This window comes from Leopardus geoffroyi, chromosome B1 (assembly GCF_018350155.1).
Source record: "Leopardus geoffroyi isolate Oge1 chromosome B1, O.geoffroyi_Oge1_pat1.0, whole genome shotgun sequence".
Lineage (NCBI taxonomy): Eukaryota > Metazoa > Chordata > Mammalia > Carnivora > Felidae > Leopardus > Leopardus geoffroyi.
This window is the reverse complement of record NC_059327.1, coordinates 73,950,544-74,238,901: the sequence shown is the minus strand read 5'-3', so window position 1 is coordinate 74,238,901 and position 288,358 is coordinate 73,950,544. Positions and strand designations below refer to the sequence as shown.

The 288,358-nt window shown below is 41.7% G+C and overlaps 2 protein-coding genes, 1 long non-coding RNA gene and 1 pseudogene across 18 annotated transcripts; 2 read left to right on the top strand and 2 right to left on the bottom strand.

The window, feature by feature from the left end:
• The first annotated feature begins 52,909 nt into the window (after positions 1–52,909).
• On the top strand, positions 52,910–213,845 carry TRIM2 (tripartite motif containing 2). 15 transcript variants are annotated; one of them, XM_045465342.1, is made up of 12 exons: positions 52,910–53,083; positions 156,959–157,140; positions 161,988–162,225; positions 173,454–173,605; positions 174,771–174,951; positions 175,814–176,537; positions 192,099–192,202; positions 192,439–192,606; positions 198,859–199,039; positions 200,083–200,153; positions 204,456–204,596; positions 209,361–213,845. In XM_045465342.1, the coding sequence occupies exons 1-12, from the start codon at positions 52,925–52,927 to the stop codon at positions 209,511–209,513; spliced, it is 2,454 nt and encodes an 817-aa protein (XP_045321298.1). In that variant the 5' UTR covers positions 52,910–52,924; the 3' UTR covers positions 209,514–213,845. The 15 variants fall into 15 exon arrangements, 14 of the variants coding, with proteins under 14 accessions (XP_045321298.1, XP_045321309.1, XP_045321287.1 ...); XM_045465353.1 differs by having other exon boundaries at positions 156,956–157,140; positions 198,859–199,027; XM_045465331.1 differs by having other exon boundaries at positions 156,956–157,140.
• Positions 153,979–154,077, bottom strand: LOC123596592 (annotated as a pseudogene).
• Positions 162,188–174,775, bottom strand: LOC123591318. The gene is made up of 3 exons (XR_006709231.1): positions 173,806–174,775; positions 163,296–163,424; positions 162,188–162,323 (listed from the first exon to the last, which is right to left on the bottom strand). It is a non-coding gene; the product is annotated as an uncharacterized LOC123591318 (long non-coding RNA).
• An 8,495-nt stretch (positions 213,846–222,340) lies between the features above and the next one.
• MND1 (meiotic nuclear divisions 1) lies at positions 222,341–288,034 on the top strand. 2 transcript variants are annotated; one of them, XM_045465307.1, is made up of 8 exons: positions 222,341–222,502; positions 229,278–229,343; positions 231,236–231,293; positions 234,505–234,653; positions 265,849–265,923; positions 269,210–269,324; positions 279,324–279,368; positions 287,783–288,034. In XM_045465307.1, exons 1-8 carry the CDS (start codon positions 222,500–222,502, stop codon positions 287,887–287,889), a joined length of 618 nt encoding a protein of 205 aa, XP_045321263.1. In that variant the 5' UTR covers positions 222,341–222,499; the 3' UTR covers positions 287,890–288,034. The 2 variants fall into 2 exon arrangements, with proteins under 2 accessions (XP_045321263.1, XP_045321271.1); XM_045465315.1 differs by lacking the exon at positions 222,341–222,502 and adding an exon at positions 222,885–222,905.
• Positions 288,035–288,358: the final 324 nt, after the last annotated feature.

Below are 288,358 nucleotides of genomic sequence, written 5' to 3'. Positions count from 1 at the left end.
CCAGTATTTGGAGAAAGAGGCACCTTCGAGAACCCATAGACCCACCAAAATGTTCCCCAGCTTGCTTACGTATGCCAACCTTGGTCTCCACCCTCACCACACCCACCGCTCCTGCACCTTCTGGTCCAACAAGCCCGCACCTGCAATCCAAACACACTTAGAGCTCACCCAGCACATACATATCTCCATGCACAACCCAACCAGATTGATGGTAGAGGCTGTGGGAAAGAGGCAGGAAGAGAGACTGTGGTTAGCGAGGTGGGTTCAAAGGCGTGGGCTTCTTCATTACTACCATCCAATAACAACACGTAAGAATACTGTGCTCTGAACTTCAAGACAAGCATGGCCAGAGGAAAATCAGGGCTTATGGGGAAGGGAGAAATACTCTTTAGCCTGTTTACCAACTTACTTTTTAAATGTGCTTCAAATTCCTGAGTATACATATAGTATTTAAAATAGTGCTTTAGAACCCAGCAACAATTTCCTGCCTCACCCCTATCTCTGGGCACAGCCGCTCTAGACAACTAATGTCTTTGGAACTGGGTGATTGAACGTGGTGCACAAAATCAGGGTCAGCCTATTAACCTCTTAGGGTGCTGAGTGGGACAGATGTCCCCCTTGTTCTTGTAGGCCCAGAGGCCAGAGAATCAGAGACTTGGGCTGGAAGGGATTCTGGAATGCATCCAGCCAAACTTCTAACTACCCAGACTGGTGGAGAAACCTCCCTTCACACATGGCCATCCAGAGAGGACCCAGGGATAGACCCTGTGTATTCACTTCCTAGGGCTGCAATAACAAAGTACCACAGACTAGGCGGCTTACACAACAGAAATTTACTGTGTCCCGGTTCTGGAGGCTGAAAGTCCGAAATCAAGGAGTCAGAAAGGTTGATTCCTTCTCGGGGCTCTGAGGGAGAATCTGTTCCAGGCCTCTCTCCTCGGTGTGGTATTCTCCCTGTATGTATCTGTATGTGCAAATCTCCCCTTGGTAGAAGGACATCAATCGTATAGGATTAGGACCCACCCTATTGACCTCATTTTAACTTGATTACCCCATCTCCAAACAAGGTCACCTTCTGGGGTACCATGGAATTAGGAAGTCCTATATATGTATATTTTGAGAGAGAACATCATTCAATTCACAACATGGTGGTCCCCTTGACCTCTCAACCAGTTGTGTCTCTGCTCTTAAAGTAGTGCCTCGGCAGTAACACCTTATGATTTTTCTGTCAAACTTTTTAGCGGCTGAGTACTTCTGACAAACTCTCACGTCCGTGGCTAATGAGGAGTTCTTGAAATCTGAGAAGTCATGAGATCAGAAGCCTAGGCTTTGTTTCCCCCAAGATCTCAGGGCCATTGGCTGCTGAAGGCTAGGAGGGGTTGTGAAAGGCCCCCTTGTAATGGTCTTCCCCTTCCCGTTCCCCTCCACTCAACTCTGAGCCTCTCTGTCTCTGGCATCTCTGCGTCCCAGCTGAGAGTGGGAGATGAGCAAGTGGCAGCGAGGACATCTGTACTTGGGCACTCAGTAGTTCAGGTAGGAGGAGCAAAATCACGTGTGGTACTCACCCCAGTTACCTGAAGTCCAGGTGCTTCCGGCATCTTGAGACGAGTGAACTGACAAGATTGTTCTGGCCTTTGGCCTTTGCAATTGGGGATGCGTTCGTGGCTACCTAAATGGCCCAGGAAAGTGATTGATGAAAGACTCGCCCTCATTTCAACCTTTTCTAGTCCCGGACAAGGAAAAACAAACCAATTTGTGCCAGAGAAAACTTCCACTCGCCTGATTGCACCCCCTTCCTTCCTCCACACCCTGGCCTCCTGCCCCCTCCCCCCAACTCGTTACTCCTGATCTGTGAGGTGAATGGCTCCTTCTGAGTTGGGTTCCTGTTTCATCTTCTTCCTGCTAATTAACGTGAAGTACCCGTTTCTGAGAAGTGCCCAGCTATTTATTTCAGAACAGGCAAGTCTGAACACAGTTCTACCAACCACAGCAGAAGAAAGAAGAGGTAAAGGTACTTGTCTCATCCAGGCGAGAGCCATGGGCACTGGGGTGCTGACATTGGGGAGAAGGATGTTCATTTTTACGACATAGAGTTCAGGGTCTTTGAGATCCTTTCTGGAAGGGCAGCCTTACCAGTAGGCAAAAAAGGGCCTTCCTATAGTTGGAGGGGCTTCAGGCAAGGTCTACTGTGCATAGCCATAACATAATCAACTACCCGCCCCCCCTGCCATTATACTATTAGAAATTCTATTCTTTGGCTCATTCATGTAGGTTTTGTGGAACCACCTTTAAAATGAAGATAACCTCAGAGAGTATTTTACTTTAGCAAGAAAGGCTTCTTATAATTGGGACACAAACTTCCCATGTTGGTCGGGATGGGCTATTGTGGAGTTAGGGAGAGAAGTGGTCAGAGAAAGGATGGGCCCCACCAGCTAAGTGGGAGTAAGGGAGCCTGATGAAGAATTTTGCTTGAGGATTTTCCTCAGGGATAGCTTTGTTCTGTGGTTACCAATCAGAAAGTGTCAAGTTGAGGTCACTTTAGTCATTGCCATCTACAAAAGAGGACAAAGGCCAGTTTGTGGTCAGGGATCCCAAGGCAGGAGGTTGGATATGGGGACGGTTAAGTTTGTAATGCATTAGTCTTGGAAAAATGGTCTTTAGTCAATGAAGGAAGTTTTAGATGAGAAGGCGAGCCTGATAGGCCTTTTTAATTTAATTTAATTTAATTTAATTTAATTTTCTATTTACTGCAGAGAATTCATAGGGAAAAAATCAGGATTTCTCAGGCAGTTTTTCCTTTCAAGAACCCTCACAACTAAAGGGTAAAATATCACAACTGAAATGACTTTTTCTCATGCTGTGAAAGACGCAAAGAGGAGCATCCCCTCTGGGCTGCACGGTTAGAATGTTGTTATAAAACTTGGGCCTGGGTACTTTAAAATGGGGGAAAAAGACTGAAAAGAGGTCTGTCAGGCTGTGGAAGTTTGGGTATTCCCAGGCTTTCACAGGTAATACAGACTGGTTCCCTGCAGCCTACAAATCAAAAGATCAGGCTCCTTTGTGCAAGGAATTTGCATCTGAGGCAAAGATTTATAGTGAATGGCCACCAGATGGTGTCTTAGTTCTCTTCAAGTTAATATCCTGGCTTCCTTTGTTCTCTTGATGAGAGCTGACATTTCATGGGAAGAATAGTCCATGCCAGGGAAGATGGTGAGACCAAAGGGGCCACAAATATGATTTCATTTGTTCAGGCTGACAAGACTCCAAGCTCATAAATGCGGGGAGCTACAATCACTGACCTAGAGCTAATATAAGTGCATGTTTCTTCACACAGTGGGATGCAACGATTAAAGTCATATCAGCTCCCAACATGTATTTGGAACTGACTCAGTGTTAATTGCTTCCACCAAGCGTGTTGATGCTGGATTCATAGCTGATTTTCTAGCTCTTGGGGTGTTTGTGTGACCTAGCTTTAGAGGGAGATGAACTCTTTTCTTATGAAGCCATCTTTACAAACCACACTGACATTCTAAATAAATCATGTCAATTTAATTAAAAAAATGATCTTTTAGAGACTGAAACAAGTTTTGTTTTTGTTTTTGTTTTCCACTAGGAGGAGAAAACAGGAATCCAGATTGGAAAATTTGGTTCTAAATGAGCATAGTGATCTTTACAAGTTTCTTCTCTTTAGCAGACATCTGTACTGCTCTTCCAAAAGGATTTCACAGTCAGCCAGGATAACTGGTCAGACGGCTCTGAGTTACAAGATCTCAGAATCTGGAGAGTGGGTGTAAGCTGATAATGCAGTAAGGGAAAAGGTTGATACTTCCCATGAAACAGCTCTGTTCACTTCCTGGGACTGTGTCTTCTCTCCTTGGGAATGTTTGACATCTGGCTGTCACTGCCAGTTTTATTATTTAGCGTGCACACACACACACACACACACACACACACACACAATGAACCTTAAGCAGAGCTTGAAGAAGGAAGTATCCTTGTCTCCCTCCTTCTTTTTCCCTTTCATTTTCCAAGTCCCTAGGCATCAATGCTTCATGTCTGTTCTCCATTGTTTATCTCAGAGCATGGAGACGAGCAGGCCACGGTTGAGCCAGCCAGGAGGTCGTTTTCTCCCCCATCAAGGAATAGTCAACATCCTGATGACAATTCCTGTAGTTCCTCAGCGCCTGAGGTTGTCAGAGAAGAACATGGTCAGACCGTCCGTACTTCTGTGACTCATTCTCCCTGAAGAGACCATTTGTGTGGATTTGAAATCTGTTTCCATGGCAGCAAGCCCCTGGCTGGGCTCCTGTCACAAACTGTCTCTCCATCTTTGCAAACCAAGTTCAGTTTATTCTGTTTTCACATATACAAATGTGTGCCACTGGTCAGAGGCCTCCCAGGGATTTCAGAGACTGGGTTTGGGTGTGCTATTGACAGTAACTTTCTCCTTCATTGATTAAGAACATCCACCTTAGTATGGCATGCATCTACTTCTTTACCAGTATTTACTTAAATGTTAATTCTAACACACTACTTGCAGAAAACATAAAGGTGCTGCAAAAGAGCTAATAGGAAATGATGGCTTGAGACCCCAGTTCTCACATCTTACTTGTCAACTAAGAACGGCGGCAGTGCAGCTGATGGAAATACACCATAGGAGTCAGACCAAAGGGTTAAACTCTTGGTTCTGCCACGCGGAGGCAGTGTGGCTTTGCACCAATCACAACTGGGAATAAGTTTCCACTCCATTCCCACACCGCGGCTGTAGGAAGGTGGAGGGGCCAGGTAGATCTTGGCAATCGGATCGCTGGGTTGGCTGTGCACCACCTGGTGGTTAATAGAAGTAAAGCAGCCTCCTGAGGAGAACACAGCTTTAGAACAAGAGGGACTTTTTTCAATGATTTAATCTTGCCCTCTTATTTTTCAGTGGAGAAAATTCAGGCATAGAGGGCATGACCAGCTTGTCTGAGTTCTCACAGTGGTAGAGTGTTGTCATTAAGAGCAAGCATTCTGGCGTCTCTGTGTCTGAATCCAGACTTGGCAGTTGGGAGCCAGTGTAACCTTGGGCAAGTTTTGTAACTTCTCAGCAATCAGTTTTCTTATCTATGAAACAGAGAATAATGCTCACTACCTCGAGGGCTTTAAAGAGTGAATTAAGCAATGCATGTGGAAGTGCTTAGCACTGTGTCTGACCTCAAGAAGAGATACATCTCTAGAACACTTTCTCTTACGGTAATATTCTGTATTTATATTTTCCCCCTACAATGGAAAACAGTCTCCAAATATCTCATTTTGACCTGGAAGTAGGAAAAGAAGAATCTCAAAGACCATTGGAGAAAGCAGAAGCAGATAATTTGGCTTTCAGGTAGACCATTTGACTTTGGTCACTGAGCAAAGGGAGAGTGGAAGTGACTTTTGGACGCCATCAGGGCTTAAGTTCATTATCACAGATTAAATGTCTTGGGTACTCTATCAATATTTGTTACATGAGTGAAGGTATAAGGGCCTGAGCACATGTGTGCAGGAGTGGCCCTTGTCTCAGAAGAGAGACACAGGAAGAGAAACTGTCCACTATGGCCCCAAACACTATGCAGCTAAAATGTCTCTGGCTTTCTCTGTTCTTGTGGCAATGGCATTTACAAAGCTCACTAACTTAATGCTACTGATACGATATTCTTTAAATAAGTGTGGATAACTTCATCCTGTCTGTGACTGGCTTAACAGTTCTGTTGAAAATAGGACGAGTGAACTTTGCCAGAAGCCAGGCAGATAGGAAGGGAGACAGGAAATGAATACCTCTGCCTCTTTCTATTCCTTCTTTCTGATCTACTAATGGTGCCTCCCATGGGTCTGTCCTAAGCCAGAGCCAGGGGGCAAGGAGCCTGGGTGATGCAACCCAGAGATGTCAGCTTCCCAGGTCAGGGATTCATGCAGAAAATGAATCTCCGCAGAACAATGGAGAAGAGTGTGCGCATCCAATGGTGTAAATGTGTGCGTGGAAGTTTACATTGTTGTGTTATTTATAAATTAACTGCATCTGTCTCAATTTGAAGAGGTTCTTTATAACTTCATCTTACGGGGCTGTCTTTTCACTAGCACTAGTGGTTTTCCCTCCCTTCCTTTCCAAGCCTTTTCCTTAGCCTCCAAATTTTTGTGGTGGCTCATAGCTAATATCCAATATGAATGGGAATATTAGGAGCTTATCTGGAAATAGGTAGAAAAACAAATGCACCATTCTAGAACATTCCTCACCTTCCCCCAACTTCACTGTGTTCTCAGGCACCTGCTCACAATGCTGGTGCCTAAGAGTCGAGAAAGAAAAGGTAGACACAGAGGGTGAAGTGGGAGACCCACTGAGAAGGAAAAGGGTAGGAAGGCTCCATTTTGTCTTGATTTGCAGTAGGCACCTTAGCTATGGTTCCTTCACTCTATTTCTATATGACCATGGATCCACTCATGTAATTAGTATTTATTGGGCATATAGTTTGTGCCAGACACTGTGCCAAGCACTGACGAATAACGCACAGCTGGTCTACAGGGATCTTACAGTCTACCTTACACTGGTGCTCATGACGTACAGCTGTTATGCCCAGAATGCGTGATCCCCAAAGACCACCAGGGAGCCGAGTCCGATGCAAAAGCAAAAGAGCCTTTATTCCAGCTAGCTCGAGCTCAATCCCCTACCTGCACCGACGCAGCGGTGAGATACCGGGGAGAGAGAGCGAGTTTCAAAAGGAGAAAGGTTTTATTGGGGCCTAGGAGCAGCTGGTGAGGTAATGGCTGTGGCCTCAGCCTATTGGCTGGGGAAGGGTCAGAGTCCTGTTACGCAGGTCGCTGGGCGTGTTTTGATCGGGAAGTTTGAACGGGTGAGCGGGAGGTTACTCAAGGGGAGGAGATGTGGTCGAGGTGATGGACCCAGAACAAGATGGAGTCGGCCAGCGTAGGCCCGCCCTTTCACAGCGGTCCACACGTGCCACACAACAAGATAGCCTCCCTGACAGAGATGTGCCCAGGACACAAAGGGGGCCAAGAGGAGGGCAATGAAAAGTTAGGGAAGGCTTCCTGAGTTGACTCTTAGGAAATGAGTATGGGACCAAGAGATTAACAGATGAAGAGAGAGATGGGACAGTCGACACACCCGGCAGACGGGAGGTCTTGTGCAAAGGCATAAAACAGCGAGATGAGTTTGGGGCCGACTCTGGAAGACTGGGGCAAAGAGTGTGTGGAAAGGCCTACAGATGTTTATTTATTTATTTTTGAGAGACAGAATGAGAGAGAGACAGAGGGGGAGACGGCACCACACTGTCCCCACTGTCTGTGTGGAGCCTGATGTCGGGCTCGAACTCACAAACTGGGAGATCATGACCTGAGCTGAAATCAAGAGTTGGACACTTAACCAACTGAGCCACCCAAGTTCCCCAAGGATTTAAATTTTATTCTGAAGGCAACAGGACTTCCTGTGAGAGTATGCCATTGGAAAAAAACAACCACGGTTGTATAGTGTGGAAGCTGAACGAAGGCTGAGAAATGGGTGTAGCAGGTTTTCACAGCAAACCGATTGATTGATGGCAAACCCTGACCTTAGTCAGTGGTAGTAAGAGATGAAGAATAAGGGGTGACAGTGTAGAAGGAGAGGACAAAGAGACATGGCATCCAAGAACATCGGCTTTGGTTTCTGCCTTACGTAATTCTGGTTTTCTGCTTACACGAGATTACTCTGTGGATTTTGATACCTGTTTCAGGTAAATTCAACATGGACAGGGCAGAAAACCCTTTTAGATAAATATCTATTCTTTACAGAACACGGGGTCTCAACTGTCTACTTTATACACAAATTTCTACTTGATATCAGAGAGATATGACATGACCTTGAAGGCTTGTTCTTGGCAAGAGTTAAGTCCCCTGGAAACTCTTGCTGGGCTGAAACTTAGAAGCAGCACTGAGAAGGGCCAGTGCCCTCAAGATCTCAGGTCAAGGGTATTATGTATGTCTCTGCTTGGACTCTTTTTAGGGTGGCCAGCAATGCAGATCACTGTCTTCAGTGAGGCAAAGGGGATCGTGGCTGTTTGGTTTTGATTACCTTCTTTCAAAATTCTTCCTGTTGGTGTGGAACAACTAAAATTAAAACGTGTTCCACAGACTGACTCCACAAGCTTTCCTGACTTACCATTGACTGGCTCTGTGTCAACTCCCTAGGTTTATACCTGTACTCTGGAGATTGGGTGTTGGTCCCATTTCTAGAAAGCAACCATTTTGGAATGAGTGTTGCTGGTAGGCATTTTCTCTGGGAGCTTCTTCCCAAATAGCACGAAAAGTCTCAGGTGGAGAGTTTTGGAGCTATCCACAGTCCATGTTCAGGAAGCTTCCCATATCTATGAACTATGAGATTAGTTTAACATTAGCTGATCTTTGAAGCTGAAAGGTTTGTTTTGAAAGCACCAATTTAATTTTCATTCCGGTTGTAAATAGTAAGATTAAAGCACAGTGCTGAGGATTCTGACAGGACATGTTTTTTAAAAACCTAACTGACAATGAAATAGCTTAATGCATTAGTAAATGTCCTTGCAGTAAATATAACAAAAATGTAAAATCATTGAAGCAACACTGTAAAATAGCATATAAGTACAAAACACATTTGTTAAACTGTGTTTATGTAAGTAGATTGCTATTTGAACACAATTCCAGCAAAAGTTGTTCACGATAATCATAATAAAAAAGCAATTACAATACTGGTGACTTCGAAATGAGAATTTCTTGCATTTTCAAAGAACGGAATTATTTTCCTGAAGGAGTCCACATAGAGAAAGGCAAAGGAACATGGGCACCTCTGCCTGAAGCATTCAGCTGCTGAGTTAGAATTTGCAAATCAATACTTATTTGCATCTAATTCTCAAACAAAGAAGAAAGCCATGGAATATTACTGCAAGGAGAAATGTTAAAGATTATGAGGAATTTCTTGGGGCGCCTCGGTGGCTCAGTCGGTTGAGCGACCGACTTCGGCTCACGTCATGATCTCACGGTTTGTGAGTTCGAGCCCCGCGTTGGGCTCTGCTGCCAGCCTGCTTCGGATTCTATGTCTCCCTCTCTCTCTGACCCTCCCCCATTCATGCTCTGTCTCTCTCTGCCTCAGAAATAAACATTAAAAAATTTTTTAAAGAAGAGATTATGAGGAATTTCTTTGAGTAAACTAGGAGAAGGCAAAAAATGCTAGGAAACCAACTGAGACATACATAAGTGTGCAGATGGTTGACCTATCTAAAGCAATTTTGACAAAGGCTTACCTGTGTAATCCCAGTAAGCCCGTTTGTAAGAAGCAGCCCATGTAACTGGCTCCAGAGAGAAGATAAACACGCATTAGATGTGCTCCTTGTACATTTGCCCTGTAGTTGGGAACATAAGACGCTGGGACACAAGACAAGTGCAGACGTGTAACTCATACCACAAAGCGGCCATCACATGTGATTTGAATACATCCTTTTCCTCTCTTGAAATTGAAACTGTGTACAGGCAGTTCAAGTAACTCAACAAGTGGGCGACAGAAGTATAACAGGCATGGCTTTAATGTTATTTAAGAATAGCTTTTGGGGTGCCTGGGTGGCTCGGTCGGTTAAGCATCTGACTCTTGGTTTCGGCTCAGGTCATGATCTCGCCGTTTCGTGAGTTTGAGCCCCGGGTCGAGCTCCGTCTTGACAGTGTGGAACCTGCTTGGGATTCTCTGTCTCCCTCTCTCTCTCTGCCTCTCACTCACTTGCTCTATCTCTCTTTCAAATAAATAAACTTAAAAAAAAGGAAAAGAAAGACTAGCTTTTGTATTTCAGCTTCACCGTCGTTTAAGGCAGATCCAGAACATTCCCCCCTATATATTCCCTCTCTTGGCTTTCTTTAACTCTACGTGGGAATAACAGAGCTGGCTGACTGAGCTGGGTTTGGAGGCAAAGACTGTCTTGTCACTTAAGGTCACTGTGGTGACTGACATTCAAATAAGGGTGATTACAGTTGTGGGAAAAGGGCCCATCAGTTTGGGCGAAAACCCAAGATAGCAGTGGTCTCACGTAAAGGAAGACCATGGTAGGCAGTCTGTGCCTAAGAGGGTGTCTCAGGGACCCAGACTTCTTTTCTCTTGCTTCTCCATGGCGCTCAGCATGAGGCTTCTATCCCATTGCCTCAAGATGGCCGGGCGAGGCCAACCATTGCATCTGGATTTTAGGCAGTCAGAAAGAGGCAAGGGGGAAGAAGGCCACGTTCTACCCTTTAAGGTTGCATCTTGAAGTCTCACACAGCATTTCTACCTGTATCCCATCAGCCAGAACTTGGTCACACACAACTAGTTGCAAAAGAGGTGAGAAATGTGATCTTTCTTTCTTCTGGGCAGCCATGTGTCCAGTCACAACCAGGACCTCTAGCGGGAGGCGTAAAGGGGGAAAAAGATATCGGGAGTCTCTGCCATAAGGAATTAGCCAAGGGGACGAATGCATGAAGGATTCTTCTGGACATCATTTTTTGAGTGGCACAATTTTCCCTGCTTATCTAGGGAAGAAGGTTGAGCCTGTGTTAGCAGAAGGCAAAGGCCTATGACTCTCAGCAGCTCCTACCAGTACAGGAAACTAGCCCCCACCCCATGCATTTGCTTCCTACCTGACCTTGATAGCTTTGTATTCATGTTTTTACTGAAGGAGAGACAATCGGTTTCCGGGTGGCTCAGTTAGTTAAGACTCTGACCCTGATTCAGCTCAGGTCACAATCTCTCAGTTTGTGAGATTGAGCCCTGCATCAGGCTCTGCGCTGACAGCGTGGAGCCTGCTTGGGATTCCCTGTCTCCCTCTCTCTGCCCCTCCCCCACTTGCTCTCTATCTCTCTCTCTCAAAATAAATAAACATTAAAACAAAAAAACAAAAAAACAAAAAAAAAAAAGGAAGAAAGAGCCGAATTCTGACATCTGTTATCGCTTTTTCTTTACAGGATCATGTATAAATCTGACTGTCTGTGGCATTTCAGCCCAGATCAGAACCCACCAGAAAGTTCCAGGTGCTTCAGCTAGGGAGCTGTAGCCCTCCTGAGGGCACCGTGCTGCAGCACTGGTCTGTTGGGGAAGGGAACCATCCAGGGAGTGACCAGCAAGCAGTCAACAGGGGGACGTTCTGCAGCTCACCTGTCCTGTACCAACTGCCGAGACACCGATGCGGGGGGATGGTGAGGAACTGCAGTGAACACAGAGCCAAGGTGGGCACTGAATGACTCTTCTGTCTCTGGGGCAAAGCTGCTCACATTGTGTGCAACAGTGGGGTCTTGGCCTCCAGTGGGTTACTGTGTCCTCTCAGCAGCAGACAGATGTATTCAGAGCCCAGAGACACCCCCATCTGGCTTCAAATGTGACTCTGCTATTTATCAGCTGGGAGACCCCAGCAGGTTACATAATCTCTTTATGCCTCAGTTTCCTCATCTGTAGAATGGAGGTATACTTACGGTTTCCTGTGGCTGCTGTAACAAATGTGCAACGTGTGTAACAAATTACCATACACTTGGTGGCTTAAAGCAACACTTCCACTATCCTGGACACCAAAGCCTGACATCAGTATCCCTCCAGAGGCTCTAGAGGAGAATCTGTCCTCGCCTCTTCCAGCTTTGGATGCCTGCCAGTATTCCTTGGCTTATGGCTACATCGCCCCAATCCTGGCTCTGCGGCCACCATGCATTCGCCTCTCTGTGTGTCTGTAGTCTCTCTCTGCCTTTCTCTTCTAAGGACATGTGATGGCATTTAGGACTCCCCCAGATAATTCAGGAAAATCTCCCTACCTTGAAATCCTTAACCACATCTCCAAAGACCCTCTTTTCCATATGAAGTAACATGTACAGATTGCCAGAATAGGATGCGATATCTTTGGAGAGTGTGATTCAGATACCCTTGGGTATCTTTGGGGACTGTCATTCAGTCTCCTACAAGGAGTATTGTAGTGTGACTTCAGAGCGTTGTTGTGAGCATCAAATGGTTCAGTGACATAAAGTGCTTAGAACAGGGTGGGGCACACTGAAATCACTATGAAAGTGTTGGATTTTGCTGTGCTTTTTATATAGGTAAAGTAACAGGTAAGACGGTAAAGGATGGATGGAGCCAGGGAACCCAGGTTTGAACTCGGTCCCAAGCCCTTTCCACTAAATCCCACATTCCCCCTACAAAACCCTTTTCTTCTTCCTCTTCTTTTTCTTCTCCCTCTTCTTCTCCTTCTCCTTCTCCCTCCTCCTCTTCTCCTTCTCCTTCTTAAGTAAGCTCTATGCCCAATGTGGGTCTTGAACTCCTGACTCCCGAGATCAAGAGTCACATGCTCTACGCAACGAGCCAGCAAGCGCCCCCCAAACCCATTTCTGAGCTGCAGGTTTCAGTGAACAGACTGTGGAATGGGAAGGGTGTAAACACTTGCAAATCAGTGCTCCCCAAATGCTCAAGCATCCTTTCAGAAGGTTGCTCTTTTGGGACACCTGGGTGGCTCAGTCGGTTAAGCGTCCAACTTCAGCTCAGGTCATGATCTCACGGTTTGCGAGTTCAAGCCCTGCAATGGGCTGTGTGCTGACAGCTCGGAGCCTGGACCCTGCTTCGGATTCTGTGTCTCCCCCTCTCTCTGCCCCTCCCCCACTCACACTCTGTCTCTCTCTCTCAAAAATAAACATTAAAAAAAAAAAAAAAAAGAAGGGTGCTCTTTGGCTCCAGGCTGCTCTCCCCTCATTTTTGCTTCTGTCTGTGCTGGCATTTCCTTTCTCCCTACAAAGAAAGCTGGTCCTGCCCATAGCAAATAGAGGTCATATTGTGAGAATGTGGTGGCTGCACCCAAAAGATGTACAACTTGTTTTAACCTGGGACATGTCATGTGTGTGTGTTCCCTACAAGCTTGTGTGTTTATCGACCAACACAAACTTGTGTATCAGAAAAGGCTAGGTATGCCTGTTTCTCCTTGTGTCCTTAGGTGGCAGAGAACAGAGACAGGAGGACTCTAAAGGCACTGATGGCATTCGTGAGGGTTCACCCTCATGACCTCAGTCAATCCTAATCACCTCCCAAACGCCCCACCTCCTACCCATCTGGGGAGTAGGGTTTCAACATATGGATTTGGGGGGAATACAAGCATTCAGTCCATAGCACATGAAGAATTAGAGTGTGCTCCTTTTTCTGTTCTAGAATGGCTTCACATGGGAGCCAGGGTCCAGGCCATCGGAAACAGGAACTCAGAACTGCAAAACTTGGCTGAACTGCTTTTGGTAATACTCGTGCCCATTCACCAAGTATAATGGACATCTCAGACCTGCATTGCCTTTTGTGTTTCTCCTTTAAGTATTTTTCTTCCACCTGTATTCTGACACATTAAAAATAAATCAAGAAAACACTTTTTCTCCTTTTTTTTTTTTCCTTGAAACGATTTCCTAGAATAGGCAGTGACTCATGCCGCAGGCTTTATCCTTACCTGGGCAAACGACAGGGGGGAAGTTAAAAGGCGTCCCCTCTTTGCCGCTCTCTGAGAAGGGGCAGGTGGTGAGAAACAGCCACTGCTTCCTCACTGTGCGTCTAACCCCGTCTCCCTGCTCACCTCAGCCCTGCTGTTCCTCTGCCTCCCCATCCCTGGCAGCCCATCAGTGAGCATTCAGTTCTGGGTAGAAATCTGATAACTGGGTTTGCAGTTCTGTCTTTGAAAGGAAGGTACAAAACCCTAAACCTGAAACTGGACAGTAAAAGAGACTTGAGTATGCCTGCCACCTCAAGCTGCTTGCAAATCATGTCCCAATATCCCCTTTTCCCTCCAATTCACAGAGTCCCAGTTAAAGCAATTCTCATCTGAACGTGAGGCCTTGGTAAAAAGGACTCCCAGAGGTGGTGGAGAGAGCTCTGGTTTGCATCTAATTTGGGCCAAAGGAGAAGAGCGTTGGCGACCCTGGCAGGTTTGGGGTGGGACCCTTGATTTCATGTGTGCCCCAAGAATAAATGACAGTACAGCCTTCGTGGGGGGAATCTATAAGATGTTTGGTATGTTGGTTAGAAACTGCCGACTTGAGAATAGCAGATTTCAATATCTGAGCTTCTAAAAAAAGAAACCAGTCAAGGAAAAAGGGAGCTTCTCAGAAATAAAATTCCAAGCAGAGAAATATGAAGGTGCTACTGCTGGAGAAAGAGGCAGTGTCTTCAGCAGCCAGCCGACCTCCTGCTGGGTCTGCCCCGAGGTCCTCCTCGGGGACCCTGCTTCTTCCTGCTGTCCCGGAGGCCTGGAGTTTGGCCCGGTTTCCCTTCCTTGTCAGAATTGTTCCCACCAGCCCTTTGGCTTTCCCGACTCCCTAAAGTCATCTGCCGAGGCGGGCAGCCTTTGAAGTTCATTTATTTTCTGTTGCTTCCACAAGTCTGCATTTAACTCCTTTGGCTTTTAAGGCTTTTTATTGGCAAATCACTGAGAAAAACAGATGAGGGTCAGACATATGCAATTGGGAAGACGTTCCAGAGGCTGCAAACATCTCAGGGGCCTTCAGTGTGGCCATCCTCAGAAGGTACAAGGAGGCACTGCCGTCCCGCCCCGCCCGCCCCCTGCTGCGAGGCCCCTCTGCACTACCCCCTGCCCTCCCATCCAGGCACCTGCCCTGAGAATGAATGGTAGTGGCTGTGCAGGTGCGGGAGGCGGGATTGGTGGCACAGGTGCCATAGAAGTGCCAACCTGTGCTCATCACGAATACTTTCTCCACAAACGAATCGTCTTCAGGTGTTTCCTCACAGGACCTTAAAGCATATATAGACTTTGCAGAGGCTCAAATTGCAAAGATGGGCAGAGAAACAAGACAGAATGGCGTTGTAAAGTAGGGACCACCCACCTAAATGGCAACTGCTAATTCAAATGCCCTGAGCAAATTAGGTGACAGAACAAGACCACCTCAAGCCTATACAGCATCTCTGTGTCATTTAAGAAATGGGGACCCTTCTCCTGGGAGGTGCATGCCTGCATCAGGGCCACGGCTTGATGAGCAGAGCCTGGCTGTTTCAGTGTTCCCTTGTGCCACTGCATGGGCACACCCGTCCTCTGTGGATGGCACCTCGTGTAAGGCAGTAGGGAGGGCCATGGGGCTCACTGGGACTGTCACTCAGCCGAAATCAAATGTTCCCACGTGGGGCCCAATGTTGCCAGATATTCTAATTTAAAAAAAAAAAAAAAGCTAAGCATCCAGACTTTAATGTGAGTGCTCCTGGTAAATGTATAAATGCAGGCAACTGTTCCAAATATTTTCAAATGCCATAGGGACCTAATAAACAACTAATGGCCTCTGAGGCAGAAGATCAGGAAGCCAGGCCCAGAATGGCCTGATGCTGGAGAAGGGCAGTAGAGGTAATAGCCATGGTTTCTGTTTTGTTTTGTTTTTAACTTTTTAAAAAATGTTTTATTTTGTTTTGGGGAGAGAGAGAGAGAGCGCATGCATGCACACGTGTGCAGGCGTGAGTGGGAGAGGGGCAGAGAGAGGGAGACAGAGGATCCAAGGCAGGCCAGATACAGGGTTAGAACCCATGAACCTGTGAGATCATGACCTGAGCCAAAGTCAGATGCTTTACCTTTACCAACTGAGCCACCCAGGCTCCCTGCCTTGGGGTAGAGTGAAGGGCAGACAAAGAAGGCAAAAGAAGGGGGCAGGCCTTGCCCTGGGATTGACCTTGAAGAAACCAGAATATGGGAATACTCCACCTTTCTTCTGCTCTGTGCCTTCTGCTATGCAGAGGCCTGGAAAGCGTGAGCGGTGATGCTGAGGGTAGAATGAAGGGGCACTCGGCTTCTCCCCAGTCCACACTTCTGGCTCAGCGAGTTCATCATAAGGACCCACACATACACTGCACGCCCTGTGTCAGACACAGCTCTGGGCATGCTTGCTCTGTCAGTTCTGTCAGCAACCCTGTTAGGTGGGTGTTGTTATCATCTCCATTTTCAGATGAGTAAACAGAGGCTCAGAGAGACTGCATCACTTGCCAAAGGTCACACAGCTAGCAAATGGCAAGGTGGGATTAGAGCCCAGGCAGTCTGGGTCCGGAGTTTTAACCACCACCTCCCCTCTGTGTGAGAAGAACATATAGACAGGAAGGACTCTCAGTCTCTGAGGTCATCTGTGAGAAGCCTGGGGAAAGGGAGGGAACCAGAAAACTGGAGAGAGACATGATCTGATTTTATGTAAAACATTTTAAATAGGACACTTCATGTGTACAAAAATATGAATAATAATGCAATGATATGCCTGTGTACCTACCACCCAGCTTGGGAAATAAAAGTTTACAGGTATGGTGTTGCATACGGTCCTCCTAAACTCATTCCTTGGCCTCTGCACACCCTGGGTGTTTGAATACTTTTGCCACGTCTGTGTGCATCCACAAACAATATATCCAATTGTTTGGCGGGGCGCCTGGGTGGCGCAGTCGGTTAAGCGTCCGACTTCAGCCAGGTCACGATCTCGCGGTCCGTGAGTTCGAGCCCCGCGTCGGGCTCTGGGCTGATGGCTCAGAGCCTGGAGCCTGTTTCCGATTCTGTGTCTCCCTCTCTCTCTGCCCCTCCCCCGTTCATGCTCTGTCTCTCTCTGTCCCAAAAATAAATAAACGTTGAAAAAAAAAAAAAAAAATTGTTTGGCAAATTTGTGGACTTTACATAAATGGCACTATACTTCATGTAGCCTTCAGCGACATCTTTTTTCTTAACCCTGGGTCTTTTAAAATTTTATTTATTTATTTATTTATTTATTTATTTATTTATTTTAATTTTTAATCTCTATTTGAAGAGAGAGAGAAAGAGAAAGAGAATGTGTGAGTGGGAGAGGGACAGAGGGAGATGGAGACAGAATCCGAAGCAGGCTCCAGGCTCTGAGCTGTCAGCACAGAGCCCAACGCGGGGCTCCAACTCACGAACCGTGAGATCATGACCTGAGCCGAAGTTGGATGCTCAACCGACTGAGTCACCCAGAGGCCCCAACCCTGGGTCTTTTAAATTGATCTATGATGATATAGAGATTCACATTCATTCATTTTTTTGTATACTTTTTTATTGGTGTGTAATATCCATTCGGTAAGATTCACAAATCTTAAAGGTACAGCTCAAGGAATTTTTTACAAAGTGATCTTATCTGTGTAATCATGACTTTGCTTAAAAAAGATACATAGACCATTAGTAGGACCTAGAAGCCCTCCTTATATGCCCTGTCATGATCATTCATTTTAATTATGGAATAGAATTCCATTGCATAAATAGACTATGATTTTAAAATCCATTTTTTCCTTCTTATTTTTTTAAAGTTTATTTATTTTTCAGAGAGAGAGAAGGAGAGAGTGCACAAGCATGGAGGGACAGAGAGGGAGAGAGACAGAGGCAGTGCACTGTCAGTGCAGAGCCCGATACGGGGCTCGAACCTATGAAACTAGGAGATCATGACTTGAGCCAAAGTCAAGAATTGGACTCTTAACCAACTACCCAGGCATCCCTAAAATCCATTTTCTTAATTGATGGAACATTTTAGTTGTTTACACTTTTTGTCCTAATAAACAATGCTGCTGTGAACATCTGGGTCCATGTGTCCTTGGGCACATGGCGAGAATTGGTCTCTGGTCTATACCTAGGCACCATCTTGCTGAGGGTGGGGCTGCATCCCTCTAGCTTACCTAGATGTTGCTCAGTTACTCTCCAGAGCTGCCCAATGCCCACTCCACCACAGTGTGTGAAGTTCCCTTCCTTCATGTCCTCACAGCACTTGGAATTGTATTTCCTAATCTAAAGGGTGAAGTGGTTTCTCATGATTTTGATATGCATTTCCCTGATTGCAAAAGAGGTAGATCATCTTTTGGTATTTGTATGGGCCATTCAGGTTTCCTCTTCTGTAAATTGCTTCTTCATATCCTTTGCCAGTTTTTTGTTGAGCTGTTTATCTTTTTCTTATTGATTTATACCAGTCCTATACATAATCTGGATCCTACTCCCATGTCAGTGACACATCAGGGTATGGTGGTTTGTTTTGATCTTCAAAAAAAGGGAGAGGATTGGTTTCATAAGCTCTAGACCACTGAGCAATATAAATTCCTAGCAAGATTCTAAAATGTCATTCAATGGATGGTTTGTAAATATTTAAAATGGGAAGTCTTGATCATTGGGAGGGGCACAGTTATCTGAAAACCAGTCACACCAGACTGTCAATCTTGTCTTGGTAGAATTTCAACTGTCAACCACTACCGTTTGGGTGACAGTCATAAATTATGAGCTGCAAAGTGTTTTCACATACATCATCTCATGACAAGCCAAGACCAATATTGCCACCGTCCTCATTTTACAGACCAGAAGAGGGAGGTTCTAAGTCCCTTAGCAGTAGTGATTCAGGAATGACCCTGGCCTGGCAGACCAGGGGAGTGCTGAGATTCTTGTGCTGGGATTTCAGCAAGGTCTTTGGCCTTGGCCTTGTCAACATGTGAAGAACTTGGGGCTGAATTATCCATATTAGATGGGTCATTGCCATGTCATGTGAGTGTCAGGGAATTTTCTGAAGACCTACACCTGGTCTCTGTTCTGAGCCTATTCAACAAGCTCATCGGTGTCTTTAAAAGGGCAAAGACAGCGTATGAATTATATTTGTAAATGGCTTGAAGCTGAATTAGGATGAACAATTCTTAACAGATGGGCCGATTTGAACCAAATGCAGATTAGTAGAGGCATCTAGAAAGAGGATTGTCTTCCTCCACCCCTCTCTGATTTCAAAGACCTCACTAGGGAAGAAGTGAGAGGGATAGTCCCAAGGGCTCCAAGAGGAGCATGGGCATCCTCTTGGGGTGGGATGGAGAAGTAGAGGTCAGAGGCTAGATCTAAACCCAAGAAGAGTTCATGCAGGCTGAGTCTCAAGGGCAGGAGCAGTGCCAGAAAGGGCTTCTGGGGCCTACAGCTAGGAGGGGATGGGGGCAGTTGGAGAAGGGTGGGAGCAGAGCTGGGAGGGAGGGCGGAGACTGGGTGGGTCACTGCCCCAACCTGGTAGCAACCAGTGTGAGTGGCAGAGGAGGAAAGGCCGAGGGCCCTGGGCTCTCTTACAGGTATAAGGCAAGGGTGGGCAGGTCTTAGAATAAAAAACAAACACATTGGCTGGGTGTCATATCCAAACAGGAATGAGCTCTATCCAGGAGGCCACTTGTCTGGGACACTGTGAGAAAGACCCACTAGTTGTTTCCCCTCCGGATACTCTGGTTCTGTGTTGGAGGGGTAGGTAAGAACACAGGGCAAAAAGGGAGGTGACATAAGGGGTGTAGCTGCAAGGGGAAGGCAAGCCAAAGGAAGCCACAGGAAGGTTCTACATTTTGTATTTTTTCTGACAATTTATTTTCTTACTTGCAACCATCAGTCCCTGAACATTTCAAAGTAATTTCAAAAGTTTCTTTAAATGTTCCTCTCGGAGAGAGGGAGAAGTTTTTTTTCTTGAGAAGTGTAACAGTCAGGACTAATTTTCTTTCACTTTTGTTCCTCACATCACCAAAGTGATACGCATTCATTGTCATTTTTGGAAAATACAGTGAATGTTTAGAAAATGCAGAAAACAAAATTTCCCATACTGCTATTTACAAAAGACTGCTATTCACAATATTGTAGTATAACATAGTCTATTTCCAGGCTTACATACGCCTGTAGAGAGACCTTTGTTTGTGTTGCCGAATTGGGATTGTATTGTATGTTTTGTAATCTGATTTTTGCACTTAACTATTTATCATGAACATTTCCCCGTCTTCTTCAACCACATAATTTGTAGTGGTCGTGTACATTCCATTGAATGAATGTCTCATAATTTATTGAACAGACCCCTTGTTAAGTCAGACATGCCTTACTATAAATCTTGAGAGGTAATCTGGACATTAATCTAGACAAACAGCTGAAACGCTTCAGCTCTGCCCTTAGGAAATGACTGTGAGAAGCTTAAAGCCACCTGCAGGTTGGAGCGGTCCCCTGAGGCAGTCCCACGCAGGTGTGCTTGGGACAATGTCCCAGTGACGGCCTTCAAGCTGTCAGAGGGAGCTGTCCCCCTGGGCCCCAAACAAGCAAGCTGAGTGTTGGGAAGCACAGGCCCTGATCCATAGCTGGCTGCCCTGTCAGGACTGCAAGCCTCCATGCAGGCCTCAGGAACCTGTCCACTCGGTCCCAGGAGAATCCCAAGCCTCCTGGCAATTGTCCCTGGACCCTTGTCCCTGTTCGGCCCTCCATGGCCCCTGAATGCGCCATTGTCTCCTCTAGCACGCACCTCCTGCTCTGCTGTGATTGGCAGATTCCACACCTTCTCTGCATGTTCCCTCCATCTCCGTGTTGACTGACACCAGACTATTCCCCCAGGACATCACTTCCCTGGGAGGCCTCCCCTATTGCCATTTCCAAATTATTTCTCTTTTCCTTTCTGTAAAAACCACAGCTCACTTGAAGCCTGTGCTATCCAGCGATCCCACAGGCTGCTTTTCCCCATTGTTCTTTACCAACCTCCCATCCTTCCCACTCTTCACTACAAACTCCAGCTCTGGCTCACTGATGTCCCCTCAAACTCTGCTCCTGCCCTGATTTGCAGTGACTTTCATATCCACATGGAGGAGCCCACAAAGCCACGGCTACTGGGTTCCTGTATTATTGCCTAGGGCTGCTATAAAACGTACCCCACCCTGGCTGGCTGAAAAGGACAGAAAATTATTCTCTCACGGTTCTGGAGAACTCCCAGTGACAGCCAGCTCCTGGTGGTGCCAGACATTCCTGGGCTTGTAGTTATCAACTCCAATCTCTTCACATGGCCTTTTCCTAGGTGTCTCTGTCTTGTCCTCTTCTTTGTTATAAGGACACTTAAATTGGATTCAGGACCACTCAGATAATCCAGGATCCTTAACTTAATTACATGTGCAAAGACCTTTTCCAAGCAAGGTCACATTCACAGTTTCTAGGGCCTGAAGATGTCTTTTGGGGGCTACCACTCAACCTTATCATGTTCCCACTTGAACTATTCTAGTATTACGGTCACATAATAGACCTTGTCATATAGAAGCATCTCTGCCACCTCTAAAATATCCATCTCAAACGTCCTCCTCTCCGACCACTATCTTCCAGCTCCCAGCTCTCCTACATGGTCTAGGACCCCACCCCAAGAGCTTGGATTCATTGATGACTTCCTTACCTTTGCCTCACCCATAACCCCTTCCCTCATCGCTGCCCCGCTTAGATCATAAGATCCATCGTTATAACCTCTCCCTGGCAGACTTCCTCGACTTCCATGCTCCTCTCCTCTCTAAGTCAAAACCTTTGTGACAAAACACCAACCTTAACTGATTCAAATGTTGACCCTCTACATGCTTGCCCTTGAGCAGCTGATGGGAAAAATAACTACATAATCAGGCTGGCTAGTTTTAGCTTAGTTTTTTGGGTTTTTTTTTTTTTTAATGTTTCTTTATTTATATTGAGAGAGAGACACACACAGAGACAGAGACAGACACAGAGAGAGGAATAGAGAGAATCCCAAGCAGGCTCCATGCTCAGCGTGGAGCCCAATGCGGGGCTTGGTCCCACAAACAATGAGATCATGACCTGAGCTGAAATCAAGAGTCAGATGCTTAACCGACTGAGCCACCCAGGCGCCCCCATGAGTTTAAACTCATGGCCCTACACTTCCATGGGCACTACTTAGCTACCCTATTGGTTTCCATCAAGAGTTTACTTTCTCCAGGGGGCAATGTCATCCTTTTCCTCTCTCCTCATGCCTCCCATATGATCTCATCCTCCTCTAATATTAGCTGATGCCCTGTTTCACACTTAGAGTTGCAGAGAAAGCAGACACCATCAGAGGGGAGCTCAATTCTCCTCCTATCCCAAACCTACAAATGTACCCACATCTACACCTGTATTGCTCTTATCAAAACCACCCTTTCACCTGAACTCACCCCAGAATGAAGGCTCGTGAGAGTGGCAACCTTTTTTGGATCATGCAGTGCTTTATGGCGGGTGCCTGACACGTGGTAAGCACTAATGTTTGTTGAATGGCAAAGAACTTCCTTTCTCCACTTATCTCTCCTTCTCTTACACCATTAATCTCTTCTCTATTGGTGACTCACATTAACATACAGATATGGGCTGGAACACCCATCATTTAAAAACATAGTCTTTCCTTGACCCCACAGTCCCTCAGCTTCTTCCCCCTTTCTCTCTTCTGTTGTGTAACAAAACTTCTCCACAGAGAACAGCACATTATTATCTCTACTTCGTCACCTACTGTTAATTCTTCAATTCCCTCCAGTCTGGCTTCTGGCCCCGTCACTCCTCTGAAACTCCTCTCATCAAGGTCATCAATGACTGCCATGTTGTCAAATCCAACTTCATCTATTGTAATGGTCCTTCAAGGTGCAACGCAACTATCCACTCCTTTTCCTTGAGTCACTCTCCTCTCTCATTTTCCCTGATCCAATACCCTCTAAATTTTCTTCCTATCCCACAAAACACTTCTAACTAGTCTCCTGCTTCACTGACGCATTTTACTCACTCTCTCCCTGATCTCTACATATGTCCTCTTATTCTTCTCTGTCAATCATTTCCCTATGAATTTTCATCCATGGCTTTAAACACCATCCATTTGCTGATGACTTCCAAATTTATTCTTTCATTGGAATATACCTGACCTCCAAACTCCCACACCCACCCAAGTACCAGCTTGGTACCTCCTTCAGATATTTCAGGAGCATCTCAAATAGAACATTTCCCAGATGTTACCCTTGATTCCTACCGCTTCTGCCCAACCTGTTTCCTCCATCAGGCCCTAGAAAATGGTACCACCATCTTGCTTGTAATTCAAGCCCAACAACTAATATCATCCTTGTGGGAGTGTTTCTGGAGATAAAGTTTTAGAACAGGAAATGCTGAGTCAAATGACTTGTGCCATTTCTTAAACATGTAGAGATCTTTGACATGCATTCATCATAAATAATAAATGAGGCTTTGAAGCTCCTGACTTTACCATCTCTGGAATGAATTACAGGGCTTTTTTTTTTTTTAGTAGGTAGTTTCCTTTACCCAGAAACCTTCCTCCTCTGAGGCATTAGTTGAATCAGCTAAGTTCTTAGATTCAAGCTATGGTCACCAACTCTGCCTGATTCAGGTAGAAACAATGTATTGAAAGAGTACTTGGTAGTTCACGGGGCCACTGGGAAGAATGAAAAACTGAGAATAAAGGGAGCCCCAAGTCCAGAACTCAACTAAAATCATGCCCTGGAAACTGGCTGTGAGGATTCTGCCCACACCAGACTCTGGACATGGTCACTGCTCTGTTGCCATCATTGTCATTGTCTGAAAGCCGGTCTCCTTATCTCTGACTCTTTGCTTCACAAACTCAAGTTTCAAAGCCCTGAGTAGATGGATCTGCTCGGCTGAGTCCCGGCTCCTATGTCCTGACTTCCCAGGAGCTGGAGAAGGGCATGTAGGCCATTGCAACAGCCTCCACCAAGACTCATCATGTGTCACCTTCTGGGAAGCCTCCAAGATGACCAATGCCCATGGCATTGGTGCTGAGGGCTTTCCCAGATCTCGTCACTTTCCAACAGAGATGCCACCAGCCACAGCAGCTATATTACAGACTCTGGGACTTTGCAAAGGGAATGTGGCTTGGAAGGTGGCAGGGCAACATATAGAATAAGGTTTAGTTTTTGTCATTCTAAAGTTATGGCCAATAGTCCATCTCCATCCCTCTGTCTGTCTGTCCTGCTAGCCAGCTCTGCATTTGGGGTGTCAGTGGCTCTTAATATTCATGCTGGGCCTCTCCTTCAATGTAGTAATAGTGAACATGTTGTTAATATTTTGTCTTTCTTTTTTATCAGAAGGCTGAGAGCTCTTTGCAAACATGAATATGTGACAAGACATCAGTGCACGGTTGTAAGTAAATCAGCAGGAACTTTCTCAGCTGGATTCTTCCTTGTTTTCTCCCTCTGCCCATCGAGAACGGGGGGGAAGGGACTGGACTCCCCTTTCTTTCAAGCATTACCTTACCACCTGACTGCCACCCCTGGCACTTACAGTGGAAACTTGCCTCTTCCATTCCTCACTAGATAAATAATCTACTTTCATTTTGGCGACTCGTCCAGTATTTTTTTTCCATGAGGCGGGGTGATGAGCCTTGCCCTGGTTTCTGAGGTCTCATGTTCACCAGCAGCAAGCCAGGCCTCCTGTTTGCCCCTGTTGTTTTGCCAAGGAGAGGAAACCAAGGCAACGAGTTAGCTAAGGTGGCCAAAATGCTGAAGTTGTTGCTCCCAAAGTGTCATCTACAAGCCACCAGCATCAGCAACGTCTTGAAGTATGTGTTCAGAATAACTCCATCCTCAACTCCTGACCAGTCCCCCCACTGAACCTCCCCACCCAATCGGTGTCTTTGGCAGAAGAGCCCAAGAAGCTGCATTTTTACCAGGTTCCCAGAGGACAGTTGTACATTCTAACCTGAAAACCACTGGCCCAGACTGTCCGTAGGAATCAGGCCACCAACAGGACTTGAAGTCACAGACCTCCATCCCTACCCCTCGTGGTAAGTAAGGATAATGAATCCGATGGGCAGCAGATGAACACTCTGGAACATTTCCTATCTATTTCAAAGTGTTTGCTATTTCAATCATCTATTACAAGCAAAATCCATGCTGGAAAATATTCAGAAAACTCTCAGCTTAAAAATTATATTAGCCCTATGATTTTTCCTGTCTTCTAAAATGAAGGAGCACATTGATGGAGTTAGAGGGTCTTCTGGCTCCAATTTCCTGCAGTATATCAAGTGAGTGAATTTGGCCATGATCATTTCCCGGGCATAGCTCAAAAAAAATTTTTTTTAATTGTTTTTAATGTTTATTCACTTTTAAGAGACAGAGAGAGACGGAGCATGAGCAGGGGAGGGGTAGAGAGAGAGGGGACACAGAATCTGAAGCAGGCTCCAGGCTCTGAGCTGTCAGCACAGAGCCCAGCAAGGGGCTCGAACCCACAAACCATGAGATCATGACCTGAGCCAAAGTTGGACGCTCACCGAACTGAGTCACCCAGGTGCCCCCCAAATTTTTAAACATACAAAAAATAAACTAACAGACACCCACATACCAAACACTAATACTGAATACATTTTAACATTTTGTAAAATTTCCTTCCTACATTTTTGTTAAAGAAAGTAATCTTTATAAATACAGCTGGAGTCCCCACTGCCATTTCATTTATCTCCTTCCCTTCCTTCCTTCCCTCCCAGAAGTAAGGATCCTGGAAGTGGTATGTGTCCTTCACCCATGGTTTTATAACTTAAAAATATCCATTTCTGTATAATGTGTATACATATACACAACATGACTATATATATATATATACTAGTTATAAAACTACAGCTCTCTATATATAGACAGAGAAAGAGAATAATAGAAATGCTATATATATATATAGCATATATATATATGGCATATATATATATATATATATATATATATATATATGCGCCATATATATATAGCATATATACACACATACACACCGTATGGTTTGCTATTCTTTTTTAGGTATGGAAAGCCTTTTGTACCTTTTTTGTTTCACATTAACATTTCCAAATACATCTCTATTAATACATGTATATCTACTTTGTCCATTCTCAAGTGATACATGGTATTCCAATGTGTGACTGTTGCCACAACTGATGTAGCCATCTATCCACTACTTGCTGAGGCTTCTCCAATTTCCATTTCCACAATTGAGATGATAGCAGATTGCTTCCCCACGTCGTGGCGCCACCTACAGGCCCACCAGTGCTCACAGAGGCTTCTCATCCCCCTTAGGCTTGCCAAGATTTTTTAGTCTTTAACATTTTTGCCAATCTGTAGGTACAAAAGGCTGTCTCACTGTTCATTTGTATTTTTTTGTCTATTTATTTTTGAGAGACAGAAGCAGCGTGAACAAGGGAGGGCAGAGAGCGAGAGAGGGAGACACAGAACCCGAAGCAGGCTCCAGGCTCTGAGCGGTCAGCACAGAGCCCCACGTGGGGCTCCAACTCACCAACCGTGAAATCATGACCTGAGCCGAAGTAGGCCTCTTAACCAACTGAGCCACCCAGGCGCCCCTACTGTTAATTTGTACTGACTTGGGTTTTTTTCCTTTTTTTTTTTTTAAGTTTATTTATTTATTTTGAAAGAAAGAAAAGCATGTTTGCAAGTGGGGAGGGGCAGAGAGAAAGGGAGACAGAGAATCCCAAACAAGCTCCATGCTGTCAGCTCAAAGCCTGACTTGGGGCTTGAACTCACAAACCCTGAGATCTTGACCTGAGCCGAAATCAAGAGTCGTATGCTTAACTAACTGAGCCACCCAGGCGTCCCTTATTTATGTATTTATTTATTTTTATGGCCATACCTATTTTCTCTTGTGCAGATTGCTAATTTCATACTCTGATCATTTTTCTATTGGATTGTTTTTGTCTTTTTTTTTTTTTTTAAAGATTTTATTTTTAAATAATCTCTACACCCAACATGGGGTTTGAGCTCAAAACCCTGAGATCAAGAATCTCATGTTCCATCCACTGAGCCAACCAGGCTACCTGTCTTTTCCTTATTGAATTGTAGAATTCTTTATTTTACTGGATTCAAATGCTTCATTGGTTATATGCATTGCAAATATCTTCCCCCAGTCTGTGACATGGAACACAGAAACTGTCAGAAAAAGAAAATGCTATCTTCTGCCCTGGGCTCTAGAATTTTGCTGATTCAGGAATAGTTTTTATATTAATTTCTTGACTTGTGATTCGCTCATTTTGCAGATAGCGTGAATTTCGACCTCACACCCACACTGGACACAAGCTTAGGATTTTTATTTCTCCGGAGACTTTTTGTTTTTTCATCTGCCTGGGCCAGAGACAGTTTCCTAGCCTTACCTGGGCTGCTGGTTACCTAGAGGGGCTGCCCTCCAGGGCCCCTGCTTAATGCCAGGTCTGTTGTCCTGTGCATGCCCAGACACCTGTCCTGTCCCAGTTTGGTATCCCAGCTTGGGAATTAGACCCTGCTATATCCTTAGTTGATATTTTGGCTCCAATATCCCTCCGCCCTTAGCCACACCTCCTGTTACTACCTCGTTCACTACTGTGTTCCCTTTTTGTTCCTAGCATCTGGGGATTTCCCTCGTACTCCATCTGAGCTCAGATATGAATGTAATAAATTCATCTTATAGTTTAACCAGCATTTCCATGGAGTTTCAGTTTAGAGGGTTGGCAGTGCTGTGTGGGGCTGACCTGTATCGGTTCACAAGAGCCGACTATTAAATTTTCAGGAGTTTTGAGCCAGTTGCTACACATTGCCATCGTTAATAATTAAGTTATAAAAACTCACAACTAAATACATTATAATAAAAACAAGGCAATAAAAACTCAAAACTGAACACCTGCAAAATACCAATCTCTGTCTTGAACCTAGTTTCTTTCCCTTACGGTGCATTCTGCATGAACTACACAGGATGTGCTTTTCTGAGCCACACATAGGAAAGAAAACAGAATGGAGATGGAAACTTCCTAGTAAATGTCCTCAGGGCAGGTCACCATATGGAATAGAACCAAATGCCAAGAAACACTCCCCTCTGATTCTCCTTCAGCACACGGCCAGCAAGAGAGGGAGGCCTTGGGGATGACTTTGCACAGACAGGCTTGTGAATACAAGACACAACTGAAGGTTATTTTGTACTTCGAGACGTAGTGAGTCTTATCAAGTATCACTCTGGACAAATTTCTTTTCCTAGTTGGTAATCTAAAATTCCACGTATTCCAATTTCATGATAATTACAAAGGACACCTTTCTTTATTTCCCCCTGGTTCTCCAAGTATTGGTCAGAGAGAAGAGGAAAGGCAGGATTTTTCTTCCCTTGCCTTTAGTGTTTCTAAGTTTGCAGTGGTGAAAGGGTCACCACTGACAGCCTGATATGGGGGGGGGGGGGCATTTTACATATCACATTCTGCTGCAGCAGAAGTGGCACAGCATTTGAAGTGGTCCACGGCTTACAATGTCCAAAGCCCTGCCTTTGTGTCAGATTAAAGATGAGGTCATGAAGAAGCATGACGATTTGACCTGAGAGTCACTACATTTCCTTATGGCAAAATACCAAGCAAATCTGGCATTGCTTTGCTAAAGATAAAAGCAAAATCTTAAGCCCTAGGCCATGACCTTTTCGAGGGGCTGGGACCATGCTCCTGACACATACTCAGCACCCAAGAAATGTTTTTAGGGTGAAGGAAGGAAAGAGCAACAGACAAGCTCAGAGGACTGAGTCTGGAACCCCATCCACATCAAGATGCTTAATTTGAACGCCCACTCCCAAGGAAGTGACTCATAGCTGCTGTCTGATGGTAAGTAAGAAAAATATGTGTTTCTATCAGCACATTATATAGAAGAGTAGTATTCATCACTGGGGCATGATGTGTGTTTTGATAAGTTTAATGTCGAACATAAATATACGGGCCATCTGTCATCTCGGACAGTCGGATGCTGGGCTCTCCTTGGCATCAAGGTTTGTCAGAGAACTTAGATTCCTTTCTTCATTGGTGTGGAGGCTCAGAAACGATTCCAAAAGCAGAAACTTCATCATTGAACCAACGTTTACTGAGTGCCTACTGTGTGCAGTATGTACAATGAAAATACGCCCTAGGGGTACAAGGATGAAAGACAGTCAGAAGAATAAACACAGGGTTACAACACAAAACTGCCAGAGTCATAGGGGCCTGTGGTGGCACTGGGTCACAGAGGAGGAGCACATACCTCATGGCACAGGGTAGGGAGCACCTTCACAGAGGAGCTGACAGGTGAACTGAGTGTTGAAAGAAAAGGTTCAGATTTGCTAGGGTTTCAAACTTAAAAGGCTCTCCTTCCTTCCTGACTTCATGTGGCCCCAGTCTTTGGCGAATGTTAGAGTCAGAGGGTGTGATGGTTAATTTTATGTGTCAATCTGGCTGGGCCTTGACACCAATGGTACCCAGTCGTTTGGTCAAACACCAGTCTAGGAGGTTGCAGTGAAGGTTTGGTCAAACACCAGTCTAGGAGGTTGCAGTGAAGGTTTTGTTTTGTTTTGTTTTAAGATGTGATTAACATTTAAATCAGCAGCCTTTTGGGGCGCCTGGGTGGCGCAGTCGGTTAAGCGTCCGACTTCAGCCAGGTCACGATCTCGTGGTCCGTGAGTTCGAGCCCCGCGTCAGGCTCTGGGCTGATGGCTCAGAGCCTGGAGCTTGTTTCCGATTCTGTGTCTCCCTCTCTCTCTGCCCCTCCCCCGTTCATGCTCTGTCTCTCTCTGTCCCAAAAATAAATAAATAAACGTTGAAAAAAATAAATAAATAAATAAATAAATCAGCAGCCTTTAAATAAAGTGGGTTAATTTCCATAATTTGGGTGGGCCTCAGCTGATCAGTTGAAGGCCTTAAGAGAAAAGACTGAGGTCCCCCAAAGAGGATGGAATTCTTCCTCCAAATGGCAGTATAGAAATTCCACTTGAGTTTCCAGCCTTCAGACTCAAGGCTGCAATAGCAACTCCTGTCTGAGTTTCCAGCCTGCCGGTCTGTCCTGCAAACTTCAGACTTGCAAACTCCCACAGTGGCATGTGCTAATTCCTTAAAATAAATCTCTTTAACTATATATACATCCTGGGGCATCTGGGTGGCTCAGTTGGTTAAGCATCCGACTTTGGCTCAGGTCATGATCTGGCAGTTCATGAGTTTGGGCCTCATGTTGGGCTCTGTGCTGATGGCTCGGAGCCTGGAGGCTGCTTTGGATTCTGTGTCTCCCTCTCTCTCTGCCCCTCCCCCGCTTATGCTCTGTCTCTGTGTCTCTCTCTCTCAAATAAAATAAACATTAAACAAATAAACAATATATATACATCCTATTCATTCTGTTTTTCTGGATAACCTCGACTAATACAGAGGACTATATATTTAAACCACAGGGTTAGTAGGCTGGGGCCCCAGCTGTATGCCTTCAGAAAGGGAACACAGAACACAGCCACCCTGGAAGAAATAAAACCCAGATTGCACACACCCTAATACCAGCTCTGCTTCTCTGTGCCTTTGCTCTTGTTAATTTATTAACTCTGGGGCATAACCAGATCCCAGCATATCCTGGCAGCTTTTGCTATATTTGGTCCTCAAGTGGCCCTTCCTCACCCATTGCCCTCACCACCCCCACCCCTCCTTTGGCTCAATCCCAACCCACTTTGTGGCAGCTCCCAGCAGCCCTGCCCCCAGTGTAGCCAGAGCAGCTGTTTGCATTTGCATATTGTATACCCTCAGTCTCTCCAGGATTTCTTGGCAGGTAGACCTAGAGAGCACCCTGTTGTTTTACTTGTGTAAGTTTGCATTTTTAGTCTCAGGGAAATCTTAAGACACTAGGTGAGTGCCCTCCCAGTGACCAAGGGCACAGGGCCAGCCACTATTGAGAGTCCTGTCACAAAATGTTTTCATTAACTGTGATTCCCCACATCCTACTCCTGACTGGAGGGAATAAATTGGGTCTTTTGTCTTTGTATCTTCGGTGGCTGGCACAATGCTTCGAATATAATAGGTGCTCAATGAATGCTTGTTAAAGTGTCAACAATAGGTGAGCATGAGTACTTAATATGCGTCAGAGACTAAGCATTATGTATCATACATAATACATATATTTGCTCATTTAATCCTCAGAGCAGAATCTTAAATGATATGTGTTGCTATTATTCCCACTTTACAGATAAGGAAACTGAGGCACATAGAGTGAGATCATTTTACTAAAGGTAGAGAAGCAGAATCCAGATTCAAACTCATCATGCTCCAGAGGCCACACTCGTAACAATACGCTACGCATATGAACCCTATAAAGTCTAGAACAACTCTGCTGATATTCGAGGTCATCTCTCTCCTGCCACATCTTCCCACAGTTTCCGAGATAAGAACGAGAAGAACTGGAACATCTGAGCACTGTTCTGGAAAGAGCTCTGACTGAGAGTGAGGAGACCCAGGCGCTAGCCCGACGCCTGACCTGTGACTCTGAGACTGGGCTTCCTTGTTTATAAAATAAAGGACTTGGACCAGCTGCCCTCTAGGTCCCTTATCGTCTGTACACTGTGGGAAGCTCTGCCAGCTCCTTTTGCCTCTTCTGTCTACCAAGTCTTGATAGCCCGGCTTATCGCTCAGTCCATGCTTGTTTCTCTGCCTTGAGTTCATTCACAATCCCTTTGGGGCAGTTTGCATGGCCCTTTGGGAGCAGTAAAGCCCTCTGAGAATCCAAGGAGAGCAAAGGCTCATCCTTTCAGGAAAAAAAAAAAATGTACATTTTTATAACCACACACCTCACACATGACTTCAGGACGTTACAGACCCTGAAGCTGTCCATCCTTTAGGCCCCAGGATAAAATCTCCTGCACCAGACAATGAGCAGGAAGTAGCCCAAGTTGAAAACAGCACTGACAGAGGATGTGATCAGGGGGAAGGGTGAGCTCTGGCTGAGTGGGTGCTGGGTCTGGGGTGGGGGTGGTGGCAGGGGTGCCTGGCCCCATCCTGGTTTCCTACTCCATCCGGACGGGAAACCAAGCAGAAACCCTCTGCAGGGCTCTCCCGCGGGGCTGCGCCTCACTCTTCTCCCTGGGCCCCTCCTGGGGGCGGGTGGCAGGGACACCTGAGCTCTCCTTCAAGCCTTCACAGGCCCTTCCTGACCAATCTGCCTCATGGGGAAAATGACTGTGAAAACAAACAGCTCTCGCGTCCGCCGCAGCGCTCCTACCTGACGCACCTGGCCTTTTCCAAATGCTGCTCAGCTTGCACCCTGCAAGTGTGGCTGCCTTCTCCATCTGTGGGCGCTCTCGCCTTTTCAGAGTCTCACTCAATTCGATACCTTAAGGTCCCTTAGGCCGAGAGATATCTGTAGAGATAAAACTCCAAGGAGCTCAAAGCTTTTAACCTAATTGCTTCTAAAAATACTTTTTGGAGAGCCATGCTGAAGTTCAATGTAATACTTTCAAAACAGACCCTAAGAAAAAGCTGTAGCCGAATCCTGCGAACACTGTAATCGGGCGATTGTGTGTCTCTTATGCTGGTTCTTCATCCGGGATTCTGTAACGCGTGGCTATAGCTCATGCTGCGGGGTTTATATGCTAACCAAGACTTCTTGCCCGTTGCTCCCAATAACGCAGCCTGTCAGCTCTTCAGCATTGTCCACTCTTTTGTCCTTGGGGGGACAGTTAGCCCATCCTTCTGGAGCTGCAAAGCCTGCCTCTTTCATAGATTAAAGTACTGTTGTTTGCTATAGAAAAGAAAATGCACAGGAGGCCTAAGAAACTAATGTCAATATTAGGAGCTTAAAGACCTGTAAGTAAACAAGGGGGCTGGGTTCCATTTGTGTGTTTGCTTTGAGTTGCTTGCTCTGAGATGTTTCTACCTGTATGTTTGCTGAGGAATATTTACTATTTTCTTCAAAACAGACCATGAAAGTGTCTCTAAGTTTTTAAAAGCATAAGTATCTGGGCAAAGTTGTTTGTGTGGATGAGATGTGTTTTCAGTGATATTCTAGCACCAACAAAGTGAGGGATAAGGACATGGGGCATGATTTGGGGGAGCACTGAGTGGCCACTCACTCTCTTACAAAACAGAGCATTTATACTTTTGTCCCACCAAACACAAGATTCAGGTGCAAACATACTGGTTTCGGATTCAGCAATGCCTGCATGCATCTCATTCTGGGAAAACACAATTCGGGCAAAATCGATTGTTGAATAAATAGGCTTTGCTAGGATGATGTTATTACACTAAACAATGTCTTTGAAAAAAAAACAGCTCCTTTCCCATTTATTTTTAATGCCGCAGTCAGCCTGTCTGCGACAAGTTGTGGCCGAGTTACAGGCTGTTTGTGGACATAAGTGTGGAGTTTCTTTTGCTTTTTAAAAATGTACCCTTCTTTTCTTAGTCCTCTGGGTAGAACGGATGCCTCTTTTGTTCTTTGCTGCTCAGCTTCAGCCAGTGGCTCCTTTGAGTAGCCTAGGGAATGAGTGCCCTCTTCTGGAAAATCCACTAATTACAAATTCAGGAAGCATTGGCCTGGTTACCCCACAGGCCCAGTAGAGAACACAAAAGAAATTACAATATGTTCCATGCATTAAAGGGCCTACATTTATCTTCATAGACACAGCAGCTTGCTTTGGAATTTTCAAAAGTGATTCGGAGAGCCAAGGAGATCAATTATTTTCATGGTTTCTGTTGTAAAGGTATGACCTCACTTTATAGCCAAAATTTCAGTTTTAAAGCCCAATGATTTATTTCTTGCTCTATCTAAATTACTTTAAAATGCGTGATTTAAAATTCCGTCCTTTTTAAAGATTAAAAACAAGATGCATAACGAACACATGCAGGATGTTTGTTTTCGGTAAAGATTGCTGGGTCTTTAAAATCACTATAAGAAGGTAATTTTTTTTTTTAATCCCAAATCAAATTACTGTCTTGTGTGTCAATAATTTATCACCAAGTATTTAGGACAATATCCTCTACTCCCCGAAAGTGCTGTTTACCAAAGATGAAGAGTGTCTTTCACCATCTCCATAATGAACGTTGAAGAGTGAATTCTCCAGATTTGTTTTTTTCACTCAGCAGAGGAGGGAGAATAGAATCCCCATGGCCTTGCTATTTCTTGCTTTCACCTTATTCATGGGAGTTTTCAGCTGTGGGTCGTCAGAAATCTCAGGTTTACCGATTGCTAACTGAAGGCCTTGACAGGTTATTTAGCTTTTGCAAACTTCAGGGTCCCCGTACGAGACACGGGGACACCAGTGGTGGTAATGGTGGGGATTAAATCAGATAATCCAGGCAAGGTGCTAAGCACCAAGCCTTGCCTTGAATAAGCGTTCAATAAGCATTAGCTACCACCACCGCCATCAAAATCACTCTCTGCTCCTTTCTTTTTTACCCTTTTGTGGTAAAATAAAACATATAGAAGACCCCCCCCCAAAACAAACGTAGGGCTTAATGAGTCATTATAAGGTGAACTCTCACATAGCCAGAAGTGAGGGTCACCCCAGCGCCCCTCGAAGCCCCCAACCCCGTTCCCCTGTTCCAACCTCATTTCTCTCCCTTCTGCAAGAAGTAACCATTCTGCTGACTTTTAGCAATAGTAACTTCCTTGTTTCTTAGTGGTTTTGTCACCTAAATGTGCATACCTCAACACTATAGTTTAGTCTGTGCACCTCCCTCCTCTTATTTTTACATTTTATATCTTTTAGGTTTATTTAAAAAAATTTAAACATTTTTTCAATGTGTATTTATTATATTGAGAGAGAGAGAAACAGACTGCAAGCAGGGAAGGAGCAGATAGAGAGGGAGACACAGAATCCGAAGCAGGCTCCAGGCTCCCAGCTGTCAGCACAGAGCCCGATGGGGGGCTCAAACCCACAAACCGTGAGATCATAACCTGAGCCGAAGTCGGACACTTAACCAATTGAGCCACCCAGTCAACCCTAGGTTTATTTTCATCCACAGACTCCCCTCCCTCCCTTTCTTTCCTTTCCAATTTATCTGTTGAAGAACCTGGGGGTACTTGACTTATATTTTGCCTGTATTTTGCCAACTGCATAACCATGGTGCGATCCAATATGTTTCCCTGTCTGCTGTAGATCCTGCAAATAGGTGGCTGGAGCCAGAGCTGGATTAGACTCAGGTTAAGTCCCTTCAGCAAGATTGAAGGCGGTGGAGTATTCTTTCATCGGGAGCAGATTATCACTGGTGGTCTTTTTGTGACGTTTTACCAGCTGTTGATGTTCAATGTTAAGATCCACTAATCCACTGAGGTCTGCAAAATGCTGATATTCTAATTTTGCCATTTATTTTCATTTATTACTTGGAATACTTTTATAAAAGGTTGCATCCCTTCATATTGTATTTGACGTCTCAGTGGCACAGTTCACTTGGAAAAAAACTTAATTTTCTTTGCTTTAATTACCACGTTTCAAAAAAATGAATTAGTTCCTGTGGTGGTTTTAAAATAAGGTTCCAAATTCTTTGGCACTTCTGCATTTAAGGGATGGGATCTCTGTTTCCTCCTGTTGAATCTGGGAGGGCATAGGACCGCTTCAAACAACACGGTGCACAAAAATGATAATTTGTGACTTCCCTGCCTGTGTCATAAAAGGTCATGCAGCTTCTGCCTTGTTTTCTAGAACGTGTGTTCTTGGAATCCTGAGCTGCCTTATAAGAAATCCTTCCACCCTGAGACCATCATGTCAGAAAGAGCAGAAAGGTCACATATCAGCACTCGGGTTGACAGCCTTGGCCAGCTGAGCACAGGGTTGGAGTTATTTCAACCACCGGGGCTTAGATATGCAAGTGAAGTATTCATATAACTCCTGGTAATTCCAGCCCCAGGCATCTGGTCCTCCCAGATGAGGTCTCAAACATTATGGAGCCACTCAGACTAGGTCCTGCTAAGATCCTTGAATATAGAATCCACTAACATAATAAAATGGTTATTTTCCACTACCTAGTCTTGGGGGCAGTCTGTTAGACACAACAGTTAATCAGAAGAGTTCCTTACCACCCTCTGAAGGTGACCAATGAGGTTTTTAAATATCATTATGAACTCATGGATTTAAAAATATTTTCTTGTTTTTTAATTTTATATTTTATTTTTTATTTTTTAAAATTTACATGCAAATTAGTTAGCATCTAGTGCAACAATGATTTCAGAAGTAGATTCCTTAGTGCCCCTTACCCATTTAGTCCATCCCCCCTCCCACAATCCCTCCAGCAACCCTCAGTTTGTTCTTCATATTTATGAGTCTCTTCTGTTTTGTCCCCCTCCCTGTTTTTATATTATTTTTGCTTCCCTTCCCTTATGCTCATCTGTTTTGTCTGTTAAAGTCCTCATGTGAGTGAAGTCATATGATTTTCAGACAAGGACTTTTTAAAACACCAAAAGCATAACCATCATAAAATCATCATACCTAACAACATTTTCAGTAATTTTTACAAAAAAATTTTTAATGTTTATTTTTGACAGAGAGAGAGAGAGAGAGAGACAGAGCATGAGCGGGGGAGGGGCAGAGAGAGAAGGAGACACAGAACCTGAAGCAGGCTCCAGGCTCTGAGCTGTCAGCACAGAGCCTCACGCGGGGCTCGAACTCACAAACCATGAAATCATGACCTGAGCTGAAGTCCGACGCTTGACCAACTGCACCACACAAGTTGCCCTTACAAGAGCTTTTTGAGATAAAATTCTCATGTCATTTATTTAAAGTATACAATTTAATGATTTTTTAGTATGTTCACATAATTGTGCAACAATCATCACAATGTTAGAACGATCTGCCATCCCAAAAAGAAACTCTATATCTAGTAGCAATTACTCTTCATTTCCCCTCAACTCCTAAGGCAACCAGAATGCTCTCTGTCTTCATAGATCTCTCTATTCTGGACATTTCATATAAATGAAATCATACAATACATTGTCTTTTGTGTATGGCTTTTTCACTCAGCACAGTGTTTCCAAGGTTCATCCGTGTTATAGCACATATCAAAGCTTCATTCCTCCTTCCGGCCAAATAAAAGTCCATGATATGGAGATACCATAATTTGTTTATCCTTTCATCAACTGATGGACATTTACATTGTTTCCACTTTTTGGCTGTTACCAATAACACTTTATGAATATTCACGTACAAGTTTTGTGTGGACTGATGGTTTCCGTTCTCTTGAGTTAATACCTAAAGTAGAAATGCTGAGTCATAGAGTAACTGTATGTTTTACTTTTTGAGGAAATGCCAAGCTGTTTTCCAAAGTGGCTGCACCATTTTACAATCCCACCAGCTGTGTGCGATGGTTGCAGTTTCTCCAATGGCTCCAGTCTTTGCCCGCACTGGTTATTACTTGTCTTTGTGACTATAGCCCTCCCAGGGGGTGTGGCTTTGATTTGCATTCCCTCAGTGGTCAATGATGTGGAGCCCTTTATATCGTGCCTGTCCATTTCTACATTTCCTCCCTTGAAGGAATAGCTAGTCGGTTGTGTCATTTTCTTAATATCTTTACTCCTTTTGAAAGAGAATGTTGTAGCTATGATCTTTCCGTGTGGACTTTTTTTTCCTGGTATGCTTACAATGTCCATAGTTTAGCAGTTCTGCATTTATTCTCCTTTTTTTCCTTAAGACCTTTATATGGAATTAGACTTTTTCTGTTGTTCATTTTCAAGCAAAATTAGTTTTCCTTAATTTTAAAGGAGGCAGGATAACTTTTCTATCTTCATAGAGCTCCTTCTTGGTTTTTGATTGTGTGTGTGTGTGTGTGTGTGTGTGTGTGTGTAACTTGCTTTCTGAGATTGTCTGGCTCTGTTCCCCTCTAACACTTTTATCTAGATCTTTCTTTTTACTTCTCTGTGTCGTCCATGTCTTACTCTATGTGATTTGCACAGTTTCTCTTCTTTGTAGCACTCCACACCTTGAAGGAGCCTCTAGCTGGGCTCTGGGGAGTTGCTGGGAGTTAGATTGAGCTTACGATGGACCTCTGTATTCACCTACCGTTGGAATGAACAAGCCCCTTCCGGTCTCAGCTGCTCCTCTCAGACTGTTCCAGTGAACACCTAATGGCTACTTTGGGGTTCTCCTGTTCAAAGTTCTGTCAGATGCCTCACCGCCTCCCTCTGCTTTCTTCTCCACAGGTAGTGATTGGCATGCATGTCTTGTGTCTACTGGTGGTTTGCTCTCATTTAGTTGTAGTTTGGGATTTGTGGGGTTAAATTCCAGTCTCATGGTAAAGGTTGTCCATGGGTTTTTGGTTTTGATACTTAGTTGCCCAGTCTGTTTTTATGAGGGAATTTGGTGTGATTTAAAAACTATGCTGTCAGGGTGCTTGGCTGGCTCAGTTGGTAGAGTGTGCGACTTTTGATCTGAGGGTCATGAGTTGAAATCCCATGTTGGGTGCCGAGCTTACCTAAAAATAAAAATTACAGGGGCGCCTGGGTGGCTCAGTCGGTTAAGCGGCTGACTCCGGCTCAGGTCATGATCTCGTGGTCCGTGAGTTCGAGCCCCACGTCAGGCTCTGTGCTGACAGCTCGGAGCCTGGAGCCTGTTTCAGATTCTGTGTATCCCTCTGTCTGACCCTCCCCCGTTCATGGTCTGTCTCTCTCTGTCTCAAAAATAAATAAACGTTAAAAAAAATTTTTTAAATAAAAATTACAAAATTAAAAAAATAAAACTATGCCGTTACTACTTCCATCCTTCCAGAATCCCTCTCGGACCATTTCACTGACAACAAAATTTAATTTGCCTTTCATTTTTGCTATTTGCATTGAACTTGATTTATCTGTATAGTGCAGACTCAGGTTAAGGTTATTAGTCATTTCAAATAGTGTATGTTTTTCATTACTAGAGCTGAATGCTATTGGCACTCTGGCTCATTCAAATCACATGCAGCAGTCAGCATTCTTCAAGGCCAGTGATTCAACAGATCCACCTAAGGCCTCTGACCAAGAGCTGAGGCACACCAGATCAGGCTGTGGCTCATTTTTTCTGGCCCTTTTGCATATCAACTATGCATCTTTCTGGTAGATTACATCTTACTAAGAACTTACTAGGGACATGCTTTTTGAAAATTTCAGGATTTCCCCTCCATTTCCATGTGCTAAATGTCTCGGATCCAAGGGACTCTGGACTCAATACAAACTTAGAGACCCCAGAACAAGGATAACCTCAGTCTAGACCAATCTCCTCTGATTGCAACGTGCTTGCATTGTGTAATCACTCGCTCAACGGGCATTTATCAAGTGCCAACTGTATACCAGACACATAGGGCTGGATGCTAAAAGCATAAAGATGAATACGATGTGCTCTTGCCCTTCCGGGGATAGAGGAGAGTGATACCCAAATATTAATGGTGATGCATGGAAATAATTGTTAGAATTGAAATACAGGTTATGCAATATGCTATAGGGGAGGTGCAAAGAAAGAAGCAACTAACTGTTAATAGGAATTCCTATGACAACAAATAAAACTGCATTCTATGTCCTATGTCTGTATTCTATGTCCTAACCTGAAAGTCTGTGTATTGGTGGAAGGCAGTAAAGATGGCAGAGCAGCATGGAGACCCTGAGCTTGTCTTGTCTCTGAAATGCAGCCAGATCAGCACCAAACCATTTTGAACACCTAGAAAATTTATCTGAGGGTTAACAAAACAACCTGCATAAATTGAGCCACAGAACTCGGCAGGTACACGGGGTGGCGAGGTGAGCGGGGTGGGGGAGAGAAAAACCGCAGAGGGTAGGGAGCTGTTTTTGCAGAGAGAGGGCAAAAAGAGAAAGGGGGAGAGTGTGGCACCTCAAGATCGTGCAAGAAAAGCACTCCCCCAAAAGTAGCTGGAGAGAAAGAGAGAGAAAGAGTGAAGACACTCGCAGGGGACTGAACAAGAAATCTGTTCCCCAAAACCTTTGATGGGAAGAAAGGAGAGGGCTTCAATACCACCAGGATTCTATAAACAGTGGAGCGCAGAGTCTGAAGGTCTGGAGCTCAGTGCCTGTCGGTGCTCTGGTGAGGAAGCAGGGCAAATACCCAGGAGCAGGCAGCGGGGTCTGAGGGGTCCATGTGACACATGGGGAGAAGCAGTTCCTCTGCTTGGAGAGCATTTGGTAGAGGCCATATGGCCTCCCCACAAGCAAAGATCCCAGCAGACCCCCGAGAGCAGCCACGTTTGCTGGTATTGGGACAAAGATGCCAGAGTGAGGTGAAACCTGGCACTGACTGTGCTGTGGTGGTTTGCCATAATCTCTGAACCTCTGCCATTGCACGATCGCAGGAATGTTTTCTGGGGCAAGCGTCACCTGGCCATAGCTCAGCAAGACCCTCCCCCAGAGAGTGGGCACAGGTCCAAATCGTAGGGGTCTCTGAAGCATGGGGCTTTGAAACACAACCCTATCTGAGATAAAACTCTGGAGGGAGGTGCTGCCTGCCAGGCGGACAGATTGGACACAGACAGGGTAGAGGCGGGAAGTGAGATGGAGGCCTGAGACAAAGAAGAGGTGCTTGAGGTGCTTGATTGTGGGTCAGTGAGAGCATGAAGTTCTGTGTCAGAGACTAGGAACCTCTCTAGGCAATGGCAACCTCTATCAAAATACCGCCAGCATTCTTCACAGAATTAGAACAAACAATCCTAAAATTTGTATGGAACCAGAAAAGACCCCAAATAGCCAAAGCAATCCTGAAAAAGAAAACCAAAGCTGGAGGCATCACAATCCCAGACTTCAAGCTGTATTACAAAGCTGCAACCATCCAGACAGTACGGTACTGGCGCAAGAACAGACACACAGATCATTGGAACAGAATAGAGAACCCAGAAATGGACCCACCAATGTAGGGCCAATGAATCTTTGACAAAGCAGGAAAGAATATCCAATGGAAAAAAGACAGTCTCTTTAGCAAGTGGTGCTGGGAAAACCAGACAGCGACATGCAGAAGAATGAACCTGGACCGCTTTCTTACACCATCCACAAAAATAAACTCAAAGTGGATGAAAGACCTGAATATAAGACAGGAAGCCATCAAAATCCTGGAGGAGAACACAGGCTCTTTGACCTCGGCCCCAGCAACCTCTTACTTGACATGTCTCCAGAGGCAAGGGAAACAAAAGCAAAAACAACTATTGGGACCTCATCAAAATAAAAAGCTTCTGCACAGCAAAGGAAACGATCAGCAAAACTAAAAGGCAACCCACAGAATGGGAGAAGATGTTTGCAAGTGACATATCAGCTAAAGGGTTAGTATCCAAAATCTATAAAGAACTTATCAAACTCAACACCCAAAAAACAAAGAATCCAGTGAAGAAAAGAGCAAAAGACATGAATAGACACTTCACCAAAGAAGACATCCAGATGGCCTACCGACACATGAAAAAATGCTCAACGTCACTCATCATCGGGGAAATACAAATCAAAACCACAACGAGATACCACCTCACACCTGTCAGAATGGCTAACATCAACAACTCAGGCAACAACAGATGTTAGCAAGGATGCAGAGAAAGAGGATCTCTTTTGCACTGTTGGTGGGAATGCAAACTGGTGCAGCCACCCTGCAAAATAGTATGGAGGTTCCTCAAAAAATTAAAAATAGAACTACCCTATGACCCAGCAATTGCACTACTAGGTTATTTATCCAAAGGATACAGCAGTGTTGTTTTGAAGGGGCACATGCACCCCAGTGTTTATTAGCAGCACTATCGACAATAGCCAAAGTATGGAAAAACCCAAATGTCCAGCAACTGGTGAATGGATAAAGATGTGGTGTATATATACAATGGAATATTACTTGGTGATCAAAAAGAATGAAATCTTGCAATTTGCAACAACATGGATGGAACTAGAGTTTATTATGCTAAGGGAAATAAGGCAGAGAGAGACAAATGTCATATGATTTCACTCATATGTGGAATTTAAGATACAAAACAGAGGAACATAAGGGAAGGGAAGCAAAAATAAGATAAAAACAGAAAGGGAGACAAACCATAAGAGAATCTCAAATACAGAGAACAAACTCAGGGTTGCTGGAGGGGTGTCGGGTGTGGAGTAGGGCTAAAGGGGCAAAGGGCAACAAGGAGGACACTTGCTTGGGAAGAGCACTGGGGGTTATATGTAAGGATTGTTTGTTCTAATTCTGTGAAGAATGCTGGTGGTATTTTGATAGGGATTGCAATACTGTGGGATTTTAAATGTGTCACCATCACTCTGGTTTTCAAACGAGAAAAGAAGTAGAAAAAACTGCCTAGGGAAAATGACGGTGGCATAAATCCAGACAGAATAGTTTGAAGCAGATACTAGAGAAGGCAAATGCCAAGCAGGTGTTTTCAGAGTCATAAGGAGACTTTGAGCGAGCATGGCAGGCGGCATCTTTGTGACTGAGAGACTCAAGAGACACCCGGGGATGGTCACGTGTGGAGCAGCAGGAACAGGGACTTCGCAGGCCCTTCACAGCAGGGGGAAAACAAATGGAGCTACCCCAGAAGTCCACCAAGGCCCCCTGTCTCCTCCAGGTTGGGGAGAGCAGGGAGATTTTAACACGGGTTTTGAGAAAATGACCCACTTGCACTCTTGATGCAGACAGAATAAGAGAGTCTGAGCTATGTTAGAAAGGGACAGACATTCAATCCATCTCGGACTTAATCCAGGAAGCTTGTCAGCCAGGGCTCCAGAAGCTATATTCTGGTCAGTAGCGCCACCAGAAGAGGTCTCCTAGAGCCTGGCTCCTACCTTCTAGCACCTGCTTCCATTTCCAGCTGTCAGGACATAGAAGCTGCCATCTCAGCAGTGTCAGGAATTGCAAAGTAATGAAGCAGGTACCTGCCTTCCCTACCCAGGTGGACTGCATCTCAGAACCATGAATGAAAAGTCTGGATGCCTCCTGAGGCCGACACTCTCTAAACACGGCTTCTCCTGGCTCATATCCCCCACCCTCCCCAAACACTTCAAACACTGAGGCCGCAAAATTGCACATGACTCCCAGGATGTTCAGCCGACTGCTAGACAGAGTGTGGTGTCGGCCCAGCATCAGACTTACTGAACTACTGATAAAGAATTGCCATGGGCCTGAAAAACTGAATTTTTCTAAATTAAATTCTATTTAATATGTGTCAGGGGAGATCTATACTATTTTAAAAACTGTCTCTGTAGGAGAAAGAAGGAAGGTAAGATTTCCTCCCATCATTGAACTTTTGAAGATGTTTGTTGTTGGTGGTTTTGTTTTTGGTTTTTGTTTTTGTTTTTGTTTTTGTTTTCTTTTCCCCCATGGATTCAGGGGCAGAGTGTGGACAGATGCATGGCAGGCGTTTAATGTCAGGGATTCTTCAGTCTGATGTACTGGGTGTGAGCATTTCAGGAATGAGAACCGGTGTGGGTGGCTAGGGGTGAGAACAAGCCCCGAGTGGACATCCAGCCAAAGCAGCCTAGAGGCTCCCGAGGGCAGAAACGGCTCCCCAGGTTATGGGAGTCTGGCCCCAGATTCCACAGCATCTGCCCTGGAACAACTTCCTATCCAGTTTTAGCCAAGAATCACTGACCACAAAGTGGGATCAAGTGTTCCTGGAAAACAACAAAGGCTGGTGTTGGTTGAAAGGGAGAAAGCACCACACAATCTCATTAGCATCAGCATCCCTATCATCAACCTCTGAACTCCCCTGCTGTGGTCATGTGTAGCCCTTATCTGAACAGAGAGACCCCCCCCCACCCCCCCGCCCCAGCCTGTGGGATCTGGTTGTGGCTGGTGGCTTATCTGCAATGACAGAAGCTTCTATGACTCAGAGGGCTAAGCGCCTCTTTTCTTCTTTTAAACAAAAGCCTTTGGTAGCAGAAACACTCATGTCTCTTATTTTCTACAAAGCATAAAATATACACACCTCTTCCAAATTCTAAGAATTACCATATCGTGATCGTTTGCTGTGACAATGAAGTGTTACATGTGCCAGAAAGTGTCTTGGGTGGGACTCTATGAAAGTGTGTTACACTTAGAATCTGACAAATAACTATTTGAACACACAAAATGGTACGATTATCTCCAGGACTGACTGAATCTTTCTCTTCTCCTGAAAAGGATTTATCAAAAACCTTTTACAGAACAGGGTCCATTGTTCTTTTATGATAAGAAAGAGCATGTAGAGGCTGAGATATTAGGCCACCTGAGCTCAAGTCTGGCTTTGCCATTTGTACGCACTGGGATCTGGGGTGAGCTGACTAATCACTTTGTGCCAAACCTTGTCATTTGTGCCATGAGCCTGCCGCACTGAGCTGCCATGATGATTCCCCGAGATAAAGCCTGGAAAAAAAGATTAGCCCAGTGCCTGGTACAGAGAAACACCCAGTAAATGTTAGCTGTTATTATTGTATTCAACAACTGATTTTCTCCCCTACCCTTTGGGAATATATCTATTACACGGAATAATATCCATACCACTTTAGTACTCTTCTTATCTCAAGTCAATTTCTGAATTTTACAAACCAGTAAATGCAAATATAGGCTATAAACAGGGAGGGATCTTTTTTTTTAAAGTTTATTTATTTTCAGAAAGAGCAAGCAGGGGAGGGGCAGACTGGGGGTGGGAGGGAGAGAGCAGCAGAGAGAGAGAGGGAGAGAGAGAATCCCAAGCAGGCTCTGCCCTGCAGCACAGAGCCTGACTGGACCAGGGGCTTGATTTCACAACAAACTGTGAGATCATGACCTGAGCTGAAACCAAGAGTCAGGTGCTTAACTAACTGAGCCACTCGCATGCTCCAGGGAGGGATCATTCTTACACCCAATGAATTAAAGAAAAAAACCCAGATGCCGTAAAACATACAGTCTGAAAGGAGGCCTGTGCCTCTACTCCCAGGGTTGTCTCCTATCATGCACCAAGAAAATGCAGAAAAGTCTTTGCTTTCAGTATCTGCAGGGGGAGTGATTTTATGTCCAGTATCTGCCCTAGAAATACCCAGGCCCCCGGCAGCTCAGCATACCCACTGTGCATTTGCAGACCAGTGAATGCTAAGCCTTGATTTACACTATGTCTAAAACTGCAGACATGGACAACAGGCTTCCCCAGGCACACAGGGAGCAGCAGCCACAGGACTGGCCCCAGCTTGTAGGAGTACAGAGAGTACAAAGCAGGCTCAGAGAGGGGAGGGGTGGGCAGAAAACATTGGAGATAGTGCACAATTAAAAGACTAGGCCCTCAATGTTTAGGTGTGGCCATAAAGTCACAGGGCCTCAATACAAGTCAGAGTTGTTTTTGTGTTTTGTTTAAGTAATTTCTACACCCCATGTGGGACTTGAACTCATGACCCTGAGATCAAGAGTTACATGCTCTCCTGACTGAGCCAGCCAGGCGCCCCAATTCAGTGACGAGTTTTGATAAGCACATTTTAAATCATATACTTAAAATAGACATAACATGAAATTTGTCACTTTAGCCATTTTTAAGTGTGCAGTCCTGTGGCACTAAGTACATTCACATTGTGCAACCATCACCACCATCCATCTCTAGAAAGGCACAGGTTTATTGTGGTTGTTGGAGACGGGAGATCAAGGATGAAATTTTGTTCAAGAAAATGTCATAAACCCATGTAACGTGTGTTCATATAGTCAGGAGAAACTGAGGTTTAACAGGGATTCAGGGCAAGGGACCCCGCGGTGGGAAGCAGCTGCCCAGCAGAGTTCTGTGAGCAGTGAGACTGGGATCCCTCTGGGATCCCTCTGGATCCCTCAGTTCTCACCAGATTCCTGCTGACTTAGTTCCCAGTGAGGACTATGGTCGTTTGGGGCAGGATGGAGGAAAAATGAGTTAGATTTTGATTCTGGACCTTTCTCATACCCTTTGTCCCCTACCTCCTTCCCTCTTGTTCCCGACTCGAAGGACAGGTTTCCCTTAGCCTTTTATTAAGTGTCCTGCGGAGCTTTGATTCCTGCTTCCATGTGCAACCCAGGAGCCTTTGGTACCTGCAGTCCTTCTCATTCTCAAATCATGCTCCCAGCCTCCTCCAGCCCACAGTTCTTGCTCTTGCCTCAGGTGGCACAGTGCAAGTTCCTGAGCTTGGGAGGCAGACAGGCCAGTTCAAAACCTCCCCCCATCACTGCTGTATGCCCTTGGCCAAGTCCCGTCTGTTCCTTCAACTATAAAATGGGAATTAGATCCCTGCCTCCCAGAGCGTGGGCTGGCTAAAATAAAAGACTTACGTAGAGTGCCTGGAGGAGGTGATCCAGACATGCCAGTTCCCCTCGCTGGGGCGGAACACATTGCAGGTTCTATTTTGTTTTTCTTTTCCTTTCTTTTTTCTATTTCAAGAAGAATAAATATTACTGACACTCAATATATTGGGCCCACGTTATGCACTTTTGGGGCTGTAGCAATGAGAAAAGGCTACACTGCAATGGAAAGAATGTGGCAAGGACACAAAGAAAGACAGCAGAGTGCTGTGCACACAGTAGGCGCACAGTCGCGGTGGTCAGAGACGGCGCAGACCAGGAGGTGACAGGGCTCTGAGCTTCTCCAGAAGGAGCTATTCCCTTTGGTCTGAGATGGGAGGTTTCAGGCAGAGGGTGCACAGGACTTGGACTGATGGGGTGGGAGAGCAAATGGAGAATCTCCCACGTGGACAACTTCCCCACCTCTGCAAGGTTTCTCCGCCCCTCCTTTGTGCCCCGCCCACCCTAAGAGACAACTGGTGGAGGATGGTTCACTTATAGACAAGAAAGAGTTTTGTGGGGCGCCTGGGTGGCTCAGTTGGTTAAGTATCCGACTCTTGATCTCAGTGTTGTGAGTTCCAGCATGGAATCTACTTAAAAAAAAAAAAAAAAAGTTTTGCGTTTGCAGGTTGTATCAGGGAAAAGTGATAATGAATGGCTGTGGTCTAGATGAAACTCTGATGTGATTTCAACTGCGGGGGACAGGCTTGACTTGAGAAGACTACGGAGAACTGGTTAAGTACACAGACTTTGGCTTCAGACCCAGATTTGGGTTCCAGCTCTGCCTCACACGTGCTGTGTGATCTCTTATTTAACCTCTCTGGACCTCAGTGTCCTCTATAAAATGGAATTGCAGCATCAGGAGGTTTATTCAAGGACTAAATGACCTAATGCACATCACAGTGCCTGACATATAGTAAGCACTCAAATGTCAACAATTATCATTGGAGAAGCATAAAATGGAAAAAATAAGCTTACATTTGTTCAAGAAATGATTTTTATTTTCTTTATATTCAAATTGCAATGAAAGTTTTAAGGCAAAGGTGGCAAATCAGATTCTGAGGATCTGTCTTTGGTCACAAGTGTGATGTATTTATTTTTTGTGCTACTGATGTTCTCCAGAATTGCTATATCCATTTTGAGGATTCTGTCTTCTCAAGTGGGTCAGATAATCAGCAACAGTTACCACTTTTCTTTTGTTTCTACAGTTTTTTCCCCCTTGGCCTTTTCTAGGGCATTTGCTTCAAGAATTTGCACATATATCCTATGCTGAATAGCAGGAGAAAAGCTTTATGAAGAGCAGGTCAGTGGGAATTACTGAGTGTCAGGATGTTGGGCAGCAGTCAACTTGGTATCTGGATGTCAGAAGTCTAAAATCTTGAAAAGTGGTTGTGAAACTTATGTGAAGGGTCTATGAAAGAGTAGGCAAAACGGAACTTTTAGGTGATGTCTAAATGGCACCCTAGTTTCAATCTGAAAATCTTTAAGCTAAACATCACATGTATTTTTTATTGCAAATGACAGGAAGCTGAAACAAGGCTGCCTTCTAAGACAAAGGGATTTTACCAAGTCAGTGGTAACTGACAATCTAGAGGCACTGATTTCAGATGAGGTTGAATCTAGCTGCTCAAAAGATGCCACCTCGGCCAGGGTTCTCTCCTCCCCATGTTGTCTTATATGGCACTGCCTTTATTTTCAGGCTTCACAAGGTGGCCCCCAAGGCAGCTCTGGGGTCTCCCTTACTGAAAAAATGGCTGTGGCAGGTCCAAAATTCACATCCTTTATACCACATCATCCAGAATGGCCTCTTCTCCCAAAACTGTTCTAAGGGTAAGAAAGCGTATTTTTCTCAAGAGCCCCAGCAAACATCTTGTTGGCTATGACTGTGTTAGTGCCAATCTCCAAGCCAATCCAGGTGACTTGTGGGCACAGGTAGGTGTGCTAGTTGGTTTAAGCCTACCAGGCTTAAACCCAAATCAAATTTCCTTTGGAAATTTGAGGTCCTGTTTCCAATAGAGGGAATAGGTGCTCAGTAGCTAGTAGTAAATGTGTGCTCTAGCATATTTTTAAGAGGGACCATCAAATTCACACAATTTGTGCTTAAGATTTGTATACTAAGAGCAAAGGCAAAACAAATGCCTATTTCTCATGTGATTTTTTTTTTTCCTGTTGGTAGGTCACAACTATCAGGAAGATTTTAGCACTTGGAAGTTTTGCACCTTAGTACTGACCTGGAAGGAGGGAGGGTGTGACATTTACAGACAAGTAACTGAAAGCCAAGGTCAAATGAATGGAGGACCTAATTAGTTCCCTGAACAAAGAAACGTCTGGTGCCTTCAGGGCCCGCTCCCTCCTGAGGGTGCTGCTGGCTCCAGTCCAAAGGGCTCTGCAGTATTTGGCTTCTGTTATTGTCTCACTTAATCCCAAAGGACATTGCTCTTTGACTAATACTAATATATGTTTTTAATGTTTAGACGAAGCAAGTGTGGCTTGAAAGGAAACCCGTGAATTTAGTGAAACAGGGTGCTCAGTTTGCAGTGACAAAGGAGACTGGAAACGGTGGCAGGAAGCCAGCAGGGCCAGCCAGACTAGCCCTCAGTGGCTGTGTTCCTCCTCTCTTGGCCCAGATGGTGACACTGAGTGCACCCCGGCTTCTAGCCCAGGCAGCGGCTATCAGGACACGTGGTTTCTATAACAATGGGGCTAAATAAAAGGTCTTAACTCCAACTTTTAATGACAGCTTAGAAAAGGTTTTAGTAATAGAATTGAAGCAGAGGAAAGATATATAATCAGATTTTCCATGCCTGGAATTGCTCGGGGCGGTGTGGGGGGGGGGGGGACTATTGATTTATTCGACAAATTTGTCAAAGACTCACTATGGGCCCAGGTACTGGGGTACAGTGGTGAACACATACACAACCCCCTGTCCACATGGAGTTTACAGGCAAGCACAGAGGAGACAGACAATGACCAAATGACTATGCAAGTCCACTGTGTACGGGCTATGGATGAAAACATATAGGCATATTTAGATACTATTAAGAAAGTCTTAAAGTCTGTGGATTAAATGTGTAGAGAAACTCCCAACGTGGAATACCTTAAGATGCTGGATAAAATATAAAAACCATAATCTTCAGGGGCACCTGGGTGGCTTAGTTGGTTAAGTGTCCAATTTTCATTTTGGCTCAGGCCGTGATCTCATGGTTCCTTGGTTCGGACCCAGGCTTGGGCTCTGCACTGATAGTGTGGAGCCTACTTGGGATTCTCTCTCTCCCTCTCTTTCTGCCCCTCCCCCACCTCTCTCTCTCAAAATAAATAAAAAGCCCACTATCTTCCTTTTTGTCAGTTAAGGTACAATTTACATATAATGAAATGCACTGATTTTCAAAAATATTTTTTTTAAACATCTATCTTTAAAATTTTTTTTTTTAACGTTTATTTATTTTTGAGACAGAGAGAGACAGAGCATGAACGGGGGAGGGGCAGAGAGAGAGGGAGACACAGAATCGGAAACAGGCTCCAGGCTCTGAGCCATCAGCCCAGAGCCCGACGCGGGGCTCGAACTCACGGACCGCGAGATCGTGACCTGGCTGAAGTCGGACGCTTAACCAACTGTGCCACCCAGGCGCCCCTAAAAAATTTTTTTAATGTTTGTTTATTTTTGAAAGACAGAGACAGAATGTGAGCGGGGGAGGGGCAGAGAGAGAGGGAGACACAGAATCTGAAGCAGGCTCCAGGCACCGAGCCGTCAGCACAGAGCCTGACGCGGGGTTCAAAGTCACAAGCCGTGAGATCACGACCTGAGCCCAAGTCAGACACTCAACCGACTGAGCCACTCAGGAGCCCCCCCCCCCCAAATTTTTTTTAATGTTTATTTATTTTGGAGGGAAAGATAGACAGAACCGAGTGGGGGAGGGGCAAAGAGAGGAAGATAGAATCTGAAGCTGGCTCCAGGCTCTGAGCTGTGAGTACAGAGCCTGATGTGGGGCTCAAACTCACAAACCATGAGATCGTGATCTGAGCCAAGGTCAGTCGTCTAACCAGCTGAGTCACCCAGGCACCCCCACCTATAAGTCTCTGGGCAGACATACATTTTCATTTCTTTTGGGTAAATACCTAGGAAAGAAATGGCTGTATCATATGGCATGGTAAGCAGGATTCTAGAAATGACCTCCAAGGACCCTCTCCCCTCTGAGTGTGAGTGGATCAGGAGAGTATAATGAGACACCACTCTCATGATTATGTTACCTTACATGACAAACAGAGATTATTCTGGGTGGGCCTAAGGTAATCACATGTACCCTACAAAAGTGGTAAACAAAAAAGGAAGTCAGAAAGATGTGAAGCACACAGTGTGTCAATGTGTCCTTACTGGCTTGATTATGGATGGGGCTCCTAGAAAGGAATGTAGACACTCTTAAGGAGCTGAGAGGAGTCTCCAGCTGACAGCTAGTAAGGAAATGGAGACCTCAGCTGTGCAACCACAAGGAACTGAATTCTGCCAACAGCCTGGATGAGCCTGGAAGCAGATTCCATCTTAGAGCTTCCAGAAAAGGACCCAGCCCAACTAACACCTTGACTTCAGTCTTGTGATGCCACGAGCAGACAACCCAGCCACATTGTTTCAGATTTCTGACCTTCAGAAATATGAGCTAAGAAAGGAATGTAGTTTTAAGCCACTAAATTTGTGGTAATTTATTACAGCAATAGAAGATAAATATATACGATATATGTATGTTTAGCTTCCTAATAAACTGCTCAATTGTTTCCAAAATTGGTTATACCATTTTATACTCCCACCTGCAATGTATGAGAATTCCAGTTGTTCCACGTTGTTGCCAATACTTGATATTGCCAGTCTTTTTCATTTTTTAGCCTTTCTTGTGAGTGATATTTCATTGTGGTTTTAATTTGCATTTCCCTAGTGACTGACAATATTAACCATCTTTTCACGTTTTATTTGCTATCCATATTTCTTCTTTAATGAAATGTCTGTCCAAATTTTTTGCCCATTTTAACTTAAAATTTTTTTAATGTTTATTTATTTTTGAAAGAGAGAGAGAGAGAGAGAGAGAGAGAGAGAGAGAGAGAATGAGTGGGGGAGGGGCAGAGAGGGAGACACAAAATCCAAAGCAGGCTCGAACCCACAAACTGTGACATCATAACCTGAGCCAAAGTGGGATGCTTAACTGACTGAGCCACCCAGGTGCCCCTCTTTTGCCCATTTTTTAAACGGTATTGTTTATCATATATTTTCAAAGCACTGCCGGGCTGGTGGCAAAGTAAAGGGAATAGAAGGCAAAACTGTGAGAAAGCTTGGTTGTAGGGGAAGCAAGGGTGGAGCAGGCCTTGGCTGAGAGGCAATGGAGGAAAGGAGGTGCCTGCCAACCCCAGAGTCTGAGTTTAAATGGGTCACGCTCAGAGGGCAGGAGATAAAAAACATGTGGCTTGAGCAGCATGGAAGGCCAGAACCCCTGAAAGGCCAAAACAATGGTCATACAAGAAAACAACTTGCCTGCATGAAGAGATGTTACCTGTCTCAGCCTTGGTGCTGGGCGAAGTACAGAAAAATCTCCCTGAAGTAGTCCCAGCTTTGGGCTTCCACTCACAAGTGTTTGAGCCTGAAATCTGTACCTCCTAGAGAATGTAATGTACAGGGACCTGACACTTTAAACCTAAAATTTATTTTAAAGCAGCTCCATGTTACAAGTGCCCCCATCTCCCCAGTTCACCTATCTGATCACTGCACTGTAATGCAGGACTCAGACAGGTCCCACTGGTAGAGTTCCAAGGACATGAATTCACCATAAATGAAAATCACTAAATAAATAAGGTGGCTATTCTATAGCTGGGTATACACATTTTTGTTTTAGAGATCTTCATTTGCAAATAACCATCTGTGTCACACGGTTACAAAATTATGTGCTTCAGAGCAGATTCAGGATACAAAATGTGGATTTTCAAAACATGCAAATTAGATGGTTCTTCTTGACAAAAGTCTTTGCTTTATGACAAAATTTCCTGTATCCGTTCTTTTACATAAACTGTTTCCTTAAAGTATGGAAATATCACTTCCTTTATGTAAATTGGATACATATGGAACTTCACATAAATGCATTTGTGACTATAAAAGAGATGCATTTGTATATATGTGTATATAGAGGTATATACATATATACAAATATATATCTTTCAGTCTCAAGCCAGAGATTAATATATTATTATAATGTGTATAGTAAAATCTCATTAATTCAAATATGCCACTAATTTTAAGCTTTTAATAACTCAGATATGAAATATAAGGTTTATGGTAAGGTGAAAGCAATATGGGGTATGTGTTTGTACGCAATCCTGTTACGGTTTGTATAAAGCTCATTAACTCGTTTCATTTTATTTTTTTAGTACTGACTTGTGGTTTGATGAGTGTAAAATGTCCATATCCAAAAGTAACACGATGGCATATGAACATTTAAATTTTTAACAAATTTGGATACAGATAGTCTCATCCACCCTTCCCCATTTTCCCCACCTGAAACTTCACTGAAACAATGAGTTTAATTTTGCAACCATGTGTTCATCATAACCTGATGGTGCAAGGTTATAATCAGAACAATTCCCGGGTTTCTGTGTAGGAGATCATCCACAGCCAAATATGATTCCCACGAAGTCTTCCCCTGTTCCACACATTTTTTATGGGCCTCTCCTCCCTTCTACCAGGAGCTAGCTAGTGCAAAATAACTTTTACATAGTATCTTAAGCAGAATAGAGAAAAGTAAATATGCAGAAGGGAATGATAGAATTCGTTCTAAAGCCAAGTATAAATTTGTTTGCTGGGGGGTGGGAGGGGTGAATGATGCGGTGCCCCGGGGTCTGCATTGTCCATTAACCCCATCCGCGTTCAGTCTTGCGCAGCTCGGTCTCCATTCCCAAGTATCACTGCCCTTCTATTTTTGCCCTATTACCGTTGTGAATCTGAATCTGTGATTTAAAACAGGCATCCTTTGATATCCTTCCTGGACTGCCTAGGTCGCAGTTGTCAGGGTAACAGCGAGTCTGAAGGGAGAACCGGCTTCCACGGAAGTTTCCACGGAAACCGCTCCCTAAAGAGACAGGTGCGGCCGGCTGGGCTGCGCAGAGAAGTACCCTCCGGGCAGGGCGGGACCCGGGGCGGGGGGTGGGGAGGCCGCGGGGCGTGGCTGGCAGGCTGCAGGGCGCTCAGTATGGGTTAGGTATACATGTATTTAGAAAGCACTGCTTACGGGGAGATATTTCATTTGCAAAACAGAACAACTACTTCCTTCCAGCTTGATAAAATCCAATCGCTCTCGAGGAGCTGTCAGCGCGTTGGAGATGGTCCAGGTCAAGGAGGATCTGCAAAGGAGCCCCCCCAGACAGTAAGGTTCTGTTGGCCAGAATTCTCCGGAGAGGCGGGAACGTTAGCGTGAGCCACTAAAACGTGAGGGAAAGAGTTTGGATGAGCTTCCTGCGTGCGTTTTGCAGGGTGCCAGGGTATCCTATCAATGCCCAGAAATCTGGTTTAATTAAGGCTGAGGTTTGCTGCGTTCTTTTACGTAAGTCCCCTTTACACTCGAGACGCAGGTTAGGTTAACTAGAAAGGCACCCGCCTCTTGTTTTGTTTCACAAATACTGTGGAGAGTATCAGATTTACGCTCCGAGCGATTAAGAAAGAGCTGAGGTTTCTGGAGAATTCCTGGGTCAAGCCTGGCACTCCTGGTCGGTCCCTGCACTGTCATGCCAGCTGCGGCATCGCTGGGACTGAGGCAGGGTGACTGCGGTTGAACAGGCGGACCTCAGTCCCCAGCCTGTCATCTTTGTGTCTCTTTATGGGGGGAGGGGCCGTCTGACATAGTTATTAAACCTGGCAGCTGCGTTGGCGGCACCGCGGAGCATTTTGAGTGAGCTTGCAGAAAATGAGGGGCTTTGAGCTGGTCGCCTGCTAGTCACTTCTGGCTGCCTGAAAGGCGGCTCTCGGCGCTTGCTCGTCTTAGCGGTGGCGCGGGGAGTGCGCGCACTATCCGAAGACAATTGGAAACGTGAGTATCTGTGGCTCCGCGCGGCTCGCGGGCGGTTCGGCTCAAAAGGAGGGCTTCCACCCCCGAGCGGCCGCGACACAGGAGAGGCGGATGCGCTGGGGCTGGGGCCGCCGGAGGGCCTCGCCACGCGCGTCGCCACGCCTTGTCTGGAGGTGGTGCGCGCTGGCGCCGCGAGGAGGCGACAGCCGGGCCGACTGCAGGAGGGGGCTGGAGCGCGCGGTTTCTAGCGCGTGGCTTGGGAACGGGTGCACAAAGAAGAGATCCTCGGGCTGGGCAGGCCGCGTGACCCTGTTAGCTCAGGTCCTTTTTGAGGAAGAGGAGACGACGCATTTTACGGTTGGGTCGAAACAATGAGATGAGACCAGGGTTCTCTCTCCCGGGGAGACCTTTGTGCGCCGCGCAGTGACCGACCTGGCGAGTCCCGCAGGGGCCTGGGCGTGGCGGCAGCGCCAGGAGGGCGGCGCGTAGGTGTTCCTTTGGGATCTCAGCGCATTTGGGCTTTCAGAGTGTCAGGGGCCTCCGGCTCCCGCCGAGCCCCGAGCTCAATCCTTCCTTTCCCCTGATCACACATTGGGTTCTAACTGGGCAGACATTTTATGGAGACCAGACATAAAACATTAATTCCCTTCTTTCTCTTCAAACTGTGAGTGTGTAAGGGTGTGGTGGTTTTTTCCTTATTATCGATTGCTGGAGGGAATCTTGTAGTTCAACTTGTTTTTCTGTTTTTTCTCTGGATAAGATTTCCAACCATACAGAGCTGTCATCTTGCAAGGGGCGCTCTGTGGTTTATATATTAATTAGAAAATGTTGGCTTTTCCCTAGGCGTTGCAGGGAGCGTTTGCCAGAGTCCGTTGGCTCCAGAATGGCAAGTTCAATGTTTGGTGTGCATTTTGATGTTGTGTGTGTGTGTGTGTGTGTGGTATCATGGAGACTCAGTCTCTGCTCTTGCTGGATGTAAAGCCTAAGTGCTGGTGTCTCTGAGGCTCCATTTTTTGATGTGGAATCTGGTACCCAGAATCAGGGGCTGATGGCCATGGAAGGATTTACCTTCCCAAAGGAGCCAGCCAAAACCAGGATTCCTCATATGTTGGGTGTGTGGGCAGTCAACTGTGGGCAACCTGCTTAAGCTTTCCAGGCCTCGGTTTCCTAATCTGTAAAATGGGTGCAACAAAATACTATCTCACTGAGATAGGCTAACATTTGTGTTGGTCTTCCAATTCCATCTTAACTAAGCAGCATTTCTGTTATAATTTGACAGTGAAGGATTCGCTAAGAAATTAGCTTAGAGGGGCACCTGGCTTGCTCATTTGGTACATCATGCAACGCTTGATCTTCAGGTTGTGAGTTCAAGCCCCACGTTGGGTATAGAAATTACTTGAAAAATAAGATCTTTAAAAAAAAAAAAAAAAGGAAGGAAATCGACTTAGAATTTGCCTAAAAACAGACTAAGCTGTTGATTGTAAATTAGTTTACAGGCAAAGAACTAAAACTACTATGGGCATGCTTATGTCCCCTTGAGTTTTACATATCAGGTTATGGCCCTGGGGAAAGGTTGATGTGTCTCTCACCCGAAAATGAGACTTGCTATTTGGTGCTTTAACTTGTTCTAAATCTTGTTTTTTTCCATCTTGGAGTGTGATTTCTCAGGTTTTTGCAGTAACAAAAATCAGATGATGATTAGGTGAAAATTTTAAAAAGTGTTGTGAAAAGAAATTAATGTGATTCTCAGATAGTAAGTATGACATTCAACCAGAAATAAATACCACTACTGAGCTACTCCAGTAAAATAATGGGTAGGGTATTGTTTCTAATTTTGTCCATTGTACTTTAAAAAGAATGTGGAGAGGGGCACCTGGCTGGCCCAGTTGGAGGAGCACATGACTGTTGATCTCGGGGTTGTGAGTTCAAGCCCAGGTTGGGTGTAGACATTACTTAAAAATAAAAAAAAAATAAAAAAACGTGGAGAAGCTGGAGGAGAGGTTGAGAATGGATGAACCAAAATAATGAAGCAAAAGAAGAGAAACTAACAAAACAAAAACCTAGGGCCATGTGAGGTGCTAGAAGAATAAGAGAAAACCAGATTTTGGTAGGATATCATGAAAAACTTTAAAAATGGTAAAAGAGTGAAATAAGCCACTGAGGTGTTTCAAGAAGAGAATAATTTATGACCTGCCTTTCAGGATCTAGCCTTAGCCATTTGTAAACCTGGCTGCACATAAAAATCACCTGGGGACTTTAAAACCCTTCTTTGGCTTGGGTCCGTCTCCAGGTCCAGATCCTGACTTAACTGGTCTGGGTGCAAGTGTGGATAATTTGTCAGAGCTCCCTAGGTGAAACACTAGATAGAGAAACATTTGTCTTGCCTAGGATGGCAAAGTCCATTGCTGCAGGGGGCCAAGCAGGGATCATAAATGCCTGAGAAGGTTCAGGGGCCTGGGGTGGGGCAGGGCGGGGTAGGCGGGGGGGGGGGGGGGGGGGGGGGGGGGTTGTTTAACTCCAGAGGACAGCTGTGATCCAGGGGTGGATGTCAGCCAGCTTTGCCCGATCTTCTGTTTTATCAAGGGAATCTGGAAATCTAGTTTATTTATTAATATGAATCCTTCAGATCCTTAAAGGTTAGTAACTAATTAAGAGTAAAGCACTTAAAAGTATGTTGTACTTGCCAAACAAAACACACCTGCTGAAGCTGGCCCACAGGCTAGATTAGGCAACCCCAGCCATAGACCTCTCCTTCTTTCTGAGGGAGGAGCAGGGGCTGACTAGCCGCTCTCCCAGGACCTCTTCTAGCTGCAGTTCTGGTTTTACTTAATACTTTCTTTTTAACTTAAAGAAACATTTCTTGGCCTCATTCTCTCTGAAGGCATGTGTCTTCTTGGCTAAGTGTCTACTCCTCAATAGATCTCTCTGGATTTTTTGAAAGAAGAAAAACAAAAATTCTCTAGTTCCCTAACCTTCTCCTAACTTCAAGTTAAGAGTCTGGTCCCTGGAGATTAGGGTAGTGACTGTGCACCCCTAAGGTAGGAGATAACCACTCCTATCCCTCCTGGATATTTACCACTCAGAGCTCTCTGGCTCCCTCTGCTGGTCATGAAGATGGGGTGAGTGGAGAGTGGGCACTTAATCCGTTGCATGGGAGGCCTGGGAACTGCCTGGAAGCTACCTTCTGGGGTCTGTTTGGTTGGGGAAAAACAAACCTGCATATAAGCAGAACCAGTGTTGATGCATGAGCCACATAAATGGACTTTAAAGGTTCCCCGTTCACACATCTCTTAAATTTTCCTCTACTTTTCCCTGAGCCGCACAAGCAATGGAAAAGAACATGTCTCAATGAGCAGGGAGGAGGCATTCACCACCACTTTCCATATATAAGAACTTGTTTACCAAAGGTATAAAAAATTCAGACCTAAAAATGTGATTCTACTGGATTCTTCCTGCCTCTTCCCATTGGGCTAGGGCTGCTGTTACTTTGTTTGGATGTGGAGGCGGGTGGTGAAGTAACAGGAAGGCAGGATATCCATCTCTCTGGCTAGTCCTTCCCTGTAGTGCTAAGAGCAGGGTGCTACCTCCCTCCCTTCCCAACGATGAGGCACTGAGAGCCTTCTAGGCTGACCACAGACCTGTGTGTGCAAGGTGGCAGGGACTCAGCATGGAGGAGATGAGCATTTACCCCAGAGCTGATGAGCAGAAGCCAGCTTTGTTCAAAATAGCTTTGTTAAGCAAGGTGGCGCTGTACCTAAATGAAACCAGCATTCTTTAGCAGCTGCCTATTTCCCAGAGAAAAGGAAAGGAAATAAGTGTTTCTGGGTGCCAGAACCAAGAAATGTGTTTCTTTGAGGGACAGAAGCCACATCAGCCCCGGCATTGAGCTGCCAAGGCTTTAGCTGGGACCCAGATGCTCCACTCTAGTATAATCTGCCTCTCTTCTAGTGAGTGCATGAAAAAAGGGGTTGATTCTTGTACTGGATTCCTAGATGAATGCATTTCACCTCATCAGCCCCTGCCTCCAGCTGGGAACCAGCTTCCGGGGACCAGGATGTGTGATGGGGTGTCACAAGGCTGTTTTGAGGATCTGACAGGGCTTCACTTCAAGCCACAGGACTATGCAGCCTCAGGACTATGGCCCCGGAAAGGGCTGTACATAAGATTCCTCCTACTCCGTGCTCCTTTTAGTCAAGGGATCAAGCTGTGGAGTGTAGTTTGGGATCAGCCTTACCTGATGTCTGTCTGTCTTCCTGCTGTGGCTGAGGCTGCTTGTTAAATACATCAATTGCCTTGCCCCAGAATCTGGAACAAGTTCTGCCCTTTTCTGGCCTGATAATGATAGGTTGCCTATGGAAAGTCCTGGGCAATGGATTTGTCTACCAGGCTTTACACAAGCAGCTGGTATTTTTCCTTGAGGTATTTTATCTGGTTGCCTCTCCATTCTAGAACTTTCCTGTTGTCTCTCCCTTTTTGGCAAGTTCATTCTTTTTTGTTTTAATTTTTTTAATGTTTACTTATTTTTGAGAGAGAGAGAGAGAGAGAGACAGAGTGCGAGCAGGGTTGGTGAAAGAGAGAGGGAGACACAGAATCTGAAGCAGGCTCCAGGCTCTGAGCTGTCAGCACAGAGCCTGATGCAAGCCTCGAACCCACGAACCGGGGGTCATGACCTGAGCTGAAGTCAGATGCTTAACCAACTGAGCCACCCAGGTGCCCCAGCAAGTTCACTTTTTTTTTTTTTTAACGAGTTTTAAAATTTTATTGAAATTCAATTTAGAATTTAACAATTTAATACAGCATTATTTTGAATATTTTCTAACCAGTATTTTCACCTGCTTTACATGATTTCTGGGAACAACTTTAAAGAACTGATACTTTCTGCTTAATTTTCCATAATATGTCAATTATACATTCATTAAAATCTCAGATAGTTCCCACAAGTTCACTCTTTTTTTTTTTTTTTTTTTTTGTTTTTTCAACGTTTATTTATTTCTGGGACAGAGAGAGACAGAGCATGAACGGGGGAGGGGCAGAGAGAGAGGGAGACACAGAATCGGAAACAGGCTCCAGGCTCTGAGCCATCAGCCCAGAGCCCGACGCGGGGCTCGAACTCACGGACCGCGAGATCGTGACCTGGCTGAAGTCGGACGCTTAACCGACTGCGCCACCCAGGCGCCCCTCACTCTTAACGTAAGATCTACTTAAGTCTGTCCAGGAACAAAAAGAAAAGTTAAAACACCAATCCATGTTTTTGAACTTCCTGTTGGTTGTACAAAAAATTAGTGAAGGGGAAATTTGATACTGTTGGCTAAAATGCAACTGTATATTCACATGACTATCCATCTCTGTCTTGCATGATCAAAGATTCTTATTATAGGAGATTGCTAGAAGGTAGACAAGTGTCAGTAAAGTATCCTGCAGACTGAGAAGTCACTTTAAGACCAAAAAACAAAGCAAGCCACTCCACACCCTTTATGCAAAGTTTTAGTCAGAGTAATTTACTGACCAGGGGATTGGGCAGATAATCCAGGCGGTAGGCAGCCATCCTTCATCTCTAGTCTCCACCAAGTCCAGACCTCAGTCCCCAGCTTTTATAGAGCAAGGGGCATGGTGGTGAGGTCCCAGGTTAGTGGCCCCATTTGTGCGCCAGAGGACTCTACTAGTTACCTAAAGTGATGCCTTGGCTGAGCCACGTTAGGGAAGATCAGAACGAGCCTTCCCGCATTCCAGTCAGGTCATACGTTAACCTCCTCCACAGGGCCTGGAACATGTAGCCCCAAGGGAAGTCATGGTGTGGGCATAAACAAAATGGAGGGTCAAAGATGGCGTCAGTGTTATCAGCACTCCTACAGAGATTAGTAAGAATATTACTGAAGCTCAATTATATAATACTATGAACTGTAATTGGTTAAAAAAAATAATTCCATTGAAAGTTTTATTTTAAGGTAGATTATCATCATCATATAATAGCAAACTGAAAAGTAAATTATCCTTTTAATGTATAATTATATATTATGGGTAACAAGATTCCCCCAAATTACAATGAAAATGTTAAATCTATTAAATAATTGCTTTTTTCCGCCCACTGAGTATAAAAATGAAGCATGTGGCAGTTTCTAAAATTAGCTCTTGCTATCATGTTTCGAAGAAAAGATTTATGCACAAAAAAAAAACAGGTAAAGAATATAACAACACATCAGGTAAAGTGGTGACCTGACTCATCAGATGATAGAACTAGTGACACAGATGGGCTGATCTACGCCAAGACCCAAAAGGGGGACACTGATGTTTGCAGGTGTAGTCAGGCTACTCTGTGCTGGCTCCTGAGCTTTGAGAGAGGGTCTGGAACTGGAAAGGTGAGCGGAGATAGAGGCACATGTCACCTAAAGACAAACAGCTTACACGGTGGCTTGAAGGGCTGCATGAGCATGGGTTTATTTGGCTCTCACTTTGGATAGTTAATGGGGAGAAAGAAGAGAGGCCTTCTTTCCGGAGTCAGATGATTGGGATTTGTATTCCAAAAGTGTGTGACCTTCAGCTATTTAGTATGACGTGCAGAATCTCAGTTTCCTCATATGTAAATGGGGGCAGCCATTGCATTATTTTAAAGAAAAAGAAGAATGGGGGCACCTGGGTGGCTCGTTCAGTTGAGGGCTGGACTCTTGATTTCCGCTCAGGTCATGATCTCTTGGTTCATGAGTTTGAGCCCCCGAGTCAGGCTCTGCACTGATAGCATGGAGCCTACTTGGGACTCTCTTTCTCCCTCTCTCTCTCTCTCTGCCCCTCCCCTGCTCGCTCTTTATGTCTCTCTCCCAAAATAAATAAAAATGTAAAAAAATAAGATAAAGATAAAGAAGAATGGATGTCAAGTGTCCAGCATGGCTCATGGTAAGTATTGTTATCAAGACAAAGACAAAAGATGGGACTTTACCTGACCTCAGTGTCAGAATGGGGACTTTAAACTTGCTTCCAGCACAATATAGAGCGACTGTAGAATCTTTAGGAACTGAAGGCTTTCTTCTGCCACTTCTACAAAAACTCATTGCATATTTACACATTCCTACATGACCATGTATCCCTCTGCTTGGATTTTATCTCCTGTCTTGCATCTGTGATTCAAACTTCAATACTGTAATTTGTTCAAATTAATCAGGATTTAAGTATACTCCCTAAAATCTGTAAGAAGACCATCTCCCAAGATGGTTTGCCAGGAAACCATGTGACCCATGGTCAGTGTTGCATTGATTTCCAGCCTTTCTGGAGAACTATTAGTAGCTCAGAGTTTAATACTGTAGTAAGCTGTGACAGCCAGGTAATACTGTACCAGATGGACCTTGTGGAAGGAACTTCAATGCTCAAAATTTTTTATTGTATAGCATTACCTCACTTCCACTAGTGTATTATTCTTCTCAGACATTTCCCCACAACTCATTATTTTGAGCTATTCTAAGTAAAAGTTACAACTTTACTATGCTTTTGGTTTGACAATGAGTAATATGTACCCACCGTTCTATCTCTATTTTACCACCTTCCAGAACTGTTCAGTGCAATTTTTAGAATATGAGTCAGTTGCAGTCTTCACACTGTGGTTTTGAAACATCTTTTTATGACCCTTCTGACTGAGATAATTCTCTGAAATTGTTCTGCCCCCTTCTTCCCCTCCCTCCTTTCCTTAATTCCTTTGAGGTTGCCTTTGTTGAGCATAATCATCTAGCAGAATAAGCTGTGTTACCTGACACTCACCCCCTCATCAAGGTTCTAGGAATAAGGATTTCTGAGACAGTCCAGGAAAACAATAGATCTCGTTAGTTTCCCCAGAGGAAAACAAAGTAGTCTTGTGAGTTAGTATTAGGAGTTTTAGAAGATGATTGTTTTTCAGGCTTCATTTTAGGGGTTGCAGGGGTTGGGACCTAGCTTTCTGCCTTACAAACAATGCCTTCAGTTTCTGTTCTTTCCTTTACATTGATGTTTCCCCAGGAAGGAGAGGGAGACTAGGTATGACCATTTTGCCTATGTGAATTAACTCTTCATTGGCCACATTTTTTGGACTTCCGTTTACCATCCATTCTCTAGTATTCTGAGTAACAAAGATTTTGTTGTACTTTGAACTAAAATAGGTCCTTTGTTCTAAAAGTGTGATACGAATTTTTGAAATGGGGACTGTGATCCTTGTTTTATACAAAAGCACTTTGCAAGCAAATGTTTACAACCAACTCCTACTGTTCTTACAAGCACAGAGATGGATCAAAGACACAGCCATGCTCTGTGTTAAAAAAGTAACCTCTGCTGATTAAATGTGTGTACTATATGACAGGCACCATCCTTGTCATTGTGCATGCACGATCCCATTCAGGATCCTGTGACCAGGTGGTGTCCTCATTTTAGAGGTGAGAAAACCGAAGCTCAGACAGGTTGGATACATTGTCCAAGGTCACTCACTACTAAGAAGCATGTGCAGAAGTTCGACTCAGACCTGTCTGACTTGAAAGCCATGGCTGTTTCCAATATACCCTGTATACCATATATGCACAGCAGAATCCCTTGGACTATCCTGTTCCCCCCCCTTTTTTTAAGCTTATTTATTTATTTTGAGAGACAGAGGGCAAGCAGAGGAGAGGAAGAGAGAGAGAGCGAGAGAATCCCAAGTAGGCTCTGCATGGTCAGTGCACAGAGCCTGATGCAGGGCTTGAACTCATGAAACTGTGAGATTGTGACCTGAGCCAAAATCAAGAGTCAGACACTTAACCGACTAAGCCACCCAGGTACCCCTCCCCCCATTTGGGGTTTTATTTGAGTTTCCTACCTACTGAATGTTTCATGCTCAAAGGACTCTCACAGACAAGATTAGTACACTTGTTAGTCTTATTGGTATCATCAAGTTCTCACAAAGCCAACCACTTACAAGGAGGTCCAACAAATTTCCCAGATGACTGAATATTGGGCAGTATTCCAAGGTCTGAACTATGTCTAAGACCCACACAAAAGTATAAGTAAGGGTTAATTAATTATTTTGGTGACTTAGCTCTTCTTAATATGGAAACTCATGCCTTTCATTTCTGGGAAAGTGCACTCTTTTCATTTTGCTAATTTCGTCCCCTTTATTTCCTTCTCTTTTCTGGAATTCTAGTTAGCTAAACATTATGCCACTTAAATTGATCTTCTAATTTTCTTATCTTTTATGCTATTGAGATCTTCTTTTTAATTTTATAATTTCTAAGTTGTCATTTATGTCCTTTTATTTCTCTTAAATATTCTGTGGTTTCATGGATGTAATATCTTTGGGGGAGGGGCTTTGAGGATATTAAATATAGTGGATTTTTAAAACATTTCTTCTACTCCCTGTATTGTTTCTGAGGCTTCTGAGTTCCTTTTTTCTGTTTGTTTGTTTCAGACTGTGTCTTTTCTCAAATGTCTAATGACCTTTGCCCACTTCCTTAAGAGTAAGGCTCCAAAATGTTGGGTTGCAGTCTTTGTGTGATTGGTGGACCTCCTTGGAAGAACCATCTAGTAATAAGCCAGGTTTTCTTTGGGAGACCCCAAAAGGCAGTGTTGGGAGAATTTTTCTTTCATGAGAACATTCAGTTTCTTTTAAAACTGGGAAGTCTCCTAAGTATACTTTTGCTTTGGGTAGATAAAATTGATTTCCACCATTCTGTGAGCATGAAAGGGAGCAGAGTCTGGAATGCCTACCATTCAGTATCCAGACTTCTCCTTAATCTCCGGCTTTCAGTTTGCTGTGCCTCTGCTTCCCAGGAGTCTGTGTGGTGACCTTAGGTTAAAATTCTCCTCTTGAGTAGAGGCTGTTAATTTTTAAAATCTTTTTACCTAACCACAGAGCTCTCTGTGTGTGTTGTGGAATCAGCCATAGTATAATATCAAGGATTTGGACTCTGCAGCCAGAATGTTTGGGTTTGAATCTTGGCTCCACTAATTACTAGCTGTGTGACCTCTGTCAAGTTTCCTAAACCTTGTAGTTGGTGACTCCGTGCTAAAGGTGAATGGTACAATGCCCAGGGAGGAAAAGAGCCCATAATTTAGATTTTATTTCTCTTTAGTCTGAGCTATTTTGTATTAAAATTTTAAATTATTTATTTATTTATTTATTTATTTATTTATTTATTTATTTAATGTTTACTTATCTTAGAGAGAGAGAGACAAAGCATGAGAGGCAGAAGGGCAGGGAGAGAGGGAGACACAGAATATGAAGCAGGCTCCAGGCTCTGAGCTGTCAGCACAGAGCCCGAAGCAGGGCTCGAACCCACGAACCGCGAGATCATGACCCGAGTTGAAGTCGGATGCTTAACTGACTGAGTCACCCAGGCGCCCTGAGCTATTTTGTATTTTTAAAAAAAAAAAAATTTTTTTAATTTTAAGGGTTTATTTATTTATTTTTGGGAGAGAGTGGGAGAGGGGTAGAGAGAGAGAGGAAGTGAGAGAATCCCAACCAGGCTCCACACTGTCATTGCAGAACCTGACACGAGACTCCATCTCGTGAACCATGAGATCATGATCTGAGCCAAAATCAAGAGTCAGATGCTAAACCGACTGAGCCACCCAGGCGCCCCGAAAGATTTTTTTTTTTTTTCAACGTTTATTTATTTTTGGGACAGAGAGAGACAGAGCATGAACGGGGGAGGGGCAGAGAGAGAGGGAGACACAGAATCCGAAACAGGCTCCAGGCTCTGAGCCATCAGCCCAGAGCCCGACGCGGGGCTCGAACTCACGGGCCGTGAGATCGTGGCCTGGCTGAAGTCGGACGCTTAACCGACTGCGCCACCCAGGCGCCCCAAGATTTTTTTTTTTTAAATAATCTCTACAACCAACACGGGGCTCAAACTTACAGCTCTGAGATCAAGAGTCGCATGTTCCCCCGGCTCAGCCAGCCAGTCATCCCTGGGCTATTTTGTATTTTTAAAACGCTTTCTTTTATCACACACAAACCAATGAAAGCACAAAGGAATACAGTTGCACACATGATCTTTCTGCAAAGATGGCATGGGGTTTTCCACTGAAGTAATTCATTGTTCACAGAGTTTGGCAATATGGAAAGGAAAAAGTCTCTAAACAAATAGCCCATTGAAAAACATACCATGACATGAAGATGATGCAATGGCAAATGGCAACGTGGAAAGAAATCCTGAATGAAAATGTTGTGTTACAAAAGGATCAAAAGCTGTCCAATAAAATGGCAAAGAAACAATGTTTATTTTGAAGCCTTACTCAGTTTTCATGTTTGACTTTACCCTTGGAGTTTTTAACAAGTTATTTGTTTTTCGTTCATCACCATACTTAGAATCAGCATGGTTTATTTCTCAGCTCTTGAATTCCCTTTGCCTCTGGGATAAGTATAAGACTATGGAGTACAGAGAACCCTACACCTCCCATAGCAAGGGTGGGAGAAGAGAAGCAGCTTCTGGGAGGGGAGAAGTGCAGGGGAGAAAAGATGGAGACAAACTTTGGTCAAACCTTCGTAAATAATACTATTTAGGGAGAAAGACGGGTCTACGGTTCTGTCCCCCAGTGAGCCTAGGCTTGCAGGGGTTGTTGAAAGTGGTCCTAAATCCCTACACCCAGAATTTCTCTTCTGCAGATTTTTTTGGCTTGGAAGTATAGAAAATGACAAAATACATAAGTGTTTGAATCACATGAAATATAAAAATATGTACTTTCCAAGGGTCATTTGCCAATTTCCGGGTTGTTTACTTAATTCTTGAATTATCTATGTGATTAGGAAAAACAAAACAGGGAAAATATAGCCAGCTACCTATATATATAAAGAAAACATTTTATTTATGTATTTATGTATTTATGTATTTATGTATTTATTTATTTATATGTTTATTTATTTTTGAGAGACAGAGCATGAGTAGGGGAGGGGCAGAGAGAGAGGGAGACACAGAATCTGAAGCAGGCTCCAGGCTCCTAGCCATGAGCACAGGGCCCGACACAGGGCTCGAACCCACAAACCGCGAGATCAGGACCTGAGCCAAAATCGGACGCTTAACCGACTGAGCTACCCAGGCACTCCTAAAGAAAACATTTTAACGGGAAAAATGTGCACAGGTGTATGTGCAAGGATTTTTGTTTGCATTTGTAATATTAATTTGTGCACATCAGGGGACTGGTTAAATAAATTGTGCTCTATTCATAAAATAGCATACTATGCAACTGCACACCAAGAAATGGGATTATAGAAGTAAACATTTCCATCAGGGAGTTATTCATGATATGTTATTGGTAGAAAGGTAAAAGAAGTTATCAATTACTATCAATTATTTTGTTTTAATAATATGTTTAGAAAATCATCTGGCACGATGCTAAAGTGTTAAGGAATCATTTCTGTGTGATAAGATAATAAATGTAATTGGATTAATGCAAAGATCATTAATTGCTTTTCAAACTAGAAAAAAAAATGTATATAGCTGTAAAAGTGACCAAAGGCAAGCAGTGGGAAGCACGCAGTTAGAAAAAAATGACCTTAATACACATGTTGGAAAATCATGATTGTATTGAGTTTAAAACTATAGAGACCTTCTTTAGCATAACTCAAGATGTTAATTTTTCATTTTCTCAAATGAAACCAGTTTAATAGGCTTAAAGGTATAAAATAATGTCTTAAATTAGAAAGCATAGTGGTACGTATACAGTAGTTGGTTTAATTACACTGTTAAAAGGTCTTTAAAATAGTGTTGACTTTCCAGCTATAATTGAGCACTTATTTAAAATTCTTTTTTTAATAATTTTTATTTTTTTAAGTTATTTTTTTACTTTGAGAGAGAGAGAGCACATGAACAGGAGAGGGGCAGAGAGATGTGGGACAGAGAGAATCCCAAGCAGACTGCACCCTACCAGTGCAGAGCCCAAGGCCGGGCTCGAACTCACCAACCATGAGATCATGACCTGAGCCAAAATCAAGATTTGGATGCTTAACCGATTGAGCCACCCAGGTGCCCTAAAATTCTTTAAAAGATTTTCATTTTATATAAATTCCATAGTAGTGGAAGCAACTTGTTCTCTTCAAGAAATCAATCTATATTGAAGAGCAGAGAAGTTGCTATTCAGGATGCCTTTGGGACCAAAATTCCAGGCAGATTCTTGAAATATATTGTTGTGATCGGCATGCTTTAGAAAATGCAGACTCACACACCATGCTTTAATGTGTAGATTGAACATATCTTGTTTGCTTTACTTAATTATCCTTACACTTGTTATCTGGGAGGCAAATCTTAGTTATTGGATTATATTAAAAAAAAAAAACCTGTGTAATATGCCCTATGTTTGCATATATCTACCTTGATATATGAATTTTGATTTAATTTTACTTGACTGTTTGAGGTAGCATTTTTTTTTTGCCTGTCATTTTTCTGGTGTGATTCAAGTTTTATGAGTGTATACAAATATATATGCCTATGTATAGAATATATAGGAGCATATATGTATTTATAGGATATTTTACTAAAAAAGATATCCCTAAACCACAGCATTGGTAAAGATTTTTATATTGATGATAGTTCCTTGTCATCCTTCATCATAACATTGACAAAAGCACCAACTTTGTGAAATGTTTTTCCAACCTTCCAGATAGTCTGTAATTGGAATGTATTTGAATTTTTGATTTCTGAATGTCTATGCCTGGCATCTATCCATGCCTAAGTATGGTACATGTAAGCATGTACATTTCCCTCTATAGCACCGTACTTAGCACGAGTGAGGGATGTGTCAGTCTATAATGGCATGCACATAGTCAGGCATATTCTAGCTTCATCTGCATCTACAAAACAGATGTGTCCTTGTGTGACTGCCCATGGAAGGATTAATGGCACCTGCAGCTGGGATATGTGGATGGTACATTTCAATCCACTGCATGGCAAAGAATATGCTGAAGTGAATGGCCTCATTGTTGGGGCTAACAGTGTTAGCCTTTTAATTAAAGGAGAAGAGGAAAGAGAAGAGGGAGCTGGAGGGGGGAGGGAGAGGGGTGGGTGAAGGGAGGGGGAGGGGCAAGGGGAGGAGGGGGAAGAGAAAGGGGAGGAGGAATTTAGTAAATAAGGAAAGGGAGGCTTAGGAAAGGTAAGTGGCTTGCCCATGATCTTCTGGTTAGTACGGGGTGTGGCCATCTTTAGAACAGAAGCTGTCAGATTACAGATCAGCATATCCACTATCTGAGAAGGGACAAGAATTTCCCCCATGCTCAAGTGGCCAAATATAAGTAAGCCACCATAAATATTTACCCTGTGCATATTTGATTTTGGATCGTGTCTTATATAGTCTGTACCTCTCACAGTTGCTGCCACATTGCTTTTAACATAGTGAAGTTTCCATAAATATGCGTTTAATTGACTAACAGAAAAAAGATGGTAATTCCTAGTTCAAGGTTTAAAGTCTGTGGATTCAGTGACTTTTAAAATATTTTTTTCTTTTGGGAGATTTCAAAATTGCACAAGAGTAGAAAGAAGGGTATAATTGCATTCCATGAATGCAAACCCAGTTATCAACCTTTTGCCAATCTTGTCCCTCCTCCTCAAAAATTATTGCTGTTTTGGTTTTTGCTAATATATTTTCAAGCAAATCCCAGATATGTCATTTCACCTGTAAATACTTCAGGATGGATAACTAACAGACAAGGACTTTTTTTTTTAATTTTAATTTTTTATTTTTTAAAATTTACATCCAAATTAGTTAGCATATTATGAAGCAATGATTTCAGGAGTAGATTCCTTAGTGCCCCTTACCTATTTAGTCCATCCCCCCCCTCACAACCCCTCCAGTAACCCTCAGTTTGTTCTCCATATTTATGAGTCTCTTCTGTTTTGTACCCCTCCCTGTTTTTACATTATTTTTGTTTCCCTTCCCTTATGTTCATCTGTTTTGTCTCTTAAAGTCCTCATGTGAGTGAAGTCATATGATTTTAAGACAAGGACTTTTTAAAACACCAAAAGCATAACCATCATAAAATCATCATACCTAACAACATTTTCAGTAATTTTTAAACATCATCTAATATCTCATCCATATTCAAATTGACTGTCTCAAAGCCATCTTTTGATAGTTTGTGGAATCAGAATGGAAATTATGGGCACATTGCATTTGGTTTTTATGTTTCTTGTATTTTTTTCTCTATAGTCCCACCAGCCCTGTTTTTTGAGTGAATATGGACTTCTCCTCCCCCTTCCCCTCCTCCTCTTTCTCACCCTCCTTCTCCTTCCTCTCCTCCTCTTCCTTTTTCTTCAAGAAACCAGGGCATTTATCCATTACAGTGGTTTTTAACTGGTTCTGGGAACACTTCCAGGAGGGGGTTGATGATGCCCAATTTTCAGATTTCTATTCCTGATATGCTCTGGAACGGTGTCCGTGCTGATAAGAAGATTCTGTGTTAGATCCTAACTGTTCCTTCAGTGCACAAATGTGTATTGACAGCCCGTGCTATGCCCACACTGCGTCCAACCTGGGGATATGGTGGTATCCCAGTGCCCGTAATGGGATGAGTGATGAGTGATGAGTGGCCGTGAAACAGGGTGAGAACCACCGGGCTCCAAAGAGGGAGACAGTGCCCTTGAGTTAGGATGGTTTGAGAAGCAATGCGGATGTGACGTTTCAAGGCCTCAGGGGCAAAGGACTGGAGTGGAGTGTTCCAGGAAGACAGGACTGCGGAAAGCCTAGAGGAGGAAGGAGCTCCAAGGCTCAGAGCAGGATTAACCAGTGCAGGGAGCTAATAACGGGAGAGAGGAGGGCAACTCCCCAGGGGCTTGGGAGGAGAATGGGTTCTAACCTGAGCACGAATGACTCTTGACATGTGGTGGCCTCTGATGAAAGCAAGTTTAAAAAATACCCTGACCAGATGAAGGCATGGGGATGTGCTAGAGTGGAGTGACGGCCTTCAGGTCTGGGTCTAGGGGCTGTAATCTCCCTCACATGGACCGAAACCCTCACCGTAGCCAGATTTAGGGGTTGAGGAGGGAGAGCTGGAAGGTCATGGAAAACAGAGCACTGATGTCTCTATTTGCAGATTCAAAGCCCTAAGAAATGCAGGTGACACGTTCTCATGGTGGCCAGAACCAGAGGAGGGACAGAACCAGGAGTCCTACCAGCAGCCCATCCTGTTCGGGCTGGTGCTCCCACCTCCTGCTTGCACTCTACCACACCTCTTCTCTTTACTTTCTGGCCCAAAGAAGCTTACCTGGGAATCTCTTCCCACTTGGAACCAGTCTGCCATTAATAATCGCAGTGCATGCATTCCTAAGGAGCCGGGCTGCAGAGGGTGAGAAGTTCAAAGAGTTTGTCTTAACAATGGCTCCATTCTCTTTCTTTCTCTTTCTCCTTGTACTTCTGGTGATTCTAAACCCATGCAACTGTAGTTTGGAGATGTGGCAACAATTACATGAAGACAGTGGCTTTCCCTGAAAGTGCAATCAACACATTTAACTTGACAGAAAACCTACCTTCCCACCCTGTCCCTTAGTCATTCCAGCTGGCTGTGAGACTCTGGGACCAGTCCTGAGACCCTAAGTGAATGGAGAGTTGAGGGATATAGGTATCTCCCAGGACAGATGGGATTATACTTAGGTCACCAGGCCCATCAAGAGTATCTGAAGGAACTGGTTCTTGCTAACCCTTGTTATCAGGCACACTCCCCTCCAGCAGGGTGATCGCCAGCTCCCCAACACTGGGATTCCTTAGTAACTATTTCCCGAGAACAAGATGATTATTTTAGTTATATGGTCACCTAGTCATCTTAATTTCATTAATAAAATAAATTGTTTCTTTTCATTATAAAATGCTTGTAATTGACTAATGCATATTGAATAAGCTCAGTGAAGTAGAGAGCTCTGCTGGACATCATAAATAGACTATAAGCAAACCTTGTTCTTGCCATAAAGGCAGATAAGATGCAAAGAAATTCTCGACAAACAAATTGCATGTTCTAAGTCACCTTTATCAAATGCATTGCCAGATACTGGTGCCTACTGTATCTGAACAAAACTCAACTGTTTTAATGGCTGTTAACATTCAGGGGGCCCTGAATGATCCACGTTCCCACCTCTTTGTCAAGAGCCTGTGCAATTTTTTCTAGTGTATCGATTCTATCAGACCAGGTATTGGAAATGATGTGCACAATGGGCTATTCTCCACTCTTGACTACTGTATATAGGCGAGGATTCCTAACCCAGCAGTAGCGATGGTCTCACTGTGGCTGGAAAGGGCGGGAGTCATGGAAGCAGGGTTGAGGAGTAACGGGGAAAGGATGTTGTCCTAGGAAAACACACTGGGGGAACCTGCTGCATTCCGGGGCCCAGCATCGAGCTTGACAGTAGGAGAATGGCGGATTCATGAATTTTAAAGAGAAAGGAGGAATAAGCGGCAATAAGCTAGAAATACCAACACTGTGACTTATCTCTAATTTGGACTTTTCCTTTTTTTTTTTTTTTAAGAGAAATTCTCTCTTAAAATTGATATCTGAGTCACGATAAATAAATGTATGATTCTGATTAGATCCTGGGCTGGAGAAGACATTATTGTGACAGTTGGCGAATTTGGAATATGAGCTATAGATGAGGGAGTAGTATTGTGTCAATGATAAGATTTCTGAATTAGGTAGCTATGGTTGTGTGTCAGCTTTTGTCCTTTCCCAGTTCACTTTGAAGTCTTTAAGAGTTAAGGGGCATGATGTGTGCAGTTCTCTCTGAAATTGTTAAAAATGGTGTAATAGGGGCTCCTGGGTGGCTCAGTCAGTTAAGTGTCCGACTTCGGCTCAGGTCATGATCTTGCGGTTGGTGAGTTTGAGCCCTGCATCGGGCTCTGTGCTGACAGCTCAGAACCTGGAGCCCACTTGGGATTCTGTGTCTCCCTCTGTCTCTGCCCCTCTCATGCTCATGCTCAGTCTCTGTCTCTCCATAATAAATAAACATTAAAAATTTTTTTAATTATTAAAAATGGTGTAATAAAATTAAGAGCAATAAAACAAATATGACAAAATACTGGCAGTTGCTAAACCTGGAAAAAGGGCATGCCAGAGTTCTCTGTACTATTCATGCAATGTCTCTGTAAGTTTAAATTATTTCCCAATAAGAAAAGTGTCCAGTACTATTGGTTGTATTGGTTAGGACTTAATTCAGCTGTGACAGAAAACCCACAATAGCTTATCAACAAGGAAATTTCTTACTCTCTTAGGTAGAAGGAATCCAGAGGTGAACAGTCCAGTTCATAAAGTTGTCAGGGTCTAGGGCTCCATTGCTTTTGTTATTTTCTGTATCCTTATAAGTGGCTTCCACCTCATGGTCTAAGAAGGCTGCTTGAGTACCAGCCATTTCCCACATTCTAGCCCAGCAGGAAGGGGAAAGGTTTGAAGAAAAGGGCGAGGGGGAGCCAAAGGGCCAGGTCAGCTGTGATAACACAAGGTTTCTCGGAAGTCCTTGCTCAGTTTTTCCACGTGCATCTCATTGGTCAGAGTGTAGTCTTACGGCCACAGCTAACTGCGAGAGAACCTAAGTAACAAAGCCTTTATTCTAGTGTTCCTGGGCCCACATACAAATCAGGGGATCCGGAGTATGGAAGAAAGGGAGGAGGATGGTAAGCAAATAATTAACAGTCTCTACCAAATGAAGTCACCTTAAAGAAGACAGCTTCTGCCCAGCCAGCCTCCATAAACTTGTGACCCAAGGGCCCTGCTGGACTTTGGGCTGGTCCTGTCGTGTGAATGCAGTTCAGTTAATGCAGCAGGTGGTATTTGTAGGCTGTAGTTTTTATAGTCCGCTACCATTTTGAGCAGCCAAACTCTGTGAACTTGTGGAAGACCCACTTGGTAACCACCAACTACTGGGCTTGTTGAGGATTAATCCCTCAAATGGCTTTGGTCTAAGAGAACAAACTTAAAGAAAAAAAAAAAAAAGGATATTGTGAGTCAGAATAAAGGCTCTACTGCCTTCTGGCTGCCTGCAGGCAGGAAGAAATAGGAAATAGGAGTAATATTTATTTTGCAGTTGATAGAGGGTGAAGAGGCCTATTTTGTGGGAAAGTTTGTTATGCTAACAAGCAGTTTTTCTAGTTCCTTGACATGTTGACTTTGAGGCAAGGGATAATACAAAATGATTCCTGGTCAAACAAACTTGAGAATCATGCATTCTTAGATATTCACAATGCATGTGAATACATTAAAGGCTCTGAGGAGTTCTGCAGTAAGGAGGTCTGTTTCATTCAGAATTGTCCAGTTTGTGTGTGTGTTTGTTTGTTTTGAGAGAGAGAGTGCAAGTGGGAGAGGGGCAGAGGGAGAGAGAGAGAGAGAGAGAGAGAGAGAGAGAGAGAGAATCTTCAGCAGGTTCCACGTCCAGTGGAGAATCAGGCACAGAGCTTGATCTAACTACTCTGAGAACATGACCTGAGCTGAAATCAAGAGTCGATCACTTAGCCAACTGAGCCAGCCAGGTGCCCCAGAATCCTCCAGTCTCAACTACAACTTTGCTTTTTCCTGGTGTCACTTATTTGCTTCTCTCTGTGTCAAGGTGTGCCTTTGAGTCATGAAGCTCATACTGATCTGCCTCTAGCTTCATTCTGAAATAGTGATTCTGGACTCTTCTCATTTATATTTCCCAGAAGGGGGACTTAAATCACCATTTAAGTGTAAGGACAAGGTTTTCTTCAGATAGCTGAATTTGGAAGCAAATGGAAGCCACTGTTCCATGGGGATAGGTGGGTTGACCTAAGAGGTTTTTAAGGGATCTTTAGAAAGCCAACACCTTATTTGTGAGGTATCACGGCAAGTCTGGACCGAGTCACTGTACGTGTGTGCCTGGGTGCATGAGCGCCCCACAGCGCTCCAAGCAGGGACCTGGGTGCAGACACCAGCTGCTCTGTGTTTAGGATACCAGTTAGGAGGAAGACAACCGTTAACTATAATAGGCTTCTGTTGCCAGATCTATATCGTTAACTGGGCAGACATCACAGCCCAAGACTTCTCTCCCAGACCACATCAAATTCTCCGAATACTAAAGTGAGTTTTATTTAAGCTGGTGAGATGAGGTCAGATATTGTCACTTTCCATTTGAAACCTGCTGTGGATAAAATGGATTTGCTTTGTCTTCAGAGGGCTGACCGATAAACATTATAATTTCGTCTCTGTGAAGCTAACTAAACAAGAAGAATACTTTGTCCTCAATAAATTAACAGCCCCATTAACTCAGTGCATTTTTGGTACATTTAAAAAGAATTTTGCTATATCGTAACATAAGGTTTTCTTTTGTGAAGCTCATGGCACATTTCACATGCCATCTCATTAATTTTTGCCATACCCCTAGGAGGTGGATATTATTATTCTTACCAGGAAAATGGAGGCTCTAGACAGCCTCGGGTCATGCGGCTAATTGGAAGATGGCCAGAAACAGAGGCAAGAGCTCTCTGGGTCCCAAGTCTTAGCTGTCAGAGCACATGGCCTTTGAAAGGCAAGTTTTGAGTGTTGCAATCTTGCCTAGGGGAAAAAAAAAATCATCCTTTGGGAAAAATACTAACCACTCCTGCTAGCTCCATTAGGCATTCATTCATTCTGCAAATATTCATTCCTTCTGCAAATATATATCAAATGCCCGCTTGTACGAGGCATCGTCCTGAGTACTGGAAATGCCCTTGCCCTCAAAGAGATATGCCTATATACTTGTCCCAAGTGTCACATAGAGCCCTCTGGTAAGGGCTAAGGAAGAGGACCTCAGGACGTTGAGCATGTACAATTGTAATAATAATGATAGTAAGAGCTAACTGTTACATGATGAGCCTTGCGCTGTTCTAAGTACTAGCTAACAGGGCACTTGGCTGACTCAGAAATGCACGCGACTGTTGATCTTGGGGTGTGAGTTCAAGCCCCATGTTGGGTGTATAGATTACTAAAAAAAGAAAATAAATAAATAAACTTTAAAAAATTTACTAACTTATGTATTCTCATAACAACTCTTTGAGGTGGCTACCATTATTAATCCATTTTACAGATGAGGAAATTGAGGCCCAGAGTGGTTCAGTGACATGCCCAGGTCAAACAGAATAGGTGGGATCCCTACCAGGCAGTTAGCACTAACCATTAAGAATAATGACTCTCTAGGGGCGCCTGGGTGGCGCAGTCGGTTAAGCGTCCGACTTCAGCCAGGTCACGGTCTCGCGGTGCGTGAGTTCGAGCCCCGCGTCGGGCTCTGGGCTGATGGCTCAGAGCCTGGAGCCTGTTTCCGATTCTGTGTTTCCCTCTCTCTCTCCCCCTCCCCCGTTCATGCTCTGTCTCTCTCTGTCCCGAAAATAAATAAACGTTGAAAAAAAAAAAATTAAAAAAAAAAAGAATAATGACTCTCTAGAAAACCTCTAAAAGGGAGGAGAAGGAAAAGAGATGGTTCTGGGGGCCCTACGGACTCTGATCACAAGTGTCTAGCTCAGGGAGTGACTCTAGCACACAAGGTACTGACTGTGTGATGGCCAGATTCTGAGCCAGGCTGAGACAGCCATTTGAACAGAACGAGGGCTCGTTGACCTCCTCACCCCTAGTGGACACATTAGGCAGACTTATCCCAAAGACTTTCCAGACTGTAAGAGGCTCGTGGCCCCACACCCTGCCCTGCCACTTCCCATTCTGAAGATAGCTCTGGCCTTCAACCTTCCCTCATCTGCCAAGGATAAAGATGTATGGAGTATAGGTCCAGGATGCGGAAGGTAGGGAGCAGCAGTGATGAGTCCTCATTTGGGCTCAATCCCAATATCGCCATATACAAGGGCTGGAGGTGGCAGATGGGATGTCCTGCTTACCTGAGGCCGTCTGATGCCCCTGCTGGCTCCCTGCCCTCCTCTTAGCGCAGCTCATGTCTCCCTTTCTCTCCCCAGGTGACGCTGGGCTCCCTGTGCCACAGAGAGTGCTGCACAGGAGTCAGAGGATGTGGGTTTCCGCTCTCCAGAAATTTGTCTGGCATCTCCTTCCTACCCTGAGGTCCTGGCAATGGAGAGCTTTTTTTTTTTTTTTTTTTTTTTTCAATGTTTTTATTTATTTTTGAGAGAGAGAGACAGAGCGACAGAGCGTGAGCTGGGGAGGCACAGAGAGAGAGGGAGACACAGAATCCAAAGCAGGCTCCAGGCTCCAAGCTGTCACTTCAGAGCCCGATGTGGGGCTCGAACCCATGAACCACGAGATTATGACCTGAACTGAAATCGGACACTCAACCGACTGAGCCACCCGGGAACCCCCCCACATTTTTTTTTTAACGTGGAGCGCTTTTCTTTTAGAAATTGATGTACTCTAGAAAATGGTGTGACCGAATCCTAATTAGCAGACCAGATCCTAATTAGCAGACTGAATCCTAATTAACAGCTTTGCTTCATCCTCACCGCTGACGTTTTCTGCATCCTTGAAGGGAAAGCAAGGAAAGGGCTGAGTGAGGCTCCCTTACCCACCTCAGTCCATTGGGGGCTCAGAGCATCCCATTTTACAGGTGGGGAGACTGAGGCTCTCGCAGAGAAATAAGTCACTGAAGAAGAGGAAGCAGCTCTTTGGTTCAGGATCCGAAGTGAAGCCAGAGGGGCGAAGCACTAAGAAGGTGTTCCTCCTGAGGTCATAGGCAGATGCCATTGGATCTGCAGACACCAGGTGTTTCTTGAGATCATAAAACTGAGAAAGAACAAGTGAAGAGATTGGAGTCCCTGAGTACTCAGGTTCAGGCCCCAGTCTGGCACTTCTCAGCTGTGTGACCAAGGGTAGTATGTGTCTGAGACCCGGTTTTCTTATCCATACATTGTATGCACCCCAGAGGACTGTTATGAGGATTAAACATGAAAATAAAAGCAGTGAGCCCAGCACCTGCCATGCAGCAGGCACCCACTCAGGGTTAGTGGTATGGAACAGGGGTTCATTTTCAGTATTTGAGGTTCAATAAAGAATGGTTCATTTTACGATTTTGTGGATTTCTCCCCAAATGCATTGGGTGTTTCACAGTAATTTAACTCCTGAGTTAAATTACAAACATTGTTATTGTCCTCCAGCCCTGTTGGCCTCTTTTTGCTCCTCATTCTCAAAAAGTGCTTCCCTACCTCAGGGCTGGTTCTTCCCTCTGCGTAGGGTGCTTCCCTCCCACCTCCTCCAGATGCCTTTCGTGTCCCCTGGTACCTTCTGTGGCATCACCCTGGTTCTTCCTTCGGAGCTGTTGTCCCAGCCCATGATCTTATTTATTGTCTTATTTGCCCAGGGAGCTTGTTCACTGCTATAACTCTAGCACTTAGCATAGTACCTGGAACATAATAAAGATTTGATGGATGAATGAATGAATGAATGATTGAATGAACAAACGAACAAATGACCAGGTAGATGACAAGGTTGGCTCTTGCTGTCTGCTCTTGAGCCCAAAGCCTGAGCCTCACCACATGGTGCTATCACAGATTACACTTGCTCTAGGGCCTTTTCTGCCCTTGCTGGTACAGAGCCACCTTGCTGTCCCCTGAACACACAGCCTTTGTGGTCTGTACCATCACTGGTACACAGCATAGGCTGCTTCTCACCCCTCAGACCTGCCTTTATGATTGAACGATTGCATTATTTCACATTCCATGACAAGACCCTGTTGCCCCAGCTGGATGATAAATGTTCATCGAGGGTGTGTGTTGGGTGAAGTGGAAGAAAGAGACATCTGCTGAGGGTGTGTATGAAGGGTGGCAGAGGGCTGTAGCAGAGGCTGGAACAGTGTCTGAGGCCACAGCTTTGCACATAGGGTTCTGTGGAACTGAGCTATACCCAAGCGGTGGGGCAGGACTGTCCAGAGGACTATGGAGGAAGGCAGAAGGAGGCTGTGGGATCAGGGCCAGATCTGAGTTTATGACAGTGTGGCAGACTCAGTCAGGAGAGAAGCCCTGGAGTGCAGGGGCTTTGCCTTTGGATAAGAAAGGGCCAAGGGCACCTGAAAAATAAAAGAAGGTCAGAGATTAGTGATAAGCAAAAACACATCAAGCAAAGATTAGGCTCCCTGGCAGGTGCTTATCAGATGATCGTAAGGAACTTTCTCGGATCTGTGCTGTAGTTCCAGCTCCACCTCTTGGATTGGTCTTCCCCTGGGCAAGCTTCTTAAGTCTTCTGAGTTTCACGTTCCTCATGCGTAAAATGGGGATAACAGTTGCCAAGCTTACAAAGATTAAATGGGAGAGTCAGGGTAAAGCATGGAGTGCTACCCAACAATGTAATGTCTGTGACAAGGGCAAGCCAAGTTGAATGGTGGTGAGCTTCTCGAACAGAATGGAGGAACCAAGGGCCTTTTACCTTGGCCAGGGATTCTCGCTCATGGAGGAGAGAGCGTGTGATTTAATCTGCTTAGGTTGCCTTAACAAAATACTACAGCCTAAGTGACTTAAACAACAGAAATTTATTTTCCCACAGCTCTAGAGGCTGGAAGTTTGAGATCAGGGTGCCAGTGTGGTCCTGTTGGATCAGGGCCCCACCTTTATGACCTCATTTAGCCTTAATTACTTCCTGTAGAGGCCCCATTTCCAAGTATAGTCACACTGGGCTTAGGATTTCAACACACGAATGGGGGGAGGCCCCAATATTCAGTCCATAGGAGAAGACAAGGAGTCACTTGAGTGACAAGAAGTCCTCTGCACACTTTGAGGAGAGCCTGTTGTCTCCAACTCTGGCCCGAGTGGGCTTTTGATCGCAGGTGTAAGGATGGATGAGTTCAGCCTTGCTCACCTGTGATTGGCCTTGTGGTGATATTCCACTGTGTGCACAGCAAAGATCGGCCCTTTGGAAGTCAGGACATGCTGCTTTTATCCTGTCCTCAGGAAGTGGAGTCGGGGCTCTCAGATAGGATAAACCTCATCAGTAGCACGGACTCGGCTGCCAGCCTTCATGCCTGGTGACGCATTTCCATCCAGAGCATCCATCTGCACCTGTCATTTTCTCTGTGGTGGGGAATGCCTTTCCTTCTTTTTGGAGTGCAGTAGTGTCCTCTTCCATCCAAATACCATTCCCCAACCAGGCATTCTTTTAATTGTTTTAATTAATTTTTTCCCAGTTTCATTGGGAAATAATTGACATACATCGCTGTATAAGTTGAAGGTATACAGCACGATCGTTTGATTTACATACACTGTGGAATGATACCACAGTAGGTTCAGCCAACATCCACCTTCTCAGATAGATACAATAAAAAGAAAAAAGTAAAGGGAAAAATTGTTTTCCCTTCGGATAAGAAGGATCTACTCTCTTCACTTTCCTACGTATCGTACAGCAGTGTAAGCTAACTCATCATGTTGTACATTACATCCCTAGTAGTTATTTACCTTATAAATGGAAGTTTGTACCTTTTGACCCCTTTCCTCCAATTCCTCCTCCCCCTGTCCCCACCTCTGGTAACCACAAATACGGTTCTTTTCTCTATGAGTTTGGTTGTTTTTTAGATTGTGTGAGGTCATATAGGATTAAGTGAGATCATATAGGATTTGCCTTTCTCTTTTCTACTTATTTCACTTAGCACCATGTCCTCCAGGTCCATCCATGTTAGCACAACTGTCAGGACTTCTTCGTCCTTTATGGGTGAATAATATTTCATTGTCCGTATGTACCATGACTTTTTTAGCTACTCATCCATTGATGGACACTTAGGTTGTTTCCATGTCTTAGCTATTGTAAAGAGTGTTGCTGTGAATATGGGGGTACAGGTACCTTTTCAACTTCGTGTTTTCCGTACCTTTGGATATATTCCCAAAATAGAATTGCTGGACCATATGGCAGTTCTATCTTTGAGGATCCTTCATACTTTTTCCATAGTGACTATACCCTAGCCAGGCATTCTTCTTATTCTTAATTAACTAATTAATTAATTTTTAGCCAGGCATTCTCGATGTTCCCTTGGCAGCATTGTTCCACAGTGATTTGCCCTCTGTGTCCATTTTTGATACCTACATTCTTCCTATGCATTTATCGAATGCATTTATGAATTATAAAACAAATGGGTGAACCCATGGGTCTTTTTTATTGAAGTGCAGTTGGCATATAACATCATATTATTTTCAGGTGTGCAACATAACGATCTGGTATTTGTAGACACTGTGAAGTGATCACCACAGCAAGCTGACTTACTATCTTTTGACTGTAATTACCTGAGAGCAGAATTTATTCTTTCTTCCCACAAAAACTTTCTGGCCAAAAGAGTATCCAGTATGGTTAGTTCCTTCCATGACAGGCTCCTCATCAAAACAGCCATTCACTTAGTATATAAATTCGGAAATCTCAGGAATATTTTTGTTTTCACCGCATTGGCTTTTTACTCCAAGTTTCCTCAGTTCCAACCTCACTTACAGAAAGCAGAAAAGAACATCAGTCTTAGAGGTTTTCACCTCCCCGGGTTGATAGTACTCCACCTCCTCAGTGTAACTCTGTAGATCTTGAGCCATCGAGGGTCCTGCCGGGCAGTCATTTTCTGGGGTCTGTCCCTTTCATGTTCGCTCCGACGTTCACACGTGTAAACATCTGAGAAGCTGTGCCTTTGTGTTTGAAAAGAGCCAGCCTCGCTGAAGAGTTGGTTAGCCAATTACATTTACTGTGCTTCTGCTTTGTCCCCAGCACCATATGCAGTGGGGACGATCCTGGGATGAGTTATGCCAGTCGCGGGGAATACGCTTCCACTCTCAGGGAGCTCAGAAAGGGGTCGGGACATAGGACATAGACACAGGAAATTACATAAGGAGAACCACAGAAGCAGAAGAGGATTTCATGGTTCCCGTGGGCCTGTTAACCTTGACCCGGGCTTATCCCTCACTGAGGAGGTGCTTGGTAAGAAAGATTGGGTTCAATTAGTAGCTAAGTGGGAGTAGTGAACGAAGCAGGCTGCACTTGTACAGACAGCTACTGTTATTAAAATGGACCATCCCCTAGCTTGCAGTGGTGGGGGGCTGAGGAAATTGATAGACAAGTGGTGCTCAAGCAGGGGTGACTTTGTCCCCCATGGGACACTTGGCAATGTCTGGAGACACTTTTGGCAGTCACAATGATGGACGGGGAAGAGGTGCTTCTGACTTCTCGTGGGTAGAGGCCAGGGATGCTGATAAGCATTCGGCAATGCACAGCATAACCCCTCACAAGAATTATCCGGCCCAAAATGTTAATGGTGCTGGGACTGAAAAAGCCAGTGAGAGCCTGAGGGTGAGTCCGGAGTCTGGTCTGGGTGGTGGGAACTGGGTCACTTCACTTCCTTGGGTCATGGTTTACTTATCTATGACGTAATAAGTTCTTAGGTTACATTTGGCTCTAACAATTCTGTGATTCAGTGAAGCTAACAAACTGGAGATTAAAGATGAGATGTGACTATCTTCAGAATTTTGTGCGTTTTTAAAAAACAGAAGAAATATGGAGAGTTTTAAGAGACTTTCTAGGAAATACTGCTTAAACCTCAGGTGAATCTTTAAAAATTGGAGCCATTTCGTCTTCATAAAACCTGTAAAAGAAACTGGAAGGGCCTTGTTCTCATGCTTTGTTGCTAAGGAAGGAATTCTTTTGGGGGCTCAAGGGACAGCCCAGAGCAGAATCTTCTAGAATTACACAGAACCTAAGATGCCAGCCGGGCTCACCTGAGGGCTGCTTTTCAAGTATTGTCTCAGCTGCCAAGTTCCTGAAAGGGGAGGAACAGCTTTCCCTGGCCTGGGCCATTCTTCCATGTCCTCTGACTGGATTAAAGCCACACTGTGTCTACTACTGGTCTTCTTCATATCAAAAGAGCCTGTTCTTCCAGACCTTGAGAATTGACCAGAAGGGAAAGAATGAGAAAACAACTTTTGCCTATTCAGGGAAGCTGGACTAAAGATAGCACAAATTGTCAAAGTTGCCTGTAGATTAGTAACATTACATTTATTGGTACTTTCCAGAAAAAGCAATAGATTCAAATAAGATCCCTTTGTCACAAAATAGCATAAAGGGTTTTTTTTGTACTTAAATTTTTTTTCCCATATCAAAAATTCAAATGGTGCTCGTAAAACATGCTGTTTGTGAAGAGAAAATTCTATATGAAGATAACTCTAATTGAGGATCTATTACCATGTCACAGATTTGATAAATTTGAATTTCAGAATGTTTGAGCAATATTTTCATGAAAGTATCAGAATGTATTTGTAGGTATTTACCCTCAAAAATCATAAAAATGTAATTAGAATTCTAAAACTGAATGCTTTCTGTACCAATGTAAACAGGGACCCCAAAAGTCAAGAAAAATTAGTAGATGTCGTCTACACTCAGGAGTCAAAGTGAGTTAAGTCCACTGTGAAGGACTTACTAAGGGGGCAGCCGGTGACTTTCGTGACCCTAGGCCCATCACCTAATTAAGGCTTTCTCTGGATCTTTGGAGGGGTTGTCAGTGTGTGAGCTTCCGGTCCCACCCCACCCCATGGTGGAGGGAGGGGGTGCTTCCTCCCCACCTGAAACCAAGTGACGAAGGATGAGCTTGACACTCATCCCAAAGGTCGTGAGAGCATAAGGACTGGTTTGAGAACAGAGAGAGGAAGGCTGCATTGCCGGTCACTGCTGCCCCCAGTGGTGGGCAAGAATGCAGTTTTCCTGTGCGCCAAGCCCACCTTTCCTGAGGGTCCACTGAGGAGTCATTTCTAGAGGGCCTTGCCAGGAGGGCTGTGTGGAAGAGTGACTGAGCCTTGACGAAGGTAGAGTCTGTGTGAGGTACACCCTGCATGATAAAGCCCTGAGGCTCAATGTCAGCTGGAGAAATGTCAGCCACATCTTGGGAATTTCATCTGAGGTTCGCCAGCCACAGAGCAATCTCCAAGACCCCATAAAAGCTCTCCAGGAGACTGAGCACCAGCTTCAGGCATCGGCCAAGTCCCAGGTGTACAAAGGCCCTATTATGTCTGTACCCAAAGACTGTGGCCATTTTTTCCTAGTTCTCCCTCCTTAGGCCAAACCTGGAAAGTCAGAAACATAAACTATGGGAGGAAGAAGTAGAGCTCAGAAGAAAGAACAAAATCCAACCTTCCCTCATGGCTCCACTTCGGGTTTCCAGGGTGAAAGCATAAAAGAACTTGGGGAAGGAGAAGCTCTAAATAAAAGTAGGAGGTTAGAGTTATTATTATAGTGGAAGGGGTATTTTTTTTTTTTTTTTAATTTTAGAGAGAGAATGAGAGAGACAGATGGCTTCATTCACTCAGTGTAAAGTTTCTGAGACCTGTCCGTGTTGTGTGTATCAGCAGTTTGCTCCTTTCTATTCCTGAATAGTGCTGTATTAAATGGGTATATTGTAGTTTATTGTCCATTCACCTGTTGATGGACATTTGGGTTTTCTTTTTTTTTCCAGTTGTGGACTATTTTTTTTTTTATTTTTATTTAAAAAAATTTTTTTAATGTTTATTTATTTTTGAGAGAGAGAGAGACCCAGAGTGTGAGTGAGGGAGGGTCAGAGAGACAGGGAGACACAGAATCCAAAGCAGGCTCCAAACTTTGAGCTGTCAGCATAGAGCCCAATGTGGGGCTCGAACCCACGAACCGTGAGTTCATGACCTGAGCCGAAGTCAGACACCTAACTGACTGAGCCACCCACGCACCCCATTTTTTAATGAGACATTCAAATTAATGAAATGAGATTGTTTCTAGTATTGAAAGTACTCAGAAGACTTGATTACCTAAGAGTAACTGAAAAAGTTACTGGGGAAGTGCCTGAGATTCCATCCAAAGGCAGAGAAAGACCAGCCCCTCTTGGGCCATTCCAGAAAAGGAGAAAACCCTGTGAATTGGAAAGCCATTAGGCAGAATTCTAGGAAGATGTTAGCTAAGCTTCTTATTTTTTGGATTTTTTTTTTATTAGAGAGAGAGTGAGTGGGTGAGAAGGGGAGACGGGCAGAGTAGGGGAGAGAGAGAGAAAGAGAATCTTAAACAGGCTCCACACTCATCGTGGAGCCCAATGCAAGGTTCTGTCCCATGACCTTAGAATCATAACCTGATCCGAAATCATGAGTGGGACACTCAAATGACTGAGCCACCCAGGTGCCCCAGTTTTTATTTTTTTTAACAACTGGTTTGCTTGATGATGACATAGTTTTAGAAACAAGTCAAAGGGACAACAAGGTTAAAAATTACAGGTGGGGAATTTTTCTTTCATATTCCTCTTCCTTTCAATAATTTCAGGGTCTAGGAGTCAAACAATCTACACTCTTTAACAGGGCTTCCTATAAGGAAGCTCTGGTTTTGTTTTGTTTTTTTAAGTTTATTTATTTATTTTGAGAGAGTGTGAACAGGGGAGGGGCAGAAAGAGAGGGAGAGAGAGGATCCCAAGAAACTCTACTCTGTCAGTGCAGAGCCCAACGTTGGGCTCGAACTCATGAACTATGAGATCATGACCTGAGCTGAAATCAAGAGTTGGATGCTTAACCAACTGAGCCACCCAGGTGCCCCTGGTTTTGTTTTTTACAAACATCTGTAAAGTCATCATGCTACAAGTTAAGCCTATTTTCTTCCAGTTTGTTCTCAGAGGAAAGGAACCTATAAGCATCTCTTCTTCAAAGTAAATAATTGCTTGCTCAGTTCCTAAAATATCTCCTCTGGGTGTATTTTCCGATTCTTTTACTATCTTGATTGCTCTCTGCTAAGCCTCTCAGCATTCTGCAAATCCCCTTTTGAAAGCTAAGCTTGGATCTAAGTGGCCAGTCTCTCAGTGAAGCCCTGAGGGCAACGAAGGTGATTCTTAGTGCCTGCTTCTCCCCAAGCATCCCAGCATCATGATGACTGTCTAAACAAAGTAGGACGAGGCCAACTCATTTCATTTGGATTCCACTATAACCAGCATTGTATATGTATTTTAAAAAGTGTTAAGGCTATAAATTCACAGCCAGAGTATCCATCTCTAGACATTTTGAGTGAAAAAAAACAACAACAACAAAACATGCATCAAGGTCAAGGGATTCTAACCGAAAATAGCATTAGTGAAATTAATGAAAGTTCAACATATTATGTCCATCCACAGTCAGCCAATCTACAATAGCCACTGAGCAGCAGGCAGCAGGGCCTCTGGGCCTTTGCACTCATTGTTTCTACCCCCAAGGAAGAAACTTGTTCTTTCCCCAGATGGGCCTATGGCACATTCCCTGAGAGTATTCAGGTCTGTTCTTAGAGGGTGCCTTCAGCAAGGCCTTTCCTGATCACCCTGACTGCAGCTCTTTAACTCAGCTCAGCCCACTTAGACCCATTCATGGAAATTCCCAATCCTGCTTTTATTTTTTTTTTTTTTTAATTTTTTTTTTAAGTTTATTTATTTTTCAGACAGAGAGAGACAGAGCATGAATGGGGGAGGGTCAGAGAGAGAGGGAGACACAGAATCGGAAGCACGCTCCAGGCTCCGAGCTGTCAGCACAGAGCCCAATGTGGGGCTCGAACTCACGGACCGCGAGAGCGTGACCTGAGCTGCAGTTGGCCGCTTAACCTACTGAGCCACCCAGGCGCCCCCCAATCCTGCTTTTAAACTACTCTGTATTTCCCCATGGCACTTAACAGACATGGTCTGTACTTGGAATTGTTAATTTCTGTATTACCTGTCTGCCCTAGTAGAATATAATTTGGGTATGTTACATTCACTGCTTTATTCCCCCATTTTGAGAAGAGTTCCTGGCACAGAGAAATCCTCAATAAATAATGTTCAAATGAATAAATCTATGAGTATGAGTAGAATTCTTTGTGGTGAGAAAGAGTACTTGAACATTTATGTGTATGTATTTTATGGAACATGTATATAATGCTTACTATGATATTTAATTTAATCCTCATGACAGTCCTATGAAGCAGGACTGTTGCCCTCAACTGTGGATGAAGAAATAGAGGGACAGTGCTAAATCACAGCTGGTATGTGTCAGCCTGTTCCAAAGTCTGTGCTCTCAAACACTACCATGCTGCCTCCCTTAATTAAATAACTGGAATATATTTGGCAGAAGCCCAGGATTGAACAGATTTGGGCTGGGGCCAACCATACAGTGATTTCTGGGCAAGGTGAATGGAGCACGGACAGTGGAGAAGACACAATGGGTCACCTCCAAGTATAGGAGAGTAGAAGGCAGAGACTCCAAAGAGACAAAGGAAAATGAGGGACATGGAAGTGAGATCAGAGATGTGGGGGACCCAGGAGAAGCGCAGGCACTGGGAGAGGCTGACAAGAAGCCTGAAGGAACTGACTTAGGCTTCAACTAGTGCCCCAAAGGGATTCCTCACTCCAGCTTGGGATTCAGGAGCAGAGGGCCAACACTAGGCCAATGGTTCCAGCAAATGAGGGCTGGGAAAAGAAGGATGGGTATGGGCCTAAGCCTAGGAGAGGACTTTGCAGGTGAGGTGGGGAGGCCATAAAGGAGGAAAGAAAGAGGAAAATCTAGATTCTGAGAAGTTATCATTCACGTTCTCTCACCTCTCCCCTAATCTTGGAATATCAAATCAATTTATTGATTAAAACTCCTTTAAGAAGTAAGTGGATGAACAAATTGTGGTATGTCCATGTAATGAAACACGGCTCACCAATAAAAAAGAATGAACTAGTGATATGCCCTAAACATGGATGAATCTTTTAAAAATATGGAATAGGGGCGCCTGGGTGGCTCAGTCGGTTAAGCGGCCGACTTCGGCTCAGGTCATGATCTCGCGGTCCGTGAGTTCAAGCCCGGCATCGGGCTCTGTGCTGACAGCTCAGAGCCTGGAACCTGTTTCGGATTCTGTGTCTCCCTCTCTCTGACCCTCCCCTGTTCATGCTCTGTCTCTCTCTGTCTCAAAAATAAATAAACGTTAAAAATATGGAATAAAAGAAGCTGCTATGGTCTGAATGTTTGTGTACCACACCCCTCCCCCCATATATATGTTCAAATCCTGATGCCCAAAGTGATGGTATTAGGAGGTGGGGCCTTTGTAGGTGATTAGGTCATGAGGATAGAGCCCTTATGAGTGAGATTAGTGCTCTTATAAAAGAGACCCAAGAGAGCTCCCTTGGCCCTTCCATGTAAGGACCCATTGAGAAGTCTACAACCTGGAAGAGTGCCCTCACTTATGCTAGCCCACTGATCTTGGACTTCCAGCCTCCAGAACTGTAAGAAATAAATTTCTGTTGTTTGTATGTTACTCAGTGTGGTATTTTGTTATAACATCATGAACAGACTAAGACAGAAGCCAAATAAAAAGTATATTCTGTATGATTCCACTTACATAAAATTCTAGACAAGCAAATTAAGAGAAAGGGTCCTAATCCAGGATGATCTCATTTTAAGACCCTTACCTTAATTACTTCTGCAAAGACCTTTATTCCAAATAAGGTCATGTTTTGAGGTTCTAGGTGGACATCTGTTCTGGGGGCCACAATTCAATCTACCGCAAGCCCCAAGAAACCTCCAGGGCCAGAGACTCTGGTTTCCTCATGCAGGAAGGGGAAACAGGAGTCCTGGGATCAATTCTGAACTAGGTTTTCAGCAAATCCCTTCACGGTCTTCACCAACTAATTGAAAACTTGTGGTGTTGAAGCCTGTCATGGTTTAGCTCCACAAGCTGGGTGATGGGCAAATGAGCCCAACACCATTGCTTGGGCCACTATATAAGTAAGTTTATTGCTCTTACAGCCTAACTTTGGGCATCATTTTGCAAATGTGGGCCATCCGTCATATAGGGGCAGAGCAAAAGACTATAGGAGGCTTGTAAAAATCCATAGGCATAGTCAGAAAAAGGGAAGAACATTTATGCTGATGTTTGGTTAGCAGAGTCTACTTCACGGCTCAAATTCTTATGACAGTTGACTTTAAGCCTTACCATCACTGCTTTTCTCAGGGAGGTACAAAGAAATCATGTAGAATAACAAACATGGAGCATCCATATAATTATTTATAAATTTCCTCATCTACAAAGAATGAATGCATTTGAAGATAATGGAAGTTTAATGGGATGTGTTTAGAACTTTTCATTTCTTTAACAGGTTGTGGGCAGACCTAAGAGTAAGTGATTTTTATCCATAATTTTTAATGCATTGAGGAACAGCTAAGCAGAGCAAAATCAAAAACCTTGTCAAAGTCAAGAAAGATTGTACTTTTCATTCTTTCTATCTACAAAGTCCTTCAGTGTCATTGATGGTTAAATTTTCGGTTTCCCGTCTTTGTGAAGCTATATTGCCCAGGCATCCCTGTCATTCCCTTAAAAAAGAAAGTAAAGGATGTTTAAAATATGTAATTTAGGTCTTGAAGTTAGTTATTTCTTTTTTTTTTTTTTAATTTTTTTTTTCAATGTTTATTTATTTTTGGGACAGAGAGAGACAGAGCATGAACAGGGGAGGGTCAGAGAGAGAGGGAGACACAGAATCGGAAACAGTCTCCAGGCTCTGAGCCATCAACCCAGAGCCTGACGCGGGGCTCGAACTCACGGACCGCGAGATCGTGACCTGGCTGAAGTCGGACGCTTAACCGACTGCGCCACCCAGGCGCCCCAAAGTTAGTTATTTCTAGAATCATCTGAGAAGCCTTCAGGGGTCTGACCATTCATCTACATACTATCCAAGCAGCTTCTGTTGTGATTTCACCCAATTCCATTAACCATATTATTACATGACCTCTTAGCATGAGAATCTAGTATTATGTGGATATCGCTTCTTAAAAAGTATCAGCAGACAATCAAGTATTTTTCCTTCAGTATAGTGTTTTGTATGTTGGCAAATCAGGGGCTTGATAATGAGTGCACTGTGGGATGTTGAAGTAGGTCAGTTAATTGGGGCTGCAGCTCTTTTGAAGGGTGGGTGAGCTCTGCTGATGGGAAATTGAAGCTTCAGGTTGCCAAGAGGTGGGTGACTAAGAGGTAGCTGTGGCAGATCAAGGGCAACATTTTAATTGGATGATGGGCATTCTCAAAGGGCATGTAGCAATTTTCTGAATTGCATAGTCTAATGGTTTGAAATTTAGAAAGTAGTGATGTCATCTCCCCAACTTTTAAAAGAATGTCCATCTCCCTCTGTAATTATTTTGGGTATTATTTTTAATAATAGCAATAGACCAATGCCAGAGAATGTGATGGTCAGAGATGTGTGGAACAGCTTTGTCAGAGTTTCAGTCCTATGTCTTGATGCATTTTCTTGATGATTCCTGGAAAAGTCTTTTATGTTTTCAAAGCCTCCTCATCCTCCTGTTTTCAGTTCATTTCCTGTTCCAACTTTCCAAGAGATTTACCTGTGTGTAAATGGACTGAGTTTAAATATAGTCCTTCCCCAATTACAACTTGTGAATCTCTCTCCTCCTTATTGGATTTTAACAAAATTTATGATGAAAGAAATAGTAAACTCACTAAGAATGTCAAACATATTCTGCAGGTCATCACACTCAGAGTTTATAGAGAATAGGAATTTTGTCTACTGATAATGTGGAGAGGTAGAGAATTTGAGATCTACTCAGAAGATTAATCTGGGATCGGTTTCTTTTTAATTAAAAAAATTTTTTTTTAATTTTATTTCTTATTTTTAAAATTTACATCCAAATTAGTTAGCATATAGTGAAACAATGATTTCAAGAGTAGATTCCTTAATGTCCCTTACCCATTTAGCTCATCCCCCCCTCCCACAACCCCTCCAGCAACCTTCAGTTTGTTCTCCATATTTATGATGGGATCGGTTTCTTAAGTTTTGTGTATGGCATAGTAGAAAGAACCCTGGATTAGGAGTTCAGACACCTGAATCCTGGCCCTGGTTTTGCTACTATTTTGCCACATAACTCTGGGAATGTCATTTAATTTTGCAGGGAATCAGATTTCCCTTCTGAAAAATGAGGGTGTCGGGTCAGGTTACTTAGAAAAATCTCTAAAGTTCCATGGTTGTTTTCTGAAAATGAAACTTTCTGAGTTAAGTCTGACAACTGGTTTTGTTTTTTTCCTCTGGTTTGTGTCTTTATCTCACTAGAAAAAGAGCCTAACTGCTCTTTTTGACATCAAAAATGCTTCTTAATAGGGGCGCCTGGGTGGCTCAGTCAGTTAAGCGTCTGACTCTTGATTTCGGCACTGGGAGGTCATGATCTCCCAGTTGGTGAGTTCAAGCCCCGCGCTGGGCTCTGTGCTGACAGTGTGGAGCCTGTTTGGGATTCTCTCTCTCCCTCTCTCTCTCTGCCCCTCCTCTACTCACACTTTCTGTCTCTCAAAATAAATAAAAATAAACGAAAAAAGTGCTTCTTAATAAGTTTTAGTCATTCATTCATTCATTCATTCATTCATTTGCATTGGAAAACATCTTTTTCCCAACAGATTCGGTCCTCCACACACCTCTGCTCATGGTGGAAGAGAAAGGACCTGACTTCATTGCTTACAGGCTGGGTGACTTTGGAAAGTTAGTTAAACTCTCTGCTTCTGTTTCTGTAACAATAAAATAGGAATAATAATTCCTGCCACGACCCCTCCAGGTGGTTTTGAATAGTAAATGGGATCAAGCAAGAGAGGAGCTGGCATGCAGCGGCCATTCACCAAACATGAATTTGCTCACTCTGCTTACCACCGTCCTTCCCCATCAGATGGTCCTGCTCTTTCACACCTTCGATAGAGAAGGTGCAAGTGGGTCTCCTGGCTCCCAGCTGCCCCACAGTATCTGGGGCTTCACAGATCCTGAACAATGCATAAATATTAAATGAATGAATGAATGGATTGAATAAATCGTAAAAAAAAAAAAAAAAAAAAGCCTTTAGTAAACTTATGGAATGCCTTTATCAGGAAGGATCCTGTTGAACCCAGAAGCTTAAAAAATGAAAAACGACAAAATTAACCATTTTAAAGTGAACAATTCAGTTGTACATAGTACATTCACAATGTTATACAAACACTACCTCTATTTAGTTCCAGAATAAAGCCTGCATCCATTAAGCAGTTTCTCCCTATTCCCACTGCTGCCCCTGCCCCTCCATCAATCCCCAGCAACCACCGCTCTGCCTTTTGGCTCTAAGGATTTATCTATTCTGGATTTTTCATATAAATGGAATCATATAATATGCGACCTTATACATCTGGTTTTTTTCACTAAGCAAAAATTTCTTGCAGTTCATCTGTGTTGTAGTAGATATCGGTGCTGTGCTCTTTTCTCTGGCTGAGTATTATTCCACTGCAAGTGTGTACCAAGGTTTGTTTATCTGTTAACCTGTTGATGAACATTTAGGTTGTTTCCGCCTTTTGGCTATTGTAAATAATGCCGCTATAAACATGAGCAGACGTGTCATTGTTTGAGTAATGTTAATCCTTTCCAATCTTTTTTTTTCAACCCTGTTTTGGGTCCTTTTGAGTATATTCCCAGGAGTGGAATTGCTGGGTCGTATGGTAATCCTACAGTTTACCTTTTGAACACCTGCGGTGCTCTCCATATCAGCTGAACCATTTTACATCCCCACTAGCAATATATGGGAGTTCTACTTTTGCCTTATCCTTTTTAACACTTTTTCTTTTTCCTTTTTTTTTTTCATACCTATCCCAGTGGTTGTGTTTTGACTTGCATTTCCCTAATGACTAATGATACTGAATATCTATCTTTTCACATGCTTGTTGGCCATTTTATATCATTTTTAGAGAAATGTCTATTCAAGACCTTTGTCTATTTAAAAAGTTTTTTTTATCTTTTTGTTTTGAGTCATAAGAGTTCTTTATATATTCTTGATACTAGACCCTTCTCAGATGTATGATTTGCAGATATGTCTTCCTACTCTATAGGTTGCCTTTTCACTTTCTTGATAATGTCTTTTGATATAAAAAAAGTTTTTAATTTCAATGAAGTCCAATTTATCTATTTTTTCTTTTGCTCTTCATGCTTTTAGTGAACAGAGCCTACAGGGTTTTGTTTTTATTTTTGTTTTTGTTTTTGTTTTTTATGCTTTTGTATCTTAATGCTTTAGAGGAAAACAAGACCTTTTCCAGAAGGTAACCTGTACTTTAAAGTCAAGAGCCATGTGAGTACAGATCCAACAGCTCCTTTGGAATCATTAGAAGAAAAGAATCAGAAGCAGCTTCGTACACTATTAGGAAGAACCATGAGAGGACTCTTACTTTAATATTAATTCAGTATCAGTGGCAGAATCATAAATATTTTTAAACTAACATAGACTAGAAAGGACAGTGCCTTTTGATTATTATTTTTATGGTTGAAATCAGAAGGGCTTAATACAGAGTTTGTGGAAAGTAAGTATATTTCAACATTTTTCTGTCTCTTTGCTAGTTCATTTTGATAGCTACTATGCTTCCCTATATAAATAATGAGACCATGGGGCGCCTGGGTGGCGCAGTCGGTTAAGCGTCCGACTTCAGCCAGGTCACGATCTCGCGGTCTGTGAGTTCGAGCCCCGCTTCAGGCTCTGGGCTGATGGCTCAGAGCCTGGAGCCTGTTTCCGATTCTGTGTCTCCCTCTCTCTCTGCCCCTCCCCCGTTCATGCTCTGTCTCTCTCTCTCTGTCCCAAAAATAAATAAACGTTGAAAAAAAAAATTTTAAATAATGAGACCGTTCCAAATGGTAATGACTGTACTTTTCTCAAAGTTTGTATGGCTATAATTTATGTAATGCCACAAATCAAGCAAATAGCTCTTAACTTTATTTTTACCTCAGTGTGTTATTTAGAAATCATATGAAGAAAAAAGCCACAGTTTATTTTCTTGTTCTTGGTTATTATCGTAGGGTATTGAAAGGTTCAGCAGGCATAGTATTGCTTTAAAAGCAGAATTTAGAGGGGCGCCTAGGTGGCTCAGTCAGTTAAGCGTCTAACAGCAGAATTTAGAGGGGTGCCTAGGTGGCTCAGTCAGTTAAGCATCTGACTTCAGCTCAGGTCAAGATCTCACAATTTATGGGTTCGAACCCTAAGTCGGGCTCTGTGCTGAGAGCTCAGAGCCTAGAGCCTGCTTCAGATTCTATGTCTCCCTCTCTCTGTCTCTGCCCCTTCCCCATTCATGCTGTCTTTCTCTCCCTCAAAAATAAACATTAAAAAAAAAAAAAAAAAAACAGAATTTAGTTAAGATCCAGAGAGAGAAAAAAGCCGTAGCTATCCTGCCTTCTTCCAAATACACTGAACTAACTTCTGCTTTGTTTGCATATGATTAAGTGAGCACTTAAGAAATGACTGTGAGCCGTTTATATTTGGGGATTAAAATGAGCCTATTTCTCTGGATTCTTGAAGACCTACCACTCAAATCCAACATTTTCTCAGTAGAGGTAACGAATGCTTCTTATCAGACACTTGATTCAACAAAATAAGTATGTCGTAAATTCACCTTCCTGGGACTTTGTTCTTTGGTTCGAAAACTCCTATCCACCTCAATAAACGGTACATTTATTAACACCAGAAGAAGGAAGACGGCTAATACAACACAATGTTTGTGACTTTTAAAATGTATATTATTACGTGTGAGGCATACAGACTCTTCCTTGAAATTGGTCTGCAGGCAGTAATTAAACTTTTCAACTCGGACTCCTTTCCTGTTGCTGGGCTATAAAGATGAGGACTTGGCCCTTTCTATTTGACTCTCTCTCAGATTCTCAGTTTCCCCGACTTCAGAATGAAACATAATATCTTAAGCTAACAGAGCCCAGAGAGGCTAACCATTGGCTCCCATTGTCCCCTGATACTGCAGCCCCGCCCCTTTGGCTTGTGCTGACAAGCTGTTTATATTTTTGTAAGGGCCACCCTTTAACTCAGCAGCCTGATGACTATAATGGGCCCAATTGTCTGTGGGCTGCAGAGAGCTGAGTCCCCACATCCGAGGAGGCTGGGGCCAGTCTCTGATGCACAGGAGTAGCCGTTATGGAACACGGGTAAGGATGATTCTGAGTGTATGATGCTGCTTTTTCTGGGCTTGCTGCTTATTAATCCTGGGCACTGTTTGAGAGAAACAAGTTGTGACTGAGTTGCTAGCTTTCTCTTGGTGTTCATTTTTGGCCTGCTAACAACGGAAGGAGAAGATCATTTCTCCGAGATTTGCTGACAAAGCTCATAGTGATCCTGGTCAACCCAGGCAAGAAGTGCGCAGAGAAGCCAAAAAGTGGGGAAGAGACGCAAATGGGTTTGACAGCAAAGCAACATGAAGAGGCAAAGCCCACGGCCGCTTCAGCGATGTTGTGAGACTCAGAGGCTGTTTTATTTCCTAACTGAAGAGTTCAGTTAGGAGCCTGGCCCTGCCACTGTGGGGTTTCTGTAAGCCAGCTGTTAGCCCATGTAACTCCGTCGACCCTGTTTGAAGGGGTCTAATATCTGCTGGTATTCTCAAAGGGCAAACCATAGTAGTCTTGTATGTCATAAATAGTTCTATTCAGAAATGTGGGAACAGTTGAGAGCTGGCAGGCTGTAAAGTTTTACTGCCCATAAAAGTATTCAAAGGGTACTATGGCCGTCTGCAGCGGGGCTCAGGAATGAAGGAATAGCCCCAGGCAATTAGAGCATTTGTCCTTGACAACCCAAGAGAGAAGTCAGTGGAGCCAGAAGACGCCATGTGAGGGGGGGGGGGGGAGCCTGAAATGGGCTTAGCCAGCCCATCTAGGGGTTCTTTCTGGTTTCTGGCTTGGAAGCAAATGAGTGAGGGTGGAAAACTGCTTGGACTCCAGTCTTTGTGCCGGGTTTCATCAGCCCAGATGCCCCTTTTAGTGCTAAGACCCCCTTCATGGCTCAGGGGGGCTCAGGAGGCCAGGGAGGGGGTGTGCTGTGTTTCGGCCCATGACGGGGAGGGGCCGGAACAGCTGGAGCCTTGGGAATTGCTTTGGGAATAACTGCCTGCTGCTGAATGGAAAATCACCTATGGAAGCTCTGATCGGGGAATTTTGTCCTGTCCTTTCTGTTGAACCTCACGCTGTGAAATCAGTGATCTCACCATCAGTGTTTGATACGAACAAGAGCCTGAAAAACTGAAGAAGTGGGGTTTAACTTTTAGAGAACATAAAGGTGAATCATGGGACTTTCAGACATCTAGTGCTTTGTAAATCTTCCCGCCTCTCTGCATCCCTAGAATTTGTATTTATTATTTAGATACACTGCATTAAAGACATGTTTTGGGGCTCCTGGAGGAATGAAGTCAGATGCAGAGGCTGTTTTTTAAGTGAATTTGACTCAAAGTAACCTGAATGTTTCAGCTCAGTGTATGAAAATACCAGGTGATATCTTTTTCTTTCTTTTTTCTTTCTTCTTCTTTTTTTTTTCATATTTATTTATTTTGAGAGACAGAGCAAGTGGGGAAGGGGCAGAGAGAGAGCGAAACAAAGGATGCGAAGTAGGCTCTGCACTGACAGCAGAGAGCCTGATGAGAGGCTGGAACTCACAAACAGTGAGATCATGACCTGAGCTGAAGTCTGACCCTTCACTGGACCGGCTGAGCCCCCCCAGGTGCCCCTACCAAGTGGTTTCTAAGTGAAACCATGGTGTCCTTCAGTGAACTGAGAGCCCAGGAAAGGGGGATGAGTTGTCCTGTGGGTGGTTTGTGAAGGGACAGAACTTCTGACTGCCAGCCCAGGGGAGTGGAGGCTCAGCAGGGAGAGGACAGGGCTGCCTCAAGCCACATAAACCCTGGCCTCCTTCACAGTGGAGTGTTCTCCATTCCCACTGGACAAGCACCCCCACATGGCAAGACGGCAAAATGAGGAAGAACAAAGAAGAGGCCTGGTGAGAGGGAAGATGGGGTGAATTCCAGGAGACCCCGCAAGGCACAAAGACAGCTCCTCTCTAGCTTCTATCAGCATGTGGGCAGGCCAGGCTCCTGGAATTTCAGGTGCAGAATTTACATAAACTAATGTTAACATAGGAGATTTACAATAACAAATAATGTTCTTCTAGAGCTTTTACATACTGAGGATGCTTCTCATGGGCCCAAGAAATAAAAACAAAACAAAACAAAACAAGCATATATGGATGAAATGCTATGACAATGGCAATATTAATGGTTATGACAGCTACCATTTATTGAACACTTACTATGTGCTAGGCCTTTATCTCACTCAGTCCTCACCAAATCCTTAAAGTCCTCACCAAGGACCTTAATGGTCCTCATTTTACAGAGAAGGGAACTGAGGCAGAGAGGGTAAGTAACTTGCATAAAGTCACACAGCCAGTAAGTGACCTGAATTGTGAGTCACTAGGAAGGTATACAGTATATAAGCTTGTGTTAGGAAGTGAGGATTTCCTGTGGAATATAGCTGGCACTTATATTCATAGCTTTTCAGGAATTCATCTAGTCATGGCCACCAAAATGTGGCCTCCCGTGAAGCTAATTGGCAATTGGGAGGGAAAGCCAAGAACAACTTCCTTTAAATGGGTAAGAGTGCTGAAGCATAACGGTCTAGCCCCGCTGAGTTAACAGCCAGGAAGGGCCAGCTTAGGGGAGGCATTTGGGGCCTGGCCCTGCCACACGGGTGGGTCCGTGCTGCATGGTGTGGTGCCCCAAGAAGGACAACACACAGAAGCAGACACTCAAGAAGACAGGGGTTGAAAGAAAAACCTTTGATTCAGACACACCTGGCTGAAGCCTCACCTTATTACTTGTATAATCTTGGGAAAGGTGCCTCTTTCCTCTAAGCGTCTGCTTCCCCAGCTAGGTGGTGGGGGCGACGATGTCTGCGTCACTGGACCATCATGACCATGTGACTTGAAAAATATGCTTCTTATTTTCTCAGGAGGTAACACATTCAAGTCTGTTATTTTATACAACAGGCAGGTACACATTTCTTAGGTGATCCTTTGGATGTTTGAAGATAATTAGAAAATGAGTTAAACAGACACTGTTTTCTAGAGGCAAACATTGGAGACAGCTAGAAAAGAATAGCTGTGGGGCGCCTGGGTGGCTCAGTCGGTGAATTTAGCTCAGATCATGATCTCACGGTTCATGAGTTCAAGCCCTGCATTGGGCTCTGCACTGGTGGTGCAGAGCCTGCTTGGGATTCTCTTGCTCTGCCTTTCTCTCTGCCCCTTCCTCACTTGCACTTTCTCTCTCTCTCTCTCCCAAAATAAATAAATAAACTTTTAAAAATTCTTAAAAAAAAAAAAAAAAAGAGAGAAAGGAAAAAACAAAACAAAACAAAACAGCTCTCAGTAGCCTGGGATCCACTGCTCCGGGTGCGTGGTCACAAGTGCTAGTCTCACGTTTTCTTATTCTCTGCCCACCCTCTGGCTGTTGTAAGACCCACACAGCATCTGTACCCTGGTGGCAGCTCTTGTTAGGCCAGATGCTCACAGAAGTGGTGCTGGGGGCTCCTCATATTCAGAGACATGCAGGGCTAGGAACACAGATGGCATCATGTTCATTCCTCTCTCTCCGTCTGCTTTCTTCCTCTTCCTCCCTTCCTCACTCAAACATTTACTGGTCACTAGTTACCATATGCTAGTCTCTGGGGATACAGAGCTCAAAACCATGGTGTTGGCCCTAGAGGAAGTCACAGTCTGTTGAAGAACTCCACTGGGGCAGAGTTACAACAGATATATATGGTGCTGGGGGAGAGAGCACTCTTAGCCAGACTTGGGACATCAGTGAGAGCTCTGTGGAGGAAAGGATGATACTAGAAGTGAGGGAACCTGGAAGACTGCGGAAGACTGGCCCAAATGGAGGTGGAGGCAAGGGCGACTGGTGTCAGCAGTTTCTGATTCAGCTGGTCAGTGGCGGTTCTTGTGGATAGCAGTGTGCCAGGGTTGGAAGCCATTGAGTCAAGGGGATCAGCATGTGCAAAGGTCCAGGTGCAGGGGACAGGATTCAGGGAACAACCAGTTGTTTGGTCTGGTTGAAACCCAGCATGTGAGCGAATGAGTGATCTTGGGTGAGATGGAACTGACAGGAAACGGAGCCAAAGAGAATTGTCTTACAAGGATGAAGCAGGTGTGGCAAGGTCTCGACAGTTGTTTAATCTTGAGCACGGAATATTCAGGGATCCATTGTGCTATCATGTCTACGTCTGTGTTTGTTAAAAATTTTCATGGTAAGTTCTATGAAAAGTAGAATATCCCAGGGGATATTCTGGGTGGCTCAGTCGGTTGGGCGTCCAACTTCAGCTCAGGTCATGATCTCACGGTCCGTGAGTTTGAGCCCCGCGTCAGGCTCTGTGCTGACAGCCCAGAGCCTGGAGCCTGCTTTGGATTCTGTGTCTCCCTCTCTCTCTGACCCTCCCCTGTTCATGCTCTGTCTCTCTCTGTCTCAAAAATAAATAAACATTAAAAAAAATTAAAAAAAAAAAAAAGAATATCCTGTACATGCATCAAGACCAGAACGTAGCTTGAGGTGCCTGGGTGCTTTGGATTCTCTCTCTCTCTCTCTCTCTCTCTCTCTCTCTCTCTCTCTCTCTCTGCCCCTTCCCTGCTCACACACACTCTCTCTCAGAATAAACAAACTAATTAATTAAAAAAAAAAAAAAAAGACCAGAACATAGCTTAAACAGAGCTGAACTTCAATCACAGGTCTACTGGTTTCCGGTGGCTAATGAAGACTTTGGGAAGTTCCTTAACCTCTCCAGGTCTCCTTTTCCTCACCTGAACATGGGAATAATAATCACATCTACCTTATTGGGCTTTTATGAGGATTGAAAGGATAGGGGCCCCTGGGTGGCTCAGTCAGTTAAGCAACTGTCTTTGGCTCAGGTCATGATCTCATGGTTCGTGAGTATGAGCACAGAGCCCGCTTTGGATCCTCTGTCCACCTCTTTCTCTGCCTCTCCCCTGCTCACACTCTCTCTCAAAAATAAATAAACATTAAAAAAAAAGAAGAAGAAGAAGAAGAAGAAGGGGCGCCTGGGTGGCTCAGTCAGTTGAGCGTCCAACTTCAGCTCAGTTCATGATCTCACAGTCCGTGAGTTCGAGCCCCACATCAGACTCTGTGCTGATAGCTTGGCGCCTGGAGCCTGTTTCAGATTCTGTGTCTCTCTCTCTCTCTCTCTGCCCCTCCCCTGCTCATGCTCTGTCTCTCTCTGTCTCAAAAATAAATAAAAACATTAGAAAAAAATTTTAAATAAAAAAAAGAAGAGGGGCGCTTGGGTGGCTCAGTCAATTGAGAGTCTGACTCTTGATTTCAGCTCAGGTTATGATCTTGCAGTTTGTGAGATCTTGCCCCACATCAGGCTCTGTGCTGACAGCACCAAGCCTGCTTGGGATTCTCTCCCTCCCCCTCCTTCTTTTCCCGCACTTGAGTTCGCACTCTCTTTCTCTCTCTCTCTCTCTCAATATAAATAAATAAACATTAAAAAGAAGAAGAAGAAGAAGAAGAAGAAGAAGAAGAAGAAGAAGAAGAAAGGCTAGAACATGGAGAATGCCCTCCATAGTATTTGTCATGGAGGCATCCCTTTTCCCTCACAGATAGATCATCTCATTCATTCTGATGGCAGTTTCTAGATGATGCTCTACAGGGTGCCAAGCAGAGAGCATTTAAATGTTCTGTAAGTTACAGAAGCGTGAACCTGCAAGGCAAGGTTTGGAGCTGGGAGCAAATCTGGGGCACTGGTGGAGAGTGAAGAATATATCCACACCGTAGGCTGGCGTGTGTAAGTTTAGAAGGCTTAGCCCCTGCAGATGGCTAAGGAATAGAGAGCATGGTGACTTCTGTAAGTGGAGTGGTGGAACACCAATTTCATTCATAATCCCTTATATTCCATGTATCTTTCTGTCTCCTTAAATTTTCAAATGCGGCACATTCACACCATCATGTACACTTAATAGGCGTGCTATTTTGTCATCTAGGATGTTAAAGGGACCCCTCAAAAAAGATGGAGGGTGAATCTGGGATTGCATGCTCTGGGGAACCCCGGGAGCCATTTAGACACACATATCTCACCTCAAGTGGCACCTGCTGGGAACCCTGTCCCTTGTCACACCTGCAGTCCTGTTCAGCTTTTCAAGGAGAACGGTTCCTGGTTTGTAGGTCTTTAACTACCAGGTGTGTTTACTCTTCTCAGTCTGCACTTTCTAGCCCCGTACCTGACAAGTTGACACTGAGGGAAAGGCACACTTCACATTTTGCAGCTGTTGTGCAAATAGAACTTCAGTGACATTACTCAAACAGTTGACTCTAGAAACCACAAGGGGCCAAAGGGCCAGCCCCTGACTTTACAAATATCAGCTATGCTCCTTGACACCAGTCTGGATCTAACTTGGAAAGTGCTGCATATTCCTTAAGGGGTATGTAGGAGGAAAACATTTAAATCTGCAGCACCCTTAAAGCCTCAGTGTAAACTCAGGGCTGGCAGTTTCCAATGTGTGTTCGTTGAAGTGTTAAAGAGCTAAATAAATATATCCTAACTGGGATCCCACGGGGGACCCTCCAAGGATGGAGTTCTCACTGCTTGGGAACTTCCTTCCCCCAACCTGTCTGCTCTTCCCAGAGGGTTAAAACACAATTTAAACTGAAGTTTAAAGCTGTAACCTGACCACAGAACTATATGCCACAAAGAGCACTGTGTGTTTTCCAAGATAGTTTCAAATCATAGTTTCTCAAGGTCTTCCCAGTTGCAACATTGGATGACTTAATTTTATTTTTTTACTTTTTATTCTTAAAGATACTGTTTTTAAGTAGTCTCTACGCCTAACATGGGACTCAAACTTACAACCCTGAGATCAAGAATCACATGTTCTACCAACTGAGCTAGCCAGACACCCCTGGATGACTTAATTTAATTTAATGTAATTTTTTAAAGTTTTATTTTATTTATTGAGGGGGGGAGGGGCAGAGAGAGAGGGAGAGAGAGAGAATCCCAAGCAGGTTCTGCACTGTCAGCACAGAGTCTAACTCAGGGCTTGAAGTCATGAACTGTGAGATCATGACCTGAACCGAAATCAAGAGCCAGATACTTAACCGGCTGAGCCATCCACGTGCCCCGGGATGAATTAATTTTAAATACAGGAGCTTTAAGCAAAAGGCACAAGTCCCATGAAATCTGCCACACTGGCTCCTTCTAGAACCCTCAGGTGCCTCACCAGCAACTGGCAATAATTGCATTTCCAGGGACACCCAGAAGAGCTAAATCTATTTAATATGTCACTGACATACAGGTTCTTCCACTGGGGACCAAGCAACAAGAACTAAGGTTCTCAAGACATTTGATCCCTGACCTGCACTCTTAACTGGATGATTCTATTTTAAGAGCATTTTTAACAACAAAAACACAGCGGTGATCAGTGTTTTTTGTTTTGTTTTGTTTTGTTTTGTTTTTACAAACGTGGCCCCTTTATCCCCTCAGCGAGGAGAACTATTGTGTCTTCTGGAGACTCTCTGTGGTCTGGGCATGCTAGGGGCACAGCATAAATATCAATGAATGCTGGTTCATTACAAAAAGAAAATGGAAAGACCCTATAAGGTAGCAGTGACTCTACAAGCCCCAGAAGCCTAGTTGGAACTGTGGCAAGGAAAGATAGTGACAAAGCCTGAACAAAGCAGCTCTCTTCCCACACTCAACGCATGTAAGGAACCAAGGGGTGTCATTGTCGGAGCTGTTACTGGAGGGCTGGATAGGGCAATGGCAGCGCCCAGTCTTCCCCATTGCTGTCCAGGGGTATTCAGGGAATACTGGCCTCCAGCGGGAAGCTTCCTTCTCGCTGATAGCAAGGGGACATGAAGTCAGGGTGGAATAAGGCTTGGTGACCTTTGTCCTATCCAGGAATCGGGATTACCGGGTCAGAGGAATGTCTCGATAACATGTGAACTTCCAAGGCTGGATGTAAAACTGCTCCTTTAGGACAAAAGCATGTCCGGCTTGTGTCCACACTCGCACTGAGAGCTTTAAAAGTGGGGTGAGGGTCACTTTTGAGCAGCCCCCAGTTATTTCTGTGGAATCTGTGCAGGCCTCCTCCCTGAGTGGCTGTAAATCTCTATTCCCTCTCCGTCAGTCCCTGGAAAGCCCAAAGCAAGTAGAGAAGAGGGGCAGGGAGAAGAAAAGTGGTGGGAGGGCTGGAGATTAGGAAAACCATATCGACTCCCCGCCCCCCGCAACTCATTTGTTGCTGTGGTGGTGGGAGTTTTTGTTTGGGGAACTTTTTTTTTTCCTTTTAGTCAAAGCAGTGCGTTCTGGTGCTGCCCGGGGAACAGCTCTTTCCAGTTCCTTCACATGGTAATTGTGCACGTAGCCTCCAGGCCTAGGCTTGTATCCGTAAGTCCCTCTATCAATTCCAGGAGGGATTTAGGTTTTGTTCCATTCACCTTCTCCTCCCAGAGCACGTACTTTCTCAGCGGGTGACTGGAAAGCTGTGTGCCTGTGATGTGTCACCAGGCAATCAGGCTACAACACTTCAACTTAAAATGGAGAGGACTAACACTGCTTAAGGCACTGACTGTATACCAGGGACTGTTCTAAGTGCTTTATGTTTATGAGCCAGTTAATGCTCCCAAGATAGGTACTCTTACTCTCTATTTTCACATGAGGAAACTGAGGCTCAGAGAGTTAAGAAAGTTCTCCAAGGTCCCACAGCTGGTTAGGGGGAGGCTGGCATTCGCTCTCCAGAGCCTGTGGTTTTAACCCCCTACACCGTACCCCCAGGGGTGCATTATATTTTTTTGGATGGATGCATAAGAGTGTATGCATTCATTCCCCTATTCCCGGTCATTTAACTTCTTTCAAAGTTCTTTCTATTATAGATAATGCTATGATGAATGGTTTTGTAATCATAACGAATAGTTCTTAACAAATGTTAACTTGCTGTGTGACAGGCACTGTTTCAAGCTCTTTATGCAACTCTTCGTAACAACCTACTATTACTACCATGCAACAGATGAGGAAAGCAAGGCACAGAGCAGTTGGTTCAATATTGTGTCCCAGATTGCATAGTTAGGAAGTAATAGAGCTATTCCAGAGCTACTGCCCTGGACAATGATGCTGTCTGGACAATTACTCTGATCACACCTCTGATACTGCTTCGAGGAAAACATTGTAAGCTGGGACGACTAGGGCCTTAACACATGAATATTTTTAAGGATCTGGAAACATACCCTTAAACTCATTTCCAGTAACACTGGGTGGCTATGCTAATTTGTGTTCCCATGAACACTGTGCAATTGATTAAGGAATCGAAGTTAGATAAGGCCCTGGTGAATGGAGATGGCCCTCTAGCCCCTGGACAATGTTTTCATAAACCTTTTAAGCTTTTGTGGGCTGATCTAGGCACTTACTATAGTTAATAATAGTTTTGTGAAAAAATGTATCTAGCTCAAAACTGCATCTGGAAAGGGGCATCTGATAATATTCTATTTCTTGATCTGGATGGTGCTCACCCTGTTGTGGTTCCTTTGTGATAATTCATTCAGCTGTTGCCTTAGGACTTGTGCACTTTCCTGTTTGTAATTTATACTTATTAAAAGTTTAATTTTAAAACAAGAATCTATGTATCAAATATGTATATTTTGGATGTTAGGCACAGAATGCTTTGAAATCTATTGTAAAGAATAAGAAAATGAATTGTCACCATATTTTCTCCTCATGTTGGATAAAAGGACATTTTTAAGGAAACATTTCCATGGTTTCTTTTTTCCTAATCACTAATGCAAATATTGAAAAGACACTGAATTACAATAGTCCTAAGAAGTATGGTTCTAAAAAAGCCCTTTGCTTCTTTTTGTTGTTTTTGTTTTGTCCAAGTAAGATTTTGTTTGAAGCTTCAAAAACATGACAGGTATTTAAAATATGCAGAATTTAGGATGAATGAGTTTTTGGCAAGGACCTGAGAACAATTATTAAGACCCCAGAGAGAATTATTCTCTTTCCGTCTCGGCTTTCTAATATGGTTTTCCTTAATACTTGGTTTTGAAGTCGTGCATGGTTCTGTGATGTGGCCTGATGCCCCTGCTGAGTAATGTCCCTGGAGACTCAGGAACATCTTTCCATGGCTAATGCATCAGCTCAAGAAGGTCAATATATCATCATGAAAACTTGGTAAGAGAGTATGCTTTTACTCTCATGGAAGCCAGTAGCAATTTCCTTGTCAGATTCCCAACTGTTTTGAAATATTATTTTAGTGCTTATTTCCCTCTGCTGATTTTATATTTGATCTAAAGTGAATTGTTTAGCCCCATTCAGTTTCTTAGTCCCTGGACACCAGTTGTAATTTTTATCAGTTTTCATTCGCCTGCCACAGGGGATTTAAGCAGATGCAGAATGAGAGGGTATCTTGTGCCTTTTATGACAAGACAAAAAGAGACATGCTTCCCAATTCTTCCTTTATTTACTACACCCCAAATGACCTCACCGTGAGATTCTGTGAGTTCTTTGATGAGGTTACGAATATTCCCTTGTTTAGGCTGTTTTTTAATGTTTATTTTTAAGAGAGGAGGGAGAGGAGACAGAGTGTGAGTGGGGAAGGAGCAGAGAGAGCAGGGGACACAGAATCCGAAGCAGGCTCCAGGCTCTGAGCTGTCAGCACACAGCCTGATGCGGGTCTCAAACTCACAAACCTGTGAGATCATGGTCTGAGCTGAAGTTGGACAGTTACCCGACTGACCCACCCAGGAGCTCCTCTTCCATTTCTACCTAACATGTTACCTAACATCTTAACATTACCTCTGTATTAGTCAGTTCAGCCTGCCGTAACAAAATGCCACAGACAGGGTGGTTTAAACAACAGAAATTTATTTTCTCAGAGTTCTGAAAGCTGGAAGTCTAAGATCTAGCTACCTGCATGGTCAGGTTCTGGTGAGGCATCTAGTCTAGGTTTGAAGACAGCACTTGTGTCCTCACATGGCCTTTTTACTGTGCACACGAGTGGAGAGAGCTCTGTGTCCCTTCCTCTTCCTGTAAAGACACTAATCCTATTGGATTAGAGTCCCATCCTTGTGACCTCATTTAACCTTAATTATTTCCCCGAGGGCCCTATCCCCAAATATCCCAATATGGAGGTTAGGGCTTCGATGTATGAATTTGGAGTAGGGAGGACACAATTGAGTCTGTAATATTACCACAGTCTATACAATTAAAATTAAGGTGTTTTCCCTTTTGAAGTAGCTCTCTTTCTCTTAGTGTTTCTGTTAAGTGACATTCAATTTTTAAGTTTGTAAAACATTTTTGGGTCTCTGCTAACTGTATATGAGAATCCAGACATAAACAAGACATAGACCCCACTCAAGTAGACTCTTCAAGGAGTTTATAAAGTAAGGAAGTAGATGAATTGCATGCACACATAACCAGAACATTTGGGATGTTAGAAATCCTGTAAGTGAAATTCAGTGTGCTATGGGATTCAGAGGAAGAGAAGACTTTCCTCCAAGGGCCACTATTTGAGCTTCATAATCAGTGACAGGCAGGATTTGGCCTAGGGAAAGTGTAAGAAAAGCCATGCCAGGCCCAGCAGGAACAGACAGCAGGAAGGCAGGAATATACGGTTCACTTGAAACTTAGGAAATCAATAGAGGAACGCTGTGGGGTTTAATCTTACATCAGAGAGGGAGGTTAGGTTCTAAAGTCAGTACTTAACAAGAGAGGCTCAGTGACTAAATGGCCCTTGACAATCTGGACGTATGGTCTCCATACCACCAGTTTGTCCTCTAGTGTTGCAACAGACCACGTTTTCTTTGAGCACCGGATGAAATAGTTGGCTATGTTTAGGGGCTGTCTTGGGGGAGTGGTATCAGGGAGGAGAGATGGGGCAGAGGGAGGGAGAGAGAGAGAGAGAGAGAGAGAGAGAGAGAGAGAGAGAGAGAGGAAAGTGAATGAATGAGATCACACTTACCATGGCAGATGCTTACACAGTGATAAGCATGGGAAAGCCGCGATTGTTGAGAGAATTGCAGATTCTCTCCAAGTTCCCCCCTAAAATAGGCAAAGAACATGAAGTGGAAACTTAAAGGAAATATTAATGAAATGATCATATTTAAAATGTTTCACATCACTAGTGATCAAATAAATATAACTTAAAATTTTTTATTTTTAATTGAAGTATAATTGACATATAATACTATATTAACAAATAAATACAAAATTAAAAACAATGACTTACTATTTTCTCTTTATTGGATTAGTAAATATTTTAAAGTAACACTGTTGGTGAAGGTGTGTATTTCGATTTCATACATTGCTAATGGGAATGTAAGTTGGTATAACTTTGCAAGAAAGTAATTGTGCAATGTTTTACTCTCTTGTGAGCACTAGAAATGTTAATACACCTTGACTTGATAATTCCACTTACAGGAGTCTATCCTGAAAATATAGAGATGTGGACAAAGGTTTGCATTTAGCAATTTCATTGAAGTTTTATTTATAATAGTTGTAAGTTTAGAAACAGTCTAAATGTGAACACTGTGGAAACTGATGGCATGAATGATATATCAATGGCATACTCTCAGTTGTTTAAAAATGTGTTTTCTAATAATTTTACTGATATAAAATGAATTTTATAGGATATGTTCTTTTTAAATTTTTATTTTTTTATTTTCTTTTTATTTTCTAAGATTTTATTTTGTTATTATTTTTAATGTTTATTTATTTTGAGAGAGAGAGAGAGAGAACGAGCAGAGGAGGGGCAGAGAGAGAGAGAGAGAGAGAGAATCCCAAGCAGGCTCCACACCTGTCAGCTCAGAGCCCTACATGGGGCTCTGTCTCACAAACTGTGAGATCATGACCTGAGCCAAAATTAAGAGTCTGTCACTTAATGGACTGAGCCACCCAAGTGCCCCTAGATATTTTATTTTTAAGTAATATCTACACCCAATGTGGGGCTAAAACCCACAACCCCAAGATCGAGAGTCACATGCTCCACTGACTGAGCCAGTCAGGCGCCCCTATAGGATGTGTTTTTTAAAAACAATTTCTCAGGGCACCTGGGTGGCTCAGTCGGCTAAGTGTCCAACTTCAGCTCAGGTCATGATCTTGCAGTTAGTGAGTTCAAGCCCGCATCAGGCTGTGTGCTGACAGCTCAGAGCCTGGCACGTGCTTCAGATTCTGTGTCTCCCTCTCTCTCTGCCCCTCCCCTGCTCATGCTCTTTCTCTCTCTCAAAAATAAAAATAACATTAAAAAATAAATACATAAGTAAATAAATAAATGAAAACAGTTTCTAAAATTTATATACATAGTAAAAAAAGCAAAAGGGAATAAAAGGGGGGGCAATAAATGGTAATGTCATTTACTAATTCTATTCATATTCAAATATATATTAAGTATATTGTATGTCTTGCAATGTATTTATCTGTATTTATCTACAGATAGATTTCTATTTTATTCTGAATGCTTTTCTGAGTTTTCCAAATTTTCTAGAGCATCTAATTGCTTTTTATCTGAAATATGCATTTTAATAAATCCATTTCATCTCTTAGAGCCCAAGCCTACCATTCCATAAGGTATGGTTACTCTAGTAGGAAATGATCTCTCACTTTTCTGTGACTTCCAAATCCATTTTATCACATATGGTCTTGAATTACAGCTGCTTGTACATGTGATTTTCTTCCCAACTAGTGTGGGAGCTACTGGGGAACAGAGATCAGGCTTAGAGGTCCTAAGTTTATAAGCAAAGCCTAGCTCTCCCTACCTTTTCCATAAAGCCACTCCTACTCCTGGAAAAAGTGGGTGAGTTCTTCTTCCCATGAATCCTCAAGACAGTTTTTTATGCTTTTTTTTTTTTAATACTTACTGATTTATTTTGGGAGAGAGAGACACAGAGAGCATGCACATGTGTGCTTGCACACATGTGAGTTGGGGAAGGAGCAGAGAGCGAGGGAGAGAGAGAATCCCAAGCTGACAGCACAGAACCCAAGCGGGGCTTGATCCCACAAGCTGTGAGATCATGACCTGAGCGGAAAGCAAGAGTTGGTTGCTTAACCGACTGAGCCACCCAGGCGCCCCAGTGCCTCTTTAATTCTGCTTTGGATTATAGTTAATTGTGTTTGTCTTGACCCCCTATTCACCATCCAACTTCTTATTACAGGAAATGAATCTCGTTTCTTTTTGTGTCCAGAGAGGTGCCTTGCATAAAGTGTGTGTGCTCAGTAAACATCAGTTGGATTTATGACTGAATGAACACAGGCCCTTTCCAGCTATTTCAAACAGGTGCCTTTTGGTTAGCCCCTACTCTGAATAGTTTTAGGTTGATGTACAGGTGCAGGAGCAAGGAGGTGGGATAAGAAAGCCTACAAAACGAAGGAGACTCAAAGAATTGAGCAGTGGCAGTCATGAAGCCTAATCTATCACAAAAATCTGCCAGGAAATGCGTTCACCTTAGACTTGTGATACCCCCAATAATAGTCTTTTGCTCCTCTCTGGGTCCTGAGAACTTTCTCTGTCAGCTTCACCTTTCATAAACTCCTGAAGATTAATTCCCAAAAGAATTCCATGCTTCCAGTCATAAATTGAACACCACCATAAATTTGTTCTGCACCCAATTTTAGGCCCTAATCCTCCAAATGTGGCCATTAAGAGAAGAGTTTAAAATCAAGGATTGCATAAATATTTTAGAATAAAAAATAAGGAAATAAGTCACAAGATGCAATTCAATTTAATACATTGTGCTCCAAGTTTTTGCAAAGCCTTGTCCCAGACACTGAGGATGATGTAAAGATTAAATAGGACACTGATCTCATTCATAAGATCCCACGTGGTGATGGCAGTGTAACAGAGAGGCAGGGGTAGAGTGGGAGAGGTCTGGAGACAAGGAGGACGTTGCCCAAGACTCCCAAGGTTCTGAGTCAGTACTGGAGAGAGGTGGGAATCATTGGGAGGGCTGCTAGTAGCTATACCTATGTTAGTGGTGGCCATTGATACTTTGGGTCTGTGCCTAGGAAATGTAAAATGTGGGTGGGTGGGATTCACATAGAATAAGAAAGGCTCTAGGAAAAACAAAAACACCCAAAATTTGAAGGCAATATTGGATACAAGATGTGAAATGAGAGAGATTGTTATAGAAAAAAAATAGTAAAGGACTGTATTTAATAGAACTCACTGCACCTGCCACTGTTCTTAGCTACTGACAACAGAAACTACTCTAGTTAGTTTGACCATAAAAGGAGCTTATTAAAAAACATTAGGATATTATCAAGAAAGTGAAAGGAGAACCTACAGAATAAAAAAAATATTTTCAAATCATATATCTGATTAGGGACTTGAATCCAGAATATTAAAGTTCGATAATAAAAGCTACATTTTAAAAAAGTGTTTAATGTTTATTTATTTTTGAGGGAGAGAGAGAGAGAGTGCGAGCGAGGGAGGGACAGAGAGAGGGAGACACAGAATCCGAAGCATGCTCCAGGCTCTGAACTGTCAGCACCAAGCACGACACAGGGCTCAAACCCATGAATTGCGAGATCATGATCTGAGCCAAAGTCGGATGCTTAACTGACTGAGCCACCCAGGTGCCCCAAAAAATAAATTTTAAAAGACAATTAAAAATGGGGAAAGAATGATGGTTATGCAACAATGTGAATTATGTAATGTCACTGCACACATAAAGATGGTTAAAATGGTAAATTCTATGTTATGTATATTTAACTAGAATTTAAAAAAAAAATTTTTTTTTTAATGTTTTATTTATTTTTGAGACAGAGACAGAGCATGAACAGGGGAGGGGCAGAGAGAGAGAGGGAGACACAGAATCCGAAACAGGCTCCAGGCTCTGAGCTGTCAGCACAGAGCCTGATGCGGGGCTTGAACTCACAGACCGCGAGATCATGACCTGAGCCGAAGTCGGACGCTCAACCGACTGAGCCACCCAGGCACCCCTAACTACAATTTTTAAAATTACTTTTTTTAAACGTGTGCAAAAGATTTTCATGGATATATCCTCAAAAAAGATACACAAATGGCCAATAAATACACGAAAAGATACGGGACACTATTAGTCATTAGGGAAATGCAATCTAAACCACAACGAATACCACTTCACACCCACTAGGAAATTGGAACCCTCGTAGATTACTAGTGGTAATGTGAAATGGTGTAACTTATTTGGAAAATAGTCTGGCAGTTCCTCAAAATATTAAACATAGAACTTCCAAATGACCCCATAATTCTACTCTTAGATATATATCCAAGAGAAAAGAAAATATATGTCCAAACAAAAAATTGTACGCAAATGTTCATAGCAGCCATAGTCGTACTAGCTGGAGAGTGGAAACAAACCACATGTCCATCAAATGATGAATGGATAAACAAAATGTGGTGTGGTTGTGCCGTGGAATATTATTTGGCCATAAAAAGGAATGAAGTACTGGTACATGGTGCAATATGGATAATCCTTGAAAATTTGCTAAGTGAAAGAAGTCAAACACAAAAGGCTACAAATTATAGGATTCCATTTATTTATTTATTTTAATTTTTTTTTTTTTTTGAGAGAGAGACACCAAGTTCAAGTGGGGGAGGGGCAGAGACAGAGGGAGACACAGAATCCAAAGCAGGCTTCAGACTCTGAGCTGTCAGCACAGAGCCCGACGTGGGACTCGAACTCATGAACTGTGAGAACATGACGTGAGTTGAAGTGGGCTGCTCAACCGACTGAGCCACCCAGGCGCCCCTAGGATTCCGTTTATATAAAATGTCAGAATAAGCAAATCCATAGAGATAGAAAGTGAATTAGTGGTCACCAGGGACCTAGAGGAGGGTGGAATGGGGAGTGACCACTTGTCTATATGAGATTACTTTCTGGGGTGATGAAAATGCTCTGGAACAGATGGTGGTGAAGGTTGCACAACTTTGTGAACAGACTAAAAACCACTGAATTGTACACTTAAATAGCTGAATTTTATAGTATGTAAATTCTATCTCAATAAAGCTATTCTACTAAAAAAGAAGAATATTAAGTGGCTCAGAGAATCTCCAAGAAATCTAGAGAATCAGGCTTGGAGGCTACTCAGCAAAGAATAATGCCTAAATTATACCACCAGAGGGTTCCAGAATGAGCCTTGGTTCTGCTGTGACCATGGCCACTGCAAACTGTCTAGTGGACCTTTGCCCCCTGCTGGCCCTGAGGGTCCATATGTCTCTACCAGGTTCTACCACTGAAAATGGCTTCTTTGGGGTCTGTTTTCTCCTACTGCCTCATCCCAACTGAAGTCTAATGTCTATCCATACAATTGCCAGAGCCTACATCACAGTTTCAAGCCCTATCTGCAAGGGAGGCTGAGAAAGTGGCTTGGGCATGGAAGGCATGACTCAAACAGATGTCCACTATACCAGGCTTCTCTCGATGGGTTTGCTCAGACAATGGTTTTACGGTCATAAGATGTTGGAGTTAAGTGGGTCCTTTGATGTTCGTCTACCAGTCTGACCATTTGGTCCAACGACTGCAATAATGCCAAAGGCAATGGGCAATTTCTAGCTTTATCTTTCCTGGCTTTTTAAGCATTTGGCGATGTTAATCAGTCCTTTTAAAAACACTTCTCTTCCATGTGTGTGGGCCATCCCTCACGTACCTTTCTAATCGGTTTTCTCTGTTTCCGTTCAGAGCTGTTCTCTTTGCACTGAAAGCTGATATTTCTCCTCATCAACATGTTCAGCCCTCTTTTTTTTTTTTTAATGTTTGTTTATTTTTGAAAGAGAGAGAGAGAGCACAAGTCAGGGAGGGGCAGAGAGAGAGACACACACACGGAATCCGAAGCAGGCTCCAGGCTCCCAGCAGTCAGCCCAGAGCCCGACGTGGGGCTTGAAGTCAAGAGCCGTGAGATCAATACCTGAGCCGAAGTCGGGCACTTAACTGACTGAGCCACCCAGGTGCCCCCCAATCCTGCTCTTAATAACTCAATCCAAATAGTGTGAATGTGATAGATTAAATTATCCCCCTGAAATTCATACATCGAAGTTCTAACCATCACTGATCTCAGAATGTTAGGGTGGGTCCTGACAGACTGATGTCCTGACAGAATGATGTCATATGACTGATGTCCTTACAGAAAGGGGGAAACTTAGATACCCTCACGCAGGGACAATGCTATGTGAAGACTGGAGTTATGCAGCCACAAGCCAAGGAACTACCAGAAGTGAAGTAGAGTCCCGGAACAGATCCTTGCTTCACACTGTCTGAGGGAGCATCGTCCTGTTGGATATCTAGCCCCCAGAAGCCTGAGACAGTAAATTTCAGTTGTTGAAGCCACTCAGTCTGTGGTACTTTGTTATGGCAGTCCTAGAAAATGAGGTGAATTTTATTCCTCTATTTACCTTTTACTTATAGGTGGACAACTGTCTCGTCTGTATTGCTAGCCCATAACACCCCAAATACCTTACAGATCCCTGGGGCTGAATGCCTGCTCGGATATTCGCATTTGGATATCCTACAGAAACCACAGAGTCAGCTTGTCTAAACTCAACTCATCAGTCTCCCACTTGTTCCTCCTCCCTCATTTCTCTGACCTGGCAGATGGTACTCTCCATCCACCCTGGTGGGCATGTCAGAACCTGGGTGATAGCCCACAGCTGCACTCCCCTGCCTGTTTCCAGGCATGATATCCTAAAGGTTTCACCTCTCTCCCATCTTTGGAGTCCTTCCCATCCATCCCAGCCCAACTCCACCCTCTTCCTATCCCTTCCTGGGCTCTCTTCCTTCCATATGTCTTTCTCAGCAATCTTTCTGAAACATAAGGGTTCCCATAGCTTTCAAAGGTCAAATCCCAGAGCTTAGCAGATGAGACCTTTGTGGTCTGACCCCTTGTGAGCCTCCATAACCACAGCTCTCACCTCTGTTCCTCTCACCTGCTTTCTGCAGCCATACAGAAGTTCCTATCTTCCCCCTGCCTCTCTTCATCCTGCCGGATCCCTGCTCAGTCTTCAAAACCCAAATGCAGGGGAGCCTGGGTGGCGCAGTCGGTTAAGCGTCCGACTTCAGCCAGGTCACGATCTCACGGTCCGGGAGTTCGAGCCCCGCGTCAGGCTCTGGGCTGATGGCTCAGAGCCTGGAGCCTGTTTCCGATTCTGTGTCTCCCTCTCTCTCTCTGCCCCTCCCCCGTTCATGCTCTGTCTCTCTCTGTCCCAAAAAAAGTAAATAAACGTTGGAAAAAAAAAAAAAACCCAAATGCAGCCTCCTGTGGGAAGCCTTCCTTGATTTCCAGCATGATTGAAAACATGCTTCTATGTTCCTGTAACCTTCAGGGCATACATTCTATCATAGCAATTTCTCCATGCCGGGAAATTGATGGTCTCTTCCTCTCCCCACCCCCCCTCCGCTTCCTTCTCCCCTCCCTCTATAGTAAGGTACTTTAGAGACTGCAGGCTTTTTCCAGCTTTCTATTCTCAGCCTAGCACCTGGCATATGGGAAGCATTCAAATGTTTCTAGAAGGAAGCAAAGGAAATTGGGGGGGGGGGAGGGAGGGGGAGACTTCTTACTGTTGCAGGGTTTTTACCTCAATACACTGCTTGGAAGAATGAAGAGATGAACACAAAATGAGCAGCAGGAAAAGTTTATTAGGGTATAAGATTAGAAAGTAAGAATAGTATGAAACCTCTCTTTACAGAGAGGGGACATTCAAAAGTGAATGCCTGCGACTATAGGCAAGGGTCCTTGTTTTATAAGGTCCCGGTGACACACACACACACACACACACACACACACGCGCCCTTCCCCCTCATTCCTTCTCAGGTTCTACCCTTACTGGCTGGATAACTCTAAGTGCTGGGTTGTCTGTCCATTCCTGATTGGCTCATTTCCATTGTATGAGAGGTGATCTATGGCCGTATCATTCCTTGTGGGTTGTACGTTTTATGGTTTACTGCTTATTTTTAGTTAGGTCTTTTGTCAAATTCCTGAGGGAAACCTGAGGAGGAGTAGGTGGGGTCTGTTACATTCTTAAGAGGAACCTTACGCCTGAGGAGGTTTGCTACGGGCAGAGGTGTTCCAAAATACGTGTTTTTCCCTAACCTGGGACCTCAGGTCCTATCTTTTCCCTCTCTGCCTATTTTATCCTATCTTTTCCTTATCATACCACCCCAACCTATTTTACAGAATACACGATAAGACCCCAAGAAGCAATAATTTCTCATTATTGTCAGTGCGATTGTGTAGTAGTCGACTCATTGTCAGAATTTACCAAAGTAAACGCAGAGATTTCTTCCTCTCTCACATTCGGGAGTTGTGATCGCTTGTAATAGTATAAACTGTCCTGTAATGGAGGCGGGCCCTTTTCGGTTCTTCGGCCTCATCAAACTAAAGCCATTTCCCCGGGAGGGACAGAGTTTGCATGTGTGTTTACAGGACTGGCAAGGAGGACGTGCTTGCCGGAGTAGACCCACAAACCCAGCCAACCCCCCCCCCCCCTTTTCTGCCCTCCTGGGCTGCGATTGGCCCTTCCCCGGAGGCTGGGCGCGAGAGCCTTTAGTCATCGCACTGGGAAATCTTTCTGGAACCGGGCACCAACTTGCGTGTTGTTTTCTTGCTCTTTGTGCGGGGATTAGCTGCCGCGCGTGGTCTGGGAATGTTGCGAGGGCTGGGCAACACGTAATCCAGGATTTGCCTCTGCCTCGGAGCTTATGGAAAACAGATGTCTCTCTGCTCTGCGCCTGAGCACAGAATGGAAATGACCAACCAGAGAGCGTCTTGGAACCGGGGACACCGAGTTGAGGGCCTCCAGAACCCAGCGGGGAGGCAGCTTTCCCCACGCTTGTCTGTCTCTGACACTTCAGCCCAGCGCTCGCGCAACATCGGCGGGTGAAGCAGCCCCACCTTCAGATACCGCCCCGAGGCAGGACCGCGGCTGCGAACAGCGCGAGCGAGCGCGGGGGTGCGCGCCCGCCTGGGTCGCTCGCGCCGCCGCCGCCGCCGCCGCCGCCGCCGGGGCGTTGCGCGAGCAAACCCCGGCCCTGGCGGGGGCCGCAGCCCGGCCGGAGGCGAAGCCGCCGCCCGCCGCCTCCCGCCAGCGCACCACTTCTCCGCCGAGCGAGTCGCCGACTGGCAGTAAGTGAGCGCGGGGGCTGGGGCAGCCCGATTCGGCCCACCTGGAACCTTCCGACCCGGGCCAGGTCCGAGCGGACGGCGGTGTGGGCAGCTTACAGCGGATCCGCTTCCGGATCCTGGCAGCGGTGCTCAGATACCCGCCGGGAGCCGGCGCTGGTGGGAACGCGAGGCGGCAGGCGCTGTCTGCGCGGGCTGCGGAAGTGCTAAGCCTGGACGCGGCGTCGCACCCAGGCTGGGCTGGCCGAGGTCCCCCGCGGGATCGGGCCCCTCTGCCGTGCCTGCGGTACTTGCGCAAAGCTTCGGAAGTAAAGTCGTTTTGCACCGAAGGGAAAAGTGGATATTTTAAAAGGAGTAGCTTTGATAAATGTAAAAAGATGGGTTTCCTCTCTTCAATTTTGGTCGTTTCATAAAACCATCTGCTCAAACAGATTTCCTTCTAATTAGTTTCCATGCTGCCCAAGTTCATACTACAGTTCTAGCTTATTAGAGGAGGCAGGTGTTGATTTTTGAGGGTTTGCGGGGCTCTTTTTGACGGATATTATTTATTTTGAAAACACCTGCCCCATGTTGAAAATTGCATACTGCTGACAAATCTGGGTGGGGAGAAAGGTTTGTCGCATGAAACGCCTGTCAGATCCAAAGCATTCTGTGAACCCCAAATTTGTCCCACCTGTAATCCAACCCCAGAGAGCAACTGGTAGCATCTTTACTTCTCCAGTTCCCCACACCCACCCACCCCCAACCCCGCCGAAATCGCCAGCTTTAAATTAGGAAACAGAGACAGCTTTAGATCCAAATCCCTTTTACATAGTTAATTTTAAAGCCCTTTGAATTCCAGACATCCAAAGATTAGGTTAGCCGCCAGGGCAAGAGGCATTGTTCTTGTGAACTATGAACACCAATGCTTTTTTCCATGAGACAATTTTTGGCCCATAAAAACGGAGGTTAGCTTTTTCATCAATATTTTAGAATGTGGTTATGCGATTGATGCGTGACAACTTGTATTTCCGGGTTCCTTTACCAAGGGATGGGAGGAAGGACTGTGCTCGGTTCACTACCTCCCGGCTCTACTTGACCTCTAGTTTCAGACTTCCACCTGATTTCATCCTTGGCAGATGTAGTACCTGCCCTTCAGCTGAAAGAGACAAAAGAGCAGGAATGATTCAGAACACTTTGACTACCACAACCTTAACCAAGGAAGCAAAGTATTTGATTGAATTCTTTGAGACGCACATTATGTTTCCTTCCTCTGCTGATTTAGGTACATTTAGCAATGAAGGATCAATTAAAGCAAAACCGAGAAAACCTCTGCTGCTCTCCTCCCTTAAGGTAAATACGGATTTGGCTGAGTTGGGCGAGGCCACCTATACCAATGAAGTGTCTTCATGGTGAGGTTATTCAGTCCTATTCAGGACTAGGAGCAGGGTTAACCACCAGATCTCACTCACCCTCATAGGTGCACTGTCTTTTCCCTGTACTCTCGCTTTTCTTTCTCCCTTTTTTACACTGTTCCTTTTAGGGACATACCATGACTCTATTTTGGATCATGGAATCTAGGATATCATTACCTTTCAGTGTCAAAAGTTTGTTTAGATTACAGCGTTCCTTATCAGTATTTTCTAATTTCCCCAAATCCTGTCTTTATTGTCCTGGAAAATTCTGCCTACCAGAGCCTCCATTGGAAATTCCATTGTGTCTTTCAAAAGTAAACATGGCATCTACAACTTGAATTTTTTTTCTTGCATTATCATTTTAATGTTGACTTGCATAGTTTCCTGATTGTCTGGTCAGCTTGTTATTTCTGCTTCATACTGGAATGCAAGTGGAAGGAACTTCTCATAAGACACTGAATATAAATGGGATAGGGAGTCTTTTTGAGATTTAACAACATAGACTCTGCCCTTCGGTTGAATTCTGTCCTTTGAATTTCTGTCCACTAATTACTCTAGAAGGAGCTGGATATTCACCTTGGGGCTCAGGAGTGATCTGTTTACTTGGCCTTTTCAGAGCAGCTTTAATTCACTACTCTCCAAGTGCTGCTTGGTGAGAAATTTGCCTGGTCAGTGGAGATAAACCAATTGGGTAATACAGTCATGCCCAAGGAACCTTTGAAACTGCTCTCCTGCAATCCCGAGGAGATAACAGTATCAGAACTTTCCCGTCTCACCACTCCACTAACCATGACACTGCTTGGTTTATACCAAATCCATCTTGGATTATAAATTACCCCAAGACAATTTTAGCTTGATTTGTTCAGGCTCTAAAAGTTTATGCTGGGAGGTACTGGCGAAACACTTTTGATGCTGCTGCTAATGATGCGGGTAGGAACAATGACAGTTTTCTTTTGAGTTTTATGAGAAAATATATTCCTGGATGTCTGTTGGAGAAGCCTGAGAGTGTTATCTTAAAAGCCTTGAGTCAAGGCTGAGGTATTATCGTACTCCATTATCAATATTATTTTTTGTACCCTTGTATATTTTAGACCTTAAGACTGATCTGCCAGTTGCAAGATCTAAATAAGCCCCTGCAAGTCTGTGGGTTTATTAATTCATTATTTTCTCTGGAAGACAATAGGAGGTCTTTGATATGGATAGAATTTGGTCTTAGGAGAACGGACAAGTGCAACCTTTGAGATAAGCAAGTCGAGGGGAAATTAAGGGGAGTAAATCTAGTGACACTGAGCCACTGTTATCTAGCCGCTCAGCTTTTATGTGTTTTTTCAGAGTTTAGTGGAAATTCAACCTCAGAAACGGAGCTTTCATTGGCAGATATTTTGTCACACAAATGCTGGCCCTTTCCTGTGTAAAATGACTATTTTTGCATATCCTGTCTGTGTATCTCATCTTAATCCTTGAACAGAAATACCTTCTCCCTGGAATTTTCACTACATTCTTCTTTTTCTTAACATACTGGATGTCTGGGTGAAATTTATTTAGGCAGAGGGGCTGGCCAGGAAGATGAGGATGTATCCTTGAGTCAAACAAAAACACTGTGTCTGTCAGCATCTTTATTAACTTATGAAAGTTTAGAAGTACTCCGATACAAGCTATAGATATGAGTTTACTTCTCCCTTAACTGCAGTAAAAGGAAGCAACCTAAGACTGCAGAGTTCTGGAAGTGGTGCAGTTTGTAGAAATATGCTGGAGGCAGGTGGAATTTTGGAGGATGATTAGCCTTTAAATCACTATCTCTTTATTGCATATGTTTTCCAAGGTTCAGAATGTCTGCTGTTTGAGAGCTATCTTGTTTAGTTTAAGTATAGTGACTGATTTAAACCAAAATATCAAGAGACGCATGAAGTCTTGCTGACCTGCTTATCTCCCATTAGGGTAAGGGCCAGCATTTTAGGACTCTCATTCCTGACCTTCAAGGATGATGATTTTGAGGACCAGGATGTAAACTAAATGGAAAATCTTTCAGATTAAGACTCCTGAAAAGAGAGAAATGGCATATGACCAAAAATGTGAAGGACAAGACCCATTTTTGTTTCAGATTATTCTGTTCAAGCAGGTAGAAGAAAGGAAAGATGTTTTCAAGCACGGTCTGTCAGCCTGTGGGATTATTGAACAAGTATTATGTTACAAACCCCCTGCTTTTTGATCTGAAAGGTACAATCTAGTAAAAGGCAGAGCATACGCCTTGGAAAAAATTTCAAGCCTTGGTGATAACTTTAGACATTAGTGTGCATTCTCCTCCCGCCTGTTCACTTATTTCCTCACCTGGAAAAGCAGGATTTGGTTTAAATCAGTGACTATAGTTAAGGCTGTGGGAGAACCCTTTTCCGTCGTTCAACTTCCTGAGAGACTCACGATGGCCCCTCACCATGACATGAGATTTGTTTCCTTAAGCAGAGAAAGTTGTGTTCTTACCTCTTTCAACCTGGGCAAAGTCACACTTGTTACGTAATTCCAAGACTCCTATTTGACGCATAGCTCTGTTCCTATAGCATTTCTTCCCTAAATACCGAGCAGTTTAGTAGGGACCAGGCTAGCACCAAAATGACCCACAAGGGGGGCATTCCTGGAGGGTAAGTGACAGATATCTTTGAGCTTCGCTTAAGAACATGAGATCAGGCCTCTTTAATCATGAACATGGCCTCTCAGACTAAACAAAGACAGAACTGTCTCTTTGCTAACCACATGCGATTTATTTAAATTAGGGTTACACATTCAACAGTGGTGTCAAAGCTATATTATAAAACTGCCTAAAAGAATGAGTTCTCTGGGTCTTTGCTAAGGGATAAAAAAAAAAAAAAAGGCATTAGCCACATTGAATGGGATTTGCATCTTGTTAGCTTGCCTGTGTGTCCTGAACTGCTGGACACAATGGGAGGGTACAGGTCTATCTTTGTAGCTGGGCAGTCTGCCTTAGTTGCGATTCTTCTGGGAATTCATATAGTGAACTAGAAGCATGAGGAGTGGGGCGGAGGGGGAAAAAAGGCAGGAACTTGCAGGATACTCAAAAGAAGGGGAGCTTGGGGTCAGCCAGATACTTTTTTGCTGTATTTTTCATCTCTGTGACTTAATTATTTTATAACTGGAAGTTTTTTTGTAATTCAAAATCAGGGGTACAGTTTGCCTTAGCAACAGCACAGGCTACCACTGTGCATAGTCATCTTGTCAGTGTTGGTGAGTGAATTGTTTCCTTGCAAATTTGGGCCAGCTTTCTCCCCTTTCCTGGTCAGCATCCATCCAGGGTTTCCTTCACTTACTCCATGCATTGGACTCTGCTTATGAAAGGCAAAATAATTGCCATTGTAGTCAAAGGAGAAGATTATAAAAGTGAATCTCTAATGAAATGCTAGCATTTCTTGGCTACCCCCCTTATTTAGCGTGGCCAATCAGAGGTCACCCAGGGAAAAGCGGATAAAAAGGCACTCAAGTGGGCTGAATGTTTGTGTCTCAATAGCTGCAGAAAACAGATGGCAAAAATTAGGGGCCTTTGTCCTCTCTCAGCCAATAATGAAGACACTGATCAAAACCAAATTTAGTTGTTATAGAATGTGGTCTCCAGATTCCCAGTACCATTAAGAAGAATTCTGTTTTTACAACGCTCTTTCCATTTGGAGAAGCAATACTTCATCAGTCTGTTGTGCCACACACTCTACAGCAAATGAGCCTTAAATAGGAAGTCCTGTCTTTTGCCCCCGGTCACACGGAGGCCACACGGTCATGTTGCATGATGAAGTGTGGTGGGTGCTATTTGCTTAGAGGAAGGATGAGCAGAGGCTAACGGCACTACTGTTTTCGCCATTAAGTAGCAATTACCCTTTGAGTCTCCTTCATCCCTTTCCTCCACAAACATCTCAATCAAGAAACCTAGAAGTACAAAGTAATTGATGCCTGAAGGCTAAAACCCACACAAAGCTGCCAAACCACCCACGAAAACAACATGAGACATTTAGAAGCCTGGAAAGGGAAGAGGGGGGAGTGAAGGGAATGGAGGCCCTGCCCAAAGTGCCCCTTTTTCTTGTGACATTTACTCTAATATCTCCACTTCAGCTACAGATCCCACAGAGGAATGTATGTTTTATTCACTTTTTTAAAGTTTATTTATTTAGAGCAAGTCAGAGAGCATGAATGGGGGAGGGACAGAGGGAGAGGAAGAGAGAATCCCAAGCAGGCTCCGCACTGTAAGTGCAGAGCCTGACGTGAGGCTCGAACTCAGGAACCCTGAGATCATGACCTGGGCCAAAACCAATAGTCAGATACTTAACTGGCTGAGCCACCCAGGTGCCCCGTTTTATTCATTTTTAACACAGTCTCATTTAAAGAAAAAAACAGATTTCTCAAGGATTTCTTCTGAAGTTTTTTTTTTTTATGTTTATTTTTGAGAGGGCAGGGGAGGGGCAGAGAGAGAGGGAGATAAAGTATCTGAAGCAGGCTCCAGGCTCTGAGCTGTCAGCACAGAGCCCAACACGGAGCTTGAACCCCCGTACAGTGAGATCATGACCTGAGCTGAAGTCGGACACCTAACCGGACTGAGCCACCCAGGCGCCCCACCCTGACTCAAGGATTTCTTCTACAAAGATTTTACTTCTAGTCCACATACATTGTTTTGCTTAAACAAAAGTTCTGATTTTTTTTTTTAATTTTATTTATTTTGGGAGAGCACAAGCAGAGGAGAGGCAGAGAGAGAGGGAGAGAGAGAATCCCGAGTAGGCTCCGTACTGTCAGTACAGAGCCTGACCTGGGGCTTAAATTCACAAACCATGAAATCATGACCTGAGCCGAAATTGAGAGTCAGACGCTTAACCAACTGAGCCACCCAGGTGCCCCAAAGGTTCTGAATTTTTAATAAGCATTTATTGCAGATCAAATTCACTATACTTTCTAAAAAGGCTTTATATATCAATAATGGGAAATCATTAAGAATTCTTTGAATAGTTAATGCAGTTTCTGTACTAGGAGGAAGGCAGATTTATTGGGTTATGGAATTCTTAATTCCATCTGCATGGGGGCTGGTTTTCATTTGTAATGCAGTACAAACTATTCTTGGCATGTTTGGAGCTTATTCCACACAGGATGCTCCAGGCCAGAACTAAAACTAGATAGAACTAAATTTCTTTTCCTAGATTTTTTTTTTTTTCCTAAGCCATTTTCTCTTCAAGTCCCTTGGATAAATGCATTCACCAAAGTGCTGCCAGATCTAGTTTAGTGTTTACTGTTTAGCGTTCAATCTTCATTATTCAGCCATTCAACTAGTATCTGTGGATGGGTGGTCAAGAGTTCACCAGCAGACCAGTGGGGGGAGTCATGCCAAGTGGAGACACTCAGACCTCCAGCTTGTGTTCTAGATCTATTTTCTACTCCCTAGAGGCCCAGGGCCCAGCTTTCTGGATTTTGTACATAATGACCTGCTGTCATACTTACACTTTTCACATGCGTGCTATATTTGGTATCTGCAACTTAAGAATGACCACTCGATTCACTTGAAATCATTGGCCAGTGTATACAGTGTGTGGGATAAATACCAAAGGTAAAGGAAAAGGAAAAAGTTAATGTGACCCTTTTAACATAGAAGCATTTAAATTTAAAAACAGTAACAACAAATCTAAATTCATAAGCTGGTTTTGTAGAAAAGCCTTGGTGGTTTTAGGATGTGAATACTTACCAAATATATGGAGTCTGCATGCTACTAAAGCTCATCTTCACTGGAAATTGGAGTGAGGGCCTGGCTCTTCCCTGATTCGATATGCTCAGGGGATGAACCATATTGGAATTCTAAATTGACAGCGATTGATTTGCTTCTTGTATTGCAGGCATATTTAGCAATTCTTGGTTAACTTACAGTCTTAAAACGGATAGAATACAATTACCAAGGCAAAACGAAACATTAAACTCTTGAGTTAGACGTACTGTATTATCTTGTGGATTTATTGCACCGGAGCCGATTAGGTCGGGTCTGTGATATTTCTTGCAAGGGTCTGGGAGCCTGCATGCCTTCGGTAAATTGAGGTGACTGTCTGCTATTTATCTTTTATTTGTGATGAGAACCCTGCTGCCCCACCTGGATGTGCTTGGCAGTTTTCTCCATCCTCCTCTCACTCAGTATTTATTGTGAAAATTATTGGTTCCTGTGGCATGAATCTAGAAGAGCCAGCTCGCTTGGTTCAAGTGCATAATTTCATCAGCAGAGCAGCTAACTAGCTGAGCTAAGTTGGCACTGAGATGATAATAATGATTTAATCTCTTATTTGAACACATCTTTACCTTTAAAAATTTTTTTAACTTTTATTCATTTTTGAGAGACAGAGAGTGGGTGGGGGTGGGGACAGAGAGAGAGGAAGACATAGAATCTGAAGCAGGCTCCAGGCTCTGAGCTGTCAGCACAGAGCCCAACATGGGGCTCGAACCCATGAACCTCGAGATCATGACCTGAGCTGAAGTCGATGCTTAACCGACTAAGCCATCCAGGCGCCCCCAGGTCTTTACCTTTTAAAAATCACTTTCATGAGGCACCTGGGTGGCTCATTTGGTTAAGCATTCAACTCTTGGTTTCAGCTCAGGTCATGGTCTCATGGTTCGTGGGACCAAGTCCCACGTCAGGCTCTGTGCTCTCTCTCCTGTCACTCTCTCTCTCAAAAATAAATAAATACACTTTATTTTTTTTTTTTAATTTTTTTTTCAACGTTTATTTATTTTTGGGACAGAGAGAGACAGAGCATGAACAGGGGAGGGGCAGAGAGAGAGAGGGAGACACAGAATCGGAAACAGGCTCCAGGCTCTGAGCCATCAGCCCAGAGCCTGATGCGGGGCTCGAACTCACGGACCGCGAGATCGTGACCTGGCTGAAGTCGGACGCTTAACCGACTGCGCCACCCAGGCGCCCCAAATAAATACACTTTAAAGAAAATCACTTTCACATAAATTATTCCATCTTACCTTTACAGTAACTCTGAGAGGTAACATTTTAAAGATGAGGAAACTAAGGTTTTAAGAAGTCCAGTGACTTTTCCAGTGAAGGAAGAGTTAGAAATCACACCTAGGACATCCTTCTCACTAAATCAAAATGCTCAGTAAAACCTGACTGAATGACATATGATAAAATAATACAAGAATTGTGGGAAACTCTAGATGAAAGGACGTTTTATTGAGGGAGCAAATCCAGGAAGGTGTTTGGAAAAGTGGTTTCCAATAGAGAATAGTCACTTAAAATTTAAATCTAAACCCGAGAACACCACACAAAAAAACCATTAGGGAACATGTAAACAAGACCAATTTGTCAATCATATGGTATAGACAATTCATATGGTCAATTGTCAGTTCATATGGTATAGACAAGAAGTACATGACAATTCAGAGAAAAGAGAGAAAAGCATAGGCCAGAAAATCAGAGACAGTATAAATGAGGAAGTTCGAGCTTAAAGAATGTCCAGATTTAGATGGAAGAGAGGAGAGTGTAGGGCATGATAGGCTATTGGGAACATCCCAAGCAAGGCTAGAGAGCCATAGTCCAGCTGGGGAACAGCTGGGAGACACATCTGATTGGAGGAGGGAATGACCAGAAGGTCTAGGTAGGGGAGCCTTGGGAATTAAGGTTGAATAGAGAGGATGGGGCCACACCAAAGAGGATCTTTAGTGCCACACAGCGAAATGTGAACTGAGATATGGGTGCTGTGGTGCGTGGACAGGGTTGATTCCCTCTGAGGGCTGGGAGGGAGAGTCTGTTCTGTGTCTCTCTCCTAACTTCTGGTGATCTCAGGCATTCCTTGGCTTGGAGGTGGTGTTCCCCTTGTGTCTTCACATTGACTTCCTTGTGTGTAGGTCTCTGTGTCCATAGGCCACCAGTCATACTGCATTAGGACCCACCCTAATGACCTCATTTCCAAATAAGGTAACATTCTAAGATACTGAAGGCTTCAACCTATCTTTTTTTTTTGGGGGGGGGGGGGACACATTCAGCCCATCCCAGGAGCCTTTAATGAGTACTGAGCTGCAGACTAAGGGAGAAAGGTTCTTTTAGTAAAGATGCACTAACAGAACGCAGAGCATCCTGCAGGCAAGGGAGGGAGCCATGGTCTGGGAGTGGAGGATGGAGAGAAAATAGGTAAAAATCTGCAGACATGTTTTTCTTCTTTTTTTAGAGAGAGAGAAAGAGACAGAGTGTAGGGAAGGGGCAGAGACAGAAGGGAGAGAGAATCCCAAGCAGGCTCTGCACTGTCAGCCCAGAGCCCGACCTGGGGTTTGAACTCATGGACCATGAGATCGTCACCCGAGCTGAAACCAAGAGTTGGATGCTTAACCGATTGAGCCACCCAGGTGCCCCAAAATCTGCACACAATTTTAAAGGAAGAGTTGAAAAGATTTAAGGAGCAGCAGTGCTAATAGAAGTCTAGAACGTGACTGTTTACAGAGCACTCTACCTCCTTTGATCTTGATGACACAGAAGGCTGAGTGGTGCCTCCAGGGTTTCTGGTCTGGGAGAAGGACCAGCGGTGAGGTCATCCACACTGGGGAGGGGACCTGGCAGACGTAGCTGCACCTGCTGCATGTGAGCTGGTGACGCGGCTGAGCAGAGATGTCCATGGGGTCACTGGCGGTCTGAACCATGTGTCCTCTCTCTAGACATCGATGTGGGGATTTAGACACATTCAAACCATCCTTTGGGCCTTGGGAGTGGGGGAGATCTCTGAGGGAGCGAATTTAGGAGAAAGTGGGCTTGGTATTTTGGCAAATTCCCAGGGTGAGAGGATTACTAATGAGTCAAAGCAGCATCTAAAGAGGCAGAGGAGAAGCTGTGAAGTTCTCTAGCTCCAAAGCTGAAGAAAAACGGAGTTTCATGTAGAAGTTTCAGTGCCAGGACCACAGGAAGGTGGGCGGAGAACAGGAAGGGAACTGGCTCAGGACCAGCGTGGGGAAGACTTTGGGTTTAGCTCAGGTGGGCAGCGGGAGGAGACAGTGTGAGGGAAAGGAAGGGAGGGAGAGGGTGGCCATCACAGGCTGGCAGGATCAAGGAAAGGGCCAGGGGGCTTTAATTTTGCAGTTGTATTTTTGAGATACAGTTTAGGTACAGTAGCATCACCCCTTCTGGTGTTCAGTTCTGGGAGCTTTGACAGTGCACACGGCTGCGTAACCACCACCACTATCAAGATGGAGAATGGTTAGATCCCCCACCCCCCATGATTCCTTTGTGCTGAGGGGCCTTTTTAGAGGAAACCCGTGTGTGTTTGCAGTCAGAAGGGAGAGGAGCCATGCCAAAGGAGAAAATGATGGTGCGAGAGAGGGAAGGAAGGGGTTAACTGAGGGATGAGACCCTGGAGGTGGTGAGGGGGCAGGCGGGCCACCCTGAAGCAGTGAATTCTCGTGAAAAGGAACACTTCCCCTCTTCCTAGGAGGTGGAAGGAAGGATGAATGCGTACATTCAGGGTCTATGATATATTTGGGGGGTGAATTCGTTAAGTCCTGCCAACAAAACCATTTCCTGCTGAGCAAGATGTTAAATGTCATATTCCATAACTTCCGGCTTGGCGGAATTATTTCCTATTGCAATTTCTGTCTGCAGGAATTACATCAAAGCAGAGGGCAGGCGCATGGCTGGTTTTCTTCGGGCTGTGCGCCCCAACCCTGCTGCCGTGTAATACCGCAGCAGCTTTAGAACCAACACTTCAGAATTCTCCGAAGTTGAGGCTATCTGCATCTTGTCCTGTACCACATACAGTGGGAAAACTTGGCAGCAAAAATGGCCTCAATCCTCATAAATGCGTGTGGCAGCCGTATAAATGACTCACTGCTGAAGAGCTAGCTTCCACAGACGTGTCCTCCGGGCATGATTTAGTGAAAGAGAATCGCTTCTCATCTTGTTATGTTTTTAACGTAAAATCACCCTGGAGTGATTTTCCCTCCTAACATCTGTGATGTCACTTACTTCGCCTCATCTTTGCTGTCCCACAGCCGTCACCCGACTCAGGGGTGGGAGTCAGGAGAGTGTTAGACAGCAATTCTCAGACTGTGGGTTGGGAATCAAGTTGTGGGCTGTAACCGGCCTGTGTAAAAAGTGAAATAGAATGAGAAACAGCAGAGGGCTAAGTGTGATCTCACGCAACTTTTGTTTCAGGGAAGTATATATATCTGCACGGCACCGCAATATAAAATATGCCTCTACTGTGGATCATAGGCACAGACATTTGGGAAATTCAGGTGTAGAAGTGTGTGGATCCTCTACCAATAGTGTGGCCCTACGCAGGTTACCGAACGTCCTTGTGGCTTAGTGAGAGCCACAGTCTGTCAAATGGGGACAATAACAGTATCTATTCCATATGGTTGTTGGAAGGATTAAAGAGGAAATGCGTGAAAAGCATTATGGACTGCGCCTGGTTAGTGGTCAATGCTTATTATTACGATCTCTTTTCCTGCCTAAATCTGCAACTCAGATCTTTGTTCCCTACCCAGACCTTTCTTCTCAGCCTCGAACTGTGAACCCAGCTGCTCGTTTGACACCTCCATTTGGTGGTCCCACAGTCCTCTCCAGCTCAACTTATCCAAACTTGAACTCAACTCATACCCACCTTCTCTCTCCAGTCCTTCCCCCCTCTTCCCTCTCCTGCCCCCAAGCATGCAGCCCCCTCTGCCGCTCCTCCTGAATTCACTGTTCTCTGAGGGGTGCCACCACTCACCCCCCTACCTGGGTTGCCTAAGCATCATCTTACTAATGCTTCTAGTAAGAGAATTCTAAGCCTGCGTCACCATCATCGTATGGCAGGCAGATGAATGCAGTTCTGCCTCCAGTCTTGCCCCGTGTCCGTCCCTTCCAACCTTTCATCTTTATAAGTCTTTAGTGGGTCTCATAGCTTTCAGCCTACAGGGCAAGGTCCATCATGGCCTGTTCTCTTCCTGCCTCTCCACCCTCATCTCTTGCCCCCAGCCTTGTACTGCACACTCTCGTAATCCCATACGGCTTGTCGTTGGTCTTCCCCTGCTGATTCACACTTACCTTCAGGTTTCCTCTGCCTAAAAGACTTGTTCCATATTTTGCCGTGTGGCTGACTCTTACGTGGCCTTCATGACTCAAGGTTGATGTTCAAGTCAGAGAGACTTAGGTTTGAATCCCCTAATCGATAGTTAATAGCCACGCGACTCTGAGAGGTGAATTTCTGAGGCAGCTGAAATCAGTCTGTGGCTCTGTAAAATGGGAATAACAATCCCTAGCTCACAGAGTTGTAAGAATTAGTTGAGTGATCGTGTATAAAGAACAGTATCTGGCACATACTGAGTAATTACTTAATAAATAAATGGTTGTGACTGTTATTTTACATATAGTAATTATTTTTCATTTGATTGTGTTTATTTTTGAGAGAGACAGACAGAGAGAGAGAGAGAGAGAGAGAGAGAGAGAGAGAGAGAATGGGGGAGGGGCAGAGAGAGGGAGCCAGAGAATCCAAAGCTGGCTTCATGCTGTCAGCAGAGAGCTCGATGTGGGATTTGAACTCACCAAACTGTGAGATTATGACCGGAGCCAAAGTCAGACACTTAACTGACTGAGCCACCCAGGTGCCCCTATTTTTAATTAAAAAAAAAAAAAAAAAAAAAAAAAGCCTCAGTTCACTTCCTTCCAGGCCAGAGCTTCTTGCAGACCTGAATGTGTCAGGTTGTTAAAGATCTGAGTTGTTTCTCCTGACTGACTACCCTTCCCCTCTCTTCTTCCCTTGACTAACCCCTCCCCCAAGATTCAACCCCAAAGTCACCTCGCTGGGGACTCTTCCCAAGCTCCTGGGCTCCCAGGGTTGTTTTAGCTCCATCAGAGTTCTCGGCTGCCTGAACACTGATACACCCTTTCCCCCCTGGATTCCAAGACTCCTGAGGGCTCTATGCCCCGTTCATTGTTGCATACCAAGCCCTCTCAGCGCATGCAGGTGCCCGACATGTAGTACCTGATGAGTAATTGTTTCATTGATGAATGAATGGATGAATGAGAAGACTGTTGTAATTACTTCCTTACTGGTGTCCCTGCCTTCTCTCTTTCAAGAAATTCATCCTGTTAATTGCAATCAGATTAGTTCTCTTAAAGTAGAGTTCTGTCGCTCACCTGTGCTCAAATTTTGTTCTGGCCAGTGCACTCTACTAACACTGGCAGTTAGGGCCATCCCCAAGATGGCTTCTATTTAGTGTTCCAGACTTTCCTTCTGTTTTCCCTATATCTTGTACCTTATGCAAAATTAGGCTGTTTTCACTCCCTTTGTGCCTATCTATCTGTGCTGGCTCTTTCTGCTTGGAAACACCTAATACCTTAACTGCCTACTGTTCACCTGCTCATCTTTACTTGTCACAGCCCCACAACTTTGGAGACCCTCTCAAATGCTACCACATGACAATTCCAGAACCCTTTTTGATCCATTTTCTTTGTTGTTGTTCTTTTTTTTTTTTTTTTCAACGTTTATTTATTTTTGGGACAGAGAGAGACAGAGCATGAACGGGGGAGGGGCAGAGAGAGAGGGAGACACAGAATCGGAAACAGGCTCCAGGCTCTGAGCCATCAGCCCAGAGCCTGACGCGGGGCTCGAACCCACGGACTGCGAGATCGTGACCTGGCTGAAGTCGGACGCTTAACCGACTGTGCCACCCAGGCGCCCCTGTTGTTGTTTTTTAAGATTTTATTTTTAAGTAATTTCTCCACCAAACGTGAGGCTCGAACTTACAACCCTGAGATCAAGAGTCACAAGCTCCACCAACTGAGCCAGCCGGACACCCCCTTGATCCATTTTCTAAACAAATAAAAATAGGTTTCCTCAATTCTCCTTTGCATCTGATACAGCCTGCCATAGACTTCCGTCCTGGAGAAAGATTGCCCTTTATCTACCAGCTTATTTACAAACTTTTTTTTTTTAATGTTTGTTTATTTTTTTGAGAGAGAGAGGGAAAGAGGGAGAGAGACAGCACAAGTGGGGGAGGGGCAGGGAGGGAGGGAGACACAGATTCTGAAGCAGGCTCCAGGCTCTGAGCACAGAGCCTGACACAGGGCTCAAACTCAAAAGCCATGAGATCGTGACCTGAGCTGAAGTTGGCCACTTAACCGACCGGGCCACCCAGGCGCCGCTTACATGCTTGTTTTTGATGGCAAGTTCTTTGAGTCTGGGGATTGTGTCTTCAATGTCTTTGTAAACCTAACAGCATCTAGAATATTATATTGCTTATTGTTTCTCATAAGTGTTTGAGGAGGTGAATAGAACTGAAAATCAGCTGGATCTGGTTCTCCTTTCTGCTTCCTGATTTAATTTAGGGGCGAGAGTAGGAGGAATTAGGGTTTGACTCTGGCTTTTTGACTCTTAAATATATTTCATTAACTGTATATTGACGTCATGTTATAACTGCATTGTACTAGGTATTCAATAAGCATGTTTGATGAATTGAAGATTAATTAGTAGTTTGTTTTCTTTTAGAACTAACCTACCTTCAAGTCTGGTGTTTATGGTTCTTACTTTGTATGCATACTAATAAAACAAAATGAGTTAAGAGTCAAAGTATATGAAATGTGAAGATGTAAATACACAAACATGTCAGTAGGTGGAGGTTGTGTGTGTCACACACGCAAACACACATGTATACATATATACACACACACTTTCTACATTATCAAGTTATTAAGCAAAACCCTGGAGGATGAGGACAGTCTATGTTTGGTCTCATAAATATGTTTTCTAAATTTTTAAAAAATTCATTCATTTATTTTGAAAAAGATAGAGACAGCACAAGTAGGGGAGGGGCAGAGAGAGAGGTAGAGAGACAGAATCCCAGGTAGGCCTCGTGCTGCCAGCCCAGAGCCCCATATAGGGCCCGAACTCATGAAACCGCGAGATCACGACCTGAGCTGAAACCGAGAGTAGGACGCTCAACCGACTGAGCCACCTGGGTGACCCTGGTCTCACAAATGTTGAAACCTAATTTTATATCTTTTTCAAGGAATAGAAGGTCCATTGGTAGTCTGCTCTCCAACTCTGTCCCTTTGTGACCTACAACCTCCCCAGCCACGTAAAGTTTGAGGTGTGTGTTCGGTGATCTGCCACGGTGCTGAGTGGCAGTGGAATGATCTTAAGAGCTGGTCCTGCGTTCAGGTGGACCAAAGCTCACCGTCTTTCGTCCACATGAAATTGATCCTCCTTCCTGCAAGTGAAAGGGCCCAGGCAGTAGTCCTTCTCATTTATTTGTTCTTCTGCTCGTCTCCCCATGTAACCCTGGGTAAGGGTGAGCCTTAAGGTGGTGGCAGCCGTACCTTTTACGTGTCCGAGTCTACTCTCCAAGCAACTCTTGGCAACAAGCCAACAAACTAAACTAACACTAGTTTTTCAGAAAAGTTTTCCAATTTTCAGTTGTTTACAAGCTTTGATGGGGACTAACTTCCAAAATTAATAAGGCCTGACACATGGCATAACACATTTCACAGTTTGTACCCAACCAGATTTCATGGAGGTAAAGGTAATGAATTGGCTGTTGTGAAATATCACCTCTGCCCTTAACTGAAGACAGGAGTGATGCGTGCAGGATATGGTAGTAACAATAAAGTAATTTCCATGTCCTTTTGATGTTGATCCTGGGAGACCACAAAATCAGAACAATAAAAGATCATTTATCTGGGCTTCTAAACACCAGAAGCATTCAAACAATGAAATTATTTTTAAAGAATATTTTTCACCCAATTAAAAAAAATCATGCCAGTGTAATAACTGAAGAACATTTGCTCTAAGGAACAGTGTGAGTCGTAGTGCTGTGATCTGTGTTGCTGGTTGTAACAGCACAACCCCCTGATTACAGGGTAAAGTGGATCTTGGTGGACTGCTCCACTAGCATAATGGCAGTCTTACTGTTAATGCTGAGTTGGGTTGCTCTTGGTCCTTGACATGTTTTGGTAGGCACAGGCTGTGCTAAGATGTTGAATTTCTTTTTATTTATTTTTTTTATTTTAGAAAGAGAGAACATGCACACGAGAGTGGAAGAGGGGCAGAGGGAGAGAGAGAGAGAAAGAGAGAGAGAGAGGGAGAGAGAGAACCTCAAGCAGGCTCCACGCTCAGTGTGGAGCTGGACTCGGGGCTTAATCCCACGTTCCTGGGACCATGATCTCAGATGAAATCAAGAGTCGGACGCTCAATGGACTGAGCCACCCAAGCATCCCAAGCTGTTATATGTGTTCAATTATACATATAACATGTTACCTGCTAAAGCACCATTTTCAACCACGATGCTATTATTTTATTTTATTTTATTTTATTTTATTTTATTTTATTTTATTTTATTTATTTTTTCACGATGCTATTTTAGAGTTAAGATAACTAACTAAGCTCCAAAAAAGTTCTCTTGTTTCTAATAAGATTCTTCTTCAATCTCTGTTTTAGTCGAACTAGTAAGTCGTACTTGCAAAGTTGTCTTGAGAATAAAATGGGGTATTTAACATAGAGTCCGGTACTAAATAAATGTGCATTCCCTCCCTCTTCAGGTGCCTTGAACCAAAATGTGTATGGGGGGAAAGTAATATTCATAGAATAAATGACTGGTATTTACTGAGCACTTAGTTATATATAGACCCTGCTGTATCTAGAGATAAAAAGATGGGTAACGTATAGGCCAACAGCTCACTCTCTTGTAGGAGAGGCAGTCATTTAAACCAGTAATTACTGCAGAGAGTGGTAAGTACAGCCATGGACGTATATACAAGGATTGACGATAACTCACAGGAGTGATGAATACCTTGTCTGAGTAAAACGACTATCAGGAGAGTTTTCAAAACACAGGTGATGCATCAATTGAATCTCTAGCAGCAGAAGAAAGGATTGGATTCCAGGCAGAGGCAAAGCATGTATAAAGGCATGAAGGTTTAAAAAACGGAAGAAGGGGAATAACCCAGGACTCTCTGGAGGCCTCGAATGAGTGCATTTTAAATTCTTTAAGGATGGCTCGTTGAAGGACAAGTGTGGGACCAGCAAGGGTAGCAGTTCCAGCTCCGATTGTATGTGTTGGAACTGCTGGGCTTACGTGTCCCATGGTTGTCATGGAGTCTCAACATGTCTGGTGATCTAAAGTGGCTTGAGTGCTCTAGAGATGGCATAGAGGTCCAGAAGATGGGCTCACAGAGGCAGAAGAGGGCCAGCACCTCTTGTACAAAACCCTAAAGGCTCCTTGTAATGGACTGAATGTTTGAGCCCCATCCCAAATTTATATGCTGAAACCCTAAATCCAATGTGATGGTATTTGGAGACAAGGCTTTGGGGAGATAATTAGGGTTTGATGAAGTCATGAAGGGGGGGGTGGTGCTCATGATGGGATTAGTGCTGAGTCTCCCTAGTTAGAAAATAACATTGGTTTTGGGGCACCTGGGTGGCTCAGTCAGTAATGTGTCTGACTCTTGGTTTCCACTCAGGTCATGATTCCACAGTGTGTGAGTTTGAGCCCCACATTGGGCTCTGCACTGACAGCATGGAGCCTGCTTGAGATTCCCTCCCTCCCCCTCTCTCTGCCCCTCCCCCACCCTCAAAAATAAATAACTAGAAATATTTTAGAAAATAACTTGATAGAATTGTGTTGCAGATCTTATATAAAGATAGCTCTCTTTTTCCTTTCTTTCTGTTTTTCCTTTCCTTTTCCTTTCCTTTCCTTTCCTTTCCTTTCCTTTCCTTTCCTTTCTTTCTGTTCCTTCTGATCGAGAGAAAAAGTTATCCCCCTATTTGTAATTATCAAAGAATGCAGTCATCATAAAACTGCTTTGAATTCCCTTGAGTGCAAAGCCACTTTGAGCCAAGTTAGCGTTCACATTATTGTTGTATGAGCATGGAAGGGATGAATGTCACAAAAAGGGGCCTGCACCTCATCCTGTCTCTTCTCTCTTACCTTCCTCTTTTCTCTTCAGCAAACACCATGACCTTTATCAGGGAATAGCTCCCTTGTTCATCTTGGGCTTAATTAGAAGCAAAATTTTAGAGCAGCATAAAATGTCCATGCATGGTAGCAACTAAACTTTCTACAGTGGTAGGTCGAATCACTAACTAAAAGCTGAATATCACACCCATAATTCCTCATTTGGCTTACGTGCAAAAGATTATTACTGCCAAACTGCACATCAGGATCGCTAGGCTATTTTTGAAAATGTTTTCCTTTAATAATACTGCAAATACTTACGGCCAAGCAATAAAAATAATGAGACACAACATCTTATTTGGTAGTGTTTTCTTTCCAATACGTTTTTTTTTTTTTTAGATTCCCTGTTTGAAGGAAGAGGTTGTACATTGTCATTTGAACTAGTCTTTCAAAATTACATATTTGTATAAGTATTTTTCTCTTACGTAGAAAAAAGAATATCAGATAACTTTTACTAATTGGATTACTTTTACCCACCGTGAAAGGACTCAGTCTAAGAATAAATAGTGTCCTTTTCTGTGTTGCTTCTATCATCAGTGGGAGGCTCCTACCCATACTGCTAGGACTCTACATATTGTTAGGAGCTCACTGATTCAGAAATCATGAAAAAAGCAAGAGTGAATTACAGAATATCTAAACAGCTGTTTATTTTTAATACTCCCAGTATTTACACTAACCCAATAGCCATGTAAATATGTTATAAAGCGTACCTTAAGAACTGGATAAAAAACATTTTCAGTAAGTAGTATGAAAATCTTTTCCTGTGGAGTACATCTAACCCTTAGACAGGTTACGCTGTCCTGATAATCTTGCTTACCTGTCAGTCTAAATAAAGAGGTAAACCAAGGGAAGCTCAAATGACCAGAAATTTGGGAAACACAGGCTGTAGAAACTACAGGTCAGTCTGTTGAGGGTTTGGAGTGGGTTGTATTTATGGACCCACTTTATGGGTCTGTTTATGGAGCACAGGGTGGGGGCAGGGGGTTGCAGAATCCATCCAGAGTCCAAGCAGTAAATTCAGTGGCTTGAGGATGGGGAGAGACTCTGGGCAGATGTTCATTGGTCCGGAGATGAGACTTGGTCTTCTGTAAAGCAAGCATTAGCAGGAAATCCGTCCCTCTGTTCCTAAGTTCTTTTCTTCTGAGGGCACAAGCATGAGATTCTCCGTTTCATATCCTCCACTTCCATTTTAGATTGAAATGGTTTTGCACACCATTTTCCTAACAGATTCCCTCTGCAAATACAGCTCAAAGGTATCTTGAGCTGAAGTGTTGAAGGTGTGTTGCATGAGGACCTGGCCAGTGTGTTCTCCGGAGGAGTGTTGGCTACTCAGCCCCCGGGGAATGTCCGGGCAGTCTTGACACTCAGTCATTCTTCATCACACACTGCAGGAAGCCGTGTGCCAAGACTGCATACGTGTTGCGCCATCACTGGGGTATGACCCTGTCCCTGTGGAGTTTACAGGTTGGTGGGGAAGGAGCTCCAACCAAGCAAGCAGATAGATATGTCATTACAAACTTTAACAATTGTCATGAAGGATTCGAATACCCTGCAATGCTAAGTACAAAGAGGAAAACCCATGTAGGATGGGAGGGACAGGGAAGGTCTCAGAGAGGAAGCGGCATTTGGGCAGAGAGCTAAGGGAACAGGAGCAGCCTTGCAGCGGGACCCGCCGGGGGAGGGGGAGGCACGGAGTACCCTGAAAGTTGGACCTTTCTCATGAAGACCCAGGAATTTTGCCATTTACTAACAAGAGGCAACTTCTCTTTCTGGAGGTGAGATCTCAGAATTTACACTTAAGGTAATGGGCTGATTGATTCTTGAAAAGCCAGAAATAGTGGAGAGAGAAGGATGGAGGCAAGAGCAGGATCCAGAGGGCACAGGAAGGCTAGAGAAAGGTCCCAGAACGCTGCAAGAAAGCCCTATTAGAACAAATAAACAAAAAGAAATAAAACCTGATTTTATAATGAATAAGCTTTACGGGCAAGTCTAAATTAAGACCGGGTTCTTCCTTTCCATTTCTGGGAGCAAACAAATGTGTGTTAATAGCTTTTTAAAAATAGAATGGAAATTCTACCAAGGCCCATCAGGGAACAGGAAAGAGAAGGGCCTGAAGGCACTGGCCATCTGATGTCAGCATCGCTGGTCTATGCTTTTATCACTTTACCCCACTCTCAGATTTGACTGGATTGATGTGCTTCATATGCAGTTGGTGCAAATGCTAATGACCTCCAGTCTTCTGTTTATTTTGGTGTCAGAGTTTTATCATCAAGGTCATTCTGAAGATATGCAGCTTCTTAACCATGCGAAGTTGGTAAATACTCTTGGTCTATTATGTCTTGAATCTTTCTTTTTCTTTCTATTCCCTGGAGTCTGCCTTCTCTGTGAATCCCCCTCTAACAGGATGTCGTGGTTTATTTTTTCCCTGCCCTTTGCCGTGAGGATGACGGGGAGTCTTAACCTTTTAGTAGTCGCCTGCTTTGTGGTGGGTTCCTGTTTCTCTGCTATCTTGGGAATTTCTGCCGTTTGACTGCCGGGTTTTGCGAATTCATATACTCTAACCTATTAACTCTTCAAGCAGACCAGCTGTGGTATGAGGGCTGTTTGTTATTTCTCGTATAGTGTTCTATTCTCATCTAGCAAGACCTGTGCTCGAATTTCCAGTCCTTTCTATAGAACAGTCTCACAGAACTAATGTAGTCATAATGAACCCCACACCGCCTGCAAAGACCTCCAGCTCACCACGCCTGCTTGTGAAGAGAGGGCAGTGGGGCAGATGGAGAGAGGGGCTCACTCACAGTCAGGCCTGAGTCTGCATCAGCCTTTGCCACCTGCTGGTTGTATGGCTTTGAGGGGAGTCACACGTCACCTCCACAGACTTGTTTCTTTGTAAGCTGGTGATCAGACTGGGTATGACCACAGAGTTCCAGGGGTTCTGAAGAGATGCATGGGGGGATGGTGGAGGGGGGTGGGGAGGGCAGCAGAGTGAGAGGTGAGCATGTTGGCAGGGCCCCCAGGACCAGGACCAAGACCGGTTTTTTAGAGAAAGTATTTTGTGGCTTTAAAACCACGAGACTGTATCATCTGTATGGTTCTTTACAACTTTAAATACCTCAGATTGTATGAAGGATGAGAGTCTTGTGCCTTCCTCTTCCAGTCACAGCTGGAAAGGCTCTGCCAGAGCAAGAACGGAAGTAGATTAGGAGCCAGGGTCTGGGGTAGTGAACTAAGCCGCCCATGGGGTTAGAAAGTGATGGCCTTTATGCTCTTTAAAGATATATACATATATATATTTTTTTTTTCGTTTATTTATTTATTTTTGAGAGAGAGGCAGAGAGAGGAGAGAGAGAATCCCAAGCAGACTCCACACTGTCAGCATAGAGCCCAACATGGGGCTCGAACTCACCACCTGAGCCGAAATCAAGAATTAGACGCTTAACCGACTGAGCCAGCCAGGTGCTCCGATGGCCTTTATGCTCTTGATTCAAATTGTTGCTCTGAGACTGAAGATCTATATGACAGAGGGGTAGCTTCTATCCCTTTAGGGAGTACCAGTGCCACTCCAGGGTACAGATGAAAGACAGTATCAGGTTCTTTGAACTTAGGCTTGTGCTTCTTGATGGGTAGGAAAGGAACATTGGGTGCAGTTGGGTATATCCAAGGTCCCTTGCCAGATCCCAGCTCCTCATTTTTTCTTTTCTAAAAAAGTTCTGCTTTCTTTCTACAGCAGATAGCAATTAAAACAGAGACAATCCTGTAGGAAGCCAGCAGATTCTCTAGGACTCAAACTAGACATACATCTGTGCCTGGACTATATTCTTTCCAGAGGAGAATCCCCACCCAGTTAGAGGGCATTCTTAGGACTTCTGGCCTTGTGGACTGCTCAACACTGCAATCAGTTTGCATTAGCGGATTCTTTATCTGGTAATGATAGCAAGACAGGTATAACGCATAGTTTTTAAAAAGATGTACAAGAGCAGGTTTCATTCTTGGAATAGCTTTGTAAGAAAGCCTGTGCATTTCCTTTGAGTCAAGGGAAATAAGTTTAATTATTAATCGCAATGTATCTGGAATATGGCCTTTTTATAGCATTAGAGAAAGAACTTCTGGCCTGGGAGGAATTTGATACGAACTGGAGAGTAATGATCTTCCTGGCTCGCGTGGAAAGTAAAGCAAACCTATTTCCATTCGTGGATAGTTAGAAGGTGGGAGAGGAGGCAAGGAAAGAAGACATTGGGAATTACATGGCATTATTTGGGGTATTTGTTTTACAACTAAATCATTTGCAGTGTGATTTCCACAGTGGTTGGACTTGGCCTGTTTTCCTGCAGTTTCCTCCTGCCCTCCTAAAATTTCCCTGGCCTTCACTCACTATACATTGTGTCTTTTCTCTTCCTCTGGGTGTAAAATGCAGGCATGTTGTGACCTTCCAGGATGTTTCTGACACCTGGATTTCTTCGTGCATGGCATTGACAAGTGAGGTACGCACACAACCAATTCTTGCCCCTGTGGGAACAGCTTGCCTCCATCTATAGAACACAGGGTGATCGAACATCTATGGAAATGATTGTCTTTTCCATTTCTTGTGCACAAATAAATTGTAGATATTGTAGGTATCAGATAATTATCTTTGTTCATGCACAAATAAATCGCAGTTATTATTTTTCTTTTATGAGATTTTTGCTGTCCTTGGGTTAGTTTGTAAACTTCTTAAAGTTAGTTGGGCTTGTGTCTTCATGTTCAGAATCTGAATTAGGGTATTATCGACCCATTTCCTTTGAAACAAAGTCCATAAAAGGAAGTGCCAGCCATTTCATTAGGTTTGATCAGGGTGGGCAAACTGTGGCCTGCGTCTCAAATCCAGCCCACTGCCTGCTTTTGTACAGCCTGTTAATTGAGAACAGTTTCTGCATTTTTAAATGCTTGAGGGGGGAATCAAAAGAAAAATAACATTCTATTACATGTGAAATTTATGTAAAATTTATGTTATTTCTTTTTTTTAATTTTTTGTTTATTTTATTTTTGAGAGAGAGACAGAGCGTGAGTCGGGGAGGGGCAGAGAGAGAGGGAGACACAGAATCTGAAGCAGGCTCCAGGCTCTGAGCTGTCAGCAGAGAGCCTGATGTGGGGCTTGAACCCACAAACCGCGAAATCATAACCTGAGCCAAAGTCAGTCGCCCAACCGACTGAGCCACCCAGGCGCCCCAATATGTATTTCCAAATGCAGTTTTATTGGATTACAGCTACATTCCTTCATATAGTGTCTGTGGCTGCTTTCATATAATGATATTGTTGAGCAATTGTGACAGATGCTGTATGGCCCACAAATCTAAAATGTTTACTATTGGGCCATGTACAGAGAAAGTTTGCTGACCACTGGGCTTGAATAATTAGAACAACAATAGTTGACTCTTAGGAGCTAGGCACGGTGATAAGCAGCTTCCAGGCATTGTCTGATTTAATCCTCATAACAACTCTACGATGTGTAACTCTCACTGCTGTTTGACAGATGAGGAAAAAGTTGTGTAATTTACCCCAGATCACACTGCTGGTCAGTGTCAGAGCTGGGATTTTTACCCACATTTGTCTGATTCTAGAGCCCAAATATCACCCACCACAGAACGCCATCCCAGTTGGGAGCAACACCCATGAGCATCCTTGGCGGGTCTGAGGTGGAGGCCACAGATCAAAATTGTTTGAGATCAATTTTTTTTGTTGTCCTTAATTTATTATTTGAGATTTATGTTTATGTCTTTCTTATGAGAGTGCACAAGTTCCTTAAAGATAGTGACCTAATGCCATGCAGTGCCCAGCACATAGTAGAAGCTAAATTAAAAGCTTGTTGAACAAAGTAGGTAGGGAATCGAGAGAGGGCAGGAGAAATGGGGGGTGGGGGGGGGAGAGAGACAGGAAGAGGAAAGACATTATCTAGGAAGAGTCAGGATGCTCCCAGCATTAGCCCCCTGCCCATGGATGGCTCCACTTGGCACCAAGGTGGCTTGCTGCATACCAGGGCTCACAGGTGTGGGTAGGACACCCTGGGTCTGGCAGACCCGACCTGCCCCATGTACATACCCCCTCTGCTGCCTGGGGCCTGGTTGCTAGTCTTCTGCCCCTGTTCCCCTTGCCTCTGGTGGCATGGTGGCTTCTGGCACCCAGCCTGGACATACTGCCAACCCTTGAGGTAGAGAGCTAGGTAAGTCAGTATTTGCTTTAGAGCATGTCCATTCAGGGGAGGACATGAAAGCAAGGCTTCCCAGTCTGGGGTCCAGAAATGACAATTTTCCTCAAAGGGGAAAACTTTGAATCTGGAAAGGTGCCATAAGGAATCGTTTCTTGTCCTGTCTTTCCAAGAAGGCTGCTGACTCTAAAGGCAAGATGGCCAGTGAGAAGTCACTTCCACTGGCAGATAAGCAGCACACAATAGCAGACCTTGTTTCTCATAAGAATGAGGAACAGGGGGGTTTGAGCAGAGACCCTCTACCTTCCCTGCAGGCCTGGGATTAGGAGTTGGAGTGAGGACTCACCAAGAGCAACAAAGTAGCGCTCCAGCCTCTTACTCAACTGTGTCAACCCAGCTAGGACTCAACTGGCACTAAGTGGGTAAGAAGGCCTAGGCAGGCTGTGTCCAGCCAAGTGTGATAACAGTGTATAGATACATCTTTTCTGACTTTGCATGACTCTGCCCACTCTCATGTGTTGATTTTATTTTATTTGGCAGAGGAAAAGAATTAATGGGGAGTAGGATATTAGTTTATTCATTCATCCAAAAAATAAATGTTTACTGAACCCCTACATGAGCCAGGCTCTAGGAAGACAAAAGTAAATCATTAGTGATTCCTAAAAGAACCTATAACTCTAGTAGTGGCAAATCTACTAGTGCTACAACCATAGTAATACATGTATTGACTGTTACTATGTATTGGGCACTGTGGTAGGTTCTCTTAATAGACTAAATCATTTAATCATCATGATTACACTCTGAAGTAGGTTACTGTGCCCATTATATGGTGAAGAAATGGAGGCACAGAGATGTTAAGTTACTTACTCAGAGTCGTAAGTCAGAGCCAGGATTCACACCCACCTCGACACTAGGGTCCATACTCTGCACCACACAGCTTCTGATTATAGTACTTGAGACTGCTGCGTGTTAAGCACAGTGCTAAGACACTTGGATACTATACCATTTAACCACCAGGACAGCCTTCTGAGATGATACTTTACAAATAAGCTTACGGAGGCAGTGAGCAACCCGAACATAGAGCAAATACAGATGCCTCTCCAGGGCCTGTGTGCCTTAATTACAGCATCGTGGTAGTTGGATTCTAATATCCGGATATGTGACCGGTGTGGCGTCGTGCCACGCACACTGCTTAGAAAAATACTCTCTCCTGATTACATGAGTGGGGGAGGCAGCCTTCTGCCGGTGATGTCAAGCTCCTCTATCCTCAGATTACCTGTCTCCGCCAGGGCGCCCAGGCTCCTACTTTAGTATCACCCTCCAAGTTAAAGCACTGAGCTCTAGAAGTCCTCATAAAGGCAGGTGTGTCAACAGGAGAAAGTCCCATCTAACTCCGTAGCACCAAGGTCACATTAGCGCAGGAGGGCTGGAAGGCCGGAGAGCCACAGTCCCAGGAAATGGGAACGGCCACAGTTGGAGCACCCACACTGCTGGGGGGAGGAGTCAGGCCAGGGCGATCCCCGCAGCTCCCAGCTTTTATTGCAGGCTCGACTCCCCTCCCTCGGCTCTCCCATCGGCAGCACTTGAAATCAGTTGTTTTTACAGAGTGGTCCTGTTCCCCGGTGAGAAGTAAGGTTAGAAAAGGAAACCTACAGAGAAGGGAAAAAAGAGAGATTCATAATGCAAGCAGAGCTGCGGACTCCTGGGTGGGGAAGGCCGACGGCCTTTCTTCGGCGGGGGCGGGGCTCGGCGCCCTGGGGGTGGAGCCTGTTGCCGTAGAGACCACAGCGGGCGGCGGCGAGGGTGCGGAGAATGCTCGCGGGGCTCCGCCTGGCCTGGGAAGCCCGGGCCGTCTGAGATAGGCCGGTGTCTGCGATTGTTACCTTGAAATAGAGGCCTAGACGTGGCATCATCTGTTCAACAGAGAGAAGCATATCTCAGGTTCCCTGGGCACTACATGCTGGTTTGCACACAATCCATTTTAAGGGACAGAGAGGAAGCGATGGAAGAAGGGAGAAAGCGCCTACCGGGGCATGAGTAGCGGCGCCCCCACGTCAGCCACCGGCGGGCGCCCCGCGCGGTCATCTGGGCTCTGCCCCGCGCGGCTCAGGTCCCGGCCGGCCGGGCCTCAGCCGGCTCAGTCACCGAGGGACGTTTGCAGTACAGAATCCCCGACTCTAACTCAATCCCAACCTGCCAGTCCGAGCCACTGCACTGATTAATTAAACATGGTAAACCACCGAAGCACGCAGGAACTTGGCACCGCCTTGAATTTAATTGTCAAAATGAAAAGTGTGATCATGAAACTCCGCTGGAGGGAAAAACAACACTTGATACTGATGTGCTCATCAGTGTGGACATTAATGTAATTAGGAATCCAGTGAAGACTGGGAGGTTATCTTCCAGGCATGCTCAGGACAGCTAGAGGCAACTTTGAATTATCCAGGACGGACAATGGCAGAGCAAGTGTTTTGTTTGCTTCTTTTTGCTTTTAGTTTTTGCTAGAGTCAGAGCAAGACAAAGAATAAGGGGTAGTGTGGCGCTGAGAAGTTTGTTGTATCAGTGCATGGCAGGGCCTTGTGTTTCGCTTCAGGCTTCCCCATAAAGGACATCTTCGGGCTGTGAAGGGGCTTGGGAAGATCAATGACAAGGAACTCAGACTGGGTAGGCCAGCAGCACAGCTGTGGTTGTGGGTTCCAGCTGCCAGTCAGACTCACAAGGCACAAATAGTTTTAATCTGAATTTATGGTTAGGAAACATTGACACAAAATATACAGCAGGAGATTTGGCACCTTTATCCCACTGGCGACCCAGCAGCGTCCTCTGCCCCCTTACCCACTTAAGGTATGTACCAGGGAGGAGACCCAAGGTGTGTGGGGGTTACGACACACAGCAGTCAGAGCCCCTTTTCCCTACCAATCTTTTCTGCCATCCTACTTATGTAGCCACCCCACAGTCTTACTGGTACACACCACAGATGAAGCACACATAACATTCCCCATTTTTCTTAACTGTAGTGTTTTCAGAGGAACACTGCTGTGGGCAAATCAGGTCATTCTCAGGCAGGCCTGCCTCAGCCCAGGCCTCATGTTAACTTTTTACCCATGGTAGGTGTTGTGGGTTGAATTCTGTCTCTCAGAAAGATAGGCCGAAGTCCCTAACCCTGTACCTGTGACCATGACCTTGGAAATAGAGACTTTGCAGATGTAGTCAAGTTAAGATGAGGTCATACTTTACGTGGGTGGGGGTCCTTTAAGAAGAAAAAAGAGAGACACAGAGAGGGAAACTCCATGTAAAGACCCAGAGATGCACAGGGAGAAGACAGACATGTGACAATGGCAGTAGAGGCTGGAGTGATGCCCCTACAAGCCAAGGAACACCTGGGACTACTAGAAACTGGGAGACACAAGGAAGGATCTTCCCTGAGAGTCTTCGGAGGGAGCTTGAGTCTGCCGAAGTCCAGGTCACCTCTACGACACAATTGCTGCAACACCCTGGCCTGGTCACGTAACCTTTCTGAATCTCAGTTTCCACTCTAATAATGATGCCTGCCCTGTTTCTAGATTTCACTGCAGACCGAAGAGAAAATGTACTATGAAGGTGCTTTCTAAACTATAAACCATCAATCAGATATGAAGAATTGTCTCTCCCTAATGCTCCAACTATTTTTCAATTCAGAGATGAACATTTACCTTTATATCATGTTATGTCATTCATTTCTGGAAGGACTTTTGTCATTCTACATCTACTCATTGGGCACCTACTGTGTGATAGGCACTGCACTAGGGGCTGGGGAGTTGGAGGTAAAATACGGAGCCATCAATAGTTTTCAGCAAAGAATGCTATGGAGCACATAGGGGTGACACCCAATCTAGACCAGGGGTGGGGGTGGGGAGGGGTTGGGATTGGAGGAGGAGTCAGAGAATCCTTAAAATAGGTAGTGTCTTTACTGAGTTATGAAGAATTCGAAGGAGTTAAACAGAGGAAGGAGTCAGGAGAGGATAATAACATTCCCAGAAGAACAAATGGAATGTGAGCCTAGAGATTAGTGTTTCTATAACGAGTGCTATTGGTAATGTTAGAGGATAAATATAAATGTACTCGTATGAAATTTTCCCAGGTATTGGAAAATGTTTGGCATCCCTGCCCCCAGGCACTAACTGTCAGTAGTACCTGCCTACTCCCCAAGCACACAATCAATATGACAGCCAAAAATGCCTCTTCACATTTCCAAATGCATACCCCACCACTTCATGGCGGGGGTGGAGGGGGGGAGGCGGGTACCATTTCCTAGTTGAGAGCCACTGGTAAAAAATGCATGGTGGCATGTCTTAAGAATTAGAGTATGACTCGGGAGGATAGGTGGAGAAAAACGAGGAAGGCAGAGGCCATATCATAAATGGCCTTATATGTCATCCTAAGGAGTTTACTTTCTAGGAAAATTTCCTTGATCAGAGATAGGTAGACCATATATGAAGGGCTTTGGATTGAGCTTGGCACGTAATACATGGCCAGTACATTTTGGATCTCTGTCTCCCAGAATCTTGCCAAACCCAAGTTTAGTTAGCACGTATCTTTCCTTTTTATAGGCACTGTCTGTATACTTCCTTAGTGTACATCCCAAGTTGGCTGATGACAGTTAACTCACTAATGTCTATTCAACTGGAGGAAAACAGTGAGGAGGGGCAAGATGCCTCTAAGAAGTCAGTGAGGTGTGCAGCCGTCTCCATCCCAAAGAGTTGAGGTGCTTCTCTGCTCTCGAAGCCTTATGGTGTAGTTGTGTGACGCCTCAATATAACTCGGAAAGGAGCTGAGCCACTATATACCAACAGCCACTACCACCACCATCTATCTACCTGTTGCTTGCCAGGCAGTGCCAAGGAGGAGCTGCTGTGGCCTGCTAACCCATCCCGTGGTAACGCAAGGCCCAGCTTGTAAAGGGTTGTATTCATTTGCCAAGACATGCACTAAAAATGAGGCTGTGTTTTCCTATAATAAACAACATTATAGTCTGTTAGGCTGCAGACTGGGTCCTCCGAACCCATTCACCCATACAGTACTTAAATCATGGTGATGAAGCTATTCAGAAACCCACCTGTCCTAAGGAATGCTGTTTCCAAGAAAGAGATATTCCCAATTCCAAGTAAAACATCAAAAACATAAATGACCCTCATTTATTCTACCTTCACCCGAGGCTCTAGCCACACTAAACTACCACTCTCAATTCCTGTGAGCCATCTCTTGCCTCCAAGCCTTTGCCTGTGCTGTGCTCTATGCCTGTAATGTAACCCATGCCTCCCTGCCCCAGCCTGTCCCTCCTGTGGGCTCCCAGAGCCCTCCACTCCCTCTGCTGTCAAAGCACCTATCACTCCGTGTTGCAATTGCTTGCTTATTAATCAGTCTTCCACACTAGATTTCAACCTTCCTGAGGGCTGAGAAACAGTTACATTTTTCTCTGTATCCTCATGCCTACTCAGTGCCTGGCGCACACTAGACATTTCGTAAGTATTTATTGGAATGAATGATCGAATGAGTAAGTGAACCTTCAGTGACTGCAACCCCAGCCAGAAGACTAAGGATCTCTCCCACTTTCCCACTATCTTCTGAGAAGAGAGACTCCCTCCAGTTGTATGCCCCAGAGTTTGGGTTGAGTGGAGGAAAAGGAGAGAGGCCAGGAGGATGTGCTGCAAGAGAAGTCAGCATTCAATGCATTTGGCTTCAGACAGGCCAGCAGCAGCACCAAGTCGGGCTCCTTTGTGAGGGACTGTCTTAGGAAGAGGACATGGTAAAATGGAGTGGGGGTAGCCTGCCTGTAGTTTTAGGGGTTGGTTCTAATTAAATTAAACTTCTAAACCAGAACATAGGTCCACCCAAACACCTGTACGGGAATGTTTATAGCAGCATTATTCATAACAGCCAAAAAGTGGAAACAACCCAAGTGACCATCAGCTGACAGATGGATAAATAAAACATGCTATATCCATATGATGAAATGTTTTTCTACCATAAGAAGGAACAGAATAGTGTCACATGCTATAGTATGGATAAACACTGAAAACATTATGCTGAGTGAAAAAGGCCAGATACCTAAGGCCACATATTATATGATTCCATTCATGACCAGAATCTATAGAGGGAAATCTATAGAGACAGAGAGTATATTAATGGTTGCTTAAGACTGTGGGGGGTGGGAAGGTAGAGGGTGATAGCTAAAGGGCACAGGGTTTCTTTTGGAGATGATGAAAATGTTCTAAAACTGGCTGTGCTGTTGGTTGCCCACATCTGTGAATATACTAAAAGCCATTGACTTGTACAGTTTAAATGGATGAATTATATGGTATGTGAATATCTCAATAAAGCCATTAAAAAAAAAAAAAGCTTCTAAAGTAGGGTGTTAACCTGGGCTTTTGAGAATTGTGTACCACCTGAAATAGCATGGCAAAATTGGCATGTCTGGGGTCTATTTCACTGGATACTGACACTCACTCACCCACACCTTTGATGGTAATCATCACTGCTCTGTAGAGCTGAGTGCCCCATGACAGGGCTCAATGCAATGCCTGACTGCATGGAAAGGATGTGATGAATATTAATGTAATCAAATGTGTGAATTAACAACTTTATTTAAATAACAGGTTTCATGTCCAATTTAAAATTTTTTTAATGTTTATTTCTTAGAGAGAGAGAGAGAGAAAGAGAGAGAGCTATAGAGCGTGAGCAAGGAAAGGGCAGAGAGAGGGAGACACAGAATCCAAAGCAGGCTCCAGGCTTTGAGCTGTCTGTACAGAGCCCCACGCGGGGCTCTAACTCATGAACCACAATCATGACTTGAGCTGAAGTCAGACGCTTAACCAACTGAGCCACCCAGGCACCCCTCATGTCCACTTTTAAACTAGTAACTAAGCAAAGAATATAATGCAGTATGGTTCCCTGCCTCCCCTGCTGTAGAAAAGGGAATGATTGTAAATTCCGTTATGATATGTAATTTTTTTTAATTCTAAAGTATTATTTGTCATAGGATCTAATTGTTTTTCTATGGCTACTTGATCATTTTTATGTTATGAAAACTAAAAAAAAGTTTAGTCGCGTAATAGGAAATCAAGGTATATAGGTGTACAAGGTTTGCCAAGTTTCTCAACCCTTAACTGAAACGTTCCCATCATCAGAAAAACAGCAGGCTCTGTTCACCCCTGAAGCAAATAAATATACTACATGATTTTTGTCTGAATGATTAGGACCACAAAAAACAGAGGAATGGCATTTGCATTATTTGACTTGGAGGGACTGTGTTTTATAGACCCTTTTCTGGGTAGATACCAAGAGGGGAAAAGTTCGTTGATGCTTGTTGAACTCGGCTGTTTTGCATATTTATAAGTCTACCTTTGTGTTTCAAGCTACTTAAAATCTAAGGAAACAGTATGTTTTCCCTAACGAAAGGAAGTGACTGTATGCTCTCACACCCACCAAAAACACCCCTCTAAATTTGAACTGAGGCATCGTATACCTAGTTTTCCTTCTAGGATCTATTCTCACCGCATCCCCCTTTTGCTTATCAGCACACCCCCTTTCCGATTTGTAACTCGGTGCCTGTCCGGGCTGCGTGGCGCCGGGAGACGTGCGCCGGGGGCTCTCCCCGGGCTAGCCGCGCGGCCACATTCCGGCGAGGGACCTCCGCGGCCCTGCACGAGAGCGTGGAAACAGCTGACTGCTGACTCAGAGGGGAAAGCAAGCCACCCGCGAATCTCATTGCAGCTCGCTGCTGCATCCCTATCCCATAATCCCTTGCTTGGTTTGCTGCAGTCTTTTCAACAGACGCTGAGTGAGAAAAAGATGTCCTGTAAGATAAAGATTGATTGGTTTGAATACCGAAAGGGGTCTCCCACTTGTTAATGACCCAGAAACATTCCTGCCGACTTTCCTGAGCCTTCTCTCTTTTCCTCCATTTTTCTTCTCTGTTCTGTTCATGAACTGGCACATCACTACATAGAGCAGAAGATATGCTGGGCTTCTGATGATGGCTGCACTGCATGGTAGGGAATTTTAACCAGTTTCTTTGCATGGTGCTTCCAAACTTGGGAGGTTAGCAGAATGTGCATTGTTCTTTTGGATTGCCGCGGAGCTGCAGCGACAGGCTTGGGAGGATTTAATTCTTTGCCTCGTTGATTAGCCTGTCTGCAGAAATGGGTAGGTCCTAAATGTTCTGATTGCTGAGTATTATGCCAGGTGGATAGCTGGTTTCTCCTGCTCTCTCTCTGCTCTGGCTTTTTCTTTTTTTCTTTTTCTTTTTTTCTCCCTTCTCTCTCTTGGTGATGCTGCATGCTCTGTAACTATCAGATAGAGAGAGACCCATTCTTTGCTTAAACAAAGGCACCAAATTAACCAGAATAGGGAGAGAGGCATGCAAGATTTTCTTTCTTATCAAGTTCCTAATGTGATCTGACTAGATTTTTATCTTTACTAGTCCTCAATTTTAATGTGTATTCAGCTTATTTTAAATAAAATATTTCCCTCCCAGCATTTCTCTGTTGGGTGCGAAGATGGGGATGAAGTATTTAAGTTGCTGGATTCCTTCCTCCATACCCCAGGGTGGAGGAGAATGAACCATTCAACCCTTCCCCCACTCGGTCCTCTGTTGGAGAACCCTGGGGTTGAGTTCCCAGTTACCATTGGAAACCCATTCATTCATAATGCATGATTCGACCCTCTGAATTCTAAATGCCATTGATAATCAGCAAATATGCAGAAAATGATTTGGGCTTTTTTTCTTTTTTAACATTTTTTTTTTTTTTTTTTTTTTTTTTGGCCTGCCTTTGAAGTAGACTCAAATCTGGGTGGAGTTCAATGGTAGCTTTACACAGGGGGGGAAAAATCCTTGGGTTGGACCTTAGATTTGCTTCCTGAAACAGTGGCTACGATTATTCTGACAGCTTTCTCTACTAGTGTGCCCCACCCTTTCATTATTCCTTATTTTGGGAGGATAGGAAAGCAAGTAGGAAGGCTATTTATTTTAAGCTAAATATTAAATATTAATAAGTGGATTTCTGAACCAAAAGGTAAAATGGTATCTGTCTTAAGATAGATTCAATATCATTGCTTTAAGGAGCAGATCTGGATTCAGAATGAAGCATTTTAAAAATTATTAGTTTGTTTCTTTGGCTTAGATCGTATTACTGCAGTTTTATTCTTCGTGAATAATTGTTAGAGGTTTTGTTATTTTTTTAGATTAGAATATGTAAGGAGAGCCATTTGTTTGTCCAGATTCTTCAATTGATTTCTTAAGTATTAGGATTCAGTTCTGCTTAGCGTGAACCTATTTTCTGGTGTCTTTCATTATTTTCAGGCAGACGCTTCAGCAGCCCCGGTCCTAACCGTCTGTTAATGTTAAATAATGCACGCCCCTCCCTAGCGAGCAAGCACACAATGAGAAGTTTCATGTGTGCTGTGGTATGAGAAAGCAGCTTTTTGTTACAGAGACGTTGAGTCGTGGCCTATCCTAAACCTCTAAGTGTTTCTTTCCAGTTTTCTCCTAGAAAGACCCAAGTGATTTGCATTGGAAAGGTTAAAATAGGACTGAATGTACAAATGTTCCCTGATACAATGTGCCTGTTTGAAGAAATAGGAATCCAGGATATATTCCATATATTTTAAAAATGGAGAATAAAATCTATACATATTTTTCACCAGAGTTAATGTTATAATCCTGAGATGACTTTTTTTTTTTTTTACTTACATGAAAAAAGCTTCGTGGATTTTTTTGCTTGTGAAATAAGCAAAAACACTCATTCTTTGTCTTACTAAAAATTGAAAACGTCCTTCATTTGGATATTTGGAGACATTAATTACTCCAAAGTTATGACTTTCTTGTATCTATCTTTAAGTCGAAGAAATTCTAAATGTGTAGCAATTTTTAAAAATTTAACCTAAGCTTAATTTTTAAGACTCCCTTGTGCTTTTTTTCATCATCTCTCTGATAAAACTAAGACTTTAACAAAACATTTGTATGTATTATTGAAATGTATGGAGGAGAAATACTTTTACACTTTAAAAAATTTGCTGCCAAATTATTTACTCTCATAGGTTTTTTTTCTTTAAAAAATGTGACCGAATTACTTCTAATTACGGCATAATTATAATTTGCACACACCTGTAATTGTTTTTTTGAAAATGTCTGATGCCATCTGTGCCCTTTATTACTTATGTAAGGATTTGAGTGTCAGAATAGAATTTGTCCTATAATGGGGTTGGCTATTAGAGTTCTCTGAATATTTTTGTTGTGCAGGTTGTCTGAAATGAACAGATCAGGTTTCCTCCTAGAATTTGAAGGTTTAGGTTAAACCAGATACTGAGGGAAAAAATGAGCCCAGTGTAATTATTCAAACAGCACCTTGGAAGGAACCTTCATTACTGCTTTCTGCGTGCTAGTCTTTCTACCCTCTTTTACTTTACTCTCTTCTGCCTTCATGTTCTCAGTCACCTCCGTTCCTCCATTAAGTGCTTTTCATTATTCTTCTTGAAAACTTATTAAGGTAAACATTTATTCTAATCAGCAACAGAATTAAATAACACACTTCCTATCCACCAGGGACAAAAGGGGATTTGCTGTTGCACAGGCCAATGTCTTTTGAAGTTCTGATGTAGAATAAATTTCTCCTCCCCCTTCTTGCTAACCTTGCCCAATTTCCAGAGCTTAGGGCCTTGGCCTTCCTCTGTCTTTTTTGTGGTCCCAGAATATGCAACCTCCTTGTAGTCCCAAAGGAAAGCAAGGAAAGAGTCTTGGCAAGGTGATGGATGTGGGGAGAGGAAACCCCACTCATCCTGACTGTCCCAGGGCACTGTGGATGAATGTTAATCAGCCTGACCACTTAACACTCAATCACACAGACCCAGCTTTCTGTACCTTAGAAAACCCAAAGCAAATCTTAAGAACTGACTTAATTACATCGTAAAAGGTGAGGATGTCTATGAAGAAGGCAAAGACAAATAGTTATCTATACTAAGAGGTAGAGGAAATAGGCATAAATATTCTAAAGATGAATTGGGGGCTTGACATAAATCAATTTCCGTGTGGTAAAACCCAGCAACCTTGGGAAGCTGTCATACATTGGACCCTGGAAATGATAAGAACCTTTGGAAAGCTTGGGCACATCCTTGCCTGCAGAGAGAAGTTAAAGTGAATGGCTTCTGGAATACACACCTACTCACCCCCAAACACACGCGCTTATACATGTACTATCAGAAAAGATATTGCATCTTGCCTTCTAATTTACAAAATGGCCCATTTGGGAGGCTTGATTTATCTGGAAATAGGTCACCCTGTTTTAATTTCACTGAAGATTGTCCTCTTTTCTTTCTTCTAGTTAAGTCCTCTGTAACAATGCAAATTCAGTTGCAGGTGAATAAAAATATGCTCATAAATTTTAAAAACTAAAAATACTTTGTTTCTTTAGTCATGTTTTAACCTGTGCCTTGAGCTCTAGGTACCATCTGTCCTGGCAGGTAAAAGATAGAACATTGTGAGTTATAGATAATCCTAATAGTTCGAGATTTTCTTTCTGTAAACACGCCAGAAAAAATTTTAACTTCTTGGGAAGCTGATTTTATTTTTTATTTTTATTTTTTAATAATTCAGAATTTACTGCTTTCTGTTTTTAAAATGTTATTTATTTTTGAGAGAGGGAGAGGGAGGGGCAGGGAGAGAGAGGGAGACAGAGGATCTGAAGCAGGCTCTACCAGGCTGAAGCAGAGAGCCGGATGTGGGGCTCGAACTCCCAAACCGTGAGATCACCTGAGCTGATGTCAACCACTTAACCGACTGAGCCACGCAGGCACCCTGGGAAGCTGATTTTAGCCTGTCTGCGTCGTTGTCATTGGCAGTAAAAATGTAACCATACTAATAAATTAATCCAGCTAAGTGGCAACAAAGAGAAGCAGTAACCCAGGAATGCCATAAAATTAAACAGAAGTGGAATCTAGTGCCTTTAGGATGGTATATAATCAAATATGCTGACTCTTACCCACAAATCACATGTTAAAATTTTATTTTCCAAAGGAATCTTGACCTGTTTCCCAACCGTGTTTCCTAGCCTAGCCAACAAGTTTTCCCCCAACTCTCTCCCCTTCTCAAGCAGAGTGCTTTCAATTTGTCTTTTGTCTTCTACCCTCCCTTCCTGCTCTTCCCCCTCTGGTGTCAGCAATAAAAAGTTTGGATCATTATCTGATCTAAATGGTATACTCTGGGGTGGGAATTGTGGTCCCAACCCTAGAATTGTGGACCCAGGCATTTTCCTTTTGTTTCTTCTCCTCTCAAGTTCTTCTTTTCCATTTGGTTGTCATTTCCACCAAGTTCTAGGGGATTTGAGGACGTGAGCCAGGAAAAATACCAGAGGTGACGTGAGAGAAGAAATGCTAGGATGGGGGGGTTTTTCTATGCGCAAGGATTTTGTTACATGCGTATTGCATTGTTGTTACAAAAGCTGTTTAGTGGGCACACCCCACTAATGAGGAATTTTTGTGTCAACTTTCTTACACTTTGTATTTCCGCGCACATGTGTCCTCAGTGGTTCTCAATTCCTGTTCCGCCTTTGTGAGTGTGTTTAAGTATGTCACTGAATATTTACCCTCTGGCTGACGGCTTGTGTTGCTAAAGATTAGACGATCACATGGGAAGGCAGGTAATGTCTGATGTCAAATGAAAACATTCACATGACTGATGACAACCATGCTGTTTTTGTGTACTAAGTCAGCCAGTGCCGCTTTTTTCTGCTACTGGGACTGAGTCCATTCCCATGTTATACTTTATTTGCTCAGTTCATTCAAAGAAATAATGAGTGTCTATCATGTACGAGGCACAGTTCTAGCTGCTGCAGTCCTTGCTTTCGTGAATCTTACATCCTAGAGAGGTGGGGAGGAGACAATATGCAAGATAAACACATTACATACTATATCAGAAAGTGACCATTGCTACAGAGACAGAGAGCAAGGACGGGAGATAGCAAATGCTGGGGGCTGAGGGGCAAGTTTCAATTTTAACCAGAATGGTCAGATTGAGAAGGTGCTATTGAACAGAGAGGTAGAGAGGAGGACCAAACCCCTCTTGTAAGCAGCATTGCTGTTGGTTTTCCACTGACAAGGAGCCTCAGCCAGTCTCCCCACATAGCGAGAGCTCTCATAGCTAGTTAATGTCAACAGCACCCTAATGTTGGCTATTTATGTAGTTTTAAAATGGCCCTTCTTAGAGCGCCTGGGTGGCTCGGTCAGTTAAGAGCCCAACTCTTGATTTTGGCTCAGGTCATGATCTCATGGTTCATGAGATCGAGCCCCAAGTTGGGCCCTGTACTGACAACGTGGAGCCTGTTTGGGATTCTCTCTCTTTCTCTCTCTCTGCCCCTCCCCCACTTGCTCTCTCAAAATAAATAAATAAGCTGAAAAAATTTTTTTTTAAAATGGCTCTTCTTGCCATCCCTTCTCTGTCATTTCCTCTGTGTTGGCCTTTTGTCGGTATGTAGAGTGCTAGTTCCTGCATCCAAGAGGATTCGGGTTCCTTCAGAGACAAAGCCCATTCCATGCATGCGTGTAGGTGCTCCTGTCCAGAAATTGGTTTTGCAGATCTCCAGGAGAAGAGTAGTTCTATATGCTGATCTCTTTCACTATCATGTGCTTATTTCTGCTGGTCATGTGAGTAAGAAGGATCTCTGACACTTCAGAAACCAAGATGGAGAGAGGAGAACAGCCGAGAATCTAAATAAGTATTTATTGCTCTTCTAATCAAAGCAACCAGAAACTGTGGTAGTGCCCGGACACTTTAAAGGCTGTATACATTTTATGTATGTTCCTCGCGGCGTATTCAGACTGATGGAAAGCTTCCTGTGGTGCTTGTTAGCACATTCTGTGCCTCCGTTTTTCTCGGTACTTTATCCCTTTAGGAGTAGTCAAATTGTCTTTCTATTGTGGGTATCCAGTTATATTCAGGGAATGATCATTACCCTGGCAAAGTCTCGGTTTGGGATCTTTGGGGCTTGGAAGCCTTTTTGTTGATTCTGAGAGTCCTAAAAACCCAGATGTCTTCAACAGGTCACTTGTGACAGATCTGTAATATTGTCATGCTTTTATTTTTTTTATTTTTTATTTTTAAAAAAATTTTTTTTTTCAACGTTTATTTATTTTTGGGACAGAGAGAGACAGAGCATGAACGGGGGAGGGGCAGAGAGAGAGGGAGACACAGAATCGGAAACAGGCTCCAGGCTCTGAGCCATCAGCCCAGAGCCTGACGCGGGGCTCGAACTCACGGACCGCGAGATCGTGACCTGGCTGAAGTCGGACGCTTAACCGACTGCGCCACCCAGGCGCCCCTTGTCATGCTTTTAAATTAGTGTTAATGAGTCAACTTAATTTACCATATAAATTAACAATACTAACAAAGACTTACTCCCACCCACTTCAATAATTATCATAAAATTAGAGTGAAATATTTTTATTTCAGCATCAGAACATAATGATGTGAGCTCAAGAAATTTCATTTACTCAAATCATACCATTTGATTAAAACAAATGGTTTCTCCTTGCCCAAACCCTAAAATTCTAAGGTTAAAAAAAAAGAGTGAAATCAATGCGATGTTTTCTCTGTACTTTTTTCAATACTCAGCATGACTGATTATTTCAAAGGGGGATATGAAATTTTTCAAAAGCTATTCAAATTAAAATTATTTTTAACTTATTTTAACTGAAAAGTTCAATATAATTTTTTAAAAAGTTATTTATCTGTTTTAGAGATAGAGAAAGAGTGTGAGCAGGGGAGAGTGGCAGAGGGGGAGGGAGGGAGGGAGGGAGAGAGAGAGAGAGAGAGAGAGAGAGAATCTTAAGCAGGCTCTGTACTCAACTTGGAGCCCTGATGCGGGACTGGATCCCACGACCCTGAGATCAGGGGTCTCAGCCAAAATGACCTGAGCCAAAATCAAGAGTCATATGCTCATCAACTGAGCCACCCAGGTGCCCCTTAGATATAATTGAAAATATATATATATGGAACACATTATGAATTTTTGTGTCATCCTTGCTCAGGGGCTGGGCCAATCTTCTGTATCATTTCAATTTTAGTGCTGCTGAAGTGAGCACTCCATAATTTTTATCACACACACACAAAGTGTTAATCTTGTTTAAGATTAAGTATCAGATAAAGCAGAAGACTTGAAATCTGAGCTTTCTGATTCACTGATTTTACTGGGTGACCTTGAGCAAGTCATTTAAACCCTCGGCTTTGGTTTCCTTATCTTAAAGACAGACAAATCCATTCCTTCCCTTTTCTGATGTCATGGGGATGTGGTTAAGAAAAGCAGATGATGTGCCAATACTTTGAGCTCCTGAGAGATGAGCCACATTTAATCCAATCAATGAATATCATTCTCTACTCTCGTTCTTTAGGGAGACATTCTAGGAAAGAGAGAGCAGATAGTGCTGGCTAATTAGATATGTCGCACTCACGCTGTTTTAACTAATGCAGCGAGTTCTGTTCAGATGTGACACTCTTGTATAGCAGGTTCACAATGTTCTGTCTGTTTATGAATCATGCTCTTTAATGAGCTTATCTAGAAAGTATAGAGTTGGGATATGGGTGTGTCCTATATGTAACTATACTCAATTATGTATAACTAGTAGAATTTTTTAAATGTTTATGTATTTATTTTGAGAGACAGCACACACATGCAGGTGAGGGGTAGAGAGAGAGAGAGAGAGAGAGAGAGAGAGAGATGGAGAGAGCGCAGAACCCGACTTGGGGCTCAATCTCACAAACTGTGAGGTCATGATCTGAGTTGAGTTCAAGAGTCAGATGCTCCATCTACTGAACCACCCAGGTTCCCCGATAGAATTTTCTTATTACAAGTTGACATACTTTTTAAAAATGTGGTGAACTGGTGGGGAGAGAGAAGAAGTATCATTCATGTTTGAAAAGAATTTCCATTAAAAAGTGTAGAATTGTTGGTTCTGTAAATATGGTATTTCCCAGCTTCAAACACAGGTCCCAGGCCAAGTTAAAATATTATATATAAACCAAGCTTTTATAGTACATACAGCCTTCTTAAAGTACACGGTCAAGGGAGGTGTGGTGGTTTAAGGAGTGAACAGGCTGTGGGTTTTGCATTCTGGCAAACTTCTTAACTGAGCCAAGGTTTTCAAAAATCTGTGGAATGAGAATAATATTACTTCCTGCCTAGGGTCATATTGAAAATTAACAATTTTTTTTTGTAAAGAGTGTTTCTGTTGGGAATTGGGGGGCTGTAGACACCTTACCAAATATTTAGAAACTTAAGAAGTGAATTTTAGCTTAACCTTGGTTTACCCGTTTGGAATAGAAGCCAGATGTTCTTCAAAGTGGTAAATGAAGCTGTGTTTTATGTTGTAATTTTACCCTCCCTTGGAGGCCCTCTGCATTTTTCTCTCTTGCCCTCTTCTAATTCTCTTTTTCTGGCACGATTCCTGACATTTTGAAACCTTCTCTGAATTAATTAATTTCACCAGGTCCCTCAGATTCCCACACATGAATACCAACAGACATTTCTTAAAATGTTAGGAATTATCTGCCTTTGTCCCTGCTCTGTGGCAAATACATTTTAGCATAGAATCTATAAACCTTTAGTTCTGAAGAGAACACTCTGAACCACATACAAAGGTCTTAATAAAAAGTTCTAATTATTCTGGAGCACCTGGGTGGCTCAGTCGGTTAAACGTCTGACTTCAGCTCAGGTCGTGATCTCATAGGCGGTGAGTTCGAGCTCCACGTTGGGCTCTGTGCTGACAGCTTGGAGCCTAACTCGGATTTTGTGTCTCCCTCTTTCTCTGCCCCTTTTCCCACTCATGTTCTTTCTCTGTCTCTCTCTCAAAAATAAATAAATATTAAAAAAATTTTAAACAAGTTCTAATTATTCCATCCTTGCATGTTAACAGTATGTAGGGGAGGGAAAACTTTTTCTCAACACACTTCAATTCTGTTCCTGAAGACTGCAAATTAAACTGACAAAAGACAGATTATCAAGAGAAAAGGATGTACACATTTTACTGGTAGTTTATTTTTCCAACATAATATATAATATTCTAAGTTTATTAATTTAATATTTTTAATTTTACATGCATGGGAGCTTCACAGAAAAGAAATGAAAACCCAGAGAGGCAGTTGGACCTGGGGGCTTATATACTGTTTTAACAAATGGTGGAGAAATGGCTAGATAAAGGAAAAGGAGGTTTAGGGACAGTAAATTGTAGGAAAGTGACCAGGAAATGTATGGTCCATAGGGTTGTTGAGTAAGATTTGTTATGTAGGCTCCTCTCCCATGCTATCTCTGGTGATAATTAAGAGTCTCCTCTTTTTGGTATGGGAGAGTGGGGCACCTTTACAAATGAAAATTTCCTTTGAAAATGGGAAATCGATGCCCTGCTTTTAAGCAGGGGGGAGAGGACAGAATGCCCCTCGCCAACCACCAGCTGCCTTACCGTGTCTGCTGTTTCTCAAGTGCCTCCAGCTCAAAATAATCCTTATGCCAAGATGGCACATTTTGGAGTGACATTTTGATCCCCTTCAAGTACAATAGTTGGGAAACCATTTTATCTTAGTAAGACTGTTCTATTTGATATAGATTATACTTTTATAAGACTGTAGGTATAGAATCAAATAGAGTCATAAATGAAGGCATGAACAGGCAGAGCTGTATAAGTATTTGGCCCCTCGGTTACCCCTGCTTGCAAAGCCAGCAGGCATGCCTCTTTGTGCAACATACGTCTTCTAATTTGTTTTGTTTGCATGGTGAACATGTGATCATTTTATTGATTTACAAAATAAACAGGCATTTCACTGTATGCCTCATCCAGCATTGAGGGTTGGTTATGGTCATTTTGAGGTCACTGGCATGGAATTCTACCTGTATTCATAACACGGTGTCTGTAGTGAATGAACCAATGATTGATTTGCACTTACAAGTTATATATTTTTCCTGTCTGACAGCAGCAGCGTGCAGGGTCAAAGACAGCCGGCCTCCCATGTCAGTGGTCTAGGATGGCCAGTGAAGCCACCAACATCCCAAGTCCTGTGGTACGCCAGATTGACAAGCAGTTTCTGATTTGCAGTATATGCCTGGAACGGTACAAGAATCCCAAGGTTCTCCCCTGTCTGCACACTTTCTGCGAGAGGTAAGCCTCCTTTGTGCTCAGAGAAGAGAGTTTCACAGACTGATCTCCTCCAGCTTACCAAGGGGTTCTTTCCAGAATTGTCCAGTTACCTATGGGAGACAATAACTCTTTTGTGCTTATGATAGATATCTAGAAACATAATCATGAGTTGCCAATAATTTACTCTATTTTATTATTTTTTTTTAAATTTTTTAATGTTTTTATTTATTTTTGAGACAGAGAGACAGAGCATGAGCAGGGGAGGAGCAGACAGAGAGGGAGACACAGAATCCGAAGCAGGCTCCAGGCTTGAGCTGTCAGCACAGAGACCAACGTGGGGCTCGAACTCACGAACGGTGAGATCATGACCTGAGCCGAAGTCGGACGCCCAACCGACTGAGCCACCCAGGCGCCCCTAATTTACTCTATTTTAAATAACTACAAGTGAGAGAAAGCAATCTAGTAGATACTGATTCATTCCCACAGGACATAGAACATTAAATATTTTAAGATTTAAAAAATGTTTTAATTTCTCCCTTGTTTTTCGTCAATTTTTGCCAACCACAGTTCCCTCATACAGTATCTTTGGTGAGGGCCAATTAAAAATCTACTATGGGGCACCTGGGTGGCTCAGTTGGTTGAGTGTCTGACTTTGGCTCAGGTCACGATCTCATGGTTTGTGGGTTCGAGCCCCATATCGGGCTCTGTGCTGACAGCTCAGAGCCTGGAGCCTGCTTCGGGTTCCGTGTCTCCCTCTCTCTCTCTGCCCCTCTCCCGCCCACATTCTGCCTTTCTCTCTCTCAAAAATAAATAAACATTAAAAAAAATTTTTTTAAATCTATTATCTTCTCCCATACAACACATGAGGTAAAATACCTTAGTTAAAAGGGAGAGCTTCCTCTCAAAGATACTTCAGAAGTGGGGCACCTGGGTGGCTTAGTTTGTTGAGCGTCCAACTTCGGCTCAGGTCATGATCTCACATTCTGTGAGTTCGAACACCGCGTCAGGCTCTGTGCTGACAGCTCAGAGCTTGGAGCCTGCTTCAGATTCTGTGTCTCCCTCTCTCTCTGCCCCTTCCCTGCTCACGCTGTGTCTCTCTTGCTCTTAAAAATAAATAAACATGAAAAAATTTTTAAAAAAAGATACTTCAGAAGACATATACTAATGGCACATTTGAACATAAAGATGTTGCAGATGAAGAAAAAAACTATGTGTATGAAATAATTATAAATTACCTGAACATGTAATTTGCTATATATGAAAACACATTTCTTTATCCTTCTTAGTTTTTTCCATTGAGTTAATCAGTTATCAAAATACATCTTTACTTTCTCGTTTAACTTAGCGCATAAGCAATTAAGCAGATAAAGTTTGTTAGTAATTAGTTTGTGTCCTAATTTAAGTATTTCCCTAGTAAGGTTATATTTTTTTTTCTTAAAAATAAATATAATAATTATGTTTATAGCATTGTGTTAAATATATTTTCTATTATTATTAAATATACATAATTAAAATGCTTTAATTCTTTTTATAGAATAGGAAGTGGTGTTTCCAATGGCTTCAAATCAGTGCTAATTATATTTACCATCCATTTAATATACATTTGTTAAAGTTGATTTACTTTGTAAGATCTCAGGTGCAACAGGATAACCATATACATGCTGGTAATGGATAGACGGAGACGGTGGATTTGTTACTGGCCGTTGTGGTTTTTTTGTTTGCTTTTTAGGGGGTTCTTTTGGGGTGTGTGTGTGTGTGTGTGTGTGTGTGTGTGTGTGTGTAGAGTTTTTGTTTGTTTTAGTAGTGGTATGTAGGGCACTAGCACTTTTCACTTTATTTATTTTACACTTTGGTGCATTTTGTAATTTATAGTCCAAAATGACTATATGGAGAGTGACTTCCCCCCCCTCACTCAATGAATCTAGCTAAAACATGAATACCAGCTAATTGTCCCTGTGTCCCTGGGCTCACATGGTAAGATCATTATTTGATTTGCAGCAGTTGGCCTCTTCATATATAACACTGAGAGGCACTCAGTTCTGAGCCTGGCAGAGCCTCCTATTCCCCGTGTTCAGTTCCCAGGCAGTCCGTTGTTTGGCTCCCATTTACGTGCTCTGACAGGTGAGAAGCAACAGTTTTGGGCTGTCCTGGGTCCGCCTCACGCCCTCTCAGTTGGGTCTCACCCAGTCTACTTCTGTTCCTCCGTCTAATGGCCGGTGGTAGAGATTTTCCAGAGCCTACCACAGCAAGTCCCTGTGGAATGCATGGAATGGGTTTTGAGAAGGTCACAGTGGTCTCAATATGAAGAATATTAGAGGATAGAGGATATAAGGGTGGGTGACAGTGCATAGAGCCACTGCAGAAACCCAAGAAAGGCTGGTGTAAAGCAGATGATGAGAACTGGAAATGTTGGAAGGTATTTAGGAATTTCCAGCCTTTGGTAATGGGTTGGATGTGGAATATGAAGGACAGTTACTGTTTTCAGCATGGCTCCATCATTCCTAGATGAATGGATGGAGGTGCTGTTTGTTGAGATGGAAAGAGGACCCAGTTTGGGGAAAGAACATAGCTTTGGTTTTGGACATGTTGAGTCTTAGAGCTTGTGCGACGTCTAAGAGGAGATGCCAAGAAAGCAGTTGGTGTAGAGATTAGGGGCTCAGAGGAGACGTTTGTGGAAGGAATAGAAATGTGGGAGTGTTGTGTTTATAGTCCTGCACATGGATATGATGTCCCAGGGAGAGAGGGGTGCTAATGACCGAGCCTGGACTGGCCAGTAGAAAACCAAGAGCAGACAGAAGGAGAAGGAGGACCAAGTGAGTGTGCTGTCACAAGCAAGAGAAGATAAAGTTTCAAAAAAGGAGAGGTGGGAGGCAGTGGTCACGTTTAATGAGTGGTACTGGGAAGGATAGGAGTGAAAAATGTCTATCGTCTGGATTTGGATGCCCTCAGTGACCTTAGCAAAAGCTATTCTGTTTCTGGTATTGATTCAGTGCTAGGTACTTCTGTGACATAGGAAAGTCCATTAACCTCCTTGATGGCATTTTTCTTATCTACTTAATATGGGGAATGAGACGAAATCAGAAGTTTTCGAATTTCGTTTGGCAGAGCAACAGGGAAACATTATGTAGAGTAGTTATATAGAGCTTAGGTTCTGGTGCCTAAGAACCTGAGTCGCCTGGGTTTGAACTCCTGCTCTGCTCTTGACCACTGGAGTTCTGAGAGCAAGCAACTTTGCTTCTCTCAGCCTGTGTTTCCTCGGGTGTCTAAAGTACATACTTCAGGCGCACCTGGGTGGCTCAGTTGGTTAAGTGTCTGACTCTTTGTTTCAACTCAGGTCATGATCGCACGGTTTGTGAGTTTGAGCCCTACATCAGGCACTGCACTGAGAGTGGGAAGACTGCTTGGGATTCTCTGTCTCCCTGTCTCTCTGCCCCTCCCCACCCCCCTCTCTTTCTCAGAATAAATAAACATTAAAACATAAGTAAATAAAGTACCTACTTCATACGGTTTTTTCAAGTACTGTGAATCTAGTGAGCAGGATCTATATGTCATTACTAGCAATGCGTTTTGCTAATTAAATGAATTAAGTTGATGCCTTTTGAGGAGAGGCAAGAAGAGATCATGTTGGTATGACTCTGGGTGTCCTATCCCTGCTTCAAACAAAACATTTCCACTGGGGGGTGTTTTGTTTTGTTTTTTTAAGGTTTACTCATTTTTCAGAGACAGAGACAGAACATGAGGTGGGGAGGGGCAGAGAGAGAGGGAGACACAGAATCTGAAGCAGGCTCCAGGCTCTGAGTGTCAGCACAGAGCCCAACATGGGGCTTGAACCCACAGACCGTGAGATTGTGACCTGAGCTGAAGTCAGATAGATGCCTAACCAACTGAGCCCCCCAGGCGCCCCTCCACTGGGAGGTGTTTTTAACATGGGAGATCTGCTTATGCTTTTGTATGCAACTATGTGTATGAAATAATTAAAAATTAACTGAATATGCAATTTGCTATATATGAAAACACATTTCTTTATCCTTCTTGAGTAGTTGTTCCATTGAGTTAATCAGTTATCAAAATACATCTTTACCTTCTTATTTAACTTAGCACATGAGCAATTTCACATATGAAGTTTGTTAGTAATTACTTTACCCGTGGCTTAATTTAAGTATTTCAACAGTAAGAGAAAACTTCAACCTGTTTCTCCCCATTGTAAAAATCCACAAATCTATGGACATGACACTGGATATTGTAGAGCAATTCTTTGCAACCTTTTTAAAAATTTTTTTAATGTTTATTTATTTTTAAGAGAGAGAGAGACAAAGTGTGAGCGGGGAGGGGCAGAGAGAGAGGGAGACGCAGAATCCGAAGCAGGCTCCAGGCTCTGAGCTGTCAGCGCAGAGCCCAACACAGGGCTTGAACTCACAAACTGTGAGATCATGACCTGAGCCAAAGACGCTTAACTGACTGAGCCACCCAGGTGCCCCCTGCAACCTTTAATGGGCATATAAATCACCTGATTCAGACTCACCAGGCCTGGAGGAAGACCTAAGATTCTGCACTTCTTCCAAGTTCCCCGGAGAGGCCAATGCTGCTCACTTGGGGCAAGGTTCCCCAGAACACTACCAAAGTCAGTGATGTTACTCTTTTCCTTGAGGGTTATCCTTTGCCTGATCAGTCGATAGGGGCATGGGAGTACACATTACCTCTTGGTTGCTGAAATCTTATTTTCCTAGAAAAGGAAACTACACAGGGAGTTTCTGCAAAGTAGCCCATGTAGGTGCAGAGAATGTAAGGTACCTGTGAGAAGAGGTGGTCCTGCTCTTGCTCGAGAGCCCACTATGCTGACAGTCCACCTGCTTCTGCTCCCGCAACAGGTGCCTGCAGAACTACATTCCCGCCCACAGTCTAACCCTCTCCTGCCCAGTGTGCCGCCAGACCTCCATCCTGCCCGAGAAGGGGGTGGCCGCGCTCCAGAACAACTTCTTCATCACGAACCTGATGGACGTGCTGCAGCGAACTCCCGGCAGCAACGTTGAGGAGTCCTCCATCCTGGAGACGGTCACCGCTGTGGCTGCCGGAAAGCCTCTCTCTTGCCCAAACCACGATGGAAATGTAAGTGAGCGGATTGCAGACGCGGCCTGGGGGCATGACTGCTTTGATTTGGGTAGGCTTCGGGCAATCAGAGGTTATACGCTAAAGCAGAACTCCACCTGGAAAATGAGTAATTAGAAGGCATTTTTAGCAGCGCTCAGGCTATTTTGCCTGCTCACTTGCTCTGATCACATTCATTTAAATGATCAGATCAATCTTCATTGTGTCTATTAGCATGTATTATTAGTTTCCCCAGGAGAGCAAACCCATAACTATTTGCACAGTGGGTATTCTTTTTTTTTTTTAATTTTTTTTTTTTAACGATTTATTTTTGAGACAGAGAGAGACAGAGCATGAACGGGGGAGGGGCAGAGAGAGAGGGAAACACAGAATCGGAAGCAGGCTCCAGGCTCTGAGCCACCAGCCCAGAGCCCGACGCGGGGCTCGAACTCACGACCGTGAGATCGTGACCTGAGCCGAAGTCGGCCGCTTAACCGACTGAGCCACCCAGGCGCCCCTGCACAGTGGGTATTCTTGACCCACATAAATATCTATAGAGTAAATTCTGGATAAAGATTAAAAATAGATACGTGCTGCAAATTGAGAATGATTATTAAAATATTAATTAGTTACAGCTCTTTGTTTTTCTTTTGAGGGAAATTTTTCTCCTGCTCCATTAGGCCCTAATCCTTAATAATAAATAGAATTTGAAGATGTGTGAATCCTTGACAATAGATTCTAGATTTTGAATTCAAGCGTATTTTCTGCTACTAGCAAGCATAATAGGTGATATAAACTTAGGAGAGGGGCGCCTGGGTGGCGCAGTCGGTTAAGCGTCCGACTTCAGCCAGGTCACGATCTCGCGGTCCGTGAGTTCGAGCCCCGCGTCGGGCTCTGGGCTGATGGCTCAGAGCCTGGAGCCTGTTTCCGATTCTGTGTCTCCCTCTCTCTCTGCCCCTCCCCCGTTCATGCTCTGTCTCTCTCTGTCCCAAAAATAAATAAACGTTGAAAAAAAAAAAAAAAAAAAAAAAAAAAAACTTAGGAGAACCTGTGTGTACCATTAAATAACTGATTCACAATAGCTATGTCACCTGAAGAGGCCGCATTGTACAAGAGCACTCGCTTTGGATTTCAACTGCCTGGTTCAAACTCCGCTCTTCAACTTATTCCTGTGTCAGCTTTGGCACGTTTATTAAGCTCTCTGTGTCTCACTTTCTCATCTGTAAAGAAGAAGTAATAATTGTATTTACTAGGGACCCCTGAGTGGCCCAATCGGTTAAGCATCCAACTTTGGCTCAGGTCATGATCTCGCGGTTTGTGAGTTCCAGCCCCGCGTCGGGCCCTGTGCTGACAGCTCGGAGCCTGGAGCCTGCTTCGGATTCTGTGTCTCCCTCTCTCTCTCTGCCCCTCCCCTGCTTAGACTCTTTTTCTCTCTCTCTCAAAAATAAATAAACATTAAAAAAATTAAATAATAGTATTTACTATATGGAATTACTTGGAGAAGTAAATGTTTAAGTCATATAAAGCATTATAGTTAGCTCTTGATAAATGTTAGCTATGAAGATTATTTCTCATCAGTGACTATTCGCTTTTTTCTTCGTAATGGCCACTTCAAAAGTATTAGAAGCTGCTTATAATAGAAGGCATGGGTCTAGTAAAACCACTATCAAGCAAGCTATTAATTGTTAGAGCAAAGGAATAATTATTAGCCATAACTATTGTTTGTTGACCTCATTTCATGCCACTCTCTCTGCCCACCACACGGCAGCCTCACTGGCCTAGAACTTGCCAAGTGGCTTCCCACCTTGGGGCTTGATTATTCTCTGTGCCTTCTGCCTGGAATGCTCCCTGGCTAGCTCACCCTCATCCTTCATGTCTCTGCTCAACTTGCTCCCACACAGAGCAGTCTTCTGTAACTGAGGCAAACCACGTCTGACATCCACTTATTAGCCATTACATCACTTCCTGGATTTCCTTCCTGGCATCCACCATGCTCTGCTTGCCTTCATCTGTGTATTTGTTGATCTTCTGGCCTTACTTTTAGAAAGTGAGCTCCAGAAGGTCAGGGACCATGTTCACCATTATATTGCTAGCACTGAGCACAGTATCTTCTACATGGAAATGTAGAAACAGAGACTGTCTATCCTGAGCTTGCTATAACAAGGAATCAGCCACCGTCACTTCTGTTTTGGCAGAGACTCAAAGGCAGGCAGAAGAGTGGGAAAGCTCTACCGCAGACAAAAGGGAAAGCTTTAGGGATGCGCTGTTTGGAGGCTGTTGGCATGCGGAAGCTGGAGACAGAGAGACAGAGCGTGAATGGGAGAGGAGCAGAGAGAGAGGGAGACACAGAATCTGAAGCAGGCTCCAGGCTCTGAGCTGTCAGCACAGAGCCCCACGTGGGGCTCGAACTCACGAACCGTGAGACCATGACCCAAGCCAAAGTTGGACGCTCAGCTGACTGAGCCACCCAGGCGCCCCTACATATCTTTAATTAATTATTTCATTGAAAGCACACCAGGCTGTCAATAGCCACGGTTTCCCATGCAGTGTACTCCAAGGGAGAATTACCATGTAAGTTTTGTAAAGGAAACTTTAAATGGTGCCTTCAATTAGTTGAGCATTCTTCTTATGACCATTTCTCACACTGGCTCTCCCTGAGGCTGTCTTCTCCTAGAGGAGCTCTAGCTCAGCTCAGGTCATGATCTCAGGGTTTGTGGGATCAAGCCCTGCGTCGGGCTCTGTGTTGACAGTGCAGAGCCTGCTTGAGATTCTCTCTCCCTCTCTCTCTGCCCCTCCCCCTGCTCTCTCTCCAATGCTCTCTCTCTCGCTGTCTCACAAGATAAATAAATAAACGTTTATTAAAAAATGAAAGGAGTTCAATTCAAAAAGCTAGGGAAAACAACAAAGTAAATATATGGAACACGAAATAATAGAGATAAACTTGGTTTGAAAGTAATAAAACAATTGAGTTAATAAACCTAAGAGCTGGTTTTTTTAATTAGTGAAATAATTTGATATCTGGTAAAACAAAAAAGGGAAAATATATCAAATTAGGACTCTAACAAAGAGATACCAGTACAGGTAAAAGGAATATTTTAGAACAAATATATCAATGCTAGGTGCTAAAGGCTAATATACTTGAAAGTTTGAACGAAATGGATGATTATCTAGGAAACTGGAAGTGATCGAGAAAACCCGAGTAGGCTGCTAATTTTGCAAGAAACTGGTAAAACTTTATTTGAAACCTAATTCCTTCAAAACAAATATGTGGAAAACAAATATGATTCATAGTGTGGTCTGCATCTTAAGAAAAGATAGAAAACTCCCTAATTCACTCGTGATATACTCATAACTTTAATACCAAAATCTAGTGAAGACAGAAAAAGAAAACTATTAATCATTCGGTTCATGAAAATCACTGTAAAATTCTTAATTAAAATACCCCAACAAATCCTTACTATGTAAGAATTAAGAATCAGGAAAAACATGAACATCACAAAAGAATTAAGAGTTAGGAAAATATGAACATCACAAAAGAAAATGGGCAGAGAACTCAGAAAATTCACAGAGGACATATAAATGGCTAATAATAGTATGAGAAATGTCAAGCTTCACAAATAATCACATCTTTTCAAATTGATTTTTAAAGATAATAAGCAGTGCTGATGAGGATATGGGGAGATGTTTTCATTTGCTGTGGGTGGGAGGGTAAATTGCTCTTCAGAAAGTTTATGTCAGTTTGTCGAACTATAATGAGTGTTTTACACAACTTCCTGTCCTTTAATTCAGTAATTACACTAGTAGAAATATTTCTAAGGAAATAGCTGGAGAAAAGAATGAAGATATAAGAATGGTCATTGAAAATTTTAGATTAGAGTAAAAATTAGAAATAATCTGAATGTGCAGTATTAGGGAAATGGCTAAATTATGGTAAGTCCGTATACCTGACTCTTGGGTAGCCATTAAAATTGATGGTTTGGTAACATGACAATTATGCTAATATGTGGGTATGCTTGTATGTTTATATAGACTTTCATTTTTTAATTAGTCATTCCACACTGTATATTCAGTATAGAAAGGAGAAGGGTATAGAAGCAATAGAGACCCTTGGATGCCACCAGCTGCTAAGCAGAATCTGTCTTAGAGATGCTGATTCCAGCAAAGTTAAAGAATCCTTTAGGTTAAAACTTCCCTTTGTCTCTCTCCAAATGCATCACATCAAATCCACTAAAATTTAGATCTATCTAGAATTTGAACCTCCTTAAGGTAGATGAAGCTATTTAAAGTATGTTTTGGCTGATTTCTCTTTGCTGGGTCATTATGATTCTTTGGAATCATAAAATTTATAAACCAGCAAGAGGTCTTGGAAATTAACAGCGTGTGCCTTGAATCGTTCTATTGTTTTATCATAGATTGTAGTTCACTGCTGCTGCTTTGAAACAGGGGTCCTCATTGCATATTCAAGCCAAATGCATGCAATATTGCAGATAAATTGCTGCAGTTAATTGCCATGGGTAAATCTTTAAAAACAATTCAAGCATCTGAAGGTTAATAAAATTGGGTAATTAACAATAAAGCAGGATGTTGTCCTCATAAACTGCCTGGTGCTGATTAGCACATGTGGATGAAAGCCTGTCATTTACTTTAAGTGCTGTGACACTCTCTGTCTTCTAATTAAACTGCCATGGCTGCATTGTCCAAATACAAAGAAAAATGGGAATAATGGTCAGTGATTTAAGAGGTTCTTTGCACGTAAAGCAGACATTTGAGCTCATGCCTCACGGTCCCAGAACCGCAAATGATCATTAAACCCTGTTATGGCTTGCTTAGGCACCTTACTAACAAGGATGTTAAGAGGTACAAAGAAGAGATCCTCATTAAGAATGCCCTACCACTAATAAGTCCCCACTTCCACAATCCTCAGGGCTGTTCCAAGGCCCTGACCACCCTTTCTAGCATGTTAGTAGTGCATATGGTCTTGCCTTGTCATCTTCACAAGTAGTGTCTACCTGTCAACAAAAATAAGCTAGTCCTGGCCTCTGGCCCAGCTGCCCCCAAGAACAAACACCAGTATTATCTCACTCAAGATGGATGAGCTCAGCTGAGTCTCACGCTTGACGCAATTAACTCTCAGCTTGAGTCAAAGCTGCCAGATCCTGAGCACAAACATTTGGGAATGACTAGTTGTTCACACTTTAGAATGATTTTAGGGCCTTTGTTTCCAAGAAACACTTAGGATTCCAAACCAGGGACAATCACCTATGTGTGTAGCTCTCTCTTCAAAGATGCATTTTTTTAAACTAATTAATGCGATTTTTTAAAATTAATTTTTTAATTAAGGGAAAATTCACATAACATAAAATTAAACAGTTTAACCATTTAAAAGTATACAATTCAAGGGCACCTAGGTGGCTCAGTCAGTTAAGCACCTGACTTTGGCTCAGGTCATGATTGAGGTTCACGAGTTCGAGCCCCACATCAGACTCTGTGCTGACAGCTCAGAGCCCGGAGCCTGCTTCGGATTCTGTGTCTCCCTCTCTCTCTGCCCCTCCCCCACTCACACTCTGTCTCTGTCTCTCAAAAATAAATAAAAACATGTAAAACATTTTTTTAAAGTATACAATTCAGTCTTTTTTAGTGTATTCAAGAGGTTGTGTAAATATCACCACTAGTTCCAGAACTTTTTCATCATGCCACTCCCCATTCCCCCCTACCCCTAACCCCTGGCAATCACCAGTATGCATGTTATCTCTGCAAGATTTGGCCGTTATAGACATTTAATACAAATCAGTCGTAAATTATGTGGCCTCTTGAGTCTGGCTTCTATTACTCAGGATAATGTTTTCAAGTTCATCTATATTGTACCATATGGCCAAACTTCATGTCTTTTTATGACTAAAATAATATTCCATTGTCTGGATATACCACAATTTATTTGTCCATTCATTAGTTGATGGATATTCATGTTGTTTCCACTTTGGGGCTATTATGAATAGTGCTATGAACATTTGTGTACAAATTTTTGTGTGGATGTATGTTTATAGTTCTCTTGGGTGTATACCTAGGAATTGAATTCCTGAGTCCCATGCTAATTCTGTATTTTACTTTTGAGGAGCCACCAAACTGTTTTCACAGTGATTGTGCCAGTTTACATTCCCACTAGCAAAGTATGAAAGTTCTGATTTTTCCACATTTCCACCAACACTTGTTATTATCTGACTTTTTGAGTCTAGCCACCCGAATCAGTATAAAGTATCTCATAGTGGTTTTGATTTGGATTTCCTTAGTGACTAATAATATTGAGCATATTTTTTTGTGTGTGCAAATTGGCCATTTGTATATTTTCTTTGGAGAAATGTCTATTCAAGTCCTTTGCCAGTTTTTTGAATTGGGTTCTTGAGTTGTAGGTTTCTTTATATGTTCTGGATACTACATCCTTATCAGATATATGAATCGCAAATATTTCTCCTATTCTTTTCACTTTCTTTTCTTTAAAGATTTTATTTTTAAGTAACCTCAACACCCAACATGGGAGTCGAACTCACAACCCCGAGATCAAGAGTTGCATGCTCTACTGACTGAGCCAGACAGGTGCCCCTCTTTTCACTTTCTTGATAGTATCTTGATAGTACCCTTCATCCACAAGATTTTATTTTGATGAAGTCCAATTTATCTATTTTTTCTTGTTGCTTGTGCTTTTGGTGTCATATCTAAAAGACCATTACCTAATCAAAGGTCATAAAGGTTTACTCCTATGTTTTCTTTTCTAGGAGTTTTATAGTTTTAGCTCTTACATTTAGGTTGTTAATCTATTTTGAGATAATCTTTGTATGTAGAGTGAGGTAAGCATTCCACTTCATTCTTTTACATGTGGATATCCAGTTGTCTTGGCATCATTTGTTGAAAAGACTGCTTTTCTCCATTGAGTGATCTTGGCACCCTTGTCAAGAATCAGTTGACCATAAATGTATGGTTTAATTTCTGGACTGTCAATTCTATTCCATCTATCTATATGTCTGTCCTTATGCCAGTAACACAGTATTCTGATTACTCTATCTTGGTACTGCCTTTTGAAATTATAAGTCGAAGTCTTCCAGTTTTGTTTTGTTTTTTTTCAAGATTGTTTTGGCTGTTCAGAGTCCCATGCAATTTCATCTGAATTTTGAGAATAGTTTGTTCACTTTTGTGAAAAAAGGATGCTTGAATTTTGATAGGTATTTCACTGAATCAGTAGATCGATTTTGGGAATGTTGCCCTCTTAACAGTGTTAAGTCTTCCTATTCATGAGCATGGGATATCTTTACATTCATTTCCATTATTTAGGTATTCTTTAGTATCTTTCAACAATGTTTTGTAGAAGTCAGTGTACAAGTCTTACTCCTTATTGGTTAAATGTATTCTTAAGTATTTTATATTCTTTTTGATGCTACTATAAATGGAATTATCTTGATTTCATTTTTGGATTGTTCATTGCTAGCGTATATAAATACAACTGATTTTTGTTTGGTGATCTTGTATCCTACAACTTTGCTGAATTCATTTGTTAGGCCTAATATTTTTGCGGGGGTGGGGGTTGGTGTATTCTTTAGAGTTTTCTGTATATAAGTTCATATCATCTCTGAATAGAGAAATTCTAACTTCTTCCTTTCCAATTTGGATGCATTTTATTGCTTTTTCTGCCTAAATGCCCTGGTTAGAATTTCTAGTACATTGCTGAATATAAATGGCAAGAGTGAACATCTTTGTCTCATTCTGTATCTTAGGGGGTTAACATTAGGTATGATGTTAGGTATAGGATTTTTGTAGATACCTTTTATCAAGTTGAGGAACTTTTCTTCTATTTCTAGATTGATAAGTGTTTTTATCACGAAATGGTGTTGGAAATTGTCAAATGTTTTTTTCTGCCTCAATTGAGATGACCATGTGGAGTTTTTTTCCCCTTTATTCTATTGGTGTGGTGTATTACATATGTTGATTTTTGTATGTGAACTACCTTTGCGGTCTTGGGATAAACTCCACCTGACCGTATTGTATAACCCGTTTTATATGTAGCTTGATTCAGTTTACTAGTATTTTGTTAAGGATTTTTGCATCTATATTCATAAGGGATATGAACTTTACTGGTGATGTTTTTTGGCTTTTGTGTTAGGGTATTGCTGGCCTAATAGAATAAGTTAGGATATGTTTCCTCCTCTTCTATTTTTTGAAGAATTTGGAAGGATTGATGTTAATACTTCTTTAAATATTTGGCAGAATTCATCAGTGAAGCCATCTGGTCATGGGCTTTCTATATTGGACATTTTTGGAATACTGGTTCGATATCCTATTATAGGTATATTTGCATTTTCTATTTCTTCTTTGGGTCGGTTTTATTAGTTTGTGTGTTTTTAAGAATTTGTCCATTTTATCTATGTTATTCAATTTGTTGGCATACAACTGTCCTTAGTATCCTGTTTGTCAATTTTTTTGATCTTTACAAAGAACCGACTTTTGGTTTCATTGATTTTCTCTACTATGTTTCTGTTTTCTATCTTATTTGTCTCCACTTTCATCTTTATTATTTTCTTTCTTTTTGTTTTGGTTTTGATTTGTTCCTCTTTTTTGGTTCTTTAAGGTTGAACCTTAGGCTATATTGATTTAAGATTTTTCTTCTTTTTAAACTAGGCATTTACATCTAAAATTTTGCTCTGAGAACTCTAAGTTTCGGTATATTGTGTTTTCATTTTTGCTCACCTCAAAGTATATTCTAATTTCCCTTGTGATTTCTTCTTTGACTCAATGTGTAAGAGTAAGTTATTTAATGTTCATATATTTGTTAATTTTCCAGATTTCCTTCTATTATTGATTTCTAATTTGATTTCATTGTGGCTAGAGAAAATATTTGTATTACTTTAATCTTTTTAAAACTTATTGAGAGTTTTTTACCCAATATATGGTCTACTCTAGAGAACGTCCTATGTGCTCTTGACAAAAATGTGTATTCTGTTAGTGAATAGAGTGTTCTATATGTCTGTTAGGCCTAGTTGGTTTATAATTCTCAAACTTTCTATTTCTTTATGGATCTTCCATCTAATTGTTCTATCATTAATGAAAGTGGGGTACTGAGATCTCCAACTATTATTGCTGAACTATTCATTTCTCCCTTCAATTCTGTCAGTTTTTGTTTCATATATTTGGGGGCTCTGTTGTTGGGTACATATTTGTTTATAATTATTATATCTTCTCAATGAATTTATCATCTTATAGTTACATAATGTCCTCTTTTGTCTGTTGTAACAACTTTTGTCTTAAAATCTATTTTGTCTCAGAATAGCCACTCCAGTTCTCTTCTGACTACTATTTGCATGGAATATCTTTTTCTACCCTTTTAATTTTAATGTATTTGTGTCCTTGACTCTAAAATGCATCTTTTATAGACAGCATTCAATTCATTCATTGAGTAGTTTTTGAATACTTACTTTGTGTAAGGAATTAGGCTTTTTGTAAGAGAGTTCCTGTGCTCCAGGAACTTAAAATCTTATAAATATTTCATAAACTGGGGTATAAATAAAAGTGATTTGGTAGGAGGATTCACTTTATGAAAATCCACTAACCTTTAATAAGACTTATGCCATTTAAAAAATTGTTTTAATGTTTAATTTTGAGAGAGAGAGAGAGCGAGCGAGCGCCGGGGAGGGCAAAGGGAGAAAGGGAGACACAGAATCTGCAGCAGCCTCCAGGCTCTGAGCCGTCAGCACAAAGCCAGATGCAGGGCTCAGACTCACGGGTGGTGAGATCATGACCCGAGCCGAAGTTAGACGCTTAACCGACTGAACCACTCAGGTGCCCTGACTGATGCCATTTTCTGTACATGTGTTATACTTCAAGAAAAAGATCCCTCCAAGAGTATCTTGGGAATTCAAAATTATTTTCAGCCGAGAGAATAGGGAAATGCCTTCCCAAGGAAACTGACTTAATAGGCTTTGTGTTATATTGTTACTGAGAGTTCATCATAATCAGGATAAGGTACCTTTATTTTCCTATAAGCTGATGATATCACCACCACCATCATCTCATCATCATTGCTGCTGCTACATCATGCCAGTGCCACATCTGAGTTCTTTGTGCAGTTCTGAGTTCTAGGTTACTATTATCGTCTCCATTTGACAAAGGAAAATTTGAGGTTACATAAGTGGTAACCTTTACATAAGTGGTAGAGCCAGGATACAAATTGTTCAGTACAGCTTATATCTCTTTTTTCTTTAATGTTTATTTATTTTTCAGAGAGAGACAGAGTGTAAGCGGGGGAGGGCAGAGAAAGAGAGAGAGAGAGAGAGGAAGACACAGAATCTGAAACAGGCTCCAGGCGCTGAGCTGTCAGCACAGAGCCCGATGCGGGGCTTGAACTCATGAACCGTGAGATCATGACCTGAGCTGAAGTTGGACACTTAGCCAACTGAGCCACCCAGGCACCCCGGCTTGTCTCATATAGAAAGAGTATCAGTTCTCAAAGTATGGTCCAGGAACCCTCATGGGTCCCCCAACTCTTTGTGGGGGTGGGTTGGCAGTCCATAAGATCAAAACTGTATTTAAAATAATACTAAGACACTATGTGCCTTTTTCACTCTTGTTCTCTCAAGTGTGTACAGTGGAATTTTCCAGAGACAACATGATGTGTGCAATCACAACAGATATAATGCAGAAGCGGATATGAAAATCCAGCTGTCTACTATTAACCCAGACGCTGAAGAAAAATTTTTAAGTGGGAAACAATGCCATTATTGTCACAAAATTTCTTGTTTTTCAAAATACAGTTATTTTTCATGTTTTATATTATTCATGTTAACATCGAGTGGGCTTATTATTGCTTTTAGTTACTTTTTAAAATTTTTGTTTCAGTTTTTAATATATCTGTAGATACAATGCACATAAATAAAAGCACTTTGGAGTCCTCAATAGTTTATGAAGAGTGGCAGAGGGTCCTAAGATCAAGAAGTTGGAGCATCGCAGCCCTACACTGTTCTGCTCTAGGGGAGTAACCACAGAAAATCTGGCTTTGTGGCCACCGCTGCAGCTTGGCCCACCTCTGTTTGAGACCTGGCACTTAAAAATGTATCCTTCCTTTTCTTCTGTGAAACTGGACATACCGCCTACATCCTGGGAAAGCTGTGAGAGAGAATGAAATGAGAGGATGCCTACTACAGGCCTAGTGCCCAGTAAGCCCTCAGTTAGTGGCCTTGAACCTGGAATTGTTTTTGTGTTACCTGCAGGTGATGGACTTTTACTGCCAGTCTTGTGAGACCGCCATGTGTCGAGAGTGCACTGAGGGGGAGCACGCAGAACATCCCACAGTCCCCCTCAAGGATGTGGTAGAGCAACACAAGGCCTCACTCCAGGTCCAGTTGGATGCCGTCAACAAAAGGTGCACACACCTCCCCCTGGCTGTCGTGTGTGAGGCTTGGCCTCCCGATCTCTTGCCTCCGTGGGTTCATGCCCCCTAAATAAATTCTCCTTTGTGTGTCTGTAGTCATGAACCCCAGTGAGTGATTAGGATCACCCCCTACCCCTTGGTCAAATTCCAACGCCCTTATGTTAAGAGGGGTGGCATTTTTGTTTCAGTACCTTAGGATGATTAAGTGAATAAAATACATTCCAGGAAAATGCTCTCGGCAGATCTTCTGAAATTCATGCCTGAAACCAGGCTCTCTGAGGAGCCTTTCTTAGCTGCTCTTCTTGACATACACAGGACCATTATGTTTACTGTCATTGGCTCCTCTCTGTTTGAGCCCAGCAAATGGTACTGATCAGTGATTGCTCGATTTTCCTTATGTTTTCCTGCTTCCAGGCTTTCTCTTTGGCATGGAAATGAGGGAACAGAGTAGCTGTGTGATACAAAAGAAAGACCAAAGAGAGGAAATAAACAACCAGCTGAAAGTAAATCTTGTCACCAATAGTTGTAATGAGAAAAGTGTGGTTATTCTATAATAATTAAAGGAACTTGGAAACTTGAAAAATGTTCTCAGGAAACTGAATTTGGATAAGTTTTTCATATGATTAGGATAAAACTAATTAGGATTAGCTATACATTTAGAACCTGGTTCTCAATTGTGGGTAATTACACATACCCCCAGGAGACATTTGACAATGCCTGGAGACAGTTTGGTGTCATAACTGAGGGGAGGGGGGGCTGCTGTTGGCATCTGGTAGAAGACAGGATGCTGTTAAACATCCTATAACACACAGGCTAGTCCCCTGTAACAAAGAAGTATGTGACCTACAATATTCTAGTGTTAAATTTGAGAAGGCTTGATTCAGAGTGAGGAGAAGCCATGGGGTTCAGAGAGCCTCAAGGCTTTGTACCATCAATTAAAATTAGACGACTGAACACTTGAAGTACACATGGACCCTCAGAGTCTCTTCTCTCAAAGGCAGTAATTATGTCATGTCTTATTCATTCTGTTCTTCAGTTATTACTTTTTAAAGATAATGAAAGGCAAAATATTTTTTGACAAAACATAGTGTTTAGGTAGATGTTTTGCTATTTCTGGGTTGATGCTAAATAATGATCTTTAATGACTGTCCTCTAGGCTCCCAGAAATAGATTCTGCCCTTCAGTTCATCTCAGAAATCATTCATCAGTTAACCAACCAAAAGGCCAGCATTGTGGATGACATCCATTCTACCTTTGATGAGCTCCAGAAGACTTTAAACGTGCGCAAGAGCGTGCTGCTTATGGAACTGGAAGTCAACTATGGCCTCAAACATAAAGTAAGATTCCAGCCATTCTTGTAGATAATCCTGTAAGAGACATGATACCCCTGGTATTTCACTGCACCAGCTTACTGTGTTCTAAGAACAGCAAAGGGGACTTAGATGGGTCCTTAAGTGTCACTGTTTTATGGTAAACAGTAGTTTTCATTTCATGGCACACCCAGCTATTTTTTCCTTCCTCTTTCCGGCAAACTTCTATGATTCTGTAACCTTAAGTACCAATTTATGATTTGACACAAGGCAAGAATGAATACAAAGTAATGCTTTCAGGATTTCGGGTTAAACTGGATTATTTTCCTTCCTTAAGTTATAATGTCTAATAGTCTCTTAATTGCTCTCTCATCCACACCAACCTGTTAGTCAACTTCAAAGTGAACCCTGACTGCAGCCTTTAACATGTCCAGTCACAAAACCAGGGATCAAAAGCTTCTGCTATTCGGGTGTGGAGAGTTTTGTTTGGTTTCTGTTCCTTTGGGTGGTAACAGGGGAATTTAGGACATTACAGAGAGATACTGAATAATTAATAGTTCAGATGCCAGGCATAGCAATTTGTTTTCCCGGCTCCTGGTGGTGACGTTTCTGCTTGTCCCTAGCAAAAACACATGACCCAAGAAATATGTGTGTGGGAGAGTCTGGGCGAGGCGGAAGGGAACGAGAAGGTACTGCGAATGCAATTCAGAATCATGCATTAGAAGCTGGTTCAGTGGGCCAAATTAAATACCACTTGCGGAGAACCACCGGCGGGGGGCAGGTGCAGGACGCGGTAGGCGCCCGCGGAGGGCGCTGCCCCGGCGCGCCAAGCGCGCACCATGCAGTGCGCTGAGAAGCGCTCACCCGGCCTCGCTTTTTGACCCCGCAGGTCCTTCAGTCGCAGCTGGATACTCTGCTCGAGGGGCAGGAGAATATAAAGAGCTGCAGCAACTTCACCGCGCAGGCCCTGAACCATGGCACGGAGACGGAGGTGCTGCTCGTGAAGAAGCAGATGAGCGAGAAGCTGAACGAACTGGCTGATCAGGATTTCCCGCTGCACCCGCGTGAAAATGATCAGCTGGATTTCATCGTGGAGACCGAAGGGCTCAAGAAGTCCATCCACAACCTCGGGACGATCTTAACCACCAACGCCGTCGCCTCCGAGACGGTGGCCACGGGCGAGGGGCTGCGGCAGACCATCATCGGGCAGCCCATGTCCGTTACCATAACGACCAAGGACAAAGACGGGGAGCTGTGCAAGACCGGCAACGCCTACATCACGGCGGAGCTGAGCACGCCCGACGGCAGCGTGGCGGACGGAGAAATACTCGACAACAAAAACGGCACGTACGAGTTTTTGTACACTGTCCAGAAGGAAGGGGACTTTACCCTCTCTCTGCGACTCTACGACCAGCACATCCGAGGCAGCCCGTTCAAGCTGAAGGTGATCCGGTCGGCCGACGTGTCTCCCACCACCGAGGGCGTGAAGAGGCGCGTTAAGTCCCCAGGGAGCGGCCATGTCAAGCAGAAAGCGGTGAAGAGACCCGCGAGCATGTACAGCACTGGGAAACGAAAAGAGAATCCCATCGAAGACGATCTGATCTTCCGAGTGGGTAAGGAGAAAGCATCGCCGCGCCGGTGCCTGAGCGTTGCTTTGGTTACGGGGCAGCTGGGAAAGTGTTGTTGCAAACGGGAACGTTGCAGGTCAGGGCTTGTACCTGACCGTGTTGGGAGACACCGGTGTATGTTACCGGGTGAGCTTATTCAGCCTTCTTCTTCGGAGATTTTATGATTGATTTTCCCCTTCTCCTCCCTCCTTCTCCTGCCCTTTTTTCTTTGTCTTCTGCCTCCCTCTTCCCCTCCTTTCCTTCCCCCTTGCCCATTAGCCTCTCTCCCTTCCTCCTTCTCCCCCCCAAGTCTTCCCCACCCAGTCTTTTTCTCCTCCCTTGTTTAGCTCTTTTCCCCCTCTCTCTCCAACTCCCCCTCCTTCCCCCTCTCCCCCCACCCCTCTCTCCCCATTTTCTTCGCTCCTCCTACCTCCTCCTCCTTTGTAACACAAGTGCTACAAATTAATTGTCGAGAATTAGAAGCCGAAAATAAGCGAAAAGAGAAATAGAAAAATCACAGTACTCACAATCCGGAAGTTTTAAAGCAAATGTTGGCAATCTCACCCCCACCCCCACCCCTCCATAGGAATGTCTTGAGAGTGCTCCTCCCTAACCCCAAGGCAGAGGGATCGTTGATTGTTACATCCGATAACTTCATTGCTTCTCTGACAATTGCCAGCTCTGGCTGCGCTGTGTGCAGAAGGTCTGATGCCTCCCTATCACTGTTTCTGCAATGTAAGGGCTGGGGGTGCGGGGCTGGATGCATTGCAAGATGTGGTCACTTTCAGCTGGGTGTAGCTGGAGAGCAGCCCCAAAGAGGGGAGGGTGGGTGGAAATCTGGAGAATGGAATGGGGTTGGGGCAGAAGCATGAGGTTTTAGGATAAGCCAATAGATTTTGAGAATGCAAATCTCAAATTCCCTTGTTTGGTTTATTGCCTCTGATTTTTTTTTTAACTGTTTATTTTCTCAGTAGAAAGCAGACTAAATGTAAATATCAATGGCCTTTGTAATTCTTAAGAAAAAAGCCTGCATTTTAGTTAATGTTTCCAAAAGTAGCTCCATCCTGTTTATCTATCTGCTTCTTAAGTCCTGCGTTGCAACACCTCTTAAGAGGTGCTGCCCAGTATATTAACTGACACACCTTGCCTCTGGGTCAAGTAGATTGGGGAGACCTTGGCCTCATTGAAGGAAAGAGCCGTTTTGTTTTGTTTTGTTTTGTTTTGTTTTGTTTTGTTTTGTTTTGTTTTGTTTTAAACTGCAGAACCTTTAGAATCTACCAGTGTTCACTGTTAGTCTCCAAGGCAAGGGAGAGATAACAGGCAGCACTTCCACCAGACTTTTCCAAGCAGAAAACTTTTTCCATGGAACATCTTGGGAAACCCAGGCTCCTTGGAACATTCTTGGGCAGAGCGGCTCTGTGCTAATACTTTTGGAGTCTTGTAAAGACCATGACAGGATATGTAACTTGTCTGGTCCGAGCATGGAGGCCCTCCTACATGCACTGGCCATACGTACAGTGTGGGTGCAGAATCTGTAGCTACACCTGCAAAGCAGAATGGATGAGCTGGGGCGGGGGTGGGGTTAGGAGCCTCCCAGGTCCGCCACTCCAGTTCTGCCACTTACTTGAACTCGGGGCAGGTCTCTCACCTTGTCTGCGTTCCAGTTTCCATGTCCATAAAATTAAAATACACAAATATCTGCTTCTCAGAACTGTTCTGAGTTTCAAGCTTAATGCCTGGTATGTTGGAAGAGCTAAATAAACGAGAACTATTGGATTTGCGCCTGGCAAATGAAGGTCATTAGATTTTCCCTACCACCTTTTCTTAAAAAACAAAAAACTTACCTCCCTGCTGCCCACTGATCTCCTCCACTGAGAACACGCTCAGTCACCTGTTCAACCTTTACCCCATTGCCCCGCCCCAGCCAGTGACCTCAGTCTGCTTACCCCAGCAGTGTGCCAAGTAGAAAAAGGCAAAGATCTGGGTTCTGAACTCTAATTCTCTTCAACAGTTGAGCCAAGTAGCTTACCCTTTCTGAACTCAGTGCTCAATTACTGGTAGCTATTATTTTCCTATTGTTATTAATTTTAATCTCCATCATCTCCACCTGTGGTTTTCACTCGATGTACCTCTGAGGGTGTTGTTTCCCCCCAATAATACTGATTTTGAATTCCCAGCTCCTGCCCCAGGGAGAAGGAGGTATACTCTTCTTGCCTCCTACCCGTTGAGAATTCACTGGTGATTCACTGGGCCTGGTGGGAAAGTGTTTTAATTGTTTAAACATCTGTAAAGAGCTTAGAACAATGCCTGACATACACCGCTATGTCTGAGTTTATTCACAAAGTAAAGATGCTGTCTTAGTTTGCTAGGGTTGCCATAACAAAATGCCATAGCCTGGGTGCCTTAAACAAAGGGAATTTATTTTCTCACAGTTCTGGAGGCTGAAAGTCCAAGATCAAGGTGGTGCCAGAGTTGGTTACCTGTGAGACCACTCTCCCTGTCTTCTAGACGGCCGCCTTCTTGCTGCTTCGTCTTTATATAGTTGTGCCTCTATGCATGCATATGGTGTTTCCTTCTCTTCCTGTGAGGACACCAGTTATATTGGATTAGGGCCTCACCCTCATGGTCTCCTTTGGGAGATGTTAAGCATCTATTATGTAGGGGCAGAAAGAAAGGCAGGTCTTATGGCCTATTTCTCCTTAACTTTATGCTCTTATCCAGAGTCTAGCCAAAAGGCACCACTCACTGTGCAATAATATAGCTCCAAAAGCATATCTAGAGCACCTGGTACCTGCTAGGCACTACGCCAGGTGATGGGAGTATATAGATGAAAGAAATGAGAGCTCCTCCCTCAAGGAGCTTTCAGTCTGGGGTGACAGATGTATGACCACCTAACTCTCATACCATGCGTTAGGTGATGGAAAGCTACGAAAACGAGAAAGAATTTAAAGGAGGACCTGAACAAAGAGGAGGAGTTGTCGAGGTTGACAGGTGGAAGTGGCATTCCGGGTAGGAGGATCAGCGTGGGGAGGAAAGGCAAGGTGAAGAGGAGCGAACGTGACTGACGTTTCCGAGGGACACGTCCTGTGAGCAGATGCAGGGGGGCAGAGAGGGAGGGATGGAAGTGGTGAGGGCACTTGCCTTAGGTGAGGCTGGACAAATCAGTGTTGAGCCCACCACACCGGGCACCTTATCTACGAATTCTTTCCCCAATTTTATCCTTCCCTCAAGTACCACCTTCTCCTTTAGAGTCCATTGTGATTATTATTATTTATGAGTGGGTCTTACTTCTCGATAAGATTGTAAATCACTTGATGTCAAGGATGATGTCTTTAATCATTTATAACCCCAACAGTACCCAGACGACTACTTTGCATAAGTACTTTGCCCATCTGAATAGGATCCAGTTGTGACCTATGTGCATGATTTAACTTCCTTCTCACCACTGTCAGGTCCCAGTGTTGAGGTCCAGGGACACACAGATAGGCAGCAACACACTAAGCTCGAGGGCGGTCATTCACATGTATTCTCGTGCCAGGAGCTGTGCTAGGCAATGTCAGACAAACACTGCTGGCCTTCTAAGAACTTGTCTTCTCAACTTCTGTGCTGTTGGCTACAACAGGTAGAGTTTATATTAATAGTTAGGAGAGTTCAACTTATCACAGGAATCTACTCCCAAAGCCAAGAGCACACTGTATACTCTCTATGTTAGCTAACTTGACAATAAATTGTATTCAAACAAACAAAAAAGAAGAGTTCAATTTTTTTTTTTACAGTTTCAGCTTTGTTTTATTTTCTTATTTTTTTTTAATTTTTTTTTTATGTTTATTTATTCCTGAGACAGAGAGACAGAGCATGATTGGGGGAGGGGCAGAGAGAGAGAGGGAGACACAGAATCAGAAGCAGGCTCCAGGCTCTGAGCTGTCAGCACAGAGCCCGACGCGGGGCTCGAACTCACAAACCGTGAGATCATGACCTGACCCAAAGTCGGTTGCTCAACCGACTGAGCTACCCAGGCGCCCTGGCTTCACCTTTGTTTTAGAACTTTAAGTCTCTCTGTACGATTAGGCTGTTGGGCGTGTGATAATAGAACATGCACAATTTGAGCAGTCCCTCTATGCATGTGTCGAAGGCTGCCACATGTAATCCAGAACTCACTGGAATTCAGCTGCACACCTGGGCCAGGAGGAGCAACCATGACTCTGCTGTTCCCTCAACTGGTCTTACACATACAGAGCTTCTCATGGCACTGATTTTGTGCTTGAAGATACATGGTTTTCTCTTCTTCTTTTTCTGTTAATTTTTTGGATGCTTATTTATTTATTTTTGAGAGAGAGAGAGAAGAGAGAATGAGCATGGGAGGAACAGAGAGAGACACACAGAATCCAAAGCAGGCTTCAGACTCCAAGCTGTCAGCACAGAGCCCAACACAGAGCTCGAACTCACAAACCATGAGAACATGACCTGAGCCGAAGTCGGACAGTTAACTGACTAAACCACCCAGGAGCCGCAAGATACATAGTTTTCATAATAACATGTATTAGGGTTCATTCGACAACCGTAAATAATGTGTTGGTTTTGTGTATTCGTGAAAGTGAATCATCACTTTCTGGGTGACATAAGAGATTTTCAGGGGTAAATTTGACTTAAATTTTTGCCTTCTTCACCAATTATCCAACCCCCAAGTTAGATGGAATTCTACTGTCTCAGCACTTCCTATGTTCCAGACACTTGGCTAGATTGTGGTATAAAGAGGGATGAGATTCTGAGTCTGACCTAGAGGAGGCCACAGTCCGAAGGAGAAAGATAATGTAAAAAAATGTACCTTCAGTTTGAATCAAGATACAGAAATTGGGGTGGCAGGGAGGAGGCTGGCAGGTGGTGGGGAGTCACAGACGCATCCCAGAGATGATATCTAAACCTAAGCTGGCTTTGAAAGAGAAAGAGTGTCAGATGGAAGGAAACAAGGGGGTTTTAGACGAAGGGAGAGCAGGTGCAAAGTCATGAAGGTGAGAAACTGAATAGCTCAAGGAACCATAAATGATTCCATCTTCCTGGAGCCTCAAAGGAAGGAGAAGCAGAGAAAAGGTTGTTTCCTTGATAAGGAGCTTGGACTTTGTTCTCTATACTTGTGTTTCTCAGTCTCTGGGGAGGGCCAGGAATCTGCATTCTACAAGCTGAGGTGATGCTTCTGCACACTGAGGTTTGAGACCCGTAGCTGTGTGGGCAATGGGGAGGCACTGCACCGTGTAAAGTGGTACAGTGGGTTACTACAGCTGCTTGTTTCCATAGAGCCTTGGGGGGCTTTCTAGGAGGTCGACTCCTCCGAAGTCTCTCCCAGGAAGCAGGGAGCTGCCCCCTTCCTGCAGTAGTCCACACGAGCTATTACGTGTGGCAGATTAAGAGTGTTGTGATGGAGTGGAGAGGAAATGGGAGATTTAGAAATGCTCAGGAGGGAGAGGGCAGGGCTCGGTGACCAAATCAAACTTCTTGATGTCTGGCTTGAATGCTGTAGGGATGTGGAGCAGTAGAGTGAATGAACAGTGGTTCAGGCTGTGCACTCTGAAGCTGAACTGCCCTGGGTCCCGGCCCCATCATGGCCACTTTCTCATCTGTGCAGTCCTGGGGAAGTTACTTACCCTCTCAGTGCCTCACTTTCCTCCATAAAATGGGTATGATAAGAATAATGTACCTCATAAGGGGTTGTGAAGATTAAATGAACTGATACACCAAAGAGCTTAGAGTAGTCCCTGGCACTGAATGATGTTCAATGCACTTTAGAGAGGCAAAGTAGGTAATACTAGGTAACCTATTATTCATAGCTGTAGTGTAGAAGTAATAGTTAACCTAAGCAGTGAAGAACATAGTAAAGAACTGAAAAGCCTGAGTGCTTAATTCAAATCCCATCCTGTTATGTATTAGCTGTATGATTTAGGGGAAATTATTTAACTGTCTGTGCCTCACTTTCTATATCTGTAAAATGGGGATGGTATTAACACATACTTCATATGGTGAGGATCAAAATAATATATGTAAAATGTATTCAGACAGTACAGGCACGTAGTAAGGAGGCAATAAATGTTGGCTGTTGTTATTCTTATCCTTATCAACCAAGGTAAGGATAGTCAGGGGAAGGGAGGTGTATTTCAGTTTTGATCAACCAGGTTGAAGTGTACCATAGGCAGTTTGGAGTGTAGGTTTGGAGCTTAGTAAAGAAGTCAGTGATAAAGATCAATTTGGGAGTGAAAAGTAGAGAGAAGTTATTTAAGAATTTTTTTTAACATTTTTATTTAATTTTGAGAGAGAGAAAGAGCATGAGCAGGGGAGGGGCAGAGAGAGAGGGAGGCACAGAATCCAAAACAGACTCCAGGCTCTGTGTTGTCAGCACAGAGCCGGACGCGGGGCCCGAATTCACGAACCACGAGATCATGACCTGAGCTGAAGTCAGACACTTAACCAACTGAGCCACCCAGGTGCCCTGAGAGAAGTTACTTTAAATCATGAGCTTCAGTGTGGTTCAGGGAGAAAGGATGGGGAACAGACTCAGGAAGAAAGACTAAACATTCTCTGAGCCAGGCTCTGTGCAGTCTATTTCCATATGTCATCTTACTTAAACTCTGTAGTAGGGATAATAAGCTTTCAGTTGCTAATGCCCCCACGGTGTAATATACCTACCACAACATAATATGTGGTGCATGCCAGCGTGCCCTCTGCCTCCCCATCACTGTTCAGTGACGCCCTGTCAGTAGCTGGAAATCAGCCGGGATGGGAGCATTTACACTACAGGAGTGGGCAGAGGCTACAAATCAGAGCTCCTCCCGCAGCTCCTGCCCCTCAAGAGCCAATTATCAGGACAGCATATAATTATCCCTACCACTGAAGGGATGGGGGCTCAGATTGCTGGCCTAGGACCCAAGCTGCCTGTGCCTTTGACGCCCGTGCCTTTTTAATTGCACAACGATTCCTCTTCATCTAAAATGTCCTTTAACTACTGTGGTTTTCCAAAGTTGAGAAATTTGATACCTCCCACGCCTGAAAACTTAATTATATGCCCACTGTGAATGAGTTATTGTGTTAATTCTGATATTGTACTTGAAAACCATCTTGAATGAGTTTAGGGAGGTAGCTTAGAGCATCTGTTGATGAAACATGGGGATTATTTTTGCCTGCACTGTCAAGAGTTTGCTGACTACCGTGAGCTGGTTTTGTCAGCTACCAAAGAAAGTCTTTGAACAAAGGGAAAGCCAGAAGATGTGGGAGGGAGTGAAAGCATTGCAGTTGAATTGTTCCAAATGATGTAATTCATACACCATACCTTAATGTGTCGGGGAGAAGTATTGAGTGAAGTACTCTTTTGTACTCGAGAACAGTGTGCTTTCTTATAGTGTAAAATGGATGTGTAAAATCACTTAACGTAAGTTTGGAGTCTTTATAGGAAGATGTGATATTTTATGCCTCTTCTCCCTTGCCTCACCTCTCCAAACCACCACCTCTCCACCCTAAAATCCCTGAGGAGAGAGATCATGCTAATTTGGCATCTGAAGTCTTTACAGGGACCCTGGCACACCCCTTCGAGAATCTCATGCTTGAGAACTCTTCTTGCATTTCAAGTGGGAAAAGATGTCGTTAATATTTCCTGAGTGCTCGGCACTGTGCTGTGTTATGGGGTACGACAACAAACAGGACAGATGTTGCCCTTGCCCTGGGGAACTCAACAGTTTAGTGAGAGACAGTTAAACAGTTAAAATACCATGTGATAAGGAATGGAACTCCTAAGGGTTTAATGGAGAAAGCATGATCCATATGAGCTCAGAGGTCATTATCTTCACCCCAAAGACCCGGTATTCTAAAGTCCAGTTAGAAAGAAGCAGGAGCACCTGGCTGGCTCAGTCAGTAAAACCTAAGACTCTTCTTTAAAAAAATTTTTTTTAATGTTTATTTATTTTTGACAGAGAGAGAGAGAGAGAGAGACAGAGCATGAACGGGGGAGGGGCAGAGAGAGAGGGAGACACAGAATCCGAAGCAGGCTCCAGGCTCTGAGTTGTCAGAACAGAGCCCAACGCGGGGCTCGAACTCACAGCCCGCAAGATCATGACCTCAACCAAAGTCAGACACTCAACCAACTGAGCCACCCAGGTACCCCAGTAAAGCCTAAGACTCTTGATCTTGGTGGCATGAGTTTGAGTCCCACGTTGGGTGTAGAGGTTATTTGAAATTAAACAAAAAAAACAACAATGTGCATATTAGAAAAAGTATTGTGTAAAAGAGTGGGAAAACTGAGTTTTATTCTTTTCTCTGTGTCTTTACTACCTTTGTGATGTGTCTAGCTTCGTTTTCTCACCTATAAAATGAACAATAATATTTATCTTGCTTCATGGGGTTGTTACAGGGAGTACACGAGAGAACATATTATGAAAGTGCTATAAATATTACCGAATGTTTCGTTTTTCCATGATGTAATGTGGGGTGTAATTTACTCAGTCATTAATAATGTATCTGAGCACTCACTCATTCAGCAAAGATTTGTTAAGCACCTGCTAATTTGAAAATCCTATTTTAGACCCCATATTTTGATCAGTGTCATCCTCTTGCATTATCCCATTCAAAGTACCTAGATTTACTTTGCATTCATTTTCATAGTAAGTTGGAATGGAGGTGGGATTCGGAAGTGTGCAGTTTCGATCACCTCTTCCAATCCAGGAGCTTCCCTTCTGTAATCTTCTGGAGGCATGGGGGGAGTGTCTGGGGGGTGGTGCACAGGCTGTTGGCTTAAAAATTCATTTCATGCTTCATCAGCTAGCTTAACATCTGGGAAAAACGAGTTTCATTATCTTATGGAATTGTTGCCAAATTATTTATAATTACTTTTAAAACTGGTGTTACTCATTTTACTAGCCAAAATGTAACCACCAAATGAAGTCTTGTACATCAAAGTAGTCAGGAAAAGATGTTGTAAGTACTATGTATGTTTGTGTTATACATTTATATTCATTATTAAAGAACTAGTTTTCATCATATAGTAGAATACTTTGGAATGGGAGTACTTTTCTATAGTCTAAATAGAATATACTAAAAGTCTTGAAGAGTAAAGCATGATCCCAAATTATTTCTGAGTTCTGGAATTTCTATTTATTTTATTTTGATCCCAAGACACTTTATAAACACCTGGATTGTACGCATTTCAGCATAATGATAATATACTATAGTTCCACATTATTGCTCATCATCAAGATTTTTGTAGTTTATCTGCTAGTAAAGATAGCGTTAGCTGTTCCTCAAGAATATGCTGGTGGTTTCTTTTGATCTTCAGGAGTAACACTGTGACCCTGCTGTGCTTAAGACTCAAGTAGAATTTTTTTAAATGGTGATGAATAATTTCTGACAAGATCAAAGATGCTCATAAGAATCAGAGGGTATTACCAATCATGCCAACCCCAGCTATTTGGATACCAATCCATGTGGCTTAAAAATATATATTTTTTAAATTTTTAAATGTTTTTATTTTTGAGAGAGAGAGAGAGCGGGGGAGGAGCAGAGAGAGAGAGGGAGACACAGAATCCGAAGCAGGCTTTAGCCACTGAGCTGTCAGTACAGAACCCAATGCAGGGCTCAAACTCACGAACCACAAGATCATGACCTGAGCCGAAGTCGGATACTTAACCGACTGAACCACCCAGATGCCCCGCTGAAGAAAAAGATTTTTAAAAACAAATGTTATAAAATTAAAATGGGAGTGCCTGCTCCATCTAGCTCTTTCAGAAATATATAAGCAAACTGGGACTAACAGATGTTCTTTCAACCCTGTGATCTTATTTATATGCGGGGCAACAGGATCAAGCTCTTGTTAACTTGAGACCGAGAATAAGAGCTGGGCCAACACCCGGAGCTCAGTAGAGGCTGTAGAACCTCTTTCCAACAGTGTGGTCTTTTGTGACAAGGTTCCGTTGCTCTTATGACCCAGTATTGGTAGGCGCTGAACATCTCAGTTCATTTCAAACTCAGCATAGACCCTTCCTTCGCCTTGTTCCAAATGGTATTGATATGGGGTCCAACAGAATGTCCTCCCGAGTGTTACCTGCACTTGGAAATGTGTCTTTATTTCTGCAAAGAAAAAAAGTGTCAGTAATTTGTGCACATGTATTTTCCCTCCTTCAACATCACCTCTTATATTTTCGGAAGGAAAATTAAATCTTTTTGACTAAAGTACCCCTTAACTTCTACTAAAGTACCATTCTCTCCATAATTTTTTCCTTCCTTTCAAACACCAGCCTGCTGCCTGCAGAGCCTTTTTGGAGTAGAATCGGCTTTGTCTTTAGCAGGATAGACAAATGGTTAGATAAAAGAGGGCTGCAGGCAGGTTTCTGTCCCTATGTGGACCAGAAGCACAGCACCAGTGTCCATCTACTCTGTTTAGGTGGCTTTTATTACCCTCCCTATTTTAAGTATTTCTTTCCACTACCCGTGTGTCCTCTAAGCCATGGTTACACTTCCAGTTTTATGTAAGCAAGGACCTAGAATAGCCTGGGGTTTCTTTACGGAGTCACTTCTTTAGTTCATGTTCCAATCTCAGTTGGAGGACTCTTGCTGTGTTACTATGTTTCGTTACTTGGTCCTTAGTAACTTATCTTGCTAATAACTTCCATGTTTTTATCAAATGTTTTTGACAAGCTAAGTTTTGCCTGGCCTTGCCCCCACTACCTTTAAAAAAGTATTTATAGACTGTGCGTTTTAGAAGAAGTATTTTTTTTCCTGGTCCTTCAGTTTTGCTGTACCTCTTCACCCGCCGCTATTCAGACATCAGAGGGAATGACCAAAAGCTAATACCATGTTGGCACATCCTCCCTCAAGGGCTAAACACCCCTTCCCCTTCGACCAACAGATACCAACACATCATTTTAAAAGAGTGTTAGCTGATATCATGTACATGCACATTATAGGGAATCTATGCAGATCAAGTATAAAACATCATCTCTTCTGACAACATTTGAAATAAAATAGAACCTTTCTTCTGCAACATGGAAGATGTTCTTTTGAGAATCTTTATCTCAAAGTTTTCTTTTGTGTTAGTGAGAGTAGATGAGATACAGAGGTGATGAGTAAACTTGATGGAGCAGAATCCAGGATTTCCGTAAAACGACTACCATGTATGTCTAGTTGAAGCTGGTAACCAAAGGGTTAACGGGACTGGGACTAATCCACAGCCGCAGACTAAGAACCATAGCTGCAGGTTTTTACCCAGACCTTTTTGTTTGCCTTTTAAAATTCCTGGACTCTCCTCCTGCAGGGAGGCAGACCTGAGGCTTGTCCTCCCATGTCCTCCTTTGGTGGCCTCTGGAATAAACCCTTTCCTTGCAGCATACTCCATGCCTCCAAGTGATTGACTTTGCTGGGCGTTGGGCAGTTGGACTTGGGTTCGGTTACATGGTGAGAACCAGGTGGTCTAAGTAAGATGTTTCTGTTCAGCAGTTCTGTTCAGTTTATTCTGAGTTTAATTCCATTTCCAATTTCATTTCCTAAACCCCAAAATCTGTTTCAGGAGACTGTATTTCTTTTTTTACCATTTAATTTAATTTATTTTTTTAATTTACATCCAAGTTAGTTAGCATATAGTGCAACGATGCTTTCAGGAGTATATTTCTTAATGCCTTTACGCATTTAGCCCATCACCCCTCCCACAACCCCTCCAGTAACCCTCTGTTTCTTTTCCATATTGAAGAATCTCCTGTGTTTTGTCCCTCTCCTGTTTTTGTATTATTTTTGCTTCCCTTCCCTTATGTTCATCTGTTTTGTATCTTCAAGTCCTCATATGAGTGAAGTCATATGATACTTGGTCTTTCTCGGACTAATTTCGCTTAGCATAATACCCTTTGGTTCCATCCACATAGTTGCAAATGGCAAGATTTCATTCTGATTGCTGAGTAATACTCCATTGTATATATATATACCACATCTTCTTTATCCATTCATCCATGGATGGACATTTATTTGGGCTCTTTCCATACTTTGGCTATTGTCGATAGTGCTGCTATAAACATGGGGGTGCATGTGTCCCTTCAAAACAGCGCACCTGTATCCCTTGGATAAATGCCTAATAGTGCAATTGCTGGGTCGTAGGGTAGTTCTATTTTTAATTTTTTGAGGAACCTCCATACTGTTTTCCAGGGTGGCTGCACCAGTTTGCATTCCCACCGACAATGCAAAAGAGATCCTCTTTCTCTGCATCCTCGTCAACATCTATTGTTGCCTGAGTTAGCCATTCTGACAGGTGTAAGGTGGTATCTCATGGTGGTTTTGATTTGTGTTTCCCTGATGATGAGTGATGTTGAGCATTTTTTCATGTGTCGGTTGGCCATCTGGATGTCTTCTTTGGAGAAGTGGACTCATGTCTTTTGCCCATTTCTTGACTGGATTATTTGTTTTTGGGTGTTGAGTTTGAGAAGTTCTTTATAGATTTTGGATACTAACCCTTTATCTGATGTCGTTTGCAAATATCTTCTCCCATTCCGTCGGTTGCCCTTTAGTTTTGCTGATTATGTCCATCACTGTGCAGAAGCTTTTTATTTTGATGAGGTCCCAATAGTTCATTTTTGCTTTTGTTTCCCTTGCCTCCAGACAGAGACGTGTTGAGTAAGAAGTTGCTGCAGCCAAGGTCAAAGAGGTTTTTGCCTGCTTTCTCCTCAAGGATTTTGATGGCTTCCTATCTTACGTTGAGGTCTTTCATCCATTTTGAGTTTATTTTTGTGTATGGTGTAAGAAAGTGGTCCAGGTTCATTCTTCTGTATGTCACTGTCCAGTTTTCCCAGCACCATTTGCTGAGGAGACTGTCTTTATTCCATTGGATATTCTTTCCTGCTTTGTCAAAGATTAGTTGGCCATATGTTTGTGGGTCCATTTCTGGGTTCTCTATTATGTTCCATTGATCTGAGTTTCTGTTTTTTGTGCCAGTACCATACTGTCTTGATGATTACAGCTTTGTAATACAGCTTGAAGTCTGGGATTGTGATGCCTCCGGCTTTGGTTTTCTTTTTCAAGATTGCTTTGGCTATTCAGGGACTTCTCTGGTTCCATACAGATTTTAGGATTATTTGTTCTAGCTTTGTGAAGAATGCTGGTGTTACTTTGATAGGTATTGCATTGCATATGTAGATTGCTTTGGGTAATATTGACATTTTAACAATATTTGTTCTTCCTATCCAGGAGCATGGAATATTTTTCCATTTTTTTGTGTCTTCTTCAATTTCTTTCATAAGCTTTCTATTGTTTTCAGTGTATAGATTTTTCACCTCTTTGGTTAGATTTATTCCTAGGTATTTTATGGTTTTTGGTGCTACGGTAAATGGGATCGGTTCCTTGATTTCTCTTTCTGTTCCTTCATTTGTTGGTGTGTATAAGAATGCAACCGATTTCTGTGCATTGGTTTTATATCCTGCAACTTTGCTGAATTCATTGATCAGTTCTAGCACTTTTTTGGTGGAATATTTTGGGTTTTCCATATAAAGTATCATGTCATCTGCGAGAAGTGAAAGTTTGACCTCCTTCTGGCCGATTTGGATGCCTTTTATTTCTTCGTGTTGTCTGATTGCAGAGGCTAAGACTTCCAATACTATGTTGAATAACAGTGGTGAGAGTGGACATCCCTGTCTTGCGCCTGGCCTTAGGGGGAAAGCTCTCAGTTTTTCCCCATTGAGGATGATAGTAGCGTTGGGTCTTTTCATATATGGCTTTTATGATCATGAAGTATGATCCTTCTATTCCTACTTTCTTGAGGGTTTTTATCAAGAAAGGATGCTGTATTTTGTCAAATGCTTTCTCTGCATCTGTTGAGAGGATCATATGGTTCTTGTCCTTTCTTTTATTGATGTGATGAATCATGTTGATTGTTTTGCGGATATTGAATCAGCCCCACATCCCAGGTATAAATCCCACTTGGTCATGGTGAATAATTTTTTTAATGTATTGTTGGATCCAGTTGGCTAATATTTTGTTGAAGATTTTTACATCCATGTTCATCGGGGAAATTGGTCTATAGTTCTCCTTTTTAGTGGACGCTGGCGAGTCTAACTATTTCTAAGCAGTGCTTACGCATGTGTTTGACGTCAGCCACTATCAGTATGCCATTGTCTAAGTGTGCCTAAGGCACGGCATTGATGTCTAAAACCAAAATATCAAATTCCTCTTGTGAATCTGATTTAAAAAATGAAATGATATGATGAAATGAAATGATAGAAGTGCCAAAAAACTGAAGGCATAGCTTTCTCTCTCTCCATGAAAACTTAAATGTCCTTCCTGGTCATTTCTGAGCACAATTCAGTCCATTTCCATTCATTAATATTTACATGGTCCTGTTGAAATAAGTTGTAAACATTTGTTTTGAAACAAAAACAGAAATCTGTTAATCCATAGACACCTTGGCTTTTTTTTTCTCCTGCCTCACCTTTCATTAAAAAGTCTAGTATAGATGAAAATATTATTGGATTGATTAACTTTCCTTTGCTTTTTGTATTTATTTAATCCAGAAAGTGCTCTGTCAGGATATCTTGTATGTTTTCAGGAAGAATATACTACATATGAGGTACTGAGGCTTTGAAAATACTGCATGAGTAAATCAGTACATGGAAATCAGCCTGGGACACCCAGGTGGCTCAGTCGGTTAAGCATCTTGATTTTAGCTCGGGTCATGATCTCATGGTTTGTGAGTTAGAGCCCTGCATTGGGCTTGCACTGACAGTGCAGAGCCTGCTTGGGATTCTGTCTCTGCCCTTCCCCTGTGCTTTCTCTCTTTCTCTCTCAAAAATAAATAAACTTAAAAAAAGAAATCAGCCTGATAGTTTTATAACATCTGAGACTTCGTGGTTTGTTAAATGTACTGAAAGCTTCTTCTTAGAAGTTTCTTCAAGTTGGGATTCTTCCAAGAACTGCTGAGTGAGAGGGTGGGATTTTGGCAAAACTCTAAAATAAGGCCCTCTCTTGTTGCATATCCTTGATTGTAGTATTAGTTTTTATTATTGTTTCTTTGTGAAATCTAATATATTTTAATATGGTTATTAATGCAATATTAAAGTAACATGCAGTTATGACTTAAGGTTGCATTTGCCTAAAAAAGTGATTTTGCAAAGACTTTATTGATCTGGAAGAGAAGTTAAGGAGCATATAGATTAGGTAATGGTGGGGGAGGTTTTTGTTTTTAAAGTATAATTTAAAAAAAAAATACATTCTCAGTTTACCTATGGAAGCCTGACTAATTCTCTTCAAGAAACTGAGAGATCTAATTTTCTCTTGCTGGGGTGCCTGGGTCATTCAGTCATTTAAGCATTGAACTCTTGATTTCAGCTCAGGTCATGATCTCCCTGTTCGGTTCACGGGGTCAAGCTCTGAGTTGCGCTTTGCACTGAGAGCGTGGAGCCTGCTTGGGATTCTCTTTCTCTCCTTCTCCCCTGCCCCTCCCCCACTCATGCACACATGCGCGCGCTCTCTCTCTCTCTCACTAAAAATAAATAAACATTAAAAAACATTAAAAATAACAATTCTCTTTTGCTTAATTTCTGTGCTTTTATACTTTGTTTCTAGGTACCAAAGGGAGAAATAAAGGAGAATTTACAAATCTTCAAGGGGTAGCTGCGTCTACAAGTGGAAAGATATTAATTGCAGACAGCAACAACCAATGTGTACAGGTATGGCCCCTAATTATGTACCTTTGTTTACACAATAAAACATAATTGCATACTTTCCTATGTAAGAGTTTAAGATCCACAGTACGAGGAAAGAAAGGGAAGCTTTTAGTAGACTTTTCTTCAGCTAGAGTTTGCATGGTCTGACCTCTAGTACATATGACAAATGTTCTTGACTCCTTTTTCCTCACTAATTCCTGTGCTAGTGCACATTCCAAGGGATGTCATTTGTTTTGCAGATATTTTCCAATGATGGCCAGTTCAAAAGTCGGTTTGGCATACGAGGACGCTCTCCCGGGCAGCTGCAGCGGCCCACAGGAGTAGCCGTGCATCCCAGTGGGGACATAATCATTGCAGACTATGATAATAAGTGGGTTAGCATTTTCTCTTCTGATGGCAAGTTTAAGGTAAGATTAAACTAGCAGTTGGCTTCTAAGCAGTAGAGAGAAGGGATAGGAAATACAAGATGAAGTTCAACAAGTTTTCATACACAAAAGACACGCTGACTTTGTTGCATCTAAGTTTTATGGAGCGTAACAATGATATTATCATAAATTTTATACATCTGAAACAGTGGCTTCATTTTGTAAAGCAGCTAGGTTCAGTGGCTTTTTTTACATATCATCAGATTTACCTAAATTCAATGAAGAACAACTGAGAGAAAAAGGTACTGAAGAGGCAATTGAAATTTCCTAAATTAACCTACAGATGGTCAGGTATGAAGTGCCTTCTACTTTCTCAGGCCTTTGATAGATGATACGGGAGAAATGGAATTATAAAACATGGTTTCTACCTTTGAAAAAACCTACAAGCCCCTTGAGGAAAAAAAAAAAAAAGACACCAGAAAGGATATAAAACAATTTGTGTCAGCCTTGAATCAGTCATGCATTGTTAGGTACAATCTGAGAACCTAGTGTTAAAGTGTATAATACGGGAATCTGAAGGACAAGAAAATGGCAGCTGCACAGAGGAAAGGTGAGTCGAGCTGCACTGGGGGGGAGGGGGATGGGGGGGGCATCATTTGACAGCTTTGCTGGTGTCCCTAGCATCATCTGTTTCTGCATCAAGAAAGAGTAGAGAGCCCTCTAGTGACAGCAGAAATCTCTTCTGAAGTGTTATCAAAGAGTATTATTATGCAGCCCATTTTCTGCATTTGTTCACAAGATTAGGAGGTACTTTGTCAAAGGTGTTTTTTGAAGGCCATATGCACTGTGCCTTCTGCATTGCCCTGTCCAGCCTGCTGGAGGCTTCTCTTTCAGGTGACAACGTGAACTTTTACTCAGACCAGACCAACCCTTCGGAATGCCAACTCTGCAGCTTTTAACTAATGATACAACTTTCCTTGAGTTTCGATAGTCTCGTATGTCCCATTTGGATTAAAAAAAAATCTATTTTGTAGGATTTGGGTAAGGATTAAATGAGATTTATTTCTGGATTTTATACGTGGCTCATATGAAATAGGCATCTAAAAAATGTTCTTTTCCATTGCTTCCAGTAACCCTGTCCAAAAAATGAAGTCTATTTGATCAGCTGTGATTTGGACTTCATGACCTCATGCCAGCACCTGGTCATCACTTCCTTGTCTAAATGTTCAGAAATGATGCTCTTCATAATTATTTTGGAATCCTGAAGATTACGCAAAGTTCACTCATTTGTGTCTTATTGGAGGAATTTATATTTTTCTTTTTAAAGTTATTGGATCCCTACAGTCACCTCAGCATTTTTATTAAAACACATTATTTTCATAATTATCAACCCTCAGATTGGAGCTTTTGTTTTGTGTGGGGCAGGATCTTTTCAATCTAGGAGAATAAAAAGCCACAGTTTTTAATTCTACCATAGTATACACAATTGTTCGATTGTCTTTGAGGTTTTTTTGTTCCCCTAGAAATCTGATGACTCGGTATGATAGCCACATACACAGAAAGGCCTCTTGCCTTTGTGTATCTCTAACTCCCTCATCTTCTTTTGTATTTTCATAATTGCGTTTGTAGTAAGACATACCCAAATATAACAACTTTAACATGAATAGAAGGAAGGCTGTTCAGTGACCTTTTGAAAATATCCATCTAGTTTGGAGACAACCCATTTCTTGTTACGTACTCTAGCAAAATCATGACTTGTCTCTCTAAATGCATAAGTGAATGCTAAAATAAGTATTGAAGCAAGAGTTTTAAATCTAATATACTGAAACATTTTATATCTAACATAGTAAAATAGGTTGAAACAGGAGTTTTACATCTAAGAGAGGAGGGCTTCCTGAATTATGCATTTTTTATTCAATGGTTCAATATTTTATACGTAATAGACACTCTTCCTGGAAGATTGGATTCTCATAGTTGGAATACTATTGGTAGTAATTGGAATAAACAAGGACACTCATGCCCTCTAGAGGATTGGGGGAATGGATATGGTATAGTTTCACCTTACCCTTTTTTTTTTCAATAGGCATTGATCAGGGGATAAAGGGATAGCAAGTGAAAATGGTTTAGTAGTGTAATGGGAGCTCATCCAACTGACCATACATATGACCATTTACTCAGAGATACTTATTTTCTTTTTCAGTGGGATTCAGTAAAATTAAACAGGTGCTCAGAAAGACCAATCTTTGACACAAAAGTGGATTCTTTGTATTTGTTCCTAATAGTTCTAGAGATGCAAAAGCTTATCCCATTTTCTTTCTTTCACTCACCAAATTCTTAGCCCTAATTTTCATTCTTCTCTGCCTCTAATTTTTTCCTTTCCATCTTTTCTGCTGATTTATATCTTCCAGCCCATCTAGGAACCTTTTGTGACCCCAGAACAGATACAGAGGCCTCTGGCCACCATGTTCTAAAATCATCCCTTCCTCAACTTATCGACCTTCTTGTTGAGTTAAATACTTTTATTTAACTGTTCCAAAGCTAGGGTCTAAAATATCTCTGTTTACTATCGTATTTAAGACAGGGGACACATTGTCAGGCCAAATTCAGTAACTCTTATTTCACATGGTAGAATCTTGTGCAGCTAAACTGGGAGTGATGAAGGGAAAGGAAAAGGAAAAGAGGTTTTGACTCAACATTTAAGGTTTTTGTTTTATTTTAAGACCTAGCTCTTACTACATGGCCATAATCCTTTATTTTCTGTTTTTATTCTACATAATTATCATCTGCTTGGTATTATATGGCTGAGTCATTCTAAGTAACAACTAGTGTTAATAATGTCAGCTAGTAATAATATTCTTGCTGTAAAAATCAGAGCGTTCTCTCTTCCGTTTGATCTCTACTGACATATCTTCCATTACAACATGAAAGAAAGTATACAGTTTCGTTAATAAAAGCCATTATGGTATAGCCTCTGATCTCTGAGCTAGATTGCAAAATGAGAATCAAATTTATTACAACAAATTCCCTTGCAAGAATATCATTGTTTCCTTCCTAAGTGAATGTGTCTCTTTGTATCAAAGAGATCAAATGTGAATCTCATTTATAAGCTTACAAGAATAAAAGATCACACAGGGTCTGAACCCCCACTATGAACAGTCCCTATTGCCTCTCTCCATACTCTCTGCACATACCTGCATGTCTGTTAGGAAGGAAGATAATTCTGAGGGTCAGGTATGAAACCAACTGAAGAATGGAGAGAAGGAGAATGGATGCCATATGCGGTGCTTGGCACTCTATCCTTCAGAATCTACATGACCCAGGAGGTAAATATAGTAGCTGCCATTTATTTTACAGACAAGAAAACTGAGGTTCAAACTTGGAAAGGGAAGAGTGAATTTTGCTCTGAAATTTGGATCCTGGGTTTGAATGAACTGTGGTATCTAGGAGGAAAAGGAACTAGGAGGGGCACCTGGGTGTCTCCGTTGGTTAAGCATCCGATTCTTGATTTTGACTCAGGTCACGATCTCACAGTTCATGGGTTCAAGTCCTGCATTGGGTTCTGCACTGACAGCCTGGAACCTGCTTGGGATTCTTTCTCTCTCTGTCACTCTGCCCCTCCCCCCACTCGCCTGTGTGTGCTCTCTCTCAAAAGAAATAAATAAAATAAGGAACTAGGAAATCGGGAGGTGTTAATTTGGGTTTCCTTTTTTTTAAATGGTGGAAATGAAGAGGTAAATTTGGTTTAATACTGGTTGAGTTTAAGATGATAACTTGTAAAATAGGCTGGGACTAAAGATATGGATTTGAGACTTTTATGTACAGAGGTGAAAGTTGATGCCATAACAAAATGAGATCTTAGAAGAAGTATATAGAATTGCTCTATCCAATTTGGTAGCCACTAGGACAGGGATACTGAGGTCTTGAAATGGGATGAGTCTAAATTGAGATGTGCTATGCATGTGAAAAACACACTGGATTTCAAAGGCTTAGTAAAAAAAAATGTAAAATATTTCATCAGTAATTTTAATATTGATTATATGTTAAAATGATAACTTTTAGATACGTTAGGTCAAATATAATATATGATTTAAATAATTTTCCTTTTTTCTCTTTGGTTTTTTTTTTTTTTGATGTTGTAATTAAGAAAAATCTTTTTTTTATTTTTTTTTTTAATTTTTTTTTTTTTCAACGTTTATTTATTTTTGGGACAGAGAGAGACAGAGCATGAACGGGGGAGGGGCAGAGAGAGAGGGAGACACAGAATCGGAAACAGGCTCCAGGCTCCGAGCCATCAGCCCAGAGCCTGACGCGGGGCTCGAACTCCCGGACCGCGAGATCGTGACCTGGCTGAAGTCGGACGCTTAACCGACTGCGCCACCCAGGCGCCCCAAGAAAAATCTTAATTACATACATGGCTCATGTTATATTTCTATCAGGCAGCACTAATATATAGAGAGAAAATAAGGGGACTAAAACAGAACCTAGGGTAATGAAATTATTTTGGAATTAAAAATTTTAATTTAAAAAGTAATACATGCAAATAGGTATTTGATGCTAAGGGCACCTGGGTGGCTTAGTTGGTTAAGCATCTGACTTCAGCTCAGGTAATAACCTCGCAGTTCATGAGTTCAAGCCCCGCATTGGTCTCTCACTGACAGTGCAGAGCCTGCTTGGGATTCTCTCTCTCCCCCCCCCACCACTTGCGCACACACACACACACACACTCTCTCTCTCTCTCTCTCTCTCTAGCAACAAACAAACCTTAAAAAAAGTATTTAAAATAACCTACAGATGAGCATAAAATGAAAAATAAGAGTTTGTCCTACCACCACTAATATCAATGGTTTCTTACTGGTCTCTTCCAGGAATATGTATGTATACATACATAAACACATTTCATTCAGGTAGGCTCAGACTATACTCACTGTTCAGTACCTTGCTTTGTTTAATAATATATCTGAGAAAGCATTTATAAAGACACATAGAGATCTACTTGACTCTCTAAGTCTCTGTGGTTCGTGCATCCCCCTCACCAGGCACTCTTTCTGGCTGCTTCCTCACCTTGGGTGCTCCTTCTCCTTCCTTGTCTATAGTGACCTGTTGCATTAAGTTTTTGTTCTCTATGGCTTCTAGGATAGCCTATTTGAATTCTCTCAGATTTACCAAACACTCAATACCAGGCACATTAAACAGGACCCAGTGAACGTGTTTGTCTCTGCAGTATGACTGAGACATCCTCCAGGAGAGGGGCTGGTCTTACTTGTCTGTGTCTACTCAGTGCCTGGAGTCATTAGCCATACAGTGGGTGCTCTATCACCCACCAAATGTTTGCAGAATTAGTAAATAAATGGGTGAATGAGTAAAGTACTTTATAATGGAGCTATAAATGGAAGGATATAAGATTAAGCATCTCCTAGCAAACAGGTATTTATATAGTCTACTCAGAAAACTGAGTAAGACTTCAAATGCATATGGTATGTGCTTGATAGAAATCTAATGCTTTTCTCCCATTTTAAAATACTGAAAACTGGAACCATTCAATCATCAGGGTTACCCGAAATAATGCTAGACTTTTAAAATTAATGTATTCGGCTAATAACTTGTTGACTACCTGGTTAGGCACCAAGAAGTATGCTGGTTCTGAGTACACAGTAGTAGACAAAACAGACATAACTCCTGCCTCCATGGAACTTAACACTGGTAAAGTTCAATGACAGATTCTTGGCAGTTTTGATACTATGATCTACAATAACGATGATAATGGCTTCCCTTTAATGACTACTTAATATGTGCTATACTCTACACTAAGCATTTTATCTACATTGTTTTACTTAGTACCTATCCCAAAAATGCCTTTGGAGGTTACTAAAGGTTTTTTTTTGTTTTTTTTTTTGTTTTTTTACATTTTTAAATATATAAGGAATCTGAAGCTTAAGGAAATCAAATCGATTTGTGCTATACCAGATGTGTCTAAAACAAGCGACAGGCATAGAACAGCCTTCCTACTCCTGACCCAGTGATCTTTTGCCACACCGCACTGCATCTTTACAAGGGAACTGTGACCCCAGTTAAGGGGATTCTAGAACATTCTTGGTGGTGATCCTCTTAAAAAGTAAGGATTTCACATAAATCTTAGTAGCAGATAATGGATGTGACAAAAACAGGACATCATTGTGACATATGAGTAGCTGTGCACCCTCATTTGAAGGTTCAAGTAAGTGTTCACTAAAACAGGTGTCTGTCTTCATGTTCTGTAGTGTTTTAAACTTCATTTTCTGTACTTGTTTCTAACAGACAAAAATCGGATCAGGAAAGTTGATGGGGCCCAAAGGAGTCTCTGTGGACCGCAACGGGCACATCATTGTGGTGGACAACAAGGCGTGCTGCGTGTTTATTTTCCAGCCAAATGGGAAAATAGTCACCAGGTTTGGTAGCCGAGGAAATGGGGACAGGCAGTTTGCAGGTACACTCGATGGTAATATGTAAACCCCCTTTTTTACGCTTCTTCTGCTCACATTTGCATGATGTTGGAGCATGTGGAAGATGCCTCAATCCCCAGTGTGTTTTCCGGCTTTAGGAAAGATACTGGGGATAAAATCTAAGCAAAAGCATGATGAGATGCTTCTCAATTACTCCGCCAGCAGTAAGTCGAACTGCGGTCCGTGTGTGGTTTTTATTGACAGCAGTTTACAGCTCAGAAGTCGAATCTTTGAACATTAAGTAAAACATAAAATTTAAAATAAAAATGTTTGAGGAACAGTGGAGTAACTCCAATTTCTACCTAGCTGTAGCTTTGTATAAGAGCGAGCTTCAGAATGAGAATTTTTTCCACCTTTCTAGATGATGGTAAGAGAGCAGGACTTTAGAAAATTTGCTGAGTACAGGAAGGGCAGTTCTGTTACTTCTCTTTCTGGTGTACCACTTTGCAAGCACAGGCTGACTTAGTTTTTAACATCTGCAAGAAGAGGCTGAAAACGGTATATTAAATTTTCTTTTTAAAAGGATGCTTTCGGCATTTGACAATAATTTGCATAATCATTTTTGTGCTTTGTCTCCAGTTCTGCCAGGTTCTGAACGTCACCCCAAATTACAAAATATGGGTTTCTGCTCTACTTTTTAAAAAAATATGACATATGGGCGTCTTTTTTCCCAGTACTAAGACTCCCCACATCCTCCCTAAAGGGACTAACATGTACTCAGAGAAGCTGGCAGATGTGACTTTCAGATGGTGCTGCAGAGAATGAATTCTGATGCTTATTGCTCGTTCCGCTTCGTTAAGGCTGCTGGCACTCTTAGCTTGATGTAAAAGAAGCCAGAGTAGACAGTCCCGAGTGTAGAATGATAGAGGACCTATGCCATCTAGAGCCAGAGTTCTAGCCGAATGATCTTTCAAGAACCGAGTCGATAATTCTTTGTTCTTTCTTAAATAACTAATATGTTGAATTTTGTAACTGCTGCGTTGTTGTAATCATTTTTATTGTTAACAGTAGTCACATATGTTTTTCATCTTTATTGCAGGTCCCCATTTTGCAGCTGTAAATAGCAATAATGAGATTATTGTTACAGATTTCCATAATCATTCTGTCAAGGTACTATAAACACACCAATTATTGTTCACTTTTAACTGCTGTTATTGAGAAATCAGCCTGAGAGAAAATAATGTAATACTCCCATATATGCACAGGAACTAAAGGAATGAGCCTGAAAGAGTACATTTTGCTTCTCCCTAAAGATGCAGGTTTTAATTTGGACCCACAGAGTTGGGAGAGTCAGAAAATCAAACAAAATGTGGTGGCGACAAGTTTTTTAATTTGAAATAGCTATAAATGGAGATGGCTTAAAAATTAAATTTGAAAAAGCAGTTGCTTGAACTTAGGCAGAACTTTCCAAAACTTAATATTTTGCCTCTATTCAATACATTAAAACAAGATCACTTTTTCAATTATCTGCATCATAAGGCCTTTCAAACAAAATTAGATATCTGAACTCCGCTAATATCTAAAATCTGTGCAGATTTTGTGAGGGAAATAGCCCTAGTACACATTCCTATAGATGTTTCATACTTTAGAGAATGCTTTCGCACACTTGGTGTTCCCCAGAATACAGTGCCCCTTCCCCTCCGCCCAGCAGTGTAGTACATCTTTCTTACTAGGTGTAGGGGGAAGAAAGATTTGAGATTTATTATGAGCAAATCAGGACATCCAGAAATGAAAACAAATTTGTGACTTACTGAAACGAGAAAATGTTTAATTACATTCTAGACCGCGGTTCCTAAGGTGGGGTGCATGTTCCACTGAAGGCACGCCAGGTGGCCATTGGCAGTGCACTGGCAGACATTTTCTTTTTGTTTTTTTTTTAACGTTTTATTTATTTTTGAGACAGGGAGAGACAGAGCATGAACGGGGGAGGGTCAGAGAAAGAGGGAGACACAGAATCTGAAACAGGCTCCAGGCTCTGAGCTGTCAGCACAGAGCCCGACGCGGGGCTCGAACTCACGGACTGCGAGATCGTGACCTGAGCCGAAGTCGGCCGCTTAACCGACTGAGCCACCCAGGCGCCCCAGACATTTTCATTTTAAGAGTCATGTGTTTATTTTTAGGGTTACCCTCTGTTTACATCAAGTGGTACTGGTTTGCACTTACAGAAGTGATACAAAGTTTTCCTTGTAAGTAAATTCGTTAAAATTTTTTAAGGTGAGGCCTTTTTAAAGGAAGGGTAAGAGGGAAATAGCATAGGTGGCGTATGCCAGTGACTAAAGTTTGCACTTAGAGACAACCATCGGGCAACCAAAGTTGTCAGTGTTGGTGACTGGAATAGCTATGTAGGGATAGGATTTCAACACCCAAAGGCACTCTCTCTTCTGAGTCCCTCACCGCTTCATCTCCCCCAGGTTGTCCCAAAAGATACATTTAACCCAAGTAAATGGAATGGTTTTGAGCTTTTTTTGGTGGATGCAAAGTGTAGGGCACAGTGGGCCTGCCCCTGATGGGGCAGGAAGAGGGGAAAGGATGCCCACCATTGCTTGCTTCTCAGGCTGCTTCCTGCCACATTGTGTCTCTGGAGTTGCTGCCATAGTGGGGGAGCTCTTTCCCCACTCCCCTACCTCCCTCAGTGTCTGTAAGCTGCAAATCCTCTCTCTCTACAGGAGGTGTCTTGGTAAACGGAAGAGGACATTGGGAAGAGTAGTGCTGGGAGGAGGGAAACAGCAGAGGCAGAAGGGACTGGGCTCTGGACTGCCCCCCCCCCCCCCCCCCCGCCGGGGGTGCTGTAACAGTCCTGTGTGATGAGCTTAACGATAACATAGGCTGTCCTCAGACTTCCTATCCTTCACTCACTTAATAGGGGAATCATTTAACTACAGGGCATTTAACCAGAAGATAACTCCTATGGATCAGCAAAGGCCAGCAAACGCCTGGTATAGATGCTGCCCACCCCCACCGGAAGACAGTCCTGTTAATCAAGTTGCTCTTTTCTACTAAGCGCAACTGTGGCCTCAGAGCCTTTCCGTCCCAGTGCTCCAGGCAGCCTCTATGAATCAACTGGCATTGGTATGTGGGAGGACTCCTAGTTACCAGCCCTGGCTGACAATGTAGAAGGAAATAAGACATATGTAAGTAATCAAAATGCAAGGCAGATAGCGATAAATTATTATTTTAATATAGGTACATATAAAGTTCTATAAGTATCCAGAAGAAAACAAAGAGCAGATTTCTGTAACTAAGACCATCAGGGAAGACTTCCAAGTGGAGGTGGTATTTGAGGTGAGCAGAATTTTGAAATCCGGAAAGGATTATCATCCAAGTGATAAAAACTTGCTATAAAAACTTGGATGAAAAGCAAAGCTGTAAAAACTATTTCAGCTCATGCATCTGCCTCTTAATATGTTTTCATCTGAATAATTTATAAGCAATTAAATGACATTTTAGGTGGGAAAAATAGAAGCTACAAGAAATTTGTAATTATTAAGATTCTGAAAACTCTTCAAGTTTTCAGTACAGCAGAGGTAGATTATTTTACTAATTTGAACTCAGTTTCCCTCTTATTTAAGAAAACCAGTGTTTTTTCTCTTCTGTTTGGCAGCTGTTGCCATATAGCTTTTATGGAATAGTTGGGCTTTTGTTTCCCCTGTGACACGTGGCGGTTAGCAGTGGTTCTGGATTCAATTCATTTCTCTATTGGTAAATGTAAAAACTGTGCCTATAGGTCGGGGCTAACAAATGGTCTAGTTCTTTAGCCATTTTCAGTGTGTATTTTGTTTTCATTGCAAAACAACTAAATTTGGCATTCTGCATTATTACAAAATGGGGCAGAAGCGTTTGTGTTTTTTGCAGTAGGCCAAGGAAAACACACCTCTTCAGAGAAATAAATACAAACAAACAAAAAGATTATTGGTAGGACTTATTAAGGGAAAAGATCAGAGAGTAAGAAATTATGTCTTCACCAGCATACAAACAATTTCATTGGCCTTTAAAACAAGAACGTTCTGTGTGAAAGGAGATAAAAGGAGTCAGGAAAGATTTTTAAAAAATAATCTTAGCCAAAGCTAGTTCTTGTCTTGTCCTTTCCAAAGAACCAAAGAGGTAGCTTGCTTAGCTGGCAAGTTATGTAATTAGTTCAAGAAGCAGTCATGATTCTTTTTCTTTATCTTAAAGGGAGTTTAGCCTTTAGAGATGGTTTGTCTCCCTTTGCTTCTCCAATGTACATAACTAAAAGAAAGAGAGTCATTTTAATCTTTCATGATCACAGAGATGGCAGTAGGAGAATCTGTAAAAGGCCCTGAGATCATTCTCAAATTAGGTCTGCACTCGGGTATGGTGAACTCCCTCTGTTCCACGTTTCAGGAACCCTTACTCTCATGGCTTTGCATGTGATACGTTTTGATTTGTTAATGGGTCCTTCAACATATGTTGGCTGCATCATAATGGAAGCTTAAAATAATATCCTGGAGATACTTCACAGCCATTAAATACCATCTGAATCAAGATAAAATTATGCTTACTGTAGCTTACAAATAACCACATAATAACAATTTATTTCTCTCCAAATCAATAATCTGTATTTGATACACGTATTTTAACACTCCATTAATAAGAATATTTAATTAACCACAACAAGCTATTGCTTGTCTAGATCATATATTAGAGAATTTGCTGAAGAGTTCTGTGTACCTCCCCAACTTCTCTCAGCCCGCTCCCCTCAGTATGCTCCATCCATCAAAGCCTTAGGGTCATATAACCTATCTATTTTAACTAAATATATATTCTGAAAAAAATATATTAAAAAGCCCTTCTCTTGTTCCTCACCTGTGCCATACACACACACACACACACACACACACACACACACACACTTTTCCCTTATATTCCTTTAGAAGTGTGAAGTCCAACTTGCTCTTTCTCACGTTGACTTTGTAAAATGGTAATAAATTCTGAGCACCCAGCCTAACAAAAAGCTCCACGGTCCTGATCCAACTTTGATCATCCCTCCTGTTAGAAATAGTAATATTTCTGTTCTTGAAATTTAGCTATTTATTCAAAGGCAGGAAGAATAATACTGTTGAAAATTATAGCTCCACTTTCTTATCCTGCCTTATATTCCTATATATTTTATAATTTATAACAAAAGTATTTTTCATGTAAGTATTCAATAACCAGATAGGGGCTAGAAATAAGAACTGATTTAACCAATGATAAATCAAATTTATATAGTAAATTGGGGAACCATAAGTAATATAGGGGTCTACTTTGTAGATTTTTTTGTTTTTTTTTTTTTTTTAGAATGTCTTAACTCATAATAAAAAATCTGCTGAGATACATATTTTTTTTAAACCCGTAATGTTGGCTCAACTATTTTTGGTTTAAAATAAAATCATTTAAAAATATCTCATACAGGTGTTTAATCAGGAGGGAGAATTCATGTTGAAGTTTGGCTCAAATGGAGAAGGAAATGGGCAGTTTAATGCTCCAACAGGTGTAGCAGTGGATTCAAATGGAAACATCATTGTAGCAGATTGGGGAAACAGCAGGATCCAGGTAAACTCACGTAATGCTAATGTATTTGTTTAGAGTGACGGGTGTTTGTTGAAAGTGAAGAATTGGCTGTCTCCCAACTGGGATGTTTTCCATTGTTCATTGGTTAGGTTTTCATAGACCGTCTCAGGAGAAGTGCTAAACTAAGGTGGAGGAGAAGTGGAGTAGAGGTGGAGGAGAAAAACATCAACAGGTTACCAGAGTGAAAACCTCCGAATTGGGAATTTTTAACACAAAAGTGTTTGTGGATAGAAATCGAGAGGTCCATCCATTGAACAAAAATATTATATTACTGTTTTTACTAGCTTCCAACTAAAAGCTCATTTTCTTTAATTATGAATATAGGCAACAATCACCATAGTTTTAGGAACACCTATAACTTTGTCACCAAGAGGAATCATGGTTGCAGAGGTCTTGAATTGTCATATATGCTCATCACTCTTTCAGAACCAGTCAGTGTTACATGACAATTTAGATGAGATGGATCCATCACCATTTCTTGTTATTTAATGTGTTGGTTTAAAAAGCACACATATTGGGGCGCCTGGGTGGCTCAGTCGGTTGAGTGTCCGACTTCAGCTCAGGTCACGATCTCGCAGCTCGTGAGTTCGAGCCCCGCGTCAGGCTCTGTGCTGACAGCTCAGAGCCTGGAGCCTGTTTCAGATTCCATGTCTCCCTCTCTGTCTGTCCCGACCCGCTCGCATTCTGTCTCTGTCTCTCTCAAAAATAAGTAAACATTAAGAAAATTAAAAAAAAATAAAAATAAAAAAATAAAAAGCACACATATTACTATATCGCAGTTTTGTACAATTTTGATAACTATGTTTTAATAATGATTGTTTTCCTTTATAATCCCATGTATTTTGTTTTATGCATTTAAAAACATTATTCTGCTGAATAACCTGAGTCAAAGAGGAAGTCCCAAGGAAAAATTTAAAATATACTGGCCTGAATGAAAGTACAAATATAGCGTATCAAAGTTTGTGGTGTGCAGCTAAGAGGGTCCTTAAAGGAAGATTTTTCCCCCAGCTTTATTGCGATATAATTGGCATATATATTGTGTAAGTTTAAGGTGTGTAATATGATTCGATACACTCATATATTGCAAAATGATTACCACCATAGCTTTAGCCAATACCTCTGTCACCGTCACGTTACTACCATTTGTTTTTTGTGGTGAGAACATTTAGATCCCCTCTCTTAGCAAAACTTTCAAGTATATAAAATTGTTTTATTAACTATAATCACCATACAATGCATTAGATCCCCAGAACTTATTCATCTTCTAACTGGAAGTTTATACCCTTTGACCAACTTCTCCCCATTTCCCCCACTCTCCAGCCCTGGCAGCCACCATTCTACATGAGAGGGAACTTACTGGCACTAAGTGCTTACATTAGAAAGTCAGAGATCACGAATCCCAGCTCCTACCTCAAAACCAGAAGTAGAGGAGCAGAACAGCCTGAAAGCAAACAGGCGGGAGGAAATAGTGCAGATAGGATCAGAAATCAGTGTAGTGCAAGGCAAACAATAGAGAAGAGCAGTGAAACAGAAAGGTGGTTCCTTGGAATGCTCAGTAAGATGACAGACCTCTAACGAGACCGCTAAAGGAAAAGACACAAAGTGCTAATATCATCACAGACTCCGCAGGCATACGGAAGTTCTGTGAACTCTACATGCGCATTTTTGACAATTTAGATGAGATGGACCAATTTCTCAAAAAGTACAAATTCCACAACTCACTCAATATAAAATAAATAACCTGACTACCCCAACAACTGTTAAGGAAATGTAGTTAATAATTTTAAAACTCCCCAAAAATAAATCTCTAGACTCGAATGGTGTTACGGGAGTATTCTGCCAAACTAGGTGAAAGGTACACAGAATTTCTCTGTACTATCGTTGGAACTTCCTATGAATCTATAATTATTTCAAAATTAAAAGTGAACAAAAACATTTTAAATATAATAATGAATTTAAATATATTTTCATGGTTTAGGATTAATGGTGTCATGATGGCATTTGCCATTTTAATTGGGTATAAAAAATAATAAAAGTGGGGCGCCTGGGTGGCGCAGTCGGTTAAGCGTCCGACTTCAGCCAGGTCACGATCTCACGGTCCGTGAGTTCGAGCCCCGCGTCAGGCTCTGGGCTGATGGCTCAGAGCCTGGAGCCTGTTTCTGATTCTGTGTCTCCCTCTCTCTCTGCCCCTCCCCCGTTCATGCTCTGTCTCTCTCTGTCCCAAAAATAAATAAAATGTTGAAAAAAAAATTAAAAAAAAAAAAAAAAATAATAATAATAAAAGTGGTTACATTCTGGAAAAAAAGAATTAAAACATTATTTTGAGGTCTGTAGTTGTTTCCAGACAAAAAAAGTAGATTTTTCTCTAAATTAAGAACAAAGGTTTTGAATCCCCAGACTAAGAAAGACTATTCTTTTCTCAATTTCTCTTCCCAGAAGAATCTAAACATACATGTGCAGGCAGGGTTATTCATCCTTGCCAATATGGCCCTGTGCCGAATTTCTGAGACCTCAGAATGCACGGGTTAAATCAGGTAGCATCCAGGTGTCTTTGTGAAGACAGTAGTGTTTAGCCGTTTGAATGTGATACTGGTATTACTTCCCAGAAAAAGGACTGAGACTATAAATGCTTTTATTTCTCCTTATATTTATCTTGCTTAATTATGCTAATGTACATCTACATTTGAAAGAGCTATTCTATTGTGTTGGAAAGCTAGAAGCCAGACTGGGAACCAAGTTCACAAAGCAGTTCTATAGACTACAGGTGCTTAGCTGTTTGTATTGTGGCCCTCCTAGCACCTGCCTAGTCACACTGCCTTGTGAAACACCTATGGGCCAAACAGAATGGTCAAAAGAAACCAGCCTGGGCCTTGTGAAAGAAAAATGTTCCTTGTATTTCATCATGGCAGAAGCTTCTAGCCCAAAAGAAGACTACTTCATATCCAGATGTACATGTTGTGGGGCGCCTGGCTGGCTGAGATGGTAGAGTGTATGAATCTTGATCTCAGGGTTGTGAGTTTGAGCCCCACACTGGGTGTAGAGATTACTTAAAAACAAAATATTCTAGAAAACCCACAAATGTACATGTTGAGTTATTGACTTCTTTTTTTTTTTAATTTTTTTTTAATGTTTGTTTATTTTTGAGACAGAGAGAGACAGAGTGTGAGCAGGGGAGGGGCAGAGAGAGAGGGAGACACAGACTCTGAAACAGGCTCCAGGCTCTGAGCTGTCAGCACAGAGCCCAACACGGGGCTTGAACTCACAAACTGTGAGATCATGACCTGAGCCGAAGTCGGACGCTTAACCCACAGAGCCACCCAGGAGCCCCAAGTTATTGACTTCTTATAACTCCTTCTTTTCTGAAAAGGAAGTGCCTGGGTGACTCAGTCGGTTAAGCATCTGACTTGGGCTTAGGTCATGATCTCAGGGTTCATGGGTTCAAGCCCTACATCAGGCTCTGTGCTGACAGCTCGGAGCCTGGAGCCTGCTTCGGATTCTGTGTCTCCGTCTCTCTCTGCCCCTTCCCACTCGCGCGTGCTCTCTTTCTCTCAAAAATAAATAAACATTTTTAAAAAAATGAAAAGGGGGCGCCTGGGTGGCTCAGTCGGTTGAGCGTCTGACTTCGGCTCAGGTCATGATCTCGAGGTCTGTGAGTTTGAGCCCCGCGTCAGGCTTTGTGCTGACAGCTCAGAGCCTGGAGCCTGCTTTGGATTCTGTGTCTCCCTCTCTCTCTGCCCCTCCACCCACTCATGCACTGTCTCTCTCTCTCTCTCTCTCTCTCTCTCTCTGTCAAAAATAAATAAACATTAAAAATTTTTTCTAATAAATAAAAGAGGTTAGAGTGGGAGAGAGAGCCAAAGCATAAGAGGCTCTTTTTTTTTTTTTTTTTTTTTTTTTACATTTATTTATTTTTGAGAGACAGAGAGCACAAATTGGGGAGGGGCAGAGATGAAAGGAGACACAGAATCCGAAGCAGGCTCCAGGCTCCGAGCTGTCAGCACAGAGCCCGATGTGGGGCTCGAACTCACCAACCGTGAGATCATGACCTGAGCCGAGGTCGGACGCCTAACCGACTGAGCCACCCAGGCGCCCCTAGACTCTTAAAAACTGAGAACAAACTGAGGGTTGATGGCAGGTGGGAGGGAGGGGAGGGTAGGTGATGGGCATTGAAGAAGGCATCTTTTGGGATGAGCACTGGGTGTTGTATGGAAACTAATTTGACAATCAATTTCATATAATAAAAAATAAAAAAATTTTTTTCTAATAAATTAATTTTTAAAAAATGAAAAGGTAAAAAAGATCTTTATTTTCTCATTGTATATTATGACTCAGAACCATTCCTTTGTGGTCTAGTGGCTGATTTTTCTGTCTTATGATTGGGGATAAAAGAGAGATGTGAGGCTGGAAGTGTGGAAAATGAAGGCTAAGAGTAGGAGACAAGGGCCCTTCATTTTCAGGCACCACTGAAGACTATTCCCCTCAAACTGACCACTGTTAAGAATGTAAATGAGGTCTGGTGGCCAATGGCATGCTCCTTGTCAGTGACTCTGAGGGATAGAGAGTGAAAGGAGGAAAAGCAAGGTAGGTGGAGTGAAGGATCGGATATATGATCATTACCTAAACGATCCTGTTGGGTTACACGCATGCTTTTGTATTGACAATATTAGCATTAAGGGTTTTCTAACTCCTGTTTCATCATATTACTCTAACTTTTCCTGTAACACTCTGACTTTATATTTTTTACAGGTTTTTGATGGAAGTGGATCATTTTTGTCCTACATTAACACATCTGCCGACCCACTGTATGGCCCCCAGGGCCTGGCCCTGACTTCAGATGGTCACGTTGTGGTTGCAGACTCTGGAAACCACTGTTTCAAGGTCTACCGGTACTTACAGTAGTGGTGGGCAGATGGACCCCCCTCTCCCAAAGGTCTTGCACTATAAACTGGAAGGGATTTCTCGACGCGGGACCAGATTACACTAGACTTTTCATGCTAGGAGGAATCATTGGCGAACTTTCCAAGGTGATTTCTGAATGTAACAATTTCCTTAAAAACTGCATATCTGATTTCTGTAATTCGCCTTTAGGGTTTGAAAGAAGGAAATCCCTTCTACTGAATCTTTGGAAAACGCAGCGTTTCACACCTGTGAACTATGGCTTCTAGGACAGGGATTTATGTAGTTGAACTGATTTTGCAAATCAAGCAAGCACTAAAAAAAACCTAGAATATTTAAAGGTGTTTGTTAATCCCGTGAATGGTAGCTTTTGTGCAGAGCCTCCAAAAACAAAACAAAACAAAACAAAACAAAAACAGAATCTGTTGTACTTTATTTAACTTCAATTACAAGACCCGGGGGATCTTCTAACCTCACTTTTACAGTCGGTCTTAACTCATGTGACATTTTTTTGGTTATCAATAACTACATGTAAATTAGGAGAAAATAAAACTGTCTTGCAAAACCCTCCCAGATGTGATTAGGCAGGCCTCTTGAGTTTAGCACTTAAAAACCACTGCACATATCCCATCCTTTCTGGGTTAGATCAAAGATCCTTTTTGTGTGTTCTCACCTTTTCTCTCCTGCTCCCCTTGTATCAAAAAACAGAGTCCATTTTCAGGGAAACCTGAAATTCCTAATGCTTTAAAAAGCATATTACAATAGCAATGCTACCTTTTGGTGAACAAACAGCCCCCCTCAACTCCAGATTAGTGCACTGGCATGTAATCAAGAAAAAGTCAGTCACATTTTATGTGCCATGTTCTCACGTGTCTCTCCTCTTCCACTTCACGAAAGCGAAAGCTTTACCTCCTGCAAAATGTCAGCACATGTAGTAGGACGCCAGTGTCCTAGGACAGAGAGCCATAAGTAGCCCTTTGGAGGACGGATGGTGTCAACCAAAGGCATGTGATTGATTAATGGTTTCCCTTTAGAAAGCAAGTGTTACCAAAGTCGTGTTATCTCGAAAGCATTACAGGTAAGGGCATGTTACGGTTATTTATCATTGTCTAATGAATAGTAGAGGCATTAAAGGACTATGTATACATGATTAGGGTAAGGTAGAATGTATCATATATATATATATATATAGCTGAACCTTTGGTGTATTGAAATAGGCAGCACTCTGAAAGACAGAAGCATCGTCCAGCACATCCCTTTACTGAGCAGTTTAAAGCCGTCCCTAGTAGAGCAAGCCCTAAAACAGGTATAATTTTCACCATTTTCCAGGAATGATGGTATTGGCTGACTTTTAGTCAGAAAATGGCCTTCTGTGCTTTCAAAAGCAAAAACAAAACGAAAACAGGTTGAAAGAAAAGGAAACGTTGAACTTTAGTTACTCTTAATTTAAACTAAGTATAAATGGGTTTTGAGAAATGTGAAGAAAAGTTTAGTCAATTGTTAATCTGTCTTTGATACTGTAAGGTAAGACGTGGTCTATTTCCACTGTTTAATTTTCTACTCAGTTCTACCAAATAGGATGTCATGTTTGGCATCTTTGATATGACTTTGGGATCTTTTTCACTGAAAGCACCTTAGAACTGTACTATAAGAAAACATTTCCCATATGTATAATTATATGTGATGTTTATTGCTTAATTTATAACCCAGTCATTCTCTTAAAATAGGACTTTTTTAAATTTAGAAGGGAAATCTAGCTACTTCCAATTGTCTGTCAAATTTATTATGCCCAAATCAACCTCTCAAAAAAAATGTTTTCAGGAAGATTTACATTTAGGTTTAGAATTTCTTTTTCTTTTTTCTTTTTTTTTTTTTAGTTAGGTAGAGTTTTCAAAATATTTGAGACCGTGATAAAGTTATAAAATTCAATAGCATTTTCAGATGTTAAATAAAATACTGTTTCCTAACATCAGCGAACTAAGTCTTTGAATTCAAACACTCGTATTTAATGAGTGCTTACTAGGTGCCAGGCACTATTTTAGGCACTGGGGATACAGCAATAGACAAAAGAGACAAAAATCCCTGCCTGCTTGGAGCTTACACTCTAGGGAGGGAATTTCATTTTGCCCTTTACTAACATTCTGCATAAAAGATAAGCTAGACCTTTGATAGGTCCTAGTCCGTTTAAAAGAAAACCTTTTAAATTTGTTAAAATAACTTCTGTTTGTTTTCACAAGTAAAAGTGGCTTCCTGTTTAGATTCTGTCACAGGCTATTGGTCTTAAGACTAGTTGACTTAAAAGTGTTTTTTGCACAACATTGAAATTATACTTGTGAATTTAGAAATTAACTAGCCGTCCTACCATATCGGGCTGGGTATCTCAATAATATATTGAATATGAAGCTATTTTTTTTTAAATCTGTCAATATTGGCACAAATTGGAATGGAAGAATAGATAGTTTGATTCAGACTTGTTCCACTATCTGTTACTAAAACACATGTTGTGGGCACTCTAAGAAACACTGTATTTTCCCCTCCAAAATATATAATCATGTACGGTAAAGTATAGATAACATTTCACATTTGGATACATATTAGCATTTACTGTATTTCTTGATGAGCATATTTGAGGAGGGAAAGTGCTGCTGATAAGATAGAGTAGACAAGATTTACATGAAATTTTGTCACATTCTCTGGAAAATGGTTTCTGGTAAACTGAGAAGGATATTAAAATAAGTGATTTTTTTTTTCCCTGAGCTATCATTATTGTTTGATTTCTCTTTGTCAAGTGTACAGAACCTGTCATACGTTCATGATAAGTAGCACTGAGAAATTACCCATTCAAATGTCCCCTGGGCACTTATGGCAGAATATTGCCAGTTTGAATGTAAAGGTCAGTGACAATGCATTCCCTCCAAAACAGACCTCCCCTGCTGGGCTTGGGGGACCGTGGTGACCTGGCCATCCAGAAACACGTGAATAAAAAGCCTTTATGACTGTTCACCATTTTTTAAAATGGTACTTAGTATCTTGATCAAACTTTAGTCTCCAGTAACTAAACAAATCCCCAAGTTTCCTTATTTTAATTTACTCTTTGACTAGATTTGAGACAAATAAATACTACAGGTCCATGCAACTAGAACACAGTTGCTTCTACTACTAAATATACAGGGTATGTCCTCACATGAAGTTGACTGGAATAGCAGTATACTAGCAAGTGTCCATGGATCCTTAACATGGAAGGATTCACATAAATGCTTTGCTAATACCTACTGAGTTAATTGGAGGAAATAGCAAATAAATATTAGGCAATGTGCAGATTACTTCAAAAGGGAAAAACCTTTTTGTACATTTGGACTCTATAGTATCCTCCCTATTCACCAGCTTCTGGAAAGGGAGGAGTATTTTTAGTTTACTAATTTAACAACAAGACATTTCCAGGTAGGAGAACATTGAAGCTGTTTGCTTGAGAACATCATCTAATTTTGCTTAAAATCGAACGTCGTAATACTGTTGCATTCTGTAAATGTTGCAGGGTTTTAAACTTTACAATTATTTTAATATTTTTGATAACTAGGAATCTAGTATTGCCATAAAGGAAACTAAGTGCCCATTAAAGATTTGTTTGGTATAAATAAATGATTTTTTTGTTTTGTTTTAAATGACAGTAAGCTACAAATCATGATGTTAATCTTAAACTTTCTGAAGATGAACTGTGTGGCAGTGATTGTGTGGTCTGTTTGTGGAGAATGTATGGAAGCTATTAATATTCTAAAATAGATTAATAAATTGGCTATGTTGTCCCAATGAATGTACAGCACGTCCATTAACTTTCAAAAGCAACACAGCCTTAAACTCAATGCTTTTGCTTTATGACATGGGAATGTTCTGTCATCAACAGAGTGTATTCTTGTAATAGAATTCTTTATATCATTTTCAATTCTATAGCCTTTCAATCCTATGTATGAGTATAAAGGATTTCTGCTTCCTTTGTTTCTTTTTAAATTTTGTACATTCCATCTTTTTAGGTCTGTTTCATACGTTTTGTGTATAGAACACTAAGTCTTGCGCGCTCTGACATGGATACTGATATATTCTCATTTGTTCTTTTATGAATCGAAATGCTGACTGCCTATTTAAAGAAAAGAATGAACGCTGTGCATCAAAGTGTTTGTATGTCCGTAGCTACATATGTACCACAGTATTTTGGATGCTTTAGTCTACAATAAAACTTTAAATTAATTCTGTCTTGAAACATAGGAGAAACAAGATTCATGTGTATACCTTTACCATGCACAAAATCTCAAATCATTATAATAAAGCTTGTTTTCTCCATTTCCAGGGTGAATGTTTATGTATTGCTTGGTTTTTTAGTAAAGGGAAATGAAGGAATGTTCTACAATACGGGGAAGATAATCAATACCTCAAACAAACTGTTTATAAAAGTGAGAAAAGCATAGTGAAATTTTTGTTGTTTACGATGCTAATAATCAGGTGAGCATTTACGATGTATCTTAAGCAGGAATTTGGAAAATCATGACATGTATGTCTAGCAAATATATTTAGAAGTCCAAATAGACCCAAAGCAATGTGCTTATAATCCTTAAAGAATCACAGGACAGACCTTCTGGCATCAGGGTGGTCACATTTCTAGGGGGTGAAGAACTAGAAAGGGACCTCGCTGCAAATATTGTCTTTAGGTTCCAAAATTTAATTAAAATAAAATTCATTACAATAAAAGGTTTTTTTTAGAGGTTAGGGGTTTATTTATTTATTCATTTATTTTTTAAATATTTTATTTATTTTTGAGATAGAGATAACACGAGCAGGGGATAGGCAGAGAGAGGGGGACAGAGGATCCAAAGTGGGCTCCATGCTGAGAGCAGACAGCCTGATGTGGGGCTCAAACTCACCAACTTCGAGATATAACCTGAGCTGAAGTTGGACACTTAACTGACTGAACCACCTAGGCTCCCCTACAATACAATTTTTTATATTCCATCAAGCTAATGGCCAAGCATTTCGAGCAGTACTCACAACATCTAAAGATTATGTCCAGACAGGCCTCTGGAGGCTTGGTTGTAAAGGAACCTGATGATAAATGTACAAATAATAGGGTATCACTATGTCATATCCTTCCAAAGAAGATAGTTTCAACTGGCTTTCTTTCTTTTTTTTTTTTTTTAAAGTTTATTTTTGAGAGAGCGAGAGAGAGACAGAGTGTGAGTGGGGGAGGGGCAGAGGGGGAGGGAGACAGAATCCAAAGCAGGTTCCAGGCTCTGAGCTGTCACCACGGAGCCTGAAGTAGGGCTCGAACCCACAGACTGTGAGATCATGACCTGAGCCAGAGTCGGAAGCTGAACTGACTGAGCCAGCCAGGTGCCCTGGCTTTCATAAATCGAATAAACTTTACATTGGTCTCTATTCATAATGTCAAAGTTGTCATTTTAATACTGCTAACCTATAGGTCAGGTATCTTCCCCACAAGACTTAAGGACAGATAAGCTCTCAACTTGAGTGGTGTATGGGTTTGATATTTGATCTTTTGTTCTCCTATAACGGACTCTTGTCTTTCTTCATTAATTATAAATAAGTCATGGCCTTACATATATATGCATAGAACTTTTTTATTTATAGGCTTTTTGATTTTTCATTAAGTCTGGAATACTAAAATTTTCTTTTGAGTATCCTTTGTGAACAATGGAGGAACACAACAAAAATTTCTTGTTTTGTTTTTTTGGAGGGTTAAAAAAACCTCTAATAGTTTGTAACTCTACAAGAGGAGACTAAGTCAGTCTTGGAAGGACAGATGAAATAGAAATGAGAAAAAGGCCAAACATGTAACTGCGGGTATTGGTTTTATTTAATCCTGCGTCCATTCTTCACTTATTTTTTCTTTAAACCAAGCAGGCACCATTGCCATCATGGGCCATTTGGAGATTTTCAGATGCAGAGAGCATGGCATTCCTGATAAAAGCCAGTTGTCCACATTTAAGCATCTCTCAAATTATCCTTTGAGAACTCATTTCCCATAAAGCCAGCTGCACTCCTTTCCAGAGCAGCCAAGTTCAACTAAAGCTGCAGTGTATTATTTACCCTAAGTGAAGAGGCAGGAAGGGCAAATGATATTCTATCCTCTACCCCACGCTACTGCCTTTTTTTGTTGTTGCTGTCATTGGACAAATGTCTAAGCACTTGTGATACACCAGGGTTTAAGGTAGGTGTAAGGGATATAAAGATGAGGTAAAGCCTGTGGCCTCTAAGAGCTTGCAGTTTGGTTAGTGAACCAGGCCAGGTAATTATAATACCATGAGCTGCTTTTATATGCATTCACTAGCAAATATTTACTGAGTCTAGTATATTCTAGCCACTAGGGAACAGCAGCAAACTAAAAAGTCCCTATTCTCATGGAGCTTTAATTCTACTGGAATGAAACTTACATCAATGTGTGTGTGTATGTGTGTGTGTGTGTGTGTGTGTGTGTGTATTCATGTTCAGTGTGTGTATATATATACATATGTGTGTGTGTGTGTACGTGTGTGAAGATATATATAATATATAATGGCTGGCTACATGATTTGTGGGGGCTGATGCAAAATGAAAATGCAGGAACCCTCCTTCAAAAAGAATGTAAAAGGCTTTTTCCTTTTTTCTGTGGCCTCTTGACCTGTGGTGGTGGTTTGTATTTGCTATTTAATGTTCTGCTCCCTGGGGCATAGGGATACTTGCTGTCTAAGTAGAGACCCTCATGGGCACCTGGGGCCCCACACCATGACTCAGACTTCCCCATGGCTTGGGCCCGGGCCTCCTGCCAGGAATGGAGGGTGGCAGGGGTCACTGGATGGGGCTGAGGGAACTGGCAGGTAAGAACTTGCCCCAGAAGAAGGCAGAGGGCTGGTGTTGCCGCCGGACCACTTATGAGCCAACACTAGGTAAAAGATGGCGAGAGAGCATGAGGTGAAGAACAAGTTCAATGTCGTGAGGCCACAGGATGCTCAAGAAGAAATGAGGAGAAATGAGACTGGGCTGCAAAAAGGAGTAAGTTCCTTACTGTGCCTGTTCTCCCAGATGGAATGATTAGAAACTATGATACAGAGCAAATTAAGGTAAGAGCCATAAGAGAAGTGTTAATAAAACACAAGGGAAGTTCTGAGTTATCACATGATTCATGGGCACAATCCTGCTTTATGCCACATAATTATAAATAACAGTCCCTTTCGTTCTCAGATGTGCCCCGTTTGGATGATAAATTGTATACTTACTCTACACCAGTGTTTCTCAACCTTTTTTCCATTATCATCCCCCTAAGGAGCTCTCTTACACATTTTTTCCTAATCTCCCCTACCCCCACTCCATGAAATGTTACTACCGGAGATGTACCGTGTATCTGTTTATGTACTATAGCCCTTTGGAGAGCCACAGACCATCTGAGATTTTTCCAGCTTCCAGGAGCCCTCGTTGAAACCGATGCTCTGCAAAAATGATACAATAGCATTGTCATTTTTAACTCAGGGGATGTGGGATGACTGAGAAGTTGATAATGGTGACTATTTCTTGGGGTACCTGGGTGGCTCAGTCGGTTGGGCATCCGACTCTTGGTTTCGACTCAGGTCATGATCTCTCGGTTCGTGAGTTCGAGCCCCCCATCAGGCTGTCTGCTGTCATTGCAGAGCCCACTTTGGATCCTCTGCCCCCCCATCCCTCCCCCACTCATGCACTCTCTTTTTCTCTCAAAAATAAACATTAAAAAAAAATTTTTTTAATGTTGACTATTTCTTATTTGAAATGTTCTCCTTTCACGGTTTTTCATTCTCCTTCTTTTCCTACCTTGTAGACTTCTCCCTCTGTCTTTTCCAAATTACTTTCTTTTCCTGCTTCCTTAATAAGACGTTTCTTCTAGAGGTCATGCTTTTCAGAATTTCAAGGAAGGGCCATGAGAAGGTTATCTTCAGTTTGGAGTATATTTCCTGAGAAAGCAAGGGAACCGGAGACAGGAGAATGTGTCTCTTCTCCTTGGTGGTGTCACTCTGAGGTCTGGTATTTTAAAATGGGTGCACATCTGGAATCTCAGAGAAGTGTAACTACAATTCAGGGCCATTTAGGATACAGCTACTGTTCAATGAGTAACCCACTCTATGTGCACTTAGTACTCATCCTTCCCAAGAGAAGACCCAATTGAGTCCATTTGTCACTGTCCAAGGCTACCTTGGCCACCTCAAAGGCAAGGGGCTTGCTTTATGTTCACCCTGTACACTCTGCCTTTGGCACGAGCGCCTAGCCCTGGTCTAGTCAGGCATGGCCCAGATGGCAGAGAGTTCATTAGATGGAATGGCAAGAACCACACCTGTGTGTAGCAAGAATGCCGGGGGTTTAAAGACAGAACGTGGCCAAGGGCCTGGAAGGCACCTAGAGAGTCAGAGTGTCCTCTCCAGTGGAGTTCTGTCCTCAGATCTCATCTCTCCTGTGTTCTTTCCTTCCACAAAGGAGATTTAAAAGATTTTTAAATACCCACACAGAGAAGTGCACACATGTTTAGTGGTTTTGCTCCTTTCGCATCTCACCCTTGCTGCCTCCTCACTCCCAAATAAATTACCAGCACGTCTTTGTCTCAAGCTCTGTTTTGGGGGAAACTCAGGGGATTCTGGGTTTCCAGGTTCCCAGTCTAGAAGAGGGGTTGTGACAGGTGGGCACATCTCTTTGGCCCTGCAGATTCCTTGCCTATGGGGAGGGTTGTGGCTGGAGTAAGGGCAACAGGTCCCTCTGTAGAGCAGGGTCTTGGGCAAGGGTGCTGATGTGGAAGAGCAGTTCTGACTAAAACAAACCCCTTACTGGTGTGACCTGTCTGGTTCATCTTCACACACTTTGCAGGCAGCAGATAAAGTAAAAAGAATGAACTTCATGTATGCTTAAGGATTTTGTAAAACACAAATTTGAACAATAAACAAATGCCATCTGGGTACAAAAACAGATGCTAGATGGTGGATACGGGATCCAAAGCCAAGGGTTCCTCTCAGATGCTGCAAATATTTATCTACCATACTTAAAAACCTGTAGACTACATCTGCCTGCTCCATAATATTACAAAACTTGGGGTGTCTCTAGACGTCACTAAAAGATAAACTGAGGCATATTAAAGATTTTAGGAGTCTGGGGCGCCTGGGTGGCGCAGTCGGTTAAGCGTCCGACTTCAGCCAGGTCACGATCTCGCGGTCCGTGAGTTCGAGCCCCGCATCGGGCTCTGGGCTGATGGCTCAGAGCCTGGAGCCTGTTTCAGATTCTGTGTCTCCCTCTCTCTGCCCCTCCCCCGTTCATGCTCTGTCTCTCTCTGTCCCAAAAATAAATAAAAACGTTGAAAAAAAAATTTAAAGATTTTAGGAGTCTGAGCAAAATCAGTTCTAATCAGGCAGTGCCAAACCGGAAGTGGGTAGGACTGCTCTGGCGACAGGAGCCCGCGGAATGACTTACATAGAGAAATTACAGAACCAAAGGATTATTCAATTCACTAAAGCTTAAAGTCTTGTTGACTGATGCAATTGTTATTAGTGTTCTGATTTCCTAACCTCAGGGCATTTACAGGCTTAGATTTTGGTTTGCCCTTGTAGGCTGCCGCAGCATTAGAGCCACACAATAGAGTCTAATGGCTTCCTTGTTTAATTTAACACATCCGAAAGGTACGTATGATAATTTCAAATTTCTATTGGTAAGGATAATGAATGGGAAAGCATTACCCAATACAAATAAGATTAAAACAAATTTTTTTTTTTTTGCTAACATTTATTTATTTTTTGAGAGTCAGAGAGAGACAGAGCACGAGCAGGGGAGGTGCAGAGAGAGGGAGACACAGAATCGGAAGCAGGCTCCAGGCTCTGAGCTGTGAGCACGGACAAACTGTGAGATCATGACCTGAGCCGAAGTCAGTCGCCCAACCGAACTGAGCCACCCAGGTGCCCCAATAATTAAGATTTTATTTTTTTTATTTAAAAAAAAATTTTTTTAACATTTATTTATTTTTGAGACAGAGAGAGACAGAGCATGAACAGGGGAGGGGCAGAGAGAGAGGGAGACACAGAATCGGAAACAGGCTCCAGGCTCTGAGCCATCAGCCCAGAGCCCGACGCGGGGCTCGAACTCACGGACCGCGAGATCATGACCTGAGCCGAAGTCAGCCGCTTAACCGACTGAGCCACACAGGCGCCCCTAAGATTTTAATAAAATAAAGTATCCTTTGATTTTTCAACTGAAAACTATATCCAGTTATCCCCAAGTCAATGAAGAGACGGTGTTCTTAAATACCTCGTATATTTATTTGATACACATTTATTGAGCGTTGACCATCTGTTGGGCACTGTGCTAGGTCTTGGTGACACCAAGATCGTTGGCTTAACCTCTGCCACAGAAAGGAGTTTGCTGTTACAGGGAAGCTGTCCAAGAAAACAGTTATAGAATGAATGTGGGGTGCTATGATAAAAGTGCAGATTGCTGGGGCACCTGGGTGGCTCAGTCAGTTAAGCATCCGACTTCGGCTCAGGTCATGATTTCCCAGCCTGTGAGTTCAAGCCCGGCGTCAGGCTCTGTGCTGACAGCTCAGAGCCTGGAGCCTGTTTCAGATTCTGTGTCTCCCTCTCTCTGACCCTCCCCCGTTCATGCTCTGTCTCTCTCTGTCTCAAAAATAAATAAACGTTAAAAAAAAAATTTAAAAAAATTGCAGATTGCTATAGCATACCGCGGAAGACACTCTATCTGCTTGTGCCCTGGGAGAGGGGAAGCACGGAAAGAGATTCCTGAAGTGAATCATGTCAGATCTCCCAGACATATGAGCTATCTAAAGGGAGATTAGAATAAGCCAAATGGAAAAAGGCCATTCCTGATGGAGGGAAGAGGTATGGCAGTTCGAGAGCCAAGTAAGGCAACTCTTCCCACAAGCATCACCTTTATGATTTTTGTCAAATCTATATATCACCAGTGCAATTACTTCATATTTTCTTAAATATCATTTTTGTTTTTTTGACATACCTACTTCATCCAAATCTAGAGAAATGCATGAGAACTCTGGAGTATAATGTGTTGCTTATACTTTTTCTAGTACATATTAAAACATGTATTAAATGGCTACCCATTTACTATTTTAAAATCATCTCATGTACCATCAATTATATGGTATCCTAATGCACCCTAGGGAAAACTAAATTAATGGAACTCTAAGCAATCAATATAACCCTTCCCTTGCTTATGTTTCTTTTCTTTCTTTCTTTCTTTCTTTCTTTCTTTCTTTCTTTCTTTCTTTTTTTCTTTCTTTCTTTCTTTTTTTTAGTGCTTATTTATTTTGAGAGAGAGAGAGAGTGTGTGAACAGGGATGGGGCAGAGAGAAGGAGATGAGAGAGAATCCTATGCATGCTCAGATCTCGAACCCACAAACTGTGAGATCATGACCTGAGTGGAGATCAAGAGTCAGAAACTCAACCCACTGAACCACTCAGGTGCCCCTTGCTTCTGTTTCTTAAAAAAAAAAAAAATAAATAAAAATTAATATTTATTATTTAAAAAAAATTTTTTAATTTTTTTTTAACGTTTATTTATTTTTGAGACAGAGAGAGACAAAGCATGAAAGGGGGAGGGTCAGAGAGAGAGGGAGACACAGAATCCGAAACAGGCTCCAGGCTCTGAGCTGTCAGCACAGAGCCCGACACGGGGCTCGAACTCACAGGCTGCGAGATCATGACCTGGGCTGAAGTCGGCCGCTTGACCGACTGAGCCACCCAGGCACCCCTATTTTTTTTTAAATTTTTTAACGTTTATTTATTATTGGGAGAGAGAGAGACTGAGCGTGAGCAGGGGAGGGGCAGAGAGAGGGGAAGACACAGAATCTGAATCAGGCTTCAGGATCTGAGCTGTTAGCACAGAGGCTGATGAGGGGCTTGAACTCACAAACCACGAGATGGTGACCTGAGCCAAAGTCGGTCGCTCAACCAACTGAGCCACCCAGGCGCCCCTGTTTATTTATTTTTGAGAGAGACAGAGACAGAATGCGAGTGGGTTAGGGGCAGAGAGAGAGGGAGACACAGAATCCGAAGCAGGCTCCAGGCTCTGAGCTGTCAGCACAGAGCCCGACGTAGGGCTCGAACTCAGGAGCTGCGACATCATGACCTGAGCCCAAAGCTCAACCGACTGAGCCCCCCCCCCCCCGTGCCCCGTCTTTGCTTCTGTTTCTTAAAGAAGCAATAAGAGATAAAAATTCTCACTTTAGATGCCACTCTATGTTTTCGGTAAAATTACTGTACTTTAAAATGGTTCAAAATAAAGTACAATAATTTTCAAAATAACTGATAAGTCTGAGTTAATTTTGTAGCGCCTTTAGGCTTACACACCAGAGCTTCGGACCTGAATATTCATGTATTTTCAGGTCGTGAGGTAGCAGCTTTTCCACAGCTCTCATTTGAAGCTCATTATTTTGTTTATTTAAAACAAATAAACCTAAGGGGAAAACAGACAACACAAAGCGATATTTAAGAACTGGGAAAACACTGAAGAGAGCTGCAACGAAGAGGGGTAAAATTAGGAGAGAACAAAGTCCGCCTCAGGCTGGGCAAATCCGGGTGGATGGGGGCAGCTCTTCCTTCCTCGACAGCCAAACCGCCTCTATTTTTTAAGGCCAACTTTAGGCCGGGTTTCTGCAGCGCGAGGAAAATGTGCCCTAAAGTGAGGGCTTAAGACTTTCTAAAAAAAGGAGTCACATTCTACATCATGAGAGCAGAGGCAGGAGCGCGGAGAGACCAGCCCAAGCAGCATCCTGGCCGACCCCGCCCCTCTCCGGCCGGCCGCTCCGCCGAGCCGCCAGGGGTCGCCGCACACCGTTGGAGCGGAGGTCGGCCCCCGTCCCACCTCTTCCTGGTCGCTGCTCCGCCCCCTGGCGGTGTCCGCGCCAAAATCAAACCCGTCTAGTCCCGCCCCGCCCCTCGCTTCGCGCAGGCCCAGCCTTCGGAAGATCCGCTATGGTAAGAACTGAGGCCGAGCTCCAGGGTCCCGCTCCTTCCCTCCCACTCTCGAGGCGGCGGAGCTCCTCGGCAGCTTGAGGCCCCGGCGGGGCTTCGGGGGCTTGGCTCCCATGGAGGGGCCGCCAGGTCGACGCGGCCGGAGCCCAGAGGCTGAGGCGTGGCCCCGGGCCTGCTACCCTTACGCCGCGGGGCGTCCGCCGCCTTCCCGCCCTTGCGCGCCCCGCGCTGTCCCCAGAGCCTTCCAAAGCGGGTTAGGTTAAAATCCGGAGGCTTTCGCGAACGTGACCCGAGTGTCTCACAAACTTAGCGACCTGTCCAGAGCACGAGTCGCTTCAGAACCATTGCACCAGGCTCCCCGGATTCTGCTGCCAAAGGTGCAGCCTCTTAGGAAGAACCGGGAAAGGTGCGAGCGAGCCGGCATCTTGGGTCCTAGACGAGTGCTATGTATCATGGTTTGTAGAGCACGTTTCTGAGTGGCTCACGGTTTCAGAAGTAACGAATCTTCACTTTATGCCAGTAAGATTTCTTTGAAAATCCGTTGTTCTTTTACCAAAGGGCTGGAATCGATGTCCTTTTGTTTTCTGAACTGCTGGTTGGTAAGGCGTTAGTCCGTTTATTAGGGAAGCACTGCGCTGAGTTAGCCTTCCCTGCATACCATGGTACGTTAAGTCCTGGTAAGATTCCAAGACGTGCTTGTATCTTTGTGAATTTAATGTCTTTTAGCTCGTCCAATTATTAAAAAAAAAAATTTTTTTTTTTTTTAATTTGAGAGAGAGAGCGCAAGCGGGGGAGAGGGTTAGAGTGAGGGAAAGACAGCGAGAATCCCAAGTAGGCTCCATGCTCAGCTCAGGGCCGGTGGCGGGCCCTGATCCTAAGACCCTCGGATCATGACCTGAGCCGAAATTAAGAGCTGGAGGCCCAACCGACTGAGCCACCCAGAAGCCCCTCATCAAATCATTTCCATAAACTTCAGTTTCATGTCATTTTTTTTCTGCCTCTGTTGGCAGAGAATCAACATCTAATTAAATGAATCTAAGATTTTAATATCTTAATTTAGTTAAGTGGCCGTTATTTTGCTGGGCAAGGATCTAGGTTGTATGGTACTTATTTGAAGATACTTGTCCAGATGTAATTACAACTGATAACGGCTTCTTTGTGGTTAAACTAACAACGCAGCCACCTGGGCATAAAACGATCTCAGAAGCCAAACAGGAGCACACTTCAATCTGTTACCCATGCTGTGTGGTAGTGTATTTCTCAGTAGTGTTACTGGCCTAACACAACTGACCATTGAGAACTATGCAGCACAAATGCATTAACTTTATCCTTTTACCTAATGTCTCCTTACATACGAATCACCTTCTGATTCTAAATGGTAATAATGCTGTTAACTATTTCCAGATGCTTACCTCTGATAATGGAGAAACATGAAATAGAATAAAACTTGGAGATACATCCTATTTTTTAAATGTATGCTGAGGAAGTACGTTTAGTGTTATGTTGATCAAAGACAGTTTTGTTCCCTTTCCTGATGGTGGATTAATCCCAGTTTGTTTTGATTCGGTTGGGCTTGGTGGGTAAACAAGTAGAGGCATATATTTGGAATTGGAGAAATGTAACGTACTCTGCCACTTCTGAGGGCAACAGATATCATCTACTTTTAATTTTTCAAAGTTGTATTGTAATTGGTAAACAGAGCTGATTTGGGGAATCTGTAACTCCTAATTGGAGAAGGTTCCTTAGATGTATGGCTTTTTTTTTTTTTTTTTTTTTAATGTTTTTATTTATTTTTGCGACAGAGAGAGACAGAACATGAGCAGGGGAGGGCCAGAGAGAGAGGAAGACACAGAATCGGAAGCAGGCTCCAGGCTCTGAGCTGTCAGCACAGAGCCCGATGCGGGGCTCGAACTCACAGACTGTGAGATCATGACCTGAGCCGAAGTCGGACGCTCAACCGACGAGCCACCCAGGCGCCCCGATGTATGGCTTTTTAAGTGGTTTAAAATACAGGTTTCCCCCCCTCTTTGAAAGAGTAGTGTTCCTATGAAGCCTTTTGTCATCTGAAATGATGTAAGGGGAAGCAGCAGCAGCAATTAATTTATATGGAAAAAAAATATTTTCTTTTAAATTTTTTTTAACGTTTTATTTATTTTTGAGACAGGGAGAGACAGAGCATGAACAGGGGAGGGTCAGAGAGAGGGAGACACAGACTCTGAAACAGGCTCCAGGCTCTGAGCTGTCAGCCCAGAGCCTGACGCAGGGCTCGAACTCACGGACAGCGAGATCATGACCTGAGCCGAAGTCGGCCGCTTAACCGACTGAGCCACCCAGGCGCCTGGGAAAAAAAAAATCTTTGAGCATTTCTGAGACCTAAAAAAAAAAAAAAACCCTCTTAGGCTTTTCTCTTTTTTAATTTTTTAAAACTTTAAAGAATTTTTTTCTCTCTCTTAGGCTTTTCACATACCCTAGGATACATCTTGCCAGTGCAGCTACTCATAGACACAGTTCAAAACTGTGGTGGCTTATGCTTGAGATGCTGAATGTAGTTCCCAGGGAAGGAGCTTGGTGGAGCCATTCCTAAACCAAACGCTGAACACTGGTTCTTCACTTTTTGTCTTTTTTCCGTACAAGTGAAAATGCTCTTAGGATTTCTTTTGGTTAGTGAAAATAGGTACTAATGTAAGTCTTCTGAAAAGTGGGGATAGCTATATGTTAGTTGACCAGGAAGCTTTGTTGTCCTCAGGTCAAGTCTTGAGTCCCCTTACTTACTAATTTGAATATATATACATATTTGAATATATACATTCAATATATCTTTATTTGAATATATAGATATCTATACCTATATATATATATATACTAATTTGAATATATCTCTAACTTATGTTGTCAGCATATTTTCTTTAATGTTAACTATTAAGTAAGCCCTTGTTGATTTTTTTTGGAGAAATTTCTAGATATGAATTAGTATGGTATCCTTTTACGTTAGTTATTTTCATTCTGGCCATGATACTCTCCTACTGTGGTTAATAATAAAAACTATTTCTAGTCATAAAAGAGACTGATGAGTAAATTAGCCTGAAAACAATGTTAATGGATAATACAGCTCATCCATATTTCTTGAGTAACTTTCATAGCTTCTGAACTGATATGAACTTTCCTAAAACTGTGTGCCTCCAGGACACTAGACTCTCCTCAATTGTCTGCTTCTGGTGGGCAGATTGTTGTGGAGTCCATGAGTCTCTCCAAGGAGCTGTTTAATAATACCAAAATGTTAGGACCCATTTAAAGCTTTGGATCTGTTTTCCACTGATGTAGCTACAGACTAGTCCTAAAGGGATCCTCGCTGCCACCCAGTACCCCTGACCTGTCGCTAGATTCTGGGGTGAGAAGAGCAGTGTTCTCAACCCTGGGGAGTTAAAGCACCTGAGAGGCTTTGTAAGATATGCATGCCCAGACCAAGGTCTGGTCTCAGAGATTCTGATTCAGTTCATATGGCATGTGCCTTGGTATCAGTATTTTTGAAAAGCTCCTGAGATACTTCTAATGGCAGTTTGAAACCCATTGGACTAGAAAAAATGAACCAAAAGAGCCTTCTAACTGGGTGTGGATTTCATGCTTGGTTGTTTTGATACTGCTGAGGCCAGTGTGAAGGGAGGCTAATTAAAGCAGTATTGAATGCCAGCTGTTGACTCCAGGTTTAGCAAATAGATCTATATGGTTTTTTGGAGCTTGCCCACCTGAGATTTCTGTGATTTATCTCTCCAGGAAAGGCCATAAATGGTTAGCACAGAATTCTTTATTATTAATTTACCCTGTGTCATATATGGGAGTGCAGAGGATGTTGAAGGGTTTGGGAGCCTGAACAGTCTCAAAGTTTAGAGTCGGGGCTGTGGATACATGGGCCTGAAGTCAAGGGATGGCCTGTGTGTCTGCTCTAACCTAGCACTAAGCTCTAGGAAGGCAAGGGCAATGCATGTTCTGAAGTTTTCAGTCTGCTGAGAAAGACAAGTATACAAATTGATTTGATAAAGTTGTGTTCTGGGAACACATGGGATGACACTCAGCCTGTCCTGTTAGCTCAGGGGAAGCTCTTTTACAGAATGCTTAAACTAAGCCTTAGGAGATTTTTTTTGGAGTTTCGAATAGGAGAGAGGAACAGGTGTTTTAGAACATTTTGTGAAAGACATAAAAATGGGAAGGAGCATGCAGCGAGTGGAGAATTACAAGTACAGATCTTCCTCAACTCACAATGGAGTTACACCCTGATAAACCCACTGTAATTTGAAAATATCATTAAGTCAAAAATGCATTTAATACACCTAACCTATGGAGCATCATAGCTTAGCCTAGCCTACCTTAAACATGCTCAGAACACTTCTACATTAGCCTATAGCTGGGCAAAAGCATCTAAGACAAAGCCTATTTTATAGTAAAGTATTAAATATCTCATGTAATTTATTGAAAAGTGTACTGAAAGTGAAAAACAGAATGATTGTAAGTGTATTGGTTGTGTACCGTCATGGTCGTGTGGCTGCCCAGCCTCATGAGAGTATTGTACTTCCTATCACTAGCCTGGGAAAAGATTCAGATTCAAAATTTGAAGTATGGTTTCTATTGAATGTGTATCACTTTCACACTATGGTAAAGTTGAAAAAGTGGAACCATAGTAAGTCAGGGACCATCTGATTTTTGTATTACAGCTCAAGTGGCTTACCTCTCCATGGTATGGTCAAATTTGATGTGGGGAGTGGTATCTGTGAGAGGTAGATTGGGGTCAGGTGATAAAGGGCCTTGTAGAATGATTGGATACTTCTGGATGGTTCGGAAACACTGAAAAAGCAAGGAGAGGCATAGTTAGATTTGCTTCTTGGCAGTGTGGAATGTGGACTTAGAGGGTGAGACAAAGTGTGGCGAGGGGGCCTGCAGGAATGTTGCAGGAGACAGCACACATAATGAAGGCCTGAATTGAGGTGGAGGTTATAGGGATGGAGCAGACTGGATAGATTTGAGGAATAGTTAAGCACTAAACTTGGCAGAACTTGGTGATTGGTCTGATGTAGAGTAAGAGGGATGAAGGAACCTGGGATGACTGCCAGGCCTCTGGCTTAGGTGACAAGGTGGTATCTAACTGAGCTCAAGACCTGGAACAGCAGGTTTGGGGAGTAGATGTGGGAGAAGAAGAGTTCAGTTGAAACCCTCTGAGTTTGAAGTCTGTCCAGTAGGCAGGTAGATACATGAGATTGTAGCTCAGGAGCATACTTCAGAGACCGATTTACGATTGGGGGATTCAGCATAAGTGTTTGTTAAAACCATAAAAGCAGATAAGATCAAAGGAAAGTGTGAGGAGATGAGGGGATCAATAGAGAACCTAGGGGGAACTATAGTGTTCAAGAGTAGACAGAGAAAAAAGAGAAATATCAACATTAATCCTACTTATTTTATCTATGCAGTTCATCCAGGAACACCTGATAATTTTATTGCTGTGAAAATCAGTTAGTGGGTTTCTAGGTTCTGCAAGTAGAATAAAGACTTATGGACTCTGGTTTGTATTCAGGATGGCAATTTCAAATCCCTGTCCCTGTCTATTATAGGCTTTCATTTTCCAATGGAGTATTTAGTTGCAAAGACTCAGTCTTTGTTTGTTTTTAATGTCTGCTTTTTTAAAGTGGTGTAAAGTGTTTTAAACTTCTTACTAAACAGTTTATGTTGCCTCATAATCCTGAGTGATTTTTGAGAAAGATTCAGGTGACTTAAAAAACATTAGTGTGGTATTCTGTATTAGACATGATTCTCTCTTTTGTTATTTTCTGTGAATCTTTGCATTGAGGGAATTTGGCTTTTTAAAAAAATTTGGATTTCAGCTTTATATGTTCTAAATACAATATATTATAAAATTGAATTATCAACAGACATTTTAGTTACATGTTAATTATCTTAATTTTAAATTGGCTAAACTATAGTTACAGAATAGTAGAAACCTTCAGTAGGCTTCCGTCTTCTACTTGGATAGGTTTTTTTCTTCCACCAGCCTATCCTCCACAATGCTTCTATATGCCATCTTACTAAAACATAACTCTAATCTTGTCACTCTTCTGCTTTAGAAATTCACCCAGTAGCTTCTCATTGTCTAGAAAGAATAACATACATTCTCTTTGGCTGGACAGTCAGCCTTCCGTGATCTGGCCCCCGACAACCTTTCTCACCTTCTCTGCCACTCCCTCTACATGCACTACGCAGTAATCATCCCTGAGTGCTTGGCTTTCTGATGCATTCCACGTACTTCCATCACATCATGGCTCTGTGTGGTCTGCCCAGGACACCTCACCATTTCTCAACTTGCCAGAATCCTTTTCATCTCTAGCCTTCCTAGATAGCCCTCAACCCTCCCCAATTCTGTACTTGGTAGCAATTTGTGAATGTACTTCCATCATTTATTAGTTACATCTATTTTCTTTGAGAGATTATAAGTCCTTTGAAGGTAAATACAGGGACTTATCATTGGATCATTTGATAAATATCGAATTTCTATAAACTGCCAGGCTCTGTCACAATCACACTTGTTAGTTTACTGGCAGCACCTACCACAGGGCTTGGCATATAGTAGTTTAAATGGGTCTTGAGGCCTGGCTCTGAGAGTTATCAAACTCATTGGCAGATAAGACCATAACATTTCAGATGATGTTTCAGATCAAGTTGTTTTAGAATGCAGTGTTTTTTTGTTTGTTTTTTGTTTTTTTAATGCAGTGTCTACTTTTTTACTTTTGTGCTTTAGTCAAAGAAAAAGGGACTGAGTGCAGAGGAGAAGAGAGCCCGCATGATGGAAATATTTTTTGAGACGGTGAGTTGTTTTCTCTAAGATTTTTAGTATTTTATGTAATTTTCTCCTTAAGTATATGTCATTCAGTGTTAACTGTACCTTTTTTTATTAAATATCAGTGCTAATCAATTTCCTGAATAGTGGATAAAATTATGCAAACATTTTTAGTTTCTGTGAAGCTATGGAGTATGAAAGAACTCTACCCCAATGTTCACTTCTGTCCAAACTCCTACTACACCACACTGGCACCAAATGATCTTTCTGAAGCATATATTTGATTGTGTCCCCTTTCTGCCTGGGAATAATAGTGATAATTGTTGACATCAACTGAGTGCTTCCTAGGTGCCAATCATTGCTCTCAGCACTTGGTGTAGGTTATCTGATTCCTTCCTTTTTAATCCTTTGCTATCAGGACTGTTATGATCCTCATTCTACAGATGAGGACATCTGAGACACAGCCTAAGGTACCAGCCCTGGATCTCAAAAAATTAAAGTGGTAGTACCACTGGGATTCAAATCCAGGGAGGATCATCTGATTTTTAGATTTTAGGCAGTGTTAAATGCTGCCTCTTTGCATTTATAAATCTGACTATCATGTTACATATCCTAGGCCTCCTTAATTTATTCCAGATATTTGTGCCTGCCACTAACGGGAAATATGTTTGAAGTTTCAGGTCCTAAGTGGTAGAGCCAGGATTTAAATCCAGGCACCTGGCTCTAGAAGCTGGTTTTTTTACCATGTTGCTCAACAGTAGCTTTTTTTTTTTTCTTCTTCCAGTTCAAGTCCAAATCTTAGACCTACAAAAAACACTAATTTCCTATGTCTTAGCCTAATACTTGATAGGACCTTCAAAGTCTAGTCTGACCACATTCTACTGGCTACTTTCATTATATACAGATGTGAAGAAGATAAGAGAAAATGGCAAAATAGAATATGAAATTAGTAAGGACATTTTCATTTTGATAATTCAGATTCTCAGTAAAACAAGCAAAACACTCTGGGAACCTTTATTTTACAAACTGCCTTCTAAGTGTAATTTTACTAATGTTACCTCCCTTCAATGACTTACTAAAAGTCATTGGCAATTCAGAAGAGTATCATATTAATGATGATGATTAGAAAGATAAATTGATGAAATTTGTATGTGAGGATTATGACTTGTACACAGTTAAAATATTTTTCCTGTGGTCTCAGCAAGAAAAGTAGATTTAATTCTTACTAGGCTGTGGAAGGCTGGGGAGAGTGGTGAGGGTGATTATTTTGTCCTTTATGATATTGTTCATTTTCTCAGTATCAAAATTGGCTGTTTCAGATTGAAAATTTTTCAGCCCTGCCTTCAATTAATAACAGCATATTAATGAGTGTGAGCAGCTTCCAGAAGTTCACTAGTCACTGAGTTTTTTTTGTTTTCTTTGTTTTTTTTTGAGAGGGAGCGTGCACGCATGCAAGCTGGGGAGAGGGGCAGAGGGAAAGAGAGAATCTCAAGTAGACGCCCGTCAGTTGTCTGTTTTACTTTTAGTTAAAACTGCTAAATCTGTGACGTACGTGCATGCTAAGCAAATCACTGTTTTCTTAAAATCACAGTGTCAGAGAAGGTGATTATTTCATGTTAAATGACTCATTGTAAGTAGTCTTTATACCTCGATGGGAAGATATTCTTTACATTCTGATCTTCAGTTACTTTAAAGAATTGAATGTTCATGCAAAATTTGTCCCTTTTTAAATTCTGTTGAAGGTATCAAACAAGACAATTGCAGTTTGTTCTAGCTCTAAAATGCTTGATTCTGTCACACTGTTCATTACCAGACACAACTTTTAGTACAAAGTTTTATTAATATAGTTATGGTAAATATGAATATATGGTAGAAAATAAATATATGTTTTTCATCTTTTTTTAAACTCTTTTAAACAGAAAGATGTGTTTCAATTAAAAGACATGGAGAAGATTGCTCCCAAAGAAAAAGGCATTAGTGAGTATCAAAGATGTGCGGAGACATTTTGTGATACATTGGCCATCTTTTCTGTAAGTCTTTCACTTTATGAAAACATAAATTTCTACAGGTGAAGAATGTTTATAAAAGTCCTTACATGATGTCTTTGGGCTGTGGCCATGATTCTTGTGTTTGGAGTATCTGCTTTAGGAAAATTAAAATGGAATACGCACGCATACCTATACACACATGCATGCACACATTTATTTATTTATAGGTATATTTACTTCAAGAGAAGTGAACATTTCATTTATGTTCTTGTATTTGTTAAATGTGACTTCATATCTTTACATGGTGTAGTGGTTTTCTAAGCTTTTGTAACAAATTACCACAAACTTGGTAGCTTAACACAGTAGAATTTATTCTTTCAAAGTTTGGAAGCCAGAAGTCTAAAATCAGGGTATTGGTAGGGTTGGTTCCTTCTGGAGGTTCTGAAGGAGAATCTGTCTCCTGCTTCTCTCCTGGCTTCTGATGGCTGTCAGCAGTACTTGGCTTATAGACACATTGTTCTAATCTCTGCCTCTGTTTTTACGTAGACTTCCCCTTTATTTTCTCCATTTCTATCTCTTATAAGGACATATGTCATTGGATTTGGGCCATACCACCCTAAAACATGGATGATTTCATCTATGATCCTTAACTACATCTACACAGACCCTTTTTCCAAATCAGGTCACATTCACAGGATTTGGGGGTTATCTTTTGAAGGGTCACTGTTAAACCCCCTGTATATGGTGTGTGTGTGTGTGTGTGTGTGTGTGTGTGTGTGTGTGTGTGTATAGACATACACACATATATATGTATATATATATATGTATTTAAATCTTATATTCATTGTATAAGCTATACATGTTTATAAGTAAAAATTGTTCATAAGCCCTCTATTCTGGGATCACCACTGTTAACATTTTGGTGTATTTTGGTGTCTTATTCTTTGGTTCTATTTGTGTATGTATGTATGTATCTGTCTTTTTTTTTTTTTTTTTTTTTTTTTGAGGGAACTGTCCTGTATATGCAGTTTTGTGTTCATGCATTTTTCATATAACATTATGTCATCTATATTTCATTATGTCATTTGCTTAAAGAATGATGTGGGTTGTCTGGGTGGTTCAGTTGGTTAAGTGGCTGACTCTTGATTTCTGTTCAGGTCATGATCTCACAGTGCATGGGATTGAGCCCCTCGTGGGGCTCTGTGTTGTCAGCCCCAGATTCCCTTTTTTCCTCTGTCTTTCAAAATAAATAAACTTAAAAAAAAAAAGATGCACAACATCTGCATCTCCTAATGTTTCATTCTGTGACCACCCACTATACCCTAATTTGCTTAGCTTGTTACCTTTTGTTGAACACCTAGGTTGTTCACAAACTTTGCTGCTAAAATTAATGTGTAACATACTATCTATGAATTTTTTTCTAAAAACATGATTTTTTAGGGCAGTTTTAGGGTCATAGCAGAATTGAGTGGAAGGTACAGAGATATCCCATATGCTTCCTGCTCCCCCACATGTAAAGCTTCTCCTGCTGTCAGCATCACTCATCAGTGGTCCGTTTGTTACAGCTGACACATCCTAATCCCCCAAAGTCCATGGTTTGCATTGCATTCTGTGAGTTTGGACAAGTGTATAATGACACGGATCCATCATTATCGTGTCATGCAGAGGATTTTATTACTGCCCTAAAATCTCAATGTGCTCCACCTATTCATCCCTTTCTCTCCTTACCCATACTTTTTTTTTCCCCCCACATCTCCTATCACTTCATTAGGAAATGCTCCTAGAAATAGAGTGGAAATAGAGACTTGTGTAGTTTTAGACATTTAATACATATTCTCAAAGTGCCTTCAGGAAAGGCTATTCCAAATTATATTCACATTCATTTCTCAGAATTGTGTTTTCATTTTTAGAATCGTTGACATTTCATTTCACTTCGTATTTCTTTACGAGTGAGGTTGAATGTTTTGCACATTCGGTGTCGATTTTTTTTTAAATTTATTAAATCTTTAGTTTTCTAATAGATTTTATTATGTTTAGGAATCTGTAGAAAAAATTAAAGTGGACATAAAAATATGGATAACTTCTCAGTACAGTTTTACTTAATAGAAAGTAAGAATTGTTCATGAATTTCAAATAAAGTCATATTTGACTTTACATTTTTATATGCTACTTTTGAAAACTTCTTTCTGATTTTTTATCTTACCCTTAACCGTAATATTCAGTTTATTGTTTTATTGTTTAATTTTTCACAAGTTTTTTTTCTTTTGTTAGTTTTCTTAGCAAAGAAGGCAAAACATGTTCATTGTTGGAAAAAATAAGAAAAATGAACAAAAAGAGGAAATAAAAATTGCCTCTTAAAGATAACTTCTGTCATATTAGTGCATATTTTAACTTTATTTTTTTATATTTTATACACATTTTGAATGTATATATATATATCCATGCCATTAAATATTTTATAACATAAATTTAATGATTGTATAGTATCCTGTCACAATAAATGCTTTTTTTTTAAGTTGTTTTTATTTATTTTGAGAGAGAGAGACAGCAAGTGGAGGAGGGGCCGAGAGAGAGGGAGATAAAATCCCAAGGAGGCTCTGCAGTTTAGCACAGAGCCCAATGCAGGGCTCAAACTCACAAACCGTGAGATCATGACTTGAGCCGAAATCAAGAGTCAGACGCTTAATCGACTATGCCACTCAGGCGCCCCACAATATTACAAGTCCAGTTATTGGATTGGTTTCCAGTTTTTTGCTATTGAAAACAGTGCTTTCACAAGCATCCTTATGCTTGTCTGTCATTTTCTTTGGCTGAATTTAAAATAGTGGAATTTCTACATAAAAGGTATGCATAAATCTAAGGTTTTCAATATATATTGTCATATTCTCTACCCATGATGAGGGTACTCATTACCCTAAATCTTTTATGATATTGTAGTCAAGAAATCATATGTCATTGCTTTATTTTGCTTTCTTCAGTTATTAGTGGGGTTAAACATTTTTGTTTATTGACTGTGTATATTTTGTTTTTGTTCATTGATGTACTTCTGTTTTTCCATTGTAGTATTTTATTTTTATTTTTAAAAGCTCCTTTGTTAAGTACTCCTTCTGTAATATTTATTGCAGGTATTTTCCTAGTTTTTAGCCTTTTAATTGTATAGGATGTGTCTTAATGTAGTCTTTAAAAATTCTCTCTTTTAGCTGCTATGTCAGTAAAAGAAGTCCTTCAAAGCTTAGTTGATGACGGTATGGTTGACTGTGAGAGGATTGGAACGTCTAATTATTATTGGGCTTTTCCAAGTAAAGCTCTTCATGCAAGGAAACGCAAGCTGGAGGTTCTGGAATCTCAGGTAAGCCACCACACTTAAAAAAATTATAGATTTGCTTTGTAAGAAAGAAATTTGTTTTTATTTCATCTTATGTTCCATTAAATTTTTAACATGCATTATTTGATTCAAAGTCTAGAGATAATCAACATCTCTTTCTTCCAAACAGTACAAGGATCTTAGAATGTTTTAACCTTCATCTTCCCACATCATGATATTATTTTATAATATTTTAGTTCCTTTTAGGGTTACAGAAAAAGGGGTGGGGAGGTACAGAGAGTTCCCAAATGTGGTTGACCCTTTAACAACATGGGTTTAAACCTCATGAGTTCACGTATACGTGGATTTTTTTTTATACATATGGTACTGTAAATGTATTTTCTTTTTCTTATAATTATCTACATTTACTTTTCCCTAACTTACTTTATTGTAAGAATACAGTATATGATAGCATAAAAAATATGTGTTAATCAACTATTTATGTTATTGGTAAGGCTTCTGGTCAACAGTGGGCTATTAGCACTTACTTTTTTTTTTTTTTTTTTTTTGAGACAGAGACAGCACTAGTGAGGGAGAGGGGGAGAGAGAGAGAGAGAGAGAGAGAGAGGGAGAGAGAGAGAGAGAAAATTTCAAGCAGATTCCATGTTCAGCACAGAGCCTGATGTGGGGCTGGATCCCACGACCCTTGGATCATGACCTGAGCTGAAACCAATAGTCAGAGGTTAAATCAACTGAGCCACCCAGGAGTCAAAAGTTATATATGGATTTTTGACTGCATGAGGGTTGCCCCTAACTTCTGCATTGTTCAGTGGTCAGCTGTATAGTTTTCTCCCACCATCTGAAAGTGGAGTATTCCTATGAAACTTTTTGTGAGCTAAAATGGTGTGAAGCAAAAAAGCAATTACCATTAACCTATATGGAAAAAACCTTTGAGTGATTTTAGACCCCAAAAGTAACCTTTCTTAGGCTTTTCTGATACCTTAGGGCACATCTTGCTAATGGATGCACAAAATACATCAAAGTAAAGCACAAAGGCTCATAGACACAGTTCGATGCTATGGAGCTTGATGCTGACATACTGAGTATAGTTCCCAGGGAAGGAGCTTGGGGCCACTCTCACTGCTCTGGGTGCACGCTGCCTCTATAAGGGCTTGCTGCAAAATGAATGCTGAACACTCTTTTTGCTTTTTATCTTTTTTTTGTAAAAGCAAAATACCCTTCAGATTTCTCTCAGCAAAAATAGGTACTAATGTAGGTCTTTCATAAAAACAAAGTGGTATAACATGAACTTTTGAAAAATGGGGACACCTGTACCACCCCCTACACCCCACCAAACACAAAATTTACCCTATTATTTACATTTTGTGTTAGTGTTGTACATGTTATAATTGATGAGTCAGTATTGATCTCTTGTTATTAAATAAAGTCCATACTATATATTAGGGTTCACATTTTATATTGCATATTCTGTGAATTTTGACAAATGCATAAATGTTATATATGCACAATTATAGGATACAGAATGCAGGATTCCAGAATAGTTTCACTGCCCTAAAAATCTCCTGTGCTGGAGTTATCCCTCCATCCTTCCCTCTCCCCTAACTCCTAGCAACCACTGGTATTTTTACTGTTCTGTAGTTTGCCTTTCCCAGAATATGATATTGTTGGAATCGTACAGTCTATAGCCTTTTCAGATTGGCTTCTTTCACTTAGTAATGTATATTTAGCTTTCCTCCGTGTCTTTTGGTGGCTTGATAGCTCATTTTTTTTTTTTGATAGCTCATTTCTTTTTATTGCTAAATAATATTCCATTTCATGGTTGTGCTGTAGTTTGTTTATTCATTCAGCTATTAAAGGAAATCTTGATTGTTTCCAAGAACATGCATTTAGTCTGTACTACAAGCATTCAATACATTTTAATGAAGTATTTTTTTATTCTTTTATGTAACTGAGGGGGTGAATTACCATGTGGAATTTATAGTGTAGGTAAGAAATGGAACTTCAGGGAAATAGGCAATGGACTTGTTTTGGAGTGAGGCGAGGAAGAATTCTGATTCTCGAGAAGATAACAGGACCGGGAAAAGTTAATCAAGAATAGTAAAGGAGGGGGGCGCCTGGGTGGCTCAGTGGGTTAAGCGTCCAACTTCAGCTCAGGTCATGATCTCACGGTTCGTGGGTTCGAGCCCGCGTTGGGCTCTGTGCTGACAGCTCAGAGCCTGGAGCCTGCTTCAGATTCTGTGTCTCCCTGTCTCTCTGCCCCTCCCCAACTAGCACTCTGTCTCTGTCTCTCAGAAAATAAAATAAAAACGTTAAAAAAAAATTTTTTTTTAAAAAAGGAATAGTAAAGGAGGGGCGCCTGGGTGGCTCAGTCAATTAAGTGTCTGACTCTTGGTTTCAGCTCAGATCATGATCTCATGGTTTCATGAGTTCCGAGCTCTGTGTTGGGCTCTGTGCTGGCAGCATGGAGTCTGCTTGGGATTCTCTGTCTCCCTCTCTCTCTGTCCCTTCCCCACACACGCTCTCTCTCTCAAAATAAATAAATAAATTAAAAAAAAAAAGAATAGTAAAGGAAATGAATTTATTTCTGTTTGGAGGTAACGTGAGATTACATTTCTTCATAGGAAAATCCTCCTGAAATACCACTATTTAAAATGTTGCTCACGGGTTTAAGAAGGTTAAAGAGTTAGTTTGTAAGGAGCCCTCTGTCAGTCATTGTTTTTAACTATAAGCAATGCATATTAACTGGCTGACATTAGCAGAAAAGGAATTTGTTGAAAGATACAAGATGGATTTGCAGAATCACTGGGAAGGCTGGAAACCCAGTTCTAAAAGTAGGCAGGAACTGAGGGAAGGTACACAGCCAGACCACAGCCAAAGTCACACCATGAAACCTGTCTGGTGAGGATTCTGCTGCTCCAGAGCCATGAACACTGCGCCTAGCTCTACTGACATTGCTGACCTCAGAAGATGATTCCACTGGTGCTTCTAACTCAGGCTGAAGAACCAGATGTTGCTGCTGCCAAAGAAAAGAAAACAAACTTAAAAATCCCTCAAAAAACTTCTGTCCCAGCTACCAGTCACATTTTGTGGAGGTACATGTAATCTGGCCAAGCCTGGGTTACATTCTCACACTCTGGTTGCCAGGGGAACTGGCGAAATAAGTAATTGGGGTGTCTAGTTTCTTTCTTCTTCTCTCTTTTTTTTTTTTTTTTTAAGTTTATTTATTTGTTTTGAGAGAGAGAGAGAGTGCAGAGGGAGGGGCAGAGAAAGAGAGGGAGAGAGAGAATCCCAAGCAGGCTCTGTGTTATCAGCACAGAGCCCAGTGCAGGGCTCAATCTCCTAAACCTATGGGATCATGACCTGAATCTAAATCAGAGGAGTCGGATGCCTAACTGACTGAGCCACCCAGGCGTCCCATGGAGTTTCCAGTTTTTGTGATGAGAGGTAGCTGCCTCCTATTGGTACCAGCAGTTCCCCAAAATAGGAAGGGAGTTTGAATGCTGAGTAGCACTGTCTCTCCTACCATGATATTTGCAAAATAAATCAGGAGAAAAAAACTGGAAAAGAGCATAGGACTTGGGAGTCAGAATAATAACAACTAAATTATTGAATACCTACTGTCTTCTGTGATAACTATCCTAGGCACTCAGAATCCATTAGTGGGCAAAGAATGGAAGCCAGGAAACCAAGTAGGTTAAGTTATTGAAATAATCCAGCTATGAAATAATGGTGGTTTGGACCAAGGTGGACGAAGCCCACTTATCCTTGCCTTAGCCATAGGCAACCAGTAAGCTACTTTCTGTCTCTCATAAATTTTCTTGTTCTGGACATTTCATATGAGTGGAATCACAGCATGTGTATCATTCTCAACTGGCTTCTTTAATTTAACGTAATGTTTTCAAAGTTTGTCCATGTTGTAGTAGAAGTACTTCATTCCTTTTTATGGCCAAATAATGTTCCGTTATATGAATATACCACATTTTGTTTATCCATTCCTCAGTTAATGGCCATTTGGATTGTTTTCACCTTTTGACTGTTAATATGCAATGTTGCTATAAACTTTCATGTACAAGTTTTTGTGTGGACATTTTTTCATTTCTCTTGGGATTTGCTGGGTCATATGACAACATGATTAGTTGTTTGAAGAACTTCCATACTTCTTTCTAATTTGGCTTCACCAGTTTCCATTTTTACAGTGCATGAAGCTTCCAGTTTTACTATATCCTCACTGAAATATATCATTACCTGACTTTTTTGACTTTAGCCATCCTAGTGGTTGTGAAGTGGCATCTAGTTACGGTTTTGCTTTCTATTTGCCTGGTGACTAGTGATGTTGAGCATCATTTCATGTGTTTACGGGCCATTTGTATATCTTCCTTAGAGAAATACGTATTCAGATCCTTTACCCATGTTTTATCTTTTAAACGTGATGCCACACAAAAACAGACACATAGACCAATGGAATAGAATAGAAACCCCAGAACGAGACCCACAAACGTATGGCCAACTCATCTTTGACAAAGCAGGAAAGAACATCCAATGGAAAAAAGGCAGTCTCTTTAACTAACGGTGCTGGGAGAACTGGACAGCAACATGCAGAAGGTTGAAACTAGACCACTTTCTCACACCATTCACAAAAATAAACTCAAAATGGATAAAGGACCTGAATGTGAGACAGGAAACCATCAAAACCCTAGAGGAGAAAGCAGGAAAAGACCTCTCTGACCTCAGCCGTAGCAATCTCTTACTCGACACATCCCCAAAGGCAAGGGAATTAAAAGCAAAAGTGAATTACTGGGACCTTATGAAGATAAAAAGCTTCTGCACAGCAAAGGAAACAACCAACAAAACTAAAAGGCAACCAACGGAATGGGAAAAGATATTTGCAAATGACATATTGGACAAAGGGCTAGTATCCAAAATCTATAAAGAGCTCACCAAACTCCACACCCGAAAAACAAATAACCCAGTGAAGAAATGGGCAGAAAACATGAATAGACACTTCTCTAAAGAAGACATCCGGATGGCCAACAGGCACATGAAAAGATGTTCAGCGTCGCTCCTTATCAGGGAAATACAAATCAAAACCACACTCAGATACCACCTCACGCCAGTCAGAGTGGCCAAAATGAACAAATCAGGAGACTATAGATGCTGGAGAGGATGTGGAGAAACGGGAACCCTCTTGCACTGTTGGTGGGAATGCAAATTGGTGCAGCCACTCTGGGAAACAGTGTGGAGGTTCCTCAGAAAATTAAAAATAGACCTACTCTATGACCCAGCAATAGCACTGCTAGGAATTTATCCAAGGGATACAGGAGTACTGATGCATAGGGGCACTTGTACCCCAATGTTTATAGCAGCACTCTCAACAATAGCCAAATTATGGAAAGAGCCTAAATGTCCATCAACTGATGAATGGATAAAGAAATTGTGGTTTATATACACAATGGAATACTAGGTGGCAATGAGAAAAAATGAAATATGGCCTTTTGTAGCAACGTGGATGGAACTGGAGAGTGTGATGCTAAGTGAAATAAGCCATACAGAGAAAGACAGATACCATATGGTTTCACTCTTATGTGGATCCTGAGAAACTTAACAGAAACCCATGGGGGAGGGGAAGGAAAAAAAAAAAAGAGGTTAGAGTGGGAGAGAGCCAAAGCATAAGAGACTGTTAAAAACTGAGAACAAACTGAGGGTTGATGGGGGGTGGGAGGGAGGGGAGGGTGGGTGATGGGTATTGAGGAGGGCACCTTTTGGGATGAGCACTGGGTGTTGTATGGAAACCAATTTGACAATAAATTTCATATATTAAAACAAAACAAAACAAAACAAAAATAAACGTGATGCCACATATTTTCCATGCTAGGAAACAACATGCATATTTGCCAGTCAGCAATTTTTTGAAAAGTTAATCATGACAATTAAAACTTTATACAGGGTAATATACTTTCAGGTCTTACTGCATTTTCCTGTCTTCATGGTTTTTTGTTCCTTTATCCTCTTTGAGAATTGCCTTGCTCTTCCTTTCTACTTAGCCAAATTCTAAACATCTCTCTTTTCAGAAACCTTCTCAAGGCCCCATAGCTTATAGTGGGTTTGGCCTTCTCTAAACAAACTGTAATATTTTTGGTTTTACCATGATATAATGTATTGCTTTGGCTCATACTGCTGGTTGCCTATGTAATGAGCACTGCCCCTTTCTTCTTTACTAACAAAACACTTTGTTGAGGCAGCAGTGTGCCTTACTTAAAAAAAAGAAAAATGCTCATCTTCCCACACTCCTTTGCAACTAAGGGTGGCAATGGAAAACAGTTCTGATGAGTGAGATATAAGTGGAAGAGTATCTCTGAGGTTTGTAGGAAAGTGTTTACTTTCCTGATAAAGGCAAAACCCCTTCCCCTTCTTTTCCATAGTGGACATGAGATCATATTATAACCCTACAATAACATGCATTAGGATGGAGACCTGACCCTCAGTGTCAGAGCCTGAATAGAAAGGGCTTGGGTCTCTGGTGGCATTTTGAAATGCTGCACTAACCTTGGACTGTCTCACGTCTGGACTGTTTAATCCAGTTTTAGTCAAATGTTCTGTTACTGTAGCTGAATGTGTTCTAAATGGATATAATTGCTTTGAAGACTTTCTTTTATATAAATGTGACTTAGATTTTTTATTAGTTGTCTGTTACTTTGTAACAAACTGTGTACTCCAAAATTTTGTGGCTTAAAGAAACAAACATAGATATTTCACAGTTTCTGTGGATCAGGAATCCAGACGTGGTTTAGTTAGGTACGTCTGGCTCAGAGTCTCACATGAGGTTGTAGTCTGACAGTTGGCTGGGGCTGTGTACTCATCAGAAGGTTCATCTGGGAGAGGATTAACTTCCAAACTCAATCATATAGTTATTGGATTTAGCCCTTTGAAGGCTGTTGGACTGAGGGCCTTAATTCCTTGATAGTTTTTAGGCAGAGGCCTCCCTCATTCCTTATATCCTGGGCTTCTCCATAGGACAGTTCACAGAGCAAGTGTGTGGAGAGTCCAAGGCAGAAGGACACTACTGTGTTTTTTTGTAACTTAATCTTGGAAGTGACATCTCTTTACATCTGCTGTAGTGTGTTTTAATGAAACAAGTCATTAAATACAGCCCAGTTGCAAGCAGAGATTACAAATGGGCATAAATAGCAAGGGGCAGGGATCATTTTGGCCATCTTAGAGGATACATACACAGATTTAAATTTTTTTTTTTAACTTTTCATATGTATAAGTCTTCTTGATTAGTTTTTAATTGCTTTATTGAAGAATATTTGACATTCAAAAATTTCTCGTATTTAAAGTTTATAAATTGCTGAGTTTTGGCATATGTATACATCCATGAAACCATCACTACAATTAAGGTAATGAGCATATCCTTCATCCCTAAAAGTTTCTTTATTCCCCTTTTTAGTCTTTCTCTCCTGCCCTTCGCTTCTTTGCACTGTTTCCCCTGCCCCCATCCCTAGGCAACCACTGATTTGCTTTCTGTCACTATATTTCCAAGAGTTAAAAAAAAATTTTTTAATGTTTATTTTTGAGAGAGAGCGAGCATGAACAGCAGGGGCGGGGAGGGGAGCGGAAAGAGAGAGAGAGAGAGAGACAGAATCTGAAGCAGGCTCCAGGCTTTGAGCTGTCAGCACAGAGGCCGATGAGCGGGGCTCGAACTCAAGAGCTGTGAGATCATGTCCTGATCCGAAGTAGGACATTGAACCGACTGAGCCACCCAGGTCCCCCCCCTTCTTTTTAATTTTTTAAAAATGATATTTCTAAGAGTTCTTTATATAAATGGAATCATACAGTAATGTATTCTTTTTCCTGGCTTCTTTTACTGAGCATAATTATTTAAAGATGTATCCATGTTGCTGTCTTATTCATTTATTTTTATTGCTTAGTGGTGTTCCATTGTATGAGTATATGACAGTCTGTTTAGCTGTTGATAGACGTTTGGGGCTTTTGTGTGTTCTAGTTTTGGGCTATTAGAAATAAAGCTGCTATAAATATTTGTGTACAAGCCTTTGTAGGGACATATGTTTTTATTTATATTGGGTAAATACCTAGGAATGGAATGGCTGGATTGTATGTGGCAAGTTTATGTTTAACTTTTTAAGAGATTGCCAAACTGTTTTCTGAAATAGTTGTGCCATTTTACATTCCAGTCAGGAGTGTATGAGAGTTCCTGGTCTCTCCACATCCTTGTCAATACTTGGTATGATACCCATTCTAATAAGTATAGAGTGATATTGTGGCTTTTTTCCATTTCCCCAGTGACTAATAATGTTGAGCATCTTTGCATGTGTTTATTTGTCATCCATAAGTCTTCACTGCCAAAGTGTCAGTACAGATCTTTTACTTAAAAAAAAAAAATTTCTTTTTGCCTTTTTTAAAACTTGGGTTTTTATTATTGAGTTTAGACAATTCTCTGTATATTCTGGGTACAGATCCCCTCCTAGACAAATGTTCTCTGAACTTTTTTTCTACCAGTCTTCAATTTGTCTTTTCATCCTCTTAACTAGTTTTTGAGGAACAGAAGGTTTTAATTTTGTTGAAGGCCAGTTTATCAATTTGTTTCTTTATGGTTGGTGTTTTGGGGGTATATCTTACCTTCTTCTGGGCAATTATTTGTGCCTGAAACTGGGCATAACAGGTGCTGATTAAACATTTGTTGGTTGACTTCTTGAGCCAGAGGAACTCTTTACCTTTGAGGAAAAAACAGCCAAATGTACGTTTTTTATTTCTTTGCCTCTGGATTTAGCATAATATCTACTTAGCAAGTGGGGGAGCTTGGCAAGCCTTAAGAGAAGTAAAGAAGAGATCTAGTAAGAATCTCTAGTACAGTGAATCTATTTTCAAAAAGTGAAATTAATATCACTGTTTGTTCTGAGTGTTCGAGGAATAGGATGTTCTCATTAGTTACTGTCAATATATCCCTCTTCCTACAGGTCTGAGAGTTGGCATCAAATGTATTTTGTGACACACCCCTCCCTCCCCACCTCCATTGACAAGTTGGATGTCAAAGATTAATCTTACACACCTGCTTAGAAATCAGGTCAAGTCAGAGATGTACACCTAGGCAGTAGTCCTATATCCTCTGTTCTAAACACTCCAGAGGTAAACAAAAAACATGATTTTGATGTCATTTGTAAAATGTTGATAGCCCTTGACATTTGCTGTATATAGTTATTAAAAAACAAAAACAAAAGCCTTAGTGCCTTTTCACTGACCTAAACCTACTTTATTCTTTAACTGAAATTTGAGATGGCATGTCAGTATCATTCTGTGCCCCTCAACCATGGTTCTGGAGATTGCTTATCATTTTAGAGAAGCAATGTGGCTCAATGGAAAGAGAAGTAGTTAGAAATCAGACATGGATTGAAATCACAGCTTTACTTCTTACTGGCTGTAGGATCTTGGAAAACTTTCTTTAGCTCTTTAAAGCCTCAGTTTCCCAGTTTGTAAAATAGAGTATACTTCAAAGGGTTGTGATACAGATTAAGTGATTTATGTAAAGCCTGGCGTACTAGGTACTCAGTCTATGGTAGCCAACAGATCCAGCTAAATTAGTACTCATCCACGATATACTGTAAGTTTATTTGGTCAGTCAGAACAAATATTTGAGGGTCTCCTACGTGCAAAACATTTTACAAGATCCTGGAGGTAGTTTGTAGAAGTTAAGATTTGTTCCTTAGAAGAAAGAACTTGTGGGATGCCTGGGTGGCTCAGTTGGTTAAGGTGTCTGACTTTGGCTTAGGTCATGATCTCACGGTCTGTGGGTTCAAGCCCCGCGTTGGGCTCTGTGCTGATAGCTCAGAGCCTGGAGCCTGCTTCGGATTCTGTGTCTCTCTCTGCCCCAACCCTGCTCTTGCTCTGTCTCTCTCTATCTCTCAAGAATAAATAGACATTTAAAAAAAAAAAGAAAAAAAAAGAAAGAACATGTACCTGTGCTAAAGTTAAGAGTGAAAGTGTAATATGGCTAGTTTCATGAATGAGTGGTAAGATTAAAAATGCTGCATCGGTTAAGCGTCCAACTTCAGCTCAGGTCACGATCTCACGGTCCGTGAGTCGAGCCCCGCGTCGGGCTCTGGGCTGATGGCTCAGAGCCTGGAGCCTGCTTCCGATTCTGTGTCTCCCTCTCTCTCTGCCCCTCCCCCGTTCATGCTCTGTCTCTCTCTGTCTCAAAAATAAATAAACGTTAAAAAAAATAAAATAAAATAAAAATTAAAAAAATGCTGCAAGAGATGGTAGGATTTATATAAAGATAGAAGGTACTTATTTAGTGTGACAGTGAAGCAGATTCCAAATTCAAGGTTGTACTGAAGGATTAGTTTATTTGGCATATTGCCAAAGTGAGAGGTTAACTTCTTTTGAGTTTCTTGTTAAACGACTTCCAGATTAGACAGAGTGAGGGAACTCTAAATTTTCCTCTTTCCTCCCTCCCACTCTTTCTTTCTTTCTTTCTTTCTCTCTCTCATTCATTCATTCATTCATTCATTCATTCATTCTGTTCTGCTTTGGTTCTACCAGTGATTCCAATTATGTGCAGGAACGTATTCATCTCTTGAGAATGGACATTCTTGTGGTAGATCTGAAAATTAAATCAGGAAACATTTTTTTTCTCTCTTGCCTTTAGGTTATATATATTTATCATTATTAAAGACAGTCTAAAAGCCTCATGGTTATAATTTATGTTTTTCTTTAACATCTTCTAAGATGGCACATAAGCCATCAACTGTTTGGTGTTGCATTAACTGCTTTGACAGATATGACTATATGCCTGCTCTGTGCACACACTGTTCTAAGTTGTTTGGGCAGTATAAAAATAATAGAATGTGCATTTCGTGTTGAATAATTTACACTGTACTTGGTAAGGCAAGATAAATACCTTAAATAGTTAATTAACTTTTGTGAAAAGACATCATCAACTTTCAGTTTATGTAAGAGTAGTGCCAAATACTATCTTTTCTATGGGTCCTAGTTATATGAGTTTAGAGGATGTAAGATTTTTATAAATCCAACATACTTAAAGGAGAATTCTTAGAAATGATTATTTTGAGCTGCAGGTTAAGTAGATTTTGATGGATGGAGGGGATCCCCAAGGGGGACCAAGGGGACCACTGATCCTGATGTTGAAATGGCAGCCAAAATTCATTGAGCACTTAGCCAGGTACCATTTGAAGAGTTTGTCTTAGCCCATTCAGGCTGCTATAACAAAATAGTACAGACTAGGGAGCTTATAAACAACAGAAATTTGTTCTCACAGTTCTGGAAACTGCTCAGATAGGAGCACTCTTCGGGTCACTGGCTTCTTATTGTATCCTCACATGGTTTAATTGCTTGGGCACTTTCTGGAGCCTCTTTGTATGGCACTAATCCTATTCTTGAGGGCTCCACCCACATGATGTGAGCACCTCCGAAAGGCCTTACCTACCTAAGGTTATCAGCATTACCTTTGGGGTTAGGATGTCAATATAGGAACTTTGGAGGGAGGACATAAAATTCTTACCATAGCTGAGCTTTTGCATACTTTGTATCATTTGACTCTAAAACTACTGATTCAAAACGCACACTTTTAAATCTTTTCCCAAAAGGGATACGTTTCCAAGATGCTTTTGTTTTTGTGTCCATGGCCCTGTCTATCCTTCTAGGACTCCCCATTCTGACTTGAGTATTTCTTTTCTTGCTGCCATAGCATCCTGAGTGTGTCTCCAGTCCACCACCCTGTGCTGCAGGTGTTAGTTTACTTGACCCTGTCACTTAGCCTGCATCCTCAGGACTCAGCACAGTTCTTGGCATATGACAGGTGTTTGATGAGTGAGTGAGAATTAAAGGAAATGAAGGATATGAAGTTAGTTCTTATGAGACCATTCACTGATACAGAGGATTCCATTAGTGCTGCAACTAGTCTATGGAGCAGTTTTTAACTGATTTTTAAAATTAAGGGGTCAGAATATGGAAATTATCCTTTTTATTTTTTTAAATTATTTTGCTCTGCTAAGATCTTCCATAGTTCTTCATCCAAATTCTGTTTTGCAACCCATTTATTTCTAGTGGAAGAGGTCTGGCAGACGTGTTTTCTGGGAGTAGTTAAGCATTACATTGGGAAATCCACACTAAGCTGGATTTCGGACACGGCTGGCTTTGGGAGGCACTACTAGATTCTCTTATGATAATTTAAAGATTTATTTTTTAAACTAGTTTTTAGAAATGAGTGTATAGAATTCTTTGTTGCCAAAACTGGGTGAATAAAGAGTCAGTTCGCTATTGGGCTGTGTGGACAACTTTGAAATGTTTTTAAATAAAAATAGGCATTATTTCTACTGAAATTCATTCAGTTCAGTAAATGTTTAGTGAATGCTTGCTATGTCAGACATTGTGACTGATGAGAGGGACATAATGATAAATTAGGCAGTTCCTGTCCCCAAGACCTCGCAGTTTAGTGAGGACATGCATCACATACATCCACAAATCGTTGCAGGACGGTGTGATATGTGTTCTACCGAAGAAGATGGTAGTACAAAAAGGGGTGAAAGTTAGTTCTGCTGAGGATAGCCTTTGCAGTTAAGGAAGGAGACATTTAGGTTGGTTCTGGAAAGATGTATGGGAGCTCATAAGGCAGTTGAGGGTGAAGGGCATAGTGGGTACAGAGACCAGGGTGGTAAAGAGTAGACTCCAGACCCAGATTCTTTAGATTCAAATCCAACTTCTTCCATTTACTAGAAATTTCTTGCGCCTCTTTTCTCATGTGCGCAATGTTTCTAATAGTTTCTACTTCGTAGGATAGTTGTAACAATTAAATATGTCATATATAACTGCTTACGACAATGACTCATACATAGAATTGCTTTAGCCTTTGTTATTTTTTGCAAAGACCAGGTGTGTATAGAACTACATAATGTGCATTCTGGCTTACATAGGAATGGTTTTGGCTGAAGAGTCTGGTCCTTAGCATTTATCCAGGGTGGCCTCACCCTAAAATATCAGTGTTGCTGCTTAGTCCTCTGCCTTGCAGCTGCATCTTCTACTCAGGTTGGTGCACCCTCTCTTTTTCTTGAGCATGGTACCCTCACTCCCAGCTAAGTCTCCCAGACCACTGTAGTCTGTAAGAATGAGGGGGAGCTGTTCCAGGCCCACTGTGCTCCAGATGACATAGGCTAGGGTGTTTCTTTGCACCTCTTGTGCTCTGATAGCTGTAGGTAGGTCAGGGTTATCAGAAATCCTCACTGTGTCTAACTTTCTTGCTTCCTTCCCAGACTCTCTTCCTCCTCTCCTATCTTTAATTTACCATTTGGGAGGACAGAGCAGGACCGGTTTGGGCCAGTCTTGTAGTTTTCTGACTTAAAAACCTAGACTTTGAATTCTGAAAAAACAAAACAAAACAAAATCTCATGGTTCCTCTTTGCTATTATTGAAGTTTGTTCATGCTCTATTAGAGCATTTATCACACTCATATTTGTACATCTCACTTTCATATTAAGTATGTGTCTCAAACTAAGAGACTTTTTTTAATGTTCAACTTTCTTTCCCCATAACCTAACCCGATATAAGTAGGCACTTAACCATTTGAACAAATGAGTGAATGAATGAACACATACAACTGGCCAGCTTCTAAAGTGTGTTCTTACCAGCTTTAAAGGTTTCTAAGATGTTTGATAAAGATTACTTTTGTCTGCAAGTAATTGAATATCTGACTAATAGTGGCTTAAATGGAAGTTTATTTTTCTCACATACAGTCCAGAGCTAGGTGTCTCTTAATCTTGATCAATGACTCAGTGGTATCATTGTTGGCATCTTTGTGATCGTCTGGGCTTTTCCATCATGGTCATAAGATGGTTGCCACAGCCCCTCTGTCCTATCTGAAGAATGAAGAGAGGAAAGAGAAGTTGATGGAATGACTGTCTCTCTTAGCAGGAAAACAGGAAAACAAAAGCTTTCCCAGAAGCTCTCCAACAGACTTAGGCTTAATTTTTTATAAGTTGAAGCAGTGTTTCACTGCCGCCTCTAGCTGTAGAGGAAACTGGGAGTGGTAATGGGTAAGGGAGGAAGGAGGTTGGAAGTGGACTAGATGAGTCAGTAAACCAACAGGGTTGGCCGCAGGCATAGGAATATAAACAGGACATTATTTTATGGGAGTATAAAGTTCTTTAACTGTAGCATAATTGATCAGATAGTAAAATGTTCAGTGATAATGTCCATTCTCTACGAATACCTGGGTTATACAGAAAACATTCTGCTTTATCTTTGATTCCCCCTTCCCCCTTAGGCTGCAGGAGTGATGCAGGGCTATAGTATTACAATCAACAAATAATATTTATGTTTTGATTTTTCCTTGAAATATGGGAATACTTGACCACTTTCTTTTTTGTTGCATAATCATTTTTTTTTTGCTAGTTTTGCTGTACAAATACATTTTCATTGGTACATGTTTATACTTCCATAAATATTGTCTGCCTGAGGTTTTTCCACTTTTTTTAATGCCATAGGTTCTTATTTATTTCAGTAATTTTGGGGTTTCTGCTGCATTGAAAGGTTCTTCTTGACCAAAGATACCATTGTATTTTTAATATGTAGTTTCAAAAGATTAACCTTAGCTAAGTATATGCTGTGTAGCTCAAAATATAGTTGGTTTTGTTTTTTTTTTAAGATACTTCATTTGAAATTGTTCTGGACATTGCTTATTAGTATGTAATATGTTGACAAATTTAGCATATGATACCCAGAGAGGCAGGATTCTCATTGGAAAGCCAGGTTTTGATATCCATGTGACCTGGATTCAACTAGCAATATTGCCATTTACTACCTAGTCAAAATTACCTAATGTCTCTGAATCTAGTTTCTTAATCCATAACATAGCAATATTAAAGCCTCCGATGAGATCATGTGTGTACTTCGGGGCCTGGCTTGCTGGAGGCACTCAGTGATAGTACAGCAGTAGGTGACTATTTTTTCTATTTTTTTAAGTTGATTTTGAGGGGGAGAGAGAGCTAGTGAGCAGTGCGGGAGGAGCACAGAGAGAGAGCAAAGAGAGAGAGCAAAGAGAGAGGGAGAGAGAGAATCTCAAACAGGCTCTGCACTGTGAGTGCAGGGCTCGAACTCATGAAATGTGAGATCATGACCCAAGCTGAAATTGAGTTGGACACCTAATGCACTGAGCCATCCAAGTGCCCCGTGGGTGACTATTTTGACAGCAGAGAATACAGGGAGACTTTTTAGCTCATTGCATTTGTAGTTTGTTGCTCTTGTCATTGCTTTTAAATACATGAAGGAAGAAAAAGGAAAATGACAAAAGAAAATGTAATCACAAACATGGTTTGGAGTGGCATTACTTGCTGCTTTAGTTAGTATTGCCAACTTACATTCAGTTTGTTAAAATGTTAGTTTTTTAGAAGTCAGGACAACTTTCTCTTTTGGTAAAATTTATATCTACCTCTTTATTGCCAAGGCCTTCTGCCCCTTTGTTAATGAGGAAAGAATAATTCCATTGTTTTCCTGTAGTAAGCCAGAAGATCACCACCTAATGGCATAATCACCTTGTAAACCTTAATAATTATGCCTAAGTAATGTCCCAAAATGGACTCCTTTTAGGAAGTCAAATGCTGAGAAGTCATATATATTAAAATCAAGCTAATTTTTCTTAGTGGAAGTTCTTTCTGTCTTATTTGTATTAAACATATATTCTTGATCTGATGTTCAGTAAGGGATAAAAGCCATTACTGGAAGTGTTAATAATTCCATTTTTGATTCATCATTTTTAGTGTCTCTTCCAGATAAGAAGAGACTTTGATTTTTGTGGCATTTGATTTTTTTTAAGCTCATGTTAAATCAAAAACGTAAATAGTTGTCAACTTTTTATTTCTTTCTCCTATTTAACAGGTTAAATTACAAAGCTACTTAATATGTGTAGTTCTTAAATAAAACTCCCAGTCTCTCAGAAGTTTTGATATTGCGTTCTGCTCAATGAGAAATTGAGAACATCAGGTCTTAGCTTTCCTCACTCTCACACGTGGAGATGTCCATTTTGTTGTTCCACGGCTCACATCCCTACTTTCTTCACCAAGGCCACCTGTGCTTGATCATACCCATGGCAAGTCTCTGTGCTCTCCTTTGGATTCCTCCTTACCAGCTTTCTCTCCCTTTCTGGGATTTTCCAATATCTGAATGTGAAATGTCCTCAGATACAGTGCTGAAAAAGCTTCATCACCCCCGAAGACTCATTTTCTGTCACTGTGATTCATCTGTTCATCTATCCAAGAAGTATTTATTGAGCTTCTGTTCTGGGCCAGCCACCGTTTTGGGTGCTGGGGACATGTGTCCGTGAGCAAAACAAAGATTCCTGCCTCTGTAGAGCTCACTTTCTGGTAAAGGGAGACAGACCTCAAACAATAAACACGATTACTAAGCAGACTATGTATAGTATGAATAGGTGGTAGGTATATGAAAAATATTAAAAGTAGTTCTAGAATTGGGGGGTGGGGTACAGATTTAAAATTGAGTGGTCATAGGAGACCTTATTGAGAAAGCACAATTGGAAGGAGAGGAGGGAGTTAACCTGTGAATATCTTGGGAAGAAACATCCAGAGAGAGAGAGAGAGAGAGAGAGAGAGAGAGAGAGAGAGACACTATCCAGAGAAGACAGCCAGTACAAAGACCTTAAGATCACAGCATAGCCAGTAAGTTTGCAAAACATTACAGAGGCCAGTGTGACTAGAGTAGAATGAATGAAAATGGACTAGTAGCAACTTAAGTCACAGAGTTAATGAAGGAGGATGGCCATCTGCACTGTTGCGAAGCTTTTACACTCAGTGAAATGGGGAGCCGTTCGGTCCTTCAGCAAATTCTTGTGCTCTTGCTATGTACAGTGATACCATGCTAACTATGCCCTTGTGAATTCATACTTTATTTCAGAAACTAGACCATAAATACATTGTATGTTAATTAACATGTTCAACAACAGAGAAATGAGCAGGCACTATCCTAGCACAGAGAGAGAGAAACTTAATTTGTTTCTTATGCCTGTTGCCTCAATTTTTTCTCCTGGATTTTGCTGCTTCTGGTGCCAGTACTTAATGCTTTCAGTGTCGTTTTTCTGGCTTTTTCTCTTTTCATAACCTCTTTCTTCTACCAGTTCTGTTGAGGCTGACTGTCTTATAGAACTCTTTACTTTTGACAATTAAAATCTCTCTGGCTGTTCTACAGTAGTTCCCCCTTATCAGCAGTTTTGCTCTCCACAGTGTCTGGAGGCTGAGGATTCTCCTGATGTGTGGTCAGAAGGTCCTCAGTAGCCTAATGCTATGCCACAGTGTCTATGTCATTCACCTCACTTCATCTCATCACATAGGCATTTTTTCATCTCACATCACAAGAAGAAAGGTGAGTACAGTATAGTAAGGTATTTTGAGAGTGAGAGAGACCTCATTCACATAACTTTTATTATAATACATTTTATAATTGTTTTTAAAAAATTTTTTTAATGTTCATTTGTTTTTGAGACAGAGACAGAGCATGAGTGGGGGGGGGGGGGGTGCGGGCAGAAAGAGAGAGGGAGACACAGAATCCGAAGCAGGCTCCAGGCTCTGAGCTGTCAGCACAGAGCCCGACGCGGGGCTTGAACTCACGGACCGTGAGATCATAACCTGAGCTAAAGTCAGATGCTTAACTGACTGAGCCACCCAGGCACCTCTGTTATAATTGTTTTAGTTTATTATGGTTGTTAATCTCTTACTTTCATTTACTACTGTTTTCTTCTCTCCACTCTCATGTCCTTCAAGATTGATTCTAAAGAATGTTTTCTTCTCCATACTTACTCCCTTAGACAGCAGTTATAATCTGTGTAACTAATATCTGAGCTCTAGAAGAAACTTCGTGTTCTTTCCAGACTTGTATTTTTAACTGAATATGTCTAACAGTATAACAAATGAAGATCATCCTGGGGTCTGTCACTTGCACAATTTTGGTATCTTCACATTGGAAGATTAACTCTGGTTCTGCTGTCTATGTAATCCATCACCAATTATTGTCCATTTTCTTTAGTTAAATATTTTTTGTATTTTCCCTATTTTCATTCCTGTAGTAACCCTAGTCTGGTGTTTCCAAACTGTTATCAAGGCCCTGTTTTAGATTCATGACTCTATTATTTCACTCCTATTCCATTTTTTTTTTTTCATTTTTTCAACCAGAAAGCTAAGTGAAAGCAATAGCTTGTCAAAATTGATGTGAAATAAGTAGTGCTAACACACTCAGTTGATATAAATCTAGGCTTTAAAATAGTACTTCAGTCTCCTAAATTGTAAAGAAAGATTTGTTTATTCCTTTCACCTGAGTCTCACTTTTGAAGAACTACCATTTAAGACTACCATTCGTGAGACTTTAGCCTGTGTAGCCCCATCTTAAGTATATATATGTTTTCTGTCAAGGTTTTGAAATAGGAAAAAATAACTCCAATTCAGGCAACCACCTTGACAAAGTAGGATCCCCAGGCTGGTCCCCAGCATTCTCTCCTCAGTCCCTCTCCCTTCTTGCTGTGCACGCTCCTCTTGGGAAATCTCATCTACTCCTATGGCTTCCATTGCCATCTACAGACCTTTGATTCCCCAGTTCGTATTTCCTGCCTGTACCTCTGCACTGAGCTCCACACTTGTGTTTTCAGCTACCTACTAAACATCTCTCTTTGATGGCAAGTCACATTCAGTAATTTACAGCTCAGTTCATTACCCAAACCTGCTTCTCTGTGTCTTTATAGACTCTGGAGCTACTATCCACTTAGGCACCCAAACCAGGTAGTTATCTTAGGGTTTTTTTGTTCCTTTCCTTCATATCCGGCTCATTCTAAACCTCAATTGATACCCCTCAGATCTCTCCTTTCTTCTCCAGACTCACTGCCACTGTTTAGGCTTAGACTTTCATTATCTCTGGCCCAGAATTTTGAATTATTGTCTTCACCAGTCTCCCTGTCTCCAGTCGTCACTTTCTCCTGTGTGCTATAGTAGTTATCTTTAATGTCTTTTGGATGCTTTCCCAATCCTGAATAATAAAGTCCAGATTCCTCAGCCTGACTTTTAGGCTGTCTGTAATCTAGCTCCTGCCACTGGCCAGCCTAATAACCTGCTCTTAGCCTTTTGCTAACCATACAGACCAGTTATACCTAATTGTTTACAGCTTCCTAGTGCCACTCATTTTATATCTTTGTGTTTTTACATGCTGTGCCTCGTTGGCTCTTTTTACTAGTTGAACTAACAAACTCCAGCCTGTCCGTTAACCAGAGATATATATCCATTAAGACCCACTTTAAGACTCTTTTATTCTAAGTTTTTATCTTTCCTCCTCAGCAGTTTAGTACTTTTTTGTACTTTGACCATCTTATATATATATTCATTTTATGGAGTGAATTCTTATGTGCCTTTTTCCATGGCAGATGTTCTTTGAGGGCAGAGATATCTTAATGATGTTTTATCCCCAGTGTGGAATGGAGTTACTGAGGCATGTAGAGACATAATAAATGTTGTTGAATGAATGCATAAACCAATACACCAATACTTTCAGCCCCAAGTATTGTGTTCTTGGTCTAGGAGGCTTCCTCCTTGGCCTGTAATTTTTGTCTTCCATTCTACAACATATAGCAATAGAGATGATTTCCACTAAGTAGTCATGATTATAGTAATCTCATGGAGGGGGGGAAGTGAAATTCAGCCTCAAATATCATATATATGAATGGTGAAGCATGAATTTTAAACTCCATTGTTTGTTTTTATCACCACTTTACCTGAATTATAGTTTGCTGGACACTAGCTCAACATTACCCAAAGTAATTCTATGGAACGAATATATAACAGGTGTAGGTTAAAAGGAGAGTTCTGTAATCAATGCCATTGGAAGATCCTGGGTTAATAAAGATAAGCTCATTTATTTGAGTTCTCAGAGCCTATAATATGCTATCATATACATTTTGAATCTTGCTTGCCCCATTTTCATGAGGGATTAATGTTCCATGGAACATACTTTGGGAAATGCCCAACTCTATGGGTTTGTTTGTTTGTTTGTTTTTGTTTTTGTTTTTTTGAACATGAGTCAGGGTATTTTCAACCACAAATAACAGAAAAGTAGATCCAAATTGGGTTAAATAATAGGGGTTTTTAAATAAAAAGTTTGGAGGTGAGCTGTGTCAAAATTGGTTAATCTCCCTACAGGTTGATATCAGAGGTCTGGACTAACTTCTCTGCCATTTTTTGGCTTTCCCTTTTCGGATGCAAGTAGCTACTACAGCTACTATATCTTCCATGACAGTGTTCAAAGCTGGAAGAAAGATGGATTTGTTTCTTGTACATCTCTTTTTATCCAGGAGGAAAATCCTGGAATGCTCCCTTTCCCAAGTGGGCTTTCCTTCATGTCTCATTGTCCAACTTTGAGTTACATGCTCATGCTGGAAGGGTAAGCCATCATAATTCATCCTCTGGGACTAAGAGGGAACTCATTTTCTCTGAGTGCATTACCACCCCAATGTTGGAGTTCTGTTTACAAAGAAAAGCTTTAGAGAGACAACTAACAGGGTCTGCAAAATTATATCTGTACTTCAAAGTCATGTCTTTTATTATTTTTTTTTATTTATTTTTTTTTAAATTTTTTTTAACGTTTATTTATTTTTGAGACAGAGAGACAGAGCATGAACGGGGGAGGGTCAGAGAGAGAGGGAGACACAGAATCTGAAGCAGGCTCCAGGCTCTGAGCAGTCAGCACAGAGCCCGACGCGGGGCTCGAACTCACGGACCGTGAGATCATGACCTGAGCCGAAGTCGGACGCTTAACCGACTGAGCCACCCAGGCGCCCCCAAAGTCATGTCTTTTAAATTGAATGTTCTTATTCTCTTCATTGTCTCAGATAATCAAGAGTTTAAATATATGTTGAGATTGAGCAACTAAAATATTGGGAGTGGATGGGGAAGTATATAAATTAAGTATTTTTATTGTTAAATAATTTAAACTAATAAAAATTATAATAGGTAATATTACAGCTGTGAAACTTGCATGAACTTATATCCATGATTCAGAGATTTTTCTTTTATGAGAGAGAGAGAGAGCGTGAGCTGGGGATAGGCAGAGGGAGAGATGGAGAGAATCTTAAGCAGGCTCCATGGTCATGTATGTGAGATCATGGCCTGAGCTGAAATCAGGAGTCAGACATTTAACCGACTGAGCCACCCAGGTGCCCCCAGAGATTTATTTTTGATAGGACTTTGAGATTTCTTTTTTATATTTATTTGTTTATATTTTCTTTCATAGTAGGTAGCTTTGGGCTAGGCTTCTAAACCTTTCTTCAGGAATTATTTTCCTGTGCTGTTGGAGCTAGTTGGATATTTGAGAAGCCTCACTCTAGAGCTGTAGCATTCCCTGTACTCTGCTATACTTCGTGTGAGTTACAGGTTTGTGACATCCATTCTTCATTCATAACTATTTTCTCCCCAAATCAACCAATATGGAAAACATTTATTCCACAAAAAACTGAGCCTACAATTTTGATGTCATGCCACCAGGTGGTAGCAATGTCAGGATAGGAGAATTTATATATTGGTTTCCTGGCATAGCCCTAATTTCAATTTGTTTGGCCTGTTTTGCCTCAAAAACCATATCAATATTTTATACATTTTAATATTTATATATTTAAAATGTGTGTAGCTGCTTTACGCATTTAGAAGTTTTACAAAAAGAGCCCTGTTAGTTGTGTGCTTTTTTTTTGTTTAAAGTATAGTTCTTACTTGACCAAAGGTATGGCTCAAACTTCCAGGTCTGTATTTCATCAGATTCAAATATAGGGCTTTGTTCAGGCTCCCTCGTATTTATATTTGTTTATAACTGTAAATTTCCTACACTACAACTCTTTGGAAAAATAAGTTTAGAATAGATACAAAACAACCTCAGTTTTAAGTTTTGTTAATTATTATGTTTTTAAAAGCTATATGTATTTTACCTTTTCAATTATTTCTAACACGTAAACTTGCTGCAAATCTTAGTTTGGTTGCCTGTTCTCAACTCTTGAGCTAGTTTACCATCTGAATGTATTATGTTGCCCTCTTTACTCTGCGAAAGCTATTTTGGCTATGGAAGAGAAGGCTTTAGGTTGCCTTTTTAATCCTTTGAAATCCAAGTTCTCATGAATCTTTCCATTGTAAGAAGCAGAAATAGAAAAAAAAAATAATGGGCTTTATTTTCTTAAGATGGTAAAAGCCTCTATGCGCAGGTACTCTACAATTTCTCAATACTGTTGTCTCTTTATGACTTGTTCTTTGGCTTTATAAATTTACTTTTTTAAGTTTATTTATTTATTTAGAGAGAGCATTTGCATGAGTGGTGGGGGGTGGGGGGGCAAAAAGAAAGAGGGAGAGAGAGAATCCCAAGCGGGCTCTGCAGTGTGAGTGTAGATCCTGTTGTGGGGCTCCATCTCATGAACCTTGAAATCATGACCTGAGCTGAAATTAAGAGTTGGATGCTCAATGGACTGAGCCACCTAGGAGCCCCGGCTTTATAAATTTAATGTGGAGTTTATTATAACATGACCTCAATAGAAATTTAAAGCTTTAAATTTAACATCTATTTAAATTAAATAGAAACTTGAGCTTAAATTCTTTAATTGATGCTACTTAGCAAGTAATTTATTGTATTTTAGATTGGTGGCTTCTAATGATTTTCAATACTTAAACTGAATAACATATTGGATCAAAACATTTTAAATAGCATTTTAGCAACATTTTCATTAAAAATTTTAATAGTGGACGATCTTCATTATTGTAAGTGTTCAGAAATGGTAAGAGTAAAATGTGGGCATATTATTTCCCAGTGCTCTTAAAAGACAGTAGGAAAATCACCAATTCCTTATGTAAAAATAATTTTGCTGATCTTAGCATCTATGTAGATCTATTGGCTGATTCTGTCAATTATTGTATAAAAGTAAGAAATTGGCCAGCCATCCTGGAGTTTGTTGGGTATGAGTGTCCCCATGGGCTACTGTGAGCCATACTTAAAAGTGAGAGAGCAAGAGCCCACTTGGAGCCATGTTAAATTCTGCCCCAGAGAGCACTGAGACCTAGCATAAAGTCTGTGAGGAATGAACCTTTGAAAAACCAGACTAGAAGGGAGTGGGGAGCCAAGCTGGGGAAGAGAGGTGGTGAGAGATGGAATACTGTGTAGCCCTCAGAGAATGTATCTTCTGCATCTTGGGGATTATAGTTGGGGGGACACAACAGGGAAGTCTGCAAAGAACCCAGGAGTGTAGCCATGTGAGGATTTAGTGTAAACATCTGTCAAGCCCAGAAAGCACTGAGACATCTTCACAACAGTACCTGTGTATGCTGTTTTTCTGTCCCCTTTACCTATTTTCTCTCCCCTCCTCCAGGCCTTGGTAGAGGTGGGGGACAGGAAGCAGAACCTGCAGTTAGTGGACTGGAGGGAGAACAGAAACTGTCCAAGAAAGAGGACAATGTGCCTTTTTTAGCAAAAGACCCATTGGCAGCCATCTGTTGCTGAAAAGGGAAGTCTTATCTTTAAATCAAGTATTGATTATTTTGTTAAACATTTTAATTTCTGATCAGGGCTTTTGCTTTGCAACTTAAAATAATTGCAGATATTAAGAGTCATCAAAGAAATCATGGGACTCCTACTTCTCTTCTAGTGGCAGAGAAGTACTTCCCACACCTAGCTGTTTTTAAAATGGCAGTTGGAGCAGGAATTAAAGTTGCATTTATGGTTTAAACCCATAGGTACAGTGCAAAATATGTATACATTATTTGTTAATACAAAAATATTAATAAAAATCTCATTTTTATACTTAATTCTAAGTTTCCCTTTGATTTAAAAAAAATCACTTATTGAAGAAACAGGTCATTCCAGATAATTTTAGATTTAACCTGCTAAGTGGATTTTGGGTTTCCTTGTCAAGTAGAATTTCTTAACAGATTCCCTAACTAGGACATATTCTTGCCCACAGCACTGACAGACATAATAATTCCTACTTATTTTCACTATTCACTGGGGTCCTTTTACAAGGAAGAATGGTTGTTGGTAGACAGTAACCTCTGCTGCTTAGCCCTCATTTCAGAATTTATCATATTACAACCCAGTTCTCATGTCTGAAGAGCCTAATCTTCCATAACTTTGTTTGGAACCTGCTTCACTTCATCAGCTGGATTTTGCATGTTTTTGGCTTTCAAAATATCTAAAGGACTCTTAATTGGATTCTGACTGTAGTCACAACTTCTGTTTTCACTACACTATAAGGCTTCTGTTGGACTTTCTTTATCTTCTATATCTCTCAACTACTTTTTAATGTTTTTTTATCACTTCAAAGAAATTAAAAATAATTCTGTTTCAAATAGTTCATTTCCAAATTTTCTTTTTCCTTCTTGTAATTTCTTTACTCTTCTTTTTTTCCTTTTATTACTTAATCTTAGCGAACATACATACTCCTTATATTTCTAGTTGAAAGAATGCTTATCTCCTATTTGTTGCGCATTGCTCTCTGACAGTTCATTTCTTCACATTGTAATTTTTGATTATTGTGATCTCGTCTTCAGCAGGTATATCATGTGTGAGAGTTTGAGTTCTTTGGGTTTGTAGGTATGCACTTACTGAATGGCTTCACTTTCCCTTTGTGTTGCTTTCTTAATGGGATTCTCACATTTTTCCAGTGTCCATTATTTAAGATTTCTGGTGCACTTGTCTCATTTCCAGGTTTTTCAGTGTGCTCCACAGGTTGGATTGCTGGAATATGACTTCCTTGTTAAATGGAGTACGAGTTTGCTATATTTTTACTAGCTTCACAGAGCATTGTCTTTTTTTTTTTCTTCAGTATATGAAATTTATTGTCAAATTGGTTTCCATACAACACCCAGTGCTCATCCCAAAAGGTGCCCTCCTCAATACCCATCACCCACCCTCCCCTCCCTCCCACCCCCCATCAACCCTCAGTTTGTTCTCAGTTTTTAACAGTCTCTTATGCTTTGGCTCTCTCCCACTCTAACCTCTTTTTTTGTTTTTTCCTTCCCCTCCCCCATGGGTTTCTGTTAAGTTTCTCAGGATCCACATAAGAGTGAAAACATATGGTATCTGTCTTTCTCTGTATGGCTTATTTCACTTAGCATCACACTCTCCAGTTCCATCCATGTTGCTACAAAGGGCCATATTTCGTTCTTTCTCATTGCCCCGTAGTACTCCATTGTGTATATAAACCACAATTTCTTTATCCATTCATCAGTTGATGGACATTTAGGCTCTTTCCATAATTTGGCTATTGTTGAGAGTGCTGCTATAAACATTGGGGTACAAGTGCCCCTATGCATCAGTACTCCTGTATCCCTTGGGTAAATTCCTAGCAGTGCTATTGCTGGGTCATAGGGTAGGTCTATTTTTAATTTTCTGAGGAACCTCCACACTGTTTCCCAGAGTGGCTGCACCAATTTGCATTCCCACCAACAGTGCAAGAGGGTTCCCGTTTCTCCACATCCTCTCCAGCATCTATAGTCTCCTGATTTGTTCATTTTGGCCACTCTGACTGGTGTGAGGTGATATCTGAGTGTGGTTTTGATTTGTATTTCCCTGATAAGGAGCGACGTTGAGCATCTTTTCATGTGCCTGTTGGCCATCCGGATGTCTTCTTTAGAGAAGTGTCTATTCATGTTTTCTGCCCATTTCTTCACTGGGTTATTTGTTTTTCGGGTGTGGAGTTTGGTGAGCTCTTTATAGATTTTGGATACTAGCCCTTTGTCCGATATGTCATTTGCAAATATCTTTTCCCATTCCGTTGGTTGCCTTTTAGTTTTGTTGGTTGTTTCCTTTGCTGTGCAGAAGCTTTTTATCTTCATAAGGTCCCAGTAATTCACTTTTGCTTTTAATTCCCTTGCCTTTGGGGATGTGTCGAGTAAGAAATTGCTACGGCTGAGGTCAGAGAGGTCTTTTCCTGCTTTCTCCTCTAAGGTTTTGATGGTTTCCTGTCTCACATTCAGGTCCTTTATCCATTTTGAGTTTATTTTTGTGAATGGTGTGAGAAAGTGGTCTAGTTTCAACCTTCTGCATGTTGCTGTCCAGTTCTCCCAGCACCATTTGTTAAAGAGACTGTCTTTTTTCCATTGGATGTTCTTTCCTGCTTTGTCAAAGATGAGTTGGCCATACGTTTGTGGATCTCGTTCTGGGGTTTCTATTCTATTCCATTGGTCTATGTGTCTGTTTTTGTGCCAGAGCATTGTCTTTTAATAAGCACTATCTATTGCATAAGGAAAAACAATTTAATACAAAAACACCCAGCATTCAGTGCTCACTACATGCCTTGAGTTATTTGTTACTATATTAATTTAACGAAAAGATTCAAGCCAATACTATTTTAACTGTGTATATAGTGGGCACTTCATGAAAGCTTATTGAATGAAGAGCCTTCCTGGCATATATTAATTTATTCTTCTCACTCCCGTTCTTGGAGACTTAGTTCTACAGCCCAATATAGAAGAGTACCTTCTAAAATTATCCAAATTCACAACATTCATTGCTAGCCAGCGGTATATGAAGTAGACTATTATTAAAGCTTTATCTGTTGTAAGAATTAAGATGGTAAGGGCAGAAAACCCAAATTTACTTGGCATAAATGATAAAGGTGAAATTGGTTTAATGCCTCATTAAATTAAAAATTGTCGAAAGTAGGGTCTACTTCAGTTATCATTTAATTAAGATTGTGATTCTATTTCTCTGCATTTATCTTGGCTTTGCCTTTTGTGTGGTACCCATATCACTGAAGTCGGCTTTCTTCACTGTTGTAAGATGGCTGCCAACAGTGGTTTGGGCTGTCTGCTTCCTTGTAGCCTTGTAGTTTAGGATCCAGAGGGCAGGAGAGTGTTGTTTCTCAGAACCACTGAAATCACCTGTGGCAAAGAGCATTCCAGACAGTGATAGACTTAGGCTAGGGGTCACTGGCTATCCCTCAGTAACACCCAAAGCTTTATTAAACCCTAACAAGAAATGGGCAAGACGTACATGAAGAAAACCACAAAAGTCTACTGAAAGACATGAAAGAACACTTTTTTTTAATGTTTATTTTTTGAGAGACACAGAGTGAGTGGGGGAGGGACAGAGAGAGAGAGAGAGAGAGAGAGAGAGAGAGAGAGAGAGAGAATGAATCCCACTAACAGTGCAGAGCCTCATGTGGGGCTCAAACCCATGAACTGTGAGATCATGACCTGAGCTGAAACCAAGAGGATGCTTAACCTACTAAGCCACCCAGGTGCCCCTGTTTTAGTCTTTTAACAAAAATGTACTCATTTTAATTTCTTGAGAATATATATTGCTTATAATGGGGAAATAATTTTTTTAAATAATAGTAACATATGCTTATTATATAGAAAGTTTAAAAATATGATCCATAGTACAGAGATAACCATTTTTAAATTTTTGTGCATTTCTTGCAGGGTTTTTTTTCTTTTTTTTTTTTTGGTCATGAATAGGCTCTCTAATGTATTGACAGTCATGTTCCCAGCTTTTTAAAAACTCTGTTCTGTATTTTATAGTGTCATTAAAGATTCTTCCAAAACATTTCCTTTGGCTACATAATTGTGACACATTCATACCATGAAATACTGATTTAAAATTTCTCTATTGTTAAGGCAATTACATGGCTCCTGTCTTTATATATGTCTTTTCAGTGTTCTTAGTTTCCTTGTCACTGATGCCTAAATGAAATGTTGCCTTAAAAAGTAAATTTTAAAGTTGTAGATACTCTAACAAGACTTTTTAGATATGTTAAATATTAAAGTAAATGATACTGCTCTTTTCTTTTTAAAGAGAAACAAAAGACATAGAATCTATTTTTCCCATAATATACTGTATGTGAGTCTTGATAAAGCAGTAGACTGATCTGGTTTCTCTTGCTGTTACCTCTTTTCTGCGTTCTCTGTTCCCTGACATTCTTTCCCACCTATGGAAATCTCTATGTTCCTTCCCTAATGCTTTGACATTGTTTTATTTCTTAAAAGGAGCAAATCAGAATTCCGATGCAGACAGTTTGAATCAATCTTTCTGTTCCTCTTATGAATAGGCAGTTCCTCCAAGCAGTGAACTACCCCTTTAGAAAACATTGGCATTATGTTTCTCGACCCTCAGTATCTGTATAGGTGGTCTGGAATGCATTAAAGAGAGGCATTGTGTCAGATCCTCAAATCTAAAGATAAATTCCTCTTCTTACTAATTATAAGTAGTATCTGTTGTTGTCGCTGTTGTTTGTTCTGAGTTGCTGGGTTTTAAAACATTATTTAATGAAAGTAGGAAATGGACTTGGTGTAGTGTATAGTTGGTTCTTGTTTTGTTTATAGAAATGTATATAGAGTGCTCTTCAAAGGGATTTTATGGTGAATACCTTTCTGGAATGTAGAGTATCACTCATTTTTCTATTTTTGTAAATGCGGTCTTTTGTATTTCTTTTAGTGACAGAATTATTAAGATATTTTGTTTCTAGTTCAGGTTACAATACTTAGCAGTAATTCATTTTTGCTGATGAACTAGATAATATTCTCCCATTTATAAATATTTCATGTATTTTAGTTGGGTTTGTTATTGCAACAAAACAGGTTTTTGTTCAGACCAGTAGTTCTCAAAAGTGTGGTGCCCCCAGACAGCAGCGTCAGCATCACCCATCACCTGTGAGCACGTTAGAAATACGGATTATTAAGTTCTACTCCAGACCTACTATTCAGAAACTGCGTGGTGTAGCCTGGCAACCTGTGTTTTAACAAGCCTTTCAGGTGATTCTGATACATGCTCAAGTTTGTACCATTGGCTTAGATAGTATCTATACAGTGGCCAAAAATCCCTGCTCTTTTTACTTGAAAGCCTGGGTTTGGTTTAATTCCAGGGTATGTGTTAAAAACTTTAGCAATATTGCTTCTGAGAGATGTGTAGGTGAAAAGCTGTTAGCAGGGGCGCCTCACAGGAGTTGCTTTCATTGTTTCTGGTAGTTGAGATTTTGAGAACAAGGGCCAGGAGTCCTTCCCTATTGAGCTGAACCAAGTTGCTTCAGTACTTCGGATAATTAGCAGATGCTTCTCATCTGAGCATGTCATTTAGGTTGTGCCTTCCCCCCTTACCAACGTACTTAAAATGACAAATCATGAAATCACATTTAAAACAGATATTATTTTCAGAGTTAAGGAATTCCTGAATTAGCTCTTTCAAATGCTTTTAAGTTATACATACTTACAAGCAGCCATACAATACCTGGAAGACACTTCATCAATGTAATTAAGATATATATCTACTAATTATTGGCTTATTTTTATATAATTATTAACTATTTGGATAACATCTTCTTACCTGGTTTTTTAAAAAACATTTTTAATGGAAATATGTATTTTTTCACTGGAAGATTCTCTACTCCTGAATTTAAATGTCACATGCCTTTATTATTTCAGGGGAGTCCTCCAGGGTGGAATATTAACTTTCTAAACATGGCACTATTTTATAAACGGGAACCCTTCTTTTAAAAAACTAGATCTTGGGGCGCCTAGGTGGCTCAGTCAGTTAAGCCTCTGACTTCGGCTCAGGTCATGATCTCATGGTTCGTGAGTTCGAGCCCCGCGTTGGGCTCTGTGCTGAGCACTCAGAGCCTGGAGCCTGTTTCAGATTCTGTGTCTCCCTCTCTCTCTCTCTCTCTGACCCTCCCCCGTTCATGCTCTGTCTCTCTCTGTCTCAAAAATAAATAAACGTTAAAAAAAAAAATTAAAAAAAATAAATAACTAGATCTTGTTAAATCTAGGACTTTAAAGCATATTTTGGCTCCTAAATCTACAGATTTTTTTTTTTTTTAAACCTCAAAAGATAATTACTCTCAGAAGAGGTGTAGCTGGTTTGGCGGTGGTGTCTTCTTGGCAACACAGATGGATCTTGTTCATGCTATGGATTAGAATCAGTGACGAGAGAGCCATTAAAGGAAAGCTGACAATGTTTCCTTTATGCATATTGAGAAATGGAAGATTTCCTAAAGCCAGGATAAAGCCACTGACTTTTGGAAGATACTGTTTGTGATTTTTAATCTATGACACATAAGTATTATTTACCCTGTACATATAACTAGGTCATATTGTGAAAGGTCAGCTTCTTATAATCAGCCTAAAGAAATTCATCCAGTCATTAATTATTTTCTAAATGTTTGTAACTCAAGAGTGAGGGAGGAGTGGAATAGATTTTAAGAAGGCTCTTAATCATATGAGTCTGAAATTTCTAACTAGCAGAAGATGTGGTGAATTTAGTATTGGGAATATCCTTTGATGCTTTAGTCATGGGCCCAGGTGAGATTAATAAAATTGAGACAAAGGGAAGCAATGTTTTTAAGCTATCCAGTCCTTTTTGGTGTGGTCCCAGCCATATGCTAATGAATATTCTATGTTTTGGTCTCTTTATGCTGGTGTTATTTAATCTACTTCCACATATAACTTACCACTTTCTAAGCTTAGTATAGTACTTGAACTGATCACTTTTAAGGTATGTAAAACATGCATAAAAACTGCAACAGACTAATAGATTTTTCCTTCTTGAAGAACTTAGTATATCAAGTATGTAATGGCTTATGATGTAACTGATTTAAGAATAATAAGTGAGGCATTCATTTTTGACTCAGTCAGTGAGATAGACCATAATACTACAAGTCTGTAAGAAATAGTCTAGAGTGTTTTATTTCACTTTAGGCAGAAATGAAATGAAATTTGAAGAAGTATATAAAACATTTTTTTGAATTTTCAAATTCATGTCTTTTAAAAATTTAAATTTGTGTTAGCTAACATATAGTATAGTTTTGGTTTCAGGAGTAGAATTTAGTGATTCATCACTTAAAATTCAGTTCTTAAATAATATACCTCAAGTTACTTGGCATGGAGTTGGAGGACCTGATAAATAAAGATTTCAGAAAAGACTGAAAGTGTATTATTCATTTTTCTGATTGGATGAGAGGATATATTTTTCAGCGTTTTTTTTTTTTTTTTTTTTTTTTCATTCTGCCCTAATGATTCATGGTAGTTTGCTTCAAATTAGAGAAGTTAGTTCCTAATGTAGTTTTTGACTTACTTGTTACATTGACTTGGGCTGAAAACAAATCTCATCCTGACTTCTTGACTTATAAATTTCATGTTAAGCAAGTTCATCATTGGAAGCCATTTTGTTTCTTTTATTTCTCCAGTTATCCGAGGGAAACCAAAAACATGCAAATCTACAGAAAAGCATTGAGAAAGCTAAAGTTGGCCGACATGAAACGGTAAGTTTGTGTCTGTAGATTCCTTAATAATGTCAATTCTAAATAGAAAAGTAAGAACATAGAGTTATCTATGAGGAGTATGCCATTCCTATCAGAAGAGAGGTGAGTACAGCAAAGGACATGGACATTGGACCTGGTAGGATTTACGAATTTTAAGTATAGATTTATTTTTTATTATTATATTATATATGGCAGCATAACATAGAAGCATAAATTCTGGGGCCAGGTGGCCTGGGTATGAAAGTCTCCTAAATTTTCTGTTCTCAGTTTTCCCAGCTATAAAATAGGGAACAAAATCTACCTCTTTGGGTTATCCTGTGGCTTAAACTAGCTTATATTTGCAAAGCATTTAGAAGAGGGCCTGGCACAAGGTAAGCCCTTTATAAATGCTTATGAAAAATTTTGAGAGTCAAGTTTTTAAGTCTTGGCATAGAACATATTGAAAACTATCAATATATTATCCTTGAGGGTTTGTAATATTTCTAAATTATTTAAATGAATACTGATACACTTTTATTTTAAAAAGTGTAATGTTCTCTAAAGTATTATGTTAGGGGTTTTTAAAAATCACTTGACTTTCTAGTTTCATCTTTATCTCAAGTATGGATTTATGACTTAAAAAAACTATTAAAGATCAGCAGGCACCACTAAGCATTCCATCTAGGCCTCTGTTTGTATCACGTGATTGTGAAAGAGACTCAAAAACCTGTCACATTATGGGGCGCCTGGGTGCTCAGTCAGTTAGGTGTCCGACTTCAGCTCAGGTCATGGTCTCACAGTCTGTGGGTTCAAGCCCCACATCAGGCTTTGTGCTCACAGCTCGGAGCCTGGAGCCTGCTTTGGATTCTGTGTCTCCCTCTCTCTCAGCCCATCCTCAACTCGCACTCTGTCTCTCAAAAATAATCATTAAAAATTAAAAAAAACAGGGGCGCCTGGGTGGCGCAGTCGGTTAAGCGTCCGACTTCAGCCAGGTCACGATCTCGCGGTCCGGGAGTTCGAGCCCCGCGTCGGGCTCTGAGCTGATGGCTCAGAGCCTGGAGCCTGTTTCCGATTCTGTGTCTCCCTCTCTCTCTGCCCCTCCCCCGTTCATGCTCTGTCTCTCTCTGTCCCAAAAATAAAATAAAACGTTGAAAAAAAAAAATTAAAAAAAAAAAAAAAAATTAAAAAAACAAAACAAAACCCCATCACATTGTAGAAAAGAATATATCACAAGTTTGCAGTGGCTTTTCACAATTATTTCACATACCTTCTTTTATGTGAATAGTCAGCAGTCACAGATAGGAATTGGAATTTGGTAATTTTTGAAAAATGTTCAAGGGAAGTAAGTTCTGGCATAACCTGAAGCTGTTATATTTCTTTAATTGACAGAGCAATTACTATTTCTTTATTTGATCCTATTTTTTCTTTAACATTGGAAATAAATTATAGAAGCACCTTCGATTAATGGTGACATACCCATGCCCAAAAGTTGTCTGCTGCATGTTACCCAGCCCACTGGATCTATTGCAGCTAGGAAAAAACCTAGTTGGTGCTTGCATCTATCAGAAGACTGTAGTAGTTTAGAAAGGCTCCTGAGAATGATGGACTCGTGTTAATCGTGAGAACACCAATCATGATTTTTTAGAAACACCTAGCCACTGTTTACTAGGTATTATCCATGGTGATGCTGCTGCTGCTGACGATGATGATGAAGAGATAGCTAACATTTATAATCTGCTTACTGTGAGCCAGGCAAGTACTGTCCCAATGCATTTTATATTTATTGAATCCTGCCAACAGTGCAAGGATGTGGCCACTATTACTGTCTCCGTTTTTAATTTGAGTAACTAAAGACACAAAAAAGTGAAGTAATTTGGCAAAAATCTCAGTGCTAGTAACAGTCTGAGATGGCTACCACTTCAGGGTGTCTGGAGAACTATCATTGCCTTCACAGATTCTTCCCCATTTTGCTGCTTGTCTCATTTCTCATGGAGTGTGTATAATTTGGGTGTGGGTGGCAAAGAATAATTATCTTATGTCGTAGTTTTTTTTTTTAATTTTTAATGTTTGTTTATTTTGAGAGAGAGAGCAAGGGAAGGGCAGAGAGGGAGGGAGAGAGAGAGAATCCCAAGCAGGCTCCGTGCTGCCAGCATAGAGCCCAGTGTGGGGCTTGTACTCATGAGATCACGAGTTGAACTTGTGAGATCATGATCTGAGCTAAAACCAAGAGTCAGAAGCTTAACTGACTTAGACACCCAGGTGCCCGTATTGTAGTTATTTTTAAATCTCTTCTGAGTTGTACTAATACAGTATACACTGTAATCATTTTTGGCTATTTATATTTAAATTTAAAACATAGGCAGTTAAATTCAGTTTTTCAGTAACAATAGCCATATATCATGTACTCACTAGGTACATGTTGGTAAGGTTTCCTGCATTGGAGAGCACAGATCTAGAACATTTCTGTCATCGTAGAGTTCTGTTGGGTTGTGCTGCGTCAGACCATGATGCCCTGTATATGCATTCCCTGTACAAATGCTAGCAAAGGAGCTTTCTTCACTTTGGAATGAAAGAGAACAGTTAAAGGCAAAAGTCAAAAAATACAGGTACCAAAATATAAACTAGCAAGGGACCTTAAGTAAGTCCCATCAGACAGCTTGAACTCTACTTGGTTTTGCTTCAGGCTTATCCTCTCAGTCTGTACCATAACCTTTCACACATATGAATTGAAAACTGTGACACTGTGACTTCTACCTGTTAGTGAGAACTCTGGCGGGAAATTTCAAATGGTGTTTATCAGATCCTCTTGTATTAAAAGTTTATTCTGGTTTACCTTTAAAGGAAAGTGATAGGAGACCACAAGCAGTAATTCTGTTACTGACCTCTTTAAATATTGTTCAAGGTTGATCATCCTTAAAGGTTGAAAAATTGTCTACCACACTTGTAATGATTATGTTGCTCTAAAATATTACTTCTATATATAGATCGAAGAGGCACTTTTTCCTAACATATGATGACCTAGTCATCTTTAAATTCATACATAATCAGTGACCTCTCATCTGTTTATGAGTGGTCCATTCTATATATTAATTCCCATCCAGTTAATCAAAATATATGATGTTTGAGATTTCAGAGAAAAATGAGAATTGAGTTTGTCCTTATACTGTGAATATAGGTATGTGTATATATAATGTCCAAAGCCTAGTGCACATTAGTTATGAGAAATAAAGTGTTTATAATATGTATAGCCTTATAACCTATGGCATTTTACTTGTCTTAATTGTACATAAAACTATTTTGAATGCAGGAAGAGCGAACTATGCTAGCAAAAGAGCTTTCTTCACTTCGAGACCAAAGGGAACAGCTAAAGGCAGAAGTAGAAAAATACAGAGAATGTGACCCACAAGTTGTGGAAGAAATACGTAAGTTTATATCATATCTTGAAGTTTTTTTAACTTTACTCCTGAAAGAGATTTTATACTTCTAGTTGCCTGGTAGCCATTCTCCATGTATAATGAGAAAATCAAGCCATTAGTAGTATTAATATTGCATTAATATTTCCATTAAAGAGTCTTAACATTAAAGCATTGAACAGTGACAACTTTGAAATTGTAAGCATTTCAAGGGTAATGAAGGTAGATAGGGTAGAAGGATAAAGATATAAACTATAAGCTTAGGAAACTGAGGAGTCAGAGAAGGAGTTAAGTTGGCCCCAAGCACAATGACTTGAGAATGAAATCTACCATTATCTTCTAGGAAAAATATTACCAAAAATAGGAGTTTGCAAGTTATAGAAAATCAGTCTGTGCATTGACTTGCCTTTTGAATACACCAATGATGTTTTCCTTTACTTTAAAACCAATCTCCAAAGCTTTATTTTGAATAGTTTTTATATATTTATGTAAAGATAGACATTTCAATATTTGAGGAAATGAAAGAGTATATTATAAGGGCACTGCATGTAATTGCCTAGGAAAATATGTATAAATTTCTTCACATTTTTCTGTCTTAGCCTGTCTTTTCATTTAGGGAACTTTACCAAGTGAAACTTTTAGACAAAACTAATAGTATGTGATTGAAGGCTTTGAGAGAAATTGAAAATACTTGGTACTTTAAAACTAGCTTGAGGGACACCTGGGTGGCTCAGTCTGTTGAACATCTGACTCTTGATTTCGACTCAGGTCATGATTCCAGGGTCATGGGATCGAGCCCTGTGTTGGGCTCTATGCTGAGCATGGAGCTTGCTTAAGATTCTTTGTCTCACTTTCTCCCTCTCCCCATCTCCCCCTCCCTCCCCTTCTTCTGTTCCTCTCCCCTACTCATGCTCCCACTTTCTAAATAAATAATAAATAAATAAATAAAATTAGCTTGAGAGTAATTTGATTACAATTAAGCTCTCCTTGATGGTATTCCTTACAACTAAAAATATTTAAGCAGTTCAGTTAGTGTAATCTAAAGTTAAATTTAATTTTAGAGACAGATCCCTACTTTGCACAACTCCAGGAGGCATTAATCACATGTAGTCCACAGCCTAGATGGTGATATGTCTTGGCTCTGGTTCAGCCGATTCCCCAGGATGTTTTTCCCAGAGAAGTGGAGGTAGAAGAACCCACCCGCCCCCTCCAGCCAGTCATTTTCTATAAATCAGGCATTTAGAGAGACTTACTAGCTCTTTAATGCTGCCCACAGATGAATTTCATTTATCATCATCCTGCAAAATAAAGTGTAACCAAATCTACAAAATTAATGACTTTTATCAGTTTCAAAGTTTTAACTAATATCAAATGACCCTGCTTGAACACGAGCACCTCAAAGCGGTGCCGTAGGTTACTATGAGGAAGCTAGGCCTGCTCATGATTCGTCTTTAAAAGGAATTATATACTGCTTGTTAGGATGTCCAGTGTGTGTCTTGAGCAGCTTCTCATGAAAGAGAGCTTTGAGAACGGGTTTCTCACCCAGATTGAATGCCTCCAGGTGGTTTAGTTTTAGGATCAACATGTCTGTACCCTGTAGTAGGTCATCATGGGAATTCTGTTTTCACAGTTATCAAATCTGATCCTTCATTTATTACTCTTTCTTGGCTCTGCCTTCCTTCCTGATTTCAGTTTTGTGTAAATCTGGGACTTTTCCCTGATAGTGCCAATTACTTGCTTACCCATTTCATTCTCTCTTCTGTCAGTGACCTACAACTCATAGCCATGCCCAGTCAAGGCTTCTGCTTTTCTACCTCATGGTCCCCGTTATATTGCCGTTGCTCTTTCCCTGGGCACATGACCTGCCTGACATCACTTCTGCTTATGACCTGTTTTTACAGTCCTTTTCCTAATTTTAATTACTTCTGTCTACTCCAGAATGACTGAAACTTATTTAGTCTTACAAAACTATACTGATGGTGATCCTGTGCCAGTGGATCATCATGCAGTTCAGGAAATCCACAAGGATAGAGAATTGTGCCAGATCGATTCATGAATGGGGAAAACTTTTAATTCAGGCATGTAATTTCAGCTGTTGCCATTCCTTGTACCTCTGGATCAAGCAGCAATTTTGGCAATTGCCTCCCCTCTTAGAAGGGTGATGAAATTTGATGGAAGAAATTTCAAGGTATATAAAGGATGATGAATTTTCTGGAAAGTAGAATAGCATGGTTGAGGAGGAAGTTGTAACTAGTTTATGCTGGTTGCCTGAATTCTGTTCTCCATCTTAAGCCTTCTCTTTGGTGATTTATTTCTCAACCTAAGGGAAAACATGCCAGTGTGAATGAGTATTATGCAGGCTATGAGGTCTAAGTGAATGAGAAGAAAATGTTTTCTGGTTTACAGTGACTTAAGAGACTTTACCGTTCTTCATCAACATCAGACCTAGATTATCTTTTCATATTTAATTATGTAGTCACCTAAGATGGATCCATATTTGGATGCTGTAGAATTTTGTAATGGTGAATCCATTACATGTGTATTAATTTTTGACATTTTTACATTGTACATTTCTGATCTTTGTAGGGTTATGAGAGGATAAGGGTCCTTCCTGGCTTTGTATTATTTTTATTTTACCCCATTAAAAATATCTATCTTTATAAAATGCATTAATTATAGAAAATTACAACATATTTAATAGATAGCAGTTATGTAGGATAATCACATTATTCCATAAATCTATTTTAGATGTAAAGGTAAGATATCTTTTTAATATTTTTTAAGGTAAGATATTTTTTTCTATGGAAAGCTACCACACTATAATCAGAAGGGGGAAAAAAAACTATCAAAGCAAGAATTTTAGATTAACTTCAGTTCATACTTTTATAGAGAAATGCCCAATTCCTCTGCTTTTAAAATTCAGAACAGCTAACAAAATTTTACTCAGATGTGGCACTTCCACTAGTAGGCAAGATAGAGTAGTAACAGACTGAATTTATCCTCCCACTTAAAAAACACAAACAAAATACATCAAATAAGTTTTTAAGATACTTGATATCAGACAATAAAGGACAATGCTTCTTAGAGAAAGGAAACAAATTAGGTCTTAAAATTGTGTCAGCTTATTGAGTTTCTGGGGTGTGGCACAAGGAAGGAGAACCTAGGCAGAGCCCTGTAGATGGAACTGAGAATCAAGGAGACCATTGTGGCTAGAGTTCACAGGACAGCCTACTAGAGAGGAGAAATTACACAGAAAGAGAACCCTGGGAATCTACAGAGGGTTCCCCTCAAGTATTTGGTGCATGCATATGAGGAAACTACCCAAAGCTGGGGAAAGAACAGTTTCAAAGAATTAGAAGGAACAGTGTCTAGCACTCACACAGGACCAAGAGTAGTGCCTGTTCTCACCAAGCAGATTAGAAAAATTCATAACTCATAGGGCACTGGGTAGAGCACTCAAGACCATCTTGCCTCACTAGCAAGGACTAATTAGCCCTAGACTGAGCTTTGTCCTCCACGCATCTGACAAATCATAACAACAAATCTTGAAAACATTAGACTATATTGCAAAGTCACTTAAATGCATCCCAGAACAAAGCTGAAGAATATCCACAGGAATACAAACCTGCTCAGCACCCAACAAAATAAAATTAGTGTCTAGCATGCAATGAAAGATTACCAGGCATGCAAAGAAGTGGGAAAACGTGACCCTTAATGAAAAGAATAATCCTTCAATCAAAACTGACCCAGAGCTGATGCAGATAGCAGAATTAGAAGACCATAACATTAAAAGCTATCACAAATGTATTGTATATGTTCCAAAAGTTAGGTAGAAATACGGCAGATATAGGGGCACCTGGGTGGCTCAGTTGGTTGGGCATCTAACTTTGGCTCAGGTCATGACCTCAAGGTTCGTGGGTTCCGGCCCCACATCAGGCTCTGTGCTGACAGCTCAGAGCCTGGAGCCTGCTTTCGATTCTGTGTCTTCCTCTCTCTTTGCGCCTTACACGTTCATGCTCTGTCTCTCTCTCTCTCAAAAATAAACATTAGAAAAAAAAACAAAAAATATGGAAGATATAAAAACTCATGTCAGAGTCCTGGAGTTGAACACCATAATATTTGAAATGAGAAACTGGATTGGATTCATAGCAGATTAAACTTTTCAAAAGAAAGGATTCATGTATTTTTTTTTTTTTTAATATACAATTTATTGTCAAATAGGATTCGTGTACTTGAAGGCTAGCTGTAGGGAGTATCCAAAATGAAACTCAGGAAAAATAAATGTTTTTAATGCAAATAGCATCCCTAAAATGTAGGACAACTTCAAGTGACCTAATATATGTGTAATCGAAGTCCCAAAAGGAGTGTATGCTGGGGGCATAGGGTGGTGTGTGTATGTGTATGTGTCCAACCCTGAAAAATACCTGAAGAAATAAATATCAGAAGAAGTAAAGGCTATTTTTTCTCAAATTTGATGTAAATTATAAACCCATAGATTCAAGAAATTTAAACATTTAAGTAGTAAATGGCAGTAATTCCTTATTACTAAATCTAGATAATTTTTTTAGATTTTAATCTCTATTCCCCCAGATGAGATTATTTCCTTTCCCCAGAGAGCTTACTGCTTTTAAAACGTGCTTTTTGCTAATGAGAGGTTTCATAGGATATTGACTATCATGTTATTGCATAAAAGATTATACTGGATTAAAGGATCATGAGTTTCACAAGTTGAGTTTAATAAGATTTGGTTCTTAATAGTGTGGCTACAGCACCCATATTACAACCATCAGGGTAATCTCAGTCATAGTTTATTTTGAAAGTTTTTCTGCTGATAATAACTAATTTTTATGTTCATAGAGACCTGGCAGTGTATTATCTTTTACTTATTTCTCAGTAATTCTTGCAGGAACAATTAAATTTCATCATGTTAGCTGATTATTGGTATCTACATTAATTATTAGCAGGTTTAGTTACAGATATCTAAGAAGTGAGAAGTGAGAGTAATAATGTATGAAACATGAAATTTAATTTTAGCTACTCTGACCATTACTGAAGTGAGAAAAGATAAAATAAGTTGTAGTAAACATTGAATTCCTAAAAAAATACTTAAAAGTAGATCTTAGAAGTACTTAAGAAATATTTTTGGAAATGCCAGGATGACAGTGAAAATGATGGAGTAAGGACCTCTGAAAATTTATCCTTCCAGGAAAGCTGGCAAAAATTGTCACAACTTTTCCAGAATTCTGGAAAAGAACCAAAGATTTGCCTATTCAAGAAAAATGGCTGAATATCAGCAAGAATAATAAGTTTTGTGGTATTTTAACTTGCTCTATTCTTATCCCCTTCTCTATAGCTCAGCAATAATCTTGAAAACTAAGAGCCCTGCATTCCTGGTATCAGAGGGAGTAAGTTGGAGCTGGAGCTCTTTAAGACCCTCATTTTCCCAAGTTGTCACTATTTGACATCTTTGATGGTTCTCTGAAAACACCAATAGGAAGAATTATCTTTATTTGATCTGGCTTGTAGTATGCCCAGTACTAACTGCTTCTTGGGGAGCAGTTGTCTAAAACAATTATAGACAAGAGTTTTGACCCCATAGCTGTTTGAACTGATGAATACCAGTTAAGGCAAACAGTAGACTAATCAAAGAGCTTACAAGGAGAGGTTGAAAGACATGTTATAGGTGTCTTGAAAAGCACCAGATTTTTGGAAATCTGGAAGGCCATATGCATAGGGCTATGCACATTCCCAGGAAAGTCCCACCTCTAGCAGACCTTGGCACTCAGGGCATATAGGAACTGAAAGCTAAGACAGGGTTGTAAATTGCCTAGCTGAGTGTTGAAACCTGCCCCAACACACACAGAGAGCCACTCAGCAAAGACCTGGAGTTTTAGTCCAGGTGTTTAAGGAAATCTCTGTTCAATTATTAACTGCCTAGTAAACGAACTAGACACTTCAGTGGCCTCACATAATAAAGAATACAGAGTTTACAGAATTTATTCAGACAAATCGCTATACAAACAATCACAACAAGTACCAAAACAACAACCCTGGGAAGGGAGGAAGTATCTTATTTCTAGAGTGGCCACATTATGTTTTTTAAAATGTCCCAATTTTCAACAACAAAAAAATTGCAAGATCTACAAAGAAAGTATGGTTTATGCACAGAAACATACATGATGTTGGATTGCTAGACACAGACTTTTAGTCAGCTATTTTAAATATGTTAAAAGAGCTAAAGAAAAACATGCCTAGAGAACTAAAGAAAAGTCTGAGAATGATATCTCACCAAATAGAGAGTATCAGCAAAGAGGTAGACATTATTAAAAAGGAACCAAATGAAATGCTGGAGTTGAAAACTATAATAACTGAAACGAAAACTTCACTTGGGATTGATTAATAGCCAAATTGAACAGGCAAAAGAAAGAATCAGTGACTTGGAGATAGTTCAGTTGAGATCATTCAGTCTGAGGAACAGAAAGAAAAAAGAATGAAGAAACCTCATTGGAGTCTCAAGAGACCTGTGTCATGGCGTCACGAGTGCCAACATATATAATGGAAGTCCCAGAAGGAGAGGATGAGAGAATGGGGCTCAAAGAATATTTTAAAAAGTAAAAGCTGAAAACTTCTCAAATTTGATGAAAAACATTAATCTATACATCAAAAAAACTTAACTCCAACTTAGGGCAGCGTCCAAAAACATGCACATATAGACTCATCATACTCAAATTGTCAAATGGTAGAGAATCTTGAAAGCAACAAAGAGGAGGTGATTCATCATATACAAGGAACCTTTAATCAGATTAACAACTTGTTTCTTATTAGAAAGCATAGAGGCCAAAGACATTGTGATGACATATTCAAAATGATTAAGGGGGGAAATAACCGTCAACCAAGAATTCTATATCCAGAAATATTTTCCTTCAAAAATGAAGGAAAAGTAAGGTAAACAGGTAAACAACAACTGAGAGAGTTTATTGTTAGCAGACCTGCCCTAAAAAATATGGAAGTCTTTCTCATTGAATTGAAAGGACACTGCATAGTGACATGAAGAAACACTGGTAAAGTTTACTTCATAGGTAAATATAGAAAAGAGTATATATCTATTTTTGTTTGTATCTCCTTATGGTTCTCCTATTTTATTTAAAAAACAGCTGCATACACAAAAATGGTAATCCTCTTTTGTTGGGCAAAAAATATATAATGCAATTTGTGACAAAAACAACATGATTGTCTTAATACACAAAAAAATATTTGACAAAATCCAGCACCCTTTCATGATACACTCAACAGACTAGGAATAGAAGTGAACTTCCTCAATTTAAAAAGGGCATCTACAACAAATCTACAGCAAACATTCTATTGAATAGTGACAGGCTGCATGCTTTCCCCAAGGATGACCTTTTTCACCCCTTCTTTCAACGTTGTACTGAAAGTTCAAGACAGCCCAATTAGGCAAAAAAGAGAAAAGTATCCATGTTGAATAGTGAGTGAGGTCAGCAGGCTATAGGATACAAAAAGTCAATATACAAAAATCACATGTATCTTATATACTAACGAACTATCTGAAAATAAAATTTTAAAAGTTCATTTACAATAGCACCCAAATGAATGAAATACTTAGGAATAGAATTAGTCAAGGAAGTGTAATATTTGTCCTGAAAAGTACAAAACATTGAATGAAACTAAAGACCTATATCAATAGACATTCTGTGTTTATAGAAAGACTTAACATTGTTAAGATGGAAATACTCCTCAAATTGTTCTGTGGATTTAATGTAAAACCTATCAAAATACTAACCACTTTTTTGTAGAAATTAGTAAGTTGATCGTAAAATTCATATGAAAATATAGGAGACCCAGAATAGCCAAAAAAATCTTGAAAGAGAATAACAAAGTTGAAAGACTCAAATTTCCCAAATTCGAAACTTCTTACAAAGCTACAATAATCAAGAGAGTGTGGTGCTATTGTAAGAATAGACGTGCAGGAACACTTGGCTGGCTCAGTCAGTAGAGCATGCGACTCTTGATCTTGGAGTTGTGAGATTGAGCCCCACGTTGGGTTTAGATTACTGGGGGGGGGGGGGGGGGTAGAGACATACTGGTTAATGAGAGGTTACTAGAATTGAGAGTCCAGAAGTTAACCCAACTGATGTTTAATTTTTTTTTTTTTTTTTTTTTTTTTACTGTTTATTTCTTTTTGAAACAGACAGCATGAGCAGGGGAGGGGCAGAAAGAGAGGGAGACAGAATCTGAAGCAAGCTCCAGGCTCTGAGCTGTCAGCACAGAGCCCCAAGTGGCGCTCGAACTCACCAACTGCGAGATCATGATCTGAGGCGAAGTCGGACGCTTAACTGACTGAGCCACCCAGGTGCCCCTAAACCCAACTGATTTTTAACAAGGATGCCAAGACCATTCAGTCAGGAAAGAATAATGTTTTCAACTAATGGTGCTAGGCACAACTGGTTATCTACATGTAAATGAATCAACCTGGACTCCCATCTCAGACCATATGCAAAAACTAACAGATCAAAGACCTAAATGTAAGAAACTATAAAACTCTTAGTAGCAAACAAGTGTGTATTTCTGTATTCTTGGATTAGGCAGCAGTTTCTTGGACAGGACACCAAAGCTCAAACAACCAAATTAAAAATAGATCAATTTGACTTCATCAAAATTAACAACTTTTGTGTATCAAAATACCTTCACAAGAAAGCTAAAAGAGGGACTCCTGGATGGCTCATTTGGTTAAGCATCTGACTCTTGATTTTGGCTCAGGTCATGATTCCAGAGTTGTGGGATCCAGCCCCACCTCGGGCTCTGCACTGGGTATGGAGTCTGCTTAAGATTCTTTTTCCCCCTCTGTCTTTCCCCCAAATGTGCTTTCTCTCTCTCTCTCTCTCTCTCTCTCTCTCTCTCTCTCTAAAAAATGAAAATGAAAATTTAAAAAAAGGTGAAAAGAAAATCTACAGAAATATTTACAAATCTTGTATCTGACAAGTGTCCAATATCCAAAATGTATATGTACATTTTTTTTAAAAATTACAACTGAACAATTAAAAAAAACAAATTAGGAATGGGCAAAGGATTCATTTTTTCAAGGAAAATATACAAATGGTCAATAAGCATTTAAAAAGGTTCTCAACATCATTCATTATTAGGGAAATGCAAATCAAAACCAAAATCACCATGCTTTGGATGGCTATAATAAAAAAAATGGACACTGGGTGTTATATGTAAGTAATGAATCACTAAATTCTACTCCTGAAACTAATATTACACTATTTATATTAACTAACTAAAAATCTAAATAAAAACTTGAAACATAAAACAAAAACTGGAAAATAATGATGGTTTTACAACCCTGTGAATATTCTAAAACCTACTGAATTGTACGCTTCAATATGGTGAGTTCTGTAGTATAAAAATTATTTTTCAATAAATGTCATCATAATAAATAATATTTATGCTCAGTTGATCATGGAACTGTTACGTGCTGGGTAGATTAACTTGAAAGACATAGATACAGATACATTTAATAGCAAGATGTATAAATATAAATTAAATATTTTATCCTATGCGGCTACTGTATGACTGTTAAATTTTTTTAAGGTCAGGTTTATTGTGATCTAATATATATAATCTAAAATTCTTGTTAAACTCAAAGTATTTTATCCTCTTGATGCTGTAAACTGAGAAATACATCTCACTTAAACATATTATCTTTAAAGGAACAAGTATAATAATAATGGACATTTATGAAAAGGAAATTGTTTACAGTCATGACTCAGTGATTCAAACTAATTGTTTACAGTCATGGTTATTCATGACTAATATAATTGCAGCTATCTAAAATTTCTTTGGGGAGTTGAGCAGATTTGTGGGATATGATATGTCACAATTTGAGCTTTTTACATAGAGTTTTATTTGTATAAACTTTTATTCATGTAAAAAATGAACCTGTAAGTAGATGAAGATGATGATTCATATATATATACTTTTTTTCAGGTCAAGCAAATCAAGTAGCCAAAGAAGCCGCTAACAGATGGACTGGTATGTATTATGGCACCGATAAGCTATAGTTAAACTTTCTCCATACTTACTATGATGACATGCAGAAGCAATTGTGCCTAGTTCTGTTCAAGAAGAGACATTTTCAGAACTGTATGTATTGTTTTTATATATTCAATCATTTTGTTTTCTTAAGGTTATTTTTTTTAATCTTATGAATCATTTTCTAACGTACAACATATTTTTGTAAAACCAATGATTGCTTGGAGTTTAACTTTTGTGTAATTTTTCCTAGATAAGCCATTTGGGCTAATCACTTAACCTTCCTTATATTAATGCAAGATACTTTAAGAGTTTCATGGAATCTGAAAGATTTGTCTTCTTGCTAATGATAATAATAGCTAACATTTGTTGAGGGCTGACTATAAGCCAGGCATTGTAAAGAGTATCTGTGGTGCATTCTCGTTTTCTCTCTGCAACAATCTTGTGAGGTAAATAGGATTATCATTCCTAATTTTAGAGATGGAACTGAAGCCCACAGTGACACAGATGCTAGGCAGTGGAACAGGAATTAGAATACAGCTTTTCTGATTCCAGAATCCGAGCTCTTAACCCACTACATGATACTATCTTCTCTGTATACCTGCTTTCATATAAATGCCTCATTAACCCATTTGCCAACGGATGTATCCTCTGGTCTACACTAGAGACGTTCTAAGAAATGGGAATTAATAAGGCATTTTCTCTATGTCTTAAAGTTTAGAAGAAAGTTCATAAATAATGATTGTTGTCATTTATATACAGGTATGATTAGTATTGTTAAAACCTGTCTACAAATTAACACTGAAGTTTTTCCAGTATTATAATGTAATGGTAATTGAATTTTACCATCCTGTTATAAGAGTCTATAATGCCTTCACATGTACTACTCATGCTTATCCTGTTTCTGTGGGAGAGTATGGGTAAGATTGTATTGATGCAGAGATCCAGAAAATTTAAAGTGACTGCTTTGAGTCAAAGGTGATTAGTCACTGGGTGTACAAAGATTTGCACGAGGTTTCCTGACTCCATGTCTAGGCCTCTGTATGTCACAAAATGTTTCAGAATCACTCTTCCTGGGGTGCCTGGGTAGCTCAGTCGGTTAAGTGTCCGACTTTGGCTTGGGTCATAATCTACCTGTTCGTGAGTTGGATCCCTGCATCAGGCCCTGTGCTGACAGCTCAGAGCCTGGAGCCTGCTTTGGATTCTATGTCTCCTCTCTCTTGGTCCCTCTCCTGTGTGCATGCGTGCATGCTCTCTCCCTCTCTCTCTCTCAAAAATAAATAAACATAAAATTTCTTAATAATAATAATAAAAAGAATCACTCTTCCTAGGGGTGTCTGGGTGACTTAGTCGGTTAAGCATCTGCCTTCAGCTCAGGTCATGATCTCACGGTTCGTGGGTTCAGGCCCCGCGTTGGGCTCTCTGCTGTCAGCGCAGGGCCCACTTGAGATCCTTTGTCTCTCTCTCTGCCCATTCCCTGCTTGCACTCTCCCTCTCTCTCAAAAAATAAACATTTAAAAAAAATTTTTTTAAAGCACTCTTCCTTGTCTATTTTAGAATTAAGTAGATTGATAAAATCAGTGCAATTGGCTCCTATAAAATTGCAATCTTATTTATTACAAAAGTAATACATTTCATAAATAATGTAATGCTTTAGTGATAAGGAAAGAAGAGGGTAAAAACAGCAAGCTCCCATTAAAGAAAAGAGAAGAATGAAACGTATGTCCAATAAGTATAAATAAATAATAAATACAGTGATATCATATGGATTTGAGAAATACAAAATTTTGAGTGAGAAAAAAAGGCAAGTGGATTAAAAATAAGACAAGAGTCACAAAGTGATTTCTCCCAATAGTTCTCACAAAACAGCTCAGTAAGCAGCAGGAACATGCAGCCTGTGTGCATGGTGGGAAGAACTTGACTTTTGCAAGGAATCCAGATTGTGTTCCTTATTTTTGCTGTATGACTTATTGAACTTCTCTGAACCTGCTTCTTCATTGTAGATTATATGTACTTTACATTTTTTTTTAAGTTTTTTTTAACATTTATTTATTTTTGAGACAGAGAGAGAGCATGAACAGGGGAGGGTCAGAGAAAGAGGGAGACACAGAATCTGAAACAGGCTTCAGGCTCTGAGCTGTCAGCACAGAGCCCGAACCCACGGACCGCGAGATCATGACCTGAGCTGAAGTCGGACGCTTAACCTACTGAGCCACCCAGGCGCCCCTGTACTTTACATTTTGAGAGGATTAAATAAAAACAGTTTGTAAGCCCTTTAGCACAACATTAGACATAGAGATGAACAAATACTCCCCTTTTCCCATTCTCTTAAAAAATGCTTTTATTTTCCACTTGATCATAAACTTCCAGTTATGATGAAAAAAAGGAACGATTTGAACAACTTCTTTTTCCCCTAACGTTATTAGCTTAGAAAGAACCTGAAACTTTTTTTTAATGTTTATTTATTTTTGAGAGAGACAGAGACAGAGTGCAAACAGGGGAGGAGCAGAGAGAGAGGGAGACACAGAATCTGAAGCAGGCTCCAGGCTCTGAGCTGTCAGCACAGAGCTGGACATGGGGCTCGAATTCACAAACCATGAGATCAAGACCTGAGCCGAAGGAGGATGCTTTACGAAGGTGAAGGCAGACGCTTAACCGACTGAAACACCCAGATACCCGAACCTAAAACTTTTAAAATCATATAGGAAGGAAGATATTTTTAGCACAGCAGAAACAGCTGTTAGGAACCATGTTTCCATTTGAAGTTACAATTTGCTCCTTCCAACAGAAAAGTGTTATGATAAGAATATGGAGTTAAAACAAATTGCACCTCAGAAAATCAACCTGTCTTCAAAACAGGCAAAAAGAAAACATCTTTAATACTTGTAACCAGAGATTGTCCTGTAATTATTAGTTAAGGTTTGGTTTTCTTTTTACCTAAAAAGGTCCTTAAAATGTATCTAGAATAGAGGATGTTTACTGTTCAGTAATTTAGTATTTCAGTTTTATAAAATGAGAGATTACTTTAGGATATAAATGTAATAGAAATATCACATCTAAATGATTTATGGCATTAAATATACTTTAAATGTGATTTAACAAATTTTATAAAACTTTCGTAATTAACATACTGAAGTTATGACTGTGTGTGAGAGGCATCTTAGTGAATGGGGGGGGGGATAGATGTTGTGAGATCATAAACAGACTCATGCATGCTATTGCCATCCTGTTTCTATATATATACTGGGTATACCACCATAGAAATTAACAGAAATTCTACTAGTCTTGGGGCTCTTTCTTTAAGACACACATATACACACCTATTTTTTTTATCCATTTATAAAAATTTCTACATAACAGGAAAATTATTTGACGGGAAATCAATTGTCAAGATTTTAGGTGACATTGTCTTGAAGGTAGACATCCAGCAGCCCAAGATATGTTCTTCATCAGTCTTTTTGAATTGGTCCATCAAGCATTGTGACTGGGCTTTTATATGTTCTTTTGTTTGTTTTAATCTTTGGCGGTTTAATTGCTTCTTCGCCTTTTGGCTAAGATCAAGTGTAATCTTTGGAAGTTTATATAAAATGGTTTCTTGCTCTCATGCGAACCCACACCTCCTTCATACAAAGCCTGTAGTCTTACTGTGGTGAGTTCTTTCTTTCTGTCCTGATCCAGGTTTGAAGTTGCAGTGTTGCATCTGTTCTCTCATTTCCTGGAAATCTTTCTGTGCTTTTGGAGCCTGTTCTGGGTGCTGTGCACATAATACTTGATCTTTTCTCTTTAATATACATAACACTTTGGGATTATTTTGTGATAAATTGATTTTTCTCTCTCTAATCTTGTGTCAGCTTGAAGGCATAGGCTCTTTACATTATCAAGTACCTATAATACACTTAATCCCTGTTTTATGTAGCAGTGGGTCCTATATAAGTATTTGACTGTGATTGACAAGAATGGATGGTGATGCAGACACTAGTAAAACTAAACAGATCATTCTGGAGTGCCTCATGTTATCAGAAGTCTCTCTTAGGTCCTCATGAAAACTAAAGATTAGTTTTAAATTGTTACATGAAGATTCATTTTTTAATTTCTGTTGTTATTCCATTATACTTTAATTGAAAGAACTGGGGATATTTCATTAATGTTATTCTATTTGATGTAGTAGTATTCACTTAGAAACAAACTTCATTCCAAACATTTAGTTATCATTATTTGATACTTGGAATTAAACTTCCTAAAACAGTATTTTTAAAGGTGATCAAACTGCAGGTATTAATTTATTAAGGTTAACATAAAATATAGTCATACCTGACAGATATTGCAGGTTCGGTTCCAGAACACTGCAATAAAGTGAATAGTATAACAAAGTAAGTCAAATGAATTTTTTTCCCCACTACATATAAAAGTTACATGTATTAAGTGTGCAATGGCATTATGTCTAAAAAAAACAATGTACTTACCTTACTTTAAAAATACTTTACTGGGGCGCCTGGGTGGCGCAGTCAGTTAAGCGTTCGACTTCAGCCAGGTCACGATCTCACGGTCCGTGAGTTCGAGCCCCGCGTCAGGCTCTGGGCTGATGGCTCAGAGCCTGGAGCCTGTTTCCGATTCTGTGTCTCCCTCTCTCTCTGCCCCTCCCCTGTTCATGCTCTGTCTCTCTCTGTCCCAAAAATAAATAAACGTTGAAAAAAAAATTAAAAAAAAAAATACTTTATTGCTGAGGGGCCTGGCTGGCTTAGTCAGGTAAGCATATGACTCTTAGTTTTGGCTCAGGTCTTGATCTTGCGGTTGCATGAGTTCAGGCCGCGCATCAGGCTCTGTGCTGGTGACCTGGAGCCTGCCTGGGATTCTCTCTCTCTCCCTCTCTCTACCCCTTCCCCACTCACACAGTCTCTCTCTCAAATAAAATAAAATAAAACTTAAAAAAAATTTTATTGCTAAGAAATGCTAACTATCATCTGAGCTTTCAGCGAGTTGTAATCTTTGCTGGTGGAGGGGCTTGCTTCCATGCTGATGGCCGCTGACCGATCAGGGCGGTGACTGCTGGTGGTCAGGGTGGCTGCAGCACTTTCTTAAAATAAGACAACAATGAAGTTTGCCACATTGATTGACTCTTCCTTTCATGAATTGTTTCCCTATAGCATGTGATGCTGTTTGCTAGCATTTTATCCACAATAGAACTTCTTTCAAAATTGGAGTCCCTTCTCTCAAACCCTGCTGCTGCTTTATCAGTTAAGTTTGTGTCACATTCTAAATCCTTTATTGGTCATTTCAACAATCTTCACAGCACTTTCTCCAGTAATAAATTCCATCTCAAGAAATCGCATTCTTTGCTCATCCATGAGAAGTAATTCCTCATCTGTTGAAGTTTCATCATGGGACCGCAGCAATTTAGTCACATCTTCAGGCTCCACCTCTATTTCTAGTTCTCTCCCTATTCCCACCATATCTGTAGCTACTTCCTCCCCTGAAGTCTTGAACCTCTCAGAGTCATCCTTGAGAGTTGGAACCAACTTTTTCCAAACATTTGTTAATGTTGATATTTTGACTTTTTTCCATGCATCATGGATGTTCTTAATGGCATCTAGAATGGTGAATCCTTTCCAGAGGTTTTTAATTTACTTTGTTCAGATTCATCGGAGGAATGACTGTCTATGGCAGCTATAGCCTTCTGCAGTGTATTTCTTAAAAAAGAAGACTTGAAAGTCAAAACTACTCCTTGATCCATGGGCCACATAATGGATGTCGTGTTAGCAGGTATGAAAACAACATTAATCTCCTACATCTCCATCAGAGTTCTTGGGTGACCAGGTGTGTTACCAATGAGCAGTAATATTTTGAAAGGAATCCTTTATTCTGTGCAGTAGGTCTCAAAAGTGGGCTTAAAATATTCAGCAAACCGTGTTGTAAACAGATGTGCTACTGTCACCCAGACTTTCTTTCATTTATAGAGCACAGGCAGAGTAGATTTAACCGAGTTCTTAAGGGCTCTAGGATTAGGGGAATGGTAAATGAGCACAGACTTCAGCTTAAAGTCACCAGCTGCATTTGCCCCCAGCAAGAGAGTCATCCTGTTCTTTGAAGCTTTGAACCCAGGCACTGACTTCTCCTCCCTAGCTACAGAAGTCCCAGATGGCATCTTCTTTCAGTAGAAGGCTGTTTGGTCTACATTGAATGTGTAGCCACCTTCATGAATTATCTTAGCTGGATCTCCTGGGTAACTTGCTGCAGCTTCTGTATCAACACTTGCTGCTTCCTCTTGCACTTTCATGTGATGGAGATGGCTTCTTTCCTTAAGCCTCATGAACCAACCTCTGCTACCTTCAAGCTCTTGCTGCAGCTTCCTCACCTCTCTCAGCCTTCACAGGAATGAGGAGAGTTAGGGCCTTGCTCTGGATTAGGCTCTGGCTTAGAGGGAATGTTGTGGCTTTTTTTGACCTTCTGTCCAGACCACTCACACTTTCTCCACATCAGCAATGAGGCTGTTTCACTTTCTTAATCATTTGTGTGTTCATCAGAGTAGCAGTTGTAATTTCTTTCAAGAACTCTTTCTTTGCACTCACGACTTGGCTGTCTGGCACAAGGGGCTGAGTTTTCAGCTTGTTTTTGGCTTTTGACACACCTTCCTCATGAAACTTAATCATTTCTAGCTTTTGATTTAAAATGAGGGATGTGCAACCCTTCCTTTCACTTGAACACTTAGATGACATTGTAGGGTTTATTCATTGGCCTAATTTCAGTAATGTATGTCAGAAAGATAGGGAGGTCTGAGGAGAGGAGAGAGATGGGGGAACAGCCAGTTGGTGGGACCATCAGAACATACAAAATATTTAATTTCGCTGTCTCATATGGGTACAGTTTGTGGCACCCCAAAGCAATTACAGTAGTAACATCAAAGATCACTGCTCACAGATCACCATAACAAATATAATAATACTAATGAAAAAGTTTCAAGTATCTGAAAATTAGCCAAAATGTGACATAATAAATATCTGAAGTGAGCAAATGCTGTGGGAAGAATGGTGCTCATAGACTTGCTAACATACAGTTGCCACACACCTTCAGTATGTAAAAAATGCACTGTCTGCAAAGTACAATAAAATGAGGTGTGCCTGTGCTTCAGGTTGGGTGGCTTAAACAAATGAAATTTGTTTTGTCACACTTGTGGAGGCTGGAAGGCCAAAATCAAGGTGTTAGCTGGTTTGATTTCTTCTGAGGTGTCTTTGGCTTGTAGGTGGCCATCTTCCTGTGCCTTCACGTGGTCTTTGCTGTGCATACTCATGATATCAGTGTATCTACATTTCCTTTTCTCATCAGGACACCGAGCAGATTGGATTAGGGCCCACCTTAACAAGCTCATTTTAACTTAATCATCTCTTTGAAGACCCAGGTTCTATTCTTAGGTACTGGATTCTAGGACTACAATTAATTTGAATATGAATTTGGAGGAGGTGACACAATTCAGCCTGTGACACTCCAGAGGAACCTCTTCTAACCCTTCATTATCACTATCAATACAGCACTTAACATTTTGTGAAATATTCTGAACCAGAAAACTTCGCACCATCATTTCTCTATAAAACATGTTCATTGTAAAGGTGGTGTGTATACGTTAGAGAAAATGTGTGAAAAAAACACACAGAAACCTCACTGTCACCCCGTTCTCTAAGTGCAGGCACTGTGAGCCTGTTGGTGTTACCCTGCTTCCCTCACTGCCTGAGCGGAGATGCCCTTCCAAGAGTTTAGATATTTAGGTTGCTTTTATGTTTTCTTTTATTACACTGCTGTAAAGATGAACCATAAATCTTTGTACACAATTTATTTTGTTTCCTTGGGATAAATTCTTTTAAGTAAATATAACACTTTTTTTCTAGCGGCAAAATGCATTTAAATCCCACCTAGAGGACAATAAGGCTACATCTATTCCTACCTTCGTCTAAAAATAGGCAAACTACCTTCTGTTCTCTTCACCTGTTCTCCCTCACGCTGGACTGATTATCTGGAAACCATTATTATTTGTGGGGAAGGGGAAAAGGTCTGGAGAGAATGTGTACCCTCTGGGAACAGGAGCAACTGTAATTCCCGAGGTAACAGAGTCCCAGCCTGTGCTGTGGAAATGTGGAAGAGACACCATTGTTAGCCTTTCCCTGTTTTTGGATTATTCTTAATGCAGGTAGTCTTTTTGCTGGCAACTAACTTGCTGAATGTTTAAATAAATATGTGATTTGGTTACTTAAAATACTAATTATTTTCTTCTGAAATTAATTGCCATGACTTTTGAAAATACAGCAAAATTCTTATGTTGATACTTCTGAAAGTAATAGAAGTAACAAAAAAGAATATAATTATATTTGAAATGTTTTATGATTGTGTTTTCAATTCTTAAAAGTATTTCTCAATTTTCTTTATAGATAATATATTTGCAATAAAATCTTGGGCGAAAAGAAAATTTGGTTTGGAAGAAAATAAAATTGATAAAAATTTTGGAATTCCAGAAGACTTTGACTACATAGACTGAAATGTTCGATGTTGGGAAAGGATCTGTGTACTTGTGAATATGTGATTTTTAAAAATATTATCCAACTAAATGTACTGAATTGCCATTTACCTATAACTGTGTTGTGTTGGTCATTTTGTTAATTTTAAATAAAGTATAATGTGGAGATGTTTTTCACTCTTTTTGATCTATCAAAAGCACAATTATAACCATATTCCCAAGTGGTCATCAAAGTAGGTTTGTGCAAACAAAATCATCCACTTAAGTTGGGTTTACAGATGATTTTTTAGAGATCAAATACATCATGACTTGACAACATTTTTTAATTTCATTCAAATATTAAATATTGACAACTAAGGGTACCTTTGAAGGTTCTACCACCGACATACATGGACACATTAATGCTTGGAAATAACCTTTAAAACTGCGTGGTTTACTATTTTTCATTACTTGGTGGAAAATGCATGTGATTGATTTTCAGTGTGAGTCT

Excerpts from the sequence above, each read along its gene's own strand:
- TRIM2 (XM_045465331.1), top strand. The coding sequence starts at position 52,925 with ATGTATTTAGAAAGCACTGCTTACGGGGAGATATTTCATTTGCAAAAC. Across the intron at positions 174,952-175,813 it reads ACTATGGCCTCAAACATAAA|GTCCTTCAGTCGCAGCTGGA; the intron begins GTAAGATTCCAG and ends TTGACCCCGCAG. Across the intron at positions 199,040-200,082 it reads GTTTGCAGGTACACTCGATG|GTCCCCATTTTGCAGCTGTA; the intron begins GTAATATGTAAA and ends TCTTTATTGCAG.
- MND1 (XM_045465307.1), top strand. Across the intron at positions 234,654-265,848 it reads TGGAGGTTCTGGAATCTCAG|TTATCCGAGGGAAACCAAAA; the intron begins GTAAGCCACCAC and ends TTATTTCTCCAG. Across the intron at positions 265,924-269,209 it reads AAGTTGGCCGACATGAAACG|GAAGAGCGAACTATGCTAGC; the intron begins GTAAGTTTGTGT and ends TTTTGAATGCAG.